The 288,358-nt window shown below is 53.8% G+C and overlaps 5 protein-coding genes across 5 annotated transcripts; 3 read left to right on the top strand and 2 right to left on the bottom strand.

Moving 5' to 3' along the window:
* Positions 1-1,960: 1,960 nt before the first annotated feature.
* LOC137317953 (probable G-protein coupled receptor 139) lies at positions 1,961-4,453 on the top strand. Its single transcript, XM_067980948.1, has 2 exons — positions 1,961-2,030; positions 3,519-4,453. The coding sequence occupies exons 1-2, from the start codon at positions 1,961-1,963 to the stop codon at positions 4,451-4,453; spliced, it is 1,005 nt and encodes a 334-aa protein (XP_067837049.1).
* Positions 4,454-145,124: 140,671 nt separating this feature from the next.
* On the top strand, positions 145,125-187,640 carry LOC137317906 (zinc finger protein 271-like). Its single transcript, XM_067980906.1, has one exon. It carries the CDS (start codon positions 145,214-145,216, stop codon positions 147,140-147,142), a length of 1,929 nt encoding a protein of 642 aa, XP_067837007.1. The 5' UTR covers positions 145,125-145,213; the 3' UTR covers positions 147,143-187,640.
* An 8,774-nt stretch (positions 187,641-196,414) lies between these two features.
* Positions 196,415-204,920, bottom strand: LOC137317907 (zinc finger protein 420-like). Its single transcript, XM_067980907.1, has 2 exons — positions 204,871-204,920; positions 196,415-198,383 (listed from the first exon to the last, which is right to left on the bottom strand). Exon 2 carries the CDS (start codon positions 198,260-198,262, stop codon positions 196,622-196,624), a length of 1,641 nt encoding a protein of 546 aa, XP_067837008.1. The 5' UTR covers positions 198,263-198,383; positions 204,871-204,920; the 3' UTR covers positions 196,415-196,621.
* Positions 204,921-221,347: 16,427 nt separating this feature from the next.
* Positions 221,348-224,005, bottom strand: LOC137317952 (zinc finger protein 180-like). The gene is made up of 2 exons (XM_067980947.1): positions 223,861-224,005; positions 221,348-222,405 (listed from the first exon to the last, which is right to left on the bottom strand). Exons 1-2 carry the CDS (start codon positions 224,003-224,005, stop codon positions 221,348-221,350), a joined length of 1,203 nt encoding a protein of 400 aa, XP_067837048.1.
* A 10,341-nt stretch (positions 224,006-234,346) lies between these two features.
* On the top strand, positions 234,347-286,078 carry LOC137317951 (zinc finger protein 585A-like). The gene is made up of 5 exons (XM_067980946.1): positions 234,347-234,404; positions 242,087-243,238; positions 251,235-251,337; positions 283,849-284,204; positions 284,910-286,078. Exons 2-5 carry the CDS (start codon positions 242,097-242,099, stop codon positions 285,949-285,951), a joined length of 2,643 nt encoding a protein of 880 aa, XP_067837047.1. The 5' UTR covers positions 234,347-234,404; positions 242,087-242,096; the 3' UTR covers positions 285,952-286,078.
* The last annotated feature ends 2,280 nt before the right edge of the window (positions 286,079-288,358 follow it).

The raw sequence follows: 288,358 nt of genomic DNA, 5'->3' as shown, positions 1-288,358 counted from the left end.
ACTTAGCACTGGGGTTCATTTCTAGGCAAATAAAATTGAAAAGCAGGGAAGTTATGCTGAACTTGTACAGAACCTTGGTGAGAACAAACTTGAAGTGTTGCGAACAGTTCTGGTCTTCCCACACTATAAAACGTAGATAGAGGCGCGGGAGAAGGTGCAAAATCGATTTCCTGGGATTAAACCAGAAATGAGAGGTTATGCCTATCAGGAAAAATCGAGCAGGTGGCGGCTCTTTTATCTCGAAAAGAGAAGACTGAGAGGTGACCTGATAGAGGTCTTTAAGATTATGAAAGGGTTTGATAGGGTAGATGTAGTGAAAATGTTTCCACTTGTTGGGGAGTCCAGAACTAAGGGCCATAAATATAAAATAGTCACTAATAAATCCAATAGGGATTTCCGGAGAAACTTCTTCACCCAGAGAGTGGTGAGAATGTGGGACACAGAAACACATGAAGAAGTTGAGGCGACTAACACAGATGTCTTTAAGGCGAAGTTAGATGAAAACATGAGGGAGAAAGGAATCATAGAATGGCTACAGTATAGAAGGAGGCCACTCGGCCCACCTTGCGCATGCCGGCTCTTTGTAAGAGCAATCCAGTTAGTCCCACTCCCCCGCTCTTTCCCTGTAGCCCTGCAAATATTTTCCTTTCAAGTATTTATCCAATTCCTTTTTGAAAGCCAAGATTGACTCTGCATCTACCACCCTTCGGGCAGCGCATTCTGGATCATTAATATTCGCTGTGTAAAAACGTTTTTCCTTATGTCGCCTTTGGTTCTTTTGCCAATCACCTTAAATCTGTGTCCTCTGGTTCTCGGTTCTTCCACCATTGGAAACGATTCCTCTTTATTTACTTCATCTAAACCCTTCATGATTTTGAACACTTCTATCAAATCACCCCTTAACCTTCTCTGTTCTAAGGAGATCAACCCCAGCTTCCCCAGTCTGTCCACGAAACTAAAGTCCCTCATCCCTGGAGCCATTCTAGTAAATCCTTTCACCGCCCTCCCAAAGGCCTTCATGTCCTTCCTAAAGTTTGGTGCCCAGGTTTGGACACAATATTCCAGCTGTGGGCGAGCCAGTGTTTTATAAACATTCAACATAACTGCCTTGCTTTTGTACCCTATTCCTCTCTTTATTCGGCCCAAGATCCCGTATGCTTTTTTAACCGCTTTCTCAACCTGTCCTGCCACATTCAAAATTGTGTGCACACATACCCCCAGGTGTCTCTGTTCCTGCACCCACTTTAGAATTGTACCACTCAGTTTATTTTGCCTCTTCTCGTTCTTCCTGCCAAAATGTATTACTTTGTACTTTTCTGCGTTAAATTCCATCTGCCATCGAGGGATATGTTGATAGGGTTGGATGAAGAAGGATGGGAGGAGGCTCACTTGGAGCATAAAAGCCGGCATGGACCTGTTCGGCCAAATGGCCTGTTTCTGTGCTGAACATTGTTTGCATGTCTTTGTAAATGGGGCTGTTTATCTGTCTCAAAATCGGGGCTGCTACAAAGGAAAGTGTTCATCCATGTCTTCACCAGAGTTACTGTAAATGAAGCTGTTCATCCGGAACAACACCAGGTCTACTGTAAATGGGTCTTTTAAATCATCTCAACACTTGCGCTAGTGTAAATGAGACTGTTCATCCAGCTCAACAGTTGGATTATAGGAAACAAACTTTGCAATTCTCCATTTGAGGAAATTTCAAAGAAATATAAAAGTATTTTTTTATCATATCCTCTAAATCACAACCTATTACACAATCATCACTGGAGCAAAGGCGGTTCATTAAATCTGTTTGTTCAGTGTAATGTAACTAATATCCCTGATCACACTCCCCAGGTGACTGTCTCCAAGGAGGTTCCTCTCGCGTATAAATAAAGATTCATCTGAATATGTCTCTACATTCGCACAGTCAGAGCCCTGTGCTTGTCAGAACAGACATTGGTGCTTTACATATGAAATGGGATACGCAGTAATTTTCCTGATAGAGTTCATTTACTATCCGATTCTTGCAGCCGTCGCTGTTCCCGGTAAGACGATGAAACGAGACAGTAATTGTTGACAATCAATGTCTAACTGTTCATGTGAATCTTTGCCTGTTCATTGGCATCAGTTCAGTGTAACGTGATTGTCTTGTTTTCTTGATGTGATTTCTTAATTGAAATGATAACCTTTCTGGAATTTTCACCAAAGGCAACGTTGAAGCAATAAACCCCTTCGATGTTTCCAGTAGAAACTCCTCCCGAGAGGATGCACTGACATCAGATCAGCAATAAGTTTGTGGTTTTGCCTGATGTTGTTAAGTGGGTTAAGTGAGTAACGCGGGCATTTGTAACATCATTTACTGTTTACATTTGGCTTCACAGGGGAATCTCTCTTGTTTGGTTGGCCTTTAATCCAGCTCCGATTATAGTTGTGGTTAGTTTAAATGGAAGGGAGAATCTGGCGGTTTCTGTTACCGGCGTGTGATCCAACCCGCCAGAATTTCCTTTCTGCACTTTGCACAAGGGGTGTTTAACACCCAGGCGGTAAGGCCAAACCCTTCCCCATTGTTAACAAACCACGTATGCAGATGCAACGCTCACTACTCTGCGAAACGTTCGATTTAGTTGCATCTAATGGATGAATTATCAAGCGGAAATCTCCAGGTACCTTTGCCATCACCGGCCCTTTATGCACATGCCGTTGATGGAAAGATAGCGGGGTAAATTTCGACTTTATGCGATGGTGCGAACTCAATGACAATCCATAACTGGACAGGACGAGAGTGCGTAGTCCGTGTTATACAGACCATAATCCAACAGGCGAGTGTGAACACTCCGTGTTGCACAAAGAAACCAACAGGGCGAGAATACGCGAGAGTACGCACTCCGTGTTGGACAAATCATAAACCAGCAGGGCGAGAGTGCGCACTCCGTATTGTGCAGAGGATAAACCAACAGTGTGAGAGTGCACACTCCGTGTTGTGCAGAGAATAAACCAACAGGGCGAGAGTGCACACTCCGTGTTGTGCAGAGAATAAACCAACAGTGTGAGAGTGCACACTCCGTGTTGTGCAGAGAATAAACCAACAGTGTGAGAGTGCACACTCCGTGTTGTGCAGAGAATAAACCAACAGTGTGAGAGTGCACACTCCGTGTTGTGCAGAGAATAAACCAACAAGTGGAAGCTGATTTGCAGGTAGTTTGATTTGATGACCATGGAACAAGGTAAACTGGCCTATGTGTGCATCAGACACCCGCAGCCGTCAGAAATACGCCAGCCTTTTTTACCTCAGCACCTTAGTCTCTAACATATCCCAATAACTTTCTGTGAATTTTAATTCATGCTGTATCTTCGGTTCCTCCATCGGTCACAGATGTCCCTTTCCCTCCAATAAATAGCTCTTTAAATGACCAATTGCATTTCGTTTGGAACCAGGAAACTGATTTTTTTTAGTACTTTCTCAATTGACTTCTTTGTTAAAATAAGTTTTGGGAGAACCCCGAGCTAAATTCTACTTTTCACATTTCTTACAGTTAATTTGGTGGCGATTGTGATCCTGTCCCGAGGAAAGTGCGGTCTCTCCAAATGTATCACTCGTTACCTGGTGGCCATGGCAGCGGCCGATCTAATGGTGGTGATCATCGATGTGATATTACATCGGATTAATAGCATGTATTTGCCAGTTAGTTTCCTGCTTCTGACTCCGGTGTGTACTCTAAACCTTGTCGTGTACATTGTAGCTGTTGACTGTTCTGTCTGGTTTACTGTCGCCTTTACTTTTGATCGCTTTATAGTCATTTGCTGTCAGAAGCTAGAACCACAATATTGCACCGAGAAAACAGCGACGGTGGTTATCGCCACCATGTGTGTGGTGAGCTGTGTGAGGAGCGTTCCCTTTTACTATTTAATGGAACCTTTATTTATAATTGACAACGTCCCATGGCATTGTATTCCGACAGCTGAATATTTCACCTCGCCCTTATGGAAAGCATACGAGTGGATCGACAGTGTTATAACACCTGTATTACCAATCCTTTTCATTTTGTTATTCAATGCACTGACCGTCAGACATATTATATCGGCAAATAGAGTCCGCAGGGGCCTCCGGAGTAATAGTGAGAATCAGAATGATCCAGAAGTGAAGAATCGGAGAAAATCCATGATTTTGCTTTTCACGATTTCCGCCAATTTCGTACTATTGTGGATAACCTATCTGGTGCATTCGGTAAACTGGCCAGTGATAAACTTTTATTACACAGACAAATATTTAAGTAACCCGATATATATCACACAACAAGTTGGATTTATGCTGCAGCTTCTCAGCTCCTGCACCAACACGTGTATCTATGGACTGACACAGAGGAAATTCAGAGAGGAGCTGAAGACTGGGGTGAAATATCTGTTCACACTGAATGGGAAATTATGTCAAACACAAACAGTTGGTATGGATCTGGAGCGGGCTTTGTAGCTTTACAAATTACTTCCTTTTATATTCTTTAAACCTTTGTGGGCAGGTAAAGGACAAAAAGGAGATTAACAATCTTCAAAGATATTTTGGCCAATTGTGTATAATGGCCGAAATATTGAAGGAGCATTTTAATGTGGGTAAATTAAAAATAAAACATTTAGTAACAAATAGCTTGTGTATAACATGCAATTTTCTGATATTAATTTGGCTACTGGATTTGTGGAGTTGGAGCAACCGCACACTACCGTAATATATACAATTAACTCGCTATAAAGGAGTGACAACACCAAATATCATGTTCCCCACTCTCAGAATAACCTCGGGCGAGTGAATCACGATCCTCAATCCAATTTAGGGTTGGATCAGCCATGCAAACTATTGCTCTGCAGAAAAAAATCAAACAATTAAAAAGAAAGGTAAAATTGCAGAAAAAGAGTTTTCTCACTGCAGAGTCCAAAATGGAGACAACGTTTGGGGAAACTCCTGCTCACCGACGATACTTTACTCTCTCTCTCCCCGATGGAATCTCTATGTATGCTCCAGATTCGCTCCCTCAAGTCTAAAGGACGGATACTTGAGCACATCTTCCGCACAGTTGGTTCATTCATAGATCACCAGACCTTGCTGGAGCACATCAAGCGTTTCCAGGCCTCCCTTTCCTCTAGCCGCCCACTTCTCCAGGGTCATCCTGGAGAGAAAGGATAACCACCGGCTTCGTTTCTCCACCATCGGCCTTTCCCTTAAACCACTCTCTCTTCGCCCTCCTCTCCAACACAATACGCGAGCACTAAGATTGAGACCATCAGTTCAGCTGTTTCTGCTGCTTCTCACCTTTCTCTTATCCGCCAATCCTAACCTACCCCAGACCCCCCTGGACTGGACCTTAATCGAAGTCTTGGACCAATTTCTCCGATTTCGCCTCATTCACCAGACGAACCTCCTGATCATATGACCTCATTTCCACTAGACTACTGACTTCCCTTCCTGGCCCTCGTGATAGCTGATATTAGAAAGGTTGCCCTCTCCTCAGGTATTTTCCCGTCCCTTCCAAGCCCGTCCGTAGAAGCTCCTCCTCAAAACCTATCTTCAAATCCTCACCTGGAGCCTCCGTTTCCTCTCCAAAGCCCTTGAACATGTTGCTGCCTCCCAAATCCGTTCCCTTCTTTCTGACAACTCCATGTTTTGACAAGTCTCCAATCCCTGCGCGATACTGAAACAGTCCTAAACAAAGTCAAAAATGCAGCCTCTGTGACAGTGACCATGGTGCATTTTCCCTCCTCGTCCTCCTCAGTGTTTCTGCCGCCTTTAACACGGGTGACCACGCCATCGTCCTCCAATGCCTCTGTTCCGTTGTCCAACTCAATGGCACTGCCCTCGCTTCGTTCTACTCCCAACTGTCCAATAGTAGCCTTACCGTTTCCCCAGGCCCCCCTCCACCTTTTCTTTCTCATCGACATGCTTCCCCCTAAAGATAATATCAGAACACATGGGGCAGCTTCAACATGCCTGCTGACAACCATCAGCTCTACCTCTCCATCATCGCACTCCCGATACTGCCACAGTATCATAGTATCACAGCGAGCACAGAACAGAAGGAGGCCATTCTACCCATCGTCCTTGTGCCTGTTCTTTGAAAGTGCTATCCAATTAGTTCGGTCATCCAGTATTCGATGAGACCTAATTTCCTCCAGTTAGACATTGGGAAGTCCGAAGCCGCCGCCTTCAGTCTTTACCACTAAATCTGTGCACTTGCCACGAATTGCATTCCCCTCCCTAGCCTTTGTCTCAGGCTGACCCAGACTTTTCGCAACCTGGGCTTTCTGTTCAACACCAAGGTGAATTTCAGACCTCATACCATCCCCATCACAAAGACCAGCTACTTCCATAACACCAACGACCTTTGTTTGTGCCTCGTCCCACCTGCTGTTGAAAATCCTTATCCATGGATTTATCATCTCTAGATTCGACTATTCCAATGTTCTCCTGCACGACCTTCCATGCTCCCACCTTAATAAACTTCAGCTACGGTAAAACTCTGCTGCCCATATCCTATCCCTCCAAGTATCCCTGACACGTCACACGTGTTCTTGTTGAACTACATTGGGTCCCAGTCCTCCAACACCTCCAATTTAAAGTTCTCATCCTTGTGTTTAGATTCCTCCACAGGCTCACCTCTCAGTAACGTCACCGAGCCTTACAACGCCTTTCCCTGGGAACTCTCCTTTCCTCTAACTCTTTTCTGCCCATCCCCAACCCTTTGTCCCACCATTGGCGTCGGTACCTTCAGCCGCCGAGGTTCCGTGCTCTGTAGTTTCCCATTTGAGTTCTTCAAACTCTCCGCCTCCCTCTGCTCCTCTAAAACCTTCATTAATGGCCATGTCTGAACCAAGCTTCTTCTCCATTGGCTGAGGAAGCATTTATTTCTGATTTCGCCTCTCTTTCTACGTGAGAGGCGCTATACAAATGCATGCTGTTGTTGTTGTGCTCGTTGTAACACCTATGTCCAAAAAGGAAGACGTGGAAATCTCTCGAACTGGAGACCACTCACCCGAACATTGGGAGTGGGCAATCTGTTGTGGATACGCTCCAGGGAATATAATACGGGATAAAATTAATACTCATCAGGCAGTACATGACTCAGTTACAGGAAACCATGGATAATTTATAAACGGCAAGCGATGTTGCTCAAATTAGACACTTCTTTAAAAAAATAACAGACTCTACTGTGAAGGAAAATACAGTCGGTGTTGTGCATGTTGATTTTCTAAAGGTTTTTTGATAAGGAGCGAGAACGGGTCACATAAAGCTGGAAGCTTGAAAACGAATTTGGTTAAGGATAGGCCACATAAAAAATAATTAATACCTAGTTTTCAGACTGGAATGACAGATATCAGAGGGCGCACGAAGTCACAGTGGGTCGCAGTGGGGCCACAGTGGGTAACAGTGGGGTCACGGTGTCCGGTGCTGCTCCCAAAACACAAATGAGCTGGAGTTTTATATCGGACACGTTGTCAGAATTGACACGTGATAACAATGGACTGTCGCTAACTGTGAGCCAGAGTGTAAGAGACTTCAGGAGGTTACAGATATTTTAGTAGATTGGGCAGATAGAAAAGGGAGAAAATGCATTGCGGAAAAAAATGAAAGGGATTGAGCAGCTGAAAGACTTGGACGTTCAGATATATAAAAAGTGGGTGGAAGAGAGAAAGAGTTTTTTTTTATTCGTTCATGGGATGTGGGCGTCGCTGGCGAGGCTGGCATTTATTGCCCATCCCTAATTGCCCCTTGAGAAGGTGGTGGTGAGCCGCCTTCTTGAACCGCTGCATTCCGTGTGGTGAAGGTTCTCCCACAGTGCTGTTAGGAAGGGAGTTAGAGAGAGAAACTTCCATTTATACAGCACTTCACGTCTTCAGAAGCTGCCGAAGCTCCTCACAGCCAATGAACTACTTTTAAACTCTCGTCACTATTGTTTATGGAGGCAAGAATGGAGAGTCAATTTATGCACAACGAGGTCCCACAAACTGCAATGAGATGAACGGCCAGTTAAACTGGAGCTGTTCATGGGGCATAAATGTTGGTCACTTTAAGCTGATACAAAGGTTAAAAAGGCTTCAGTTATGAACACAGCCTGGAGAACCTGGAACTCTTGAGTTCAGATTCCAAGAAGTTTCAGGGCAAATCTAACTGATGTATTAAAATGATGAAGGCTTTTGATAAAATAACTCGGCAAAAATATTGGCACGGGTTGGTGAACTGATAACTCGAGTCCACACGCCTAATATCATTGCTGAAAGAATGAAGATGCGGTGAAACCTGACCCCCAAACCCTTTAATGCGACATTTTACCGAAAGTCTGATGTAATTTAACGTATTTCTTCTCGGGTAAAGTCCAGAACATTCACAATTCGAATTAATTTCCTCTTCAGGATTCCACTTGGAAATTCCTATACTCGTTTGTTCGTTCTACTGTTGAAATACATAGAAGTTACAACACAGAAACAGAGTATTTGGCCCAATCAGGCCGTGCTGGCGTTCATCCCCACCAGAGCAAATATTTCGAATCACACTGCTTCATGCTGTTCCCATATCCCTTCAAATAAATGTCCTTCATCCACATATCAAATCTGATCTTGAATGTTGACCTTGTTTCGTCTTCAAACATTGTGAATGTAATTCATCTTACTTATCCACTGTGTAACCTTAAATAAACTAGTCCAGCCCACTGAACTGGAAAGAGCTAATTTTATTCACCAGTTAAAACTCAAATGCACTACTAATTAAGGGAAATGATATAAGGCAATCGCAATGCCTAAGCATAAAAATTACTACAATTACTAGTAATAATATAACACAACAATAGATTTAGAACAATGCAACATTAAGGGCTGTGGTAGAAGAAGCTGATCAGCCTTCCTCCTGTCAGCACCCACATCACGGATTGTCTTGAGAATTCTGTCTAACTGGGATCTACGGCTGTTCTGATATTGGGTTCGTGTTCCAATCTCTAACCCCTTCGACTCCTATAGTGAACTTGCACGGCACCATTATATTGTTCCCAAATCTTATCTTGTACATGTACTGAGTCTGGAGATATAATTCTTATAGCAGACCGTGACGCTGATAACACCCCTTTTCCCATGAAAGCAACAATTCTGCAGTTTTGCAAACTTTGTTTAGTTTAGTTGATAGTATAATAAATCGAGGCATAGCAGGGCAGCTCAGACGCATCGAACACACGGCCTGTGCCATTTGGGAACTCCAGGACGCTTCCCGTGTCCTGGACAACCAAAGGTGCAAGAAGTGTCGTCAGCCCGAGGAGCTCGAGCTCCGGGTTTCGGAGCTTAAGCAGCAGCTGGCGTCACTGCAGTGTATCCGTGAGGCTGAGAGTTAACATGTTTCAGGAGGTGGTCACCCCACAACTTAAGAGAGTGCAGATAGAGAGGGACTGGGTGACCGCCAGACAGATAAAGAGGACTAGGCAGGTAGTGCAGGAGTCCCCTGAGGGCATCTCGCTATCTAACTAGTATTCAGTTCTGAATACTAGTGAGAGGGAGGGTTCCTCTGGGGAGTGCAGCCAGAGTCAATTCCACAGCACCATGTGCGGCTCAGCTGTACGGGTGTGCAGAAAGGTCAGGAGAGCGAGAGTGATAGAGGATTCTCTAGATAGGGGAGCAGACAGGCGTTTCTGCGGCCACAGTCGAAATTCCAGGATGGTATGTTGACTCTTGGTGCCAGGGTCATGGATGTCACTGAGCAGCCGCAGATCATTCTGGAGGGGGAGGGTAAACATCCAGAGGTCGTGGTCCATATCAGTACCAGCGACATAGGTAGAAAGAGGGATGAGGTCCTGCTGGCAGAGTTTAAGGAGTTAAGAAACAGATTAAGAAGCAGGTCCTCAAAGGTGGTAATCTCCGGATTACTCCCGGTGCCACGTGTTAGTGAATATAGAAATAGAAGGAAAGAGCAGACGAATGCGTGGCTGGAAAAATGGTACAGGACGGAGGCCTTTAGATTGCTGAGGCATTTAAGCCGGTTGTGGGGAGGTGGGACCTGTACAAGCCGGACAGGTTGCGCCAAAACATGGCCAGGACCAATATCCTCGTGAGGAGGTTTGCCAGTGCTGTTGGGAAGGGTCTAATCTAGCTTGGCAGATGGATGGGAACCTGAGCATGGGTTCAGGAGGGAGAGAAGCGGAGCTGGAAATGGAAGGCTGAAAATTAGTAAGTGAGTTTGGAAGGCAGAGGAAACAAAGGTTAGAAACTAGACAACAAAACGTTTGGCAGTGCTTAATGATACATACCTCAATGCATGGAGTGTAGTGAATAAGGCAGATGAGCTAAGGACACAGGTGGACACGTGGAAGTACGATATATTAGCTATTATTGAAACATGGCTTTAGCAGGGGCAGGAATGGCAGCTCAACATTCCTGGTTACAGGGCTTTCCGACGAGATAGAGAGCGGGATAAAAAGGAGGGGGCAATATTGCTTAAAGTAACAATTACGGCTGTGAGGAGGAGTGATATGTTAGAAGGATCATCAAATGAAGCCATATTGGGTTGTGCTAAAGAACGAAAAATGGGCAGTCACGCTTATGGGAGTGTATTATAGACCTCCAAACAGTCAGAGGGAGATAGAAGACCAAATATTTAGGCGAATTTCTTAGAAATGTAAAAACAATTGGGCAGTAATTGCAGGGGATTTCAACTACCCGAATATTAACTGGGATACAATCAGTGCAATAGGTTGAGGGGGCGCAGAATTCTTAAATTGCATTCAGGAGATCTTTCATAGTCAGTACATTGCAAGCCCAACAAGGGAGGGGGCAGTTCTGGATTTAGTTTTAGGGAATGAAGCTGGGGAGGTGGAAGGAATATCAGTGGGAGGGCACTTTGGTGGTAGTGATCATAATTCAGTTAGATTTAGCATAGTTATGGAAAAGAACGAAGAAGGAGCAGGAGTTAAAGTTCTCAATTAGGGAAAGGCCAATTTTACTAAGCTGAGAAGTGATTTAGCAAAAGTGGACTGGAAACAGTTACTTGAAGGTAAATCAGTGTCAGAGCAGTGGGAGACATTCAAGGGGGAGATTCAAGGGATTCAGAGTAAACATGTTCCCACAAAGTAAAAGGGTGGCACTCCCAAATCCAGAGGCCCCTGGATGTGAAGGAGCATACAGGGTAAGATAAGGCAAAAAAGCGAAACTTATGTCAAACTCCGAGAACTCAATACTGCCGAAAGCCTAGAGGAATACAGAAAGTGCAGGGGTGAAAATAAAAAGGAAATTAGGAAAGCAACGAGAGAGCATGAAAAAATACCGGCGAGTAAAATTAAGGAAAACCCAAAAATGTTTTATAAATACGTAAGGAAGAAGAGGATAACTAAGGAAAGAGTAGGGCCTATTCGAGACCAAAAAGATCACCCATGTGTGGAGGCGGAAGATGTGGGTATGGTTCTTAATGAATAATTTGCGTCTGTCTTCAGAAAAGAGGGGGACGATGCAGAGATTGTAGTTAAGGAGGAGGAGTGTGAAATACTGAATGGGATAAACATAGTGAGAGAGGCAGTATTAAGGGGTTTAGCATCTTTGAAAGTAGATAAATCGCCAGTCCCAGATGAAATGTATCCCAGGCTGTTAAGAGAAGCAAGGGAGGACATAGTGGAGGCTCTGACCATCATTTTCCAATCCTTCCTGGCTACAGGCGTGGTGCCGGAGGATTGGAGGACTGCTAATGTTGTACCATTGTTTAAAAATGGAGCGAGGGATAGACCGAGTAATTATAGGCCAGTCAGTCTAACCTCGGGGGTGGGCAATTTATTGAAATCAATTCTGAGGGAGAGCATTAATCGCCATTTAGAAAGACACGGGTCAACCAAGGACACTCAGCATGGATTTGTTAAGGGAAAGTCGTGACTGACAAACTTGGTTGAATTTATTGAGGAGGTAACAAGGAGTGTCGATTAGGGTAACCCGTTTGATGTGGTGTACATGCATTCTAGCAAGGCTTTTGACGAGGTCCCACATGGCAGATTGGTCAAAAAAGAATAAGCCCATGGGATCCAAGGGAAAGTGGCTGGCTGGATTCAAAATAGGGTCAGCGGCAGGAAGCAAAGAGTAATGGTTAATGGGTATTTTTGTTACTGGAAGGCTGTTTCCAGGGCGTTCCGCAAGGCTCAATGCTAGTGATGAACTGGATTCTTTTACCCCTCAGTCTGGTTCAGCAAACACTGAGTCGAATACACCTTTAAAGTTCAACACTGTTTTATTAGCTGCAGCGGACTTATTCTATAGTATCGATTTGAACTCTTCACAGAGTCTGGTCGATACTCAGGGAAAGGCCAAATTTCATACAAAAATTCATGCAGTTATACCTTTACAGAGAAGGGAGGGACATGATTAACAAGGGGTTAAAACCAATCATAAGCAAAGCCTGGGCATACCATGCTATGTGACAGAATGGCCGACCACTCACAGGTGGTACATGTACGTGCGTACACCGATGTTTCAACACAGAAAAAGGAGGCATCTTATCTTAGCTTGGTATGTTTTTGGCCTTGTCTAGCATAGAGTGACTATTCATTATGCAGCTCCATAAGGACCCTTACACCAGACTCCCACACCTAATCAGGGTTACTCCCTTGGTTAACACAAAGCAGGCTTTAGTATAAAGAACCAATCATGCAGACAGATGGCCTGAAGAGAGGCCCATTGTTAATTCTAAAAGCAAGCAGGCTTCTAATTAACCCTAGCTTAACTACACTGTTACTTTGCTATGGAGGTATTTCGCTATTCTACGGAAAGCTTACGACGTAGGCATTTTCATTAGAGGGGGCACCACGTAGGCATTCTCATCTCACCCCCCCCCCCTTTTATCATTCCATGATAACCAATCTCTGCTTATCCAGCGGTTCTGCCTGGGGAGAGCCTCATGCTCGGTCACATTCATTTTATTCAATCTATTAAATTCTTCATCCACATCATACTTTGCTACATCGTCTGTCTCCTTTTTGTCACATACTTTAGTCTGTCTTACAACTAACATCCTTGGGGCATCCTGACCCATATTGGACATCATAGCACAGCAACATTTAAGTAAGCAATAACCTATAAGAATTATAACAACAATTATGACTAGTCCCTGAACTAGCGAAGTCCCAATAGAACTCAGACATGTTTCATCAATACACGTTTGTACTCTTATCTCTTCTCAGTAACAGACTCCTTCTAAACATTTCTCAAGTAAGCTGCGAATGTCCTTGGTCAGCTAAACCTCTTCATGTTAGTTTGAAAATGGCTAACATAGTCAAATATCCCATGGTGCTTTATATTTTGTTTCCAGCCTAACTAGACTGAATGGTACCTTTCAGTGACTTGGGGCCCTCCCCTTTATATCCCTTGATTCAAATTTTATCCCTACAATATCCTCTTAGATGCTGTACCTCATCTTAACCAGATTCCCTTCGTGTTGGCCACCAGTCCGGGTGGAAGACAGGCAGAGCATCTGATAATCCTATCAAACTATGATTGTCTTCCCTTTTACATGCACCTTACCCCAGCGGGTGCTGCTCCCGGTACCATTAAGATGTTTTCTTAGTTGTAACCACAGAGACAATGGGGACATTCTCACCCAGGCTCTGTTTTATAACCTTTGCCAAACCCTTCATCCTCTGCTTACATTATTACATGCAATGAAAATCAAGAAGCACATTACAACAAATTGCACTACGACTAATACATATGAAATTAATCTAATCCAAAAATGGATCTGTATATTCAGTCCCAAATTCCAGAGGTCACCTCACCAAGTGGTGACTTTAATTTGGTCAATGTCATGCTTAATGTTTTTATTGTCCTGTTGTAGGTTATAATAAACCTTCTGGGAGAGGCGTATCTCCAGTCACAATGCTTTCAAGTATTTAGGCAACAGGGGTGTCAGATACCCAAATGTGACCTGATATTCTTTTAAGTCCTTTTTGACATTCTCAGAAACTTGTAAGGTGGTGAGGTTATGCCGGTGTATCTCTACCAGTTCCTCGGGTCCAATCCGAACCGGGACTTCAGAAATGGAGTAGAATTCTGGACTTAAAATATCACAAGTTAGATTGGCATATTTAAATGTTTTCAAATTAGTTGTAACACAGTATTCGGCCTCTCCGGCATATGCCACTTGGTTTTAGATCCGCCTCTAGGGCCTCCATGGTACAGTTAACATCCGGATTGGTACCGGTATTGTTAAACCCACACTGTGCTTCTGGGCTGTGTCCAAAACTATGTGGACATACAGTGACCGCATGTCTAGTAACACATCCCTTTAATTTTGTTCCAGCCAATCAGCTTAAATCTATGTCCTCTAGTTCTTGAACCCTCTGCTAGGGGAAACAGGTACTTCCTGTCTACTTTATCTGGGCCCCTCATAATTTTGTAATTTTGTATCCATCGTGCGGATATCTTCTAAGTATTGTTTCTCTCAATTTCCCTGTTAACTGATGGGAACCTAACCCTGAATTTTGGAAATCCAAATTACTATGTCCCTCTTTACTTTAATTTCAGTCCTTCTGATTGGTACCAGTGTTTCCTGACTGTTTCATTAATTAGTTGATTTCTCTATGGACCATGTGTCAGTGCCTTGTTTAAAAGGATTTCTCACTCGCCTGGACCACATTATCCATTTCATGTTGTGCTGTTGTCAAGTAACTGAGCCTGTCTGAGACTCATTCTTCAGTGTATCTTCTTCATGTATTTCTGCATACTAGCAGCATATCATGGGAATGAGCTTAGTGTTCTTGGATATTAACTTTCTGCTGGCCAGTCTCTTCTTCCCTCATGGTATTTCCGAACGTGTTTTCCATGGCACACATCATATGTCCTGTAGGATTCAGTCCTGTAAAAGCAACTGGTTTGTTTAAAGAGTGGTTGCACAAGCTCACCAGGCCATAGGCCTTTGTAATCATGTTCTTCATCCTGGTCTCCGTTTCAGATGATGGCACCATACATTTGTATCTTTTATGTCCACTGTAGCCATTCTTAGGTTTTCAGGTCATCTTATCAAAAAGATCAGGGGTGTCTAGAGTGCTTATCTCCCCCTGCATGGTCCCGATGTCAGGGTAGTGGCCAAGCTATTGAGTGTAGCTTTCTCATTGTTCATTATAGGCAAGGACACAAATATCTCCACGAGAAAGCTATCAATTTACTATCCTCAACTACACTTTCCTGACTTCCACTAGATTGTACATTTATGCCAGATTGATATTTTATCATGCCCAATTCAATGACTTTAGAGAAATTCCCATTTGGTGTAATTTTTCTGTTTCTTTACTTTAATTCTCAATCACTTCCTCTCATCCAATTTTACATAACCCATTATATTACCTATCATGAGCCCTGGAGGAACGTTACTGTCCGGTATAATATTTACAGTCCGGTCCAATATCCCAAAAGTTATTTATTTTACGTAATTTCTTGTTGAACCGCTTTTCATTTCCCAAAATATCCCACTACATTGTGCCCGAGTCCCTTCTATCATTTCACAATTATCCCAACTTGAGAGCAGTATTGTTGGACTGACAGGACTTGTCAATGTAAAATCTTCTTCCCTCTCGAAAAGAATTCTTCCTTGATACACAGCATTCAATAGGAACCATTTAGACTGGACTTCTTTTATTTTAAAATATAATTTGATTATCCCCTTATATTACAAGTAAAACTTTTACTTTCTCGAGGGCTTGAATAGCAACACGTATAAATTTTTCTTATCAATTCCAATTTCAGAAACAAATTATGTCCAGGCTTTGTGGTTTTATAGTAGAGATGAAGAGCTCGTAATTACTTTTGGATGTAACTCCCATATCTCCCCACCTCGAGCACTCTGTCTCGGAAGACAATAAATAGGTTAAAACAAAACAGATCAAATGTTTTCAAAAGAAGAGAATCAGGTTGATATCACCACGCTGTGACATTTGAGATCTGCTGATGGCTGCAGCTAAAGTCTTAAATCTTTAACACCACTGGATCGTTTCCTGCACCAAATTTCTCCAGCAAAGCTTGCACCGTAACTTTGTAACTACTCTTGGTAATCCTGCACCATCAACACTCACGTGGTCTCAAAACAACCCAGGGTCACCTGTTTTAAAAGAAACACAGAAAATCCATTGCGGCTCTTCTTGAGAGCCCAATGGGTTAATTTAGTGAATGTCAAATTATCATCTATTATTTATTTTGTCCAAAGGAATAATCCAGAAAATAAAACAGGAGAGAGAAATTGCCTAGTCCCTCTTTCTCTCTCTCTCTCTGTGGAGCACGCAGCCTGTCTGAAATAAATACTGTCTCTCCCACATACAGATGTACTTAAGACTGCGGACTGGAATTCCCAACTCCAAATCCTAATCTCTGTGCTTTCAAGATGTCGGAATGAATGGTGTTAACAACTGAGGCATCCGTATTAAAGGCAGTTGCTATATCATTTATCACAGATCTTTACGTTGCCATATTTGTCTATCTCTTTTACAATGTCCACTCCATTCCATGTCTCGCTTTGTTTTAACACTTGAGTTAGGAGGTGTTGATATAATTGTTGAATTTTCTTAGCATTCTCAATGCGAGTTATATAACTTGTCAGGGAAGGTCTCCCCTCTATGGTCAGATTTTGAATTGGAGCTACTATTAGTTTCAAATAAAATTGAATAGCCCCAGAACTTGTCGAACTTCCTTATCATACTGTGGCGGGGTAAAACTGATAGGCGTTTAGTACCCTGTGTCAGTACATAGCTCAAGTAATGGACTTCCAATTGTCTAACCTATGCTTTCTTTTCATACGATTTGTTTTACATTCCTTTCTTATCAATTTTTTCTCACTGTAGCATTGTCTGTGTGGAAACTTATATCTCAGTGAATTGTAGCCTTTGGCATTTCCGAGTAGTTGGGTCAATTTTAATAATATAACCTATACCAATTGTTACCCCATGTTCACCTGTGTTCGAGGCAAGCCTCAGACAGTTCTCAACCGACGGGGTCATTTCTATCTGTTTGAACTGCTCTTGGCATGACAGTCTGGCTACTTGGGATGGAAGGGGTTAACATTAACTGGCTCTCTCGTGTAACAGTAATTCGATACATCTCCCTCTGAGATCAAGTCTCCACATCCCACCTTCAAATTTTCTGTTCACACAGGTTTGACTGATTTTTTTTCACATTTGTGGATTGCTTCACACTATATTTTTGTACACTATTTTTGAGATTTATTTTAATCACAGTGTTTAATCAATCTCAATGGCACAGTTTAATTTATAACTAGAGATCATCCTGCAACTGTAACTTGTAATTCTTTAAATCTGCACTTTGTCTTTTCTTTTACCATTAAACCTCATTTTGTCTTGGTGAATTGAAAACAGATGTCGATGTCCTTGGAAGGGGTTAAACTCTTTTAACAAACCGACGGAGTCAGATATCAGATTCACGCAGCGTTCTCAGCATACGTCAATGTAATTTTCACATAAATTCTTTTTAAAAAAAATTCATACCGGGAAATAACATCTCCCATCGTACATTTTATTTTATAGTTAGTCTACGTAAGTTTTATAATTTGCTGTCCAATTCACTTTTTTTTTCACATACTTTTAGTGGGTTTGATTATAATCAACTCTCCAAGCTGTTCCAGCTTTCCGACTTTTCCTATCACGGTGATACCAGATAGCTTTTTTTATCTGTCCCGTTAATTTTTCAAACCTCTTTTTAAAACCACAGCCAATCACAAGATAAAAATTCAAAATGCCAATCTTTTGTTGAAGATCCCATGTCTGGAATTTAACATGCTCACATTTTATAAGAACCAGAATTTAATAGGTCACTTAACCTCAATAACTCCAATTTTAATTCAGCAGTATCAGAATTAAACACAAGACAAAACAGATACATTACACAAAAGAAGAAAACACGTAAGACGCAGTAAGAAGGGGGCATGGCCCACCACACCGACAAAAAAAACACTGATCAGGACAGGCTTTTTAAAGGATCAGTACACTGAAACAACAGAACCTTTCTTTTTTGGGTCTCTCTCTTTTAAACATTTTTCTAGTCACTTAATTCTATCCATATTAAATGTACCGTCTTTGGGAAAGGGATATTTCTTAGTTTTGGTCAATTTTGGACCAAACTATCAACTCGTCAGTTGTTTCTTTCCCAAAGTTTCTATACATGTAAGCAGCAGGTGTTCCCTTTGGAGGGATTTTGCTAGCGTTGGCGCCCATGGCTTATAGTTTATGCAATCCTCCACACTGTAATTACACAACAATCAAGGCCTATCTTAACCATCACAATTCTATACTTGATAATTCAGCTGATTGGACAAGACATCATGTGTTCTCTACACCCACTTTAACCAGCTCAGGCTAGGTGCGTGAGAGAACCGTCTGCACTTAGTTGAATCAGCTGACTTACGCAAGATTTTTTTTGACAGTACTCTCTCCATGAAGCAATTAGTTCTTTGGCTGTGGTACCTCTGTTATTTTCCAAATTAATTCCTGAGCCTTTTTGGAGGCATCTAAGTTTTTAGTTCCTCCCAATGGCCATTGACCATTCCCCAGTCTTTTTATTCAGTCCCCCTGACAATTGTCTAAAGTGTTTTGTCTTGTCCGGGTATTTTTCACACAAAGTCTGTAAGGCACTACTCGGTTCCGCAGTGATATCCAGACAATTACCCATTTTATTTCCCTTTTCCTTATTCTTAGTCAACTAGTTAACACAACCGTATTATCGCCACTCAGTCGCTTTCTGGATTTATGAGGGTCCTGACACCTTGTGCTTCACAATCCTAAGTGCCTTTGGTGCCTCTACGCCCACTTCAGGGTCCTGACCTTCGCGTGGGGGATCTCCCCTCTTAACAACCGGTCTAAGGCTGCGCGTTTGAGACAGGCACTTCCTTCTGTAGTCGATCAGCACAAGCAATCAGTTCCTGTTTATACCCACTCACCAAAGATTCGAAGTTCCGGTTTATACCCAATCACCAGGGACTCGAACCCTAACTCTCAGTGATATTTGATCACTGACCGATTCGGAGTTCCTGTTTATACTCAATCACCAGGGACTCGAACCCTAACTCACAGTGATATTTGATCACTGACCGACCGTATTCGAAGATTCCTGTTTATATTCAATCACCAGGAACTTGAACCCTGACCCTCAGAAATATAACAGGGACTCGAACCCCGACTTCTACTGCAGGGACTCGAACCCCGACTTCTAATGCAGGGACTCGAACCAGGAGTTCTCCTCCTCAGTACGCCGACTGAGCCTCAGTGATCCAATCACTGACCTAACTTTAATTACTCGCTCAGCACGTACGCTGACCCTCAGTGATGTATAATCACTGACCTACTTCTGTGCATTCGCCAGACTGACCTGAATCTCGTAAGGCCATCACTCGAGTATTAACGATTGGACGACTCGTCGTCAGACTGACGGATTGGAGGAAAACCGACGTAGTAAATTAAGACTACTTACATCGGGGCGCCATTTCCTTCTTCCGTGTCTGAGACAATCCGCCTCTTACTTCGTGAACCCTCGGTGACTGACCGTTGAGATCCCGGACGAGCCCCCAAATGATGAACTGGATTCTTTTACCCCTCAGTCAGGTTCAGCAAACACTGAGTCGAATACACCTTTAAAGTTCAACACTATTTTATTAGCTGCAGCGGACTTATTCTATAGTATCGATTTGAACTCTTCACAGAGTTTGGTCGACACTCAGAGCAAGGCCAAATTTCATACAAAAATTCATGCAGTTATACCTTTACAGAGAATAGAGGGACATGATTAACAAGGGGTTAAAACCAATCATAAGCAAAGCCTGGGCATACCATGCTATGTGACAGAATGGCCGACCACTCACAGGTGGTATATGTACGTGCGTACACCGATGTTTCAACACAGAAAAAGGAGGCATCTTATCTTAGCTTGGTATGTTTTTGGCCTTGTCTAGCATAGAGTGACTATTCATTATGCAGCTGCATAAAGATCCTTACACCAGACTCCCACACCTTGTCAGGGTTATTCCCTTGGTTAACACAAAGCAGGCTTTAGCATAAAGAACTAATCTTGCAGACAGATGGCCTGAAGAGAGGCCCATTGTTAATTCTAAAAGCAAGCAGGCTTCTAATTAACCTTTGCTTAACTACACTGTTACTTTGCTATGGAGGCATTTCACTATTCTACTGAAAGCTTACGACGTAGGCATTTTCATTAGAGGGGGCACCACGTAGGCATTCTCACTAGGTCCCTTGTTTTTTCTGGTATATTTTAATGAATTGGACTGGAATGTGGGACGCTTGATCAAGAAGTTGGCAGATGATACAAAAATGGGCCGTGTGGTTGATGGTGAGGAGGAAATCTGTAAACTGCAGGAAGATTTAAATACAGGACAAAATCCTGCTGTGTCTGTCCAGGGGCTGATGTTTGGGAACTATTTTAGTGTCTGTGAATCAAGTCGCAGTCACCCAAAACGAGTTGGCCAGTCCCCAACTCCACAGAAACAATCTATGCGTGTCTTGCAGTGAGCGATGGTAGGGTCGTGATGAGCAGAGCTCGCTTTCCCGCAGTTTATTTGGGCTCTATTCCCTACCATCGCGATATAATACCACTCCGAGTTTAAAATCGAATTTGATGCAGTCCGGAATCCGTTTTATGTCATAAACGGATATAATTGATAGTGAAATGTTTTCAACGTTTCTTTATTTTCCCTACAAAAGGAATAGAGGAAAAAATTACTGGAAATAGTGGGTAACCAATGGCCTAATGAGAATGAGGAAAACAAATGACATGTTAGCCTTTGTTGCAAGGAAGTTGGAGAATAAGAGTAAGGAGGTCTTGTTGCAATTGTATAGGGCTCTGGTGAGCGCACACCTGGAGTACTGTGTACAGTTTTGTTCTCCTTACCCAGGAAAGGATAGACTTGCCTTAGAGCAGGTGAAACGAAGGTTCACTAGATTGATTCCTGGGATGAGAGTGTTGTACTATGAGGAGAGATTGTGTAAAATTGGCCTATATTCGCTGGATCGTAGAAGAATGTGAGGTGATCGCGTTGAGACGTAGAAAAAATCTTAGACCGCTTGAAAGGGTAAACGCTAAGAGGCTGAATCCCCTGGCTGGAGAGTCAAGAACTGGAACTCATAGTCTCAAGATAAGGGGTCGGCCATTTAGGACCAATATGAGAAAAAAAATCTTCACTCAAAGGATTGTGAATCTTTTGAATTCTCTACCCCAGAGGGATGTGGATGCTCAGTCGTTGAGGATATTCGAGGCTGAGATCGATAGATTTTGGACTCTCGGGGAATCAAGGGATATTGGGATGGGGCGGGAAAGAGGGGTTGAGGTCGAAGATCATCCATGATCTGATTGAATGGCGGAACAGGCTCGAGGTGCCGTTTGGGCCACTCCTACTCCTATTTCCTATGTAAAGAACGTTATATCCCAGTGTGCTGATGACACCAAGTTAGTTGGCACAATAAATAGAGTGGATGGGAGCAGAAAGTTGCAAAGGGACATTGATAGATTCAGTGAGTGGGCAAAATTGTGGCAGATGGAGTTCAACGTGGGGAAGTGTGAGGTCATCGATTTTGGACCTTAAAAAGATAGATCAGGGCATTTTCTAAATGGCAAGAAGCTAGGAACTGCGGATGAGCAGAGAAATTTAGGGGGCCAAGTACAGAATTCACTAAAAGGTGCAAAAAAAGTTAAAATGGTAATGGTATTTTGATCTTTATCTCTAGGGATCTGGAATAAAAAGGAGCGGAAGTTATGTCACAGTTATACAGAGCTCATTTAGAGTACTAACAGCACTGTGGGAGAACCTTCACCACACGGACTGCAGCGGTTCAAGAAGGCGGCTCACCACCACCTTCTTAAGGGCAATTAGGGATGGGCAATACATGCCGGCCTCGCCAGTGACACCCACGTTCCATGAACGTAAAAAAATCACACTAATCTTACTTATCAGAGGCTGATGGCCGGCGCGGACACGATGGGCCGAAGGGCCTCTATCCGTGCTCTATAACTCTATGACTCTATGACTCTACTGTGTTCAGTTCTGGGCACCGCATCTCTGGCAGGACAAGAACATAAGAAATAGGAGCAGTAGTTGGCCATACGGCCCCTCAAGCCTGCTCCGCCATTCAATAGATCATGGCTGATCTTGTACCTCAACTCCACTTTACCGCCCTATCCCCATATCCATTGATTGCCTTGTCCAGAAGACGATTAAACTCAATCTTGAATAAACTCAACGACTGAGTATCCACAGCCCTCTGGGGAAGAGAGAGCAGCAACCATGAAGATAAAGGGAATGAAATGAAATGTGTCATACAGTTACATCTCGCTGCTCTTTGTGACAAATTTAGTCGCTTTTCCCTGGAGGAGGGTTTGAAAATTTGGAGGAAAAGCGTTGGGTGAAATATCCTTTTGCTTTCGAAAATCCTGAATCAATAATGAATCTAAACTTGATGCCTGAGCAAGAAAACCAGCGGATGCGACTCACCTGTGAGCACACTGAAAACACGCCACGAGTCATTCAGTTTGTCATCTTTTTCGATCATTGCTTTCAAAGAATATCCTCTGTTAAGTAAGATTAGTGTGATTTTTTTACGTTCATGGAACGTGGGCGTCACTGGCGAGGCCGGCATGTATTGCCCATCCCTAATTGCCCTTGAGAAGGTGGTGGTGAGCCGCCTTCTTGAACCGCTGCAGTCCGTGTGGTGAAGGTTCTCCCACAGTGCTGTTCGGAAGGGAGTTCCAGGATTTTGACCCAGCGACGATGAAGGAACGGCGATATATTTCCAAGTCGGGATGGTGTGCGATTTGGAGGGGAACGTGCAGGTGGTGTTGTTCTCAATGTACCTGCTGCTCTTTTCCTTTTGGGGGTTGGGGTCGCGGGTTTGGGAGGTGCTGTCGAAGAAGCCTTGGCGAGTTGCTGCAGTGCATCCTGTGGATGGTACACACTGCAGCCACAGTGCGCCGGTGGTGAAGGGATTGAATGTTTCGGGTGGTGGATGGGGTGCCAATCAAGCGGGCTGCTTTGTCCTGGATGGTGTCGAGCTTCTTGAGTGTTGTTGGAGCTGCACTCATCCAGGCAAGTGGAGAGTATTCCATCACACTCCTGACTTGTGCCTTGTAGATGGTGGAAAGGCTTTGGGGAGTCAGGAGGTGAGTCACTCGCCGCAGAATACCCAGCCTCTGACCTGCTCTTGTAGCCACAGTATTTATATGGCTGGTCCAGTTAAGTTTCTGGTCAATGGTGACCCCCAGGATGTTGATGGTGGGGGATTCGGCGATGGTAATGCCTTTGAATGTCAAGGGGAGGTGGTTAGACTGTCTCTAGTTGGAGATGGTCATTGCCTGACACTTGTCTGGCGCGAATGTTACTTGCCACATATCAGCCCAAGCCTGGATGTTGTCCAGGTCTTGCTGCATGCGGGCTCGGACTGCTTCATTATCTGAGGGGTTGGGAATGGAACTGAACACTGTGCAGTCATCAGCGAACATCCCCATTTCTGACCTTATGATGGAGGGAAGTCATTTATGAAGCAGCTGAAGATGGTTGGGCCTAGGTCACTGCCCTGATGAACTCCCTCAGCATTGCACTGGGGCTGAGGTGATTGGCCTTCAAAAACTACTAACATCTTTCTTTGTGCTAGGTATGACTCCAACCAGTGGAGATGTTGCCCCCTGATTCTCATTGACTTCAATTTTACTTGGGCTCCTTGGTGCCACACTCGGTCAAATGCTGCCTTGATGTCAAGGGCAGTTAACTCTCACCTCACCTCTGAAATTCAACTCTTTTGTCCATGTTTGGACGAAGGCTGCACTGAGGTCTGGAGCCGAGTGGTCCTGGCGGAACCCAAACTGAGCATCGGTGAGCAGGTTATTGGTGAGTAAGTGCCGCTTGATAGCACTGTCGACGACACCTTCCATCACTTTGCTGATGATTGAGAGTAGACTAATGGGGCGGTAATTGGCCGGATTGGATTTGTCCTGCTTTTTGTTGACAGGACATTCCTGGGCATTTTTCCAATTTGCCGGATAGATGCCAGTGTTGCAGCTGTACTGGAACAGCTTGGCTGGAGGCGCAGCTAGTTCTGGAGCACAAGTCTTCAGCACTACAGCCGGGATGTTGTCGGGGCCCATAGCCTTTGCTGTATCCAGTGCACTCAGCCGTTTCTTGATATCACGTGGAGTGAATCGAATTGGCCGAAGACTGGCTTCTGAGATGGTGGGGATATCAGGAGGAGGCCGAGATGGATCATCCACTCGGCATTTCTTGCTGAAGATTGTTGCCAACGCTTCAGCCTTTTCTTTTGCACTCACTTGCTGGACTCCGCCATCATTGAGGATGGGGATGTTTACAGATCATCCTCCTCCCCTTAGCTGTTTAATTGTCCACCACCATTCATGACTGGATGTGGCAGGAATGCAGAGCTTTGATCTGATGCTTGGTTGGGGAATCGCTTAGCTGCGGCTCATTTTTAGTTACGCCTGTTGCTGCTCCTGGCATGCTCTTCTACACTCCTCATTGAACCAGGGTTGATCCCGTGGCTTGTTGGTAATGGTAGAGTGAGGAATATGCCAGGCCATGAGGTTACAGATTGTCCTGGAATACAATTCTGCTGCTGCTGATGGCCCACAACGCCTTATGGATGCCCAGTTTGAGCTGCTCGATCTGTTCTGAATCTATCCCATTTAGGTCGGTGATAGTGCCACACAACACGTTGGATGGTGTCCTCAGTTTGAAGAAGGGACTTCGTCTCCACATGGAGTTTGCGGTGGTCCCTCCTACAATACTGTCATGGACAGATGCATTTACGACAGATAGATTGGTGAGGACGAGGTCAAGTAAGTTTTTCCCTCGTGTTGGTTCGCTCACCACCTGCCGCAGGCCCAGTCTAGCAGCTATGTCTTTCAGGACTTGGCCAGCTCGGTCAGTAGTGTTGCTCACGAGCCACTCTTGATGATGGACATTGAAGTCCCCCACCCAGAGTACATTTTGTGCCCTTGCTACCCTCAGTGCTTCCTCCAAGTCGTGCTCAACATGTTGGGGGATTGATTCATCAGCCCAGGGAGGGCGGTAGGTGGTAATCAGCAGGAGGTTTCCTTGCCCATGTTTGACCTGATGCCATGAGATTTCATGGGGTCCAGAGTCAATGTTGAGGACTCCCAGGGCCACTCCCTCCTGACTGTATATCACTGTACCGCCACCTCTGGTGGGTCTGTCCTGCCGGTGGGACAGGACATACCCAGGGTTAGTGATGGAAGAGTCTGGGACGTTGGCTGAAAGATATGATTCTGTGAGTATGGCTATGTCAGGCTGTTGCTTGACTAGTCTGTGGGACAGCTCTCCCAATTTTGTCGCAGGTCCCCAGATGTTAGTGAGGAGGACTTTGCAGGGTCGACTGGTCTTGGTTTGCCTTCGTCGTGTCCGGTGCCTAGTGGTCCGACACCGGCTGCTCCGTCCAGTTTCATTCTTATTATGAATTTTTGTAGCGAGATTGTACTGAGTGGCTTGCTGGGCCATTTCAGAGGGCGATTAAGAATGAACCACATCTGCTGACACAGACTGTACAATACACAGTGGGTAAAAGGGAATGATTCACTCCCGTCTGGTACTGTACGGCTCGTGTATGTCTCAGTGGCAGCTCCGGTACATGTACAGTGCACAGAAAGTAAATGGGAATGAATCATTCGCGTCTGATAATGTACGGTCCATCTGTGTCTCAGTGGCAGCTCCGGTACATGTACGATATACATTAGGTAAAAGGGAACGATTGACCCAGTCTGTCATTGTACGGCACGTGTGCATTTACTGGGGTGGTTACAAAGGCATGTCTGAGAGTGTCAGTCGTAGATTACAGGGCAGGAAGGGACGGCCATTATTATGGACACGGGAGTAGACGATCTTTGCGATGGAGAAGATAGGGAGTCAGAAGCTCAGCTCAGTGTTGAATAGGTCGTTGAAGTTAAGATTAGACTGACACAAAAGCTCGGGATGGGAATGCAATCAGCGGCAAGGATGTAAACTTTGTGGGACCAAAGATCATGACTTCGCAACGTTTAACTGGAGGAAATTGTGGCTCACCTAAAACAGGATGTGAGTCTGACAACACGAAGACATTGGAAGGGGAAAGAGAGGCCGTGGTTTTGTCAGTGCACATCTGAAAGCTGGTCCATGTCTCCGGACAATGTCACCAAAGGGCAGCGTGTAGATGTGGAAGAGGAGGGAGCCAAGGATTGAACCTTCAGAGATACCAGATATAATGGTGATAGGGAGGGAAGAGAAGCTTCTCCTGGCTATGATCAGATTGGTGAGTGGAACATAGTCAGGGGAGTCCCACCAAAAGCGGCCAGGGTCAGATGAATAAGGAGGTCACGTGTGGGTTTGCGGTAGGTGTATGGGGAAATCTGCAGGGCAATCGGGCAAGAGCTGGGTATTGCAGCTAATTGGATAGTTCTTTAAAAGGGCCAGCAGATGAGTCGAATGGCTATAAAAGTCTATAATTTTATGTGTATAGCGCGGTGGGGGGAAAGGATGGGCCGTGATGGGATTTGAACCCAAGAATGAGAATTTTAAATGTAAGGCGATGGGGAACTGAGAGTCAGTGAGGCCCAGCAGGACATGGCGCGGATCGGAAGGTCGAGGTTGAGTGGCAAGCCAGGGGTGAACTGGAGGAATGGAGTCTGGAGGGGACAGAGGCATGGATGAGGATTTCACTGGCAATGGGCTGAGGAAGGAATGAAGGCGGGTGAGGGAAGCACGGGGGTCAAATGGGGTCATGAGCTCAGCTCAGTTACACGGGCTCAATTTTACTGGAGCCATGAACCAAACGGAGAATAAACGGGGAAACACCTGGAGTAAAACAACGGAGAGAGGAAAGGCAATGAAGTGCGTTCAGTGTCCGATCCCTAATATCACCCACAGTCATTTCTCGGCTACAATCCTGAACCTGCCCTTTAACTGACCTTCTATCTGAGACTCAAACTTCATATTTTAACTGGGAAACTGTAGGAACAGAGTGAAACGGGTCTATTTGTGTCCCTGGATTCAGTATACAGTGCGGAGAAATCGATACAGGTTATAAATGAATCGCCAGGAGTGAAAATGGTCAATACAATTATATGAAAATTGCAAATGAAGCCGCTCATTGTTGTTGTGTGAGTTCTGATTTTAACTTTGTTCCTGAGAGAGGTCCGATTAAGATAGTGTCCTGGGCTTTGTGGTGTTTGTTTTATATCCACGTCATTATTTTACATTGGGGTCAAAGCTGCTGATGTAATGTGTTTGTTCAAGTTACTGTAAATAATCGAAATGTCCAGGGGTATAACCGTGTCAGTGGAGACTTATCCCGTGTATAAATCAGGGCTCGTTGGAATGAATCAGCTCACAGTGCCTGCAGCAGCTGTGATTTTCAGGCCAACGGAAGTCAGTGTTTCCCACAGAAATGGATTATTCAGTAATCGATCAGATACAACGCATTTATTATCCTGTTCTTGCAGCTGTTGGAGTATCTGGTAAGCCGTTATCTCAGCTGTTAATGTTGTAAATCGGTATTAATTGTGCTGCTACACTTGCCATTTTATTTCTCCCCTTATGTTTTACACAGCCTCCTGTTCCGGTTCTATCAGTTGATGGCATCTCCAAAGTCTCTGTTCTTTTGGTCTTGTAGCAGCTGCGTTATATCTGTAATAAACTTTGTATATCCAACCCCGTCATTGTTATTGGATTATTCTGTGCACTGAATGGATTGTTGAATAATGGTATGTCCTTAACTTCTAAACGTTTGGTCTTGTAGGAGCTGCTTTATATCTGTGATGACCTTTGTAATCCAACGGTGATATTGTTGATGGATTATTCGTAGCACTGAATGTGTTGTTAAATTATGGATTATCGTTAACTTCTAAAGTTTTGGTATTGCAGCAGATTCTTGATATATGTAATTTTTTTTGTATGTCCAGTTCTGGCATTGTTACTGGATTATTCTCTGTACTGAATGTATTGGAATCAGATGTTTGGGCGAAGAGCTGGTATCAGACCATCAGGAATTGTTAAGAGTTTCATGTTGTGGAACTAACCTGTCCTGGAATATTGTTTCATCAATGTGTTTTCAGTGATTGATAATGAGACAGCTCACGATCTCAGTGTTACAAGGAGGCAGCGCAATGTCCGCTCCCTCTCCCTCCCAAATAACATGCATTAATATAATTGGGATTTCAATGTGTTTGTTGGAGATCACTGTTATGAAAAATTATTTCACTGTGTGTGTACCTGAGGCCGCTTCAGGTGTCTGGCTGTTGAATTGATTTTGCTGTTGATTCTTTCACATCTCATTCTCTGCTTCACTGAGGATGAATTCACTGTAAAATGTAATGTTTTGAGGTCATGTTGTATCAGTTTTCACTTTCTCTGTGGGAATCATGAGCCTTTCTATTTGTCCGGAGATTAGAAGCAGCAGCGGTGATTTTGGCGTTTTGTTTATTGTGGAATGCCGCCATCTAACGCTGTACTTTATAATTACAGGAGAAGGAATTTCAATTATTGTGAGGTCTGTCTGGAAGAGGCATTGTATTCAGTTTATTTCATGCATTGTAGATGAAGTGAACAGTGTAGGTGAAAAGATGGAGATTTGCATGATCTGTAGAAACATTAAACTATTCTCAGCGGCTTCACCATTTAATAAACTGACACTGAGAATAGGATCGTTGGAACACGGGGCTGGTGCAGAGAAAGCAGGCGCAGGATGTTAGGATTGAATCGGATATGAGACGGGGCATTAAAAAATAGAATTGAGAGGGCGATAGAAATAGGAATGGAGAGATAGAGAGGAGCGATAGGAAAAGAGGCTAAGAAGGAGAACAAGAAGGAGAGAGAGCGAACACGATAAGAAAGAGTGGGAGCGAGAGAGACACAGCGAGAGGGAGCTACAGAGAGAGAAAGCGAAAGGAAGAAGGTAAGACAGGCACCGAGAGAGAGACAGATAGAGAAACAGAAAGAGAGAGACAGAGAGTGACAGACAGACGGAGATGTGGAAAGACAGGAAGAGACAGAGATTCAAGGAGAGAGGCAGAGAGAGAGAGGGAGGCGCAGAGAGAGAGAGAGGCAGAGAGAAAGCAGCAGCGGCGTGAACATTTGATCGTAATGAACTGCTGAAACTTCCAGTACAAATATTCAGAGGAAATGTAACTAGAATGTGTTATTAGGATGTTGTCAGATTGTGCGAGTTTTATTGTACTCTCGCCCGGTGTGTTTATCACTATCAGGTCCTCAATCTGTTTAGATGAACGTTCCTTTTCCTTGTTTACTGAATGAATAAATTCATATAATTGAAATGTATTTAAAGAATAGACTCAGTCATTTCTTGACCGTTATGAATTATTAGGATTTTGTATTCAAAAAGCTATGTGTCAGCTTAATTCAATAAAGAACGAGGCTGAATTAATTAATTAATTTTAATTTAATATTAATTGAATGTGCAAAGTAAATTCAACACACTTTATATCCAACGAGCAGTTAATTGACACCAATAACCACAGAAATCAATGGTTGAATTTATTAATTGGATTGTGTTACTGGGACCGATAGATTAGATTTCCTCTAACCCTCTGCTGCAGTCTCTCCCTGTGAATCCAAGCCTCTCCTCCCACACCATTGAAACCTCTGTCTACTCACCCGTTGCTTCAATTTATCCGCTTTCCCACACCATCTGCTCCTGACTCTCCTCCAGCTCCGACATGTCCCTTTCCTTGTCTCTCTCCCAGTCTCACTCACCGGCTCGGTCTCCAGCTGCCTTTCACGCTTAGTGCCAGCCCCTGTCGGCTCTCTTGACCCAGAGCAACAATCCAGCTGCACCTCCCCCTGTCCTCTCACCTTCCCAACACTTCGCACCTCTATCCGTCCCCTTGCAGCCCAAATCCGGCTTCAATCCGCTGGATTCCCGCTCAGTAAAACCCCTTCTCCATCCCCACCGGCACTGCGCCCACACTGAACCCTTCCAATTGATCCGGTGCTCACTTTATCCAATTTCTGTATTGATTTCCCAATTCATTATTGATCATTGTGTTTAAAAACATCTCTCTGCCCAAACGCGATGTCAAGGTCAATGAATCACTTTCCACCCTTCGATGCAGCAACAAAGCTGGAAATTTCACCCCAGATTCTCTCAAACGGCTGCTTTGGCTCCAGGTCTGATCAGTAATTTCTCTGCTTCCTTTTCTCTCTCTTACAGTTAACTTGGTGGCGATTGTGATCCTGTCCCGAGGGAAGTGCGGACTCTCCAAATGTATCACCCGCTACCTGGTGGGAATGGCAGTGGCCGATCTCCTGGTCGTTATCACTGATCCGATATTAAGGTGGATGACTGCGTATTATTTCCCAGGTTCATTCCTGAACATTACTCCCGTGTGTAGTCTCGTTGCTTTCCTGGTTTTTGCAACCACGGAGGTTTCCGTCTGGCTCACAGTCGCTTTCACCTTTGATCGATTTGTGGCCATTTGTTGTGAGAAGCTGAAAACAAAATATTGCACCGAGAAAACGGCGGCTGTGGTTCTGGGAACAGTAAGTGTGCTGAGCTGTTTAGAGAGTCTCCCCTGGTACTTCAGATATAAACCTTTCTTTGTAATTCAAAGTGTTCCCTGGTTTTGTGTGACTAAACCGAGTTTCAATACTTCCCCCATTTGGGCCGCATTTGAGATGTTTCACCGTATTTTAACCCCTTGTGTCCCGTTCTTTCTGATTTTGCTGCTCAATGTTCTGACGGTCAGACGTATTTTAGTGTCCAGCCGAGTCCGCAGGGGACTCCGGGGCGGCAGCAATGGAGAGAATCACAAGGATCCAGAGATGGAGAACCGAAAGAAATCCATAATTTTACTCTTCAGTATATCGGGCAGTTTTATATTGTTATGGGTGACACAGGTTGTATTTTACATCTATCAGCGAATTACAAACCGTTTTTATAACTCCTACACTGACCCCCTTTATATCACAGAATACACAGCAGGAATGCTGCAGATTCTCAGTTCCTGCACAAACACGTGTATTTATGTCCTGACCCAGACTAAATTCAGAGAGGAGCTGCAGAACGCGCTGAAGTACCCACTGATTTTAATTGTTAATTTAGTTAAATTATAGAAAGAGCTGAAGGGTTTCAAGCACCAGAACTAAATTCAATTTTATATTATATCCCCTACACTCCCCACTGGACGGAAATACAATTGATATGGGACTTGGAGACCCTGATGCAGACGGGCTCAGGGGATTGTTGGGACAGATTGGGAGGGGGCGATCCCTGTGTTACGTTCTCGGACCAGTACATCCTGAGACACATGGGAAACAGGGGGAGGGGGAGACAGGCTACGAAATGGACTCTTGAGTTACTTTCTGGAATCAGTGGCACTGATACACACGGGGCACCGAGGAACAGGATGACAGGCTGCGAGCGTGACCCCTCGATTACGTTATGGGACCAGTGACACTGAGACAAACACACAAACACAAACAGACTGTACAGTCAGGAGACACGTGTCCCTTTTACACGCATTGATGTCGAATTGAGCTGAGCTGTGCCACTGATGAATATGAGATTAAATATCAACTTCAAATCATTTCGCTCCACAGCTTCAGAATTTTGCTTCATTCGACCTTGTCAGAAGTGGTTAGAGTAGGAGAGAGAGAGAATGAGAGATGGTGAACGAGACAAAGGGACAGAGAGAGACAGAGAGAGAATAAAAATGAGGCAGAGAGAATGAGAGCGAGGAGGAGAATGAGACAGAGAGAAAGAGAATGAGACAGAGAGATTCAAGCATAGAGAGAATAGAAGCGTAGAATCATCGACATATAGACAGATTACAGCACGGAAGGAGGCCATTCGGCCCATCGAGTCTGCACCGGCTCCATGTAAGAGCAATTCAGTTCGTCCTACTCCCCCGTCCTATCCCCGTAGCCCTGCATTTTTTTTCCTTTCAAGTATTTATCCAGTTCCCTTTTGAAGGCCATGATTGAATCTGCCTCCACCACCCCCTCGGGCAGTGCATTCCAGATCACAACCACTCGCTGTGTAAAAACGTTTTTCCTCATATCACCTTTGCTTCCTTTGCCAATCACCTTAAATCTATGTCCTCTGGTCCTTACCCTTCTGCCAGTGGGAAAAGTTTCTCTCTATCTACTCTGTCTGGACACTTCATGATTTTGAATACCTCTATCAAATCTCCTCGCAACCGTCTCTGTTCCAAGGAGAATAACCCCAGCTTCTCCAGTCTGTCCATGTAACTAAAATCCCTCATCCCTGGAATCATTCCAGTAAATCTCTTCTGCACCCTCTCTAAGGCCTTCACATCTTTCCTGAAGTGCGGTGCCCAGAACTGGACACAATACTCCAGTTGTGGTCGAACCAGTGTTTTATTAAGGTTCATCGTGACTTCCATGCTTTTGTACACTATGCCTCTATTTATAAAGCCCAGGATCTCGTATGCTTTTTTAACCATTTTCTCAACCTGCCCTGCCACCTTCAACGATTTGTTCACATATACCCCCAGATCTCTCTGTTCCTGTACCCCTTTTAGAGTTGGGCCCTCGAGAATGAAACAGATACAGACAGGGAGAGAGGTAGTGTTGGAGAGAGGGGTTGTTAGGGTAGATTAATAAGGAAAACGTAAAGTATAGGGTACGAGTTTGCGTTTGTTTCCGCCAGTAATATCAGTTCAATCCGGACGGAATCATCCGAATCATGGCAAAACATCGGGAAAATTTTAAACGTCAGTGAGTTGCACCCGAAAACACTTAGGTTGGTATTTTCAGCCAGCTTTTGTGCTGGTTGAAGATTCAATTTCGAGGATCAGGTCCCGCCCACAGAACTGACCAGTTCCCCAGGTTGACCTTACGAGAATCGAGCGATTGCGCTGGTTCGGGAAGCTCCTCAAATTGTTTTCCTCTTCTCAGGAAAACAAGCAATAGTGGGTACGGTTTAAAATGTACTTCCCATCAAAAAATATAAATTTACCAAGAAATTGACTGGTGTACATCAATTCAACAAGTAAATGGTTCAATATAATTGTTTAAATCATATTCAGTGATTATAAACGAGGTTACTCACAGGTGGAGGACTGGAAACTCTTATTAAAAATGCTTATTTTGGTGATAAACCCAATTTAAAGATGTATTAATAAAACTGCACCAGGTTAACAATCCTAAATACATCAAGCAATACTTTTCAATGGAAAGGAAATTTTAAAAAATGATTAGATTCTATTACGCCACCCGATTACACTGGTTTATTGAAGATTATATGTTTGTGATTATGCAAATAAATTTTATCGGAAATTTGTAAGTGCCTGATCCCTGGTCTGTGCTGATTCACTGATAGTTTACTGGGCAAAGGCACTGATCCCTGGTCTGTGCTGATTCTCTGATAGTTTACTGGGTAATGGCCCTGATCCCTGGTCTGTGCTGATTCACTGATAGTTTACTGGGTAATGGCCCTGATCCCTGGTCTGTGCTGATTCACTGATAGTTTACTGGGGAATGGCCCTGATCCCTGGTCTGTGCTGATTCACTGATAGTTTACTGGGTAAAGGCACTGAACCCTGGTCTGTGCTGATTCACTGATAGTTTACAGGGTAAAGGCCCTGATCCCTGGTCTGTGCTGATTCACTGATAGTTTACTGGGTAAAGGCCCTGATCCCTGGTCTGTGCTGATTCACTGATAGTTTACTGGGTAAAGGCCCTGATCCCTGGTCTGTGCTGATTCACTGATAGTTTACTGGGTAAAGGCCCTGATCCCTGGTCTGTGTTGATTCTCTGATAGTTTACTGGGTAAAGGCCCTGATCCCTGGTCTGTGTTGATTCACTGATAGTTTACTGGGTAAAGGCCCTGATCCCTGGTCTGTGCTGATTCACTGATAGTTTACTGGGTAAAGGCCCTGATCCCCGGTCTGTGCTGATTCACTGATAGTTTACTGGGTAAAGGCCCTGATCCCCGGTCTGTGCTGATTCACTGATAGTTTACTGGGTAAAGGCCCTGATCCCTGGTCTGTGCTGATTCTCTGATAGTTTACTGGGTAAAGGCCCTGATCCCTGGTCTGTGTTGATTCACTGATAGTTTACTGGGTAAAGGCCCTGATCCCTGGTCTGTGCTGATTCACTGATAGTTTACTGGGTAAAGGCCCTGATCCCCGGTCTGTGCTGATTCACTGATAGTTTACTGGGTAAAGGCCCTGATCCCTGGTCTGTGCTGATTCACTGATAGTTTACTGGGTAAAGGCCCTGATCCCTGGTCTGTGCTGATTCCCCGATAGTTTACTGGGTAAAGGCACTGATCCCTGGTCTGTGCTGATTCACTGATAGTTTACTGGGTAAAGGCCCTGATCCCTGGTCTGTGCTGATTCTCTGATAGTTTACTGGGTAAAGGCCCTGATCCCTGGTCTGTGTTGATTCACTGATAGTTTACTGGGTAAAGGCCCTGATCCCTGGTCTGTGCTGATTCACTGATAGTTTACTGGGTAAAGGCCCTGATCCCCGGTCTGTGCTGATTCACTGATAGTTTACTGGGTAAAGGCCCTGATCCCTGGTCTGTGCTGATTCACTGATAGTTTACTGGGTAAAGGCCCTGATCCCTGGTCTGTGCTGATTCCCCGATAGTTTACTGGGTAAAGGCACTGATCCCTGGTCTGTGCTGATTCTCTGATAGTTTACTGGGTAAAGGCCCTGATCCCTGGTCTGTGCTGATTCTGATAGTTTACTGGGTAAAGGCCCTGATCCCTGGTCTGTGCTGATTCTGATAGTTTACTGGGTAAAGGCCCTGATCCCTGGTCTGTGCTGATTCCCCGATAGTTTACTGGGTAAAGGCCCTGATCCCTGGTCTGTGCTGATTATCTGATAGTTGACTGGGTAAAGGCCCTGATCCCTGGTCTGTGCTGATTCTCTGATAGTTTACTGGGTAAAGGCCCTGATCCTTGGTCTGTGCTGATTCTGATAGTTTACTGGGTAAAGGCCCTGATCCCTTGTCTATGTTGATTCCCCCAATAGTTTACTGGGTAAAGGCTCTGATCCCTGGTCTGTGCTGATTCATTGATAGTTGACTGGGTAAAGGCCCTGATCCCTGGTCTGTGATGATTCACTGATAGTTTACTGGGAAAAGGCCCTGATCCCTGGTCTGTGCTTATTCTTTGATCGTTTACTGGGTAAAGGCCCTGATCCCTGGTCTGTGCTTATTCTCTGATCGTTTACTGTGTAAATATTAACGAGTGTGTCAGTCTTCTATGTTAGCATACATGTGGCTACTTGTAGTAAGCAGATTATGGTAGGCTTCTTCCAGTTAGAAGAAAGTCTCTCCTTTATTGATGGAACTTCATGAAACAGGGTACAATCAAAGGTAGTTATGGGTTATGTAATTCCAGCCTGCCTCTGGATACAGCACAGTAGAGACAGCTCCTTCAGTGTTGTATCAAAACTAACAACTAACAGCAAAACACGTGGTCTTTTGTAGATCAAAACATGGTTACACTCAATACATTTGGTACCCGAATGCTATGATAAAACGTGACAATATCCAACTTACCAACTGTTAGCCCACAGGTGCAGAAATTCATTAGATCAACAATCTCACCAAATGTTAAAGCACATCTCATCGGAAGATCCACGAACCCAACACACTTTGTCCCTTTTTAAGTGAACCTTTCTCTGTGGATTCAATGTTACGCTGGGTAGAATTAGGAGGTCCTGGTGAAGGAGTGGATATGATATGTCTCTCTGTCTTTCTCTCTCTATCTCTTCCTGTCCCTCTTTCTGTGTCTTTATCACTCTCTCTGTCTCTGTCGGTCTCTCTCTCTCTCTGTCCCCCTGTCTCTGTCTGTCTGTCTTTCTCTGTCTCTCCCTCTCTCTCTGTCTCTCTCTGGTTTCTGCTTCTCTCTGTCTCTCTCTCCCTTTCTATGTCTCTCTTTCACTCGCACACCTTCAATATAGATAAGTGTGAGGCGGTCCTTTTTGGTGGAAGGAATGTGGAGGCTCCTTGGAAAATAAGAGTCTATATTGGGAAGAGGAGCAATGGGATCTCGGGGTACAAATAGACAATTCATTAAAAGCAGCAACGCAAGTTAACACATTCATTTTAAAAAAACAAAAAAAGTCCTGGGTTCATTTCTAAGGGGATGGAATTGAAAAACGGCGAAATTATGTTAACATTATATAGAATCTTGGTTAAACCACACTTGGAGTACTGTGAACGGTTCTGGTCTCCATGTTATAAAAAGGATATAGAAGCTCTGGAGAAGGTTCAAAAAAAATATTTACAAGGATGCACCTCTCACATCCCACAGACTATTTTTTTGCAGTTTTGAAACATTGCCACTCTCTTAAATCCTTGTGGGGAATATTACTGCAGTTTGAAATGGTTATAAACACTGATCTCACTTTCCTCACTGCCCCGGAAACAACTCACACAAGGCCCTTTCACAGGGCTCGGGGACAAAGAACAGACCCCAGTGAAGGAGATCGATTCCAGACACAGCTCACCCACAACACCCACACACAGGGGCAGGAAGGAACAAAGTTTGGACAAGGGACACACTCCTTCCACACACGCAGATTGTACAATCAGGAGTCACGTCTCTGTATATGTAAAGGGAAAAATTCACTGCGGTCTGGTACTGTACGGCCCGTGTGTGTCTCAGTGTCAGCTCCTGTACATGTACAGCACACAGTGGGTAGTAGGGAACAATTGACTGCGAGATTGCTATGTTCAATGTAACGCTTATTTGAGGGGTTCAGTCTCTAAACCGATTGTGTTTTGACAGACACTTTTTACAGTAAAGTTGAGTTTAATTTAGGGAGGTGTGTACAATCCATGTCTGGGACATACTTGCCCTGTGAAATACTGAATTTTAATCATAGAAAAGTGCGTTTGCATTAATAGGGGATAAGGTATAACTACACTGGGCTGGATTGATTTTTTAAATCATTCATTACCTCTCTCTGTAAACTGTCTTTGACCGTTGATATATATTCGTCCCCGATCATTCCCCATTCTCTCACTGTCCCAGTTTAAATATTGACTGATATATGTCGATGGAGATATGTTTATATTCATCCCTGATTATTCACCTCTCTCTGTCCCAGTCTATATATTCATAGATAATTGTGTATTCATGTATTTACATTTATATTAATCCCTGATTATTCCCCTCTCTCTCTCATTGTCCCAGTTTTATACTGATATATATTGATGGAAATACATTTATATTATTCCCACTCTCTCTCTCTCTCTCTCTCTGTCCCAATCTATATACTCATAGATATATTCATGTGTATATATATTGATATTAATCCCTGATTATTCTCCTCTCTCTCATTGTCCCAGTTTTTATATTGATTGATATATATTGATGGAAATACATTTATATTAATCCCTGATTATTCCCGCTCTCTCTCTCTGTCCCAATCTATATACTCATAGATATATTCATGTATATATAGATATTAATCCCTGATTATTCCCCTCTCTCATTGTCCCAGTTTTTATATTGATTGATATTTTTTGATGGAAATACATTTATATTAATCCCTGATTATTCCCGCTCTCTCTCTCTGTCCCCATCTATATACTCATAGATATATTCATGTATATATATTGATATTAATCCCTGATTATTCCCCTCTCTCTCATTGTCCCAGTTTTTATATTGACTGATATATATTGATGGAAATACATTTATATTAATGCCTGATTATTCCCGCTCTCTCTCCCTCTGTCCCAATCTATATACTCATAGATATATTCAGATATATATATATTGATATTAATCCCTGATTATTCACTCCCTCACTGTCCCAGTTTATATATTTATAGTCACATATATACATTTATATTAATCCCTGAATATTCCCCTCTCTCTTTGTCCTAGTTTATATATTTATATTTACAGATATATTCATGTGTATATATATTTACATTAATCTCTGATTATTCCCCACTCTCTCTCAATGCCCCAGTTTATATGTTGATGGAGAGACATTGATTTTGATGTCTGATGGTTTAAGTTGATTTCTATTGCCTGTTCCCATTCTCTTCCCACCTCCTTCACTCCCCTTGCAATAAATTGCGGTCAGAGGCGAATCCTTCACCTCCAAACCAAAAATGGCACTTCCGGGTTCTGCCTCCGACCGGAAGCTGCTAGCTTGAAGATGAAAGTGGCTGGAGACCCGCTGCTCCTGGGGCGTCTGCTTTAAGTGTAAACGCCTCATCGCCTCTGTCGTTCCGTTTCCTCCCCCTCCCCCGACATTGATCAGCTGAGATTGGAGTTAGCAGATGCGAAGTATGCATTTTAATTCCCACATTTCTCTTTCATTTGATACCTTGTTTTTGCTTTAATTTGTTCAGTGTTTCCACTGCTAATGGATTCCTGTTAGCGTTTTTTAATTTTAATTGTTATTTCAACCAACAGCACCAAAAAAAGGTGATCCGAACATTTATTACTGTTTGTGGGATCTTGCTGTGCACAATTTGGCTGCTGCATTTCCCTTCACTAAAACAGTGACTGCACTTCAAAAGCACTTCATTGGCTGTAAAGCAGGTTGGGATGTCCTGAGGTCATGAAAGGCAGGATATAAATAGGAGCTTTTTTTTTCTTTATTTCTCTTTCTGTCTTTCCCTGGTGATGATCTACCCCCTTTTAACATTTGCTGATTGACTGATTTACTAGGATGATACCAGAACAGAGAGATTATGCCTATCACGAAAGATTGAACAATCTGAGGTTTTTTTCTCCAGAAGACAGAAGACAGAAGGCAGCGAGACAGAGGGCAGCGTCAATGAGATAGAGAGACAGACCGAGTGAGAGAGATATATATGAAGAGACACAGACAGAGAGACTGAGAGAGTGACAAAGACAAAGAGGAATGGAGAGAGACAGAGGTAGAGAGTCAAAGTGAGAGAGAGAGACAGAGACAGAGAGAAAGGGAGCTAGATACACAAACCAAGAGAGATAGATATATATATAGAGAGAGACAGACAGGGAGATAGACAGAGAGACTGAGGCAGAGAGACAGAGACATATCATATCCGCTCCATACCAAGACCGCCTACATCCACCTCCTTAACATCGCCCGTCACCGCCCTTGCCTCAATTCATCTGCTGCTGAAACCGTCATCCATGCCATTTTCACCCCCAGACTCCACCATTCCAAAGCTCTCCTCTCCGGCCTCCCGTCTTCCACAATCCATAAACTCCAGCTGATCCAAAACTCCTGCTGCCCGTATCCTAACTCGCACCAAGTCCTGTTCACCCATCACCCGGTCAAACAGCCTTTTTTATCAATATTTTTATCACTAATAAACGAAAGTGTTCAAAGTAATTTTTAAAAAATATTCCTATGATTTTTCTCCAGGATTTTTGCTCACAGCAGTGTCCAGGAGATTAATCCATCATTCCTAGAGCAGCCAAGACAGTCCTGGAGAGACAGAGAGAGAGGGAGAGTAACAGAGGGAGAGAGACCAGTGAGAGGGATAGAAGTCGAGAATTTGAATTTATTTCCGACAGCTTTTGGACTTATTCCCAGCAGTGAGAACAGAATATTCATTGGTAAACATATGTGTTGACCAGCAAACAGCTTCATATCGTGATCTTCACAACTGGAAATCTAAATATCCATTTGATCCAATCGAAAAAGTTTCGGTCATTTTGTCCCCAGTTAACATTTGTCCTGATTTTGACTTGGGGTGAGTGTAAAGAAAGAAAGACTCGCATGTATGCAGCATCGTTCACGACCTCAGGATATCCCAAACGTTCTACAGGCAACGAAGTGCTTTGGAAGTGTAGTCAACTGTTGTAACCGCGGAAAGGCGACAGCCAAATTGCGCACAGCAAGATCCCACGAACAGCAACACGATGATGCCCAGATCATCTGCATTTTAATAAGGTTGGTTGTGGGCAATATATGGGCCAGGACATCAAGGAGAACATCTCTGCTCTTCTTTGAAATAGTGCCATGGGATCTTTTACATCCACCTGAGAGAGGAGATAGGGCATCGGTTTAACATCTCATCTGAAGGATGGCTCCTCCGACAGTGCAGTTCTCCCTCAGTACTATACTGAGAGTGTCAGCGTAGATTTTGTGCTCAAGTCTCTGGAGTGGGAGTTGAATCCACAACTTTCTAATACCAAAGAAGGGAGTGCTACCTCCTGAGTCACGGCTGAAAAGCAAACATGTTTAGTGCCTTAATTGAAATTAAAAGCACTTGCAGGGAGCGCCATGCAGCACCCACTTTGCCCAAATGTGAAAATGGCGTTAAAATGTTTTCTTAGTTTTATTTTTAAAAAGGTGCACTTACAACTCAAAGAAATAGCTGTTAGTTCAGAAGCCATTTTCGGCCCTCACGTGAAATTGTATTGTAATAAAACCACACAGACACATGGAGAAGGTCTGGAGCAAACTGGTTTGAATTTGATATTTTAATTGCATGTTCATTTGTGACACAGCTCAGCTCAATTCAACCCCAATGTCTGTACAAAGGACACGTGTCTCCTGACTGTACAGCCTGTGTGTGTGTGACACTGGTCCCATAACGTAACTCAGGGTCTCCTGACACATTCCACACTGCATGGCGACTACATTTAAAGAACTGAATTAAAACAGAACTTTCCACAAAAACACAACAGATCCAGATCTTGAATGTGTGTTGATTTCCTCCTTCTCCCTGTTCTCTGGAACATGGGGGCGGGGCTCATTTCAAGCCCAGGTTTTTGTATATTCCCCATGTCTGAAGTGTTTGTCTCTTTGAACAGTTTGTCAGAGAGAATTCACCGCCTCACGGTGTTTGACAGAGACACGGAGAGAGAGAGAGAGCTCCCATTCTGGTCTAAAGGATCCATTCAATGACTGGTTTAAAAAAACAATTTAGCACAGTGTAGCTAAACCTTGTCCGCTATTAATCCAAATGTACCATATTATCACCGAAATTCAATATTTCACAGGGCGAGTGTGTCCCGGAAACGGATTGTACCCACCTCCCTCAACTAAACTCAAACACTGTAAACAGTGTCTGTCAAAGCACAACCGATTTAGTGACTGAACCCCTCAAATAACTGTTACACTGAACATTGCAATCTCTCAGTGAATCGTTCCCTTTTACCCACTGTGTGCTGTGCATGTGCAGGAGCTGATACTGAGTCACACATGGAGCCGTACAGTGCCAGACGGGAGTGAATCGCTCCCTTTTACATAAAGGACACGTGTCTCCTGATTGCACAGTCTGTGTGTGTGTGTGTGTGTGTGTGTGGAACGAGTGTGTCCCATGTTCACACTGTGTGGGTTTTGGGGGCGAGCTGTGTCTGGAATCGATCTCTTTCACTGGGCCTGTTCTTTGTCCCCGAGCCCTGTGAGTTGTTTCCGGGGCAGTGGGGAAAGTGGGATCAATGTTTATAACTGTTTCAAACTGCAGTAATACTCCCCGCAAGGATTTAATAGGGTGGAACAGTTGCAAAGCAGCATAAACAGTACTTGGAATGTGCGAGGTGCAACCTTTCAGTTCTGGCATCATCGATGTAAATCTATTTTGCACCTTCTATATCCTCTTTATAATATAGAGACCAGAACCGTTCACAGTTCTCCGTGTGGTATACCAAGGTTCTAAATGAGTTTAACATAATTTCCACGCTTTGCAATACAATTCCTTAATCTTCTATACTCTAGGGAATACATGCCCAGTCTATGGAACCTGTCCTCATAATTTAACCTTTAAGACGTGGTATCATTCTGGTGAAACTGATCTGCACCCCCTCCAAGGCCAATATATCCTTCCTGAGGTGCGGTGCCCAGAACTGGACGCAGTGCTCCAGATGTGATATAAATAAACTTTGATTTGTGATACTATCAAAAAAAGGCTGGAGGATTTGATTGAGTAGATCGAGAGAAACTGTTTGCTCGGGGTGTGGCTGGTCGTCTTTTACTGATTCGGCCTGGGCTGGGCACCGCCACCATTTTACAATCCTCATCCGCCTGTTCAAATCCCTCCATGGTCCCCTCCCTATTTCTGTAACCCCTCCAGCCCCTACAATCCTCCTCATCTTGCTCAGATCGCTCAATGGCCCTCGCCGCCTCACTATCTCTGTAACCACTGCCAGCCCTACAATCCCCATCCTCCTGTTCAAATCCCTCCATTTTCCTCGCCCCCTGCCGATCTCTGTAACCTCGTACACCTAAGAACATCCGCGATCTCTGCGATCCTACAATTCTGGCTCCAAGATTTTAATTGCTCCACCATTGGCGGCTGTGTCTTCAGCTGCCTAGGCCCTAAGCTCTGGAATCCGTTCCCTAAACCTCTCCGCCTCTCTCTCTCTCCTCCTTTAAGATACTCCTGATAACCTACATCTTTGAACAAGCTTTTGCTCAGCTGTCCTAATATCTCCTTATGTGGCTCGTTGTTAAATTTGGTTTGATAATCGTTCCTGTGAAGCGCCTTGGGATGTTTTACTACGTTAAAGACGCTATATAAATGTAAGTTGTTCTGACCACAGATGGCCTTGAACGGAAGCTATTCTATCAGGGGAGGATCTTTGCGAGCAATAGTTCACAAATGTATATATATAAATACATTGATATAAATATATAAATTGGGAAAGTGAGTGAGAGATGGGAATAATCGGATTAATACAAATGTATTTCCTTGGATATATCTATCAATCAATATATAAACTGGGACAGTGAGAAAGAGGGGAATGATCAGGATTTAATATCAATGTTTATACATGAATATATCTTTTCCTATGAATATATAAACTGGAACAGTGACTGGGAGAACAATCAGAGATTAATGGAAATGTACATATGTGAATATATCTATATAAATATATAAACTGGGACAGTGAGAATAATAATCAGGATTTAACAAATTTATATCCATGAATATATCTAAATCTATAAATACATAAACTGGTGCATTGAGTGAGAGAGGGGAATAATCAGGGATTAATATAAATAGGTACACATGAATCTATCTATATATAAATATATAAACTGGCACAGTGAGAGAGAGGGCGTTAGTATAAATGCATATACACGAATATATCTAGATCTATAAATACATAAACTGGGACAGTGAGAGAGAGGAATAGTAAGGGATTAACATTAATAGATATAGATGAATATATCAATAATATAACAATATAATTATCTATAATTATATGAACTGGGACTGAGTGAGGGAGGGGAATAACCAGAGATTAATATAAATGTATATACATGAATATATCTATATCAATATACAGGGAGATACCAACAGAGGGAGATAAATAAAGGAGAGACTGAGCACAGTGATGTAGTGAGACACGAACAGAGGGAGACAGATAAAGGAGAGACTGATTACATTGATATATTGTAAACAATTTTACAACACCAAGTTATAGTCCAGCAATTTTATTTTCAATATAGGGAGACATCAAGAGGGGGAGGTCGTTGAGACTGAGTACAGTGAGAGATACAGAGATACACCAACAGAGGGAAATAGATAAAGATGTGTATTGGAAGGAACACAGACACAGACAGGGATCACTCTCACACTGGTTGCACTGAGCAATCTCCCTCTTGTAATGATGTGATTTTGTGCAGTGAGTTAAAGGGATCTGTCCTGTTCTGTGCAAAACAAATGGACAAGGAAGGATTCAATAAAAGCAGCCGGATAGATAATGATTCCTCACTAAGCAGCGAGTCAGACAGACACTGATCGAAGCTCAATGTATAAAGCCCGGGAGATGGACACACACAAATAGCAGAATATACAGTGTGATCAGGGCAAATGTGGGGAATTTCAGGGTAAAAGGGGCGAATGAGGGAGAGAGAGGGAAAACAGAAGGCGGGGGAAACTACAGGAACAGAAAGTGAGCCGAGAAAAATCAATCGAAGGAGTGGTGAGAACTGAAGAGGTATCAGAGAAACAAGTGGCAGGGTGAATCCAGACAGACACAGTGATGGGACAGGACAATATACCTGTACAGGTGAGTGAAGCTCCCCTCGTGCATCAGTCCAGGGTCTGCCTTCACGTTACGGTTAAAGGGACCTGGCAGGGAAGCAGCCCTTTGACCTGGACCCCAGTGAGAGGCCTCACACAGGCCTCAGGAAGGAAGCATTTGGTACACTGGCACATCGCAAGAAGCCCATCCCCCCTCGGGTCACAGACTCACCTTCGACTCTCCCACACCTTGCGGGGCAGGGTTAAGACGGGGAAAAGCAGATCCATGATAGGTGTGGGGCTTTGGACTGGGAGGAGGGGACTTTTGACTGACAAGCCTCGGCCATATCAGGGGAGGGGTATTGGCCCACACTCTCTCTTGCTCCTGGGATGTGTAAGACCACGGTGATTTTATTGTACAGCATGTAATACAAGATATATAGTGTTCTGAATTGTAATAGTGGGCTCGTAATTTGCACGATCTGTATTGTATTGCTTTAAATGGTAATTGTGATGTTTACATTAAACTGTGTGTATCCTTAAATTTTATGAATAAAGTATATTTTGAAATAAAATTAGAATGCCTCCATGTTGAAATTCTCTGTCTCAATCTACACGTATTTAACGTGTATTGTAGGACAGTGTGTGAGTGTCTCTGCACCTTTAAACTCTCTCACTGTACACGTATTTAAAGTGCATTGTAGGACGGTGTGAGTGTGACGTGGGTCTGTGAGTTGATGTGTCACCGAGTGGGAGCAGTGCCTGTGTACGGGATCAGTATGGCACTCTTTATTTTCTCTCTCCCTGCTTTCTTTATTTCTCCCCTTTCTCTCCTTCCTTTCACGCTCTTTTCATTCATCTTGTATTTTTCTTTCTCTTTCTGCCTCAAGCTCCTTCGTCTGTCTCCTGTTTCAGTGCCTTTCACTCCCCCTGTCCGATTTCCCTTGCCTTGCCCGTTTCTCTCTCTCTTTCTCCTTTTTCATCTTTCTCTTTTACACTTACTCACTTCATCTTGCCTTTTGCCCTCTTCTCTTTCATTCTTCCCTTGCCTTTCTCGAGTTCTCTTTCCCCTCTTTCTCTCTTCACCGTCCCTTTTTGTGGGGAGAAGCAGTGAGGGACAGAACCCTCCCCCGTCCACCACCCTCTGAACCGCCCCACCCTCGTTGTAATCCCCACCTAAAGATTGTACCGCCCCCACAGTGTAATTACCCCCTGTGAAACGTCCCCTGGTGTAATTATCCACCCTCTGCAATCTTCCCCTCCACCGACCCGGATCTTCTGGCTGTGGATTCATCTCACCACAAATTTTTCTAGACATGAATTGGACCAAATGGAACAAAGCGGGAATTCAACAAAATGGATGCCTTGCGCCTAATACAAAATGGCCCCTTACACCTCACACAAAATGGATGCTCCTTGACTTATACTAAATGACTGGTTTAAAACTAAATTGAGCCTGAGAGAGAAGCCTGGAGATACAGCAGGATCGTGGGTTACAGCGAGAGAGCAAAAGAGACGAGGACAATCAAAATTGACAAATTGAGAGGCAGACTCAGAGCAAGAGATATGTATTGAGGCCGAAATAAAGAGACGCACCTTTACATAAAGGAGCATCCCAGCCCCAGACATATCCCTCACTGCAGAAAGAAGTTCCTCCAAACACTACAGGGAATCACAAACCCAAAATTGTTCTCCCTTCCCATAAGAGAAAGATAAGAGAACAGAGAGGAGGGCAGAAAGACACAAATATGGGTGTTGTGGGAACAGGTGGAGGCCATTCAGTCCCTCGAGCCTGTTATGCCAATCAATTAGATCATGGCTGACTTGTACCTCAACTCACGAACAAAAGGGAGAGATACAGAGAGAGAGAGGCTGAGACAGTAAGGGGAGCGGGTATTTAGAGAGAGGAATAAACACGAGGGTAGATTTGGACTTTATGTGATAGTGTAAAACGGGTGATAGCGAGATTTTACGTCTCTCCCCATGTTTACATCAATGGGAAGAAAAATAGGGAGAGAGATAAAACCGGCTCCCGATTCGCTGTCACCCGCTTTACACAATCACACAAAATCAACATCTACCCCCAGTGAGAAGGATTGAGAAACAGAAAACAGAAGAACAGAAAGGCAGAGATACACAAAGAATAGCAGCGAGGGAGATCGCCAGAGAGAGAGAAACTGAGACTAGAGGAAGAGATATACACAAAGAGGGAGAGAGATGTGTAGATAGAAAGAGATATAAAAGAAGGACAGAAATAGATACCTAGATGTACAAAGCGAAACGGTGCAGAGAGTAAAAATGCAGAGAGATGTAGAGGGAAGATATAAAGTGATATGGAGAAGATATAGAGAAATCAAGAGAGAGATACAGACAGAGAGAGAGGTACACATAAATAGATAGGAAGAGAGATATAAAGAGAGAGAGATGAACAGAGAGGTACATAGAAAGAGAGGGGTAAAAAGAAAGGCATAGAATCTTAAAATCATAGAATCATTATAGCACAGAAGGAGTACCATGTCGTTTATTTTGCCTCTCCTCGTTTTCCCTGCCAAAATATATCACTTCGCACTTCTCTGCATTAAATTTCATCTGCCATGTGTCCGTCCATTCCACCAGCCTCTCTATGTCCTCTTGAAGTCCATAATTATGGGGGATTTTAATTATCATATTAACTGGACAAATCAAATTGGGCAGAGCAGCCTTGAGGACGAGTTCATTGAGTGCATCAGGGATGGATTTCTTGAGCAGTATGTTACTGATCCTACAAGGGGGCAGGCAACCTTGGACCTGGTCCTGTGTAATGAGTCAGGATTAATTAATAATGTTCTAGTTAAGGATCCCCTTGGAACGAGCGACCACAACATGGTTGAATTCCATATCCAATTAGAGGGTGAGAAGGTTGATTCTCAAACAAGCGTACTGAGCTTGAATAAAGGAGACTATGATGGTATGAGAGCGGAATTGATTAAAGTGGACTGGGAAAATAGATTAAAGGGTAAGACGGTACATGAGCAGTGGTGTTCATTTAGGGAGTTATTTTACAACTTTCAAAATAAATATATTCCACTGAGGAAAAAAGGGTGTAAAAGAAATGACAGCCACCCGTGGCTAAGTAAAGAAATCAAGGATAGTATCCGACTAAAAACAAGGACATATAAGGTAGCCAAACGTAGTGGGAGGATAGAAGATTGGGAATTCTTCAAAAGACAGCAAAAAGTAACTAAAGGATTGATTAAGAAAGGGAAGTTAGATTATGAAAAGAAATTAGCAAAAAATATAAAAACAGATAGCAAGAGTTTCTATAGTTATATAAAAAGAAAAAGGGTGGCTAAGGCAAACATAGGTCCCTTAGAGGATGAGACCGGGAAATTAATGGTGGGAAACATGGAGATGGCAAAAATGCTGAACAAATATTTTGTTTCAGTCTTTACAGTAGAGGACACTAAGAATATCCCAACACTGGACAAACAGGGGACTCTCGGGGGGGAGGAGCTAAATACGATTAAAATCACTCAGGAGATGGTACTCAGTAAAATAATGGGACTCAAGGCGGATAAATCCCCTGGACCTGATGGCTTCCATCCTAGGGTCTTGAGGGAAGTGGCAGTAGGGATTGTGGATGCTTTGGTGATAGTTTTCCAAAATTCCCTGGACTCAGGAGAGGTCCCGGCAGATTGGAAAACTGCTAATGTAACACCGTTATTTAAAAAGGGTAGTAGGCAGAAGGCTGGAAATTATAGGCCAGTTAGCTTAACATCTGTGGTGGGTAAAATTTTGGAGTATTATTAAGGAGACAGTAACGGAACATTTAGATAAGCATAATTTAATAGGACAAAGTCAGCATGGCTTTATGAAGGGGAAGTCATGTCTGACAAATTTGCTTGAGTTCTTCGAGGATATAACGTATAGGGTGGATAAAGGGGAACCAGTGGACATAGTGTATTTAGACTTCCAGAAGGCATTCGACAAGGTGCCACATAAAAGATTATTACTTAAGATAAAAAATCACGGGATTGGGGGTAATATTCTGGCATGGGGTGGAGGATTGGTTATCGAACAGGAAGCAGAGAGTTGGGATAAATGGTTCATTTTCGGACTGGCAACCAGTAACCAGTGGTGTTCCACAGGGGTCGGTGCTGGGTCCCCAACTCTTTACAATCTATATTAACGATTTGGAGGAGGGGACCGAGTGCAACATATCAAAATTTGCAGATGATACAAAGATGGGAGGGAAAGTAGAGAGTGAGGAGGACATAAAAAACCTGCAAGGGGATATAGACAGGCTGGGTGAGTGGGCGGAGATTTGGCAGATGCAATATAATATTGGAAAATGTGAGGTTATGCACTTTGGCAGGAAAAATCAGAGAGCAAGTTATTTTCTTAATGGCGAGAGACTGGAAAGTACTGCAGTACAAAGGGATCTGGGGGTCCTAGTGCAAGAAAATCAAAAAGTTGGTATGCAGGTGCAGCAGGTGATCAAGAAAGCCAACGGAATGTTGGCTTTTATTGCTAGGGGGATAGAATATAAAAACAGGGAGGTATTGCTGCAGTTATATCAGGTATTGGTGAGACCGCACCTGGAATACTGCATACAGTTTTGGTCTCCATACTTAAGAAAAGACATACTTGCTCTCGAGGCAGTACAAAGAAGGTTCACTCGGTTAATCCCGGGGATGAGGGGGCGGACATATGAGGAGAGGTTGAGTAGATTGGGACTCTACTCATTGGAGTTCAGAAGAATGAGAGGCGATCTTATTGAAACATATAAGATTGTGAAGGGTCTTGATCGGGTGGATGCAGTAAGGATGTTCCCAAAGATGGGTGAAACTAGAACTAGGGGGCATAATCTTAGAATAAGGGGCTGCTCTTTCAAAACTGAGATGAGGAGAAACTTCTTCACTCAGAGGGTGGTCGGTCTGTGGAATTTGCTGCCCCAGGAAGCTGTGGAAGCTACATCATTAGATAAATTTAAAACAGAAATAGACAGTTTCCTAGAAGTAAAGGGAATTAGGGGTTATGGGGAGCGGGCAGGAAATTGGACATGAAGCTGAGTTCGGATCGGTCAATGCCCTGTGGGTGGCGGAGAGGGCCCAGGGGCTATGTGGCCGGGTCCTGCTCCGACTTCTTGTGTTCTTTAGATTTGTGGTTGGGATCAGATCAGCCATGATCTTATTGAATGGCGGAGCAGGCTCGAGGGGCCGATTGGCCTACTCCTGCTCCAATTTCTTATGTTCTTATGTTCTTATCACTATCCTCCTCACTGTTCACTACACTTCCAAGTTTGTGTCATCCGCAAATTTTGAAATTGTGCCCTGTACACCCAAGTCCGAGGCATTACTATATATCAAAAATGCAGCAGTCCTTGTAAAGAACCCTAGGGAACACCACTGTATACCTGCCTCCAGTCTGAAAAAACAACGTTCACCACTACTCTCGGTTTCCTGTCACCTAGCCAATTTTGTATCCATGCTGCCACTGCCCGTTTTATTCCATGGGCATCAATTTTGCTGACAAGCCTATTAGGTGCAACTTTATCAAACTCTTTTGAAAGTCCGTATCCACAACATCAACCGTATTGCCCTCATCAACCCTCTGTTACCTCATCAAAAACTCAATCAAGTTAGTTAAACACGATTTGCCTTTAAGAAATCCGTGCTGGCTTTCCTTTATTGTGCAACTCCTATCCACGTGACTGTTAATTTTCTCCTGGGTTCTCGTTTCTAAAAGCTTCCCCACCACCGAGGTTAAACTAACTGGCCTGTGGTTACCGGCTTTATTCTGACACCCTTTTTTGAACAAGGGTGTAATATTTGCAATTCTCCAGTCACCTGGCACCACACCTGTATCTAAGGAGGATTGGAAGATTATGGTCAGTACCTCTGCAATATCCACCGTTACTTCCCTCAGCAATCCAGGATGCATCCCATGCGAACCGGGTGACTTATCTACGTTAAGCATGGCCAGTCTTTCAAGTATCTCAGTATCTCAGCGACTTCCCCTTTTACTGAGACTCTGGCCACATCATCTTCCTTGGTAAAGACAGATGCAATGTATTCAATTGGTACCTTAGCCATGCCCTCTGCCTCCATGAGTAGATCTCCTTTTTGGTCCCTAATTGGCCCCACGCCCCCTCTTGCTACCCGTTTACTGTTTACATGCCTATAGAAAGCTTCTGGATTCCCAGTTATGCTAGCCGCCAGTCTATTCTTATAATCTCTCTTTGCCCCTCTTATTTCCTTTTTCACTTCTCCGCTGCACTTTCTATATTCAGCCTGGTTCTCACTTCTATTATCAAGTTGATATCTGTCATACAGCCCCCTTTTCTGCTTCATCATACTCTCTATCTCTTTCGTCGTCCGGGGAGCTCTGGCTTTGATTGCCCTACCTTTCCCCCTCGTGGAAACCTATCTCGACGGTATCCGAACTATCCCCTCTGTAAAGGCTGCCCATTCTTCGATTACAGTTTTGCCTGCAAATCTTTGATTCCAATTTAGCCGGGCCAGATCCGATCTCAACCAACTGAAATTTGCCCTCCTCCAATTAAGTATTTTTACTGTAGAGTGCTCCTTGTCCTTTTCAATAACTAATCGAGACCTTTTGATACTATGATCACTGTTCCCTAAGTGTTCCCCCATTCCTATTTCTGTACTTTGTCCCATGGTGCCATGCTCAGGACTGCACTCCTTCGAGGTGTGGTCACCCTCACAGGTGTTAAATGCTGAATACCAGATTGAGAATGCCACACACCCAGAAGATTCCTGCACTGCCTGACTCTTCCTACCCTTTCCGATGGTCAGCCACTTGCTGTCCTGAACTCTGTAGCTGCGGGGTGATCACCTCCTGGAACGTACGATCCAGGATACTTGCTCCACTTGACCCATCTCATAACCCAGAATGAGATCCAGCAATTCCTCCTTCCTCGTTGGGCTGGAAACATACAGATCAAGAAAGTTCTCCTGAACACACTTCAGAAATTACTCCCCCTCTGTGCCCTTTACCCAATACTATCGCAGTCGATATTAGGACAGTTGAAGTGCCCCATTATCACTACTCTATAGTTCTTGCACCTCCCTGTAATTTCCCTCCAAATTTGCACTTGTATATCCTTCCCACTGTCTGCTGCCCTACAGAATACACCCAGTAGTGTAATGGCACTTCTATTGTTTCTTAACTCTAAACAAATAGATTCTGTCCTTGACCCCTCAAGGGCACCCTCTCTCCCCAGCACTGTACTATTCTCCGTAATCAACACGGTCACCCCGCCCTCCTTTTTTCCTTCCCTATCTTTCCTGAACACTTTGTATCCAGGAATATTCAACCACATTACTAATATTACTCAATACCGCATCACTAATAACACTAAGCACCACATTACTCAATACCACATTATTAATATTACTCAATACCACATTACGAGCTGTAATGCGCTTTCAGACGTCCCGAGGTCGTGAAAGGTGCAATATAAATGCAAGTCTTTCTTTCCATTACTACATCATAAAACACATTACTATTACTCCATACCACATAACTAATATTACTCAATAGATGACTATTATTTTGCAATAATTTGGACATGAAATATCAAATTAATCTTTGGTGGAAAATAGAAAAGTTGGTATCTTCAAAAGGACCTCAGCAGTCCTTGCTGATCACTACCTCGATTTTAAAATTCTCATCCTCGTGTTCAAATCCCTCCATGGCCTCACGCATCAACCTCTCTAACTTCCTCCAGCCCCTACAACCCACCGAGATCTCTGTGCTTCTCCAATTCTGCCCTCTTGTCCATCCCTCACTTTCTTCACCCCAGCATTGGTGGTCGTGCCTTCAGCTGCCTAGGCCCTAAGCTCTGTAAATTCCTCACTAAACCTCTCCACTTCTCACCTCCTTGACCAAGCTTTTGGTCACCCCTCCTAATATCTTCTTCTTTGGCTCGGTGTCAATTGTCTGATTTACACTCCTCTGAAGTGACTTGGGATATTTTCCTACATTAAAGGTGCTATATAAGTGGGGGTCTTTGTTGATGTTGTAATTATTCACTGTGAGAAAAAAAAGTACTTGCAGGGGCCATTCCAGAACAAAGGTCCAGGTTCATAAGTAAGAAAATGGAGCTAACAGAAAAACAGAATTCTCGCCTTTAGAGAGAAAGACAGAACAGTCACCACCTTGTTAAGAAAACACATTTGTGACCAAATAAGGACATTCCTGGGTTCATGCAGTTTTGAAACAGCTAGAATTAAAATGAAACTGCCTTCCTCCACCAAGGTCACACGCAAGTTGTCACAGTTGTGATATTGGCTGTGAGTTTCGGCTCGCCCAATGGCGGACGGTCCTTCCCACAATGCCTTGCGCGGCTGCGAGTGCTCCATCGCCAATAGTGGGGCAGCGGCGCCTGCGCAGCAGCTCACCCGACAGGCCGCCATTTGCAGAGAGGAACGGGGCCGAGAGAAGAGGTGAGGAGAATCCCGGGAGAGGGAGAGACCGGGAATACCGGGAGAGAGAGAGACCGGGAATACCGGGAGAGAGAGAGAGACCTGGAATACCGGGAGAGAGAGAGAGACCTGGAATACCGGGAGAGAGAGAGAGACCGGGAATACCGGGAGAGAGAGAGAGACCAGGAATACCGGGAGAGAGAGAGAGAGACCGGGAATACCGGGAGAGGGAGAGACCAGGAATACCGGGAGAGAGAGAGAGAGACCGGGAATACCGGGAGAGAGAGAGACCGGGAATACCGGGAGAGAGAGAGACCAGGAATACCGGGAGAGAGAGAGACCAGGAATCCCGGGAGAGAGAGAGAGAGACCGGGAATACCGGGAGAGAGAGAGACCGGGAATACCGGGAGAGAGAGAGACCGGGAATACCGGGAGAGAGAGAGACCAGGAATACCGGGAGAGAGAGAGAGAGAGAGACCGGGAATACCGGGAGAGAGAGAGACCGGGAATACCGGGAGAGAGAGAGACCGGGAATACCGGGAGAGAGAGAGACCAGGAATACCGGGAGAGAGAGAGAGAGACCGGGAATACCGGGAGAGAGAGAGACCGGGAATACCGGGAGAGAGAGAGACCGGGAATACCGGGAGAGAGAGAGAGAGACCGGGAATACCGGGAGAGAGAGAGAGAGACCGGGAATACCGGGAGAGAGAGAGAGAGACCGGGAATACCGGGAGAGAGAGAGAGAGACCGGGAATACCGGGAGAGAGAGAGACCGGGAATACCGGGAGAGAGAGAGACCGGGAATACCGGGAGAGAGAGAGACCAGGAATCCCGGGAGAGAGAGAGACCGGGAATACCGGGAGAGAGAGAGACCGGGAATACCGGGAGAGAGAGAGACCAGGAATACCGGGAGAGAGAGAGAGAGAGAGACCGGGAATACCGGGAGAGAGAGAGACCGGGAATACCGGGAGAGAGAGAGACCGGGAATACCGGGAGAGAGAGAGACCAGGAATACCGGGAGAGAGAGAGACCTGGAATACCGGGAGAGAGAGAGACCGGGAATACCGGGAGAGAGAGAGAGACCGGGAATACCGGGAGAGAGAGAGAGAGACCGGGAATACCGGGAGAGAGAGAGAGAGACCGGGAATACCGGGAGAGAGAGAGAGAATCCCGGGAATACCGGGAGAGAGAGAGACCGGGAATACCGGGAGAGAGAGAGACCGGGAATACCGGGAGAGAGAGAGAGAATCCCGGGAATACCGGGAGAGAGAGAGAGAATCCCGGGAATACCGGGAGAGAGAGAGACCGGGAATACCGGGAGAGAGAATACCGGGAATACCGGGAGAGAGAGAGACCGGGAATACCGGGAGAGAGATAGAGAATCCCGGGAATGCCGGGAGAGAGAGAGACCGGGAATACCGGGAGAGAGAATACCGGGAATACCGGGAGAGAGAGAGACCGGGAATACCGGGAGAGAGAATCCCGGGAATACCGGGAGAGAGAGAGACTGGGAATACCGGGAGAGAGAATCCCGGAATACCGGGAGAGAGAGAGACCGGGAATACCGGGAGAGGGAGAGACCGGGAATACCGGGAGAGAGAGAGAGAATACCGGGAGAGAGAGAGACCTGGAATATCGGGAGAGAGAGAGACCTGGAATACCGGGAGAGAGAATCCCGGAATACCGGGGGAGAGAGAGACCGGGAATACCGGGGGAGAGAGAGACCGGGAATACCGGGAGAGAGAATCCCGGAATACCGGGGGAGAGAGAGACCGGGAATACCGGGGGAGAGAGAGACCGGGAATACCGGGGGAGAGAGAGACCGGGAATACCGGGAGAGAGAATCCCGGAATACCGGGAGAGAGAGAGACCGGGAATACCGGGAGAGGGAGAGACCGGGAATACCGGGAGAGAGAGAGAGAATACCGGGAGAGAGAGAGACCTGGAATATCGGGAGAGAGAGAGACCTGGAATACCGGGAGAGAGATAGAGAATCCCGGAATACCGGGAGAGAGAGACCGGGAATATCGGGAGAGGGACAGACCGGGAATACCGGGAGAGAGAGAGTCCGGGAATACCGGGAGAGGGAGAGACCGGGAATACCGGGAGAGAGAATCCCGGAATACCGGGAAAGAGAGAGAGACCGGGAATACCGGGAGAGAGAGAGAGAATACCGGGAGAGAGAGAGACCTGGAATACCGGGAGAGAGAGAGACCTGGAATACCGGGAGAGAGAGAGAGAATCCCGGGAATACCGGGAGAGAGAGAGACCTGGAATACCAGGATAGAGAATCCCGGGAATACCGGGTGAGAGAGAGACCAGGAATACCGGGAGAGAGAGAGAGAATCCCGGGAATACCGGGAGAGAGAGAGACCTGGAATACCGGGAGAGAGAGAGACCTGGAATACCGGGAGAGAGAGAGACCTGGAATACCGGGAGAGAGAATCCCGGGAATACCGGGAGAGAGAGAGACCAGGAATACCGGGAGAGAGAGAGACCTGGAATACCAGGAGAGAGAGAGACCTGGAATACCGGGAGAGAGATAGAGAATCCCGGGAATACCGGGAGAGAGAGGCCTGGAATACCGGGAGAGAGAATCCCAGGAATACCGGGAGAGAGAGAGACCAGGAATACCGGGAGAGAGATAGAGAATCCCGGGAATACCGGGAGAGAGAGAGACCTGGAATACCGGGAGAGAGAGAGACCTGGAATACCGGGAGAGAGAATCCTGGGAATACCGGGAGAGAGAGAGACCTGGAATCCCGGGAGAGAGAGAGAGAATCCCGGGAGAGAGAGAGCGGGAATACGGGGAGAGAAAGAGAGATCGGGAATACCGGGAGAGAGAATACCGGGAGAGAGAGAGACCGGGAATACCGGGAGAGAGAATCCCGGGAATACCGGGAGTGCTGAAATACCATGAGAGGGAGAGAGACTGGGAATACCGGGAGAGCGGGAATACCGGGAGAGAGACACCGGGAATATCGGGAGACCGGGAATACCGGGAGAGGGACCGAGAATACTGGAAGAGGGAGACAGAGACTGGGAATACTGGGAGAGAGAGACTGGGAATACTGGGAGAGAGAGACCGGGAATACTGGGAGAGAGAGACTGGGAATACCAGGAATACTGGGAGAGGGAGACCGGGAATACTGGGAGAGAGAGACCAGGAATACCAGAAGAGGGAGAGACCGGTAATGCCGGGAGAGACAGAGACCGGAAATATTGGTAGAGGGAGACTGGGAATAGCGGGAGAGGGAAACAGAGACCGGGAATACCGGAAGGGAGGGAGAGAGACCGGGAATACTGGGAGAGAGAGGGTGAGACCGGGAATATCGGGAAAGAGAGGGAGACCGGGAATATCGGGAGAGGGTCAGAGAGACTGGTAATACCGGGAGAGGGACAGAGAAACTGGTAATACCGGGAGAGGAAGTGACCAGGAATACCGGGAGAGACAGAACGGGAATACCAGGAGAGGGAGAGAGAGATCGGGAATACCGGGAGAGAGAAAAAGACGGAATGCTGGGAGAGACCGAGAGACTGGGAAAGAGAGAGACTGGGAATACTGGGAGAGAGGGACCGGGAATATCGGGAGAGGTAGATCGGGAATACCGGGAAATAGGACAAAACCGGGAATACCGTGAGAGAGAGAGACCGGGAATAACGGGAAAGAGAGGGAGACCGGGAATACCGGGAGAGAGAGAGACCGGGAATACCGTAAGAGCGAGACAGAGACCAGGCATACCGGGAGAAGGAGAGAGAGATAATACCGGGAGAGAGAGAGACCGGGAATACTGGGAGAGACCAGGAATACTGGGAATACAGAGACTGGGAATACCGGGAGAGGGAGACAGAGACCGGGAGAGAGAGCGAGAACGGGAATACCGGGAGAGAGTGAGAGACTGGGAATACCTGGAGAGAGAGACTGGGAATACCAGGAAAGGGAGAGAGACTGGGAATACCAGCAAAGGGAGAGAGACTGGGAATTCCAGGAGAGGGTATACCAGGAGAGAGACGGGGAATACTGGGAGAGAGACTAGGAATACCTGGAGAGTGAGAGACCAGGAATACCGGGAATACCAGGAGAGGGATAGAGAGACCAGGAATACTGGGAATATCGGGAGCAAGAGAGACCGGGAATACCGGGAGAGAGAAAGACTGGGAATACTGGGCGAGAGAGAGAGAGACCGGGAATGCGGAGAGAGAGAGAGAGACCGGGAATGCGGAGAGAGAGAGAGAGAGACCGGGAATACCGGGAGAGAGTGAGAGAGAGACCGGGAATACCGGGAGAGTAAAAGTAACTAAAGGATTGATTAAGAAAGGGAAGATAGATTATGAAAATAAATTAGCAAAACATATAAAAACAGATAGCAAGAGTTTCTACAGTTATATAAAAAGAAAAAGGGTGGCTAAGGCAAACGTAGGTCCCTTAGAGGATGAGACCGGGAAATTAATGGTGGGAAACATGGAGATGGCAAAAATGCTGAATACATATTTTGTTTCAGTCTTTACGGTAGAGGACACTAAGAATATCCCAACACTGGACAAACAGGGGGCTCTAGTGGGGGAGGAGCTAAATACGATTAAAATCACTAAGGAATTGGTACTCAGTAAATTAATGGGACTCAAGGCGGATAAATCCCTTGGACCTGATGGCTTACATCCTAGGGTCTTGAGGGAAGTGGCAGTAGGGATTGTGGATGCTTTGGTAATAATTTTCCAAAATTCTCTGGACTCGGCAAAGGTCCCGGCAGATTGGAAAACTGCTAATGTAACACCGTTATTTAAAAAGGGTATTAGGCAGAAGGCTGGAAATTATAGACCAGTTAGCCTAACGTCTGTGGTGGGTAACATTTTGGAGTCTATTATTAAGGAGACAGTAGCGGAACATTTGGATAAACATAATTTAATAGGACAAAGTCAGCATGGCTTTACGAAGGGGAAGTCATGTCTGACAAATTTGCTTGAGTTCTTTGAGGACATAACGTACAGGGTGGATAAAGGGGAACCAGTGGACGTAGTGTATTTAGACTTCCAGAAGGCATTCGACAAGGTGCCACATAAAAGATTATTGCTCAAGATAAAGAATCACTGGATTGGGGGTAATATTCTGGCATGGGTGGAGGATTGGTTATCTAACAGGAAGCAGAGAGTTGGGATAAATGGTTCATTCTCGGACTGGCAACCAATGGCCAGTGGTGTTCCACAGGGGTCGGTGCTGGGTCCCCAACTCTTTACAATCTATATTAACGATTTGGAGGAGGGGACAGAGTGTAACATATCAAAGTTTGCAGATGATACAAAGATGGGAGGGAAAGTAGAGAGTGAGGAGGACATAAAAAACCTACAAGGGGATATAGACAGGCTGGGTGAGTGGGCGGAGATTTGGCAGATGCAATACAATATTGGAAAATGTGAGGTTATGCACTTTGGCAGGAAAAATCAGAGAGCAAGTTATTATCTTAATGGCGAGAAACTGGAAAGTACTGAAGTACAAAGGGATCTGGGGGTCCTAGTGCAAGAAAATCAAAAGGTTAGTATGCAGGTGCAGCAGGTGATCAAGAAGGCCAACGGAATGTTGGCTTTTATTGCTAGGGGGATAGAATATAAAAACAGGGAGGTATTGCTGCAGTTATATCAGGTATTGGTGAGACCGCACCTGGAATACTGCATACAGTTTTGGTGTCCATACTTAAGAAAAGACATACTTGCTCTCGAGGCAGTACAAAGAAGGTTCACTCGGTTAATCCCGGGGATGAGGGGGCGGACGTATGAGGAGAGGTTGAGTAGATTGGGACTCTACTCATTGGAGTTCAGATGAATGAGAGGCGATCTTATTGAAACATAAAAGATTGTGAAGGGTCTTGATCGGGTGGATACGGTAAGGATGTTCCCAAGGATGGGTGAAACTAGAACTCGGGGGCATAATCTTAGAATAAGGGGCTGCTCTTTCAAAACTGAGATGAGGAGAAACTTCTTCACTCAGAGGGTAGTAGGTCTGTGGAATTTGCTGCTCCAGGAAGCTGTGGAAGCTACATCATTAAATAAATTTAAAACAGAAATAGACAATTTCCGAGAAGTAAAGGGAATTAGGGGTTACGGGGAGCGGGCAGGAAATTGGACATGAATTTAGATTTGAGGTTAGGATCAGATCAGCCATGATCTTATTGAATGGCGGAGCAGGCTCGAGGGGCTGATTGGCCTACTCCTGCTCCTATTTCTTATGTTCTTATGAGAGAGAGACCGGGAATACCGGCAGAGGGAGACCGTGAATACCGGGAGTGAGAGACCGTGAATACCGGGAGAGAGAGACCGGGCATACCGGGAGAGAGATAGAGATCGGGAATACCGGGAGATAGAGAAAGATCGGGAATACCGGGAGATAGAGAAAGATCGGGAATACCGGGGTTGGGAGAGAGAGAGAAAGACCGGGAATACCAGGAGAGAGAGACCAGGAATACCAGGAGGGAGAGCCTGGGAATACCGGGAGAGGGAGTGAGACCAGGAATACCGGGAATACCGTGAGAGAGAGACCGGGAATACCGTGAGAGAGAGACCGGGAATACCGAGAGAGAGAGAGAGACCGGGAATACCGAGAGAGAGAGACCGGGAAAACGGGGGACATAGACCGGGAATACCGGGGGAGAGAGAGAGACAGATACCGGGAATACCAGGAGAGAGACAGAGACCGGGAACACCGGGAGAGAGAGAGAGATCGGGAATACCGGGGGAGAGAGAGATCAGGAATACCGGGGGGGACATAGAGAGAAAAAACGGGAATACCGGGAGAGAGAGAGAGACCGGAATACCGGGAGAGAGAGGAAGACTGGGAATAACGGGAATACCGGGAGAGAGAGAGACCAGGAATAATGGGAGAGAGACCAGGAGAGCGGGAATACTGGGGGAGAGAGACTGGGAATACCGGGAGAGAGAGACTGGAATACCGGGAGAGAGAGACAGGGAATAACAGGAATACCGGGAGAGGGGGAGAGGGACCGGGAATTCCAGGGGAGCGAAACCGGGAATACTGGGAGTCAGAGACTGGGAATACCAGGAGTGGGAGAGAGAGACATGGAATACCCTGGAGAGAGACCGGGAATAATGGGAATACTGGGAGAGTGTGACCGGGAATACCGGGAGAGACTGGGAACACCGGCAATTCCAGGACGAGAGACCAGGAATACTCCGAATACCGGGAGAGGGAGACTTGGAATAATGGGAGAGAGACAGAGAACACCGGGAGAGATACCGGGAATATGGGAGAGAGAGATCAGGAATACTGGGTGAGAGAGACCGGGAATAACGGGAATACTGGGAGAGAGAGACTGGGAATACCGGAAGAGAGGGACAGGGAATAACAGGAGAGGAAGAAAGGGAATACCAGGAGAGAGAGAGACAGGGAACACCGGGAGAGATAGAAACTGGGAATATCAGGAGAGAGAGAGACCGTGAACACGGGAGAGAGAGAGACTGGGAATACCAGGTGAGAGATCGGGATTACCGGTAGAAAGACCAGGAATACCGGGAACACCGGGAGAGAGAGAGACCAGGAATACAGGGAACACTGGGAGAGAGAGACTGGGAATACTGTGTGAGAGAGACCGGGAATACCGTGAGAGAGAGAAACCGCGAATACTGGGAACACCGGGAGAGAGGGAGACTGGGAATACCGGGAGAGATACCAGGAATACGGGGAGAGAGACTGGGAATACCGGGAGACAGAGAGTCTGGGACTACCGGGAGAGAGAGACCGGGAATACCTGGAAAGAGAGACTGGGAAAACCGGGAGAGAGAGAGCGGGAACACTGGGAGAGGAGTTGAGTCCAAGAATACTGGGGACACTGGGTGTGGAGGTGAGGAGACCGGGAGAGAGACTGGGAACACCGGGGGGAAGAGACTGGGAATAGTGGAGGAGAGACACGGGAAGAGACAGGCGGGAACAACGGGGGACGGAGACCGGGAACACCGGGGGAGGAGACAGGGCGAGACAGTGGGTACACCGAGGGAGAGAGAGCGGTGAGGGAGACTGGAAACACCGGGGGAGAGAGACCGGGGACACCAGGGGGAGAGAGCGCTGAGGGAGACTGGGCACACCGGGGGAGGAGACTGGGAGAGAGACCGGGTACACCGAGGGTGGGACACCGGAGGGAGAGAGACCGGGGACACCGAGGGTGGGACACCGGAGGGAGAGAGACCGGGGACACCGAGGGTGGGACACCGGAGGGAGAGAGACCGGGGACACCGAGGGAGGGACACCGGGGGGAGAGAGACCAGGGACACCGAGGGAGGGACACCGGGGTTGGAGAGACCAGGGACACCGGGGTTGGAGAGACCGGGGACACCGGAGGGAGAAATCGGGGACACCGAGGGAGGGACACCGGGGGTAGAGAGACCGGGGACACCGAGGGAGGGACACCGGGGGTAGAGAGACCAGGGACACCGGGGGTAGAGAGACCAGGAACACCAGGGGTAGAGAGACCAGGGACACCGGAGGGAGAGAGACCGGGGACACCGGAGGGAGAGAGACCGGGGACACCGGAGCGAGGGACACCGGGGGGAGAGAGACCAGGGACACCGGGGGTAGAGAGACCAGGGACACCGGGGGTAGAGAGACCAGGAACACCAGGGGTAGAGAGACCAGGGACACCGGAGGGAGAGAGACCGGGGACACCGGAGGGAGAGAGACCGGGGACACCGGAGCGAGGGACACCGGGGGGAGAGAGACCAGGGACACCGGGGGTAGAGAGACCGGGGACACCGGGGGTAGAGAGACCAGGGACACCGGGGGTAGAGAGACCAGGGACACCGGAGGGAGAGAGACCGGGGACACCGGAGGGAGAGAGACCGGGGACACCGGAGGGAGGGACACCAGGGGGAGAGAGACCAGGGACACCGGGGGTAGAGAGACCGGGGACACCGGAGGGAGAGAGACCGGGGACACCGGAGGGAGAGAGACCGGGGACACCGGAGGGAGAGAGACCGGGGACACCGGAGGGAGAGAGACCGGGGACACCGGAGCGAGAGAGACCGGGGACACCGGAGCGAGAGAGACGGGGGACACCGGAGGGAGAGAGACCGGGGACACCGGAGCGAGAGAGACCGGGGACACCGGAGCGAGAGAGACCGGGGACACCGGAGGGAGAGAGACCGGGGACACCGGAGGGAGAGAGACCGGGGACACCGGAGGGAGAGAGACCGGGGACACCGGAGGGAGAGAGACCGGGGACACCGGGGGTAGAGAGACCGGGGACACCGGAGGGAGAGAGACCGGGGACACCGGAGGGAGAGAGACCGGGGACACCGGAGGGAGAGAGACCGGGGACACCGGAGGGAGAGAGACCGGGGACACCGGAGGGAGAGAGACCGGGGACACCGGAGGGAGAGAGACCGGGGACACCGGAGGGAGAGAGACCGGGGACACCGGAGGGAGAGAGACCGGGGACACCGGAGGGAGAGAGACCGGGGACACCGGAGGGAGAGAGACCGGGGACACCGGAGGGAGAGAGACCGGGGACACCGGAGGGAGAGAGACCGGGGACACCGGAGGGAGAGAGACCGGGGACACCGAGGAAGAGAAATCGGGGACACCGAGGGAGGGACACGGGGGAGAGAGACCGGGGACACCGGAGGGAGAGAAATCGGGGACACCGGAGGGAGGGACACAGGGGGGAGAGAGACCGGGGACACCGAGGAAGAGAAATCGGGGACACTGAGGGAGGGACACGGGGGAGAGAGACCGGGGACACCGAGGAAGAGAAATCGGGGACACCGAGGGAGGGACACAGGGGGGAGAGAGACCGGGGACACCGGAGGGAGAGAGACCGGGGACACCGGAGGGAGAGAGACCGGGGACACCGAGGAAGAGAAATCGGGGACACCGAGGGAGGGACACGGGGGAGAGAGACCGGGGACACCGGAGGGAGAGAAATCGGGGACACCGAGGGAGGGACACGGGGGAGAGAGACCGGGGACACCGGAGGGAGAGAAATCGGGGACACCGGAGGGAGGGACACAGGGGGGAGAGAGACCGGGGACACCGAGGAAGAGAAATCGGGGACACTGAGGGAGGGACACGGGGGAGAGAGACCGGGGACACCGAGGAAGAGAAATCGGGGACACCGAGGGAGGGACACAGGGGGGAGAGAGACCGGGGACAGCGGAGGGAGAGAGACCGGGGACACCGAGGAAGAGAAATCGGGGACACCGAGGGAGGGACACGGGGGAGAGAGACCGGGGACACCGGAGGGAGAGAAATCGGGGACACCGAGGGAGGGACACGGGGGAGAGAGACCGGGGACACCGGAGGGAGAGAAATCGGGGACACCGGAGGGAGGGACACAGGGGGGAGAGAGACCGGGGACACCGAGGAAGAGAAATCGGGGACACTGAGGGAGGGACACGGGGGAGAGAGACCGGGGACACCGAGGAAGAGAAATCGGGGACACCGAGGGAGGGACACAGGGGGGAGAGAGACCGGGGACAGCGGAGGGAGAGAGACCGGGGGAAGGGGAAGGAGAGGAAACCTGGGGAAGGGGAGGAGACCGGGAGCAGGAGAGGAAACAGGTTAAAGGGAGGAGATCGAGGGAGGGGGAGGTGACCGGGGAGAGTGGGAGGAATCCAGGACATGGGGAGAGGAAGGAGAGCAGGGGAGAGGATACCGGGGAAGGGGGGAGAGAGAGAGAGAGAGAGAGGAGGTAAGGAGAGCCAAGGAGGAGAGCAGGGTCTGAACCGGGAGAGGAGGTGAGCAGGGTCTGAACCTGGAGAGGAGGTGAGCAGACCGGGGGAGAGAGGGGGGGCCTGAACTGGGAGAGGAGGTGAGCAGACCGGGGGAGAGAGGGGGGCCTGAATCGGGAGAGGAGGTGAGCAGACTGGGGGAGAGAGTGGGGCCTGAACCGGGAGAGGTGGTGAGCTGACCAGGGGAGAGAGCCGGGGAGGTGTGGAGACTGGGAGTGGGGGAGAGAGCCGGGGAGGTGAGGACACCGGGACTGGGGGAGAGAGCCTTGGAAGTGAGGAGACTGCGACTGAGGGAGAGAGCCGGGGAGGTGAGGAGACCGGGACTGGGGGAGAGAGCCGGAGAGGTGAGGAGACTGGGACTGAGGGAGAGAGCCGGAGAGGTGAGGAGACTGGGACAGAGGGAGAGAGCCGGCGAGGGGAGGAGACTGGGACTGAGGGAGAGAGCCGGAGAGGTGAGGAGACCGGGACTGAGGGAGAGAGCCGGGGAGGTGAGGAGACTTGGAATGGGGGAGAGAGCCGGGGAGGGGAGGAGACTGGGAATGAGGGAGAGAGCCGGAGAGATGAGGAGACTGGGACTGGGGGAGAGAGCGGGGGAGGTGAGGAGACTGGGACTGAGGGAGAGAGCCGGGGAGGTGAGGAGACTGGGAATGAGGGAGAGAGCTGGAAGGTGAGGAGACTGGGAATGAGGGAGAGAGCCGGGGAGGTGAGGAGACTGGGAATGAGGGAGAGAGCCGGCGAGGGGAGGAGACTGGGACTGAGGGAGAGAGCCGGAGAGGTGAGGAGACCGGGAATGGGGGAGAGAGCCGGGGAGGTGAGGAGACTGGGAATGTGGGAGAGAGCCGGGGAGGTGAGGAGACTGGGAATGAGGGAGAGAGCCGGGGAGGTGAGGAGACTGGGACTGAGGGAGAGAGCCGGGGTGGTGAGGAGACTGGGAATGAGGGAGAGAGCGGGGAGGTGAGGAGACTGGGATTGAGGGAGAGAGCCAGGGTGGTGAGGAGACTGGGAATGAGGGAGAGAGCGGGGAGGTGAGGAGACTGGGAATGAGGGAGAGAGCCGGGGTGGTGAGGAGACTGGGAATGAGGGAGAGAGCGGGGAGGTGAGGAGACTGGGACTGAGGGAGAGAACCGGGGAGGTGAGGAGACTGGGAATGGGGGGAGAGAGCGGGGAGGTGAGGAGACTGGGACTGAGGGAGAGAACCGTGGAGGTGAGGAGACTGGGAATGGGGGGAGATAGCCGGGGAGGTGAGGAGACTGGGAATGAGGGAGAGAGCCGGGGAGGTGAGGAGACTGGGAATGGGGGAGAGAGCCGGGGAAATGAGGAGACTGGGAATGAGGGAGAGAGTGGGGGAGGTGAGGAGACTGGGATTGAGGGAGAGAGCCGGGGAGGGGAGGTGAGGAGACTGGGAATGAGGGAGAGAGCCGGAGAGGTGAGGAGACTGGGACTGGGGGAGAGAGCCGGGGAGGTGAGGAGACTGGGAATGAGGGAGAGAGCGTGAAGGTGAGGAGACTGGGAATGAGGGAGAGAGCCGGGGAGGTGAGGAGACTGGCACTGAGGGAGAGAGCCGGGGAGGTGAGGAGACTGGGACGGAGGGAGAGAGCCGGGGAGGTGAGGAGACTGGGAATGAGGGAGAGAGCCGGGGAGGTGAGGAGACTGGGAATGAGGGAGAGAGCCGGGGAGGTGAGGAGACTGGGAATGAGGGAGAGAGCCGGGGAGGTGAGGAGACTGGGACTGAGGGAGAGAGCCGGGGAGGTGAGGAGACTGGGACTGAGGGAGAGAGCCGGGGAGGTGAGGAGACTGGGAATGAGGGAGAGAGCCGGGGAGGTGAGGAGACTGGGAATGAGGGAGAGAGCCGGGGAGGTGAGGAGACTGGGACTGAGGGTGAGAGCCGGGGAGGTGAGGAGACTGGGACTGAGGGAGAGAGCCGGGGAGGTGAGGAGACTGGGAATGAGGGAGAGAGCCGGGGAGGTGAGGAGACTGGGACTGAGGGAGAGAGCCGGGGAGGTGAGGAGACTGGGAATGAGGGAGAGAGCCGGGGAGGTGAGGAGACTGGGAATGAGGGAGAGAGCCGGGGAGGTGAGGAGACTGGGACTGAGGGTGAGGAGACTGGGACTGAGGGAGAGAGCCGGGGAGGTGAGGAGACTGGGACTGAGGGTGAGGAGACTGGGACTGAGGGAGAGAGCCGGGGAGGTGAGGAGACTGGGACTGAGGGAGAGAGCCGGGGAGGTGAGGAGACTGGGACTGAGGGAGTGAGCCGGGGAGGTGAGGAGACTGGGAATGAGGGAGAGAGCCGGGGAGGTGAGGAGACTGGGACAGAGGGAAAGAGCCGGGGAGGTGAGGAGACTGGGACAGAGGGAGAGAGCCGGGAGGTGAGGAGACTGGGACTGGGGGAGAGAGCCGGGGAGGTGAGGAGATTGGGAATGAGGGAGAGAGCCGGGAGGTGAGGAGACTGGGACAGAGGGAGAGAGCCGGGAGGTGAGGAGACTGGGACAGAGGGAGGGAGCCGGGAGGTGAGGAGACTGGAACTGAGGGTGAGGAGACTGGGAATGAGGAAGAGAGCCGGGGAGGTGAGGAGACTGGGACAGAGGGAGAGAGCCGGGGAGGTGAGGAGACTGGGACTGGGGGAGAGAGACGGGGAGGTGAGGAGACTGGGAATGAGGGAGAGAGCCGGGGAGGGGAGGAGACTGGGACTAAGGGAGAGAGCCGGAGAGGTGAGGAGACCGGGACTGGGGGAGAGAGCCGGGGAGGTGAGGAGACTGGGAATGAGGGAGAGAGCCGGGGAGGGGAGGAGACTGGGACTGAGGGAGAGAGCCGGAGAGGTGAGGAGACCGGGACTGGGGGAGAGAGCCGGGGAGGTGAGGAGACTGGGAATGAGGGAGAAAGCCGGAGAGGTGAGGAGACCGGGACTGAGGGAGAGAGCCGGGGAGGTGAGGAGACTGGGAATGAGGAAGAGAGCCGGGGAGGTGAGAAGACTGGGAATGAGGGAGAGAGCCGGGGAGGTGAGAAGACTGGGAATGAGGGAGTGAGCCGGAGAGGTGAGAAGACTGGGAATGAGGGAGAGAGCCGGGGAGGTGAGGAGACTGGGACAGAGGGAGAGAGCCGGAGAGGTGAGGAGACCGGGACTGGGGGAGAGAGCCGGGGAGGTGAGGAGACTGGGAATGGGGGAGAGAGCCGGGGAGGTGAGGAGACTGGGAATGGGGGAGAGAGCCGGGGAGGTGAGGAGACTGGGAATGTGGGAGAGAGCCGGGGAGGTGAGGAGACTGGGACTGAGGGAGAGAGCCGGGGAGGTGAGGAGACTCGGAATGAGGGAGATAGCCGGGGAAGTGAGGAGACTGGCACTGAGGGAGAGAGCAGGGGAGGTGAGGAGACTGGGAATGAGGGAGAGAGACGGAGAGGTGAGGAGACTGGGACTGAGGGAGAGAGCCGGGGAGGTGAGGAGACTGCGAATGAGGGAGAGAGCCGGGGAGGTGAGGAGACTGGGAATGAGGGAGAGAGCCGGGGAGGTGAGGAGACTGGGACTGGGGGAGAGAGCCGGGGAGGTGAGGAGACTGGGACTGAGGGAGAGAGCCGGGGAGGTGAGGAGACTGGGAATGGGGGAGAGAGCCAGGGAGGTGAGGAGACTGGGAATGAGGGAGAGAGCCGGGGAGGTGAGGAGACTGGGAATGAGGGAGAGAGCCGGGGAGGTGAGGAGACTGGCACTGAGGGAGAGAGCAGGGGAGGTGAGGAGACTGGGAATGAGGGAGAGAGACGGAGAGGTGAGGAGACTGGGACTGAGGGAGAGAGCCGGGGAGGTGAGGAGACTGCGAATGAGGGAGAGAGCCGGGGAGGTGAGGAGACTGGGACTGAGGGAGAGAGCCGGGGAGGTGAGGAGACTGGGACTAAGGGAGAGAGCCGGGGAGGTGAGGAGACTGGGACTGAGGGAGAGAGCCGGGGAGGTGAGGAGACTGGGAATGAGGGAGAGAGCCGGGGAGGTGAGGAGACTGGGACTGAGGGTGAGGAGACTGGGACTGAGGGAGAGAGCCGGGGAGGTGAGGAGACTGGGACTGAGGGAGAGAGCCGGGGAGGTGAGGAGACGAGGACTGAGGGAGTGAGCCGGGGAGGTGAGGAGACTGGGAATGAGGGAGAGAGCCGGGGAGGTGAGGAGACTGGGACTGAGGGAGTGAGCCGGGGAGGTGAGGAGACTGGGAATGAGGGAGAGAGCCGGGGAGGTGAGGAGACTGGGACTGAGGGAGTGAGCCGGGGAGGTGAGGAGACTGGGAATGAGGGAGAGAGCCGGGGAGGTGAGGAGACCGGGACTGGGGGAGAGAGCCGGGGAAATGTGGAGACTGGGAATGAGGGAGAGAGTGGGAGAGGTGAGTAGACTGGGACTGAGGGAGAGAGCCAGGGAGGGGAGGTGAGGAGACTGGGAATGAGGGAGAGAGCCGGGGAGGTGAGGAGACTGGGAATGAGGAAGAGAGCCGGAGAGGTGAGGAGACTGGGACTGGGGGAGAGAGCGGGGGAGGTGAAGAGACTGGGAGTGAGGAAGAGAGCCGGGGAGGTGAGGAGACTGGGAATGAGGGAGAGAGCAGGAAGATGAGGAGACTGGGAATGAGGGAGAGAGCCGGGGAGGTGAGGAGACTGGCACTGAGGGAGAGAGCCGGGGAGGTGAGGAGACTGGGAATGAGGGAGAGAGCCGGGGAGGTGAGGAGACTGGGAATGAGGGAGCGAGCCGGGGAGGTGAGGAGACTGGGACTGAGGGAGTGAGCCGGGGAGGTGAGGAGACTGGGAATGAGGGTGAGGAGACTGGGACTGAGGGAGAGAGCCGGGGAGGTGAGAAGACTGGGAATGAGGGAGAGAGCCGGAGAGGTGAGGAGACTGGGAATGAGGGAGAGAGCCGGGGAGGGGAGGAGACTGGGAATGAGGGAGAGAGCCGGGGAGGTGAGGAGACTGGGACTGAGGGTGAGGAGACTGGGAATGAGGGAGAGAGCCGGGGAGGTGAGGAGACTGGGACAGAGGGAGAGAGCCGGGGAGGTGAGGAGACTGGGACTGAGGGTGAGGAGACTGGGAATGAGGGAGAGAGCCGGGGAGGTGAGGAGACTGGGACAGAGGGAGAGAGCCGGGGAGGTGAGGAGACTGGGACTGAGGGTGAGGAGACTGGGAATGAGGGAGAGAGCCGGGGAGGTGAGGAGACTGGGACCGGGGGAGAGAGCCGGGGAGGTGAGGAGACTGGGACCGAGGGAGAGAGCCGGGGAGGTGAGGAGACTGGGACCGAGGGAGAGAGCCGGGGAGGGGTGGAGACTGGGACCGGGGGAGAGAGCCGGGGAGGTGAGGAGACTGGGACCGAGGGAGAGAGCCGGGGAGGGGTGGAGACTGGGAATGAGGGAGAGAGCCGGGGAGGTGAGGAGACTGGGAATGAGGGAGAGAGCCGGGGAGGTGAGGAGACTGGGACCGGGGGAGAGAGCCGGGGAGGTGAGGAGACTGGGACTGAGGGAGAGAGCAGGGGAGGTGAGGAGACTGCGAATGAGGGAGAGAGCCGGGGAGGTGAGGAGACTGGGACTGAGGGAGAGAGCCGGGGAGGTGAGGAGACTGGGACTGAGGGAGAGAGCCGGGGAGGTGAGGAGACTGGGACTGAGGGAGAGAGCCGGGGAGGTGAGGAGACTGCGAATGAGGGAGAGAGCCGGGGAGGTGAGGAGACTGGGAATGGGGGAGAGAGCCAGGGAGGTGAGGAGACTGGGACTGAGGGAGAGAGCCGGGGAGGTGAGGAGACTGGCACTGAGGGAGAGAGCAGGGGAGGTGAGGAGACTGGGAATGAGGGAGAGAGACGGAGAGGTGAGGAGACTGGGACTGAGGGAGAGAGCAGGGGAGGTGAGGAGACTGGGAATGAGGGAGAGAGACGGAGAGGTGAGGAGACTGGGACTGAGGGAGAGAGCCGGGGAGGTGAGGAGACTGGGACTGAGGGAGAGAGCCGGGGAGGTGAGGAGACTGGGACTGAGGGAGAGAGCCGGGGAGGTGAGGAGACTGGGACTGAGGGAGAGAGCCGGGGAGGTGAGGAGACTGGGAATGAGGGAGAGAGCCGGGGAGGTGAGGAGACTGGGACTGAGGGTGAGGAGACTGGGACTGAGGGAGAGAGCCGGGGAGGTGAGGAGACTGGGACTGAGGGAGAGAGCCGGGGAGGTGAGGAGACGAGGACTGAGGGAGTGAGCCGGGGAGGTGAGGAGACTGGGAATGAGGGAGAGAGCCGGGGAGGTGAGGAGACTGGGACTGAGGGAGTGAGCCGGGGAGGTGAGGAGACTGGGAATGAGGGAGAGAGCCGGGGAGGTGAGGAGACTGGGACTGAGGGAGTGAGCCGGGGAGGTGAGGAGACTGGGAATGAGGGAGAGAGCCGGGGAGGTGAGGAGACCGGGACTGGGGGAGAGAGCCAGGGAGGTGAGGAGACCGGGACTGAGGGAGAGAGCCGGGGAGGTGAGGAGACCGGGACTGAGGGAGAGAGCCGGGGAGGTGAGGCGACCGGGACTGAGGGAGAGAGCCGGGGAGGTGAGGAGACTGGGACAGAGGGAGAGAGCCGGGGAAATGTGGAGACTGGGAATGAGGGAGAGAGTGGGAGAGGTGAGTAGACTGGGACTGAGGGAGAGAGCCAGGGAGGTGAGTAGACTGGGACTGAGGGAGAGAGCCAGGGAGGTGAAGAGACTGGGAGTGAGGAAGAGAGCCGGGGAGGTGAGGAGACTGGGAATGAGGGAGAGAGCAGGAAGATGAGGAGACTGGGAATGAGGGAGAGAGCCGGGGAGGTGAGGAGACTGGCACTGAGGGAGAGAGCCGGGGAGGTGAGGAGACTGGGAATGAGGGAGAGAGCCGGGGAGGTGAGGAGACTGGGAATGAGGGAGCGAGCCGGGGAGGTGAGGAGACTGGGACTGAGGGAGTGAGCCGGGGAGGTGAGGAGACTGGGAATGAGGGTGAGGAGACTGGGACTGAGGGAGAGAGCCGGGGAGGTGAGAAGACTGGGAATGAGGGAGAGAGCCGGAGAGGTGAGGAGACTGGGAATGAGGGAGAGAGCCGGGGAGGGGAGGAGACTGGGAATGAGGGAGAAAGCCGGGGAGGTGAGGAGACTGGGACTGAGGGTGAGGAGACTGGGAATGAGGGAGAGAGCCGGGGAGGTGAGGAGACTGGGACAGAGGGAGAGAGCCGGGGAGGTGAGGAGACTGGGACTGAGGGTGAGGAGACTGGGAATGAGGGAGAGAGCAGGGGAGGTGAGGAGACTGGGACAGAGGGAGAGAGCCGGGGAGGTGAGGAGACTGGGACTGAGGGTGAGGAGACTGGGAATGAGGGAGAGAGCCGGGGAGGTGAGGAGACTGGGACCGGGGGAGAGAGCCGGGGAGGTGAGGAGACTGGGACCGAGGGAGAGAGCCGGGGAGGTGAGGAGACTGGGACCGAGGGAGAGAGCCGGGGAGGGGTGGAGACTGGGACCGGGGGAGAGAGCCGGGGAGGTGAGGAGACTGGGACCGAGGGAGAGAGCCGGGGAGGGGTGGAGACTGGGAATGAGGGAGAGAGCCGGGGAGGTGAGGAGACTGGGAATGTGGGAGAGAGCCGGGGAGGTGAGGAGACTGGGACCGGGGGAGAGAGCCGGGGAGGTGAGGAGACTGGGACTGAGGGAGAGAGCCGGGGAGGTGAGGAGACTGCGAATGAGGGAGAGAGCCGGGGAGGTGAGGAGACTGGGACTGAGGGAGAGAGCCGGGGAGGTGAGGAGACTGGGACTGAGGGAGAGAGCCGGGGAGGTGAGGAGACTGGGAATGAGGGAGAGAGCCGGGGAGGTGAGGAGACTGGGAATGAGAGAGAGAGCCGGGGAGGTGAGGAGACTGGGACTGAGGGAGAGAGCCGGGGAGGTGAGGAGACTGGGAATGAGGGAGAGAGCTGGGGAGGTGAGGAGACTGGGACTGAGGGTGAGGAGACTGGGACTGAGGGAGAGAGCCGGGGAGGTGAGGAGACGAGGACTGAGGGAGTGAGCCGGGGAGGTGAGGAGACTGGGAATGAGAGAGAGAGCCGGGGAGGTGAGGAGACTGGGAATGAGGGAGAGAGCAGGGGAGGTGAGGAGACTGGGACTGAGGGAGTGAGCCGGGGAGGTGAGGAGACTGGGAATGAGGGAGAGAGCCGGGGAGGTGAGGAGACTGGGACTGAGGGAGAGAGCAGGGGAGGTGAGGAGACTGGGACTGAGGGAGTGAGCCGGGGAGGTGAGGAGACTGGGAATGAGGGAGAGAGCCGGGGAGGTGAGGAGACTGGGACTGAGGGAGTCAGCCGGGGAGGTGAGGAGACTGGGAATGAGGGAGAGAGCCGGGGAGGTGAGGAGACCGGGACTGGGGGAGAGAGCCAGGGAGGTGAGGAGACCGGGACTGAGGGAGAGAGCCGGGGAGGTGAGGAGACCGGGACTGAGGGAGAGAGCCGGGGAGGTGAGGAGACTGGGAATGAGGGAGAGAGTGGGAGAGGTGAGTAGACTGGGACTGAGGGAGAGAGCCAGGGAGGGGAGGTGAGGAGACTGGGAATGAGGGAGAGAGCCGGGGAGGTGAGGAGACTGGGAATGAGGAAGAGAGCCGGAGAGGTGAGGAGACTGGGACTGGGGGAGAGAGCGGGGGAGGTGAAGAGACTGGGACTGAGGAAGAGAGCCGGGGAGGTGAGGAGACTGGGAATGAGGGAGAGAGCAGGAAGATGAGGAGACTGGGAATGAGGGAGAGAGCCGGGGAGGTGAGGAAACTGGCACTGAGGGAGAGAGCCGGGGAGGTGAGGAGACTGGGAATGAGGGAGAGAGCCGGGCAGGTGAGGAGACTGGGAATGAGGGAGCGAGCCGGGGAGGTGAGGAGACTGGGACTGAGGGAGTGAGCCGGGGAGGTGAGGAGACTGGGAATGAGGGTGAGGAGACTGGGACTGAGGGAGAGAGCCGGGGAGGTGAGAAGACTGGGAATGAGGGAGAGAGCCGGAGAGGTGAGGAGACTGGGACTGGGGGAGAGAGCCGGGGAGGGGAGGAGACTGGGAATGAGGGAGAGAGCCGGGGAGGTGAGGAGACTGGGACTGAGGGTGAGGAGACTGGGAATGAGGGAGAGAGCCGGGGAGGTGAGGAGACTGGGACAGAGGGAGAGAGCCGGGGAGGTGAGGAGACTGGGACTGAGGGTGAGGAGACTGGGAATGAGGGAGAGAGCCGGGGAGGTGAGGAGACTGGGACAGAGGGAGAGAGCCGGGGAGGTGAGGAGACTGGGACTGAGGGTGAGGAGACTGGGAATGAGGGAGAGAGCCGGGGAGGTGAGGAGACTGGGACAGAGGGAGAGAGCCGGGGAGGTGAGGAGACTGGGACTGAGGGTGAGGAGACTGGGAATGAGGGAGAGAGCCGGGGAGGTGAGGAGACTGGGACAGAGGGAGAGAGCCGGGGAGGTGAGGAGACTGGGACTGAGGGTGAGGAGACTGGGAATGAGGGAGAGAGCCGGGGAGGTGAGGAGACTGGGACCGGGGGAGAGAGCCGGGGAGGTGAGGAGACTGGGACCGAGGGAGAGAGCCGGGGAGGTGAGGAGACTGGGACCGAGGGAGAGAGCCGGGGAGGGGTGGAGACTGGGACCGGGGGAGAGAGCCGGGGAGGTGAGGAGACTGGGACCGAGGGAGAGAGCCGGGGAGGGGTGGAGACTGGGAATGAGGGAGAGAGCCGGGGAGGTGAGGAGACTGGGAATGTGGGAGAGAGCCGGGGAGGTGAGGAGACTGGGACCGGGGGAGAGAGCCGGGGAGGTGAGGAGACTGGGACTGAGGGAGAGAGCCGGGGAGGTGAGGAGACTGCGAATGAGGGAGAGAGCCGGGGAGGTGAGGAGACTGGGACTGAGGGAGAGAGCCGGGGAGGTGAGGAGACTGGGACTGAGGGAGAGAGCCGGGGAGGTGAGGAGACTGGGAATGAGGGAGAGAGCTGGGGAGGTGAGGAGACTGGGACTGAGGGTGAGGAGACTGGGACTGAGGGAGAGAGCCGGGGAGGTGAGGAGACGAGGACTGAGGGAGTGAGCCGGGGAGGTGAGGAGACTGGGAATGAGGGAGAGAGCCGGGGAGGTGAGGAGACTGGGAATGAGGGAGAGAGCAGGGGAGGTGAGGAGACTGGGACTGAGGGAGTGAGCCGGGGAGGTGAGGAGACTGGGAATGAGGGAGAGAGCCGGGGAGGTGAGGAGACTGGGACTGAGGGAGTCAGCCGGGGAGGTGAGGAGACTGGGACTGAGGGAGTGAGCCGGGGAGGTGAGGAGACTGGGAATGAGGGAGAGAGCCGGGGAGGTGAGGAGACTGGGACTGAGGGAGTGAGCCGGGGAGGTGAGGAGACTGGGAATGAGGGAGAGAGCCGGGGAGGTGAGGAGACCGGGACTGGGGGAGAGAGCCAGGGAGGTGAGGAGACCGGGACTGAGGGAGAGAGCCGGGGAGGTGAGGAGACCGGGACTGAGGGAGAGAGCCGGGGAGGTGAGGAGACTGGGACTGAGGGAGAGAGCCGGGGAGGTGTGGAGACTGGGAATGAGGGAGAGAGTGGGAGAGGTGAGTAGACTGGGACTGAGGGAGAGAGCCAGGGAGGGGAGGTGAGGAGACTGGGAATGAGGGAGAGAGCCGGGGAGGTGAGGAGACTGGGAATGAGGAAGAGAGCCGGAGAGGTGAGGAGACTGGGACTGGGGGAGAGAGCGGGGGAGGTGAAGAGACTGGGACTGAGGAAGAGAGCCGGGGAGGTGAGGAGACTGGGAATGAGGGAGCGAGCCGGGGAGGTGAGGAGACTGGGACTGAGGGAGTGAGCCGGGGAGGTGAGGAGACTGGGAATGAGGGTGAGGAGACTGGGACTGAGGGAGAGAGCCGGGGAGGTGAGAAGACTGGGAATGAGGGAGAGAGCCGGAGAGGTGAGGAGACTGGGACTGGGGGAGAGAGCCGGGGAGGGGAGGAGACTGGGAATGAGGGAGAGAGCCGGGGAGGTGAGGAGACTGGGACTGAGGGTGAGGAGACTGGGAATGAGGGAGAGAGCCGGGGAGGTGAGGAGACTGGGACAGAGGGAGAGAGCCGGGGAGGTGAGGAGACTGGGACTGAGGGTGAGGAGACTGGGAATGAGGGAGAGAGCCGGGGAGGTGAGGAGACTGGGACAGAGGGAGAGAGCCGGGGAGGTGAGGAGACTGGGACTGAGGGTGAGGAGACTGGGAATGAGGGAGAGAGCCGGGGAGGTGAGGAGACTGGGACAGAGGGAGAGAGCCGGGGAGGTGAGGAGACTGGGACTGAGGGTGAGGAGACTGGGAATGAGGGAGAGAGCCGGGGAGGTGAGGAGACTGGGACCGGGGGAGAGAGCCGGGGAGGTGAGGAGACTGGGACTGAGGGAGAGAGCCGGGGAGGTGAGGAGACTGGGAATGAGGGGGAGAGCCGGGGAGGTGAGGAGACTGGGAATGAGGGAGAGAGCCGGGGAGGTGAGGAGACTGGGACTGAGCGAGTGAGCCGGGGAGGTGAGGAGACTGCGAATGAGGGAGAGAGCCGGCGAGGGGAGGAGACTGGGACTGAGGGAGAGAGCCGGAGAGGTGAGGAGACCGGGACTGGGGGAGAGAGCCGGAGAGGTGAGGAGACTGGGAATGAGGGAGAGAGACGGAGAGGTGAGGAGACTGGGAATGAGGGAGAGAGACGGAGAGGTGAGGAGACTGGGAATGAGGGTGAGGAGACTGGGACTGAGGGAGAGAGCCGGGGAGGTGAGAAGACTGGGAATGAGGGTGAGGAGACTGGGACTGAGGGAGAGAGCCGGGGAGGTGAGGAGACTGGGACCGGGGGAGAGAGCCGGGGAGGTGAGGAGACTGGGAATGAGGGAGAGAGCCGGGGAGGGGAGGAGACTGGGAATGAGGGAGAGAGCCGGGGAGGTGAGGAGACTGGGACTGAGGGTGAGGAGACTGGGAATGAGGGAGAGAGCCGGGGAGGTGAGGAGACTGGGACCGGGGGAGAGAGCCGGGGAGGTGAGGAGACTGGGACCGAGGGAGAGAGCCGGGGAGGGGTGGAGACTGGGACCGGGGGAGAGAGCCGGGGAGGTGAGGAGACTGGGACCGAGGGAGAGAGCCGGGGAGGTGAGGAGACTGGGACCGAGGGAGAGAGCCGGGGAGGGGTGGAGACTGGGAATGAGGGAGAGAGCCGGGGAGGTGAGGAGACTGGGAATGAGGGAGAGAGCCGGGGAGGTGAGGAGACTGGGAATGAGGGAGAGAGCCGGGGAGGTGAGGAGACTGGGAATGGGGGAGAGAGCCGTGGAGGTGAGGAGACTGGGAATGAGGGAGAGAGCCGGGGAGGTGAGGAGACTGGGAATGAGGGAGGGAGCCGGGGAGGTGAGGAGACTGGGACTGAGGGAGAGAGCCGGGGAGGTGAGGAGACTGCGAATGAGGGAGAGAGCCGGGGAGGTGAGGAGACTGGGAATGAGGGAAAGAGCCGGGGAGGTGAGGAGACTGGGACTGAGGGAGTGAGCCGGGGAGGTGAGGAGACTGGGAATGGGGGAGCGAGCCGGGGAAATGAGGAGACTGGGAATGAGGGAGAGAGCCGGAGAGGTGAGGAGACTGGGACTGGGGGAGAGAGCGGGAAGGTGAGGAGACTGGGACTGAGGAAGAGAGCCGGGGAGGTGAGGAGACTGGGAATGAGGAAGAGAGCGGGAAGGTGAGGAGACTGGGAATGAGGGAGAGAGCCGGGGAGGTGAGGAGACTGGGACTGAGGGAGAGAGCCGGGGAGGGGAGGAGACTGGGAATGAGGGGGAGAGCCGGGGAGGTGAGGAGACTGGGAATGAGGGAGAGAGCCGGGGAGGTGAGGAGACTGGGACTGAGCGAGTGAGCCGGGGAGGTGAGGAGACTGCGAATGAGGGAGAGAGCCGGCGAGGGGAGGAGACTGGGACTGAGGGAGAGAGCCGGAGAGGTGAGGAGACCGGGACTGGGGGAGAGAGCCGGAGAGGTGAGGAGACTGGGAATGAGGGAGAGAGACGGAGAGGTGAGGAGACTGGGAATGAGGGAGAGAGACGGAGAGGTGAGGAGAATGGGAATGAGGGTGAGGAGACTGGGACTGAGGGAGAGAGCCGGGGAGGTGAGAAGACTGGGAATGAGGGAGAGAGCCGGAGAGGTGAGGAGACTGGGAATGAGGGAGAGAGACGGAGAGGTGAGGAGACTGGGACTGAGGGTGAGGAGACTGGGAATGAGGGAGAGAGCCGGGGAGGTGAGGAGACTGGGACCGGGGGAGAGAGCCGGGGAGGGGAGGAGACTGGGACCGAGGGAGAGAGCCGGGGAGGGGAGGAGACTGGGAATGAGGGAGAGAGCCGGGGAGGTGAGGAGACTGGGAATGAGGGAGAGAGCCGGGGAGGTGAGGAGACTGGGAATGAGGGAGAGAGCGGGAAGGTGAGGAGACTGGGAATGAGGGAGAGAGCCGGGGAGGTGAGGAGACTGGGACTGAGGGAGAGAGCGGGAAGGTGAGGAGACTGGGAATGAGGGAGAGAGCCGGGGAGGTGAGGAGACTGGGAATGAGGGAGAGAGCCGGGGAGGTGAGGAGACTGGGACTGAGGGAGTGAGCCGGGGAGGTGAGGAGACTGCGAATGAGGGAGAGAGCCGGCGAGGGGAGGAGACTGGGACTGAGGGAGAGAGCCGGAGAGGTGAGGAGACTGGGAATGTGGGAGAGAGCCGGGGAGGTGTGGAGACTGGGAATGTGGGAGAGAGCCGTGGAGGGGAGGACACTGGGAATGAGGGAGAGAGCCGGGGAGGTGAGGAGACTGCGAATGAGGGAGAGAGCCGGGGAGGTGAGGAGACTGGGACTGAGGGAGAGAGCCGGGGAGGGGAGGAGACTGGGAATGAGGGGGAGAGCCGGGGAGGTGAGGAGACTGGGAATGAGGGAGAGAGCCGGGGAGGTGAGGAGACTGGGACTGAGCGAGTGAGCCGGGGAGGTGAGGAGACTGCGAATGAGGGAGAGAGCCGGCGAGGGGAGGAGACTGGGACTGAGGGAGAGAGCCGGAGAGGTGAGGAGACCGGGACTGGGGGAGAGAGCCGGAGAGGTGAGGAGACTGGGAATGAGGGAGAGAGACGGAGAGGTGAGGAGACTGGGAATGAGGGAGAGAGACGGAGAGGTGAGGAGAATGGGAATGAGGGTGAGGAGACTGGGACTGAGGGAGAGAGCCGGGGAGGTGAGAAGACTGGGAATGAGGGAGAGAGCCGGAGAGGTGAGGAGACTGGGAATGAGGGAGAGAGACGGAGAGGTGAGGAGACTGGGACTGAGGGTGAGGAGACTGGGAATGAGGGAGAGAGCCGGGGAGGTGAGGAGACTGGGACCGGGGGAGAGAGCCGGGGAGGGGAGGAGACTGGGACCGAGGGAGAGAGCCGGGGAGGGGAGGAGACTGGGAATGAGGGAGAGAGCCGGGGAGGTGAGGAGACTGGGAATGAGGGAGAGAGCCGGGGAGGTGAGGAGACTGGGAATGAGGGAGAGAGCGGGAAGGTGAGGAGACTGGGAATGAGGGAGAGAGCCGGGGAGGTGAGGAGACTGGGACTGAGGGAGAGAGCGGGAAGGTGAGGAGACTGGGAATGAGGGAGAGAGCCGGGGAGGTGAGGAGACTGGGAATGAGGGAGAGAGCCGGGGAGGTGAGGAGACTGGGACTGAGGGAGTGAGCCGGGGAGGTGAGGAGACTGCGAATGAGGGAGAGAGCCGGCGAGGGGAGGAGACTGGGACTGAGGGAGAGAGCCGGAGAGGTGAGGAGACTGGGAATGTGGGAGAGAGCCGGGGAGGTGTGGAGACTGGGAATGTGGGAGAGAGCCGGGGAGGTGAGGAGACTGGGACTGAGGGAGAGAGCCGTGGAGGGGAGGACACTGGGAATGAGGGAGAGAGCCGGGGAGGTGAGGAGACTGCGAATGAGGGAGAGAGCCGGGGAGGTGAGGAGACTGGGAATGAGGGAAAGAGCCGGGGAGGTGAGGAGACTGGGACTGAGGGAGTGAGCCGGGGAGGTGAGGAGACTGGGACTGAGGGAGAGAGCCGGGGAGGTGAGGAGACTGGGAATGAGGGAGAGAGCCGGGGAGGTGAGGAGACTGGGACTGAGGGTGAGGAGACTGGGACTGAGGGAGAGAGCCGGGGAGGTGAGGAGACTAGGACTGAGGGAGTGAGCCGGGGAGGTGAGGAGACCGGGACTGGGGGAGAGAGCCGGAGAGGTGAGGAGACTGGGAATGAGGGAGAGAGACGGAGAGGTGAGGAGACTGGGAATGAGGGAGAGAGACGGAGAGGTGAGGAGACTGGGAATGAGGGTGAGGAGACTGGGACTGAGGGAGAGAGCCGGGGAGGTGAGAAGACTGGGAATGAGGGTGAGGAGACTGGGACTGAGGGAGAGAGCCGGGGAGGTGAGGAGACTGGGACCGGGGGAGAGAGCCGGGGAGGTGAGGAGACTGGGAATGAGGGAGAGAGCCGGGGAGGGGAGGAGACTGGGAATGAGGGAGAGAGCCGGGGAGGTGAGGAGACTGGGACTGAGGGTGAGGAGACTGGGAATGAGGGAGAGAGCCGGGGAGGTGAGGAGACTGGGACCGGGGGAGAGAGCCGGGGAGGTGAGGAGACTGGGACCGAGGGAGAGAGCCGGGGAGGTGAGGAGACTGGGACCGAGGGAGAGAGCCGGGGAGGGGTGGAGACTGGGACCGGGGGAGAGAGCCGGGGAGGTGAGGAGACTGGGACCGAGGGAGAGAGCCGGGGAGGTGAGGAGACTGGGACCGAGGGAGAGAGCCGGGGAGGGGTGGAGACTGGGAATGAGGGAGAGAGCCGGGGAGGTGAGGAGACTGGGAATGAGGGAGAGAGCCGGGGAGGTGAGGAGACTGGGAATGAGGGAGAGAGCCGGGGAGGTGAGGAGACTGGGAATGGGGGAGAGAGCCGTGGAGGTGAGGAGACTGGGAATGAGGGAGAGAGCCGGGGAGGTGAGGAGACTGGGAATGAGGGAGGGAGCCGGGGAGGTGAGGAGACTGGGACTGAGGGAGAGAGCCGGGGAGGTGAGGAGACTGCGAATGAGGGAGAGAGCCGGGGAGGTGAGGAGACTGGGAATGTGGGAAAGAGCCGGGGAGGTGAGGAGACTGGGACTGAGGGAGTGAGCCGGGGAGGTGAGGAGACTGGGAATGGGGGAGCGAGCCGGGGAAATGAGGAGACTGGGAATGAGGGAGAGAGCCGGAGAGGTGAGGAGACTGGGACTGGGGGAGAGAGCGGGAAGGTGAGGAGACTGGGACTGAGGAAGAGAGCCGGGGAGGTGAGGAGACTGGGAATGAGGAAGAGAGCGGGAAGGTGAGGAGACTGGGAATGAGGGAGAGAGCCGGGGAGGTGAGGAGACTGGGACTGAGGGAGAGAGCCGGGGAGGGGAGGAGACTGGGAATGAGGGGGAGAGCCGGGGAGGTGAGGAGACTGGGAATGAGGGAGAGAGCCGGGGAGGTGAGGAGACTGGGACTGAGCGAGTGAGCCGGGGAGGTGAGGAGACTGCGAATGAGGGAGAGAGCCGGCGAGGGGAGGAGACTGGGACTGAGGGAGAGAGCCGGAGAGGTGAGGAGACCGGGACTGGGGGAGAGAGCCGGAGAGGTGAGGAGACTGGGAATGAGGGAGAGAGACGGAGAGGTGAGGAGACTGGGAATGAGGGAGAGAGACGGAGAGGTGAGGAGAATGGGAATGAGGGTGAGGAGACTGGGACTGAGGGAGAGAGCCGGGGAGGTGAGAAGACTGGGAATGAGGGAGAGAGCCGGAGAGGTGAGGAGACTGGGAATGAGGGAGAGAGACGGAGAGGTGAGGAGACTGGGACTGAGGGTGAGGAGACTGGGAATGAGGGAGAGAGCCGGGGAGGTGAGGAGACTGGGACCGGGGGAGAGAGCCGGGGAGGGGAGGAGACTGGGACCGAGGGAGAGAGCCGGGGAGGGGAGGAGACTGGGAATGAGGGAGAGAGCCGGGGAGGTGAGGAGACTGGGAATGAGGGAGAGAGCCGGGGAGGTGAGGAGACTGGGAATGAGGGAGAGAGCGGGAAGGTGAGGAGACTGGGAATGAGGGAGAGAGCCGGGGAGGTGAGGAGACTGGGACTGAGGGAGAGAGCGGGAAGGTGAGGAGACTGGGAATGAGGGAGAGAGCCGGGGAGGTGAGGAGACTGGGAATGAGGGAGAGAGCCGGGGAGGTGAGGAGACTGGGACTGAGGGAGTGAGCCGGGGAGGTGAGGAGACTGCGAATGAGGGAGAGAGCCGGCGTGGGGAGGAGATTGGGACTGAGGGAGAGAGCCGGAGAGGTGAGGTGACTGGGAATGTGGGAGAGAGCCGGGGAGGTGTGGAGACTGGGAATGTGGGAGAGAGCCGGGGAGGTGAGGAGACTGGGACTGAGGGAGAGAGCCGTGGAGGGGAGGACACTGGGAATGAGGGAGAGAGCCGGGGAGGTGAGGAGACTGCGAATGAGGGAGAGAGCCGGGGAGGTGAGGAGACTGGGAATGAGGGAAAGAGCCGGGGAGGTGAGGAGACTGGGACTGAGGGAGTGAGCCGGGGAGGTGAGGAGACTGGGACTGAGGGAGAGAGCCGGGGAGGTGAGGAGACTGGGAATGAGGGAGAGAGCCGGGGAGGTGAGGAGACTGGGACTGAGGGTGAGGAGACTGGGACTGAGGGAGAGAGCCGGGGAGGTGAGGAGACTAGGACTGAGGGAGTGAGCCGGGGAGGTGAGGAGACTGGGAATGAGGGAGAGAGCCGGGGAGGTGAGGAGACTGGGACTGAGGGAGTGAGCCGGGGAGGTGAGGAGACTGGGAATGAGGGAGAGAGCCGGGGAGGTGAGGAGACCGGGACTGGGGGAGAGAGCCGGGGAGGTGAGGAGACCGGGAATGAGGGAGAGAGCCGGGGAGGTGAGGAGACCGGGACTGAGGGAGAGAGCCGGGGAGGTGAGGAGACCGGGACTGAGGGAGAGAGCCGGGGAGGTGAGGAGACCGGGACTGAGGGAGAGAGCCGGGGAGGTGAGGAGACCGGGACTGAGGGAGAGAGCCGGGGAGGTGTGGAGACTGGGAATGTGGGAGAGAGCCGGGGAGGTGAGGAGACTGGGAATGAGGGAGAGAGCCGGGGAGGTGAGGAGACTGGGACTGAGGGAGAGAGCCGGGGAAATGTGGAGACTGGGAATGAGGGAGAGAGTGGGAGAGGTGAGGAGACTGGGACTGAGGGAGAGAGCCAGGGAGGGGAGGTGAGGAGACTGGGAATGAGGGAGAGAGCCGGGGAGGTGAGGAGACTGGGACTGAGGGAGAGAGCCGGGGAGGTGAGGAGACTGGGAATGATGGAGAGAGCCGGGGAGGTGAGGAGACTGGGAATGAGGGAGAGAGCCGTGGAGGTGAGGAGACTGGGTATGAGGGAGAGAGCCGGGGAGGTGAGGAGACTGCAAATGAGGGAGAGAGCCGGGGAGGTGAGGAGACTGGGACTGAGGGAGAGAGCCGGGGAGGTGAGGAGACCGGGACTGAGGGAGAGAGCCGGGGAGGTGAGGAGACCGGGACTGAGGGAGAGAGCCGGGGAGGTGTGGAGACTGGGAATGTGGGAGAGAGCCGGGGAGGTGAGGAGACTGGGAATGAGGGAGAGAGCCGGGGAGGTGAGGAGACTGGGACTGAGGGAGAGAGCCGGGGAAATGTGGAGACTGGGAATGAGGGAGAGAGTGGGAGAGGTGAGGAGACTGGGACTGAGGGAGAGAGCCAGGGAGGGGAGGTGAGGAGACTGGGAATGAGGGAGAGAGCCGGGGAGGTGAGGAGGGGAATGAGGAAGAGAGCCGGAGAGGTGAGTAGACTGGGAATGAGGGAGAGAGCAGGAAGATGAGGAGACTGGGAATGAGGGAGAGAGCCGGGGAGGTGAGGAGACTGGGAATGAGGGAGAGAGCCGGGGAGGTGAGGAGACTGGGAATGAGGGAGCGAGCCGGGGAGGTGAGGAGACTGGGACTGAGGGAGTGAGCCGGGGAGGTGAGGAGACTGGGAATGAGGGTGAGGAGACTGGGACTGAGGGAGAGAGCCGGGGAGGTGAGAAGACTGGGAATGAGGGAGAGAGCCGGAGAGGTGAGGAGACTGGGACTGGGGGAGAGAGCCGGGGAGGTGAGGAGACTGGGACCGAGGGAGAGAGCCGGGGAGGGGAGGAGACTGGGAATGAGGGAGAGAGCCGGTGAGGTGAGGAGACTGGGACAGAGGGAGAGAGCCGGGGAGGTGAGGAGACTGGGACTGAGGGTGAGGAGACTGGGAATGAGGGAGAGAGCCGGGGAGGTGAGGAGACTGGGACCGGGGAGAGAGCCGGGGAGGTGAGGAGACTGGGACCGAGGGAGAGAGCCGGGGAGGGGAGGAGACTGGGAATGAGGGAGAGAGCCGGGGAGGTGAGGAGACTGGGAATGAGGGAGAGAGCCGGGGAGGTGAGGAGACTGGGAATGGGGGAGAGAGCCGTGGAGGTGAGGAGACTGGGAATGAGGGAGAGAGCCGTGGAGGTGAGGAGACTGGGAATGAGGGAGGGAGCCGGGGAGGTGAGGAGACTGGGACTGAGGGAGAGAGCCGTGGAGGGGAGGACACTGGGAATGAGGGAGAGAGCCGGGGAGGTGAGGAGACTGCGAATGAGGGAGAGAGCCGGGGAGGTGAGGAGACTGGGAATGAGGGAAAGAGCCGGGGAGGTGAGGAGACTGGGACTGAGGGAGAGAGCGGGAAGGTGAGGAGACTGGGAATGAGGGAGAGAGCGGGAAGGTGAGGAGACTGGGAATGAGGGAGAGAGCCGGGGAGGTGAGGAGACTGGGACTGAGGAAGAGAGCCGGGGAAATGAGGAGACTGGGAATGAGGGAGAGAGCGGGAAGGTGAGGAGACTGGGAATGAGGGAGAGAGCGGGAAGGTGAGGAGACTGGGAATGAGGGAGAGAGCGGGAAGGTGAGGAGACTGGGAATGAGGGAAAGAGCCGGGGAGGTGAGGAGACTGGGACTGAGGGAGAGAGCGGGAAGGTGAGGAGACTGGGAATGAGGGAGAGAGCGGGAAGGTGAGGAGACTGGGAATGAGGGAGAGAGCCGGGGAGGTGAGGAGACTGGGACTGAGGAAGAGAGCCGGGGAAATGAGGAGACTGGGAATGAGGGAGAGAGCGGGAAGGTGAGGAGACTGGGAATGAGGGAGAGAGCGGGAAGGTGAGGAGACTGGGAATGAGGGAGAGAGCGGGAAGGTGAGGAGACTGGGAATGAGGGAGAGAGCGGGAAGGTGAGGAGACTGGGAATGAGGGAGAGAGCCGGGGAGGTGAGGAGACTGGGACTGAGGAAGAGAGCCGGGGAGGTGAGGAGACTGGGAATGAGGGAGAGAGCGGGAAGGTGAGGAGACTGGGAATGAGGGAGAGAGCCGGGGAGGTGAGGAGACTGGGACTGAGGGAGAGAGCGGGAAGGTGAGGAGACTGGGAATGAGGGAGAGAGCCGGGGAGGTGAGGAGACTGGGAATGAGGGAGAGAGCCGGGGAGGTGAGGAGACCGGGACTGAGGGAGAGAGCCGGGGAGGTGTGGAGACTGGGAATCTGGGAGAGAGTCGGTGAGGTGAGGAGACTGGGAATGAGGGAGAGAGCGGGAAGGTGAGGAGACTGGGAATGAGGGAGAGAGCCGGGGAGGTGAGGAGACTGGGAATGAGGGAGAGAGCCGGGGAGGTGAGGAGACCGGGACTGAGGGAGAGAGCCGGGGAGGTGAGGAGACCGGGACTGAGGGAGAGAGCCGGGGAGGTGTGGAGACTGGGAATGAGGGAGAGAGCCGGGGAGGTGAGGAGACTGGGACAGAGGGAGAGAGCCGGGGAAATGTGGAGACTGGGAATGAGGGAGAGAGTGGGAGAGGTGAGGAGACTGGTCCTGAGGGAGAGAGCCAGGGAGGGGAGGTGAGGAGACTGGGAATGAGGGAGAGAGCCGGGGAGGTGAGGAGACTGGGACAGAGGGAGAGAGCCGGGGAAATGTGGAGACTGGGAATGAGGGAGAGAGTGGGAGAGGTGAGGAGACTGGGACTGAGGGAGAGAGCCAGGGAGGGGAGGTGAGGAGACTGGGAATGAGGGAGAGAGCCGGGGAGGTGAGGAGACTGGGAATGAGGAAGAGAGCCGGAGAGGGGAGGAGACTGGGAATGAGGGAGAGAGCAGGAAGATGAGGAGACTGGGAATGAGGGAGAGAGCCGGGGAGGTGAGGAGACTGGCACTGAGGGAGAGAGCCGGGGAGGTGAGGAGACTGGGAATGAGGGAGAGAGCCGGAGAGGTGAGGAGACTGGGAATGAGGGAGAGAGCAGGAAGATGAGGAGACTGGGAATGAGGGAGAGAGCCGGGGAGGTGAGGAGACTGGGACTGGGGGAGAGAGCTGGGGAGGTGAGGAGACTGGGAATGAGGGAGAGAGCAGGAAGATGAGGAGACTGGGAATGAGGGAGAGAGCCGGGGAGGTGAGGAGACTGGCACTGAGGGAGAGAGCCGGCGAGGGGAGGAGACTGGGAATGAGGGAGAGAGCAGGAAGATGAGGAGACTGGGAATGAGGGAGGGAGCCGGTGAGGTGAGGAGACTGGGAATGAGGGAGCGACCCGGGGAGGTGAGGAGACTGGGAATGAGGGAAAGAGCCGGGGAGGTGAGGAGACTGGGACTGAGGGAGAGAGCCGGGGAGGGGTGGAGACTGGGAATGAGGGAGAGAGCCGGGGAGGGGAGGAGACTGGGAATGAGGGAGAGAGCCGGGGAGGTGAGGAGACTGGGACTGGGGGAGAGAGCCGGGGAGGTGAGGAGACTGGGAATGAGGGAGAGAGCCGGGGAGGGGAGGAGACTGGGACCGAGGGAGAGAGCCGGGGAGGGGTGGAGACTGGGAATGAGGGAGAGAGCCGGGGAGGGGAGGAGACTGGGAATGAGGGAGAGAGCCGGGCAGGTGAGGAGACTGGGACTGAGGGTGAGGAGACTGGGAATGAGGGAGAGAGCCGGTGAGGTGAGGAGACTGGGACTGAGGGAGAGAGCCGGGGAGGTGAGGAGACTGGGACCGGGGGAGAGAGCCGGGGAGGTGAGGAGACTGGGACCGAGGGAGAGAGCCGGGGAGGGGAGGAGACTGGGAATGGGGGAGAGAGCCGTGGAGGTGAGGAGACTGGGAATGAGGGAGAGAGCCGTGGAGGTGAGGAGACTGGGAATGAGGGAGGGAGCCGGGGAGGTGAGGAGACTGGGACTGAGGGAGAGAGCCGGGGAGGTGAGGAGACTGCGAATGAGGGAGAGAGCCGGGGAGGTGAGGAGACTGGGAATGAGGGAAAGAGCCGGGGAGGTGAGGAGACTGGGACTGAGGGAGTGAGCCGGGGAGGTGAGGAGACTGGGAATGGGGGAGAGAGCCGGGGAAATGAGGAGACTGGGAATGAGGGAGAGAGCCGGAGAGCTGAGGAGACTGGGACTGAGGGAGAGAGCCGGAGAGCTGAGGAGACTGGGACTGGGGGAGAGAGCCGGAGAGCTGAGGAGACTGGGACTGGGGGAGAGAGCGGGGGAGGTGAAGAGATGTGGACTGAGGAAGAGAGCCGGGGAGGTGAGGAGACTGGGAATGAGGGAGAGAGCGGGAAGGTGAGGAGACTGGGAATGAGGGAGAGAGCCGGGGAGGTGAGGAGACTGGGACTGAGGGAGAGAGCGGGAAGGTGAGGAGACTGGGAATGAGGGAGAGAGCCGGGGAGGTGAGGAGACTGGGAATGAGGGAGAGAGCCGGGGAGGTGAAGAGACCGGGACTGAGGGAGAGAGCCGGGGAGGTGAGGAGACCGGGACTGAGGGAGAGAGCCTGGGAGGTGTGGAGACTGGGAATGTGGGAGAGAGCCGGGGAGGTGAGGAGACTGGGAATGAGGGAGAGAGCCGGGGAGGTGAGGAGACTGGGACTGAGGGAGAGAGCCGGGGAAATGTGGAGACTGGGAATGAGGGAGAGAGTGGGAGAGGTGAGGAGACTGGGACTGAGGGAGAGAGCCAGGGAGGGGAGGTGAGGAGACTGGGAATGAGGGATAGAGCCGGGGAGGTGAGGAGACTGGGAATGAGGAAGAGAGCCGGAGAGGTGAGGAGACTGGGACTGGGGGAGAGAGCGGGGGAGGTGAAGAGACTGGGACTGAGGAAGAGAGCCGGGGAGGTGAGGAGACTGGGAATGAGGGAGAGAGCAGGAAGATGAGGAGACTGGGAATGAGGGAGAGAGCCGGGGAGGTGAGGAGACTGGCACTGAGGGAGAGAGCCGGGGAGGTGAGGAGACTGCGAATGAGGGAGAGAGCCGGGGAGGTGAGGAGACTGGGACTGAGGGAGTGAGCCGGGGAGGTGAGAAGACTGGGAATGAGGGAGATAGCCAGAGAGGTGAGGAGACTGGGACTGGGGGAGAGAGCCGGGGAGGTGAGGAGACTGGGACCGAGGGAGAGAGCCGGGGAGGGGAGGAGACTGGGAATGAGGGAGAGAGCCGGGGAGGTGAGGAGACTGGGAATGAGGGAGAGAGCCGGGGAGGTGAGGAGACTGGGAATGGGGAGAGAGAGCCGTGGAGGTGAGGAGACTGGGAATGAGGGAGAGAGCCGTGGAGGTGAGGAGACTGGGAATGAGGGAGGGAGCTGGGGAGGTGAGGAGACTGGGACTGAGGGAGAGAGCCGGGGAGGTGAGGAGACTGCGAATGAGGGAGAGAGCCGGGGAGGTGAGGAGACTGGGAATGAGGGAAAGAGCCGGGGAGGTGAGGAGACTGGGACTGAGGGAGTGAGCCGGGGAGGTGAGAAGACCGGGACTGAGGGAGAGAGCCGGGGAGGTGAGGAGACTGGGAATGAGGGAGAGAGCCGGGGAGGTGAGGAGACTGGGACTGGGGGAGAGAGCCGGGGAGGTGAGGAGACTGGGAATGGGGGAGAGAGCCGGGGAGGTGAGGAGACTGGGACCGAGGGAGAGAGCCGGGGAGGGGAGGAGACTGGGAATGAGGGAGAGAGCCGGGGAGGTGAGGAGACTGGGAATGAGGGAGAGAGCCGGGGAGGTGAGGAGACTGGGAATGGGGGAGAGAGCCGTGGAGGTGAGGATACTGGGACTGAGGGAGAGAGCCGGGGAGGTGAGGAGACTGCGAATGAGGGAGAGAGCCGGGGAGGTGAGGAGACTGGGAATGAGGGAAAGAGCCGGGGAGGTGAGGAGACTGGGACTGAGGGAGTGAGCCGGGGAGGTGAGAAGACCGGGACTGAGGGAGAGAGCCGGGGAGGTGAGGAGACTGGGAATGAGGGAGAGAGCCGGGGAGGTGAGGAGACTGGGACTGGGGGAGAGAGCCGGGGAGGTGAGGAGACTGGGAATGGGGGAGAGAGCCGGGGAGGTGAGGAGACTGGGACCGAGGGAGAGAGCCGGGGAGGGGATGAGACTGGGAATGAGGGAGAGAGCCGGGGAGGTGAGGAGACTGGGAATGAGGGAGAGAGCCGGGGAGGTGAGGAGACTGGGAATGGGGGAGAGAGCCGTGGAGGTGAGGAGACTGGGAATGAGGGAGAGAGCCGTGGAGGTGAGGAGACTGGGACTGAGGGTGAGAGCCGGGGAGGTGAGGAGACTGGGAATGAGGGAGAGAGCCGGGGAGGTGAGGAGACTGGGAATGAGGGAGAGAGCCGGGGAGGTGAAGAGACCGGGACTGAGGGAGAGAGCCGGGGAGGTGAGGAGACCGGGACTGAGGGAGAGAGCCTGGGAGGTGTGGAGACTGGGAACGTGGGAGAGAGCCGGGGAGGTGAGGAGACTGGGAATGAGGGAGAGAGCCGGGGAGGTGAGGAGACTGGGACTGAGGGAGAGAGCCGGGGAAATGTGGAGACTGGGAATGAGGGAGAGAGTGGGAGAGGTGAGGAGACTGGGACTGAGGGAGAGAGCCAGGGAGGGGAGGTGAGGAGACTGGGAATGAGGGATAGAGCCGGGGAGGTGAGGAGACTGGGAATGAGGAAGAGAGCCGGAGAGGTGAGGAGACTGGGACTGGGGGAGAGAGCGGGGGAGGTGAAGAGACTGGGACTGAGGAAGAGAGCCGGGGAGGTGAGGAGACTGGGAATGAGGGAGAGAGCAGGAAGATGAGGAGACTGGGAATGAGGGAGAGAGCCGGGGAGGTGAGGAGACTGGCACTGAGGGAGAGAGCCGGGGAGGTGAGGAGACTGCGAATGAGGGAGAGAGCCGGGGAGGTGAGGAGACTGGGACTGAGGGAGTGAGCCGGGGAGGTGAGAAGACTGGGAATGAGGGAGATAGCCAGAGAGGTGAGGAGACTGGGACTGGGGGAGAGAGCCGGGGAGGTGAGGAGACTGGGACCGAGGGAGAGAGCCGGGGAGGTGAGGAGACTGGGACTGAGGGAGTGAGCCGGGGAGGTGAGAAGACTGGGAATGAGGGAGATAGCCAGAGAGGTGAGGAGACTGGGACTGGGGGAGAGAGCCGGGGAGGTGAGGAGACTGGGACCAAGTGGAGAGAGCCAGGGAGGTGAGCAGACTGGGACTGAGGGTGAGAGCCGGGGAGGTGAGGAGACTGGGAATGAGGGAGAGAGCCGGGGAGGTGAGGAGACTGGGAATGAGGGAGAGAGCCGGGGAGGTGAAGAGACCGGGACTGAGGGAGAGAGCCGGGGAGGTGAGGAGACCGGGACTGAGGGAGAGAGCCTGGGAGGTGTGGAGACTGGGAATGTGGGAGAGAGCCGGGGAGGTGAGGAGACTGGGAATGAGGGAGAGAGCCGGGGAGGTGAGGAGACTGGGACTGAGGGAGAGAGCCGGGGAAATGTGGAGACTGGGAATGAGGGAGAGAGTGGGAGAGGTGAGGAGACTGGGACTGAGGGAGAGAGCCAGGGAGGGGAGGTGAGGAGACTGGGAATGAGGGATAGAGCCGGGGAGGTGAGGAGACTGGGAATGAGGAAGAGAGCCGGAGAGGTGAGGAGACTGGGACTGGGGGAGAGAGCGGGGGAGGTGAAGAGACTGGGACTGAGGAAGAGAGCCGGGGAGGTGAGGAGACTGGGAATGAGGGAGAGAGCAGGAAGATGAGGAGACTGGGAATGAGGGAGAGAGCCGGGGAGGTGAGGAGACTGGCACTGAGGGAGAGAGCCGTGGAGGTGAGGAGACTGCGAATGAGGGAGAGAGCCGGGGAGGTGAGGAGACTGGGACTGAGGGAGTGAGCCGGGGAGGTGAGAAGACTGGGAATGAGGGAGATAGCCAGAGAGGTGAGGAGACTGGGACTGGGGGAGAGAGCCGGGGAGGTGAGGAGACTGGGACCGAGGGAGAGAGCCGGGGAGGGGAGGAGACTGGGAATGAGGGAGAGAGCCGGGGAGGTGAGGAGACTGGGAATGAGGGAGAGAGCCGGGGAGGTGAGGAGACTGGGAATGGGGAGAGAGAGCCGTGGAGGTGAGGAGACTGGGAATGAGGGAGAGAGCCGGGGAGGTGAGGAGACTGCGAATGAGGGAGAGAGCCGGGGAGGTGAGGAGACTGGGAATGAGGGAAAGAGCCGGGGAGGTGAGGAGACTGGGACTGAGGGAGTGAGCCGGGGAGGTGAGAAGACCGGGACTGAGGGAGAGAGCCGGGGAGGTGAGGAGACTGGGAATGAGGGAGAGAGCCGGGGAGGTGAGGAGACTGGGACTGGGGGAGAGAGCCGGGGAGGTGAGGAGACTGGGAATGGGGGAGAGAGCCGGGGAGGTGAGGAGACTGGGACCGAGGGAGAGAGCCGGGGAGGGGAGGAGACTGGGAATGAGGGAGAGAGCCGGGGAGGTGAGGAGACTGGGAATGAGGGAGAGAGCCGGGGAGGTGAGGAGACTGGGAATGGGGGAGAGAGCCGTGGAGGTGAGGAGACTGGGAATGAGGGAGAGAGCCGTGGAGGTGAGGAGACTGGGAATGAGGGAGGGAGCCGGGGAGGTGAGGAGACTGGGACTGAGGGTGAGAGCCGGGGAGGTGAGGAGACTGGGAATGAGGGAGAGAGCCGGGGAGGTGAGGAGACTGGGAATGAGGGAAAGAGCCGGGGAGGTGAGGAGACTGGGACTGAGGGAGTGAGCCGGGGAGGTGAGAAGACCGGGACTGAGGGAGAGAGCCGGGGAGGTGAGGAGACTGGGAATGAGGGAGAGAGCCGGGGAGGTGAGGAGACTGGGACTGGGGGAGAGAGCCGGGGAGGTGAGGAGACTGGGAATGGGGGAGAGAGCCGGGGAGGTGAGGAGACTGGGACTGAGGGAGTGAGCCGGGGAGGTGAGGAGACTGGGACCGAGGGAGAGAGCCGGGGAGGGGAGGAGACTGGGAATGAGGGTGAGAGCCGGGGAGCTGAGGAGACTGGGACTGGGGGAGAGAGCCGGGGAGGTGAGGAGACTGGGAATGAGGGAGAGAGCCGGGGAGGTGAGGAGACTGGGACTGAGGGAGTGAGCCGGGGAGGTGAGGAGACTGGGAATGAGGGAGAGAGCCGGGGAGCTGAGGAGACTGGGACTGGGGGAGAGAGCCGGGGAGGTGAGGAGACTGGGACTGAGGGAGTGAGCCGGGGAGGTGAGGAGACTGGGACAGAGGGAGAGAGCCGGTGAGGTGAGGAGACTGGGACAGAGGGAGAGAGCCGGGGAGGTGAGGAGACTGGGAATGAGGGAGAGAGCCGGGGAGGTGAGGAGACTGGGACTGAGGGAGAGAGCCGGGGAGGTGAGGAGACTGGGACTGAGGGAGAGAGCCGGGGAGGTGAGGAGACTGGGACCGAGGGAGAGAGCCGGGGAGGGGAGGAGACTGGGAATGAAGGAGAGAGCCGGTGAGGTGAGGAGACTGGGACTGAGGGTGAGGAGACTGGGAATGAGGGAGAGAGCCGGGGAGGGGAGGAGACTGGGACTGGGGGAGAGAGCCGGGGAGGGGAGGAGACTGGGACCGAGGGAGAGAGCCGGGGAGGTGAGGAGACTGGGAATGAGGGAGAGAGCCGGGGAGGTGAGGAGACTGGGAATGAGGGAGAGAGCCGGGGAGGTGAGGAGACTGGGAATGAGGGAGAGAGCCGGGGAGGTGAGGAGACTGGGACTGGGGGAGAGAGCCGTGGAGGTGAGGAGACTGGGAATGAGGGAGAGAGCCGGGGAGGTGAGGAGACCGGGACTGAGGGAGAGAGCCGGGGAGGTGAGGAGACCGGGACTGAGGGAGAGAGCCGGGGAGGTGTGGAGACTGGGAATGAGGGAGAGAGCCGGGGAGGTGAGGAGACTGGGACAGAGGGAGAGAGCCGGGGAAATGTGGAGACTGGGAATGAGGGAGAGAGTGGGAGAGGTGAGGAGACTGATACTGAGGGAGAGAGCCAGGGAGGGGAGGTGAGGAGACTGGGAATGAGGGAGAGAGCCGGGGAGGTGAGGAGACTGGGACAGAGGGAGAGAGCCGGGGAGGTGAGGAGACTGGGACAGAGGGAGAGAGCCGGGGAAATGTGGAGACTGGGAATGAGGGAGAGAGTGGGAGAGGTGAGGAGACTGGGACTGAGGGAGAGAGCCAGGGAGGGGAGGTGAGGAGACTGGGAATGAGGGAGAGAGCCGGGGAGGTGAGGAGACTGGGAATGAGGAAGAGAGCCGGAGAGGTGAGGAGACTGGGACTGGGGGAGAGAGCGGGGGAGGTGAAGAGACTGGGACTGAGGAAGAGAGCCGGGGAGGTGAGGAGACTGGGAATGAGGGAGAGAGCCGGGGAGGTGAGGAGACTGGCACTGAGGGAGAGAGCCGGCGAGGGGAGGAGACTGGGAATGAGGGAGAGAGCAGGAAGATGAGGAGACTGGGAATGAGGGAGGGAGCCGGGGAGGTGAGGAGACTGGCACTGAGGGAGAGAGCCGGGGAGGTGAGGAGACTGCGAATGAGGGAGAGAGCCGGGGAGGTGAGGAGACTGGGAATGAGGGAGCGAGCCGGGGAGGTGAGGAGACTGGGAATGAGGGAAAGAGCCGGGGAGGTGAGGAGACTGGGACTGAGGGAGTGAGCCGGGGAGGTGAGGAGACTGGGAATGAGGGAGAGAGCCGGGGAGGGGTGGAGACTGGGAATGAGGGAGAGAGCCGGTGAGGTGAGGAGACTGGGACTGAGGGTGAGGAGACTGGGAATGAGGGAGAGAGCCGGGGAGGGGAGGAGACTGGGACTGGGGGAGAGAGCCGGGGAGGGGAGGAGACTGGGACCGAGGGAGAGAGCCGGGGAGGTGAGGAGACTGGGAATGAGGGAGAGAGCCGGGGAGGTGAGGAGACTGGAAATGAGGGAGAGAGCCGGGGAGGTGAGGAGACTGGGAATGGGGGAGAGAGCCGTGGAGGTGAGGAGACTGGGACTGAGGGAGAGAGCCGGGGAGGTGAGGAGACTGCGAATGAGGGAGAGAGCCGGGGAGGTGAGGAGACTGGGAATGAGGGAAAGAGCCGGGGAGGTGAGGAGACTGGGACTGAGGGAGTGAGCCGGGGAGGTGAGGAGACTGGGAATGGGGGAGAGAACCGGGGAAATGAGGAGACTGGGAATGAGGGAGAGAGCCGGAGAGCTGAGGAGACTGGGACTGGGGGAGAGAGCGGGGGAGGTGAAGAGACTGGGACTGAGGAAGAGAGCCGGGGAGGTGAGGAGACTGGGACTGAGGGAGAGAGCCGGTGAGGTGAGGAGACTGGGAATGAGGGAGAGAGCCGGGGAGGTGAGGAGACTGGGAATGAGGGAGAGAGCCGGGGAGGTGAGCAGACTGGGACTGAGGGAGAGAGCGGGAAGGTGAGGAGACTGGGAATGAGGAAGAGAGCCGGGGAGGTGAGGAGACTGGGAATGAGGGAGAGAGCCGGGGAGGTGAGGAGACTGGGACTGAGGGAGTGAGCCGGGGAGGTGAGGAGACTGGGAATGAGGGAGAGAGCCGGGGAGGTGAGGAGACTGGGACTGGGGGAGAGAGCCGGGGAGGTGAGGAGACTGGGACCGAGGGAGAGAGCCGGGGAGGGGTGGAGACTGGGAATGAGGGAGAGAGCCGGGGAGGTGAGGAGACTGGGACCGAGGGAGAGAGCCGGGGAGGGGTGGAGACTGGGAATGAGGGAGAGAGCCGGGGAGGTGAGGAGACTGGGACAGAGGGAGAGAGCCGGGGAGGTGAGGAGACTGGGACTGAGGGTGAGGAGACTGGGAATGAGGGAGAGAGCCGGGGAGTTCAGGAGACTGGGACCGAGGGTGAGGAGACTGGGAATGAGGGAGAGAGCCGGGGAGGTGAGGAGACTGGGACTGGGGGAGAGAGCGTGGGAGGTGAAGAGACTGGGAATGAGGGAGAGAGCCGGGGAGGTGAGGAGACTGGGAATGAGGGAGAGAGCCGGGGAGGTGAGGAGACTGGTACTGAGGGAGTGAGCCGGGGAGGTGAGGAGACTGGGAATGAGGGAGAGAGCAGGGGAGGTGAGGAGACTGAGACTGGGGGAGAGAGCCGGGGAGGTGAGGAGACTGGGAATGAGGGAGAGAGCCGGGGAGGTGAGGAGACTGGGACAGAGGGAGAGAGCCGGGGAGGTGAGGAGACTGGGACAGAGGGAGAGAGCCGGGGAAATGTGGAGACTGGGAATGAGGGAGAGAGTGGGAGAGGTGAGGAGACTGGGACTGAGGGAGAGAGCCAGGGAGGGGAGGTGAGGAGACTGGGAATGAGGGAGAGAGCCGGGGAGGTGAGGAGACTGGGAATGAGGAAGAGAGCCGGAGAGGTGAGGAGACTGGGACTGGGGGAGAGAGCGGGGGAGGTGAAGAGACTGGGACTGAGGAAGAGAGCCGGGGAGGTGAGGAGACTGGGAATGAGGGAGAGAGCAGGAAGATGAGGAGACTGGGAATGAGGGAGAGAGCCGGGGAGGTGAGGAGACTGGCATTGAGGGAGAGAGCCGGCGAGGGGAGGAGACTGGGAATGAGGGAGAGAGCAGGAAGATGAGGAGACTGGGAATGAGGGAGGGAGCCGGGGAGGTGAGGAGACTGGCACTGAGGGAGAGAGCCGGGGAGGTGAGGAGACTGCGAATGAGGGAGAGAGCCGGGGAGGTGAGGAGACTGGGAATGAGGGAGCGAGCCGGGGAGGTGAGGAGACTGGGAATGAGGGAAAGAGCCGGGGAGGTGAGGAGACTGGGACTGAGGGAGTGAGCCGGGGAGGTGAGGAGACTGGGAATGGGGGAGAGAGCCGGGGAGGGGTGGAGACTGGGAATGAGGGAGAGAGCCGGTGAGGTGAGGAGACTGGGACTGAGGGTGAGGAGACTGGGAATGAGGGAGAGAGCCGGGGAGGGGAGGAGACTGGGACTGGGGGAGAGAGCCGGGGAGGGGAGGAGACTGGGACCGAGGGAGAGAGCCGGGGAGGTGAGGAGACTGGGAATGAGGGAGAGAGCCGGGGAGGTGAGGAGACTGGGAATGAGGGAGAGAGCCGGGGAGGTGAGGAGACTGGGAATGGGGGAGAGAGCCGTGGAGGTGAGGAGACTGGGACTGAGGGAGAGAGCCGGGGAGGTGAGGAGACTGCGAATGAGGGAGAGAGCCGGGGAGGTGAGGAGACTGGGAATGAGGGAAAGAGCCGGGGAGGTGAGGAGACTGGGACTGAGGGAGTGAGCCGGGGAGGTGAGGAGACTGGGAATGGGGGAGAGAGCCGGGGAAATGAGGAGACTGGGAATGAGGGAGAGAGCCGGAGAGCTGAGGAGACTGGGACTGGGGGAGAGAGCGGGGGAGGTGAGGAGACTGGGAATGAGGGAGAGAGCCGGGGAGGTGAGGAGACTGGGAATGAGGGAGAGAGCCGGGGAGGTGAGCAGACTGGGACTGAGGGAGAGAGCGGGAAGGTGAGGAGACTGGGAATGAGGGAGAGAGCCGGGGAGGTGAGGAGACTGGGAATGAGGGAGAGAGCCGGGGAGGTGAGGAGACTGGGACTGAGGGAGTGAGCCGGGGAGGTGAGGAGACTGGGAATGAGGGAGAGAGCCGGGGAGGTGAGGAGACTGGGACTGGGGGAGAGAGCCGGGGAGGTGAGGAGACTGGGACCGAGGGAGAGAGCCGGGGAGGGGTGGAGACTGGGAATGAGGGAGAGAGCCGGGGAGGTGAGGAGACTGGGACCGAGGGAGAGAGCCGGGGAGGGGTGGAGACTGGGAATGAGGGAGAGAGCCGGGGAGGTGAGGAGACTGGGACAGAGGGAGAGAGCCGGGGAGGTGAGGAGACTGGGACTGAGGGTGAGGAGACTGGGAATGAGGGAGAGAGCCGGGGAGTTCAGGAGACTGGGACCGAGGGTGAGGAGACTGGGAATGAGGGAGAGAGCCGGGGAGGTGAGGAGACTGGGACTGGGGGAGAGAGCGTGGGAGGTGAAGAGACTGGGAATGAGGGAGAGAGCCGGGGAGGTGAGGAGACTGGGAATGAGGGAGAGAGCCGGGGAGGTGAGGAGACTGGTACTGAGGGAGTGAGCCGGGGAGGTGAGGAGACTGGGAATGAGGGAGAGAGCAGGGGAGGTGAGGAGACTGAGACTGGGGGAGAGAGCCGGGGAGGTGAGGAGACTGGGAATGAGGGAGAGAGCCGGGGAGGTGAGGAGACTGGGACAGAGGGAGAGAGCCGGGGAGGTGAGGAGACTGGGACTGAGGGTGAGGAGACTGGGAATGAGGGAGAGAGCCGGGGAGGTGAGGAGACTGGGACAGAGGGTGAGGAGACTGGGAATGAGGGAGAGAGCCGGGGAGGTGAGGAGACTGGGAATGAGGGAGAGAGTCGGGGAGGTGAGGAGACTGGGAATGAGGGAGAGAGCCGGGGAGGTGAGGAGACTGGGAATGGGGGAGACAGCCGTGGAGGTGAGGAGACTGGGAATGAGGGAGAGAGCCGGGGAGGTGAGGAGACTGGGAATGAGGGAGGGAGCCGGGGAGGTGAGGAGACTGGGACTGAGGGAGAGAGCCGGGGAGGTGAGGAGACTGGGAATGAGGGAGAGAGCCGGGGAGGTGAGGAGACTGGGACTGAGGGAGAGAGCCGGGGAGGTGAGGAGACTGGGACTGAGGGAGAGAGCCGGGGAGGTGAGGAGACTGGGAATGAGGGAGAGATCCGGGGAGGTGAGGAGACTGGGACTGAGGGAGTGAGCCGGGGAGGTGAGGAGACTGGGAATGAGGGAGAGAGCCGGGGAGGTGAGGAGACTGGGAATGAGGGAGAGAGCCGGGGAGGTGAGGAGACTGGGACTGAGGGTGAGGAGACTGGGACTGAGGGATAGAGCCGGGGACGTGAGGAGACTGGGAATGAGGGAGAGAGCAGGGGAGGTGAGGAGACTGGGACTGAGGGAGTGAGCTGGGGAGGTGAGGAGACTGGGAATGAGGGAGAGAGCTGGGGAGGTGAGGAGACTGGGAATGAGGGAGTGAGCCAGGGTGGTGAGGAGACTGGGAATGATGGAAGAGAGCCGGGGAGGTGAGGAGACTGGGAATGAGGGAGAGAGCCGGGGAGGTGAGGAGACTGGGAATGAGGGAGAGAGCCGGGGAGGTGTGGAGACTGGGAATGAGGGAGAGAGCCGGGGAGGTGAGGAGACTGGGAATGAGGGAGAGAGCCGGGGAGGTGAGGAGACTGGGAATGAGGGAGAGAGCCGGGGAGGTGAGGAGACTCGGAATGAGGGAGATAGCCGGGGAGGTGAGGAGACTGGCACTGAGGGAGAGAGCAGGGGAGGTGAGTAGACTGGGAATGAGGGAGAGAGACGGAGAGGTGAGGAGACTGGGACTGAGGGAGAGAGCCGGGGAGGTGAGGAGACTGGGACTGAGGGAGAGAGCCGGGGAGGTGAGGAGACTGGGAATGAGGGAGAGAGCCGGGGAGGTGAGGAGACTGGGAATGAGGGAGAGAGCCGGGGAGGTGAGGAGACTGGGACTGAGGGAGAGAGCCGGGGAGGTGAGGAGACTGGGACTGAGGGAGAGAGCCGGGGAGGTGAGGAGACTGGGACTGAGGGAGAGAGCCGGGGAGGTGAGGAGACTGGGAATGAGGGAGAGAGCCGGGGAGGTGAGGAGACTGGGACTGAGGGAGAGAGCCGGGGAGGTGAGGAGACTGCGAATGAGGGAGAGAGCCGGGGAGGTGAGGAGACTGGGAATGAGGGAAAGAGCCGGGGAGGTGAGGAGACTGGGACTGAGGGAGTGAGCCGGGGAGGTGAGAAGACCGGGACTGAGGGAGAGAGCCGGGGAGGTGAGGAGACTGGGAATGAGGGAGAGAGCCGGGGAGGTGAGGAGACTGGGACTGGGGGAGAGAGCCGGGGAGGTGAGGAGACTGGGAATGGGGGAGAGAGCCGGGGAGGTGAGGAGACTGGGACTGAGGGAGTGAGCCGGGGAGGTGAGGAGACTGGGAATGAGGGAGAGAGCCGGGGAGCTGAGGAGACTGGGACTGGGGGAGAGAGCCGGGGAGGTGAGGAGACTGGGACCGAGGGAGAGAGCCGGGGAGGTGAGGAGACTGGGACAGAGGGAGAGAGCCGGTGAGGTGAGGAGACTGGGACAGAGGGAGAGAGCCGGGGAGGTGAGGAGACTGGGAATGAGGGAGAGAGCCGGGGAGGTGAGGAGACTGGGACCGAGGGAGAGAGCCGGGGAGGGGAGGAGACTGGGAATGAGGGAGAGAGCCGGTGAGGTGAGGAGACTGGGACTGAGGGTGAGGAGACTGGGAATGAGGGAGAGAGCCGGGGAGGGGAGGAGACTGGGACCGAGGGTGAGGAGACTGGGAATGAGGGAGAGAGCCGGAGAGGTGAGGAGACTGGGACTGGGGGAGAGAGCGTGGGAGGTGAAGAGACTGGGAATGAGGGAGAGAGCCGGGGAGGTGAGGAGACTGGGAATGAGGGAGAGAGCCGGGGAGGTGAGGAGACTGGTACTGAGGGAGTGAGCCGGGGAGGTGAGGAGACTGGGAATGAGGGAGAGAGCCGGGGAGGTGAGGAGACTGGGACTGGGGGAGAGAGCCGGGGAGGTGAGGAGACTGGGAATGAGGGAGAGAGCCGGGGAGGTGAGGAGACTGGGACAGAGGGAGAGAGCCGGGGAGGTGAGGAGACTGGGAATGAGGGAGAGAGCCGGGGAGGTGAGCAGACTGGGACTGAGGGAGAGAGCGGGAAGGTGAGGAGACTGGGAATGAGGGAGAGAGCCGGGGAGGTGAGGAGACTGGGAATGAGGGAGAGAGCCGGGGAGGTGAGGAGACTGGGACTGAGGGAGTGAGCCGGGGAGGTGAGGAGACTGGGAATGAGGGAGAGAGCCGGGGAGGTGAGGAGACTGGGACTGGGGGAGAGAGCCGGGGAGGTGAGGAGACTGGGACCGAGGGAGAGAGCCGGGGAGGGGTGGAGACTGGGAATGAGGGAGAGAGCCGGGGAGGTGAGGAGACTGGGACAGAGGGAGAGAGCCGGGGAGGTGAGGAGACTGGGACTGAGGGTGAGGAGACTGGGAATGAGGGAGAGAGCCGGGGAGGTGAGGAGACTGGGACTGGGGGAGAGAGCCGGGGAGGTGAGGAGACTGGGAATGAGGGAGAGAGCCGGAGAGCTGAGGAGACTGGGACTGGGGGAGAGAGCGGGGGAGGTGAAGAGACTGGGACTGAGGAAGAGAGCCGGGGAGGTGAGGAGACTGGGACTGAGGGAGAGAGCCGGTGAGGTGAGGAGACTGGGAATGAGGGAGAGAGCCGGGGAGGTGAGGAGACTGGGAATGAGGGAGAGAGCCGGGGAGTTGAGCAGACTGGGACTGAGGGAGAGAGCGGGAAGGTGAGGAGACTGGGAATGAGGGAGAGAGCCGGGGAGGTGAGGAGACTGGGAATGAGGGAGAGAGCCGGGGAGGTGAGGAGACTGGGACTGAGGGAGTGAGCCGGGGAGGTGAGGAGACTGGGAATGAGGGAGAGAGCCGGGGAGGTGAGGAGACTGGGACTGGGGGAGAGAGCCGGGGAGGTGAGGAGACTGGGACCCAGGGAGAGAGCCGGGGAGGGGTGGAGACTGGGAATGAGGGAGAGAGCCGGGGAGGTGAGGAGACTGGGACAGAGGGAGAGAGCCGGGGAGGTGAGGAGACTGGGACTGAGGGTGAGGAGACTGGGAATGAGGGAGAGAGCCGGGGAGTTCAGGAGACTGGGACCGAGGGTGAGGAGACTGGGAATGAGGGAGAGAGCCGGAGAGGTGAGGAGACTGGGACTGGGGGAGAGAGCGTGGGAGGTGAAGAGACTGGGAATGAGGGAGAGAGCCGGGGAGGTGAGGAGACTGGGAATGAGGGAGAGAGCCGGGGAGGTGAGGAGACTGGTACTGAGGGAGTGAGCCGGGGAGGTGAGGAGACTGGGAATGAGGGAGAGAGCCGGGGAGGTGAGGAGACTGGGACTGGGGGAGAGAGCCGGGGAGGTGAGGAGACTGGGAATGAGGGAGAGAGCCGGGGAGGTGAGGAGACTGGGACAGAGGGAGAGAGCCGGGGAGGTGAGGAGACTGGGACTGAGGGTGAGGAGACTGGGAATGAGGGAGAGAGCCGGGGAGGTGAGGAGACTGGGACCGAGGGTGAGGAGACTGGGAATGAGGGAGAGAGCCGGGGAGGTGAGGAGACTGGGACCGGGGGAGAGAGCCGGGGAGGTGAGGAGACTGGGACCGAGGGAGAGAGCCGGGGAGGGGAGGAGACTGGGAATGAGGGAGAGAGCCGGGGAGGTGAGGAGACTGGGAATGAGGGAGAGAGCCGGGGAGGTGAGGAGACTGGGAATGGGGGAGACAGCCGTGGAGGTGAGGAGACTGGGAATGAGGGAGAGAGCCGGGGAGGTGAGGAGACTGGGAATGAGGGAGGGAGCCGGGGAGGTGAGGAGACTGGGACTGAGGGAGAGAGCCGGGGAGGTGAGGAGACTGGGAATGAGGGAGAGAGCCGGGGAGGTGAGGAGACTGGGACTGAGGGAGAGAGCCGGGGAGGTGAGGAGACTGGGACTGAGGGAGAGAGCCGGGGAGGTGAGGAGACTGGGAATGAGGGAGAGATCCGGGGAGGTGAGGAGACTGGGACTGAGGGAGTGAGCCGGGGAGGTGAGGAGACTGGGAATGAGGGAGAGAGCCGGGGAGGTGAGGAGACTGGGAATGAGGGAGAGAGCCGGGGAGGTGAGGAGACTGGGACTGAGGGTGAGGAGACTGGGACTGAGGGATAGAGCCGGGGACGTGAGGAGACTGGGAATGAGGGAGAGAGCAGGGGAGGTGAGGAGACTGGGACTGAGGGAGTGAGCTGGGGAGGTGAGGAGACTGGGAATGAGGGAGAGAGCTGGGGAGGTGAGGAGACTGGGAATGAGGGAGTGAGCCAGGGTGGTGAGGAGACTGGGAATGATGGAAGAGAGCCGGGGAGGTGAGGAGACTGGGAATGAGGGAGAGAGCCGGGGAGGTGAGGAGACTGGGAATGAGGGAGAGAGCCGGGGAGGTGTGGAGACTGGGAATGAGGGAGAGAGCCGGGGAGGTGAGGAGACTGGGAATGAGGGAGAGAGCCGGGGAGGTGAGGAGACTGGGAATGAGGGAGAGAGCCGGGGAGGTGAGGAGACTCGGAATGAGGGAGATAGCCGGGGAGGTGAGGAGACTGGCACTGAGGGAGAGAGCAGGGGAGGTGAGTAGACTGGGAATGAGGGAGAGAGACGGAGAGGTGAGGAGACTCGGAATGAGGGAGAGAGCCGGGGAGGTGAGGAGACTGGGACTGAGGGAGAGAGCCGGGGAGGTGAGGAGACTGGGAATGAGGGAGAGAGCGGGAAGGTGAGGAGACTGGGAATGAGGGAGAGAGCCGGGGAGGTGAGGAGACTGGGAATGAGGGAGAGAGCCGGGGAGGTGAGGAGACTGGGACTGAGGGAGTGAGCCGGGGAGGTGAGGAGACTGGGAATGAGGGAGAGAGCCGGGGAGGTGAGGAGACTGGGACTGGGGGAGAGAGCCGGGGAGGTGAGGAGACTGGGACCCAGGGAGAGAGCCGGGGAGGGGTGGAGACTGGGAATGAGGGAGAGAGCCGGGGAGGTGAGGAGACTGGGACAGAGGGAGAGAGCCGGGGAGGTGAGGAGACTGGGACTGAGGGTGAGGAGACTGGGAATGAGGGAGAGAGCCGGGGAGTTCAGGAGACTGGGACCGAGGGTGAGGAGACTGGGAATGAGGGAGAGAGCCGGAGAGGTGAGGAGACTGGGACTGGGGGAGAGAGCGTGGGAGGTGAAGAGACTGGGAATGAGGGAGAGAGCCGGGGAGGTGAGGAGACTGGGAATGAGGGAGAGAGCCGGGGAGGTGAGGAGACTGGTACTGAGGGAGTGAGCCGGGGAGGTGAGGAGACTGGGAATGAGGGAGAGAGCCGGGGAGGTGAGGAGACTGGGACTGGGGGAGAGAGCCGGGGAGGTGAGGAGACTGGGAATGAGGGAGAGAGCCGGGGAGGTGAGGAGACTGGGACAGAGGGAGAGAGCCGGGGAGGTGAGGAGACTGGGACTGAGGGTGAGGAGACTGGGAATGAGGGAGAGAGCCGGGGAGGTGAGGAGACTGGGACCGAGGGTGAGGAGACTGGGAATGAGGGAGAGAGCCGGGGAGGTGAGGAGACTGGGACCGGGGGAGAGAGCCGGGGAGGTGAGGAGACTGGGACCGAGGGAGAGAGCCGGGGAGGGGAGGAGACTGGGAATGAGGGAGAGAGCCGGGGAGGTGAGGAGACTGGGAATGAGGGAGAGAGCCGGGGAGGTGAGGAGACTGGGAATGGGGGAGACAGCCGTGGAGGTGAGGAGACTGGGAATGAGGGAGAGAGCCGGGGAGGTGAGGAGACTGGGAATGAGGGAGGGAGCCGGGGAGGTGAGGAGACTGGGACTGAGGGAGAGAGCCGGGGAGGTGAGGAGACTGGGAATGAGGGAGAGAGCCGGGGAGGTGAGGAGACTGGGACTGAGGGAGAGAGCCGGGGAGGTGAGGAGACTGGGACTGAGGGAGAGAGCCGGGGAGGTGAGGAGACTGGGAATGAGGGAGAGATCCGGGGAGGTGAGGAGACTGGGACTGAGGGAGTGAGCCGGGGAGGTGAGGAGACTGGGAATGAGGGAGAGAGCCGGGGAGGTGAGGAGACTGGGAATGAGGGAGAGAGCCGGGGAGGTGAGGAGACTGGGACTGAGGGTGAGGAGACTGGGACTGAGGGATAGAGCCGGGGACGTGAGGAGACTGGGAATGAGGGAGAGAGCAGGGGAGGTGAGGAGACTGGGACTGAGGGAGTGAGCTGGGGAGGTGAGGAGACTGGGAATGAGGGAGAGAGCTGGGGAGGTGAGGAGACTGGGAATGAGGGAGTGAGCCAGGGTGGTGAGGAGACTGGGAATGATGGAAGAGAGCCGGGGAGGTGAGGAGACTGGGAATGAGGGAGAGAGCCGGGGAGGTGAGGAGACTGGGAATGAGGGAGAGAGCCGGGGAGGTGTGGAGACTGGGAATGAGGGAGAGAGCCGGGGAGGTGAGGAGACTGGGAATGAGGGAGAGAGCCGGGGAGGTGAGGAGACTGGGAATGAGGGAGAGAGCCGGGGAGGTGAGGAGACTCGGAATGAGGGAGATAGCCGGGGAGGTGAGGAGACTGGCACTGAGGGAGAGAGCAGGGGAGGTGAGTAGACTGGGAATGAGGGAGAGAGACGGAGAGGTGAGGAGACTCGGAATGAGGGAGAGAGCCGGGGAGGTGAGGAGACTGGGACTGAGGGAGAGAGCCGGGGAGGTGAGGAGACTGGGAATGAGGGAGAGAGCCGGGGAGGTGAGGAGACTGGGACTGAGGGAGAGAGCCGGGGAGGTGAGGAGACTGGGACTGAGGGAGAGAGCCGGGGAGGTGAGGAGACTGGGACTGAGGGAGAGAGCCGGGGAGGTGAGGAGACTGGGAATGAGGGAGAGAGCCGGGGAGGTGAGGAGACTGGGAATGAGGGAGAGAGCCGGGGAGGTGAGGAGACTGGGAATGAGGGAGTGAGCCGGGGAGGTGTGGAGACTGCGACTGAGGGAGAGAGCCAGGGAGGTGAGGAGACTGGGAATGAGGGAGAGAGCCGGGGAGGTGAGGAGACTGGGACTGAGGGTGAGGAGACTGGGACTGAGGGAGAGAGCCGGGGAGGTGAGGAGACTGGGACCGGGGGAGAGAGCCGGGGAGGTGTGGAGACTGGGAATGAGGGAGAGATCCGGGGAGGTGAGGAGACTGGGAATGAGGGAGAGAGCCGGGGAGGTGTGGAGACTGGGAATGAGGGAGAGAGCCGGGGAGGTGAGGAGACTGGGACTGAGGGTGAGGAGACTGGGACTGAGGGAGAGAGCCGGGGAGGTAAGGAGACTGGGAATGAGGGAGAGAGCCGGGGAGGTGAGGAGACTCGGAATGAGGGAGATAGCCGGGGAGGTGAGGAGACTGGCACTGAGGGAGAGAGCAGGGGAGGTGAGGAGACTGGGAATGAGGGAGAGAGACGGAGAGGTGAGGAGACTGGGAATGAGGGAGAGAGCCGGGGAGGTGAGGAGACTGGGTATGAGGGAGAGAGCCGCGGAGGTGAGGAGACTGGGAATGAGGGAGAGAGCCGGGGAGGTGAGGAGACTGGGACTGAGGGTGAGGAGACTGCGACTGAGGGAGAGAGCCGGGGAGGTGAGGAGACTGGGAATGAGGGAGAGAGCCGGGGAGGTGAGGAGACTCGGAATGAGGGAGATCGCCGGGGAGGTGAGGAGACTGGCACTGAGGGACAGAGCAGGGGAGGTGAGGAGACTGGGAATGAGGGAGAGAGCCGGGGAGGTGAGGAGACTGCGAATGAGGGAGAGAGCCGGGGAGGTGAGGAGACTGGGACTGAGGGAGAGAGCCGGGGAGGTGAGGAGACTGGGAATGAGGGAGAGAGCAGGGGAGGTGAGGAGACTGGGAATGAGGGGGAGAGCCGGGGAGGTGAGGAGACTGGGACTGGGGGAGAGAGCCGGGGAGGTGAGGAGACTGGGAATGAGGGAGAGAGCAGGGGAGGTGAGGAGACTGGGACTGAGGGAGAGAGCCGGGGAGGTGAGGAGACTGGGAATGAGGGAGAGAGCCGGGGAGGTGAGGAGACTGGAATGAGGGAGAGAGCCGGGGAGGTGTGGAGACTGGGAATGAGGGAGAGAGCCGGGGAGGTGAGGAGACTGGGACTGAGGGTGAGGAGACTGCGACTGAGGGAGAGAGCCGGGGAGGTGAGGAGACTGGGAATGAGGGAGAGAGCCGGGGAGGTGAGGAGACTCGGAATGAGGGAGCTAGCCGGGGAGGTGAGGAGACTGGCACTGAGGGAGAGAGCGGGGGAGGTGAGGAGACGAGGAATGAGGGAGAGAGCCGGGGACGTGAGGAGACTGGGACTGAGGGTGAGGAGACTGCGACTGAGGGAGAGAGCCGGGGAGGTGAGGAGACTGGGACTGAGGGAGAGAGCCGGGGAGGTGAGGAGACTGGGACTGAGGGTGAGGAGACTGGGACTGAGGGAGAGAGCCGGGGAGGTGAGGAGACTGGGAATGGGGGAGAGAGCCAGGGAGGTGAGGAGACTCGGAATGAGGGAGATAGCCGGGGAGGTGAGGAGACTGGCACTGAGGGAGAGAGCAGGGGAGGTGAGCAGACTGGGAATGAGGGAGAGAGACGGAGAGGTGAGGAGACTGGGACTGAGGGAGAGAGCCGGGGAGGTGAGGAGACTGGGACTGAGGGAGAGAGCCGGGGAGGTGAGGAGGCTGGGAATGAGGGAGAGAGCCGGGGAGGTGAGGAGACTGGGAATGAGGGAGAGAGCCGGGGAGGTGAGGAGACTGGGAATGAGGGAGAGAGCCGGGGAGGTGTGGAGACTGCGACTGAGGGAGAGAGCCGGGGAGGTGAGGAGACTGGGACTGAGGGAGAGAGCTGGGGAGGTGAGGAGACTGGGAATGAGGGAAAGAGCCGGGGAGGTGAGGAGACTGGGAATGAGTGAGAGAGCCGGGGAGGTGAGGAGACTGGGACTGAGGGAGAGAGCCAGGGAGGTGAGGAGACTGGGACTGAGGGTGAGGAGACTGGGACTGAGTGATAGAGCCGGGGAGGTGAGGAGACTGGGAATGAGGGAGAGAGCAGGGGAGGTGAGGAGACTGGGACTGAGGGAGAGAGCAGGGGAGGTGAGGAGACTGGGACTGAGGGAGTGAGCCGGGGAGGTGAGGAGACTGGGAATGAGGGAGAGAGCCGGGGAGGTGAGGAGACTGGGAATGGGGGAGAGAGCCAGGGAGGTGAGGAGACTGGGAATGGGGGTGAGAGCCGGTGAGGTGAGGAGACTGGGACTGAGGGAGAGAGCCAGGGAGGTGAGGAGATTGGGAATGAGGGAGAGAGCCGGGGAGGTGAGGAGACTGGGAATGAGGGAGAGAGCCGGGGAGGTGAGGAGACTGGGAATGAGGGAGAGAGCCGGGGAGGTGAGGAGACTGGGACTGAGTGTGAGGAGACTGGGACTGAGAGAGAGAGCCGGGGAGGTAAGGAGACTGGGAATGAGGGAGAGAGCCGGGGAGGTGAGGAGACTCGGAATGAGGGAGATAGCCGGGGAGGTGAGGAGACTGGCACTGAGGGAGAGAGCAGGGGAGGTGAGGAGACTGGGAATGAGGGAGAGAGACGGAGAGGTGAGGAGACTGGGAATGAGGGAGAGAGCCGGGGAGGTGAGGAGACTGGGTATGAGGGAGAGAGCCGCGGAGGTGAGGAGACTGGGAATGAGGGAGAGAGCCGGGGAGGTGAGGAGACTGGGACTGAGGGTGAGGAGACTGCGACTGAGGGAGAGAGCCAGGGAGGTGAGGAGACTGGGAATGAGGGAGAGAGCCGGGGAGGTGAGGAGACTCGGAATGAGGGAGATAGCCGGGGAGGTGAGGAGACTGGCACTGAGGGACAGAGCAGGGGAGGTGAGGAGACTGGGAATGAGGGAGAGAGCCGGGGAGGTGAGGAGACTGCGAATGAGGGAGAGAGCCGGGGAGGTGAGGAGACTGGGAATGAGGGAGAGAGCCGGGGAGGTGAGGAGACTGGTAATGAGGGAGAGAGCCGGGGAGGTGAGGAGACTGGGACTGAGGGAGAGAGCCGGGGAGGTGAGGAGACTGGGAATGAGGGAGAGAGCCGGGGAGGTGAGGAGACTGGGAATGAGGGAGAGAGCCGGCGAGGTGTGGAGACTGGGAATGAGGGAGAGAGCCGGGGAGGTGAGGAGACTGGGACTGAGGGTGAGGAGACTGCGACTGAGGGAGAGAGCCGGGGAGGTGAGGAGACTGGGAATGAGGGAGAGAGCCGGGGAGGTGAGGAGACTCGGAATGAGGGAGATAGCCGGGGAGGTGAGGAGACTGGCACTGAGGGAGAGAGCGGGGGAGGTGAGGAGACTAGGAATGAGGGAGAGAGCCGGGGAGGTGAGGAGACTGGGACTGAGGGTGAGGAGACTGCGACTGAGGGAGAGAGCCGGGGAGGTGAGGAGACTGGGAATGAGGGAGAGAGCCAGGGAGGTGAGGAGACTGGGACTGAGGGAGAGAGCCGGGGAGGTGAGGAGACTGGCACTGAGGGAGAGAGCAGGGGAGGTGAGGAGACTGGGAATGAGGGAGAGAGACGGAGAGGTGAGGAGACTGGGAATGAGGGAGATAGCCGGGGAGGTGAGGAGACTGGCACTGTGGGAGAGAGCAGGGGAGGTGAGGAGACTGGGAATGAGGGGGAGAGACGGAGAGGTGAGGAGACTGGGAATGAGGGAGAGAGCCGGGGAGGTGAGGAGACTGGGAATGAGGGAGAGCGCCAGGGAGGTGAGGAGACTGGGACTGAGGGAGAGAGCCGGGGAGGTGAGGAGACTGGCACTGAGGGAGAGAGCAGGGGAGGTGAGGAGACTGGGAATGAGGGAGAGAGACGGAGAGGTGAGGAGACTGGGAATGAGGGAGATAGCCGGGGAGGTGAGGAGACTGGCACTGAGGGAGAGAGCAGGGGAGGTGAGGAGACTGGGAATGAGGGGGAGAGACGGAGAGGTGAGGAGACTGGGAATGAGGGAGAGAGCCGGGGAGGTGAGGAGACTGGGTATGAGGGAGAGAGCCGCGGAGGTGAGGAGACTGGGAATGAGGGAGAGAGCCGGGGAGGTGAGGAGACTGGGACTGAGGGTGAGGAGACTGCGACTGAGGGAGAGAGCCGGGGAGGTGAGGAGACTGGGAATGAGGGAGAGAGCCGGGGAGGTGAGGAGACTCGGAATGAGGGAGATAGCCGGGGAGGTGAGGAGACTGGCACTGAGGGACAGAGCAGGGGAGGTGAGGAGACTGGGAATGAGGGAGAGAGCCGGGGAGGTGAGGAGACTGCGAATGAGGGAGAGAGCCGGGGAGGTGAGGAGACTGGGAATGAGGGAGAGAGCCGGGGAGGTGAGGAGACTGGTAATGAGGGAGAGAGCCGGGGAGGTGAGGAGACTGGGACTGAGGGAGAGAGCCGGGGAGGTGAGGAGACTGGGAATGAGGGAGAGAGCCGGGGAGGTGAGGAGACTGGGAATGAGGGAGAGAGCCGGGGAGGTGTGGAGACTGGGAATGAGGGAGAGAGCCGGGGAGGTGAGGAGACTGGGACTGAGGGTGAGGAGACTGCGACTGAGGGAGAGAGCCGGGGAGGTGAGGAGACTGGGAATGAGGGAGAGAGCCGGGGAGGTGAGGAGACTCGGAATGAGGGAGATAGCCGGGGAGGTGAGGAGACTGGCACTGAGGGAGAGAGCGGGGGAGGTGAGGAGACTAGGAATGAGGGAGAGAGCCGGGGAGGTGAGGAGACTGGGACTGAGGGTGAGGAGACTGCGACTGAGGGAGAGAGCCGGGGAGCTGAGGAGACTGGGAATGAGGGAGAGAGCCAGGGAGGTGAGGAGACTGGGACTGAGGGAGAGAGCCGGGGAGGTGAGGAGACTGCCACTGAGGGAGAGAGCAGGGGAGGTGAGGAGACTGGGAATGAGGGAGAGAGACGGAGAGGTGAGGAGACTGGGAATGAGGGAGATAGCCGGGGAGGTGAGGAGACTGGCACTGAGGGAGAGAGCAGGGGAGGTGAGGAGACTGGGAATGAGGGGGAGAGACGGAGAGGTGAGGAGACTGGGAATGAGGGAGAGAGCCGGGGAGGTGAGGAGACTGGGAATGAGGGAGAGCGCCAGGGAGGTGAGGAGACTGGGACTGAGGGAGAGAGCCGGGGAGGTGAGGAGACTGGCACTGAGGGAGAGAGCAGGGGAGGTGAGGAGACTGGGAATGAGGGAGAGAGACGGAGAGGTGAGGAGACTGGGAATGAGGGAGATAGCCGGGGAGGTGAGGAGACTGGCACTGAGGGAGAGAGCAGGGGAGGTGAGGAGACTGGGAATGAGGGGGAGAGACGGAGAGGTGAGGAGACTGGGAATGAGGGAGAGAGCCGGGGAGGTGAGGAGACTGGGTATGAGGGAGAGAGCCGCGGAGGTGAGGAGACTGGGAATGAGGGAGAGAGCCGGGGAGGTGAGGAGACTGGGACTGAGGGTGAGGAGACTGCGACTGAGGGAGAGAGCCGGGGAGGTGAGGAGACTGGGAATGAGGGAGAGAGCCGGGGAGGTGAGGAGACTCGGAATGAGGGAGATAGCCGGGGAGGTGAGGAGACTGGCACTGAGGGACAGAGCAGGGGAGGTGAGGAGACTGGGAATGAGGGAGAGAGCCGGGGAGGTGAGGAGACTGCGAATGAGGGAGAGAGCCGGGGAGGTGAGGAGACTGGGACTGAGGGGGAGAGCCGGGGAGGTGAGGAGACTGGGACTGGGGGAGAGAGCCGGGGAGGTGAGGAGACTGGGAATGAGGGAGAGAGCAGGGGAGGTGAGGAGACTGGGACTGAGGGAGAGAGCCGGGGAGGTGAGGAGACTGGGAATGAGGGAGAGAGCCGGGGAGGTGAGGAGACTGGAATGAGGGAGAGAGCCGGGGAGGTGTGGAGACTGGGAATGAGGGAGAGAGCCGGGGAGGTGAGGAGACTGGGACTGAGGGTGAGGAGACTGCGACTGAGGGAGAGAGCCGGGGAGGTGAGGAGACTGGGAATGAGGGAGATAGCCGGGGAGGTGAGGAGACTGGCACTGAGGGAGAGAGCGGGGGAGGTGAGGAGACGAGGAATGAGGGAGAGAGCCGGGGAGGTGAGGAGACTGGGACTGAGGGTGAGGAGACTGCGACTGAGGGAGAGAGCCGGGGAGGTGAGGAGACTGGGAATGAGGGAGAGAGCCAGGGAGGTGAGGAGACTGGGACTGAGGGAGAGAGCCGGGGAGGTAAGGAGACTGGGACTGAGGGAGAGAGCCGGGGAGGTGAGGAGACTGGGACTGAGGGTGAGGAGACTGGGACTGAGGGAGAGAGCCGGGGAGGTGAGGAGACTGGGAATGGGGGAGAGAGCCAGGGAGGTGAGGAGACTCGGAATGAGGGAGATAGCCGGGGAGGTGAGGAGACTGGCACTGAGGGAGAGAGCAGGGGAGGTGAGTAGACTGGGAATGAGGGAGAGAGACGGAGAGGTGAGGAGACTGGGACTGAGGGAGAGAGCCGGGGAGGTGAGGAGGCTGCGAATGAGGGAGAGAGCCGGGGAGCTGAGGAGACTGGGAATGAGGGAGAGAGCCGGGGAGGTGAGGAGACTGGGACTGAGGGAGAGAGCCGGGGAGGTGAGGAGACTGGGACTGAGGGAGAGAGCCGGGGAGGTGAGGAGACTGGGAATGAGGGAGAGAGCCGGGGAGGTGAGGAGACTGGGACTGAGGGAGAGAGCCGGGGAGTTGAGGAGACTGGGACTGAGGGAGAGAGCCGGGGAGGTGAGGAGACTGGGAAGGAGGGAGAGAGCCGGGGAGGTGAGGAGACTGGGAATGAGGGAGAGAGCCGGGGAGGTGTGGAGACTGCGACTGAGGGAGAGAGCCGGGGAGGTGAGGAGACTGGGACTGAGGGAGAGAGCTGGGGAGGTGAGGAGACTGGGAATGAGGGAAAGAGCCGGGGAGGTGAGGAGACTGGGAATGAGTGAGAGAGCCGGGGAGGTGAGGAGACTGGGACTGAGGGAGAGAGCCGGGGAGGTGAGGAGACTGGGACTGAGGGTGAGGAGACTGGGACTGAGTGATAGAGCCGGGGAGGTGAGGAGACTGGGAATGAGGGAGAGAGCAGGGGAGGTGAGGAGACTGGGACTGAGGGAGAGAGCAGGGGAGGTGAGGAGACTGGGACTGAGGGAGTGAGCCGGGGAGGTGAGGAGACTGGGAATGAGGGAGAGAGCCGGGGAGGTGAGGAGACTGGGACTGAGGGAGAGAGCCGGGGAGGTGAGGAGACTGGGAATGGGGGAGAGAGCCAGGGAGGTGAGGAGACTGGGACTGAGGGTGAGAGCCAGGGAGGTGAAGAGACTGGGAATGAGGGAGAGAGACGGAGAGGTGAGGAGACTGGGACTGAGGGAGAGAGCCGGGGAGGTGAGGAGACTGGGACTGAGGGAGAGAGCCAGGGAGGTGAGCAGACTGGGACTGAGGGAGAGAGCCGGGGAGGTGAGGAGACTGGGACTGAGGGAGAGAGCCAGGGAGGTGAGGAGACTGGGACTGAGGGAGAGAGCCGGGGAGGTGAGGACACTGGGACTGAGGGAGAGAGCCGGGGAGGTGAGGAGACTGCGAATGAGGGAGAGAGCCGGGGAGGTGAGGAGACTGGGACTGAGGGAGAGAGCCAGGGAGGTGAGGAGACTGGGACTGAGGGAGAGAGCCAGGGAGGTGAGGAGATTGGGGATGAGGGAGAGAGCCGGGGAGGTGAGGAGACTGGGAATGAGGGAGAGAGCCGGGGAGGTGAGGAGACTGGGAATGAGGGAGAGAGCCGGGGAGGTGAGGAGACTGGGACTGAGGGTGAGGAGACTGGGACTGAGAGAGAGAGCCGGGGAGGTAAGGAGACTGGGAATGAGGGAGAGAGCCGGGGAGGTGAGGAGACTCGGAATGAGGGAGATAGCCGGGGAGGTGAGGAGACTGGCACTGAGGGAGAGAGCAGGGGAGGTGAGGAGACTGGGAATGAGGGAGAGAGACGGAGAGGTGAGGAGACTGGGAATGAGGGAGAGTGCCGGGGAGGTGAGGAGACTGGGTATGAGGGAGAGAGCCGCGGAGGTGAGGAGACTGGGAATGAGGGAGAGAGCCGGGGAGGTGAGGAGACTGGGACTGAGGGTGAGGAGACTGCGACTGAGGGAGAGAGCCGGGGAGGTGAGGAGACTCGGAATGAGGGAGATAGCCGGGGAGGTGAGGAGACTGGCACTGAGGGACAGAGCAGGGGAGGTGAGGAGACTGGGAATGAGGGAGAGAGCCGGGGAGGTGAGGAGACTGCGAATGAGGGAGAGAGCCGGGGAGGTGAGGAGACCGGTAATGAGGGAGAGAGCCGGGGAGGTGAGGAGACTGGGACTGAGGGAGAGAGCCGGGGAGGTGAGGAGACTGGGAATGGGGGAGAGAGCCGGGGAGGTGAGGAGACTGCGAATGAGGGAGAGAGCAGGGGAGGTGAGGAGACTGGGAATGAGGGAGAGCGCCAGGGAGGTGAGGAGACTGGGACTGAGGGAGAGAGCCGGGGAGGTGAGGAGACTGGCACTGAGGGAGAGAGCAGGGGAGGTGAGGAGACTGGGAATGAGGGAGAGAGACGGAGAGGTGAGGAGACTGGGAATGAGGGAGATAGCCGGGGAGGTGAGGAGACTGGCACTGAGGGAGAGAGCAGGGGAGGTGAGGAGACTGGGAATGAGGGGGAGAGACGGAGAGGTGAGGAGACTGGGAATGAGGGAGAGAGCCGGGGAGGTGAGGAGACTGGGTATGAGGGAGAGAGCCGCGGAGGTGAGGAGACTGGGAATGAGGGAGAGAGCCGGGGAGGTGAGGAGACTGGGACTGAGGGTGAGGAGACTGCGACTGAGGGAGAGAGCCGGGGAGGTGAGGAGACTGGGAATGAGGGGGAGAGCCGGGGAGGTGAGGAGACTCGGAATGAGGGAGATAGCCGGGGAGGTGAGGAGACTGGCACTGAGGGACAGAGCAGGGGAGGTGAGGAGACTGGGAATGAGGGAGAGAGCCGGGGAGGTGAGGAGACTGCGAATGAGGGAGAGAGCCGGGGAGGTGAGGAGACTGGGACTGAGGGGGAGAGCCGGGGAGGTGAGGAGACTGGGACTGGGGGAGAGAGCCGGGGAGGTGAGGAGACTGGGAATGAGGGAGAGAGCCGGGGAGGTGAGGAGACTGGGACTGAGGGTGAGGAGACTGCGACTGAGGGAGAGAGCCGGGGAGGTGAGGAGACTGGGAATGAGGGAGATAGCCGGGGAGGTGAGGAGACTGGCACTGAGGGAGAGAGCGGGGGAGGTGAGGAGACTAGGAATGAGGGAGAGAGCCGGGGAGGTGAGGAGACTGGGACTGAGGGTGAGGAGACTGCGACTGAGGGAGAGAGCCGGGGAGGTGAGGAGACTGGGAATGAGGGAGATAGCCGGGGAGGTGAGGAGACTGGCACTGAGGGAGAGAGCGGGGGAGGTGAGGAGACTAGGAATGAGGGAGAGAGCCGGGGAGGTGAGGAGACTGGGACTGAGGGTGAGGAGACTGCGACTGAGGGAGAGAGCCGGGGAGGTGAGGAGACTGGGAATGAGGGAGAGAGCCAGGGAGGTGAGGAGACTGGGACTGAGGGAGAGAGCCGGGGAGGTAAAGAGACTGGGACTGAGGGAGAGAGCCGGGGAGGTGAGGAGACTGGGACTGAGGGTGAGGAGACTGGGACTGAGGGAGAGAGCCGGGGAGGTGAGGAGACTGGGAATGGGGGAGAGAGCCAGGGAGGTGAGGAGACTCGGAATGAGGGAGATAGCCGGGGAGGTGAGGAGACTGGCACTGAGGGAGAGAGCAGGGGAGGTGAGTAGACTGGGAATGAGGGAGAGAGACGGAGAGGTGAGGAGACTGGGACTGAGGGAGAGAGCCGGGGAGGTGAGGAGGCTGCGAATGAGGGAGAGAGCCGGGGAGCTGAGGAGACTGGGAATGAGGGAGAGAGCCGGGGAGGTGAGGAGACTGGGACTGAGGGAGAGAGCCGGGGAGGTGAGGAGACTGGGACTGAGGGAGAGAGCCGGGGAGGTGAGGAGACTGGGAATGAGGGAGAGAGCCGGGGAGGTGAGGAGACTGGGACTGAGGGAGAGAGCCGGGGAGGTGAGGAGACTGGGAATGAGGGAGAGAGCCGGGGAGGTGAGGAGACTGGGACTGAGGGAGAGAGCCGGGGAGGTGAGGAGACTGGGACTGAGGGAGAGAGCCGGGGAGGTGAGGAGACTGGGAATGAGGGAGAGAGCCGGGGAGGTGAGGAGACTGGGAAGGAGGGAGAGAGCCGGGGAGGTGAGGAGACTGGGAATGAGGGAGAGAGCCGGGGAGGTGTGGAGACTGCGACTGAGGGAGAGAGCCGGGGAGGTGAGGAGACTGGGACTGAGGGAGAGAGCTGGGGAGGTGAGGAGACTGGGAATGAGGGAAAGAGCCGGGGAGGTGAGGAGACTGGGAATGAGTGAGAGAGCCGGGGAGGTGAGGAGACTGGGACTGAGGGAGAGAGCCGGGGAGGTGAGGAGACTGGGACTGAGGGTGAGGAGACTGGGACTGAGTGATAGAGCCGGGGAGGTGAGGAGACTGGGAATGAGGGAGAGAGCAGGGGAGGTGAGGAGACTGGGACTGAGGGAGAGAGCAGGGGAGGTGAGGAGACTGGGACTGAGGGAGTGAGCCGGGGAGGTGAGGAGACTGGGAATAAGGGAGAGAGCCGGGGAGGTGAGGAGACTGGGACTGAGGGAGAGAGCCGGGGAGGTGAGGAGACTGGGAATGGGGGAGAGAGCCAGGGAGGTGAGGAGACTGGGAATGGGGGTGAGAGCCGGTGAGGTGAGGAGACTGGGAAAGAGGGAGAGAGCCAGGGTGGTGAAGAGACTGGGAATGAGGGAGAGAGACGGAGAGGTGAGGAGACTGGGACTGAGGGAGAGAGCCGGGGAGGTGAGGAGACTGGGACTGAGGGAGAGAGCCAGGGAGGTGAGGAGACTGGGACTGAGGGAGAGAGCCGGGGAGGTGAGGACACTGGGACTGAGGGAGAGAGCCGGGGAGGTGAGGAGACTGCGAATGAGGGAGAGAGCCGGGGAGGTGAGGAGACTGGGACTGAGGGAGAGAGCCAGGGAGGTGAGGAGACTGGGACTGAGGGAGAGAGCCAGGGAGGTGAGGAGATTGGGGATGAGGGAGAGAGCCGGGGAGGTGAGGAGACTGGGAATGAGGGAGAGAGCCGGGGAGGTGAGGAGACTGGGAATGAGGGAGAGAGCCGGGGAGGTGAGGAGACTGGGACTGAGGGTGAGGAGACTGGGACTGAGAGAGAGAGCCGGGGAGGTAAGGAGACTGGGAATGAGGGAGAGAGCCGGGGAGGTGAGGAGACTCGGAATGAGGGAGATAGCCGGGGAGGTGAGGAGACTGGCACTGAGGGAGAGAGCAGGGGAGGTGAGGAGACTGGGAATGAGGGAGAGAGACGGAGAGGTGAGGAGACTGGGAATGAGGGAGAGAGCCGGGGAGGTGAGGAGACTGGGTATGAGGGAGAGAGCCGCGGAGGTGAGGAGACTGGGAATGAGGGAGAGAGCCGGGGAGGTGAGGAGACTGGGACTGAGGGTGAGGAGACTGCGACTGAGGGAGAGAGCCGGGGAGGTGAGGAGACTCGGAATGAGGGAGATAGCCGGGGAGGTGAGGAGACTGGCACTGAGGGACAGAGCAGGGGAGGTGAGGAGACTGGGAATGAGGGAGAGAGCCGGGGAGGTGAGGAGACAGCGAATGAGGGAGAGAGCCGGGGAGGTGAGGAGACCGGTAATGAGGGAGAGAGCCGGGGAGGTGAGGAGACTGGGACTGAGGGAGAGAGCCGGGGAGGTGAGGAGACTGGGAATGGGGGAGAGAGCCGGGGAGGTGAGGAGACTGCGAATGAGGGAGAGAGCAGGGGAGGTGAGGAGACTGGGACTGAGGGAGAGAGCCGGGGAGGTGAGGAGACTGGGAATGAGGGAGAGAGCCGGGGAGGTGAGGAGACTGGGAATGAGGGAGAGAGCCGGGGAGGTGTGGAGACTGGGAATGAGGGAGAGAGCCGGGGAGGTGAGGAGACTGGGACTGAGGGTGAGGAGACTGCGACTGAGGGAGAGAGCCGGGGAGGTGAGGAGACTGGGAATGAGGGAGAGAGCCGGGGAGGTGAGGAGACTCGGAATGAGGGAGATAGCCGGGGAGGTGAGGAGACTGGCACTGAGGGAGAGAGCGGGGGAGGTGAGGAGACTAGGAATGAGGGAGAGAGCCGGGGAGGTGAGGAGACTGGGACTGAGGGTGAGGAGACTGCGACTGAGGGAGAGAGCCGGGGAGGTGAGGAGACTGGGAATGAGGGAGAGAGCCAGGGAGGTGAGGAGACTGGGACTGAGGGAGAGAGCCGGGGAGGTGAGGAGACTGGGACTGAGGGAGAGAGCCGGGGAGGTGAGGAGACTGGGACTGGGACTGAGGGTGAGGAGACTGGGACTGAGGGAGAGAGCCGGGGAGGTGAGGAGACTGGGAATGGAGGAGAGAGCCGGTGAGGTGAGGAAACTGGGAAAGAGGGAGAGAGCCAGGGTGGTGAAGAGACTGGGAATGAGGGAGAGAGACGGAGAGGTGAGGAGACTGGGAATGAGGGAGAGAGCAGGGGAGGTGAGGAGACTGGGAATGGGGGTGAGAGCCGGTGAGGTGAGGAAACTGGGAAAGAGGGAGAGAGCCAGGGTGGTGAAGAGACTGGGAATGAGGGAGAGAGACGGAGAGGTGAGGAGACTGGGACTGAGGGAGAGAGCCGGGGAGGTGAGGAGACTGCGAATGAGGGGGAGAGCCGGGGAGGTGAGGAGACTGGGACTGAGGGAGAGAGCCAGGGAGGTGAGGAGACTGGGACTGAGGGAGAGAGCCAGGGAGGTGAGGAGATTGGGAATGAGGGAGAGAGCCGGGGAGGTGAGGAGTCTGGGAATGAGGGAGAGAGCCGGGCAGGTGAGGAGACTGGGAATGAGGGAGAGAGCCGGGGAGGTGAGGAGACTGGGACTGAGGGTGAGGAGACTGGGACTGAGAGAGAGAGCCGGGGAGGTAAGGAGACTGGGAATGAGGGAGAGAGCCGGGGAGGTGAGGAGACTCGGAATGAGGGAGATAGCCGGGGAGGTGAGGAGACTGGCACTGAGGGAGAGAGCAGGGGAGGTGAGGAGACTGGGAATGAGGGAGAGAGATGGAGAGGTGAGGAGACTGGGAATGAGGGAGAGAGCCGGGGAGGTGAGGAGACTGGGTATGAGGGAGAGAGCCGGGGAGGTGAGGAGACTGGGAATGAGGGAGAGAGCCGGGGAGGTGAGGAGACTGGGACTGAGGGTGAGGAGACTGCGACTGAGGGAGAGAGCCGGGGAGGTGAGGAGACTGGGAATGAGGGAGAGAGCCGGGGAGGTGAGGAGACTCGGAATGAGGGAGATAGCCGGGGAGGTGAGGAGACTGGCACTGAGGGAGAGAGCAGGGGAGGTGAGGAGACTGGGAATGAGGGAGAGAGCCGGGGAGGTGAGGAGACTGGGAATGAGGGAGAGAGCCGGGGAGGTGAGGAGACCGGTAATGAGGGAGAGAGCCGGGGAGGTGAGGAGACTGGGACTGAGGGAGAGAGCCGGGGAGCTGAGGAGACTGGGAATGAGGGAGAGAGCCGGGGAGGTGAGGAGACTGGGAATGAGGGAGAGAGCCGGGGAGGTGAGGAGACTGGGACTGAGGGTGAGGAGACTGGGACTGAGGGAGAGAGCCGGGGAGGTAAGGAGACTGGGAATGAGGGAGAGAGCCGGGGAGGTGAGGAGACTGGGAATGAGGGAGAGAGCCAGGGAGGTGAGGAGACTGGGAATGAGGGAGAGAGCCGGGGAGGTGAGGAGACTGGGAATGAGGGAGAGAGCCGGGGAGGTGAGGAGACTGGGAATGAGGGAGAGAGCCGGGGAGGTGAGGAGACTGGGAATGAGGGAGAGAGCCGGGGAGGTGAGGAGACTGGGACTGAGGGTGAGGAGACTGGGACTGAGAGAGAGAGCCGGGGAGGTGAGGAGACTGGGAATGAGGGAGAGAGCCGGGGAGGTGAGGAGACTCGGAATCAGGGAGATAGCCGGGGAGGTGAGGAGACTGGCACTGAGGGAGAGAGCAGGGGAGGTGAGGAGACTGGGAATGAGGGAGAGAGACGGAGAGGTGAGGCGACTGGGACTGAGGGAGAGAGCCGGGGAGGTGAGGAGACTGCGAATGAGGGAGAGAGCCGGGGAGGTGAGGAGACTGGGAATGAGGGAGAGAGCCGGGGAGGTGAGGAGACTGGGACTGAGGGAGAGAGCCGGGGAGGTGAGGAGACTGGGAATGAGGGAGAGAGCCGGGGAGGTGAGGAGACTGGGTATGAGGGAGAGAGCCGGGGAGGTGAGGAGACTGGGAATGAGGGAGAGAGCCGGGGAGGTGAGGAGACTGGGACTGAGGGTGAGGAGACTGCGACTGAGGGAGAGAGCCGGGGAGGTGAGGAGACTGGGAATGAGGGAGAGAGCCGGGGAGGTGAGGAGACTCGGAATGAGGGAGATAGCCGGGGAGGTGAGGAGACTGGCACTGAGGGAGAGAGCCGGGGAGGTGAGGAGACTGCGAATGAGGGAGAGAGCCGGGGAGGTGAGGAGACTGCGAATGAGGGAGAGAGCCGGGGAGGTGAGGAGACTGCGAATGAGGGAGAGAGCCGGGGAGGTGAGGAGACTGGTAATGAGGGAGAGAGCCGGGGAGGTGAGGAGACTGGGAATGAGGGAGGGAGCCGGGGAGGTGAGGAGACTGGGACTGAGGGAGAGAGCCGGGGAGGTGAGGAGACTGGGAATGAGGGAGAGAGCCGGGGAGGTGAGGAGACTGGGACTGAGGGAGAGAGCCGGGGAGGTGAGGAGACTGGGACTGAGGGTGAGAGCCGGGGAGGTGAGGAGACTGGGAATGAGGGAGAGAGCCGGGGAGGTGAGGAGACTGGGAATGAGGGAGAGAGCCGGGGAGATGAGGAGACTGGGAATGAGGGAGAGAGCCGGGGAGGTGAGGAGACTGGGACTGAGAGAGAGAGTCGGGGAGGTGAGGAGACTGGGAATGAGGGAGCGACCCGGGGAGGTGAGGAGACTGGTAATGAGGGAGAGAGCCGGGGAGCTGAGGAGACTGGGAATGAGGGCGAGAGCCAGGGAGGTGAGGAGACTGGGAATGAGGGAGAGAGCCGGGGAGGTGAGGAGACTGGGAATGAGGGAGAGAGCCGGGGAGGTGAGGAGACTGGGAATGAGGGAGAGAGCCGGGGAGGTGAGGAGACTGGGAATGAGGGAGAGAGCCGGGGAGGTGAGGAGACTGGGACTGAGGGTGAGGAGACTGGGAACGAGGGAGAGAGCCGGGGAGGTGAGGAAACTGGGACTGAGGGTGAGGAGACTGGGACTGAGGGAGAGAGCCGGGGAGGTGAGGAGACTGGGAATGGGGGAGAGAGCCACGAGGTGAGGAGACTGGGAATGAGGGAGAGAGCTGGGGAGGTGAGGAAACTGGGACTGAGGGAGAGAGCCGGGGAGGTGAGGAGACTGGGAATGGGGTAGAGAGCCGGTGAGGTGAGGAGACTGGGACTGAGGGAGAGAGCCGGGGAGTTGAGGAGACTGGGAATGAGGGAGAGAGCCGGGGAGGTGAGGAGACTGGGAATGAGGGAGAGAGCCGGGGAGGTGAGGAGACTGGGAATGAGGGAAAGAGCCGGGGAGGTGAGGAGACTGGGAATGAGTGAGAGAGCCGGGGAGGTGAGGAGACTGGGACTGAGGGAGAGAGCCGGGGAGTTGAGGAGACTGGGAATGAGGGAGAGAGCCGGGGAGGTGAGGAGACTGGGAATGAGGGAAAGAGCCGGGGAGGTGAGGAGACTGGGAATGAGTGAGAGAGCCGGGGAGGTGAGGAGACTGGGACTGAGGGAGAGAGCCGGGGAGGTGAGGAGACTGGGACTGAGGGTGAGGAGACTGGGACTGAGTGATAGAGCCGGGGAGGTGAGGAGACTGGGAATGAGGGAGAGAGCAGGGGAGGTGAGGAGACTGGGACTGAAGGAGAGAGCCGGTGAGGTGAGGAGACTGGGACTGAGGGTGAGGAGACTGGGAACGAGGGAGAGAGCACGGGAGGTGAGGAGACTGGGACTGAGGGTGAGGAGACTGGGACTGAGGGAGAGAGCCGGGGACGTGAGGAGACTGGGAATGAGGGAGAGAGCCGGGGAGGTGAGGAGACTCGGAATGAGGGAGATAGCCGGGGAGGTGAGGAGACTGGCACTGAGGGAGAGAGCAGGGGAGGTGAGGAGACTGGGAATGAGGGAGAGAGACGGAGAGGTGAGGAGACTGGGACTGAGGGAGAGAGCCGGGGAGGTGATGAGACTGGGAATGAGGGAGAGAGCTGGGGAGGTGAGGAGACTGGGAATGGGGGAGAGAGCCACGAGGTGAGGAGACTGGGAATGAGGGAGAGAGCTGGGGAGGTGAGGAGTCTGGGACTGAGGGAGAGAGCCGGGGAGGTGAGGAGACTGGGAATGGGGTAGAGAGCCGGTGAGGTGAGGAGACTGGGAATGAGGGAGAGAGCCAGGGAGGTGTGGAGACTGCGACTGAGGGAGAGAGCCGGGGAGGTGAGGAGACTGGGAATGAGGGAGAGAGCCGGGGAGGTGAGGAGACTGGGAATGAGGGAGAGAGCCGGGGAGGTGAGGAGACTGGGACTGAGGGTGAGGAGACTGGGACTGAGAGAGAGAGCCGGGGAGGTGACGAGACTGGGAATGAGGGAGAGAGCCGGGGAGGTGAGGAGACTCGGAATGAGGGAGATAGCCGGGGAGGTGAGGAGACTGGCACTGAGGGAGAGAGCAGGGGAGGTGAGGAGACTGGGAATGAGGGAGAGAGCCGGGGAGGTGAGGAGACTGCGAATGAGGGAGAGAGCCGGGGAGGTGAGGAGACTGGTAATGAGGGAGAGAGCCGGGGAGGTGAGGAGACTGGGACTGAGGGAGAGACCGGGGAGCTGAGGAGACTGGGAATGAGGGAGAGAGCCGGGGAGGTGAGGAGACTGGGAATGAGGGAGAGAGCCGGGGAGGTGAGGAGACTGGGACTGAGGGAGAGAGCCAGGGCGGTGAGGAGACTGGGAATGAGGGAGAGAGCCGGGGAGGTGAGGAGACTGGGAATGAGGGAGAGAGCCGGGGATGTGAGGAGACTGGGAATGAGGGAGAGAGCCGGGGAGGTGAGGAGACTGGGACTGAGAGAGAGAGCCGGGGAGGTGAGGAGACTGGGAATGAGGGAGCGACCCGGGGAGGTGAGGAGACTGGTAATGAGGGAGAGAGCCGGGGAGCTGAGGAGACTGGGAATGAGGGCGAGAGCCAGGGAGGTAAGGAGACTGGGAATGAGGGAGAGAGCCGGGGAGGTGAGGAGACTGGGAATGAGGGAGAGAGCCGGGGAGGTGAGGAGACTGGGAATGAGGGAGAGAGCCGGGGAGGTGAGGAGACTGGGACTGAGGGTGAGGAGACTGGGAACGAGGGAGAGAGCCGGGGAGGTGAGGAGACTGGGACTGAGGGAGAGAGCCGGGGACGTGAGGAGACTGGGAATGAGGGAGAGAGCCGGGGAGGTGAGGAGACTCGGAATGAGGGAGATAGCCGGGGAGGTGAGGAGACTGGCACTGAGGGGGAGAGCAGGGGAGGTGAGGAGACTGGGAATGAGGGAGAGAGACGGAGAGGTGAGGAGACTGGGACTGAGGGAGAGAGCCGGGGAGGTGAGGAGACTGGGAATGAGGGAGAGAGCTGGGGAGGTGAGGAGACTGGGAATGGGGGAGAGAGCCACGAGGTGAGGAGACTGGGAATGAGGGAGAGAGCTGGGGAGGTGAGGAGACTGGGACTGAGGGAGAGAGCCGGGGAGGTGAGGAGACTGGGAATGAGGGAGAGAGCCGGGGAGGTGAGGAGACTGGGAATGGGGTAGAGAGCCGGTGAGGTGAGGAGACTGGGAATGAGGGAGAGAGCCGGGGAGTTGAGGCGACTGGGAATGAGGGAGAGAGCCGGGGAGGTGTGGAGACTGGGAATGAGGGAGAGAGCAGGGGAGGTGAGGAGACTGGGAATGAGGGAAAGAGCCGAGGAGGTGAGGAGACTGGGAATGAGGGAGAGAGCTGGGGAGGTGAGGAGACTGGGAATGAGGGAAAGAGCCGAGGAGGTGAGGAGACTGGGAATGAGTGAGAGAGCCGGGGAGGTGAGGAGACTGGGACTGAGGGAGAGAGCCGGGGAGGTGAGGAGACTGGGACTGAGGGAGAGAGCCGGGGAGGTGAGGAGACTGGGAATGAGGGAGAGAGCAGGGGAGGTGAGGAGACTGGGACTGAGGGAGAGAGCAGGGGAGGTGAGGAGACTGGGACTGAGGGAGAGAGCCGGGGAGGTGAGGAGACTGCGAATGAGGGAGAGAGCCGGGGAGGTGAGGAGACTGGGACTGAGGGAGAGAGCCGGGGAGGTGAGGAGACTGGGACTGAGGGAGAGAGCCGGGGAGGTGAGGAGACTGGGACTGAGGGAGAGAGCCGGGGAGGTGAGGAGACTGCGAATGAGGGAGAGAGCCGGGGAGGTGAGGAGACTGGGACTGAGGGAGAGAGCCAGGGAGGTGAGGAGACTGGGAATGAGGGAGAGAGCCGGGGAGGTGAGGAGACTGGGAATGAGGGAGAGAGCCGGGGAGGTGTGGAGACTGGGAATGAGGGAGAGAGCCGGGGAGGTGAGGAGACTGGGACTGAGGGTGAGGAGACTGCGACTGAGGGAGAGAGCCGGGGAGGTGAGGAGACTGGGAATGAGGGAGAGAGCCGGGGAGGTGAGGAGACTCGGAATGAGGGAGATAGCCGGGGAGGTGAGGAGACTGGCACTGAGGGTGAGGAGACTGCGACTGAGGGAGAGAGCCGGGGAGGTGAGGAGACTGGGAATGAGGGAGAGAGCAAGGGAGGTGAGGAGACTGGGACTGAGGGAGAGAGCCGGGGAGGTGAGGAGACTGGGACTGAGGGAGAGAGCCGGGGAGGTGAGGAGACTGGGACTGAGGGTGAGGAGACTGGGACTGAGTGATAGAGCCGGGGAGGTGAGGAGACTGGGACTGAGGGAGAGAGCAGGGGAGGTGAGGAGACTGGGACTGAGGGAGTGAGCCGGGGAGGTGAGGAGACTGGGAATGAGGGAGAGAGCCGGGGAGGTGAGGAGACTGGGACTGAGGGAGAGAGCCGGGGAGGTGAGGAGACTGGGAATGGGGGAGAGAGCCAGGGAGGTGAGGAGACTGGGAATGGGGGTGAGAGCCGCTGAGGTGAGGAGACTGGGAAAGAGGGAGAGAGCCAGGGTGGTGAAGAGACTGGGAATGAGGGAGAGAGACGGAGAGGTGAGGAGACTGGGACTGAGGGAGAGAGCCGGGGAGGTGAGGAGACTGCGAATGAGGGAGAGAGCCGGGGAGGTGAGGAGACTGGGACTGAGGGAGAGAGCCAGGGAGGTGAGGAGACTGGGACTGAGGGAGAGAGCCGGGGAGGTGAGGAGACTGGGACTGAGGGAGAGAGCCAGGGAGGTGAGGAGATTGGGAATGAGGGAGAGAGCCGGGGAGGTGAGGAGACTGGTAATGAGGGAGAGAGCCGGGGAGGTGAGGAGACTCGGAATGAGGGAGATAGCCGGGGAGGTGAGGAGACTGGCACTGAGGGAGAGAGCAGGGGAGGTGAGGAGACTGGGAATGAGGGAGAGAGCCGGGGAGGTGAGGAGACTGCGAATGAGGGAGAGAGCCGGGGAGGTGAGGAGACCGGTAATGAGGGAGAGAGCCGGGGAGGTGAGGAGACTGGGAATGAGGGAGAGAGCCGGGGAGGTGAGGAGACTGGGAATGAGGGAGAGAGCCGGGGAGGTGAGGAGACTGGGACTGAGGGTGAGGAGACTGGGACTGAGAGAGAGAGCCGGGGAGCTGAGGAGACTGGGACTGAGGGTGAGGAGACTGGGACTGAGGGAGAGAGCCGGGGAGCTGAGGAGACTGGGAATGAGGGAGAGAGCCGGGGAGGTGAGGAGACTGGGAATGAGGGAGAGAGCCGGGGAGGTGAGGAGACTGGGACTGAGGGTGAGGAGACTGGGACTGAGAGAGAGAGCCGGGGAGGTAAGGAGACTGGGAATGAGGGAGAGAGCCGGGGAGGTGAGGAGACTGGGAATGAGGGAGAGAGCCAGGGAGGTGAGGAGACTGGGAATGAGGGAGAGAGCCGGGGAGGTCAGGAGACTGGGAATGAGGGAGAGAGCCGGGGAGGTGAGGAGACTGGGAATGAGGGAGAGAGCCGGGGAGGTGAGGAGACTGGGACTGAGGGTGAGGAGACTGGGACTGAGAGAGAGAGCCGGGGAGGTGAGGAGACTGGGAATGAGGGAGAGAGCCGGGGAGGTGAGGAGACTCGGAATGAGGGAGATAGCCGGGGAGGTGAGGAGACTGGCACTGAGGGAGAGAACAGGGGAGGTGAGGAGACTGGGAATGAGGGAGAGAGACGGAGAGGTGAGGAGACTGGGACTGAGGGAGAGAGCCGGGGAGGTGAGGAGACTGCGAATGAGGGAGAGAGCCGGGGAGGTGAGGAGACTGGGAATGAGGGAGAGAGCCGGGGAGGTGAGGAGACTGGGACTGAGGGAGAGAGCCGGGGAGGTGAGGAGACTGGGAATGAGGGAGAGAGCCGGGGAGGTGAGGAGACTGGGTATGAGGGAGAGAGCCGGGGAGGTGAGGAGACTGGGAATGAGGGAGAGAGCCGGGGAGGTGAGGAGACTGGGACTGAGGGTGAGGAGACTGCGACTGAGGGAGACAGCCGGGGAGGTGAGGAGACTCGGAATGAGGGAGATAGCCGGGGAGGTGAGGAGACTGGCACTGAGGGAGAGAGCAGGGGAGGTGAGGAGACTGGGAATGAGGGAGAGAGACGGAGAGGTGAGGAGACTGGGACTGAGGGAGAGAGCGGGGGAGGTGAGGAGACTGGGAATGAGGGAGAGAGCCGGGGAGGTGAGGAGACTGGGAATGAGGGAGAGAGCCGGGGAGTTGAGGAGACTGCGAATGAGGGAGAGAGCCGGGGAGGTGAGGAGACTGGTAATGAGGGAGACAGCCGGGGAGGTGAGGAGACTGGGACTGAGGGAGAGAGCCGGGGAGCTGAGGAGACTGGGAATGAGGGAGAGAGCCGGGGAGGTGAGGAGACTGGGAATGAGGGAGAGAGCCGGGGAGGTGAGGAGACTGGGACTGAGGGAGAGAGCCAGGGCGGTGAGGAGACTGGGAATGAGGGAGAGAGCCGGGGAGGTGAGGAGACTGGGAATGAGGGAGAGAGCCGGGGAGGTGAGGAGACTGGGAATGAGGGAGCGACCCGGGGAGGTGAGGAGACTGGTAATGAGGGAGAGAGCCGGGGAGCTGAGGAGACTGGGAATGAGGGCGAGAGCCAGGGAGGTGAGGAGACTGGGAATGAGGGAGAGAGCCGGGGAGGTGAGGAGACTCGGAATGAGGGAGATAGCCGGGGAGGTGAGGAGACTGGCACTGAGGGAGAGAGCAGGGGAGGTGAGGAGACTGGGAATGAGGGAGAGAGACGGAGAGGTGAGGAGACTGGGACTGAGGGAGAGAGCCGGGGAGGTGAGGAGACTGGGAATGGGGTAGAGAGCCGGTGAGGTGAGGAGACTGGGAATGAGGGAGAGAGCCGGGGAGTTGAGGAGACTGGGAATGATGGACAGAGCCGGGAGGTGAGGAGACTGGGACTGAGGGAGAGAGCCGGGGAGGTGAGGAGACTGGGAATGATGGACAGAGCCGGGAGGTGAGGAGACTGGGACTGAGGGAGAGAGCCGGGGAGGTGAGGAGACTGGGACTGAGGGAGAGAGCCGGGCAGGTGAGGAGACTGGGAATGAGGGAGTGAGCCGGGGAGGTGAGGAGACTGGGAATGAGGGAGAGAGCCGGGGAGGTGAGGAGACTGGAATGAGGGAGAGAGCCGGGGAGGTGAGGAGACTGGCACTGAGGGTGAGGAGACTGGGACTGAGGGAGAGAGCAGGGGAGGTGAGGAGACTGGGAATGAGGGAGCGAGCAGGGAGGTGAGGAAACTGGGAATGAGGGAGTGAGCCGGGGAGGTGAGGAGACTGGGACTGAGGGAGAGAGCCGGGGAGGTGAGGAGACTGGGAATGGGGGAGAGAGCCGGGGAGGTGAGGAGACTGGGAATGGGGGTGAGAGCCGGGGAGGTGAGGAGACTGGGACTGAGAGAGAGAGCCGGGGAGGTGAGGAGACTGGGAATGAGGGAGAGAGCCGGGGAGGTGAGGAGACTGGGTATGAGGGCCAGAGCCAGGGAGGTGAGGAGACTGGGAATGAGGGAGAGAGCCGGGGAGGTGAGGAGACTGGGAATGAGGGAGAGAGCCGGGGAGGTGAGGAGACTGGGAATGAGGGAGAGAGCCGGGGAGGTGAGGAGACTGGGACTGAGGGTGAGGAGACTGGGAATGAGGGAGAGAGCCGGGGAGGTGAGAAGACTGGGAATGAGGGAGCGACCCGGGGAGGTGAGGAGACTGGGACTGAGGGAGAGAGCCGGGGAGCTGAGGAGACTGGGAATGAGGGCCAGAGCCAGGGAGGTGAGGAGACTGGGAATGAGGGAGAGAGCCGGGGAGGTGAGGAGACTGGGAATGAGGGAGAGAGCCGGGGAGGTGAGGAGACTGGGAATGAGGGAGAGAGCCGGGGAGGTGAGGAGACTGGGACTGAGGGTGAGGAGACTGGGAATGAGGGAGAGAGCCGGGGAGGTGAGGAGACTGGGACTGAGGGTGAGGAGACTGGGACTGAGGGAGAGAGCCGGGGACGTGAGGAGACTGGGAATGAGGGAGAGAGCCGGGGAGGTGAGGAGACTCGGAATGAGGGAGATAGCCGGGGAGGTGAGGAGACTGGCACTGAGGGAGAGAGCAGGGGAGGTGAGGAGACTGGGAATGAGGGAGAGAGACGGAGAGGTGAGGAGACTGGGACTGAGGGAGAGAGCCGGGGAGGTGAGGAGACTGGGAATGAGGGAGAGAGCTGGGGAGGTGAGGAGACTGGGAATGGGGGAGAGAGCTGGGGAGGTGAGGAGACTGGGACTGAGGGAGAGAGCAGGGGAGGTGAGGAGACTGGGAATGAGGGAGAGAGCCGGGGAGGTGAGGAGACTGGGACTGAGGGAGAGAGCCGGGGAGGTGAGGAGACTGGCACTGAGGGAGAGAGCAGGGGAGGTGAGGAGACTGGGAATGAGGGAGAGAGCTGGGGAGGTGAGGAGACTGGGACTGAGGGAGAGAGCCGGGGAGGTGAGGAGACTGGGAATGAGGGAGAGAGCCGGGGAGGTGAGGAGACTGGGAATGGGGTAGAGAGCTGGGGAGGTGAGGAGACTGGAAATGAGGGAGAGAGCTGGGGAGGTGAGGAGACTGGCACTGAGGGAGAGAGCCGGGGAGGTGAGGAGACTGGCACTGAGGGAGAGAGCCGGGGAGGTGAGGAGACTGGGAATGAGGGAGAGAGCTGGGGAGGTGAGGAGACTGGGAATGAGGGAGAGAGCTGGGGAGGTGAGGAGACTGGGAATGGGGTAGAGAGCTGGGGAGGTGAGGAGACTGGGACTGAGGGAGAGAGCCGGGGAGGTGAGGAGACTGGGAATGAGGGAGAGAGCCGGGGAGGTGAGGAGACTGGAATGAGGGAGAGAGCCGGGGAGGTGAGGAGACTGGCACTGAGGGTGAGGAGACTGGGACTGAGGGAGAGAGCAGGGGAGGTGAGGAGACTGGGACTGAGGGAGAGAGCCGGGGAGGTGAGGAGACTGGGAATGAGGGAGAGAGCCGGGGAGGTGAGGAGACTGGAATGAGGGAGAGAGCCGGGGAGGTGAGGAGACTGGCACTGAGGGTGAGGAGACTGGGACTGAGGGAGAGAGCAGGGGAGGTGAGGAGACTGGGAATGAGGGAGCGAGCGGGGAGGTGAGGAAACTGGGAATGAGGGAGTGAGCCGGGGAGGTGAGGAGACTGGGACTGAGGGAGAGAGCCGGGGAGGTGTGGAGACTGGGAATGGGGGAGAGAGCCGGGGAATGAGGGAGAGAGCCGGGGAGGTGAGGAGACTGGGAATGAGGGAGAGAGCCGGGGAATGAGGGAGAGAGCCGGAGAATGAGGGAGAGAGCCGGGGAGGTGAGGAGACCGGGAATGGGGGAGAGAGCCGGGGAATGGGGGAGAGAGCAGGGGAGGTGAGGAGACTGGGAATGGGGGAGAGAGCCGGGGAATGGGGGAGAGTGCCGGGGAGGTGAGGAGACTGGGAATGAGGGAGAGAGCCGGGGAGGTGAGGAGACTGGGAATGGGGGAGAGAGCCGGGGAGGTGAGGAGACTGGGAATGAGGGAGAGAGCCGGGGAGGTGAGGAGACTGGGAATGGGGGAGAGAGCCGGGGAGGTGAGGAGACTGGGAATGAGGGAGAGAGCCGGGGAGGTGAGGAGACTGGGAATGGGGGAGAGAGCCGGGGAGGTGAGGAGACTGGGAATGGGGGAGAGAGCCGGGGAATGAGGGAGAGAGCCGGGGAGGTGAGGAGACTGGGAATGAGGGAGAGAGCCGGGGAGGTGAGGAGACTGGGACTGAGGGAGAGAGCCGGGGAATGAGGGAGAGAGCCGGGGTGGTGAGGAGACTGGGAATGAGGGAGAGAGCCGGGGAGGTGAGGAGACTGGGAATGAGGGAGAGAGCCGGGGAGGTGAGGAGACTGGGAATGGGGGAGAGAGCCGGGGAGGTGAGGAGACTGGGACTGAGGGTGAGGAGACTGGGAACGAGGGAGAGAGCCGGGGAGGTGAGGAAACTGGGACTGAGGGTGAGGAGACTGGGACTGAGGGAGAGAGCCGGGGACGTGAGGAGACTGGGAATGAGGGAGAGAGCCGGGGAGGTGAGGAGACTCGGAATGAGGGAGATAGCCGGGGAGGTGAGGAGACTGGCACTGAGGGAGAGAGCAGGGGAGGTGAGGAGACTGGGAATGAGGGAGAGAGACGGAGAGGTGAGGAGACTGGGACTGAGGGAGAGAGCCGGGGAGGTGAGGAGACTGGGAATGGGGGAGAGAGCCACGAGGTGAGGAGACTGGGAATGAGGGAGAGAGCTGGGGAGGTGAGGAGACTGGGACTGAGGGAGAGAGCCGGGGAGGTGAGGAGACTGGGAATGGGGTAGAGAGCCGGTGAGGTGAGGAGACTGGGACTGAGGGAGAGAGCCGGGGAGTTGAGGAGACTGGGAATGAGGGAGAGAGCCGGGGAGGTGAGGAGACTGGGAATGAGGGAGAGAGCCGGGGAGGTGAGGAGACTGGGAATGAGGGAAAGAGCCGGGGAGGTGAGGAGACTGGGAATGAGTGAGAGAGCCGGGGAGGTGAGGAGACTGGGACTGAGGGAGAGAGCCGGGGAGTTGAGGAGACTGGGAATGAGGGAGAGAGCCGGGGAGGTGAGGAGACTGGGAATGAGGGAAAGAGCCGGGGAGGTGAGGAGACTGGGAATGAGTGAGAGAGCCGGGGAGGTGAGGAGACTGGGAATGAGGGAGAGAGCCGGGGAGGTGAGGAGACTGGGACTGAGGGAGAGAGCCGGGGAGGTGAGGAGACTGGGACTGAGGGTGAGGAGACTGGGACTGAATGATAGAGCCGGGGAGGTGAGGAGACTGGGAATGAGGGAGAGAGCAGGGGAGGTGAGGAGACTGGGACTGAGGGTGAGGAGACTGGGAACGAGGGAGAGAGCCCGGGAGGTGAGGAGACTGGGACTGAGGGTGAGGAGACTGGGACTGAGGGAGAGAGCCGGGGACGTGAGGAGACTGGGAATGAGGGAGAGAGCCGGGGTGGTGAGGAGACTCGGAATGAGGGAGATAGCCGGGGAGGTGAGGAGACTGGCACTGAGGGAGAGAGCAGGGGAGGTGAGGAGACTGGGAATGAGGGAGAGAGACGGAGAGGTGAGGAGACTGGGACTGAGGGAGAGAGCCGGGGAGGTGAGGAGACTGGGAATGAGGGAGAGAGCTGGGGAGGTGAGGAGACTGGGAATGGGGGAGAGAGCCACGAGGTGAGGAGACTGGGAATGAGGGAGAGAGCTGGGGAGGTGAGGAGACTGGGACTGAGGGAGAGAGCCGGGGAGGTGAGGAGACTGGGAATGGGGTAGAGAGCCGGTGAGGTGAGGAGACTGGGAATGAGGGAGAGAGCCGGGGAGGTGTGGAGACTGCGACTGAGGGAGAGAGCCTGGGAGGTGAGGAGACTGGGAATGAGGGAGAGAGCCGGGGAGGTGACGAGACTGGGAATGAGGGAGAGAGCCGGGGAGGTGAGGGGACTCGGAATGAGGGAGATAGCCGGGGAGGTGAGGAGACTGGCACTGAGGGAGAGAGCAGGGGAGGTGAGGAGACTGGGAATGAGGGAGAGAGACTGAGAGGTGAGGAGACTGGGACTGAGGGAGAGAGCCGGGGAGGTGAGGAGACTGCGAATGAGGGAGAGAGCCGGGGAGGTGAGGAGACTGGGAATGAGGGAGAGAGCCGGGGAGGTGAGGAGACTGGGTATTAGGGAGAGAGCCGGGGAGGTGAGGAGACTGGGTATGAGGGAGAGAGCCGGGGAGGAGAGGAGACTGGGAATGAGGGAGAGAGCCGGGGAGGTGAGGAGACTGGGACTGAGGGTGAGGAGACTGCGACTGAGGGAGAGAGCCGGGGAGGTGAGGAGACTGGGAATGAGGGAGAGAGCCGGGGAGGTGAGGAGACTCGGAATGAGGGAGATAGCCGGGGAGGTGAGGAGACTGGCACTGAGGGAGAGAGCAGGGGAGGTGAGGAGACTGGGAATGAGGGAGAGAGCCGGGGAGGTGAGGAGACTGCGAATGAGGGAGAGAGCCGGGGAGGTGAGGAGACTGGTAATGAGGGAGAGAGCCGGGGAGGTGAGGAGACTGGGACTGAGGGAGAGAGCCGGGGAGCTGAGGAGACTGGGAATGAGGGAGAGAGCCGGGGAGGTGAGGAGACTGGGAATGAGGGAGAGAGCCGGGGAGGTGAGGAGACTGGGACTGAGGGAGAGAGCCAGGGCGGTGAGGAGACTGGGAATGAGGGAGAGAGCCGGGGAGGTGAGGAGACTGGGAATGAGGGAGAGAGCCGGGGAGGTGAGGAGACTGGGAATGAGGGAGAGAGCCGGGGAGGTGAGGAGACTGGGACTGAGAGAGAGAGCCGGGGAGGTGAGGAGACTGGGAATGAGGGAGCGACCCGGGGAGGTGAGGAGACTGGTAATGAGGGAGAGAGCCGGGGAGCTGAGGAGACTGGGAATGAGGGCGAGAGCCAGGGAGGTAAGGAGACTGGGAATGAGGGAGAGAGCCGGGGAGGTGAGGAGACTGGGAATGAGGGAGAGAGCCGGGGAGGTGAGGAGACTGGGAATGAGGGAGAGAGCCGGGGAGGTGAGGAGACTGGGACTGAGGGTGAGGAGACTGGGAACGAGGGAGAGAGCCGGGGAGGTGAGGAGACTGGGACTGAGGGAGAGAGCCGGGGACGTGAGGAGACTGGGAATGAGGGAGAGAGCCGGGGAGGTGAGGAGACTCGGAATGAGGGAGATAGCCGGGGAGGTGAGGAGACTGGCACTGAGGGGGAGAGCAGGGGAGGTGAGGAGACTGGGAATGAGGGAGAGAGACGGAGAGGTGAGGAGACTGGGACTGAGGGAGAGAGCCGGGGAGGTGAGGAGACTGGGAATGAGGGAGAGAGCTGGGGAGGTGAGGAGACTGGGAATGGGGGAGAGAGCCACGAGGTGAGGAGACTGGGAATGAGGGAGAGAGCTGGGGAGGTGAGGAGACTGGGACTGAGGGAGAGAGCCGGGGAGGTGAGGAGACTGGGAATGAGGGAGAGAGCCGGGGAGGTGAGGAGACTGGGAATGGGGTAGAGAGCCGGTGAGGTGAGGAGACTGGGAATGAGGGAGAGAGCCGGGGAGTTGAGGCGACTGGGAATGAGGGAGAGAGCCGGGGAGGTGTGGAGACTGCGACTGAGGGAGAGAGCCTGGGAGGTGAGGAGACTGGGAATGAGGGAGAGAGCCGGGGAGGTGAGGAGACTGGGAATGAGGGAGAGAGCCGGGGAGGTGAGGAGACTGGGAATGAGGGAAAGAGCCGAGGAGGTGAGGAGACTGGGAATGAGTGAGAGAGCCGGGGAGGTGAGGAGACTGGGACTGAGGGAGAGAGCCGGGGAGGTGAGGAGACTGGGACTGAGGGAGAGAGCCAGGGCGGTGAGGAGACTGGGAATGAGGGAGAGAGCCGGGGAGGTGAGGAGACTGGGAATGAGGGAGAGAGCCGGGGAGGTGAGGAGACTGGGACTGAGAGAGAGAGCCGGGGAGGTGAGGAGACTGGGAATGAGGGAGCGACCCGGGGAGGTGAGGAGACTGGTAATGAGGGAGAGAGCCGGGGAGCTGAGGAGACTGGGAATGAGGGCGAGAGCCAGGGAGGTAAGGAGACTGGGAATGAGGGAGAGAGCCGGGGAGGTGAGGAGACTGGGAATGAGGGAGAGAGCCGGGGAGGTGAGGAGACTGGGAATGAGGGAGAGAGCCGGGGAGGTGAGGAGACTGGGACTGAGGGTGAGGAGACTGGGAACGAGGGAGAGAGCCGGGGAGGTGAGGAGACTGGGACTGAGGGAGAGAGCCGGGGACGTGAGGAGACTGGGAATGAGGGAGAGAGCCGGGGAGGTGAGGAGACTCGGAATGAGGGAGATAGCCGGGGAGGTGAGGAGACTGGCACTGAGGGGGAGAGCAGGGGAGGTGAGGAGACTGGGAATGAGGGAGAGAGACGGAGAGGTGAGGAGACTGGGACTGAGGGAGAGAGCCGGGGAGGTGAGGAGACTGGGAATGAGGGAGAGAGCTGGGGAGGTGAGGAGACTGGGAATGGGGGAGAGAGCCACGAGGTGAGGAGACTGGGAATGAGGGAGAGAGCTGGGGAGGTGAGGAGACTGGGACTGAGGGAGAGAGCCGGGGAGGTGAGGAGACTGGGAATGAGGGAGAGAGCCGGGGAGGTGAGGAGACTGGGAATGGGGTAGAGAGCCGGTGAGGTGAGGAGACTGGGAATGAGGGAGAGAGCCGGGGAGTTGAGGCGACTGGGAATGAGGGAGAGAGCCGGGGAGGTGTGGAGACTGCGACTGAGGGAGAGAGCCTGGGAGGTGAGGAGACTGGGAATGAGGGAGAGAGCCGGGGAGGTGAGGAGACTGGGAATGAGGGAAAGAGCCGAGGAGGTGAGGAGACTGGGAATGAGTGAGAGAGCCGGGGAGGTGAGGAGACTGGGACTGAGGGAGAGAGCCGGGGAGGTGAGGAGACTGGGACTGAGGGAGAGAGCCGGGGAGGTGAGGAGACTGGGACTGAGGGAGAGAGCAGGGGAGGTGAGGAGACTGGGACTGAGGGAGTGAGCCGGGGAGGTGAGGAGACTGGGAATGAGGGAGAGAGCTGGGGAGGTGAGGAGACTGGGACTGAGGGAGAGAGCCGGGGAGGTGAGGAGACTGGGAATGGGGGAGAGAGCCAGGGAGGTGAGGAGACTGGGAAAGAGGGAGAGAGCCAGGGTGGTGAAGAGACTGCGAATGAGGGAGAGAGACGGAGAGGTGAGGAGACTGGGACTGAGGGAGAGAGCCGGGGAGGTGAGGAGACTGGGAATGAGGGAGAGAGCCGGGGAGGTGAGGAGACTGGGAATGAGGGAGAGAGCCGGGGAGGTGAGGAGACTGGGACTGAGGGAGAGAGCCAGGGAGGTGAGGAGACTGGGAATGAGGGAGAGAGCCGGGGAGGTGTGGAGACTGTGACTGAGGGAGAGAGCCGGGGAGGTGTGGAGACTGGGAATGAGGGAGAGAGCCGGGGAGGTGAGGAGACTGGGACTGAGGGAGAGAGCCAGGGAGGTGAGGAGACTGGGAATGAGGGAGAGAGCCGGGGAGGTGAGGAGACTGCGAATGAGGGAGAGAGCCGGGGAGGTGAGGAGACTGGGACTGAGGGAGAGAGCCAGGGAGGTGAGGAGACTGGGAATGAGGGAGAGAGCCGGGGAGGTGAGGAGACTGGGACTGAGGGAGAGAGCCGGGGAGGTGAGGAGACTGGGAATGAGGGAGAGAGCCGGGGAGGTGTGGAGACTGGGAATGAGGGAGAGAGCCGGGGAGGTGAGGAGACTGGGACTGAGGGTGAGGAGACTGCGACTGAGGGAGAGAGCCGGGGAGGTGAGGAGACTGGGAATGAGGGAGAGAGCCGGGGAGGTGAGGAGACTCGGAATGAGGGAGATAGCCGGGGAGGTGAGGAGACTGGGACTGAGGGTGAGGAGACTGGGACTGAGTGATAGAGCCGGGGAGGTGAGGAGACTGGGAATGAGGGAGAGAGCAGGGGAGGTGAGGAGACTGGGACTGAGGGAGAGAGCAGGGGAGGTGAGGAGACTGGGACTGAGGGAGTGAGCCGGGGAGGTGAGGAGACTGGGAATGAGGGAGAGAGCCGGGGAGGTGAGGAGACTGGGACTGAGGGAGAGAGCCGGGGAGGTGAGGAGACTGGGAATGGGGGAGAGAGCCAGGGAGGTGAGGAGACTGGGACTGAGGGAGAGAGCCAGGGAGGTGAGGAGACTGGGACTGAGGGAGAGAGCCGGGGAGGTGAGGAGACTGGGACTGAGGGAGAGAGCCAGGGAGGTGAGGAGATTGGGAATGAGGGAGAGAGCCGGGGAGGTGAGGAGACTGGTCATGAGGGAGAGAGCCGGGGAGGTGAGGAGACTCGGAATGAGGGAGATAGCCGGGGAGGTGAGGAGACTGGCACTGAGGGAGAGAGCAGGGGAGGTGAGGAGACTGGGAATGAGGGAGAGAGCCGGGGAGGTGAGGAGACTGCGAATGAGGGAGAGAGCCGGGGAGGTGAGGAGACCGGTAATGAGGGAGAGAGCCGGGGAGGTGAGGAGACTGGGAATGAGGGAGAGAGCCGGGGAGGTGAGGAGACTGGGAATGAGGGAGAGAGCCGGGGAGGTGAGGAGACTGGGACTGAGGGTGAGGAGACTGGGACTGAGAGAGAGAGCCGGGGAGCTGAGGAGACTGGGACTGAGGGTGAGGAGACTGGGACTGAGGGAGAGAGCCGGGGAGCTGAGGAGACTGGGAATGAGGGAGAGAGCCGGGGAGCTGAGGAGACAGGGAATGAGGGAGAGAGCCGGGGAGGTGAGGAGACTGGGACTGAGGGAGAGAGCCAGGGAGGTGAGGAGACTGGGACTGAGGGAGAGAGCCGGGGAGGTGAGGAGACTGGGACTGAGGGAGAGAGCCAGGGAGGTGAGGAGATTGGGAATGAGGGAGAGAGCCGGGGAGGTGAGGAGACTGGTCATGAGGGAGAGAGCCGGGGAGGTGAGGAGACTCGGAATGAGGGAGATAGCCGGGGAGGTGAGGAGACTGGCACTGAGGGAGAGAGCAGGGGAGGTGAGGAGACTGGGAATGAGGGAGAGAGCCGGGGAGGTGAGGAGACTGCGAATGAGGGAGAGAGCCGGGGAGGTGAGGAGACCGGTAATGAGGGAGAGAGCCGGGGAGGTGAGGAGACTGGGAATGAGGGAGAGAGCCGGGGAGGTGAGGAGACTGGGAATGAGGGAGAGAGCCGGGGAGGTGAGGAGACTGGGACTGAGGGTGAGGAGACTGGGACTGAGAGAGAGAGCCGGGGAGCTGAGGAGACTGGGACTGAGGGTGAGGAGACTGGGACTGAGGGAGAGAGCCGGGGAGCTGAGGAGACTGGGAATGAGGGAGAGAGCCGGGGAGCTGAGGAGACAGGGAATGAGGGAGAGAGCCGGGGAGGTGAGGAGACTGGGAATGAGGGAGAGAGCCGGGGAGGTGAGGAGACTGGGACTGAGGGTGAGGAGACTGGGACTGAGAGAGAGAGCCGGGGAGGTAAGGAGACTGGGAATGAGGGAGAGAGCCGGGGAGGTGAGGAGACTGGGAATGAGGGAGAGAGCCAGGGAGGTGAGGAGACTGGGAATGAGGGAGAGAGCCGGGGAGGTGAGGAGACTGGGAATGAGGGAGAGAGCCGGGGAGGTGAGGAGACTGGGAATGAGGGAGAGAGCCGGGGAGGTGAGGAGACTGGGACTGAGGGTGAGGAGACTGGGACTGAGAGAGAGAGCCGGGGAGGTGAGGAGACTGGGAATGAGGGAGAGAGCCGGGGAGGTGAGGAGACTCGGAATGAGGGAGATAGCCGGGGAGGTGAGGAGACTGGCACTGAGGGAGAGAGCAGGGGAGGTGAGGAGACTGGGAATGAGGGAGAGAGACGGAGAGGTGAGGAGACTGGGACTGAGGGAGAGAGCCGGGGAGGTGAGGAGACTGCGAATGAGGGAGAGAGCCGGGGAGGTGAGGAGACTGGGAATGAGGGAGAGAGCCGGGGAGGTGAGGAGACTGGGACTGAGGGAGAGAGCCGGGGAGGTGAGGAGACTGGGAATGAGGGAGAGAGCCGGGGAGGTGAGGAGACTGGGACTGAGGGTGAGGAGACTGCGACTGAGGGAGAGAGCCGGGGAGGTGAGGAGACTGGGAATGAGGGAGAGAGCCGGGGAGGTGAGGAGACTCGGAATGAGGGAGATAGCCGGGGAGGTGAGGAGACTGGCACTGAGGGAGAGAGCAGGGGAGGTGAGGAGACTGGGAATGAGGGAGAGAGACGGAGAGGTGAGGAGACTGGGACTGAGGGAGAGAGCGGGGGAGGTGAGGAGACTGGGAATGAGGGAGAGAGCCGGGGAGGTGAGGAGACTGGGAATGAGGGAGAGAGCCGGGGAGTTGAGGAGACTGCGAATGAGGGAGAGAGCCGGGGAGGTGAGGAGACTGGTAATGAGGGAGAGAGCCGGGGAGGTGAGGAGACTGGGACTGAGGGAGAGAGCCGGGGAGCTGAGGAGACTGGGACTGAGGGAGAGAGCCGGGGAGCTGAGGAGACTGGGAATGAGGGAGAGAGCCGGGGAGGTGAGGAGACTGGGAATGAGGGAGAGAGCCGGGGAGGTGAGGAGACTGGGACTGAGGTAGAGAGCCAGGGCGGTGAGGAGACTGGGAATGAGGGAGAGAGCCGGGGAGGTGAGGAGACTGGGAATGAGGGAGAGAGCCGGGGAGGTGAGGAGACTGGGAATGAGGGAGCGACCCGGGGAGGTGAGGAGACTGGTAATGAGGGAGAGAGCCGGGGAGCTGAGGAGACTGGGAATGAGGGCGAGAGCCAGGGAGGTGAGGAGACTGGGAATGAGGGAGAGAGCCGGGGAGGTGAGGAGACTCGGAATGAGGGAGATAGCCGGGGAGGTGAGGAGACTGGCACTGAGGGAGAGAGCAGGGGAGGTGAGGAGACTGGGAATGAGGGAGAGAGACGGAGAGGTGAGGAGACTGGGACTGAGGGAGAGAGCCGGGGAGGTGAGGAGACTGGGAATGAGGGAGAGAGCTGGGGAGGTGAGGAGACTGGGAATGGGGGAGAGAGCCGGGGAGGTGAGGAGACTGGGACTGAGGGAGAGAGCCGGGGAGCTGAGGAGACTGGGACTGAGGGTGAGGAGACTGGGACTGAGGGAGAGAGCCGGGGAGCTGAGGAGACTGGGAATGAGGGAGAGAGCCGGGGAGGTGAGGAGACTGGGAATGAGGGAGAGAGCCGGGGAGGTGAGGAGACTGGGACTGAGGGTGAGGAGACTGGGACTGAGAGAGAGAGCCGGGGAGGTAAGGAGACTGGGAATGAGGGAGAGAGCCGGGGAGGTGAGGAGACTGGGAATGAGGGAGAGAGCCAGGGAGGTGAGGAGACTGGGAATGAGGGAGAGAGCCGGGGAGGTGAGGAGACTGGGAATGAGGGAGAGAGCCGGGGAGGTGAGGAGACTGGGAATGAGGGAGAGAGCCGGGGAGGTGAGGAGACTGGGACTGAGGGTGAGGAGACTGGGACTGAGAGAGAGAGCCGGGGAGGTGAGGAGACTGGGAATGAGGGAGAGAGCCGGGGAGGTGAGGAGACTCGGAATGAGGGAGATAGCCGGGGAGGTGAGGAGACTGGCACTGAGGGAGAGAGCAGGGGAGGTGAGGAGACTGGGAATGAGGGAGAGAGACGGAGAGGTGAGGAGACTGGGACTGAGGGAGAGAGCCGGGGAGGTGAGGAGACTGCGAATGAGGGAGAGAGCCGGGGAGGTGAGGAGACTGGGAATGAGGGAGAGAGCCGGGGAGGTGAGGAGACTGGGACTGAGGGAGAGAGCCGGGGAGGTGAGGAGACTGGGACTGAGGGTGAGGAGACTGCGACTGAGGGAGAGAGCCGGGGAGGTGAGGAGACTGGGAATGAGGGAGAGAGCCGGGGAGGTGAGGAGACTCGGAATGAGGGAGATAGCCGGGGAGGTGAGGAGACTGGCACTGAGGGAGAGAGCAGGGGAGGTGAGGAGACTGGGAATGAGGGAGAGAGACGGAGAGGTGAGGAGACTGTGACTGAGGGAGAGAGCGGGGGAGGTGAGGAGACTGGGAATGAGGGAGAGAGCAGGGGAGGTGAGGAGACTGGGAATGAGGGAGAGAGCCGGGGAGTTGAGGAGACTGCGAATGAGGGAGAGAGCCGGGGAGGTGAGGAGACTGGTAATGAGGGAGAGAGCCGGGGAGGTGAGGAGACTGGGACTGAGGGAGAGAGCCGGGGAGCTGAGGAGACTGGGAATGAGGGAGAGAGCCGGGGAGGTGAGGAGACTGGGAATGAGGGAGAGAGCCGGGGAGGTGAGGAGACTGGGACTGAGGTAGAGAGCCAGGGCGGTGAGGAGACTGGGAATGAGGGAGAGAGCCGGGGAGGTGAGGAGACTGGGAATGAGGGAGAGAGCCGGGGAGGTGAGGAGACTGGGAATGAGGGAGCGACCCGGGGAGGTGAGGAGACTGGTAATGAGGGAGAGAGCCGGGGAGCTGAGGAGACTGGGAATGAGGGCGAGAGCCAGGGAGGTGAGGAGACTGGGAATGAGGGAGAGAGCCGGGGAGGTGAGGAGACTCGGAATGAGGGAGATAGCCGGGGAGGTGAGGAGACTGGCACTGAGGGAGAGAGCAGGGGAGGTGAGGAGACTGGGAATGAGGGAGAGAGACGGAGAGGTGAGGAGACTGGGACTGAGGGAGAGAGCCGGGGAGGTGAGGAGACTGGGAATGAGGGAGAGAGCTGGGGAGGTGAGGAGACTGGGAATGGGGGAGAGAGCCGGGGAGGTGAGGAGACTGGGACTGAGGGAGAGAGCCGGGGAGGTGAGGAGACTGGGAATGGGGTAGAGAGCCGGTGAGGTGAGGAGACTGGGAATGAGGGAGAGAGCCGGGGAGTTGAGGAGACTGGGAATGATGGACAGAGCCGGGAGGTGAGGAGACTGGGACTGAGGGAGAGAGCCGGGGAGGTGAGGAGACTGGGAATGATGGACAGAGCCGGGAGGTGAGGAGACTGGGACTGAGGGAGAGAGCCGGGGAGGTGAGGAGACTGGGACTGAGGGAGAGAGCCGGGCAGGTGAGGAGACTGGGAATGAGGGAGTGAGCCGGGGAGGTGAGGAGACTGGGAATGAGGGAGAGAGCCGGGGAGGTGAGGAGACTGGAATGAGGGAGAGAGCCGGGGAGGTGAGGAGACTGGCACTGAGGGTGAGGAGACTGGGACTGAGGGAGAGAGCAGGGGAGGTGAGGAGACTGGGACTGAGAGAGAGAGCCGGGGAGGTGAGGAGACTGGGAATGAGGGAGAGAGCCGGGGAGGTGAGGAGACTCGGAATGAGGGAGATAGCCGGGGAGGTGAGGAGACTGGCACTGAGGGAGAGAGCAGGGGAGGTGAGGAGACTGGGAATGAGGGAGAGAGACGGAGAGGTGAGGAGACTGGGACTGAGGGAGAGAGCCGGGGAGGTGAGGAGACTGCGAATGAGGGAGAGAGCCGGGGAGGTGAGGAGACTGGGAATGAGGGAGAGAGCCGGGGAGGTGAGGAGACTGGGACTGAGGGAGAGAGCCGGGGAGGTGAGGAGACTGGGACTGAGGGTGAGGAGACTGCGACTGAGGGAGAGAGCCGGGGAGGTGAGGAGACTGGGAATGAGGGAGAGAGCCGGGGAGGTGAGGAGACTCGGAATGAGGGAGATAGCCGGGGAGGTGAGGAGACTGGCACTGAGGGAGAGAGCAGGGGAGGTGAGGAGACTGGGAATGAGGGAGAGAGACGGAGAGGTGAGGAGACTGTGACTGAGGGAGAGAGCGGGGGAGGTGAGGAGACTGGGAATGAGGGAGAGAGCCGGGGAGGTGAGGAGACTGGGAATGAGGGAGAGAGCCGGGGAGTTGAGGAGACTGCGAATGAGGGAGAGAGCCGGGGAGGTGAGGAGACTGGTAATGAGGGAGAGAGCCGGGGAGGTGAGGAGACTGGGACTGAGGGAGAGAGCCGGGGAGCTGAGGAGACTGGGAATGAGGGAGAGAGCCGGGGAGGTGAGGAGACTGGGAATGAGGGAGAGAGCCGGGGAGGTGAGGAGACTGGGACTGAGGTAGAGAGCCAGGGCGGTGAGGAGACTGGGAATGAGGGAGAGAGCCGGGGAGGTGAGGAGACTGGGAATGAGGGAGAGAGCCGGGGAGGTGAGGAGACTGGGAATGAGGGAGCGACCCGGGGAGGTGAGGAGACTGGTAATGAGGGAGAGAGCCGGGGAGCTGAGGAGACTGGGAATGAGGGCGAGAGCCAGGGAGGTGAGGAGACTGGGAATGAGGGAGAGAGCCGGGGAGGTGAGGAGACTCGGAATGAGGGAGATAGCCGGGGAGGTGAGGAGACTGGCACTGAGGGAGAGAGCAGGGGAGGTGAGGAGACTGGGAATGAGGGAGAGAGACGGAGAGGTGAGGAGACTGGGACTGAGGGAGAGAGCCGGGGAGGTGAGGAGACTGGGAATGAGGGAGAGAGCTGGGGAGGTGAGGAGACTGGGAATGGGGGAGAGAGCCGGGGAGGTGAGGAGACTGGGACTGAGGGAGAGAGCCGGGGAGGTGAGGAGACTGGGAATGGGGTAGAGAGCCGGTGAGGTGAGGAGACTGGGAATGAGGGAGAGAGCCGGGGAGTTGAGGAGACTGGGAATGATGGACAGAGCCGGGAGGTGAGGAGACTGGGACTGAGGGAGAGAGCCGGGGAGGTGAGGAGACTGGGAATGATGGACAGAGCCGGGAGGTGAGGAGACTGGGACTGAGGGAGAGAGCCGGGGAGGTGAGGAGACTGGGACTGAGGGAGAGAGCCGGGCAGGTGAGGAGACTGGGAATGAGGGAGTGAGCCGGGGAGGTGAGGAGACTGGGAATGAGGGAGAGAGCCGGGGAGGTGAGGAGACTGGAATGAGGGAGAGAGCCGGGGAGGTGAGGAGACTGGCACTGAGGGTGAGGAGACTGGGACTGAGGGAGAGAGCAGGGGAGGTGAGGAGACTGGGAATGAGGGAGCAAGCAGGGAGGTGAGGAAACTGGGAATGAGGGAGTGAGCCGGGGAGGTGAGGAGACTGGGACTGAGGGAGAGAGCCGGGGAGGTGAGGAGACTGGGAATGGGGGAGAGAGCCGGGGAGGTGAGGAGACTGGGAATGGGGGTGAGAGCCGGGGAGGTGAGGAGACTGGGACTGAGAGAGAGAGCCGGGGAGGTGAGGAGACTGGGAATGAGGGAGAGAGCCGGGGAGGTGAGGAGACTGGGTATGAGGGCCAGAGCCAGGGAGGTGAGGAGACTGGGAATGAGGGAGAGAGCCGGGGAGGTGAGGAGACTGGGAATGAGGGAGAGAGCCGGGGAGGTGAGGAGACTGGGAATGAGGGAGAGAGCCGGGGAGGTGAGGAGACTGGGACTGAGGGTGAGGAGACTGGGAATGAGGGAGAGAGCCGGGGAGGTGAGAAGACTGGGAATGAGGGAGCGACCCGGGGAGGTGAGGAGACTGGGACTGAGGGAGAGAGCCGGGGAGCTGAGGAGACTGGGAATGAGGGCCAGAGCCAGGGAGGTGAGGAGACTGGGAATGAGGGAGAGAGCCGGGGAGGTGAGGAGACTGGGAATGAGGGAGAGAGCCGGGGAGGTGAGGAGACTGGGAATGAGGGAGAGAGCCGGGGAGGTGAGGAGACTGGGACTGAGGGTGAGGAGACTGGGAATGAGGGAGAGAGCCGGGGAGGTGAGGAGACTGGGACTGAGGGTGAGGAGACTGGGACTGAGGGAGAGAGCCGGGGACGTGAGGAGACTGGGAATGAGGGAGAGAGCCGGGGAGGTGAGGAGACTCGGAATGAGGGAGATAGCCGGGGAGGTGAGGAGACTGGCACTGAGGGAGAGAGCAGGGGAGGTGAGGAGACTGGGAATGAGGGAGAGAGACGGAGAGGTGAGGAGACTGGGACTGAGGGAGAGAGCCGGGGAGGTGAGGAGACTGGGAATGAGGGAGAGAGCTGGGGAGGTGAGGAGACTGGGAATGGGGGAGAGAGCTGGGGAGGTGAGGAGACTGGGACTGAGGGAGAGAGCAGGGGAGGTGAGGAGACTGGGAATGAGGGAGAGAGCCGGGGAGGTGAGGAGACTGGGACTGAGGGAGAGAGCCGGGGAGGTGAGGAGACTGGCACTGAGGGAGAGAGCAGGGGAGGTGAGGAGACTGGGAATGAGGGAGAGAGCTGGGGAGGTGAGGAGACTGGGACTGAGGGAGAGAGCCGGGGAGGTGAGGAGACTGGGAATGAGGGAGAGAGCCGGGGAGGTGAGGAGACTGGGAATGGGGTAGAGAGCTGGGGAGGTGAGGAGACTGGGAATGAGGGAGAGAGCTGGGGAGGTGAGGAGACTGGCACTGAGGGAGAGAGCCGGGGAGGTGAGGAGACTGGCACTGAGGGAGAGAGCCGGGGAGGTGAGGAGACTGGGAATGAGGGAGAGAGCTGGGGAGGTGAGGAGACTGGGAATGAGGGAGAGAGCTGGGGAGGTGAGGAGACTGGGAATGGGGTAGAGAGCTGGGGAGGTGAGGAGACTGGGACTGAGGGAGAGAGCCGGGGAGGTGAGGAGACTGGGAATGAGGGAGAGAGCCGGGGAGGTGAGGAGACTGGAATGAGGGAGAGAGCCGGGGAGGTGAGGAGACTGGCACTGAGGGTGAGGAGACTGGGACTGAGGGAGAGAGCAGGGGAGGTGAGGAGACTGGGACTGAGGGAGAGAGCCGGGGAGGTGAGGAGACTGGGAATGAGGGAGAGAGCCGGGGAGGTGAGGAGACTGGAATGAGGGAGAGAGCCGGGGAGGTGAGGAGACTGGCACTGAGGGTGAGGAGACTGGGACTGAGGGAGAGAGCAGGGGAGGTGAGGAGACTGGGAATGAGGGAGCGAGCGGGGAGGTGAGGAAACTGGGAATGAGGGAGTGAGCCGGGGAGGTGAGGAGACTGGGACTGAGGGAGAGAGCCAGGGAGGTGTGGAGACTGGGAATGGGGGAGAGAGCCGGGGAATGAGGGAGAGAGCCGGGGAGGTGAGGAGACTGGGAATGAGGGAGAGAGCCGGGGAATGAGGGAGAGAGCCGGGGAATGAGGGAGAGAGCCGGGGAGGTGAGGAGACCGGGAATGGGGGAGAGAGCCGGGGAATGGGGGAGAGAGCAGGGGAGGTGAGGAGACTGGGAATGGGGGAGAGAGCCGGGGAGGTGAGGAGACCGGGACTGAGGGAGAGAGCCGGGGAATGAGGGAGAGAGCCGGGGAATGAGGGAGAGAGCCGGGGAGGTGAGGAGACCGGGAATGGGGGAGAGAGCCGGGGAATGGGGGAGAGAGCAGGGGAGGTGAGGAGACTGGGAATGGGGGAGAGTGCCGGGGAGGTGAGGAGACTGGGAATGAGGGAGAGAGCCGGGGAGGTGAGGAGACTGGGAATGGGGGAGAGAGCCGGGGAGGTGAGGAGACTGGGAATGAGGGAGAGAGCCGGGGAGGTGAGGAGACTGGGAATGGGGGAGAGAGCCGGGGAGGTGAGGAGACTGGGAATGAGGGAGAGAGCCGGGGAGGTGAGGAGACTGGGAATGGGGGAGAGAGCCGGGGAGGTGAGGAGACTGGGAATGGGGGAGAGAGCCGGGGAATGAGGGAGAGAGCCGGGGAGGTGAGGAGACTGGGAATGAGGGAGAGAGCCGGGGAGGTGAGGAGACTGGGACTGAGGGAGAGAGCCGGGGAATGAGGGAGAGAGCCGGGGTGGTGAGGAGACTGGGAATGAGGGAGAGAGCCGGGGAGGTGAGGAGACTGGGAATGAGGGAGAGAGCCGGGGAGGTGAGGAGACTGGGAATGGGGGAGAGAGCCGGGGAGGTGAGGAGACTGGGAATGAGGGAGAGAGCCGGGGAATGAGGGAGAGAGCCGGGGAGGTGAGGAGACTGGGAATGAGGGAGAGAGCCGGGGAGGTGAGGAGACTGGGACTGAGGGAGAGAGCCGGGGAATGAGGGAGAGAGCCGGGGTGGTGAGGAGACTGGGAATGAGGGAGAGAGCCGGGGAATGAGGGAGAGAGCCGGGGAGGTGAGGAGACTGGGAATGAGGGAGAGAGCCGGGGAGGTGAGGAGACTGGGACTGAGGGAGAGAGCCGGGGAATGAGGGAGAGAGCCGGGGTGGTGAGGAGACTGGGAATGAGGGAGAGAGCCGGGGAGGTGAGGAGACTGGGAATGAGGGAGAGAGCCGGGGAATGAGGGAGAGAGCCGGGGAGGTGAGGAGACCGGGGCCTCCTGGCCACGGAGCGACCGATAATACTGTGGGGGTTTCGGTTTTCTCCTTGCACGGGCCGCTGTCGGGGTGAGGGGGTTTTCGGATGGGGGAATGGAGCGATGGGGGCCCGCCTGCACAAAGTGGTTTGAAGGAGGATTCGGGTGTGGGTGATCAGGTTTTCAATTGGGGGCACGGGGAGATTCGGGTGGGGGTCTGGTGGATTCGAGTGGGGGTGCGGGAGATTCGAGTGGGGGTGTGGGGTTTTTGGGTGGGGTTGCATGGGATTCGAGTGGGGGTGCAGGGGATACGAGTGGGGGTGTGGGGAGAATTTGGGTGGGGGTGCGGGGGGATTCGAGTGGGGGTGTGGGGTTTTTGGTTGTGGGTGCGGGGGATTCGAGTTGGGGTGCGGGGGATTCGAGTTGGGGTGCGGGGGATTCGAGTTGGGGTGCGGGGGATTCGAGTTGGGGTGCGGGGGATTCGAGTTGGGGTGCGGGGGTTTCGAGTTGGGGTGCGGGGGATTCGGGTGGGGGTGCGGGGGATTCGGGTGGGGGTGCGGGGGATTCGGGTGGGGGTGCGGGGGATTCGAGTAGGGGTGCGGAGGATTCGGGTGGGGGTGGGGTTTTCGGCTGGGGGTGAGGTGTGAGGGATTCAGGTGGGGGTGTGGGGTTTTTGGGTGGGGGTGCGGGGGATTCGGGTGGGGGTGTGGGGTTTTTGGGTCGGGGTGCGGGGGTTTCGAATGGGGGTGCAGGGGATTCAAGTGGGCGTGTGGTGAGGATTTGGGTGGGGGTGCGGGGGGATTTGGGTGGGGGTGCGGGGGGATGAGAGTGGGGCTGTGGTGTTTTTGGGTGGGGGTGCGGGGGGGATTCGAGTTGGGGTGCGGGGGATTCGAGTGGGGGTGCGTGGGATTCAAGTGGGGGTATGGGGAGGATTTGGGTGGGGGTGCGGGGGGATTTGAGTGGGGGTGAGGGGTTTTTGGGTGGGGGTGTGGAATTTTTGGGTGGGGGTGCGGGGGATTCGAGTGGGCGTGTGGGGGGGATTCGAGTGGGGGTGTGGGGGGGATTCGAGTGGGGGTGTGGGGGGGATTCGAGTGGGGGTGTGGGGGGGATTTGAGTGGGGGTGTGGGGAGGATTTGGGTGGGGTTTTTGGGGGATTCGAGTGGAGGTGTGGGGTTTTTGGGTGGGGGCGCGGGGGCATTCGAGTGGGGGTGCGGGGGGATTCAAGTGGGGATGCGGGTCTTTTGGGTGGGGGTGGGGTGATTCGAGTGGGGTGCGGGGGGATTTTGGGTGGGGGTGCTGGGGATTCGAGTGGGGTGCGGGGGGATTCGGGTGGGGGTGTGGGGTTTTTGGGTGTGGGTGTGGGGATTTTGGGTGGGGGTGCGGGGGATTCGGGTGGGGGTGCGGGGGATTCGGGTGGGGGTGCGGGGGATTCGGGTGGGGGTGCGGGGGATTCGGGTGGGGGTGCGGGGGATTCGGGTGGGGGTGCGGGGGATTCGGGTGGGGGTGCGGGGAGACTCGGGTGGGGGTGCGGAGGGATTCGGGTGGGGGTGTGGGGTTTTTGGGTGGGGGTGCGGGGGGACTCGGGTGGGGGTGCGGGGGGACTCGGGTGGGGGTGCGGGGGATTCGGGTGGGGGTGCGGGGTTTTTGGGTGGGGGTGCGGGGTGACTCGGGTGGGGGTGCGGGGGGACTCGGGTGGGGTGCGGAGGGATTCGGGTGGGGGTGCGGGGGGACTCGGGTGGGGGTGCGGGGGGACTCGGGTGGGGGTGCGGGGGGACTCGGGTGGGGGTGCGGGGGGACTCGGGTGGGGGTTGCGGGGGGACTCGGGTGGGGGTGTGGGGCGTGCTGTATGGACACTGATTGTGGACAGGACCCGTTGTATTGACCATGTCCTCCACAGCTATACAGTTTGCAACACTCGGGTCGCCCATGATGAATTGCCATGGGGTGAGGTGTCTGTGCAAATGTTCCCCAGTCAGGTGAAAGGGAGAAGAACATCGGAAAGATGAACAAATTGAGGAGATTTCCATGTGAATGAACATCCTAAGATGTCCTATTATTTTTATCAGGAGAAAGACATGGAAGCATCGTGTGAAACGTTATCAAAGCTCGAGGAACGGGCACATTCGTCACTGGTGAACGTGGTACTAGTTGGTGAAGACATTTGTGTTAAAGTTCTGATGGAGGATGTTGAAATGGATCAGAAAGCACACCTACTCACCGAGAGCTGTCTTGCCACGTCCTCAAATCGTGTCCAATATCATCAGATGCAGGACAGCCACGGGGCCAGTCAGTGCAACGGGATTGCGGCTGGATCCTCCCAGATTGCAGCCGGTTCTCCAGCCCAGGTGTTGCTGACACCTTGCAAACGTGAGCCTTGTGAGGAGACTGTTGAATCTGATTTATGTGGGCAGCCTTGCAGTGAGGGGAGGGGACTTGCTGGAGTGGACTTTATCCTGTGCAATGTCTGTGGACAAATGTTCAGTGATTTGCCTTCCGTTTGTAAACATCTGTGTGCTCATGCTGAGATACAGCTCCTGTGTTTAGTCTGTCAAACGACATTGACTCAGTCAGTTGACCTTGTAAAACATAACCATGTTCAAATGGGGGATAAAACTTTACAGAGTCCTGTTTGCCCAAAGACTTTTGCTGAAATCTCCGTGTTATCGAAACACCAAGGAACTCACGCCGTGGAGAAACTCAAGCCCTCTGCAACATCGTTGAACTGCCTGAATCACTCAGGAAACGAATCTTTCCAGTGTGCCTTCTGCGAGGGGAAGTTTACCAAAATGTCCTCACTCTCAAATCATCATTGTCTTCACTGCAAGGACAAGCCTTTTCGCTGCTCCTTCTGCAGCAAAACCTTCACTCAGTCATCTTCACTCTCAGTCCATCAGCGCATCCACACCGGGGAAAAGCCTTTCAAATGTTTCGTCTGCCAGAAGAGCTTCACTCACTCCTCTTCCCTCCTGAACCATCAGCGTATCCACACCGGAGAGAAACCTTTTCATTGCACCTTCTGTGAGAAAAGCTTCACTGATTCCTCCTCTCTCTCCAAACACCAGCGGATCCACACTGGGGAGAAACGTTTCTGGTGTCTGGTTTGTGGGAAGACTTTTGCTTCCTCGACAAACCTTTTAAATCACCAGCTGATTCACAGCGGAGAGAAGCCCTTCCACTGTACGGTTTGTTTGAAGAACTTCTCCTTGTTGTCCTCTCTTTCCAGACACCAACGCATCCACTCTGGGGAGAAGCCATACCAGTGCTCCTTCTGTCAGAAGACTTTCACTCAGTCAGCTTCCCTTTCCGTCCATAAGCGGATTCACACGGGGGAGAAACCTTTCAAATGTCTTGTATGTGAGAAGCTGTTCACTCATTCTTCTAACCTCGCTGTGCATCAGCGTATCCACACTGGTGAGAAACCGTTCCATTGCAAGTACTGTGAGAAGAGCTTCACTGACTCATCCTCTCTTTCAAAGCACCAGCGGATCCACACCAGGCAGAAGCTCTTTGAGTGTTCGGTCTGCCAGAAAACCTTCACGAACCTGGCTTCTTTCTCACAGCACCAACGTGTTCATGCTGGACAGAAGCCGTTTGCTTGTTCTCTTTGCGAAAAGACCTTTACCACGTCCTCTTCCCTTTCAGAACATCAACGCTTTCACTGTGGGCAGAAGCCTTTCCCCTGTTCAATCTGTGGAAAGACGTTCACTAAATCCAGTAATCTTTTAAACCATTATCGCCTTCACACGGGGGAGAAACCCTTCCAGTGCATCGTCTGTGAGAAGAGCTTCACAGAATCATCCTCGCTTTCCAAACACCAGCGCATTCACACTGGAGAGAAACCGTACAGGTGTTCGTTCTGCCAGAAGAGTTTCACCCAGTCCTTTTCACTTTCGGTTCATCTGCGCATACACACTGGCGAGAAGCCCTTTAAATGCCCCTTGTGTGAGAAGAACTTTACTCAGCTGTCTCACCTATCGGTGCACGAACGCATTCACACGCGAGAAAAACCCTACCAGTGCTCGTCCTGCGAAAAGAGCTATACTCACTCCTCCACCCTCCTGAAACACCAGCGCAGCCACGCTGGAGGCAAGTCCCCGAAATCTTAGCCCACTGCAAAACCTTCCTCACTGACCATCAACTCCCCTTCCTCACTGACCATCAACTCCCCTTCCTCACTGACCATCAACTCCCCTTCCTCACTGACCATCAACTCCCCTTCCATACTGACCACCCAACTCCCCTTCCTCACTGACCACCCAACTCCCCTTCCTCACTGACCACCCAACTCCCCTTCCTCACTGACCATCAACTCCCCTTCCTCACTGACCACCCAACTCCCCTTCCTCACTGACCATCAACTCCCCTTCCTCACTGACCATCAACTCCCCTTCCTCACTGACCACCCAACTCCCCTTCCTCACTGACCATCAACTCCCCTTCCTCACTGACCATCAACTCCCCTTCCTCACTGACCATCAACTCCCCTTCCTCACTGACCATCAACTCCCCTTCCTCACTGACCGCCCAACTCCCCTTCCTTACTGACCATCAACACCCCTTCCTCACTGACCATCAACACCCCTTCCTCACTGACCACCCAACTCCCCTTCGTCACTGACCACCCAACTCCCCTTCCTCACTGACCATCAACTCCCCTTCCTCACTGACCATCAACTCCCCTTCCTCACTGACCATCAACTCCCCTTCCTCACTGACCGTCAACTCCCCTTCCTCACTGACCGTCAACTCCCCTTCCTCACTCACCACCGAACTCCCCTTCCTCACTGACCACCCAATTCGCCTTCCTCACTGTCCACCCAACTCCCCTTCCTCACTGACCATCAACTCCCCTTCCTCACTGACCATCAACTCCCCTTCCTCACTGTCCACCCAACACCTCCTTCCTCACTGACCATCAACTCCTCTTCCTCACTGACCATCAACTCCCCTTCCTCACTGACCATCAACTCCCCTTCCTCACTGACCATCAACTCCCCTTCCTCACTGACCATCAACTCCCCTTCCTCACTGACCGTCAACTCCCCTTCCTCACTGACCGTCAACTCCCCTTCCTCAATGACCGTCAACTCCCCTTCCTCACTGACCGTCAACTCCCCTTCCTCACTCACCACCGAACTCCCCTTCCTCACTGACCAACCAATTCGCCTTCCTCACTGTCCACCCAACTCCCCTTCCTCACTGACCATCAACTCCTCTTCCTCACTGACCATCAACTCCTCTTCCTCACTGACCATCAACTCCCCTTCCTCACTGACCATCAACTCCCCTTCCACACTGGCCATTAGCTCCCCTTCAGCACTGTCCAGCCAAGTCCACTTCCTCACTGACCACCCAACTCCCCTTCCTCACCGACCATCAACTCCCCTTCCTCACTGACCACCAAACCCCATTCATCACTGAGCTCCCAACTCCCCTTCCTCACTGTCCATCAACTCCCCTTCCTCACTGACCAGCAACTCCCCTTCCTCACTGACCAGCAACTCCCCTTCCTCACTGTCCACCCAACTCCCCTTCCACACTGACCACCCAACTCCCCTTCCTCACTGACCATCAACTCCCCTTCCTCACTGACCATCAACTCCCCTTCCTCACTGTCCACCCAACTCCCCTTCCTCACTGATCATCAACTCCCCTTCCGCACTGTCCATCAACTCCCCATCCTCACTGACCAGCAACACCACTTCCTCACTGATCATCAACTCCCCTTCCTCACTGACCAACAACTCCCCTTCCTCACTGATCATCAACTCCCCTTCCTCACTGACCATCAACTCCCCTTACTCACTGACCATCAACTCCCCTTCCTCACTGACCATCAACTCCCCTTCCGCACTGACCATCAACTCCCCTTTCACACCGGCCATCAACTCCCCTTCCTCACTGTCCACCCAACTCCCCTTCCTCACTGACCACCCAACTCCTCTTCCTCACTGACCATCAACTCCCCTTCCTCACTGACCATCAACTCCCCTTCCTCACTGACCATCAACTCCCCTTCCTCACTGACCATCAACTCCCCTTCCTCACTGGCCATCATCTCCCCTTCCTCACCGACCATCAACTCCCCTTCCTCACTCTCCACCCAACTCCTCTTCCTCACTGACCATCAACTCCCCTTCCTCACTGACCATCAACTCCCCTTCCTCACTGACCATCAACTCCCCTCCCTCACTGACCATCAACTCCCCTTCCTTACTGTCCACCCAACTCCCCTTCCTCACTGACCACCCAACTCCCCTTCCTCACTGACCATCAACTCCCCTTACTCACTGACCATCAACTCCCCTTCCTCACTGTCCACCCAACACCCCTTCTTCACTGACCGTCAACTCCCCTTCGTCATTGTCCATCAACTCCCCTTCCTCAGTTAACAACAACTCCCCTTCCTCACTGACTAGCAATTCGCCTTCCTCACTGACCACCCAATTCCCCTTCCTCACTGACCACCCAACTCCCCTTCCTCACTGACCACCCAACTCCCCTTCCTCACTGGCCATCAACTCCCCTTCCTCACCGGCCATCAACTCCCCTTCCTCACCGGCCATCAACTCCCCTTCCTCACCGGCCATCATCTCCCCTTCCTCACTCTCCACCCAACTCCTCTTCCTCACTGACCATCAACTCCCCTTCCTCATTGTCCATCAACTCCCCTTCCTCACTGACCACCCATCACCCCTTCCTCACTGACCACCAAACCCCATTCATCACTGAGTTCCCAACTCCACTTCCTCATTGTCCATCAACTCCCCTTCCTCATTGTCCATCAACTCCCCTTCCTCATTGTCCATCAACTCCAATTCCTCACTGACCAGCAACTCCCCTTCCTCACTGTCCACCAACTCCCCTTCCTCACTGACCACCCAACTCCCCTTCCTCACTGACCATCAACTCCCCTTCCTCACTTACCAGCAACTCCCTTCCTCACCGACCATCAACTCCCCTTCCTCACTGACCATCAACTCCCCTTCCTCACCAGCCATCAACTCCCCTTCCTCACCGGCCATCAACTCGTCTTCCTCACTGACCATCAACTCCCCTTCCTCACTGACCATCAACTCCCCTTCCTCACTGACCATCAACTCCCCTTCCTTACTGTCCACCCAACTCCCCTTCCTCACTGACCACCCAACTCCCCTTCCTCACTGACCATCAACTCCCCTTACTCACTGACCATCAACTCCCCTTCCTCACTGACCATCAACTCCCCTTCCTCACTGTCCACCCAACACCCCTTCTTCACTGACCGTCAACTCCCCTTCGTCATTGTCCATCAACTCCCCTACCTCAGTTAACAACAACTCCCCTTCCTCACTGACTAGCAATTCGCCTTCCTCACTGACCACCCAATTCCCCTTCCTCACTGACCACCCAACTCCCCTTCCTCACCGGCCATCAACTCCCCTTCCTCACTGGCCATCAACTCCCCTTCCTCACCGGCCATCAACTCCCCTTCCTCACCGGCCATCAACTCCCCTTCCTCACCGGCCATCAACTCCCCGACCTCACCGGCCATCATCTCCCCTTCCTCACTCTCCACCCAACTCCTCTTCCTCACTGACCATCAACTCCCCTTCCTCATTGTCCATCAACTCCCCTTCCTCACTGACCACCCATCACCCCTTCCTCACTGACCACCAAACCCCATTCATCACTGAGTTCCCAACTCCACTTCCTCATTGTCCATCAACTCCCCTTCTTCACTGACCGTAAACTCCCCTTCGTCATTGTCCATCAACTCCCCTACCTCAGTTAACAACAACTCCCCTTCCTCACTGACTAGCAACTCGCCTTCCTCACTGACCACCCAATTCCCCTTCCTCACTGACCACCCAACTCCCCTTCCTCACCGGCCATCAACTCCCCTTCCTCACCGACCATCAACTCCCCTTCCTCACCAGCCATCAACTCCCCTTCCTCACCGGCCATCAACTCCTCTTCCTCACTGACCATCAACTCCCCTTCCTCACTGACCATCAACTCCCCTTCCTCACCAGCCATCAACTCCACTTCCTCACCGGCCATCAACTCCTCTTCCTCACTGTCCACCCAACTCCCCTTCCTCACTGTCCACCCAACTCCCCTTCCTCACTGTCCACCCATCTCCCCTTCCTCACTGACCACCAAACCACAATCCTCACTGAGCTCCCAACTCCTCTTCCTCACTGACCATCAACTCCCCTTCCTCACTGACCATCAACTCCCCTTCCTCACTGACCACCCATCTCCCCTTCCTCACTGACCACCAAACCCCATTCCTCACTGAGCTCCCAACTCCCCTTCCTCACTGACCATCAACTCCACTTCCTCACTGTCCATCAACTCCCCTTCCTCATTGTCCATCAACTCCCCATCCTCATTGTCCATCAACTCCTCTTCCTCACTGACCATCAACTCCTCTTCCTCACTGACCATCAACTCCTCTTCCTCACTGACCATCAACTCCCCTTCTTCACTGACCATCAAATCACCTTCTTCACTGACCACCAACTCCCCTTCCTCACTGACCATCAACTCCCCTTCTTCACTGACCATCAAATCCCCTTCCTCACTGATCACAACTCCCCTTCTTCACTGACCATCAACTCCTCTTCCTCACTGACCATCAACTCCCCTTCTTCACTGACCATCAAATCACCTTCTTCACTGACCACCAACTCCCCTTCCTCACTGACCATCAACTCCCCTTCTTCACTGACCATCAAATCCCCTTCCTCACTGATCACAACTCCCCTTCCTCACTGACCATCAACTCCCCTTCCTCACTGACCGCCCAACTCCCCTTCCTCATTGTCCATCAACTCCCCTTCCTCACTCACCATCAACTCCCCTTCCTCACTGACCACAACTCCCCTTTCTCACTGACCATCAACTCCCCTTCCTCATTGTCCATCAACTCCCCTTCCCAAGTGACCAGCAACTCCCCTTCCTCACTGACCACCCAACCCCTCTTCCTCACTGATCATCAACTCCCCTTCCTCACTGACCATCAACTCCCCTTCCTCACTGAGCATCAACTCCCCTTCTTTACTGACCATCAAATCCCCTACTCACTGACCATCAACTCCCCTTCTTCACTGACCATCAACTCCCCTTCCTCATTACCATCAACTCCCCTTCATCACTGACCACCCATCGCCCCTTCCTCACTGACCACCAAACCCCAATCCTCACAGAGCTCCCAAGTCCTCTGCCTCACTGACCACAACTCCCCTTCCTCACTGACCACCCATCTCCCCTTCCTCACTGACCACCAAACACCATTCCTCACTGAGCTCCCAACTCCCCTTCCTCACTGTCCACCAAACCCCAATCCTCACTGAGCTCCCAACTCCTCTTCCTCGCTGACCATCAACTCCCCTTCCTCACTGACCATCAACTCCCCTTCCTCACTGACCATCAACTCCCCTTCCTCACTGACCATCAACTCCCCTTCCTCACTGACCACCCATCTCCCCTTCCTCACTGACCATCAACTCCCCTTCCTCACTGACCACCCATCTCCCCTTCCTCACTGACCACCAAACCCCATTCCTCACTGAGCTCCCAACTCCCCTTCCTTACTGACCATCAACTCCACTTCCTCACTGTCCATCAACTCCCCTTCCTCACTCTCCACCCAACTCCTCTACCTCAGTGACCAGCAACACCACTTCCTCACTGATCATCAACTCCCCTTCCTCACTGTCCACCCAACTCCCCTTCCTCACTGACCACCCAACTCCCCTTCCTCACTGACCATCAACTCCCCTTCCTCACTGACCATCAACTGTCCTTCCACACTGGCCATCAACTCCACTTTCACACCGGCCATCAACTCCCCTTCCTCACTGTCCACCCAACTCCCCTTCCTCACTGACCATCAACTCCCCTTCCTCACTGTCCACCCAACTCCCCTTCCTCACTGACCATCAACTCCCCTTCATCACTGACCATCAACTCCCCTTCTTCACTGACCGTCAACTCCCCTTCGTCATTGTCCATCAACTCCCCTTCCTCAGTTAACAACAACTCCCCTCCCTCACTGACGAGCAATTCCCCTTCCTCAGTGACCACCCAACTCCCCTTCCTCACCGGCCATCAACTCCCCTTCCTCACTGACCATCAACTCCCCTTCCTCACTGGCCATCAACTCCCCTTCCTCACCGGCCATCAACTCCCCTTCCTCACCGGCCATCAACTCCCCTTCCTCACCGGCCATCAACTCCCCTTCCTCACCGGCCATCATCTCCCCTTCCTCACTCTCCACCCAACTCCTCTTCCTCACTGACCATCAACTCCCCTTCCTCATTGTCCATCAACTCCCCTTCCTCATTGTCCATCAACTCCCCTTCCTCACTGTCCACCCAACTCCCCTTCCTCACTGATCACCCATCACCCCTTCCTCACTGACCACCAAACCCCATTCATCACTGAGCTCCCAAATCCCCTTCCTCATTGTCCATCAACTCCCCTTCCTCATTGCCAATCAACTCCCCTTCCTCACTGACCAGCAACTCCCCTTCCTCACAAACCACCCAACTCCCCTTCCTCACCGGCCATCAACTCCCCTTCCTCACCGGCCATCAACTCCCCTTCCTCACCGGCCATCAACTCCCCTTCCTCACCGGCCATCAACTCCCCTTCCTCACCGGCCATCAACTCCCCTTCCTCACCGGCCATCAACTCCTCTTCCTCACCGACCACCCATCTCCCCTTCCTCACTGACCACCAAACCACAATCCTCACTGAGCTCCCAACTCCTCTTCCTCACTGACCATCAACTCCCCTTCCTCACTGACCATCAACTCCCCTTCCTCACTGTCCATCAACTCCCCTTCCTCAATGACCATCAACTCCACTTCCTCACTGTCCATCAACTTCCCTTCCTCATTGTCCGTCAACTCCCCTTCCTCATTGTCCAAAAACTCCACTTCCTCACTGACAATTAACTCCTCTTCCTCACTGACCACCAACTCCCCTTCCTCACTGTCCATCAACTCCCCTTCCTCACTGTCCATCAACTCCCCTTTCTCACTCTCCATCAACTCCCCTTCCTCACTGACCATAAACTCCCCTTCCTCACTGACCATGAACTCCCCTTCCTCACTGACCATCAACTCCCCTTCCTCATTACCATCAAGTCCCCTTCATCACTGACCACCCATCTCCCCTTCCTCACTGACCACCAAACCCCAATCCTCACTGAGCTCCCAACTCCTCTTCCTCACTGACCATCAACTCCACTTCCTCACTGACCATCAACTCCCCTTCCTCACTGACCACCCATCTCCCCTTCCTCACTGACCACCAAACCCCATTCCTCACTGAGCTCCCAACTCCCCTTCCTCACTGTCCACCCAACTCCCCTTCCTCACTGTCCACCCAACTGCCCTTCCTCACTGTCCACCCATCTCCCCTTCCTCACTGACCACCAAACCCCAATCCTCACTGAGCTCCCAACTCCCCTTCCTTACTGACCATCAACTCCCCTTCCTCATTGTCCATCAACTCCTCTTCCTCACTGACCATCAATCCTCTTCCTCACTGACCATCAACTCCCCTTCCTCACTGTCCACCCAACTCCCCTTCCTCACTGACCATCAACTCCCCTTCCTCACTGACCACCAAACCCCATTCCTCACTGAGCTCCCAACTCCCCTTCTTTACTGACCATCAACCCCACTTCCTCACTGTCCATCAACTCCCCTTCCTCATTGTCCATCAACTCCCCTTCCTCACTGTCCATCAACTCCCCTTCCGCACTGCCCATCAACTCCCCTTCGTCACTGACCATCAACTCCCCTTCTTCACTGACCATCAAATCCCCTTCTTCACTGACCACCAACTCCCCTTCCTCACTGACCATCAACTCCACTTACTCACTGTCCATCAACTCCCCTTTCTCACTGTCAATCAACTCCCCTTTCTCACTGTCCATCAACTCCCCTTCCTCACTGACCATCAACTCCCCTTCCTCACTGACCATCAACTCCCCTTCCTCACTGATCATAAACTCCCCTTCCTCACTGACCATCAACTCACCTTCATCACTGACCACCCATCTCCCCTTCCTCACTGACCACCAAACCCCAATCCTCACGAAGCTCCCAACTCCTCTTCTTCACTGACCATCAACTCCCCTTCCTCACTTACCAGCAACTCCCCTTCCTCACCGGCCATCAACTCCCCTTCCTCACCGGCCATCAACTCCCCTTCCTCACCGGCCATCAACTCCCCTTCCTCACCGGCCATCAACTCCCCTTCCTCACCGGCCATCAACTCCCCTTCCTCACCGGCCATCAACTCCCCTTCCTCACCGGCCATCAACTCCTCTTCCTCACCAACCACCCATCTCCCCTTCCTCACTGACCACCAAACCACAATCCTCACTGACCATCAACTCCCCTTCCTCACTGACCATCAACTCCCCTTCCTCACTGACCATCAACTCCCATTCCTCACTGACCACCCATCTCCCCTTCCTCACTGACCATCAACTCCACTTCCTCACTGTCCATCAACTCCCCTTCCTCATTGTCCGTCAACTCCCCTTCCTCATTGTCCATCAACTCCTCTTCCTCACTGACAATTAACTCCTCTTCCTCACTGACCATCAACTCCCCTTCTTCACTGACCATCAAATCCCCTTCTTCACTGACCATCAAATCCCCTTCTTCTTTGACCACCAACTCCCCTTTCTCACTCTCCATCAACTCCCCTTCCTCACTGACCATAAACTCCCCATCCTCACTGACCATGAACTCCCCTTCCTCACTGACCATCAACTCCCCTTCCTCACTGACCATCAACTCCCCTTCCTCATTACCATCAACTCCCCTTCATCACTGACCACCCATCTCCCCTTCCTCACTGACCAGCAAACCCCAATCCTCACTGAGCTCCCAACTCCTCTTCCTCACTGACCATCAACTCCACTTCCTCACTGACCATCAACTCCCCTTCCTCACTGACCACCCATCTCCCCTTCCTCACTGACCACCAAACCCCATTCCTCACTGAACTCCCAACTCCCCTTCCTCACTGTCCACCCAACTCCCCTTCCTCACTGTCCACCCATCTCCCCTTCCTCACTGACCACCAAACCCCAATCCTCACTGAGCTCCGAACTCCCCTTCCTTACTGACCATCAACTCCCCTTCCTCATTGTCCATCAACTCCTCTTCCTCACTGACCATCAATCCTCTTCCTCACTGACCATCAACTCCCCTTCCTCACTGTCCACCCAACTCCCCGTCCTCACTGACCACCCATCCCCCCTTCCTCACTGACCACCAAACCCCATTCCTCACTGAGCTCCCAACTCCCCTTCCTTACTGACCATCAACCCCACTTCCTCACTGTCCATCAACTCCCCTTCCTCATTGTCCATCAACTCCCCTTCCTCACTGTTCATCAACTCCCCTTCTGCACTGCCCATCAACTCCCCTTCCTCACTGACCATCAACTTCCCTTCTTCACTGACCATCAAATCCTCTTCTTCACTGACCACCAACTCCCCTTCCTCACTGACCATCAACTCCACTTACTCACTGTCCATCAACTCCCCTTTCTCACTGTCCATCAACTCCCCTTTCTCACTGTCCATCAACTCCCCTTCCTCACTGACCATCAACTCCCCTTCCTCACTGACCATCAACTCACCTTCATCACTGACCACCCATCTCCCCTTCCTCACTGACCACCAAACCCCAATCCTCACGAAGCTCCCAACTCCTCTTCCTCACTGACCATCAACTCCCCTTCCTCACTGACCATCAACTCCCCTTCCTCACTGACCACCCATCTCCCCTTCCTCACTGACCACCAAACCCCATTCCTCACTGAGCTCCCAACTCCCCTTCCTCACTGTCCACCCAACTCCCCTTCCTCACTGTCCACCCATCTCCCCTTCCTCACTGACCACCAAACCCCATTCCTCACTGAGCTCCCAACTCCCCTTCCTCACTGACCATCAATCCCACTTCCTCATTGTCCATCAACTCCCCTTCCTTACTGACCATCAACTCCACTTCCTCACTGTCCATCAACTCCCCTTTCTCACTGTCCATCAACTCCCCTTCCTCATTGTCCATCAACTCCCCTTCCTCACTGACCATCAAATCCCCTACTCACTGACCATCAACTCCCCTTCTTCACTGACCATCAACTCCCCTTCCTCACTGACCACCCATCGCCCCTTCCTCACTGACCACCAAACCCCAATCCTCACAGAGCTCCCAAGTCCTCTGCCTCACTGACCACAACTCCCCTTCCTCACTGACCACCCATCTCCCCTTCCTCACTGACCACCAAACACCATTCCTCACTGAGCTCCCAACTCCCCTTCCTCACTGTCCACCCAACTCCCCTTCCTCACTGTCCACCCATCTCCCCTTCCTCACTGACCACCAAACCCCAATCCTCACTGAGCACCCAACTCCCCTTCCTCACTGTCCATCAACTCCCCTTCCTCACTGTCCATCAACTCCCCTTCCTCACTGTCCATCAACTCCCCTTCCTCACTGTCCATCAACTCCCCTTTCTCACTCTCCATCAACTCCCCTTCCTCACTGACCATAAACTCCCCTTCCTCACTGACCATCAACTCCCCTTCCTCACTGACCATCAACTCCCCTTCCTCATTACCATCAACTCCCCTTCATCACTGACCACCCATCTCCCCTTCCTCACTGACCACCAAACCCCAATCCTCAGAGCTCCCAACTCCTCTTCCTCACTGACCATCAACTCCACTTCCTCACTGACCATCAACTCCCCTTCCTCACTGACCACCCATCTCCCCTTCCTCACTGACCACCAAACCCCATTCCTCACTGAACTCCCAACTCCCCTTCCTCACTGTCCACCCAACTCCCCTTCCTCACTGTCCACCCATCTCACCTTCCTCACTGACCACCCAACACCAATCCTCACTGAGCTCCCAACTCCCCTTCCTTACTGACCATCAACTCCCCTTCCTCATTGTCCATCAACTCCTCTTCCTCACTGACCATCAATCCTCTTCCTCACTGACCATCAACTCCCCTTCCTCACTGTCCACCCAACTCCCCTTCCTCACTGACCACCCATCTCCCCTTCCTCACTGACCACCAAACACCATTCCTCACTGAGCTCCCAACTCCCCTTCCTCACTGTCCACCCAACTCCCCTTCCTCACTGTCCACCCAACTCCCCTTCCTCACTGACCACCAAACCCCAATCCTCACTGAGCTCCCAACTCCTCTTCCTCACTGACCATCAACTCCCCTTCCTCATTGTCCATCAACTCCCATTCCTCACTGACCACCCATCACCCCTTCCTCACTGACCACCAAACCCCATTCATCACTGAGCTCCCAAATCCCCTTCCTCATTGTCCATCAACTCCCCTTCCTCATTGTCCATCAACTCCCCTTCCTCACTGACCAGCAACTCCCCTTCCTCACAAACCACCCAACTCCCCTTCCTCACTGACCATCAACTCCCCTTCCTCACTTACCAGCAACTCCCCTTCCTCACCGGCCATCAACTCCCCTTCCTCACCGGCCATCAACTCCCCTTCCTCACCGGCCATCAACTCCCCTTCCTCACCGGCCATCAACTCCCCTTCCTCACCGGCCATCAACTCCCCTTCCTCACCGGCCATCAACTCCTCTTCCTCACCAACCACCCATCTCCCCTTCCTTACTGACCACCAAACCACAATCCTCACTGACCATCAACTCCCCTTCCTCACTGACCATCAACTCCCCTTCCTCACTGACCATCAACTCCCCTTCCTCACTGACCACCCATCTCCCCTTCCTCACTGACCACCAAACCCCATTCCTCACTGAGCTCCCAACTCCCCTTCCTCACTGACCATCAACTCCACTTCCTCACTGTCCATCAACTCCCCTTCCTCATTGTCCGTCAACTCCCCTTCCTCATTGTCCATCAACTCCTCTTCCTCACTGACAATTAACTCCTCTTCCTCACTGACCATCAACTCCCCTTCTTCACTGACCATCAAATCCCCTTCTTCACTGACCATCAAATCCCCTTCTTCACTGACCACCAACTCCCCTTCCTCACTGTCTATCAACTCCCCTTCCTCACTGTCCATCAACTCCCCTTCCTCACTGTTCATCAACTCCCCTTTCTCACTCTCCATCAACTCCCCTTCCTCACTGACCATAAACTCCCCTTCCTCACTGACCATGAACTCCCCTTCCTCACTGACCATCAACTCCCCTTCCTCACTGACCATCAACTCCCCTTCCTCATTACCATCAACTCCCCTTCATCACTGACCATCAACTCCACTTCCTCACTGACCATCAACTCCCCTTCCTCACTGACCACCCATCTCCCCTTCCTCACTGACCACCAAACCCCATTCCTCACTGAACTCCCAACTCCCCTTCCTCACTGTCCACCCAACTCCCCTTCCTCACTGTCCACCCATCTCCCCTTCCTCACTGACCACCAAACCCCAATCCTCACTGAGCTCCGAACTCCCCTTCCTTACTGACCATCAACTCCCCTTCCTCATTGTCCATCAACTCCTCTTCCTCACTGACCATCAATCCTCTTCCTCACTGACCATCAACTCCCCTTCCTCACTGTCCACCCAACTCCCCTTCCTCACTGACCACCCATCTCCCCTTCCTCACTGACCACCAAACCCAATTCCTCACTGAGCTCCCAACTCCCCTTCCTTACTGACCATCAACCCGACTTCCTCACTGTCCATCAACTCCCCTTCCTCATTGTCCATCAACTCCCCTTCCGCACTGACCACCCATCTCCCCTTCCTCACTGACCACCAAACCCCATTCCTCACTGAACTCCCAACTCCCCTTCCTCACTGTCCACCCAACTCCCCTTCCTCACTGTCCACCCATCTCACCTTCCTCACTGACCACCCAACACCAATCCTCACTGAGCTCCCAACTCCCCTTCCTTACTGACCATCAACTCCCCTTCCTCATTGTCCATCAACTCCTCTTCCTCACTGACCATCAATCCTCTTCCTCACTGACCATCAACTCCCCTTCCTCACTGTCCACCCAACTCCCCTTCCTCACTGACCACCCATCTCCCCTTCCTCACTGACCACCAAACACCATTCCTCACTGAGCTCCCAACTCCCCTTCCTCACTGTCCACCCAACTCCCCTTCCTCACTGTCCACCCAACTCCCCTTCCTCACTGACCACCAAACCCCAATCCTCACTGAGCTCCCAACTCCTCTTCCTCACTGACCATCAACTCCCCTTCCTCATTGTCCATCAACTCCCATTCCTCACTGACCACCCATCACCCCTTCCTCACTGACCACCAAACCCCATTCATCACTGAGCTCCCAAATCCCCTTCCTCATTGTCCATCAACTCCCCTTCCTCATTGTCCATCAACTCCCCTTCCTCACTGACCAGCAACTCCCCTTCCTCACAAACCACCCAACTCCCCTTCCTCACTGACCATCAACTCCCCTTCCTCACTTACCAGCAACTCCCCTTCCTCACCGGCCATCAACTCCCCTTCCTCACCGGCCATCAACTCCCCTTCCTCACCGGCCATCAACTCCCCTTCCTCACCGGCCATCAACTCCCCTTCCTCACCGGCCATCAACTCCCCTTCCTCACCGGCCATCAACTCCTCTTCCTCACCAACCACCCATCTCCCCTTCCTTACTGACCACCAAACCACAATCCTCACTGACCATCAACTCCCCTTCCTCACTGACCATCAACTCCCCTTCCTCACTGACCATCAACTCCCCTTCCTCACTGACCACCCATCTCCCCTTCCTCACTGACCACCAAACCCCATTCCTCACTGAGCTCCCAACTCCCCTTCCTCACTGACCATCAACTCCACTTCCTCACTGTCCATCAACTCCCCTTCCTCATTGTCCGTCAACTCCCCTTCCTCATTGTCCATCAACTCCTCTTCCTCACTGACAATTAACTCCTCTTCCTCACTGACCATCAACTCCCCTTCTTCACTGACCATCAAATCCCCTTCTTCACTGACCATCAAATCCCCTTCTTCACTGACCACCAACTCCCCTTCCTCACTGTCTATCAACTCCCCTTCCTCACTGTCCATCAACTCCCCTTCCTCACTGTTCATCAACTCCCCTTTCTCACTCTCCATCAACTCCCCTTCCTCACTGACCATAAACTCCCCTTCCTCACTGACCATGAACTCCCCTTCCTCACTGACCATCAACTCCCCTTCCTCACTGACCATCAACTCCCCTTCCTCATTACCATCAACTCCCCTTCATCACTGACCATCAACTCCACTTCCTCACTGACCATCAACTCCCCTTCCTCACTGACCACCCATCTCCCCTTCCTCACTGACCACCAAACCCCATTCCTCACTGAACTCCCAACTCCCCTTCCTCACTGTCCACCCAACTCCCCTTCCTCACTGTCCACCCATCTCCCCTTCCTCACTGACCACCAAACCCCAATCCTCACTGAGCTCCGAACTCCCCTTCCTTACTGACCATCAACTCCCCTTCCTCATTGTCCATCAACTCCTCTTCCTCACTGACCATCAATCCTCTTCCTCACTGACCATCAACTCCCCTTCCTCACTGTCCACCCAACTCCCCTTCCTCACTGACCACCCATCTCCCCTTCCTCACTGACCACCAAACCCAATTCCTCACTGAGCTCCCAACTCCCCTTCCTTACTGACCATCAACCCGACTTCCTCACTGTCCATCAACTCCCCTTCCTCATTGTCCATCAACTCCCCTTCCGCACTGCCCATCAACTCCCCTTCCTCACTGACCATCAACTTCCATTCTTCACTGACCACCAAATCCCCTTCTTCACTGACCACCAACTCCCCTTCTTCACTGACCACCAACTCCCCTTCCTCACTGACCATCAACTCCACTTACTCACTGTCCATCAACTCCCCTTTCTCACTGTCCATCAACTCCCCTTCCTCACTGACCATCAACTCCCCTTCCTCACTGATCATCAACTCCCCTTCCTCACTGACCATCAACTCACCTTCATCACTGACCACCCATCTCCCCTTCCTCACTGACCACCAAACCCCAATCCTCACGAAGCTCCCAACTCCTCTTCCTCACTGACCATCAACTCCCCTTCCTCACTGACCATCAACTCCCCTTCCTCACTGACCACCCATCTCCCCTTCCTCACTGACCACCAAACCCCATTCCTCACTGAGCTCCCAACTCCCCTTCCTCACTGTCCACCCAACTCCCCTTCCTCACTGTCCACCCAACTCCCCTTCCTCACTGTCCACCCATCTCCCCTTCCTCACTGACCACCAAACCCCAATGCTCACTGAGCTCCCAACTCCTCTTCCTCACTGACCATCAACTCCCCTTCCTCACTGACCACCCATCTCCCCTTCCTCACTCACCACCAAACCCCATTCCTCACTGAGCTCCCAACTCCCCTTCCTCACTGACCATCAATCCCACTTCCTCATTGTCCATCAACTCCCCTTCCTTACTGACCATCAACTCCACTTCCTCACTGTCCATCAACTCCCCTTTCTCACTGTCCATCAACTCCCCTTCCTCATTGTCCATCAACTCCCCTTCCTCACTGACCATCAAATCCCCTACTCACTGACCATCAACTCCCCTTCTTCACTGACCATCAACTCCCCTTCCTCATTACCATCAACTCCCCTTCATCACTGACCACCCATCGCCCGTTCCTCACTGACCACCAAACCCCAATCCTCACAGAGCTCCCAAGTCCTCTTCCTCACTGACCATCAACTCCCCTTCCTCACTGACCACCCATCTCCCCTTCCTCACTGACCACCAAACACCATTCCTCACTGAGCTCCCAACTCCCCTTCCTCACAGTCCACCCAACTCCCCTTCCTCACTGTCCACCCAACTCCCCTTCCTCACTGTCCACCCATCTCCCCTTCCTCACTGACCACCAAACCCCAATCCTCACTGAGCTCCCAACTCCCCTTCCTCACTGTCCATCAACTCCCCTTCCTCACTGTCCATCAACTCCCCTTCCTCACTGTCCATCAACTCCCCTTCCTCACTGTCCATCAACTCCCCTTTCTCACTCTCCATCAACTCCCCTTCCTCACTGACCATAAACTCCCCTTCCTCACTGACCATCAACTCCCCTTCCTCACTGACCATCAACTCCCCTTCCTCATTACCATCAACTCCCCTTCATCACTGACCACCCATCTCCCCTTCCTCGCTGACCACCAAACCCCAATCCTCACTGAGCTCCCAACTCCTCTTCCTCACTGACCATCAACTCCACTTCCTCACTGACCATCAACTCCCCTTCCTCACTGACCACCCATCTCCCCTTCCTCACTGACCACCAAACCCCATTCCTCACTGAACTCCCAACTCCCCTTCCTCACTGTCCACCCAACTCCCCTTCCTCACTGTCCACCCATCTCCCCTTCCTCACTGACCACCCAACCCCAATCCTCACTGAGCTCCCAACTCCCCTTCCTTACTGACCATCAACTCCCCTTCCTCATTGTAAATCAACTCCTCTTCCTCACTGACCATCAATCCTCTTCCTCACTGACCATCAACTCCCCTTCCTCACTGTCCACCCAACTCCCCTTCCTCACTGACCACCCATCTCCCCTTCCTCACTGACCACCAAACTCCATTCCTCACTGAGCTCCCAACTCCCCTTCCTTACTGACCATCAACCCCACTTCCTCACTGTCCATCAACTCCCCTTCCTCATTGTCCATCAACTCCCCTTCCTCACTGTCCATCAACTCCCCTTCCGCACTGCCCATCAACTCCCCTTCCTCACTGACCATCAACTCCCCTTCTTCACTGACCATCAAATCCCCTTCTTCACTGACCACCAACTCCCCTTCCTCACTGACCATCAACTCCACTTACTCACTGTCCATCAACTCCCCTTTCTCACTGTCCATCAACTCCCCTTCCTCACTGACCATCAACTCCCCTTCCTCACTGATCATCAACTCCCCTTCCTCACTGACCATCAACTCACCTTCATCACTGACCACCCATCTCCCCTTCCTCACTGACCACCAAACCCCAATCCTCACGAAGCACCCAACTCCTCTTCCTCACTGACCATCAACTCCTCTTCCTCACTGACCATCAACTCCCCTTCCTCACTGACCACCCATCTCCCCTTCCTCACTGACCACCAAACCCCATTCCTCACTGAGCTCCCAACTCCCCTTCCTCACTGTCCACCCAACTCCCCTTCCTCACTGTCCACCCATCTCCCCTTCCTCACTGACCACCAAACCCCAATCCTCACTGAGCTCCCAACTCCTCTTCCTCACTGACCATCAACTCCCCTTCCTCACTGACCACCCATCTCCCCTTCCTCACTGACCACCAAACCCCATTCCTCACTGAGCTCCCAACTCCCCTTCCTCACTGACCATCAATCCCACTTCCTCATTGTCCATCAACTCCCCTTCCTTACTGACCATCAACTCCACTTCCTCACTGTCCATCAACTCCCCTTTCTCACTGTCCATCAACTCCCCTTCCTCACTCACCATCAACTCCCCTTCCTCACTCACCATCAACTCCCCTTCCTCACTGACCACAACTCCCCTTTCTCACTGACCATCAACTCCCCTTCCTCATTGTCCATCAACTCCCCTTCCCAAGTGACCAGCAACTCCCCTTCCTCACTGACCACCCAACCCCTCTTCCTCACTGATCATCAACTCCCCTTCCTCACTGACCAACAATCCTACTTCCTCATTGTCCATCAACTCCCCTTCCTCATTGTCCATCAACTCCCCTTCCTCACTCACCATCAACTCCCCTTCCTCACTGACCACAACTCCCCTTTCTCACTGACCATCAACTCCCCTTCCTCATTGTCCATCAACTCCCCTTCCCAAGTGACCAGCAACTCCCCTTCCTCACTGACCACCCAACCCCTCTTCCTCACTGATCATCAACTCCCCTTCCTCACTGACCATCAACTCCCCTTCCTCACTGAGCATCAACTCCCCTTCTTCACTGACCATCAAATCCCCTACTCACTGACCACCCATCTCCCCTTCCTCACTGACCACCAAACACCATTCCTCACTGAGCTCCCAACTCCCCTTCCTCACAGTCCACCCAACTCCCCTTCCTCACTGTCCACCCAACTCCCCTTCCTCACTGTCCACCCATCTCCCCTTCCTCACTGACCACCAAACCCCAATCCTCACTGAGCTCCCAACTCCCCTTCCTCACTGTCCATCAACTCCCCTTCCTCACTGTCCATCAACTCCCCTTCCTCACTGTCCATCAACTCCCCTTCCTCACTGTCCATCAACTCCCCTTTCTCACTCTCCATCAACTCCCCTTCCTCACTGACCATAAACTCCCCTTCCTCACTGACCATCAACTCCCCTTCCTCACTGACCATCAACTCCCCTTCCTCATTACCATCAACTCCCCTTCATCACTGACCACCCATCTCCCCTTCCTCACTGACCACCAAACCCCAATCCTCACTGAGCTCCCAACTCCTCTTCCTCACTGACCATCAACTCCACTTCCTCACTGACCATCAACTCCCCTTCCTCACTGTCCACCCATCTCCCCTTCCTCACTGACCACCCAACCCCAATCCTCACTGAGCTCCCAACTCCCCTTCCTTACTGACCATCAACTCCCCTTCCTCATTGTAAATCAACTCCTCTTCCTCACTGACCATCAATCCTCTTCCTCACTGACCATCAACTCCCCTTCCTCACTGTCCACCCAACTCCCCTTCCTCACTGACCACCCATCTCCCCTTCCTCACTGACCACCAAACTCCATTCCTCACTGAGCTCCCAACTACCCTTCCTTACTGACCATCAACCCCACTTCCTCACTGTCCATCAACTCCCCTTCCTCATTGTCCATCAACTCCCCTTCCTCACTGTCCATCAACTCCCCTTCCGCACTGCCCATCAACTCCCCTTCCTCACTGACCATCAACTCCCCTTCTTCACTGACCATCAAATCCCCTTCTTCACTGACCACCAACTCCCCTTCCTCACTGACCATCAACTCCACTTACTCACTGTCCATCAACTCCCCTTTCTCACTGTCCATCAACTCCCCTTTCTCACTGTCCATCAACTCCCCTTCCTCACTGACCATCAACTCCCCTTCCTCACTGACCATCAACTCACCTTCATCACTGACCACCCATCTCCCCTTCCTCACTGACCACCAAACCCCAATCCTCACGAAGCGCCCAACTCCTCTTCCTCACTGACCATCAACTCCTCTTCCTCACTGACCATCAACTCCCCTTCCTCACTGACCACCCATCTCCCCTTCCTCACTGACCACCCATCTCCCCTTCCTCACTGACCACCAAACCCCATTCCTCACTGAGCTCCCAACTCCCCTTCCTCACTGTCCACCCAACTCCCCTTCCTCACTGTCCACCCATCTCCCCTTCCTCACTGACCACCAAACCCCAATCCTCACTGAGCTCCCAACTCCTCTTCCTCACTGACCATCAACTCCCCTTCCTCACTGACCACCCATCTCCCCTTCCTCACTGACCACCAAACCCCATTCCTCACTGAGCTCCCAACTCCCCTTCCTCACTGACCATCAATCCCACTTCCTCATTGTCCATCAACTCCCCTTCCTTACTGACCATCAACTCCACTTCCTCACTGTCCATCAACTCCCCTTTCTCACTGTCCATCAACTCCCCTTCCTCACTCACCATCAACTCCCCTTCCTCACTCACCATCAACTCCCCTTCCTCACTGACCACAACTCCCCTTTCTCACTGACCATCAACTCCCCTTCCTCATTGTCCATCAACTCCCCTTCCCAAGTGACCAGCAACTCCCCTTCCTCACTGACCACCCAACCCCTCTTCCTCACTGATCATCAACTCCCCTTCCTCACTGACCAACAATCCTACTTCCTCATTGTCCATCAACTCCCCTTTCTCAGTGTCCATCAACTCCCCTTCCTCATTGTCCATCAACTCCCCTTCCTCACTCACCATCAACTCCCCTTCCTCACTGACCACAACTCCCCTTTCTCACTGACCATCAACTCCCCTTCCTCATTGTCCATCAACTCCCCTTCCCAAGTGACCAGCAACTCCCCTTCCTCACTGACCACCCAACCCCTCTTCCTCACTGATCATCAACTCCCCTTCCTCACTGACCATCAACTCCCCTTCCTCACTGAGCATCAACTCCCCTTCTTCACTGACCATCAAATCCCCAACTCACTGACCATCAACTCCCCTTCCTCATTACCATCAACTCACCTTCATCACTGACCACCCATCGCCCCTTCCTCACTGACCACCAAACCCCAATCCTCACAGAGCTCCCAAGTCCTCTGCCTCACTGACCACAACTCCCCTTCCTCACTGACCACCCATCTCCCCTTCCACACTGACCACCAAACACCATTCCTCACTGAGCTCCTAACTCCCCTTCCTCACTGTCCACCCAACTCCCCTTCCTCACTGTCCACCCATCTCCCCTTCCTCACTGACCACCAAACCCCAATCCTCACTGAGCTCCCAACTCCTCTTCCTCACTGACCATCAACTCCCCTTCCTCACTGACCATCAACTCCCCTTCCTCACTGACCATCAACTCCCCTTCCTCACTGACCACCAAACCCCATTCCTCACTGAGCTCCCAACTCCCCTTCCTCACTGTCCATCAACTCCCCTTCCGCACTGCCCATCAACTCCCCTTCCTCACTGACCATCACCTCCCCTTCTTCACTGACCATCAAATCACTTTCTTCACTGACCACCAACTTCCCTTCCTCACTGACCATCAACTCCCCTTCCTCACTGTCCATCAACTCCCCTTTCTCACTGTCCATCAACTCCCCTTTCTCACTGTCCATCAACTACCCTTTCTCACTGACCATCAACTCCCATTCCTCACTGACCATGAACTCCCATTCCTCACTGACCATCAACTCCCCTTCCTCACTGACCACCCATCTCCCCTTCCTCACTGACCACCAAACCCTATTCCTCACTGTCCACCCAACTCCCCTTCCTCACTGTCCACCCAACTCCCCTTCCTCACTGTCCACCCATCTCCCCTTCCTCACTGACCACCAAACCCCAATCCTCACTGAGCTCCCAACTCCACTTCCTCACTGACCATCAACTCCACTTCCTCACTGTCCATCAACTCCCCTTCCTCATTGTCCATCACCTCCCCTTCCTCATTGTCTGTCAACTCCCCTTCCTCATTGTCTATCAACTCCTCTTCCTCACTGACCATCAACTCCCCTTCCTCACTGACCATCAACTCCCCTTCCTCACTGACCATCAACTCCACTTCCTCATTGTCCATCAACTCCGCTTCCTCATTGTCCATCAACTCCTCTTCCTCACTGACCATCAACTCCTCTTCCTCACTGACCATCAACTCCCCTTCCTCACTGACCATCAACTCCACTTCCTTACTGTCCATCAACTCCCCTTCCTCATTGTCCATCAACTCCTCTTCCTCACTGACCATCAACTCCCCTCCCTCACTGACCATCAACTCCCCTTCCTCACTGTCCACCCAACTCCCCTTCCTCACTGACCACCCATCTCCCCTTCCTTACTGACCACCCATCTCCCCTTCCTGACTGAGCTCCCAACTCCCCTTCCTTACTGACCATCAACTCCACTTCCTCATTGTCCATCAACTCCACTTCCTCATTGTCCATCAACTCCCCTTCCTCATTGTCCATCAACTCCACTTCCTCATTGTCCATCAACTCCCCTTCCTCATTGTCCATCAACTCCCCTTCCTCACTGCCCATCAACTCCCCTTCCTCACTGACCATCAACTCCCCTTCTTCACTGACGATCAAATCCCCTTCTTCACTGACCACCAACTCCCCTTCCTCATTGTCCACCAACTCCCCTTCGTCACTGACCATCAACTCCCCTTCTTCACTGACCATCAACTCCCAATGCTCACTGACCAGCAACTCCCCTTCCTCATTGACCATCAACTCCCCTTCCTCACTGACCATCAACTCCCCTTCTTCACTTACCATCAACTCCCAATGCTCACTGACCAGCAACTCCACTTCCTCATTGTCCATCAACTCCCCTTCCTCACTGACCATCAACTCCACTTCCTTACTGTCCATCAACTCCCCTTCCTCATTGTCCATCAACTCCTCTTCCTCACTGACCATCAACTCCCCTCCCTCACTGACCATCAACTCCCTTCCTCACTGTCCACCCAACTCCCCTTCCTCACTGACTACCCATCTCCCCTTCCTTACTGACCACCCATCTCCCCTTCCTGACTGAGCTCCCAACTCCCCTTCCTTACTGACCATCAACTCCACTTCCTCATTGTCCATCAACTCCCCTTCCTCATTGTCCATCAACTCCCCTTCCTCATTGTCCATCAACTCCCCTTCCTCATTGTACATCAACTCCCCTTCCTCACTGCCCATCAACTCCCCTTCCTCACTGACCATCAACTCCCCTTCTTCACTGACCATCAAATCCCCTTCTTCACTGACCACCAACTCCCCTTCCTCATTGTCCACCAACTCCCCTTCGTCACTGACCATCAACTCCCCTTCTTCACTGACCATCAACTCCCAATGCTCACTGACCAGCAACTCCCCTTCCTCATTGACCATCAACTCCCCTTCCTCACTGACCATCAACTCCCCTTCTTCACTTACCATCAACTCCCAATGCTCACTGACCAGCAACTCCACTTCCTCATTGTCCATCAACTCCCCTTCCTCATTGTCCATCAACTCCCCTTCCTCATTGTACATCAACTCCCCTTCCTCACTGCCCATCAACTCCCCTTCCTCACTGACCATCAACTCCCCTTCTTCACTGACCATCAAATCCCCTTCTTAACTGACCACCAACTCCCCTTCCTCACTGACCATCAACTCCCCTTGCTCACTGTCCATCAACTCCCCTTTCTCACTACCATCAACTCCCCTTCCTCACTGTCCACCCATCTCCCCTTCCTCACTGACCATCAACTCCCCTTCCTCACTGACCATCAACTCCACTTCCTTACTGTCCATCAACTCCCCTTCCTCATTGTCCATCAACTCCTCTTCCTCACTGACCATCAACTCCCCTCCCTCACTGACCATCAACTCCCCTTCCTCACTGTCCACCCAACTCCCCTTCCTCACTGACCACCCATCTCCCCTTCCTTACTGACCACCCATCTCCCCTTCCTGACTGAGCTCCCAACTCCCCTTCCTTACTGACGATCAACTCCACTTCCTCATTGTCCATCAACTCCACTTCCTCATTGTCCATCAACTCCCCTTCCTCATTGTCCATCAACTCCACTTCCTCATTGTCCATCAACTCCCCTTCCTCATTGTCCATCAACTCCCCTTCCTCACTGCCCATCAACTCCCCTTCCTCACTGACCATCAACTCCCCTTCGTCACTGACCATCAACTCCCCTTCTTCACTGACCATCAACTCCCAATGCTCTCTGACCAGCAACTCCCCTTCCTCATTGACCATCAACTCCCCTTCCTCACTGACCATCAACTCCCCTTCTTCACTTACCATCAACTCCCAATGCTCACTGACCAGCAACTCCACTTCCTCATTGTCCATCAACTCCCCTTCCTCATTGTCCATCAACTCCCCTTCCTCATTGTACATCAACTCCCCTTCCTCACTGCCCATCAACTCCCCTTCCTCACTGACCATCAACTCCCCTTATTCACTGACCATCAAATCCCCTTCTTAACTGACCACCAACTCCCCTTCCTCACTGACCATCAACTCCCCTTGCTCACTGTCCATCAACTCCCCTTTCTCACTACCATCAACTCCCCTTCCTCACTGTCCACCCATCTCCCCTTCCTCACTGACCATCAACTCCCCTTCCTCACGACCATCAACTCCCCTTTCTCACTGACCATCAACTCCCCTTCCTCACGACCATCAAATCCCCTTTATCACTGACCACCCATCTCCCCTTCCTCACTGACCACCAAACCCCAATCCTCACTGAGCTCCCAAGTCCTCTGCCTCACTCACCATCAACTCCCCTTCCTCACTGACCACCAACTCCCCTTCCTCACTGACCATCAACTCCCCTTCCTCACTGACCATCAACTCTCCTTCCCAAGTGACCAGCAACTCCCCTTCCTCACTGACCACCCAACCCCTCTTGCTCACTGATCATCAACTGCCCTTCCTCACTGACCATCAACTCCCCTTCTTCACTGACCATCAACTCCCCTTCCTCATTGTCCACCAACTCCCCTTCGTCACTGACCATCAACTCCCCTTCGTCACTGACCATCAACTCCCCTTCTTCACTGACCATCAACTCCCCTTCTTCACTTACCATCAACTCCCAATGCTCACTGACCAGCAACTCCCCTTCTTCACTGACCATCAACTCCCCTTCTTCACTGACCATCAACTCCCCTTCTTCACTTACCATCAACTCCCAATGCTCACTGACCAGCAACTCCCCTTCTTCACTGACCATCAACTCCCCTTCCTCACTGACAATCAACTCCCCATCCTCACTGACCACCCAACTCCCCTTCCTCACTGACCACCCAACTCCCCTTCCTCACTGACCACCCTACTCCCCTTCCTCACTGACCATCAACTCCCCTTCCTCACTGACCATCAACTCCCCTTCCTCACTGACCATCAACTCCCCTTCCTCACTGTCCACCCAACTCCCCATCCTCTCTGGCCATCGACTCCACTTGCTCACTGACCATCAACTCCTTTTCCTCACTAATCATCTACTCTCCTTGCTCACTGAACATCAACTCCCCTTTCTCACGGTCCATTAACTCCCCTTTCTCACGGACCATCAACTCCCCTTCCTCACTGACCATCAACTCCCATTCCTCACTGACCATCAACTCCCATTCCTCACTGACCACCCAACTCCCCTTCCTCACTGATCACCCAACTCCCCTTCCTCACTGACCACCCAACTCCCCTTCCTCACTGACCATCAACTCCCCTTCCTCACTGACCATCAACTCCCCATCCTCTCTGGCCATCAACTCCCCTTCCTCACTGGCCATCAACTCCCCTTCCTCACTGGCCATCAACTCCCCTTCCTCAGTGGCCATCAAATCCCCTTCCTCAGTGGCCATCAAATCCCCTTCCTCAGTGGCCATCAAATCCCCTTCGTCACTGGCCATCAAATCCCCTTCCTCAGTGGCCATCAAATCCCCTTCCTCAGTGGCCATCAACTCCCCAACCTCACTGACAATCCAGCTCCCCTTCCTCACTGGCCAACAAATTCCCTTCCTCACTGACCATCGACTCCACTTACTCACTGACCATCCACTGCACTTCCTCACTGACCATCGACTCCACTTCCTCACTGACCACCGAACTCCCATTCCTCACTGACCACCCATCTCCCCTTCCTCACTGGCCATCAACTCCGCTTCCTCACTGAGCATCAACTCTCCTTCCTCACTGACCATCAACTCCCCTTCCTCACTGACCATCAACTCCCCTTCCTCACCGACCATCAACTCCCCTTCCTCACTGGCCATCAACTCCCCTTCCTCACTGGCCATCAACTCCCCTTCCTCACTGACCATCAACTCCCCTTCCTCACTGACCATCAACTCCCCTTCCTCACTGGCCATCAACTCCCCTTTGTCACTGGCCATCAACTCCCCTTCCTCACTGACCATCAACTCCCCTTCCTCACTGACCATCAACTCTCCTTCCCAAGTGACCAGCAACTCCCCTTCCTCACTGACCACCCAACCCCTCTTGCTCACTGATCATCAACTGCCCTTCCTCACTGACCATCAACTCCCCTTCTTCACTGACCATCAACTCCCCTTCCTCATTGTCCACCAACTCCCCTTCGTCACTGACCATCAACTCCCCTTCGTCACTGACCATCAACTCCCCTTCTTCACTGACCATCAACTCCCCTTCTTCACTTACCATCAACTCCCAATGCTCACTGACCAGCAACTCCCCTTCTTCACTGACCATCAACTCCCCTTCTTCACTGACCATCAACTCCCCTTCTTCACTTACCATCAACTCCCAATGCTCACTGACCAGCAACTCCCCTTCTTCACTGACCATCAACTCCCCTTCCTCACTGACAATCAACTCCCCATCCTCACTGACCACCCAACTCCCCTTCCTCACTGACCACCCAACTCCCCTTCCTCACTGACCACCCTACTCCCCTTCCTCACTGACCATCAACTCCCCTTCCTCACTGACCATCAACTCCCCTTCCTCACTGACCATCAACTCCCCTTCCTCACTGTCCACCCAACTCCCCATCCTCTCTGGCCATCGACTCCACTTGCTCACTGACCATCAACTCCTTTTCCTCACTAATCATCTACTCTCCTTGCTCACTGAACATCAACTCCCCTTTCTCACGGTCCATTAACTCCCCTTTCTCACGGACCATCAACTCCCCTTCCTCACTGACCATCAACTCCCATTCCTCACTGACCATCAACTCCCATTCCTCACTGACCACCCAACTCCCCTTCCTCACTGATCACCCAACTCCCCTTCCTCACTGACCACCCAACTCCCCTTCCTCACTGACCATCAACTCCCCTTCCTCACTGACCATCAACTCCCCATCCTCTCTGGCCATCAACTCCCCTTCCTCACTGGCCATCAACTCCCCTTCCTCACTGGCCATCAACTCCCCTTCCTCAGTGGCCATCAAATCCCCTTCCTCAGTGGCCATCAAATCCCCTTCCTCAGTGGCCATCAAATCCCCTTCGTCACTGGCCATCAAATCCCCTTCCTCAGTGGCCATCAAATCCCCTTCCTCAGTGGCCATCAACTCCCCAACCTCACTGACAATCCAGCTCCCCTTCCTCACTGGCCAACAAATTCCCTTCCTCACTGACCATCGACTCCACTTACTCACTGACCATCCACTGCACTTCCTCACTGACCATCGACTCCACTTCCTCACTGACCACCGAACTCCCATTCCTCACTGACCACCCATCTCCCCTTCCTCACTGGCCATCAACTCCGCTTCCTCACTGAGCATCAACTCTCCTTCCTCACTGACCATCAACTCCCCTTCCTCACTGACCATCAACTCCCCTTCCTCACCGACCATCAACTCCCCTTCCTCACTGGCCATCAACTCCCCTTCCTCACTGGCCATCAACTCCCCTTCCTCACTGACCATCAACTCCCCTTCCTCACTGACCATCAACTCCCCTTCCTCACTGGCCATCAACTCCCCTTTGTCACTGGCCATCAACTCCCCTTCCTCACTGGCCATCAACTCCCCTTCTTCACTGACCATCAACTCCCCTTCCTCATTGTCCAACAACTCCCCTTCGTCACTGACCATCAACTCCCCTTCTTCACTGACCATCAACTCCCAATGCTCACTGACCAGCAACTCCCCTTCCTCATTGACCATCAACTCCCCTTCCTCACTGACCATCAACTCCCCTTCCTCACTGACCATCAACTCCCCTTCCTCACTGACCATCAACTCCCCTTCTTCACTGACCATCAACTCCCAATGCTCACTGACCAGCAACTCCCCTTCTTCACTGACCATCAACTCCCCTTATTCACTGACCATCAACTCCCCTTCTTCACTGACCATCAACTCCCCGACCTCACTGACTATCAACTCCCAATGCTCACTGACCATAAACTTCCATTCCTCACGAGCGATCGACTCCCCTTCCTCACTGACAATCCAACTCCCCTTCCTCACTGACAATCAACTCCCCATCCTCACTGACCACCCAACTCCCCTTCCTCACTGACCACCCAACTCCCCTTCCTCACTGACCATCAACTCCCCTTCCTCACTGACCATCAACTCCCCTTCCTCACTGTCCACCCAACTCCCCATCCTCTCTGGCCATCAACTCCCCATCCTCTCTGGCCATCAACTCCCCATCCTCTCTGGCCATTAACTCCCCTTCCTCACTGGCCATCAACTCCCCTTCCTCACTGGCCATCAACTCCCCATCCTCTCTGGCCATTAACTCCCCTTCCTCACTGGCCATCAACTCCCCATCCTCTCTGGCCATTAACTACCCTTCCTCACTGGCCATCATCTCCCCTTCCTCACTGGCCATCAACTCCCCTTCCTCACTGGCCATCAAATCCCCTTCCTCAGTGGCCATCAACTCCCCTTCCTCACTGACAATCCAGCTCCCCTTCCTCACTGACCACCCAACTCCCCTTCCTCACTGGCCAACAAATTCCCTTCCTCACTGAACATCAACTCCCCTTTCTCACGGACCATCAACTCCCCTTCCTCACTGACCATCAACTCCCATTCCTCACTGACCATCAACTCCCCGACCTCACTGACTATCAACTCCCAATGCTCACTGACCATAAACTTCCATTCCTCACGAGCGATCGACTCCCCTTCCTCACTGACAATCCAACTCCCCTTCCTCACTGACAATCAACTCCCCATCCTCACTGACCACCCAACTCCCCTTCCTCACTGACCACCCAACTCCCCTTCCTCACTGACCATCAACTCCCCTTCCTCACTGACCATCAACTCCCCTTCCTCACTGACCATCAACTCCCCTTCCTCACTGTCCACCCAACTCCCCATCCTCTCTGGCCATCAACTCCCCATCCTCTCTGGCCATCAACTCCCCATCCTCTCTGGCCATCAACTCCCCATCCTCTCTGGCCATTAACTCCCCTTCCTCACTGGCCATCATCTCCCCTTCCTCACTGGCCATCAACTCCCCTTCCTCACTGGCCATCAAATCCCCTTCCTCAGTGGCCATCAACTCCCCTTCCTCACTGACAATCCAGCTCCCCTTCCTCACTGACCACCCAACTCCCCTTCCTCACTGGCCAACAAATTCCCTTCCTCACTGAACATCAACTCCCCTTTCTCACGGACCATCAACTCCCCTTCCTCACTGACCATCAACTCCCATTCCTCACTGACCATCAACTCCCATTCCTCACTGACCATCAACTCCCATTCCTCACTGACCATCAACTCCCATTCCTCACTGACCACCCAACTCCCCTTCCTCAATGACCACCCATCTCCCCTTCCTCACTGACCATCAACTCCCCTTCCTCACTGACCATCAACTCCCCATCCTCTCTGGCCATCAACTCCCCTTCCTCACTGGCCATCAACTCCCCTTCGTCACTGGCCATCAACTCCCCTTCCTCACTGGCCATCAAATCCCCTTCCTCAGTGGCCATCAAATCCCCTTCCTCAGTGGCCATCAAATCCCCTTCATCACTGGCCATCAAATCCCCTTCCTCAGTGGCCATCAACTCCCCAACCTCACTGACAATCCAGCTCCCCTTCCTCACTGGCCAACAAATTCCCTTCCTCACTGACCATCGACTCCACTTACTCACTGACCATCCACTCCACTTCCTCACTGACCATCGACTCCCCTTCCTCACTGGCCATCAACTCCCCTTCCTCACTGACCATCAACTCCCCTTCCTCACTGGCCATCAACTCCCCTTCGTCACTGGCCATCAACTCCCCTTCCTCACTGGCCATCAACTCCCCTTCCTCACTGGCCATCAACTCCCCTTCCTCACTGACCATCCAACTCCCCTTCTCACTGAGCTCCCAACTCCCCTTCCTCACTGACCATTAACTCCCCTTCCTCACTGTCCACCCAACTCCCCTTCCTCGCTGACCATCCATCTCCACTTCCTCACTGTCCATCAACTCCCCTTCATCACTGTCCATCAACTCCCCTTCCTCACTGACATTCCAACTCCCCTTCCTCACTGACCATCAATCTCCTTGCTCACTGACCATCAACTCCCATTCCTCACTGACCATCAACTCCCATTCCTCACTGACTATCAACTCTCCTTCCTCACCGCCCATCAACTCCCATTCCTCACTAGCCATCGACTCCACTTCCTCACTGACCATCAACTCCCATTCCTCACTGACCATCAACTCCCATTCCTCACTGACCACCCAACTCCCCTTCCTCAATGACCACCCATCTCCCCTTCCTCACTGACCATCAACTCCCCTTCCTCACTGACCATCAACTCCCCATCCTCTCTGGCCATCAACTCCCCTTCCTCACTGGCCATCAACTCCCCTTCGTCACTGGCCATCAACTCCCCTTCCTCACTGGCCATCAAATCCCCTTCCTCAGTGGCCATCAAATCCCCTTCCTCAGTGGCCATCAAATCCCCTTCGTCACTGGCCATCAAATCCCCTTCCTCAGTGGCCATCAACTCCCCAACCTCACTGACAATCCAGCTCCCCTTCCTCACTGGCCAACAAATTCCCTTCCTCACTGACCATCGACTCCACTTACTCACTGACCATCCACTCCACTTCCTCACTGACCATCGACTCCACTTCCTCACTGACCACCGAACTCCCATTCCTCACTGACCACCCATCTCCCCTTCCTCACTGGCCATCAACTCCGCTTCCTCACTGAGCATCAACTCTCCTTCCTCACTGACCATCAACTCCCCTTCCTCACTGACCATCAACTCCCCTTCCTCACCGACCATCAACTCCCCTTCCTCACTGGCCATCAACTCCCCTTCCTCACTGGCCATCAACTCCCCTTCCTCACTGACCATCAACTCCCCTTCCTCACTGGCCATCAACTCCCCTTCGTCACTGGCCATCAACTCCCCTTCCTCACTGGCCATCAACTCCCCTTCCTCACTGGCCATCAACTCCCCTTCCTCACTGACCATCCAACTCCCCTTCTCACTGAGCTCCCAACTCCCCTTCCTCACTGACCATTAACTCCCCTTCCTCACTGTCCACCCAACTCCCCTTCCTCGCTGACCATCCATCTCCACTTCCTCACTGTCCATCAACTCCCCTTCATCACTGTCCATCAACTCCCCTTCCTCACTGACATTCCAACTCCCCTTCCTCACTGACCATCAATCTCCTTGCTCACTGACCATCAACTCCCATTCCTCACTGACCATCAACTCCCATTCCTCACTGACTATCAACTCTCCTTCCTCACCGCCCATCAACTCCCATTCCTCACTAGCCATCGACTCCACTTCCTCACCGGCGACCCGCTCCCCTTCCTCACTGACAATCCAACTCCCCTCCTCACTGACCATCAACTCCCCTCCCTCACTGAGCTCCCAATTCCCCTTCCTCACTGACCATCAACTCCCCTTCCTCACTAACCATCAACTCCCCTTCCTCACTGACCATCAACTCCGCTTCCTCACTGACCATCAACTCCCCTTCCTCACTGACCATCAACTCCCCTTCCTCACTGACCATCTACTCTCCTTGCTCACTGAACATCAACTCCCCTTTCTCACGGACCATCAACTCCCATTCCTCACTGACCATCAACTCCCATTCCTCACTGACCATCAACTCCCCTTCCTCACTGACCATCAACTCCCCTTCCTCACTGACCATCAACTCCCCTTCCTCACTGACCATCAACTCCCCTTCCTCACTGACCATCAACTCCCATTCCTCACTGGCCATCAACTCCCATTCCTCACTGACCATCAACTCCCATTCCTCACTGACCATCAACTCCCCTTCCTCACTGGCCATCAACTCCCCTTCCTCACTGGCCATCAACTCCCCTTCCTCACTGGCCATCAACTCCCCTTCCTCAGTGGCCATCAACTCCCCTTCCTCAGTGGCCATCAACTCCCCTTCCTCAGTGGCCATCAACTCCCCTTCCTCAGTAGCCATCAACTCCCCTTCCTCATTGACAATCCAACTCCCCTTCCTCACTGGCAATCCAACTGCCCTTCCTCACTGAGCTCCCAACTCTCCTTCCTCACTGACCATTAACATCCCTTCCTCACTGAGCTCCCAACTCCCCTTCCTCACTGACCATGAACCCCCCTTTCTCACGGATCATCAACTCCCCTTTCTCACAGACCATCAACTCCCCTTTCTCACGGACCATCAACTCCCCTTTCTCACGGACCATCAACTCCCCTTTCTCACGGACCATCAACTCCCCTTTCTCACGGACCATCAACTCCCCTTTCTCACGGACCATCAACTACCGTTTCTCACGGACCATCAACTACCGTTTCTCACGGACCATCAACTCCCTTCCTCACTGACCATCAACTCCCCTTCCTCACTGAACAGCAATTCCCCTTCCTCACTGAACAGCAATTCCCCTTCCTCACTGACCATCCAACTCGCGTTCCTCACTGACGATCAACTCCTCTTCATCACTGACCATCAACTCCCCTTCCTCACTGACCATCAACTCCACTTCCTCACTGGTCATCAACTCCACTTCCTCACTGACCAGCGAACTCCCCTTCCTCACTGGCTATCAACTCCCCTTCCTCACTGAACAGCAATTCCCCTTCCTCACTGACCATCAACTCCCCTTCCTCACTGACAATCCAACTCCCCTTCCTCACTGACACAACTCCCCTTCCTCACTGACAATCCAACTCCCCTTCCTCACTGACACAACTCCCCTTCCTCACTGACAATCCAACTCCCCTTCCTCACTGGCAATCCAACTCCCCTTCCTCACTGACCATCAACTCCCCTTCCTCACTGACCACCCAACTCCCTTTCCTGGCTCCCATACCAGCTGACATTACAAATGCTTCCCTCTCCTTCGATACTGGCTCCCCTCTCATTCAGAACCCCTGTCATCATACACCCTCAGCCCCCTCTGATCTTGTCAAGTGCTGCCCCATCTCCAACCTCCCTTTCCTCTGAAGTTGTTGAACGTGTTGTCGCCTCTCAAATCGGTGCCCATCTTTCCTGCAAATCCATGCTTGAATCCCTCCATTTCGGAGTCTGCCCCTGCCACAGTACTGAAACGGTCCTAATCGAAGTCACAAATGACATCCTGTGACTGTGGTAAACTATCCCTCCTCATCCTTCTCCACCTGTCTGCAGCCTTTGACCCAGTTGACCACATCATCCTCCTCTCATGCCTCTCTTCCGTCGTTCAGCTGGGTGGGACTGTACTCGCCTGGTTCCACTCTTAACGATTCAGTCGTAGCCAGAGTGTCTTTAGCAATGTCTTCTCTGCCTGCTCCCACACTGTTACCTCTGGATTTCCCCAATGATCTCTCCTTGGCCCCCTCCTATTTCTCATCTACACGCTGCCCCTCAGTGACATCATCCGACAACACGTCAGATTCCACATGTCCGCTGACGACACCCAGCTCGACCTCACCACCACCTCTCTCAACCCCTCCACTGTCTCTGTGTTGTCACACTGTTTGTCCGACATCCAGTCCTGGATGAGCCGCAATTTCCTCCACCTAATCATCGGGAAGACTGATGCCATAATCATCGGCCCCGCCACAAACCCTTGTCATCAGTTCCATCCCCCTTCCTGAACCAGATTACACAGTTTTACGTAGTATTTACAGCATAGAAACAGGTCATTCGACCTATCTGGGAGCCTACTCCCTCCCTACTCCATCTCACCCTATCAGCATATCCTTCTATTCCTTTCTCCCCCATGTGTTTATCCAGCTTCCCCTTAAATCCATCTACACTATTCGCCTCAACTACTCCTTGTGGGAGCGAGTTCCACATTCTCACCACTCTCTGGGTAAAGAAGTTTCTCCTGAATTCCATATTGGATTTATTGGCGACCATCTTATATTTATGGCCCCGAGTTCTGGACTCCACCCCCCCCCCAACAAGTGCAAAGTCTTTTCTATGTCTACCCTATCAACCCCATTTATATTTTTAAAGAATTTGACCCCGACCAACAACTCTCTGCGTAAAAAACATTCTCATCTCCCCCTCTGGTTAATGGCCAATTATCTTAAATCTGTGTCCTCTGGTTACCGACCCTTCTGCCACTGGAAACGGTTTCTCCTTTTTCTCTTATCAAAACCCCTTCATGATTTTGAACTCCTCTATTAAATCTCCCCTTAACCTTCTCTGCTCGAAGGAGAACAACCCCAGATTCTCCAGTCTCGCCACGCAACTGAAGTCCCGCATCCCTGGTACCATTCTGGTAAATCTCCTCTGCACCCTCTCCGAGGCCTCACACCTTAGACTGTTGTGTTTAATTTTAATCGTTACATCACAACAAAAAAAAACATAAAATGCTGGAAATACACACCGAGTCTTTCAGAATTGGAAAAATTACGTTCTTACAAGGCGCCCACACCTAAAGTATTAACCTGCTGCTGGATATAATGTGTATTTTCAGCATTATCTGGTTTTATGTAATTTCCAGTGTTTTTAATCATATAAAATATATACTTGCATTGGAAAGGGTAAAGGAAACAGCAATGGGACTGAAGGTGCTGGGGAACCTCTTTGAAGTGTAAAAAATATTATTAATTGGTAGATAAGATGAAGCCAGAATATTAATTTAAAGTACACCAAGTTCAATTTCAAGATATAAATGGGAAATTAGATCAGATATATTGGATTAAAAGTGATTTAGTTGAGTGATACAATCTACCCAGCAAGGTAATGGAAGCAGAACGAGTCGAGTTATTCAAAGTGCTGTTGGATGCCATGATGAGACCTTTTCCCCTGGAGGGATGATGAACACTGAGTTAACTCGTGTTCACTCATCCTGCGGGTATTTAAAGTTTTGATTGAGGAAGGTATTTTGGGTCTGTTTCCTCTCAAGTCTAGTGTAGTTAGTACTGCTATGTCATAAAATGGAAATACCCACAAGCAAGGTGGTGGTACACCTGAAATTTCATGGTGTCGTGAAGCCTTGGCTATCGTCTGAATCAATCCTTCAATGTAGGCTACTGTCAGGTACCTGCAAAAAAAAACATTCAGCACTTAGTTTCAAAGGAAGAAAAGTGAGCTTGTTTCTGTAATGTGTATAACACGCCAGATATTGCAAACATTAGAGAATCTATCACTGCCCTGGGTCAGTGTATGTCTGACACTGAGTCCTCGTATTGAACACGGGATTCTGATCTGATCTGATGTATTTAGGGTCAGTGTTTATTTGACACTGAATCCTGGTATCGAACACTGAAGGGATTCTGATCTGATGTATTTCGAATCATAGAAAGATAGAAAGATTACAGCACGGAAGGAGGCTATTCGGCCCATAGAGTCCGTGCCGACTCTATGCAAGAGCAATCCAGCTAGTCCCACTCCCCCACCCTATCTCCACAGCCTTGCAAATTTTTTCCTTTCAAGTACTTATCCAGTTCCCTTTTGAAGGCCATGATTGAATCTGCCTCCACCACCCCCTCGGGCAGTGCATTCCAGATCATAACCACTCGCTGTGTAAAAAAGTTTTTCCCCAAGTCACCTTTGGTTCTTTTGCCAATCATCTTAAATCCATGTCCTCTGGTTCTTGATTCGTCCACCAATGGGAACAGTTTCTCTCTATCTACTCTGTCTTGACCCTTCATGATTTTGAATACCTCTATCAAATCTCCTCTCAACCTTCTCTGTTCCAAGGAAAACAACCCCAGCTTCTCCAGTCTATCCATGAAACTAAAGTCCCTCATCCTTGGAACCATTCCAGTAAATCCCTTCTGCACCCTCGCTAAGGCCTTCACATCTTTCCTAAAGTGCGGGGCCCAGAACTGGACGCAATACTCCAGTCATGGTCACACCAGTGTTTTATAAAGGTTCATCATAACTTCCATACTTTTGTACTCTATGCCTCTATTTATAAAGCCCAGGATCTCATTTGCTCTTTTAACCACTTTCTCAACCTACCCTGCCACTTTCAACGATTTGTGCACATATACCCCCCAGATCTCTCTGTTCCTGTACCCCTTTTAGAATTTGTGCCCTCTAGTTTATATTGCCTCTCCTCGTTCCTCCTACCAAAATGTATCACTTCGCATTTTTCTGTGTTAAATTTCATCTGCCACGTGTCCGCCCATTCCACCAGCCTGTCTCTATCCTCTTGAAGTCTATCACTATCCTCCTCACTCTTCACTAACCTTCCAAGTTTTGTGTCATCTGCAAATTTGGAAATTGTGCCTTGTACACCCAAGTCCAAGTCATTAATATATATCAAAATAAGCAATGGTCCTAGTACCGACTCCTGGGGAACACCACTGTACACCTCCCTCCAGTCTGAAAAACAACCATTCACCACTACTTTCTGCTTCGTTACTTAGCCAATTTTTTATCCATGCTGCCACTGCCCCATTTATTCCATGGGCTTCAATCTTGATGACAAACCTATTACGTGGCACTTTATCAAACGCCTTTTGAAAGCCCATACACACCACATCAACCCTCTCTGTTACCTCATCAAAAATCTCTATCAGGGGTCAATGTTTGACACTGAATCCTCGTATCGAACACTGAGGGGATTCTGATCTGATGTATTTAGGGTCAGTGTCTGACGCTGAGTCCTCGTATCGAACACTGAGTGGATTCTGATCTGATGTATTTAGGGTCAGTGTCTGACACTGAGTCCTCGTATCGAACACTGAGGGGATTCTGATCTGATCTGATGTATTTAGGGTCAGTGTCTGAAACTGAGTCCTCGTATCGAACACTGAGGGGATTCTGATCTGATCTGATGTATTTAGGGTCAGTGTCTGAAACTGAGTCCTCGTATCGAACACTGAGGGGATTCTGATCTGATCTGATGTATTTAGGGTCAGTGTCTGAAACTGAGTCCTCGTATCGAACACTGAGGGGATTCTGATCTGATCTGATGTATTTAGGGTCAGTGTCTGACGCTGAGTCCTCGTATCGAACACTGAGGGGAATCTGATCTGATGTATTTAGGGCCAGTGTCTGACGCTGAGTCCTCGTATCGAACACTGAGGGGATTCTGATCTGATCTGATGTATTTAGGGTCAGTGTCTGAAACTGAGTCCTCGTATCGAACACTGAGGGGAATCTGATCTGATGTATTTAGGGTCAGTGTCTGACACTGAGTCCTCGTATCGAACACTGAGGGGATTCTGATCTGATCTGATGTATTTAGGGTCAGTGTCTGAAACTGAGTCCTCGTATCGAACACTGAGGGGAATCTGATCTGATGTATTTAGGGTCAGTGTCTGAAACTGAGTCCTCGTATCGAACACTGAGGGGATTCTGATCTGATGTATTTAGGGTCAGTTTCTGACGGAGTCCTCGTATCGAACACTGAGGGGATTCTGATCTGATCTGATGTATTTAGGGTCAGTGTCTGAAACTGAGTCCTCGTATCGAACACTGAGGGGATTCTGATCTGATCTGATGTATTTAGGGTCAGTGTCTGATGCTGAGTCCTCGTATCGAACACTGAGGGGAATCTGATTTGATGTATTTTGGGTCAGTGTCTGACGCTGAGTCCTCGTATCGAACACTGAGGGGATTCTGATCTGATCTGATGTATTTAGGGTCAGTGTCTGAAACTGAATCCTCGAATCGAACACTGAGGGGATTCTGATCTGATGTATTTAGGGTCAGTGTCTGACACTGAGTCCTCGTATTGAACACAGGGGATTCTGATCTGATCTGATGTATTTAGGGTCAGTGTCTGACACTGAGTCCTCGTATTGAACACAGGGGATTCTGATCTGATCTGATGTATTTAGGGTCAGTGTCTGAAACTGAGTCCTCGTATTGAACACAGGGGATTCTGATCTGATCTGATGTATTTAGGGTCAGTGTCTGACACTGAGTCCTCGTATTGAACACAGGGGATTCTGATCTGATCTGATGTATTTGATCACAAGTCTTAAGTAATGTAATTGAGAATTTAATCTTTATCGTCGTCTTGCGCAAGACATGACTGGAAAAATCTGGAAGAATATTGAGATTCAGATCAAAGGCTGTGTGAAAGTCTTCAGCCTCACGTGGATCTTGTTTGTCCTGTAGATTTAAGGATGTCTCTTGCCCTTTGATGTGAGAGATTGAGCCAACTGCGATGGAAGTCCTGGTAACACCTTTGGCTTGGAGCCATCTTTACCCCAGTGACGAACACTTGTGAATCTTTGCTTCTCCTTATCCTCCCATCATTAGTCATAGAAGTGGGGGGGGGGGGGGGGGAAGGTCCTTTTCAAACATTGGTATTTATGGAAAGACCCAACTAGTTTTCCTTAACCAGCGCATCAAGCTGCACAGGGCTTTCAATGACTTGCTTTCCTACACATCCATCATGTCACAACTGAAGCAACTGCTCCAAGTGCTGTCTTCAATCTGTAGAAGCAATTTACTGCCTTCGACGTGTACAATTTGAAGAGTATACTGAAGCAGAAGTTAAAGCTTTCACAGATTCTGCAGGAAGAGATGCAGGTGGGACACCAGTCTTCTAGTGCCCAAGCTCATCTTCAAAAGGACGAGGAAATGTTTCAGCTACAGAAAGATTGCAAGAAGTTTTCCAAGTTCTTTAACTATACTGGTGTGTTGATCCAATGCTTTTGATATCCAGTGAAAAAAAGAGGTTAATGTTGCTGTTTAAGAATGGGCCACAATCTGAGGATAATCTTTGTTGTGGATTGTTGGTATAACCAGCAAAGCTGCTGGAGTTCATCGACGAATGTTATCGTCACAATCATTACAATGATGGAGGATTGTGAAATTTCAACTTCCTTCTCTCCACTCTCAAACTTTGATCAAAGGTTAATTCTAACAATGAAATTAGTGCTGTATTAAATGAACTTGTCTAGTTTCCCAGTTTCTGCTAATCTATCTAGTACTGCAACTGTAAATCTAAATGTATATAGAAAAATGTAATGTAAATTTTCTTCACTCATTTTTTGATGTAGTTGCTTTATGTGTTTTTGCATTGTTAGACAACATGTTTGCGTGCAGTTGCCGATTGTATGCAGATGGACTGAATCATTTCCATTAAGGATCAATGTATGTCTTTACTGATGGCGGAGAGTCCTGAGAATAGCCTGAGAATCTGGATCTGTACAACAGTTGGTACAAGGGACATGGAACTTCCTGCAGATCCACTACAGACTAATTCTCAGTTAGTGTGTCAATCCCTGTGCACTGACCCCTAGTATTTGTGTCCATAACAACTGCTGGCTGAAGTTTTAGACCAAAAATCCTGTGTGGCTGTGTTTGGAAGTACTGTGTCACAGACAGGAAGAGGAGGTTTATCAAACACTTGTTTGCACATGGTGACCTCTGGATGTCAAAAGCGGAAACTCTTCTGTTTATTTTTAAATGATTCCAGCCTAGCCCAGCAATGCAGGCTGATTGTAGCAGCCTAACTTCACTCCACTGGGATGAGATTATCCAGCACATGATGGAGATCAAACCTAGGGCCTTACTGGTTTGTAAAGCTCGGCTAATCTCACTGGATTTACAGCACAGAAACAGGCTCCACACGAGCCTCCTCCCTCCCTACTTCATCTCACCTATCAGTATATCCTTCTATTCCTTTCTCCCTCATGTGCTTAAGTTAACTAATTTGTAAATGACTCAGAGCATTAGGCAGTGTGACATTGTTGATTTTGCCATCGCTAATAGACCTCAGTGTTTGGGCACTGTGTGCATGCAAATCCCAGCTCGACTAACTCTGTGGCTCAGTACATTTCATTTTAATTAATGCTCAAAGGGTTAACCGTAGAATAAATTGCTGGGACGAAGCATTATTTAATCATTGTATGTATCAGCTGTTTCAGATGTGTTCTTGTTCAGGTCAGTGCTGTAATGTGAAGTGTATTTAGTTCTAGTTCTTTTACCCTTCGAGTTTCTGATTATTTTAGTATTGGGCACACTAAGAGAACATGTCTCCTCTTTCTTTCCCCCCACATCCATTGTGAGAGTTTGTAACTCGAGCCATGAGGAATGATATGGTTACAGGCCCAGTCATGGTTATTAGCACAGAAACATAGACAGCCCATCACACTTTAAAATGTTGGAGCATTATTCATCTTACTGTCGATGTAGATTTTGCTCATTTACAGGACTGAACATCAGTGCACAGATGTATCTGTTTTAAGGCTTTACCCAGTATTGAACTCAGTGTCAATCTTTCTTATGTTGATATCAGAGGACTTTCAATGATAAGAGTGATACTCACTTAGGGTATTTGCTGCCCTGGGCTGGGAAAAGGGGATTCTCAGTCCCAATAACTCACCTGTTACTTCTGCTGGATGTAGTGTGAGGGCAAGATGATGTCTGTCACAGTCCTACAGCATTGTCTGGACTTGCGTGTAAAGTGGTAGAAGAACGTTACCAGATATGGTCATCAAGTCTTCGGCTTTAGGAAGACAACAAATTGGTTCGAAAGAGGAAACTAAACTTTGAAGCAGCTTGAACGATGGAGGAGCAGGAAGTTCAGCTTAGAGAAATTAATGGTCCCAGATGAAGGACTAAGGGTAGAACCATCATGGCTCTAGCTTTTGGTTGGATTTGCAAGGTTTAGGAAGAAACTGTGCCTGAGGAACTGAAACATCAATTGTTATAGCTCAATTTAACGGCATGATTCAATCTCCGTTCTGCAGACATCAATAAACCAAGCAAGCTTTGCTCTTGTGATCTGACGGCCAGAGATTATTACCTTGTAACGAACAGCCAGCCATCTATCGCCATTGCTTAGAAATGAGACACAAGTCAGAGACACTACAAATCATTTCCATGTTACTGTCCAATTCCTTCTCAAAGCTGGGGATGGGATTGTTATAAGAAGTTGGACATGTTCTCTAAATTGCTCTATATATCACAATTAAAATTGTTTGAAATATTAAAATAGAAAGTTTTGTGAATTGATTTAACTTCTATGGTGCATGAAGTTGAGCCTCTTCATCACAGACATGCTACAAGTCACAAATCAGGTTAACACACCAGGTCAACATGCTGGGGAATGTAACAAGGTGGCCCTTTAACATACAGGCAGGATGCACCTCATATCGGGAGGGTCAGTACTGAGGGCGCGCTGCACTGGCAGAGGGTCAGTACTGAGGGCGCGCTGCACTGTTGGAGGGCAGTACTGAGGGAACGCCGCACTGTCGGGAGGGGCAGTACTGAGGGAGCGCCGCACTGTCGGAGGGTCAGTATTGAGGGTTCCTTCACTGTCGGAGGGTCAGTACTGAGGGGGTGCTGCACTGTCGGAGGGTCAGTACTGAGGGAGCGCTGCACTGTCGGAGGGTCAGTACTGAGAGAGTGGGATTTGAACTCACAATCTTCCGACTCGGGCGAAAGTCCTACCACTGAGCCACAGCTGACAGCACTGACCTTTTAACAGTGCGGCGCTCCCTCAGTACGGACCCTCCGACAGTGCGGCGCTCCCTCAGTCCTGACCCTCCGACAGTGCGGCGCTCCCTCAGTACTGACCCTCCGACAGTGCGGCGCTCCCTCAGTACGGACCCACCGACAGTGCGGCGTTCCCTCAGTACGGACCCTCCGACAGTGCGGCGCTCCCTCAGTACGGACCCTCCGACAGTGCGGCGCTCCCTCAGTCCTGACCCTCCGACAGTGCGGCGCTCCCTCAGTCCTGACCCTCCGACAGTGCGGCGCTCCCTCAGTACTGACCCTCCGACAGTGCGGCGCTCCCTCAGTCCTGACCCTCCGACAGTGCGGCGCTCCCTCAGTACTGACCCTCCGACAGTGCGGCGCTCCCTCAGTCCTGACCCTCCGACAGTGTGGCGCTCCCTCAGTCCTGACCCTCCGACAGTGCGGCGCTCCCTCAGTACGGACCGTCCGACAGTGCGGTGCTCCCTCAGTACCGACCCTCCGACAGTGCGGCGCTCCCTCAGTACTGACCCTCCGACAGTGCGGCGCTCCCTCAGTCCTGACCCTCCGACAGTGCGGCGCTCCCTCAGTACTGACCCTCCGACAGTGTGGCGCTCCCTCAGTCCTGACCCTCCGACAGTGCGGCGCTCCCTCAGTACTGACCCTCCGACAGTGCGGCGCTCCCTCAGTACGGACCCTCCGACAGTGCGGCGCTCCCTCAGTCCTGACCCTCCGACAGTGCGGCGCTCCCTCAGTACGGACCCTCCGACAGTGCGGCGCTCCCTCAGTACTGTACTGGGAGTGTCAGCCTAGATTATGGGCTCAAGTCTCTGGAGTGGGATTTGAACTCGGAGGCGAGAGTGCTGCCACTGAGCCACAGCTGAGACTGAGATGTGCAACAAATGCCTCAATATAAAATGCAGAAACCTTTTGCTTCAGTTGAATTTCGGCCAAATTACCCAGTGGAGATCAAGCAAAATGAGATTCATCATGTACTGAACTGAACACGATTTGATTTCACTATGAGCAGCTATTTTATTTCACCACTTTTATGCAGTCAAAAAGGAAACACATTTCTTAACATAATCGTCATAAACATAACTTGGTGTCATAATTACAACACAATATTAGCTGGGTTCAATTTCAGAAAATTCAGCTGAGCCATTGACTGTGGCACTAGTTTCACGATTCACTTTACATGGTTATGGTCCTTCTTAATCTGATGGGATCCTGGATAGATCATCCTCTATCTCAGCCAGGACTTCCTCAAAGGATGGTGGTCCTTGGCTGGATGTTGTCGTAAACATTACAAACCCTGACTAGTTTTTGGCTGATAGGCATTGACAGTATATACATATTTTAACATAGAATCAGAATCATAGAATGATAAGAACATAAGAATTAGGAGCAGGAGTAGGCCATTCGAGCCTGCTCTGCCATTCAATAAGATCATTGCTGATCTTTGACCTCAACTCCACTTTCCCGCCCGATCCCCATATCACTTGATTCCCATGGTGTCCAAAAAATGATCCGGCACAGAAGGAGGCTATTTGGCCCATTGTGTCTGTGAGGGCTCTTTGAAAGAACTATCCAATTAGTTCTCTTCCCCTGCCCTTTCCCCATAGCCCTGTCAATTTTTCCCCTTCGAGTATTTATCCAATTCCCTTTTGAAAGTTGTTCCTGAACCTGCTTCAGGCAGCGCATTCCAGATCAGAACCACTCGCTGCGGAATTTTTTTCCCCCTCATGTTGCCTCTGGCTCTTTTGCAAATTACCTTAAATCTGTGTCCTCTGGTTAACGACCTTTTTACCACTGGAAACAGTTTCTCTTTATTTACTCTATCAAAACCCTTCATGATCTTGAACACCTCTATTAAATCTCCCCTTAACCTTCTTTGCCCGAAGGTGAACAACCCAATTTCTCCAGTCACTCCACATAACTGAAGTCTTTCATCCCTGGTACCATTCTAGTAAATCTGCTCCACACCTTCTCGAAGGCCTTGACATCCTTCCTAAAGTGTGGTGCCCAGAATTGAACACAATACTGCAACTGGGGCCTAATCGGTGTTTTATAAAGGTTTAGCATAGCTTCCTTGCTTTTGTACTCTACTTATAAAGCCTGGGATCCCGTATGCCGTTTGAGCAGCTTTCTCAACTTGTCCTGCCACCTTCAGAGATTTAGCATCATAGAACCTTACCACACAGAAGGAGGCCATTTGGCCCGTCATGCCTGTGCCGACTCTTTGAAAGAGCTGTCCAATCTGGTCCCACACCCCAGCTTTTTCCCCATAATCCTGAAAATTAGTCCTCTTCAAATGCATGTCCAACTGCCTTTTGAAAGTTCCAATGGAATCTGCTTCCACCACTCTTTCAGGTAGATCTCAACAACCCCTCTGCCTGAAAAAATTCTCCTCATTTCCACTCTCGTTCTTTTGCCAATTATTTTAAATCTATGATCTCTGGTTACCGACCGACTTGCCAGAGGAAACAGTTTCTTCCTTCTTGCTCTATCAAAACCCCTCAGAATTGTGAATACCTCTATTAGGTCTCCCCATAGCCTTCTCTGCTCTCAGGAGAATAATCCCAGCTTCTCCAATCTCTTCACATAATTGAAGTCTCTCATCCCTGGTATCATTCTGGTAAAGCTCCTCTGTGCCCTGTCCAAGGCCTTGACATCCTTCCTGCAGTGTGGGGCCCAGAATTGTACACAATCCTCCAGCTGAGGCCTAACCAGTGATTTGTAAAGGTTTAACATGATGACTTATTTTTGAATTCAATGCCCCTATTTACAAAGCCAAGTATCCCATTTGCTTTCTTAACCGCCTTATCAACTTGACCTGTCTCCTTCAAAGATTTGTGAATATGTACCCCTCCAGGTTCTCTGCTCTTGCACCCCCTCAAAATAGTACCATTTAGATTATACTGCCTCCCAAAGTTCACCACTTCACACTGATCCGCGATAAATTGCATCTGCCACGTGTCTGCCCATTTCACCAGTCTGTCTATGTCCTCCTGAAGTCTGCTACTATCCTCCTCACTACTACGCTTCCAAGTTTTGTGCTTCGAACTTTGTTTCTCAGTTGCCTTTTTAGGGTCAGATTAGTCGATGTTTAGATGCTATCTTAACAGCCTCTGAACCGTACAGAGATATGAAACTTATAAATGGTGCATGAGCTACAATGACGGCATTTAATAAATACCGAACATTGCTCGAGACAGGTGCAGGATTATGGCGAGTGTCTAAGTTAGGTGATCACCCTCTGGATATTCTCTTGCTGGCAAGGGAACGAGATGTTCGGTTTCAAAAGTGCTGCAGTATGATTGCACTGCAATTCTATCACATTCGCCAGCCCAATGACACAGAGAGGATGTCTCCAGCTCTGACACATACAAACCAGGGAGATCCCAGGTCTATAGTGAGTCGAAAGCAAAATACTGCGGATGCTGGAAATCTGAAATAAAAACAGAAAGTGCTGGAGAAGCTCAGCAAGTCAAGCAGCATCTGTGGAGAAAGAAAAAGAGTTAACGTTTCAGGTCGAAGACCTTTCGTCAGAAGTTGGCTGGGCAGCGGTAAAGGCTACAATTAGTCTCAGCATCTCTGTGTTCAGGGCGCTAACAGCTCGCGACATGAGTGGAAATAGCATTGAGCTATCACCCTAACCTCCAACTCCGGCCTCTTGTCCATCCCCCGCTGCCTTTGCCCCAACATTGCCCACCACGCCTTCAGCTGCCTAGGTCCTAAGCTCTGGAATTCCCTCCCTAAACCTCTGCCTCTCTCTCCTCCTGATACCAGAACTGAGAGGTTCTACTTATCAGGAAAGATTGAACAGACTGGGGCTCTTTTCTCTAGAAAATGGACTGAGGGGTGACCTGATAAGAGGTCATTAAGATTATGAAAGAGTTTGATAGGGTAGATGTAGAGAAGATGTTTCCACATGTGGGGGAGTCCAGAACTAGGGGGCCATAAATATAAGATAGTCACTAATAAATCCAATAAGGAGTTCAGGAGAAACTTCTTTACCGAGAGAGTGGTGAGAATGTGGAACTCGCTACCACAAGGAGTAGTTTGAGGTGAATAGCATAGATGCATTTAAAGAGAAGCCATACAAACACATGGGGGAGAAAGGAATAGAAGGATATGCTGATAGAGTGAGATGAAGTAGGAAGGGAGGAGGCTCATGTGGAGCACAAACACCGGCACAGACCAGTTGGGTCGAATGACACTCCTTAAAATTTGCCTCTTTGACCAAGCTTTTGTTCACCTGTCCGAATGTCTCCTTATGTGGCTCGGTGACAAATGTCTCATTTACACTCCTGTGATGCACCTTGGGAGGTTTTACTACGTTAAAAGCGCTGTATGAATGGGAGTAATTCTTGTTGATTGTGTCTGAAGTTCTTCCAATCAACTTGTCAGAGTGCATAGAAACTCCAGGTCTGACTTCAAACTCAATCTTGATGAAAAAGTGTCCTCCCGTTTAATTTGCAAAACATGAAGTTCTATTTAAGAAGCAAAAATAAGAGTTCCAGCCCTGCGGGGGCATGGTGGATAAGTCCCTGATCGAGGAGCAGAAGAGAGCCTGGAATAGAATGAAGAACGAAGCAAGATGGGAACCAATTTAAAACATGGCAGGACAAAAGTTGCCCCATTTGTTTTCAGAGACTGTTTATTGATGTCAGGCTCTGTGACCCTGGGTGCAATATATTTTTATTATTCGTTCATGGGATGTGGGCATCGCTAGCGAGGCCAGCATTTATTGCCCATCCCTAATTGCCCTTGAGAAGGTGGTGGTGAGCCGCCTTCTTGAACCGCTACAGTCCGTGTGGTGACGGTTCTCCCACAGTGCTGTTAGGAAGGGAGTTTCAGGATTTTGACCCAGCGACAATGAAGGAACGGCGATATATTTCCAAGTCGGGATGGTGTGTGACTTGGAGGGGAACGTGCAGGTGGTGTTGTTCCCATGTGCCTGCTGCTCTTGTCCTTCTAGGTGGTAGAGGTCGCGGGTTTGGGAGGTGCTGTCGAAGAAGCCTTGGCGAGTTGATGCAGTGCATCCTGTAGATGTTACACTCTGCAGCCACAGTGCGCCGGTGGTGAAGGGAGTGAATGTTTAGGGTGGTGGATGGGGTGCCAATCGAGCGGGCTGCTTTGTCCTGAATAGTGTCGAGCTTCTCGAGTGTTGTTGGAGCTGCACTCATTCAGACAAGTGGAGAGTATTCCATCACACTCCTGACTTGTGCCTTGTAGGTGGTGGAAAGGCTTTGGGGAGTCAGGAGGTGAGTCACTCGCTGCAGGGTACCCACCCTCTGACCTGCTCTTGTAGCCACAGTATTTATGTGGCTGGTCCAGTTAAGTTTCTGGTCAATGGTGACCCCCAGGATATTGATGGTGGGGGATTTGGCGATGGTAATGCCGTTGACTGTCAAGGGGAGGTGGTTAGACTCTCTCTTGTTGGAGATGGTCATTGCTTGGCACTTGTCTGGTACGAATGTTGTCCAGGTCTTGCTGCACGCGGGCACGGACTGCTTCATTATCTGAGGGTTGTGAATGGAACTGAACACTGTGCAATCATCAGCGAACATCCCCATTTCTGACCTTATGATGGAGGGTAGATCATTGATGAAGCAGCTGAAGATGGTTGGGCCGAGGACACTGCCCTGAGGAACTCCTGCAGCAATGTCCTGGGGCTGAGATGATTGGCCTCCAACAACCACTACCATCTTCCTTTGTGCTAGGTATGAGTCCAGCCACTGGAGAGTTTTCCCCCTGATTCCCACTGACTTCAAGTTCACTAGGGCTCCTTGGTGCCACACTCGGTCAAATGCTGCCTTGATGTCAAGGGCAGTCACTCTCACCTCACCTCTGGAATTGAGCTCTTTTGTCTGTGTTTGGACCAAGGCTGTAATGAGGTCTGGAGCCGAGTGGTCCTGGCGGAACCCAAACTGAGCATCGGTGAGCAGGTTATTGGTGAGTAAGTGCCTCTTGATAGCACTGTCGACGACACCTTCCATCACTTTGCTGATGATTGAGAGTAGATTGATGGGGCGTTAATTGGCCGGATTGGATGTGTCTACAATTCCACCGGGAATAGTGGTGTCACTAATACAGTCTGACCGTGAATAGTGGTGTCACTAATACAGTCTGACCGTGAATAGTGGTGTCACTGATACAGTCTGACCGTGGATAGTGGTGTCACTAATACAGTCTGACCGTGAATAGCGGTGTCACTAATACAGTCTGACCGTGAATAGTGGTGTCACTAATACAGTCTGACCGTGGATAGTGGTGTCACTAATACAGTCTGACCGTGAATAGTGGTGTCACTAATACAGTCTGACCGTGAATAGTGGTGTCACTAATACAGTCTGACCGTGGATAGTGGTGTCACTAATACAGTCTGACCGTGAATAGTGGTGTCACTAATACAGTCTGACCAGGAATAGTGGTGTCACTAATACAGTCTGACCGTGAATAGTGGTGTCACTAATAGTCTGACCGTGAATAGTGGTGTCACTAATACAGTCTGACCGTGGATAGTGGTGTCACTAATACAGTCTGACCGTGAATAGTGGTGTCACTAATAGTCTGACCGTGAATAGTGGTGTCACTAATACAGTCTGGCCGTGAATAGTGGTGTCACTAATACAGTCTGACCGTGAATAGTGTTGTCACTAATACAGTCTGACCGTGGATAGTGGTGTCACTAATACAGTCTGACCGTGAATAGTGGTGTCACTAATACAGTCTGACCGTGAATAGTGGTGTCACTAATACAGTCTGACCGTGAATAGTGGTGTCACTAATACAGTCTGACCGTGAATAGTGGTGTCACTAATACAGTCTGACCGTGAATAGTGGTGTCACTAATACAGTCTGACCGTGAATAGTGGTGTCACTAATAGTCTGACCGTGAATAGTGGTGTCACTAATACAGTCTGACCGTGGATAGTGGTGTCACTAATACAGTCTGACCGTGAATAGTGGTGTCACTAATAGTCTGACCGTAAATAGTGGTGTCACTAATACAGTCTGGCCGTGAATAGTGGTGTCACTAATACAGTCTGACCATGAATAGTGTTGTCACTAATACAGTCTGACCGTGAATAGTGGTGTCACTAATACAGTCTGGCCGTGAATAGTGGTGTCACTAATACAGTCTGACCGTGAATAGTGTTGTCACTAATACAGTCTGTCCAGGAATAGTGGTGTCACTAATACAGTCTGACCGTGAATAGTGGTGTCACTAATACAGTCTGACCGTGGATAGTGGTGTCACTAATACAGTCTGACCGTGAATAGTGGTGTCACTAATACAGTCTGACCGTGAATAGTGGTGTCACTAATAGTCTGACCGTGAATAGTGGTGTCACTAATACAGTCTGACCGTGGATAGTGGTGTCACTAATACAGTCTGACCGTGAATAGTGGTGTCACTAATAGTCTGACCGTGAATAGTGGTGTCACTAATACAGTCTGGCCGTGAATAGTGGTGTCACTAATACAGTCTGACCGTGAATAGTGTTGTCACTAATACAGTCTGACCGTGAATAGTGGTGTCACAAATACAGTCTGACCGTGAATAGTGGTGTCACTAATAGTCTGACCGTGAATAGTGGTGTCACTAATACAGTCTGACCGTGGATAGTGGTGTCACTAATACAGTCTGACCGTGAATAGTGGTGTCACTAATAGTCTGACCGTAAATAGTGGTGTCACTAATACAGTCTGGCCGTGAATAGTGGTGTCACTAATACAGTCTGACCATGAATAGTGTTGTCACTAATACAGTCTGACCGTGAATAGTGGTGTCACTAATACAGTCTGGCCGTGAATAGTGGTGTCACTAATACAGTCTGACCGTGAATAGTGTTGTCACTAATACAGTCTGTCCAGGAATAGTGGTGTCACTAATACAGTCTGGCCGTGAATTGTGGTGTCACTAATACAGTCTGACCATGAATAGTGGTGTCACTAATACAGTCTGTCCAGGAATAGTGGTGTCACGAATACAGTCTGACTGGGAATAGTGGTGTCACTAATACAGTCTGGCCGTGAATAGTGTTGTCACTAATACAGTCTGACCATGAATAGTGGTGTCACTAATACAGTCTGGCCGTGAATAGTGGTGTCACTAATACAGTCTGACCATGAATAGTGGTGTCACTAATAGTCTGACCATGAATAGTGGTGTCACTAATACAGTCTGACCATGAATAGTGGTGTCACTAATACAGTCTGACCATGAATAGTGGTGTCACTAATAGTCTGACCGTGAATAGTGGTGTCACTAATACAGTCTGACCATGAATAGTGGTGTCACTAATACAGTCTGACCATGAATAGTGGTGTCACTAATACAGTCTGGCCGTGAATTGTGGTGTCACTAATACAGTCTGACCATGAATAGTGGTGTCACTAATACAGTCTGACCATGAATAGTGCTGTCACTAATACAGTCTGACCATGAATAGTGCTGTCACTAATACAGTCTGACCATGAATAGTGCTGTCACTAATACAGTCTGGCCGTGATGCTCGGTGCGGTGTGTCTGCAATTCCCCACGTGGATCCGTTGGTGACGGGTGAGGTTTGACGACTGACTGAAGCTCCTCCCACAGGTGGCACACGTGAAGGGTTTCTCGCCCGTGTGCACCCGCTGGTGGATCAGCAGGTAGGATGAGCGGGTGAAGCTCTTCCTGCAGAGGCTGCAGTTGAAGAGGTCGGGTCCTGTGCGCCGGGGGCACTGGTGCTGTGCCAGGTCGGAGGAGGCTGCGAATTCCACGCTACACTCCCAGCATTTGAACGGCGTGTCCTGGACGTGGAGGAGCTGGTGCCGGATGAGGTGACAGGACTGCGAGAAGCCTTTGCTGCACACGGGACAGGTGAACAGTCTCTCCCCAGCCTGACTGTCCCGGTTGAACAGCTGGTTAAAGCCCTTCCCAGGTGTGGATGGTCTCTCTTCTGTGTGACTGTCCTGGTTGAACAGCTGGTTAAAGCCCTTCCCAGGTGTGGATGGTCTCTCTCCTGTGTGACTGTCCTGGTTGAACAGCTGGTTAAAGCCCTTCCCGGGTGTGGACGGTCTCTCCCCATCCTGAGGGCATCGATGGATCGATTGGTTGAAGTTTTCTCCACAGAGGGGCCAAGTCGAGGGTTTCTCATCCAATTGGTCAATGGCTGGCTTGGCTCCTGTGGTGTGGGTGGGTCGGTGACGAGCCAGGTTGGACGACTGGTTAAAGCCCTTCCCACACACCGGGCACCTGAACGTCTGGCCCTCGCCACCGATCTGCCGGTGGGTCACCAAGTTCCAGAGTCGCTTAAACATCTTCCCACACGAGGTGCAAGTGAAAGGTTCTCTGCCAGTAACCTGGAGCTGGGGAGTGTCGGCCGCTTCTCGTCTTCTCACCAGGGTAAGGTCACACTGAGCTACACGGATCGGGGAACCACTCGCTTTACCGCCCACTGCACAGCCGACCCGCCCATTGGTCACCGGGTCACAGAACCACTCCAATCGGTCCCCGGGTCCAGGGCTGGCCAATGATCTCCTGTCCCTGGGATGGTGCTGGTGAGGGACGCCTCCTGATGGTTCGTTCAGGTGGAGCTGCTGGTGACTGGCGAAGTCGGATAACTCAACGCTGTTGGGGCGAGGCTGAGGGACCCCCGGGGAATCTGGGTCGGTGCGCCTCACTCTCTGCCCCCCTGTGGGGGTGCCCAGGTCAGGCCAGGTCTTCCCCCACCTGGGCAAACTGGAGGACCTCCCCTGGGTGTGAACACGCTGGTGCCGGGCTAGGTAACAGGACTGAGAGAAGCTCTTGCCACACGCGGGGCAGGTGAAGCTCTTCTCCCGAGTGTGGCTGCGCCGGTGCCTGCCCAGGTTGGATGACTGGGTGAAGTGTTTCCCGCACTCTGTGCACCCGAAGGGTCTCTCTCCACTATGGATCCGCTGGTGGGTCACCAGATTGAATGAGCGCTTGAATCTGCGCCCGCACACGGGACAGGCAAAAGTTTTCTTCCCCCAGTGACTGCGCCGGTGCTGATCCAGGTTCGAGGAGGTGCTGCACCTCATCCCACACACACAGCACTCAAAGGCCCTGTCCGCAGGTCCCAACCGCCTGTGCTCAGCCTTGATTGGAGTCATAGCGATCTCCTGAACCATCTGGAGAACAGTCTGATCACTGGGGGATCTGTGGGCTCTGTCTGCAGATCTTGTGCTTTGAACCTTCCATCCACACAACGATTCAGCTCCTCATGGCCAAACTCCAGATACTCCTTTATTCCTGAAAACAAAAGCAACACACATCAACATTTTCAAACAATCAGATTTTATTTATGATTTTCCGATTATCAAATGTGTAACAAATTTATACAGCGCCTTAAATGTAGTAAAACGTCCCAAGATGCTTCACAGGAGTGATTATCAAACAAAAATTGACACCAATCCACGTTAGGACAGGTGACCAAAAGCTTGGTCAAAGAGGGAGGTGAAAAGAAGAGTCTTAAAGGAGGAGAGAGAGGCGGAGAGATTTAGGGAGGGAATTCCAGAGTTTAGGGCCCAGGCAGCTGAAGGCACGGCCGCCAATGGTGGAGCGATTAAAATCGGGGGATGGACAAGAGGCCAGAATTGGAGGAGCGCAGAGATCTGAGAGAATTTTAGGGCAAGAGGAGGTTACAGAGATAGGGAGGGGGGCGAGGGCCATGGAGGGATATGAACAGGAGGATGAAAATTGTAGGGGCTGGAGGAGGTTACAGAGATAGGGAGGGGGGTGAGGGCCATGGAGGGATTTGAACAGGAGGATGAGAATTGTAGGGGCTGGAGGAGGTTACAGAGATAGGGAGGGGGGCGAGGGCCATGGAGGGATTTGAACAGGAGGATGAAAATTGTAGGGGCTGGAGGAGGTTACAGAGATAGGGAGGGGGGTGAGGGCCATGGAGGGATTTGAACAGGAGGATGAGAATTGTAGGGGCTGGAGGAGGTTACAGAGATAGGGAGGGGGGTGAGGGCCATGGAGGGATTTGAACAGGAGGATGAGAATTGTAGGGGCTGGAGGAGGTTACAGAGATAGGGAGGGGGGCGAGGGCCATGGAGGGATTTGAACAGGAGGATGAGAATTGTAGGGGCTGGAGGAGGTTACAGAGATAGGGAGGGGGGCGAGGGCCATGGAGGGATTTGAACAGGAGGATGAGAATTGTAGGGGCTGGAGGAGGTTACAGAGATAGGGAGGGGGGCGAGGGCCATGGAGGGATTTGAACAGGAGGATGAGAATTGTAGGGGCTGGAGGAGGTTACAGAGATAGGGAGGGGGGCGAGGGCCATGGAGGGATTTGAACAGGAGGATGAGAATTGTCGGGGCTGGAGGAGGTTACAGAGATAGGGAGGGGGGGCGAGGGCCATGGAGGGATTTGAACAGGAGGATGAGAATTGTAGGGGCTGGAGGAGGTTACAGAGATAGGGAGGGGGCGAGGGCCATGGAGGGATTTGAACAGGAGGATGAGAATTGTAGGGGCTGGAGGAGGTTACAGAGATAGGGAGGGGGGCGAGGGCCATGGAGGGATTTGAACAGGAGGATGAGAATTGTCGGGGCTGGAGGAGGTTACAGAGATAGGGAGGGGGGGGCGAGGGCCATGGAGGGATTTGAACAGGAGGATGAGAATTGTCGGGGCTGGAGGAGGTTACAGAGATAGGGAGGGGGGCGAGGGCCATGGAGGGATTTGAACAGGAGGATGAGAATTGTCGGGGCTGGAGGAGGTTACAGAGATAGGGAGGGGGGGGCGAGGGCCATGGAGGGATTTGAACAGGAGGATGAGAATTGTCGGGGCTGGAGGAGGTTACAGAGATAGGGAGGGGGGGCGAGGGCCATGGAGGGATTTGAACAGGAGGATGAGAATTGTAGGGGCTGGAGGAGGTTACAGAGATAGGGAGGGGGGGTGAGGGCCATGGAGGGATTTGAACAGGAGGATGAGAATTGTAGGGGCTGGAGGAGGTTACAGAGATAGGGAGGGGGGCGAGGGCCATGGAGGGATTTGAACAGGAGGATGAGAATTGTAGGGGCTGGAGGAGGTTACAGAGATAGGGAGGGAGGGGGGCGAGGGCCATGGAGGGATTTGAACAGGAGGATGAGAATTGTCGGGGCTGGAGGAGGTTACAGAGATAGGGAGGGGGCGAGGGCCATGGAGGGATTTGAACAGGAGGATGAGAATTGTAGGGGCTGGAGGAGGTTACAGAGATAGGGAGGGGGGGTCGAGGGCCATGGAGGGATTTGAACAGGAGGATGAGAATTGTCAGGGCTGGAGGAGGTTACAGAGATAGGGAGGGGGCGAGGGCCATGGAGGGATTTGAACAGGAGGATGAGAATTGTAGGGGCTGGAGGAGGTTACAGAGACAGGGAGGGGGGCGAGGGCCATGGAGGGATTTGAACAGGAGGATGAGAATTGTCGGGGCTGGAGGAGGTTACAGAGATAGGGAGGGGGGGGCGAGGGCCATGGAGGGATTTGAACAGGAGGATGAGAATTGTCGGGGCTGGAGGAGGTTACAGAGATAGGGAGGGGGGCGAGGGCCATGGAGGGATTTGAACAGGAGGATGAGAATTGTCGGGGCTGGAGGAGGTTACAGAGATAGGGAGGGGGGGGCGAGGGCCATGGAGGGATTTGAACAGGAGGATGAGAATTGTCGGGGCTGGAGGAGGTTACAGAGATAGGGAGGGGGGACGAGGGCCATGGAGGGATTTGAACAGGAGGATGAGAATTGTAGGGGCTGGAGGAGGTTACAGAGATAGGGAGGGGGGGTGAGGGCCATGGAGGGATTTGAACAGGAGGATGAGAATTGTAGGGGCTGGAGGAGGTTACAGAGATAGGGAGGGGGGCGAGGGCCATGGAGGGATTTGAACAGGAGGATGAGAATTGTAGGGGCTGGAGGAGGTTACAGAGATAGGGAGGGAGGGGGGCGAGGGCCATGGAGGGATTTGAACAGGAGGATGAGAATTGTCGGGGCTGGAGGAGGTTACAGAGATAGGGAGGGGGCGAGGGCCATGGAGGGATTTGAACAGGAGGATGAGAATTGTAGGGGCTGGAGGAGGTTACAGAGATAGGGAGGGGGGGTCGAGGGCCATGGAGGGATTTGAACAGGAGGATGAGAATTGTCAGGGCTGGAGGAGGTTACAGAGATAGGGAGGGGGCGAGGGCCATGGAGGGATTTGAACAGGAGGATGAGAATTGTAGGGGCTGGAGGAGGTTACAGAGACAGGGAGGGGGGCGAGGGTCATGGAGGGATTTGAACAGGAGGATGAGAATTGTAGGGGCTGGAGGAGGTTACAGAGATAGGGAGGGGGGCGAGGGCCATGGAGGGATTTGAACAGGAGGATGAGAATTGTCGGGGCTGGAGGAGGTTACAGAGACAGGGAGGGGGGCGAGGGTCATGGAGGGATTTGAACAGGAGGATGAGAATTGTAGGGGCTGGAGGAGGTTACAGAGACAGGGAGGGGGGCGAGGGTCATGGAGGGATTTGAACAGGAGGATGAGAATTGTAGGGGCTGGAGGAGGTTACAGAGATAGGGAGGGGGGCGAGGGCCATGGAGGGATTTGAACAGGAGGATGAGAATTGTCGGGGCTGGAGGAGGTTACAGAGATAGGGAGGGGGGGGCGAGGGCCATGGAGGGATTTGAACAGGAGGATGAGAATTGTCGGGGCTGGAGGAGGTTACAGAGATAGGGAGGGGGGGCGAGGGCCATGGAGGGATTTGAACAGGAGGATGAGAATTGTAGGGGCTGGAGGAGGTTACAGAGATAGGGAGGGGGGGTGAGGGCCATGGAGGGATTTGAACAGGAGGATGAGAATTGTAGGGGCTGGAGGAGGTTACAGAGATAGGGAGGGGGGCGAGGGCCATGGAGGGATTTGAACAGGAGGATGAGAATTGTAGGGGCTGGAGGAGGTTACAGAGATAGGGAGGGAGGGGGGCGAGGGCCATGGAGGGATTTGAACAGGAGGATGAGAATTGTCGGGGCTGGAGGAGGTTACAGAGATAGGGAGGGGGCGAGGGCCATGGAGGGATTTGAACAGGAGGATGAGAATTGTAGGGGCTGGAGGAGGTTACAGAGATAGGGAGGGGGGGTCGAGGGCCATGGAGGGATTTGAACAGGAGGATGAGAATTGTCAGGGCTGGAGGAGGTTACAGAGATAGGGAGGGGGCGAGGGCCATGGAGGGATTTGAACAGGAGGATGAGAATTGTAGGGGCTGGAGGAGGTTACAGAGACAGGGAGGGGGGCGAGGGCCATGGAGGGATTTGAACAGGAGGATGAGAATTGTCGGGGCTGGAGGAGGTTACAGAGATAGGGAGGGGGGGGCGAGGGCCATGGAGGGATTTGAACAGGAGGATGAGAATTGTCGGGGCTGGAGGAGGTTACAGAGATAGGGAGGGGGGCGAGGGCCATGGAGGGATTTGAACAGGAGGATGAGAATTGTCGGGGCTGGAGGAGGTTACAGAGATAGGGAGGGGGGGGCGAGGGCCATGGAGGGATTTGAACAGGAGGATGAGAATTGTCGGGGCTGGAGGAGGTTACAGAGATAGGGAGGGGGGGCGAGGGCCATGGAGGGATTTGAACAGGAGGATGAGAATTGTAGGGGCTGGAGGAGGTTACAGAGATAGGGAGGGGGGGTGAGGGCCATGGAGGGATTTGAACAGGAGGATGAGAATTGTAGGGCTGGAGGAGGTTACAGAGATAGGGAGGGGGGCGAGGGCCATGGAGGGATTTGAACAGGAGATGAGAATTGTAGGGGCTGGAGGAGGTTACAGAGATAGGGAGGGAGGGGGGCGAGGGCCATGGAGGGATTTGAACAGGAGGATGAGAATTGTCGGGGCTGGAGGAGGTTACAGAGATAGGGAGGGGGCGAGGGCCATGGAGGGATTTGAACAGGAGGATGAGAATTGTAGGGGCTGGAGGAGGTTACAGAGATAGGGAGGGGGGGTCGAGGGCCATGGAGGGATTTGAACAGGAGGATGAGAATTGTCAGGGCTGGAGGAGGTTACAGAGATAGGGAGGGGGCGAGGGCCATGGAGGGATTTGAACAGGAGGATGAGAATTGTAGGGGCTGGAGGAGGTTACAGAGACAGGGAGGGGGGCGAGGGTCATGGAGGGATTTGAACAGGAGGATGAGAATTGTAGGGGCTGGAGGAGGTTACAGAGATAGGGAGGGGGGCGAGGGCCATGGAGGGATTTGAACAGGAGGATGAGAATTGTCGGGGCTGGAGGAGGTTACAGAGACAGGGAGGGGGGCGAGGGTCATGGAGGGATTTGAACAGGAGGATGAGAATTGTAGGGGCTGGAGGAGGTTACAGAGACAGGGAGGGGGGCGAGGGTCATGGAGGGATTTGAACAGGAGGATGAGAATTGTAGGGGCTGGAGGAGGTTACAGAGATAGGGAGGGGGGCGAGGGCCATGGAGGGATTTGAACAGGAGGATGAGAATTGTCGGGGCTGGAGGAGGTTACAGAGATAGGGAGGGGGGCGAGGGCCATGGAGGGATTTGAACAGGAGGATGAGAATTGTAGGGGCTGGAGGAGGTTACAGAGATAGGGAGGGGGGGGGTGAGGGCCATGGAGGGATTTGAACAGGAGGATGAGAATTGTAGGGGCTGGAGGAGGTTACAGAGATAGGGAGGGGGGCGAGGGCCATGGAGGGATTTGAACAGGAGGATGAGAATTGTAGGGGCTGGAGGAGGTTACAGAGATAGGGAGGGGGGCGAGGGCCATGGAGGGATTTGAACAGGAGGATGAGAATTGTAGGGGCTGGAGGAGGTTACAGAGATAGGGAGGGGGGCGAGGGCCATGGAGGGATTTGAACAGGAGGAGCAGAATTTTAAAATCAAGGCGTTCCCAGACCAGGAGCCGATGTTAAGTCCAGCGAGCACAGGTGGTGAACGGGGGGGGGCGGCAAGAGTTTTGGATGAGCGGAAGTTTATGGAAGGGGGGGGAGGCCGGTCCAAGATCGGGTCCGGCTCCCCGCTCTCAATCCCGGGTCCCTCTCCCCGCTCTCAGCCCCCGGCTCCCTCTCCCCGCTCTCAGCCCCCGGCTCCCTCTCCCCGCTCTCAGCCCCCGGCTCCCTCTCCCCGCTCTCAATCCCGGGTCCCCGCTCTCAGCCCCCGGCTCCCTCTCCCCGCTCTCAATCCCGGGTCCCCGCTCTCAGCCCCCGGCTCCCTCTCCCCGCTCTCAGCCCCCGGCTCCCTCTCCCCGCTCTCAGCCCCCCGGCTCCCTCTCCCCGCTCTCAGCCCCCCGGCTCCCTCTCCCCGCTCTCAGCCCCCCGGCTCCCTCTCCCCGCTCTCAGCCCCCCGGCTCCCTCTCCCCGCTCTCAGCCCCCCGGCTCCCTCTCCCCGCTCTCAGCCCCCCGGCTCCCTCTCCCCGCTCTCAGCCCCCGGCTCCCTCTCCCCGCTCTCAGCCCCCCGGCTCCCTCTCCCCGCTCTCAGCCCCCCGGCTCCCTCTCCCCGCTCTCAGCCCCCCGGCTCCCTCTCCCCGCTCTCAGCCCCCCGGCTCCCTCTCCCCGCTCTCAGCCCCCCGGCTCCCTCTCCCCGCTCTCAGCCCCCCCGGCTCCCTCTCCCCGCTCTCAGCCCCCCGGCTCCCTCTCCCCGCTCTCAATCCCGGGTCCCCGCTCTCAGCCCCCCGGCTCCCTCTCCCCGCTCTCAGCCCCCCGGCTCCCTCTCCCCGCTCTCAGCCCCCCGGCTCCCTCTCCCCGCTCTCAGCCCCCCGCTCCACGCTCTCAATCGCGGGTCCCTCAGGTACCTTCACGCGGTGTTTATCGGCCTCGCTGTCAGGGCCTGGACTCAGTTTCCCTTCCGCCTCCGTCGGCCCGCCCCGGAAACACGCTCCCGGCCTCCCCCCCCCTCCTCCCCCCCGCAATTCCCGGCCTCCCCCTCCTCCCCCCCCGCAATTCCCGGCCTCCCCCTCCCCCCCCCCCGCAATTCCCGGCCTCCCCCTCCCCCCCCCCCCGCAATTCCCGGCCTCCCCCTCCCCCTCCCCCCCCCGCAATTCCCGGCCTCCCCCTCCCCCTCCCCCCCCCCGCAATTCCCGGCCTCCCCCCCCTCCCCCCCCCGCAATTCCCGGCCTCCCCCCCCCGCAAGCCCTCCCCCCCCGCAATTCCCGGCCTCCCCCTCCTCCCCCCCGCAATTCCCGGCCTCCCCCTCCTCCCCCCCGCAATTCCCGGCCGCCTCCCCCTCCCCCCCCCCGCAATTCCCGGCCTCCCCCCCCCTCCCCCCCCCCGCAATTCCCGGCCTCCCCCCCCCCGCAAGCCCTCCCCCCCCCGCAATTCCCGGCCTCCCCCTCCTCCCCCCCGCAATTCCCGGCCTCCCCCTCCTCCCCCCCGCAATTCCCGGCCTCCCCCTCCTGCTCCCGCCCCAGTTTCCACCGCCAAACACCCCGGCCCAAAACACGAATAATCCAAGAGTCAGGCACTGATCCCAATTCTTTTATTCACATCAGACATTGACTGAAAGAGTGAACAATGAAACTCACATTCGCCGGATCTCCAACCACGCCGAATACAGTCTGACCGTGAATAGTGGTGTCACTAATACAGTCTGACCGTGGATAGTGGTGTCACTAATACAGTCTGACCGTGGATAGTGGTGTCACTAATACAGTCTGACCGTGGATAGTGGTGTCACTAATACAGTCTGACCGTGAATAGTGGTGTCACTAATACAGTCTGACCGTGGATAGTGGTGTCACTAATACAGTCTGACCGTGTATAGTGGTGTCACTAATACAGTCTGACCGTGAATAGTGGTGTCACTAATACAGTCTGACCGTGGATAGTGGTGTCACTAATACAGTCTGACCGTGGATAGTGGTGTCACTAATACAGTCTGACCGTGAATAGTGGTGTCACTAATACAGTCTGACCGTGAATAGTGGTGTCACTAATACAGTCTGACCGTGGATAGTGGTGTCACTAATACAGTCTGACCGTGAATAGTGGTGTCACTAATACAGTCTGACCGTGGATAGTGGTGTCACTAATACAGTCTGACCGTGAATAGTGGTGTCACTAATACAGTCTGACCGTGGATAGTGGTGTCACTAATACAGTCTGACCGTGAATAGTGGTGTCACTAATACAGTCTGACCGTGGATAGTGGTGTCACTAATACAGTCTGACCGTGAATAGTGGTGTCACTAATACAGTCTGACCGTGAATAGTGGTGTCACTAATACAGTCTGACCGTGAATAGTGGTGTCACTAATACAGTCTGACCGTGGATAGTGGTGTCACTAATACAGTCTGACCGTGGATAGTGGTGTCACTAATACAGTCTGACCGTGAATAGTGGTCTCACTAATACAGTCTGACCGTGGATAGTGGTGTCACTAATACAGTCTGACCGTGAATAGTGGTGTCACTAATACAGTCTGACCGTGAATAGTGGTGTCACTAATACAGTCTGACCGGGAATAGTGGTGTCACTAATACAGTCTGACCGTGAATAGTGGTGTCACTAATACAGTCTGACCGGGAATAGTGGTGTCACTAATACAGTCTGACCGTGGATAGTGGTCTCACTAATACAGTCTGACCGGGAATAGTGGTGTCACTAATACAGTCTGACCATGAATAGTGGTCTCACTAATACAGTCTGACCGTGAATAGTGGTGTCACTAATACAGTCTGACCGTGAATAGTGGTCTCACTAATACAGTCTGACCGTGAATAGTGGTGTCACTAATACAGTCTGACCGTGGATAGTGGTCTCACTAATACAGTCTGACCGGGAATAGTGGTGTCACTAATACAGTCTGACCATGAACAGTGGTCTCACTAATACAGTCTGACCGTGAATAGTGGTCTCACTAATACAGTCTGACCGGGAATAGTGGTCTCACTAATACAGTCTGACCGGGAATAGTGGTCTCACTAATACAGTCTGACCATGAATAGTGGTGTCACTAATACAGTCTGACCGTGAATAGTGGTCTCACTAATACAGTCTGACCGGGAATAGTGGTGTCACTAATACAGTCTGACCGTGGATAGTGGTCTCACTAATACAGTCTGACCGTGAATAGTGGTGTCACTAATACAGTCTGACCGTGGATAGTGGTGTCACTAATACAGTCTGACCGTGAATAGTGGTGTCACTAATACAGTCTGACCGTGAATAGTGGTGTCACTAATACAGTCTGACCGTGAATAGTGGTGTCACTAATACAGTCTGACCGTGAATAGTGGTCTCACTAATACAGTCTGACCGTGAATAGTGGTGTCACTAATACAGTCTGACCGTGAATAGTGGTGTCACTAATACAGTCTGACCGTGAATAGTGGTCTCACTAATACAGTCTGACCGGGAATAGTGGTGTCACTAATACAGTCTGACCGTGGATAGTGGTCTCACTAATACAGTCTGACCGTGAATAGTGGTGTCACTAATACAGTCTGACCGTGAATAGTGGTCTCACTAATACAGTCTGACCGTGAATAGTGGTGTCACTAATACAGTCTGACCGTGAATAGTGGTGTCACTAATACAGTCTGACCGTGAATAGTGGTGTCACTAATACAGTCTGACCGTGAATAGTGGTGTCACTAATACAGTCTGACCGGGAATAGTGGTGTCACTAATACAGTCTGACCGTGGATAGTGGTCTCACTAATACAGTCTGACCGTGAATAGTGGTGTCACTAATACAGTCTGACCGTGAATAGTGGTCTCACTAATACAGTCTGACCGTGAATAGTGGTCTCACTAATACAGTCTGACCGTGAATAGTGGTGTCAATAATACAGTCTGACCGGGAATAGTGGTGTCACTAATACAGTCTGACCGTGAATAGTGGTCTCACTAATACAGTCTGACCGTGGATAGTGGTCTCACTAATACAGTCTGACCGTGAATAGTGGTGTCACTAATACAGTCTGACCGTGGATAGTGGTGTCACTAATACAGTCTGACCGTGAATAGTGGTGTCACTAATACAGTCTGACCGTGGATAGTGGTCTCACTAATACAGTCTGACCGTGAATAGTGGTGTCACTAATACAGTCTGACCGTGGATAGTGGTCTCACTAATACAGTCTGACCGTGAATAGTGGTGTCACTAATACAGTCTGACCGTGAATAGTGGTGTCACTAATACAGTCTGACCGTGAATAGTGGTGTCACTAATACAGTCTGACCGTGGATAGTGGTGTCACTAATACAGTCTGACCGTGGATAGTGGTGTCACTAATACAGTCTGACCGTGGATAGTGGTGTCACTAATACAGTCTGACCGTGGATAGTGGTGTCACTAATACAGTCTGACCGTGGATAGTGGTGTCACTAATACAGTCTGACCGTGGATAGTGGTGTCACTAATACAGTCTGACCGTGAATAGTGGTGTCACTAATACAGTCTGACCGTGAATAGTGGTGTCACTAATACAGTCTGACCGTGAATAGTGGTGTCACTAATACAGTCTGACCGTGAATAGTGGTCTCACTAATACAGTCTGACCGGGAATAGTGGTGTCACTAATACAGTCTGACCGTGGATAGTGGTCTCACTAATACAGTCTGACCGTGAATAGTGGTCTCACTAATACAGTCTGACCGTGAATAGTGGTCTCACTAATACAGTCTGACCGTGAATAGTGGTGTCACTAATACAGTCTGACCGTGAATAGTGGTGTCACTAATACAGTCTGACCGTGAATAGTGGTCTCACTAATACAGTCTGACCGTGAATAGTGGTCTCACTAATACAGTCTGACCGTGAATAGTGGTGTCACTAATACAGTCTGACCGGGAATAGTGGTGTCACTAATACAGTCTGACCGTGGATAGTGGTCTCACTAATACAGTCTGACCGTGAATAGTGGTGTCACTAATACAGTCTGACCGTGAATAGTGGTCTCACTAATACAGTCTGACCGTGAATAGTGGTCTCACTAATACAGTCTGACCGTGAATAGTGGTGTCACTAATACAGTCTGACCGTGAATAGTGGTCTCACTAATACAGTCTGACCGTGGATAGTGGTGTCACTAATACAGTCTGACCGTGAATAGTGGTGTCACTAATACAGTCTGACCGTGAATAGTGGTGTCACGAATACAGTCTGACCGGGAATAGTGGTGTCACTAATACAGTCTGACCGTGAATAGTGGTCTCACTAATACAGTCTGACCGTGGATAGTGGTCTCACTAATACAGTCTGACCGTGAATAGTGGTGTCACTAATACAGTCTGACCGTGGATAGTGGTGTCACTAATACAGTCTGACCGTGAATAGTGGTGTCACTAATACAGTCTGACCGTGGATAGTGGTCTCACTAATACAGTCTGACCGTGAATAGTGGTGTCACTAATACAGTCTGACCGTGGATAGTGGTCTCACTAATACAGTCTGACCGTGAATAGTGGTGTCACTAATACAGTCTGACCGTGAATAGTGGTGTCACTAATACAGTCTGACCGTGAATAGTGGTGTCACTAATACAGTCTGACCGTGGATAGTGGTGTCACTAATACAGTCTGACCGTGGATAGTGGTGTCACTAATACAGTCTGACCGTGAATAGTGGTGTCACTAATACAGTCTGACCGTGAATAGCGGTGTCACTAATACAGTCTGACCGTGAATAGCGGTGTCACTAATACAGTCTGACCGTGAATAGCGGTGTCACTAATAGTCTGACCGTGAATAGTGGTGTCACTAATACAGTCTGACCGTGAATACTGGTGTCACTAATACAGTCTGACCGTGAATAGTGGTGTCACTAATACAGTCTGACCGTGGATAGTGGTCTCACTAATACAGTCTGACCGTGAATAGTGGTGTCACTAATACAGTCTGACCGTGGATAGTGGTGTCACTAATACAGTCTGACCGTGGATAGTGGTCTCACTAATACAGTCTGACCGTGAATAGTGGTGTCACTAATACAGTCTGACCGTGGATAGTGGTGTCACTAATACAGTCTGACCGTGAATAGTGGTGTCACTAATACAGTCTGACCGTGAATAGTGGTGTCACTAATACAGTCTGACCGTGAATAGTGGTGTCACTAATACAGTCTGACCGTGAATAGTGGTGTCACTAATACAGTCTGACCGTGAATAGTGGTGTCACTAATACAGTCTGACCGTGAATAGTGGTGTCACTAATACAGTCTGACCGTGAATAGTGGTGTCACTAATACAGTCTGACCGTGAATAGCGGTGTCACTAATACAGTCTGACCGTGAATAGCGGTGTCACTAATACAGTCTGACCGTGAATAGCGGTGTCACCAATACAGTCTGACCGTGAATAGCGGTGTCACCAATACAGTCTGACCGTGAATAGCGGTGTCACTGATACAGTCTGACCGTGGATAGAGGTGTCACTAATACAGTCTGACCGTGGATAGTGGTGTCACTAATACAGTCTGACCGTGGATAGTGGTGTCACTAATACAGTCTGACCGTGAATAGTGGTGTCACTAATGCAGTCTGACCGGGAATAGTGGTCTCACTAATACAGTCTGACCGGGAATAGTGGTGTCACTAATACAGTCTGACCGGGAATAGTGGTGTCACTAATACAGTCTGACCGTGAATAGTGGTGTCACTAATACAGTCTGACCGGGAATAGTGGTGTCACTAATACAGTCTGACCGTGAATAGTGGTCTCACTAATACAGTCTGACCGGGAATAGTGGTCTCACTAATACAGTCTGACCGTGGATAGAGGTGTCACTAATACAGTCTGACCGTGGATAGTGGTGTCACTAATACAGTCTGACCGTGGATAGTGGTGTCACTAATACAGTCTGACCGGGAATAGTGGTGTCACTAATACAGTCTGACCGGGAATAGTGGTGTCACTAATACAGTCTGACCGTGAATAGCGGTGTCACTAATAGTCTGACCGTGAATAGTGGTGTCACTAATAGTCTGACCGTGAATAGTGGTGTCACTAATAGTCTGACCGTGAATAGTGGTGTCACTAATACAGTCTGACCGTGAATAGTGGTGTCACTAATACAGTCTGACCGTGAATAGTGGTCTCACTAATACAGTCTGACCGTGAATAGCGGTGTCACTAATAGTCTGACCGTGAATAGCGGTGTCACTAATACAGTCTGACCGTGAATAGCGGTGTCACTAATAGTCTGACCGTGAATAGTGGTGTCACTAATAGTCTGACCGTGAATAGTGGTGTCACTAATACAGTCTGACCGTGAATAGTGGTGTCACTAATACAGTCTGACCGTGAATAGTGGTGTCACTAATACAGTCTGACCGTGAATAGTGGTCTCACTAATACAGTCTGACCGTGAATAGCGGTGTCACTAATACAGTCTGACCGTGAATAGTGGTGTCACTAATACAGTCTGACCGTGAATAGCGGTGTCACTAATACAGTCTGACCGTGAATAGCGGTGTCACTAATACAGTCTGACCGTGAATAGCGGTGTCACTAATACAGTCTGACCGTGAATAGCGGTGTCACTAATACAGTCTGACCGTGAATAGCGGTGTCACTAATACAGTCTGACCGTGGATAGCGGTGTCACTAATACAGTCTGACCGTGAATAGCGGTGTCACTAATACAGTCTGACCGTGGATAGCGGTGTCACTAATACAGTCTGACCGTGAATAGTGGTGTCACTAATACAGTCTGACCGTGAATAGTGGTGTCACTAATACAGTCTGACCGTGAATAGTGGTGTCACTAATACAGTCTGACCGTGAATAGTGGTGTCACTAATACAGTCTGACCGTGGATAGTGGTGTCACTAATACAGTCTGACCGTGAATAGTGGTGTCACTAATACAGTCTGACCGTGAATAGTGGTGTCACTAATACAGTCTGACCGTGGATAGTGGTGTCACTAATACAGTCTGACCGTGAATAGTGGTGTCACTAATACAGTCTGACCGTGAATAGTGGTGTCACTAATACAGTCTGACCGTGGATAGTGGTGTCACTAATACAGTCTGACCGTGGATAGTGGTGTCACTAATACAGTCTGACCGTGGATAGTGGTGTCACTAATACAGTCTGACCGTGGATAGAGGTGTCACTAATACAGTCTGACCGTGAATAGTGGTCTCACTAATACAGTCTGACCGGGAATAGTGGTCTCACTAATACAGTCTGACCGTGGATAGAGGTGTCACTAATACAGTCTGACCGTGGATAGTGGTGTCACTAATACAGTCTGACCGTGGATAGTGGTGTCACTAATACAGTCTGACCGGGAATAGTGGTGTCACTAATACAGTCTGACCGGGAATAGTGGTGTCACTAATACAGTCTGACCGTGAATAGCGGTGTCACTAATAGTCTGACCGTGAATAGTGGTGTCACTAATAGTCTGACCGTGAATAGTGGTGTCACTAATAGTCTGACCGTGAATAGTGGTGTCACTAATACAGTCTGACCGTGAATAGTGGTGTCACGAATACAGTCTGACCATGAATAGTGGTCTCACTAATACAGTCTGACCGTGAATAGCGGTGTCACTAATAGTCTGACCGTGAATAGCGGTGTCACTAATACAGTCTGACCGTGAATAGCGGTGTCACTAATAGTCTGACCGTGAATAGTGGTGTCACTAATAGTCTGACCGTGAATAGTGGTGTCACTAATACAGTCTGACCGTGAATAGTGGTGTCACTAATACAGTCTGACCGTGAATAGTGGTGTCACTAATACAGTCTGACCGTGAATAGTGGTCTCACTAATACAGTCTGACCGTGAATAGCGGTGTCACTAATACAGTCTGACCGTGAATAGTGGTGTCACTAATACAGTCTGACCGTGAATAGCGGTGTCACTAATACAGTCTGACCGTGAATAGCGGTGTCACTAATACAGTCTGACCGTGAATAGCGGTGTCACTAATACAGTCTGACCGTGAATAGCGGTGTCACTAATACAGTCTGACCGTGAATAGCGGTGTCACTAATACAGTCTGACCGTGAATAGCGGTGTCACTAATACAGTCTGACCGTGGATAGCGGTGTCACTAATACAGTCTGACCGTGAATAGCGGTGTCACTAATACAGTCTGACCGTGGATAGCGGTGTCACTAATACAGTCTGACCGGGAATAGTGGTGTCACTAATACAGTCTGACCGGGAATAGTGGTGTCACTAATACAGTCTGACCGTGAATAGTGGTGTCACTAATACAGTCTGACCGGGAATAGTGGTGTCACTAATACAGTCTGACCGTGGATAGTGGTGTCACTAATACAGTCTGACCGTGAATAGTGGTGTCACTAATACAGTCTGACCGTGAATAGTGGTGTCACTAATACAGTCTGACCGTGGATAGTGGTGTCACTAATACAGTCTGACCGTGAATAGTGGTGTCACTAATACAGTCTGACCGTGAATAGTGGTGTCACTAATACAGTCTGACCGTGGATAGTGGTGTCACTAATACAGTCTGACCGTGGATAGTGGTGTCACTAATACAGTCTGACCGTGGATAGTGGTGTCACTAATACAGTCTGACCGTGGATAGAGGTGTCACTAATACAGTCTGACCGTGGATAGCGGTGTCACTAATACAGTCTGACCGTGGATAGCGGTGTCACTAATACAGTCTGACCGTGGATAGCGGTGTCACTAATACAGTCTGACCGTGAATAGCGGTGTCACTGATACAGTCTGACCGTGAATAGCGGTGTCACGAATACAGTCTGACCATGAATAGTGGTGTCACTAATACAGTCTGACCGTGAATAGTGGTGTCACTAATACAGTCTGACCGTGAATAGTGGTGTCACTAATACAGTCTGACCGTGGATAGTGGTGTCACTAATACAGTCTGACCGTGGATAGTGGTCTCACTAATACAGTCTGACCATGAATAGTGGTGTCACTAATACAGTCTGACCGTGGATAGTGGTGTCACTAATACAGTCTGACCGTGAATAGTGGTGTCACTAATACAGTCTGACCGTGAATAGCGGTGTCACTAATACAGTCTGACCGTGAATAGCGGTGTCACTAATACAGTCTGACCGTGAATAGCGGTGTCACTAATACAGTCTGACCGTGAATAGCGGTGTCACTAATACAGTCTGACCGTGAATAGCGGTGTCACTAATACAGTCTGACCGTGGATAGCGGTGTCACTAATACAGTCTGACCGTGAATAGCGGTGTCACTAATACAGTCTGACCGTGGATAGCGGTGTCACTAATACAGTCTGACCGTGAATAGTGGTGTCACTAATACAGTCTGACCGTGAATAGTGGTGTCACTAATACAGTCTGACCGTGAATAGTGGTGTCACTAATACAGTCTGACCGTGAATAGTGGTGTCACTAATACAGTCTGACCGTGGATAGTGGTGTCACTAATACAGTCTGACCGTGAATAGTGGTGTCACTAATACAGTCTGACCGTGAATAGTGGTGTCACTAATACAGTCTGACCGTGGATAGTGGTGTCACTAATACAGTCTGACCGTGAATAGTGGTGTCACTAATACAGTCTGACCGTGAATAGTGGTGTCACTAATACAGTCTGACCGTGGATAGTGGTGTCACTAATACAGTCTGACCGTGGATAGTGGTGTCACTAATACAGTCTGACCGTGGATAGTGGTGTCACTAATACAGTCTGACCGTGGATAGAGGTGTCACTAATACAGTCTGACCGTGAATAGTGGTCTCACTAATACAGTCTGACCGGGAATAGTGGTCTCACTAATACAGTCTGACCGTGGATAGAGGTGTCACTAATACAGTCTGACCGTGGATAGTGGTGTCACTAATACAGTCTGACCGTGGATAGTGGTGTCACTAATACAGTCTGACCGGGAATAGTGGTGTCACTAATACAGTCTGACCGGGAATAGTGGTGTCACTAATACAGTCTGACCGTGAATAGCGGTGTCACTAATAGTCTGACCGTGAATAGTGGTGTCACTAATAGTCTGACCGTGAATAGTGGTGTCACTAATAGTCTGACCGTGAATAGTGGTGTCACTAATACAGTCTGACCGTGAATAGTGGTGTCACGAATACAGTCTGACCATGAATAGTGGTCTCACTAATACAGTCTGACCGTGAATAGCGGTGTCACTAATAGTCTGACCGTGAATAGCGGTGTCACTAATACAGTCTGACCGTGAATAGCGGTGTCACTAATAGTCTGACCGTGAATAGTGGTGTCACTAATAGTCTGACCGTGAATAGTGGTGTCACTAATACAGTCTGACCGTGAATAGTGGTGTCACTAATACAGTCTGACCGTGAATAGTGGTGTCACTAATACAGTCTGACCGTGAATAGTGGTCTCACTAATACAGTCTGACCGTGAATAGCGGTGTCACTAATACAGTCTGACCGTGAATAGTGGTGTCACTAATACAGTCTGACCGTGAATAGCGGTGTCACTAATACAGTCTGACCGTGAATAGCGGTGTCACTAATACAGTCTGACCGTGAATAGCGGTGTCACTAATACAGTCTGACCGTGAATAGCGGTGTCACTAATACAGTCTGACCGTGAATAGCGGTGTCACTAATACAGTCTGACCGTGAATAGCGGTGTCACTAATACAGTCTGACCGTGGATAGCGGTGTCACTAATACAGTCTGACCGTGAATAGCGGTGTCACTAATACAGTCTGACCGTGGATAGCGGTGTCACTAATACAGTCTGACCGTGAATAGTGGTGTCACTAATACAGTCTGACCGTGAATAGTGGTGTCACTAATACAGTCTGACCGTGAATAGTGGTGTCACTAATACAGTCTGACCGTGAATAGTGGTGTCACTAATACAGTCTGACCGTGGATAGTGGTGTCACTAATACAGTCTGACCGTGAATAGTGGTGTCACTAATACAGTCTGACCGTGAATAGTGGTGTCACTAATACAGTCTGACCGTGGATAGTGGTGTCACTAATACAGTCTGACCGTGAATAGTGGTGTCACTAATACAGTCTGACCGTGAATAGTGGTGTCACTAATACAGTCTGACCGTGGATAGTGGTGTCACTAATACAGTCTGACCGTGGATAGTGGTGTCACTAATACAGTCTGACCGTGGATAGTGGTGTCACTAATACAGTCTGACCGTGGATAGAGGTGTCACTAATACAGTCTGACCGTGGATAGCGGTGTCACTAATACAGTCTGACCGTGGATAGCGGTGTCACTAATACAGTCTGACCGTGGATAGCGGTGTCACTAATACAGTCTGACCGTGAATAGCGGTGTCACTGATACAGTCTGACCGTGAATAGCGGTGTCACGAATACAGTCTGACCATGAATAGTGGTGTCACTAATACAGTCTGACCGTGAATAGTGGTGTCACTAATACAGTCTGACCGTGAATAGTGGTGTCACTAATACAGTCTGACCGTGGATAGTGGTGTCACTAATACAGTCTGACCGTGGATAGTGGTCTCACTAATACAGTCTGACCATGAATAGTGGTGTCACTAATACAGTCTGACCGTGGATAGTGGTGTCACTAATACATTCTGACCGTGGATAGTGGTGTCACTAATACAGTCTGACCGTGGATAGTGGTGTCACTAATACAGTCTGACCGTGAATAGTGGTGTCACTAATACAGTCTGACCGTGTATCGTGGTGTCACTAATACAGTCTGACCGTGAATAGTGGTCTCACTAATACAGTCTGACCGTGAATAGTAGTGTCACTAATACAGTCTGACCGTGAATAGTGGTCTCACTAATACAGTCTGACCGTGAATAGTGGTCTCACTAATACAGTCTGACCGTGGATAGTGGTCTCACTAATACAGTCTGACCGTGAATAGTAGTGTCACTAATACAGTCTGACCGTGAATAGTGGTCTCACTAATACAGTCTGACCGTGAATAGTAGTGTCACTAATACAGTCTGACCGTGAATAGTGGTGTCACTAATACAGTCTCACCGTGGATAGTGGTGTCACTAATACAGTCTGACCGTGGATAGTGGTGTCACTAATACAGTCTGACCGTGAATAGTGGTGTCACTAATACAGTCTGACCGTGAATAGTGGTGTCACTCATACAGTCTGACCGTGAATAGTGGTGTCACTAATACAGTCTGACCGTGAATAGTGGTGTCACTAATACAGTCTGACCGTGAATAGTGGTCTCACTAATACAGTCTGACCGTGAATAGTGGTCTCACTAATACAGTCTGACCGTGGATAGTGGTGTCACTAATACAGTCTGACCGTGGATAGTGGTCTCACGAATACAGTCTGACTGTGAATAGTGGTCTCACTAATACAGTCTGACCGTGAATAGTGGTGTCACTAATACGGTCTGACCGTGGATAATGGTCTCACTAATACAGTCTGACCGTGAATAGTGGTCTCACTAATACAGTCTGACCGTGAATAGTGGTCTCACTAATACAGTCTGACCGTGAATAGTGGTGTCACTAATACAGTCTGACCCTGGATAGTGGTGTCACTAATACAGTCTGACCGTGAATAGTGGTGTCACTAATACAGTCTGACCGGGAACAGTGGTGTCACTAATACAGTCTGACCGTGAACAGTGGTATCACTAATACAGTCTGACCGTGAACAGTGGTGTCACTAATACAGTCTGACCGTGAATAGTGGTCTCACTAATACAGTCTGACCGTGAATAGTGGTGTCACTAATACAGTCTGACCGTGAATAGTGGCGTCACTAATACAGTCTGACCGTGAATAGTGGCGTCACTAATACAGTCTGACCGTGGATAGTGGTGTCACTAATACAGTCTGACCGTGGATAGTGGCGTCACTAATACAGTCTGACCGTGGATAGTGGTGTCACTAATACAGTCTGACCGTGGATAGTGGTGTCACTAATACAGTCTGACCGTGAATAGTGGTGTCACGAATACAGTCTGACCGTGGATAGTGGTCTCACGAATACAGTCTGACCGTGAATAGTGGTGTCACTAATACAGTCTGACCGTGAATAGTGGTGTCACTAATACAGTCTGACCGTGAATAGTGGTGTCACTAATACAGTCTGACCGTGAATAGTGGTGTCACTAATACAGTCTGACCGTGGATAGTGGTGTCACTAATACAGTCTGACCGTGGATAGTGGTGTCACTAATACAGTCTGACCGTGAATAGTGGTGTCACTAATACAGTCTGACCGTGGATAGTGGTCTCACGAATACAGTCTGACCGTGAATAGTGGTGTCACTAATACAGTCTGACCGTGAATAGTGGTGTCACTAATACAGTCTGACCGTGGATAGTGGTGTCACTAATACAGTCTGACCGTGGATAGTGGTGTCACTAATACAGTCTGACCGTGAATAGTGGTGTCACTGATACAGTCTGACCGTGAATAGTGGTGTCACTAATACAGTCTGACCATGAATAGTAGAGTCACTAATACAGTCTGACCGTGAATAGTGGTGTCACTAATAGTTTGACCATGAATCGTGGTGTCACTAATACAGTCTGACCGTGAATAGTGGTGTCACTAATAGTTTGACCATGAATCGTGGTGTCACTAATACAGTCTGACCGTGAATAGTGTTGTCACTAATACAGTCTGACTGTGAATAGTAGTGTCACTAATACAGTCTGTCTGGGAATGGTGGCATCGCTCATACAGTCTGACCGTGAATAGTGGTGTCACTAATACAGTCTGACCATGAATAGTAGAGTCACTAATACAGTCTTACCTCAAATAGTAGTGTCACTAATACAGTCTGACTGCGAATAGTGGTGTCACTAATACAGTCTGTCTGGGAATGGTGGCGTCACTAATACAGTCTGACCGTGAATAGTAGTGTCATTAATGCAGTATGACCGTGAATAGTGGTGTCACTAATACAGCCTGACCGTGAATAGTAGTGTCACTAATACAGTCTGACCGGGAATAGTGTTGTCACTAATACAGTTTGACTGTGAATAGTAGTGTCACTAATACAGTCTGACCGGGAATAGTGTTGTCACTAATACAGTCTGTTCGGGAATAGTGTTGTCCCTAATACAGTGTGACTGGGAATAGTGGTGTCACTAATACAGTGTGACCGGGAATAGTGTTGTCACTAATACAGTCTGTCCGGGAATAGTGTTGTCACTAATACAGTCTGTTCGGGAATAGTGTTGTCCCTAATACAGTGTGACTGGGAATAGTGGTGTAACTAATACAGTGTGACTGGGAATAGTGGTGTCACTAATACAGTCTGACCGTGAATAGTAGTGTCATTAATACAGTGTGACCGTGAATAGTGGTGTCACCAGTACAGTGTGACCGTGAATAGTGGTGTCACCAGTGTAGTGTGACTGGGAATAGTGGTGTCACTAATACAGTGTGACTGGGAATAGTGGTGTCACTAATACAGTGTGACCGTGAATAGTGGTGTCACCAGTACAGTGTGACTGGGAATAGTGGTGTCACCAGTGCAGACTTCAGCAAATCAATGACCCTGGTCACAGATTACAGCCAATCAATGGCCCTGTCCCCTTCTTGAAGGTCTCACCCACAGCTGTCAATGCTCTATAATTGAGGGAATACAAACCTAGTCTGTACAACCTGTCTTCATAATTTAACCCTATTAGCCCCAGTGTCATTCTGGTGAATCTGCACTGCACCCCCTCCAAGGCCAATAAATCCTTCCTGAGGTGCGATGCCCAGAAATGAACGCAGTATCTCCAGGTGGAAATACTCTTGAAACATAAAAGATTCTGAGAGGGCTTGACGCGGTAGATGCTGAGAGGCTGTTTCCCATGGCTGGAGAGTCTAGAACTAGGGGACATAGTCTCAGGTTAAGGCATCAGACATTTAGGACTGAGATAAGGAGGAATTTCTTCACTCAGAGGGTGGTGAATCTTTGGAATTCTCTACCCCAGAGAGCTGTGGATGCTCAGTCGTTGAGTGTATTTAAGGCTGAGATCGATAGATTTCTGGACTCGAGGAGAATCAAGGTATTTGGGAATCGGGTGGGAAAGTGAAGTTGAGGTTGAAGATCAGCCATGATCTGATTGAATGGCGGAGCAGGCTCGAGGGGCCGAATGGCCTACTCCTGCTCCTATTTCTTATGGGGTCTGACCAAGGCTCTGTACAACTGAAGCGTCACTTCCTCCCCTTTGTAATCCAGCCCCCCTGAGATAAAAGCCTGAGTTCCATATCCCTTGATACCCTTACCCAACAAAAATCTATCGATCTCAGTCTTGAAAGTTTCAGTTGACCCCCAGAATCCACAGCCTTGTGGGGGAGAATGTTCAGCACATTCAGCAAGTGCTGGTGCTATAAGTCTAGAAATGAATGCTACTGATATAGAATTAGATAGATTGTACAGCACAGAAACAGGCCATTCAGCCCAACAGGTTCATGCCAGTGTTTATGCGCCACACAAGCCTCCTCTCTCCCGACTTCATTTAACCCTATCAGCATATCCTTCTATTCCTTTCTCCCTCAAGTGTTTCACGCATTTATCCTATTCCCTTTTGAAAGTTACTATTGATTCTGCTTCCACCTCCCTTTCAGGATTCAAGATCATAACAACTTGCTGCGTAAAAACATTTCTCCTCATCTCCCCGATTGTCCTTTTGCCAATTACCTTAAATATGTGTCCTCTGGTTACTGAACCTTTTACCACTGGAAACACTTTCCCCTTATTCACTCTGTCAAAACCCTTCATGAATTTGAACCATTCTATCAAATCTCTCCTTAACCTTCTCTGCTCTAAGGAGAACAACCCCAGGCTCTCTAGTTTCTCCACGTAACTGAAGTTTTTCATCCCTGGTACCATTCTAGTAAATCTCTTCTGCACTCTCTCTAAGGCCTTGACATCCTTCCTAATGTGTGGTGCCCAGAATTGAACACAATACTCCAGCTGGGGCCTAACCAGTGTTTTATAAAGGTTTAGCATAACTTCCTTGCTTTTGTACTCTAGGCCTCTATTTATAAAGCCCAGGATCCCATATGGTTTTTTAACAGGCTTCTCAACTTGTCCAGCCACCATCAGCGATTTGTGTACATACACCCCCGGTCTCTCTGTTCCTCCAACCCCTTTAAAATTGTACCATTTCGTTTATATTGTCTCCCCTCATTCTTCCTACCAAAATGAATCAGTTCACACTTCTCTGCATTAAATTTCATCTGCCGTGTGTCTGCTCATTTCACCAATCTGTCTACGTCCTCCTGAAGTCTGTTACTATCCTTCTCGTTGTTTACTACATTCCCGAGTTTCGTGTCATTTGCAAATTTTGAAATTATGCCCTTTATACCCAAGTCCAGGTCATCAATATATATCAAAAAGAGTTCAAAGAGTTTCTACATGGTGTGAGCTCGCTGATGGATTGTCAAGTTGCCAGACTGGGCAAATCGCTTTTTACACACTGTACATTCAAAGGGTTTCTCCCCACTGTGAGTTCTCTGATGGACAGTCAATGTACTGGACTGGATGAAGCATTTTTTACACACTGTACATTGGAACGGTTTCTCCCCACTGTGAGTTCTCTGATGGACAGTCAGTTCATGGGATGTACAAAATCTCTTTTTACACACTGTACATTCAAAGGGTTTCTCTCCTGTGTGAATGCGTTGGTGCTTTATCAAATTACCAGATTGGGCAAACCGTTTTGCACAAACTGAGCACTGGAACGGCCTCTCTCCAGTGTGAATTCGCTGATGCACCATCAGCTCATGGGATGTACAAAACCACTTTTTACACACCATGCATTCAAACAGTTTCTCTCCAGTGTGGCTTCGTTGGTGCTGCATTAAATTGCTGTATGTTCGAAATCTCTTTCGACACATGGCACATTCGAACGGTCTCTCTCCTGTGTGAGTTCGCTGATGATTGATCAAGTTACCGGACTGGACAAATCGCTTCCCACATGCTGCACATTGGAAGGGTTTCTCCCCGGTGTGAGTTCTCTGATGGACAGTCAGCTCACGAGATGTGCAAAAGCCCTTCTTGCACACTGCACATTGGAAGGGTTTCTCCCCAGTGTGAATCTGCTGATGCTGTAACAAGTGACTGGATGTGTCAAACTGCTTGGCGCAGGTGGCACATTCAAAGAGTTTCTCTCCGGCGTGAGTTCTCTGATGCTGTGTCAAGTGACTGGTTGTGCAAAATCTCTTTTTACACACTGAGCACTCAAACGGTTTCTCTCCGGTGTGAACACGCAGGTGTCTGTTTAAAAGGCTGGGCCCCTTGAACCCCTTTCCACACACAGCACATTGAAAGCCGACCCCTTCCTGAGGGGTTACTACCTGGTGACTGGGTCCAGGTGTGTCGGATGATCCCGGCTGGTCATTTATCAACAGTTCAGTTTCCATGGTGACCCTTCGTTCTATCGTGTCTGAGCAAGCTCCATCTACCAAACCTGAACAAACAAAACCCAACTCAATAAATACACCTCAGCGATCAATGTCCCCAATCCCTCTGGGCAGCAATGGAGCAATAATATCTCTTGTGAATCATACACACAAGTACAGTGAAGGCCTAACAATGTGTTCTACCTCCAACCTCAGAAGAGCACCTGTCCAGCACGAGTGCTCCATTAGCCACTCTCAACCCTCCACACCTCCTTTTATATACTGAGTGCTGAATTATGGACAGTTTGCAGCCCAGGATCTGCCACGTGCAAAGCGAATGCTCCACCACTGACAACATCCCCTACCCTTTAACAGAGACACGCAACAGCCTGGGAACAGCAGCAAGACACTAGAGTTCCATTTACTGCCTTATGGAAATGAACAGGTTTAATGTAGAAAACATCCCACAGGATGGAATTGGGAATGAGCACTGAGCCAGAGGGAGAAGAGAGGAAAATGGGTCAGAAAACCTGGCTGAAGAGTTAAGCCTTGATAAGTAATTTAAAGGTGGAAGAGAGGTCAAGAGGCTAAGTCCAGAGAGAGGGAGGGCTGGACCACCAATAGTGGGGCAAAGAGAAGCGGCAGGGGGGGGGGGGGGGGGGTGGCGGCGGGGTGGATGTGTAAAAGAACTCAATCAGAGCAATGCATTTGGGAGGGTTTACAGGGCTGGAGAAGCTCGCAGAGATTCAATGGGGCAAGGTGACGGTGGGAGGTATGGACGAGGATGAACACTTTAAATGTAATATGTTATTGACAGGGAGTTAATGAAGGTCAGTAAGGTCGGGGAATGATGGACAACTGAGATTTGGTGCAGGACAGGCAGCAATGTTGGACTTTTTGAAGCGAGGAGGATGGGACGCCACTGAGCAGAATGCTGGAGTATCCGTGTATGAAGAGACAAAGGAATCTATATGGGCTTCAACACCAGAGGACCTAAAGTAGGGGTAGAGGTGATAGAAAACAATCTTGGTAATTGATAGAAGTTTAGTAATTGATCCATTCCATTCAGAGCAGCTCAGCTCAGGATAAATATAAACCCAAAATTGTGAACAGCCTGCTTCAGTGGAGTTTGTGGCTTTGGCCTTCCCATATTGCCTATATAGACGGACATTGTGGCACCTCCAGGATTTCCAATCCTATAACAAGGAGGAAAGTAGCAGCGAGGTCGAATCAGATGTGGAAGTCTTGAAGTTTCTGCCTTCAAATGACCAAGAAAGTGCTGCTTCATTTTCACTCCCCCTGTAATGGAGACTGGCATTACCCACCGCACCCCGCGGCGATGAACCCCTCCTATTCTCGGCGCGGTACCGCACGGCGCATGCGCACCGCCCGCTAATCGGCCCTTTTGTCAGCGGGTTGGGCCGGAAGCGCGAACCGGCAAACGCAGCATCGCTGGGCGGCCGCCTGTTATCTTCACATCCCGGGAAAACCGTCCCACAAATTGGAATGGAAATGACCGTTACCGTCTCCAGGCTGCCGCCTGACACACCGGGCCCCCCAGCCGCACTCTCCGCTCACGTGCCTCCATGTGATTGCGCGGTGGGGGGCGGGGCCACGCGGCCAGCTGTGAGCCTCTTTTCGCTGGTTACGCATTTCATCACGGCGCATGCGCGGGCTGGGGCGGTGCAAAGGATAGAGAGGTTTCACAGCCGCGGGGGGAACTGGGGAAAGGGAGCCGCCATTATTTTGTACTGACCTCAGGTCAGCTCAAGGGTGTTTTTAAAAAAAAAACAGGAAAGGTCTTCGGAGAAGTTGACCATGTAAATTGTGTAACTTTAAATACATGCTTTTACTGATCTAAGATACAAGGCCTGAAAAATCTAACCAAAGTTAAAAAAGACCAAACAGCACTGTCCCACAAAATAGACTATGGTTATGTATTAAAATGGATTGGCAAATGGTTTCTTGGTAGATGATGAATAGTACTGCATAACCAGGTATCCAGTTGGCAGCCAGTAACCAGTGTTGGTGCCAAAGTTAATTATAATTGTCATCATAGTATGTACGGCACAGGAGGAGGCCATTCGGCCCATTGTGCCTGTGCCAGCTCTTTGAAAGAGCTATCCAATTAGTCCCATTTCCCCCCACCTCCCCCCGGCCCTGGTCCATCCTGCTGTTTCCCCACAGCCCTTATCAGGGCTTGTAATATTAATAGCTGTTGTAATATAAATATACATTAGTCGCTAATAAATCCAATAGGGAATTCAGGAGAAACTTCTTTACCCAATTAGAACATATCAAATAGGAGCAGGAGTCGGCCATTCGGCCCCTCAGGCCTGCTCTGCCATTCAATCAGATCATGGCTGATCTTCGACCAACTCCACTTTCCCACCCGATCCCCATATCCCTTGATTCCCCAGGAGTCCAAAAATCTATCCATCTCAGCCTTGAATACACTCAACGACTGAGCATCCACAGCCCTCTGGGGTAGAGAATTCCAAAGATGCACAACCCTGTGAGTGAAGAAATTCCTCCTCATCTCAGTCTGAAATGGCCGACCCCTTATCCTGAGACTATGCCCCCTAGTTCTAGACTCTCCAGCCAGGTGAAACAACCTCTCAGAATCTACCCTGTGAAGCCCCCTCAGAATCTTGTATGCTTCAATGAGATCACCTCTCATTCTTGTAAGCTCCAGAGAGTATCGGCCCATTCTACTCAATCTCTCCTCATAGGCCAACTCTCTTATCCCAGGAATGAATCTAGTGAACCTTCGTTGCACAGCCTCGAAGGCAAGTATATCCTTCCTGAGATAAGGAGACCAAAACTGTATTAGTGCTCCAGGTGAGGTCTCACCAAAGCCCTGTACAAAACTTTCTTACTCAAGTACACCAACCCCCTTGCAACAAAGGCATGCCATTTCCCTTCCTAATTGCTTGCTGTACCTGCATGCTAACTTTTTCTCATTCTTATACGAGGACTCTGCACACCATAATTTAATAGTTTCTCACCATTTAAAAAATATTCTGTTTTTCTACAGAGAAGGATATTCAGTAATTGGAGGAGGGACAGAGAAGGATATTCAGTTATTGCAGGGGGTACAGAAATGGCTATTCAGTTATTGGAGGAGGTACAGAGAAGGATATTCAGATATTGCAGGAGGTAAAGAGATGGATATTCAGTTATTGGACGGGGTACAGAAAAGGATATACAGTTATGGGAGGGGGTACAGAGAAGGATATTCAGTAATTGGAGGGGGTACAGAGAAGGATATTCAGTAATTGGAGGGGGTACAGAGAAGGATATTCAGATATTGGAGAGGACACAGAGATAGATATTCAGTTATTGGAGGGGGTACAGAGAAGGATATTCAGTTATTGGAGGAGATACAGAGAAGGATATTCAGATATTGGAGGGGGTACAGAGATGGATATTCAGATATTGGAGGGGGTACAGAGAAGGATATTCAGTTATTGGAGGAGATACAGAGAAGGATATTCAGATATTGGAGGGGGTACAGAGATGGATATTCAGATATTGGAGAGGGCACAGAGATAGATATTCAGTTATTGGAGGGGGTACAGAGATGGATATGCAGTAATTGGAGGAGGGACAGAGATGGATATTCAGATATTGGAGGGGGTACAGAGAAGGATATTCAGATATTGCAGGGGGTACAGAGAAGGATATTCAGATATTGGAGGGGGTACAGAGAAGGATATTCAGATATTGGAGGGGGTACAGAGATGGATATTCAGTAATTGGAGGGGGTACAGAGATGGATATTCAGATATTGGAGGAGATACAGAGAAGGATATTCAGATATTGGAGGGGGTACAGAGATGGATATTCAGATATTGGAGGGGGTAGAGAGATGGATATTCAGATATTGGAGGAGATACAGAGAAGGATATTCAGATATTGGAGGGGGTACAGAGACGGATATTCAGATATTGGAGGAGATACAGAGAAGGATATTCAGATATTGGAAGAGATACAGAGACGGATATTCAGATATTGGAAGAGATACAGAGATGGATATTCAGCAATTGGAGGGGGTACAGAGAAGGATATTCAGTGATTGGAGGGGGTAGAGAGAAGGATATTCAGTGATTGGAGGGGGTAGAGAGAAGGATATTCAGTGATTGGAGGGGGAACAGAGAAGGATATTCAGTGATTGGAGGGGGTAGAGAGAAGGATATTCAGTGATTGGAGGGGGTAGAGAGAAGGATATTCAGTGATTGGAGGGGGAACAGAGAAGGATATTCAGTGATTGGAGGGGTACAGAGAAGGATATTCAGTGATTGGAGGGGGTAGAGAGAAGGATATTCAGTGATTGGAGGGGGTAGAGAGAAGGATATTCAGTGATTGGAGGGGGAACAGAGAAGGATATTCAGTGATTGGAGGGGGTAGAGAGAAGGATATTCAGTGATTGGAGGGGGTAGAGAGAAGGATATTCAGTGATTGGAGGGGGAACAGAGAAGGATATTCAGTGATTGGAGGGGTACAGAGAAGGATATTCAGTGATTGGAGGGGGTACAGAGAAGGATATTCAGTGATTGGAGGGGGAACAGAGAAGGATATTCAGTGATTGGAGGGGTACAGAGAAGGATATTCAGTGATTGGAGGGGGTACAGAGAAGGATATTCAGTGATTGGAGGGGTACAGAGAAGGATATTCAGTGATTGGAGGGGGTACAGAGAAGGATATTCAGTGATTGGAGGGGTACAGAGAAGGATGTTCAGTGATTGGAGGGGGTACAGAGAAGGATATTCAGTGATTGGAGGGGGAACAGAGAAGGATATTCAGTGATTGGAGGGGGTAGAGAGAAGGATATTCAGTGATTGGAGGGGGTAGAGAGAAGGATATTCAGTGATTGGAGGGGGTAGAGAGAAGGATATTCAGTGATTGGAGGGGGTAGAGAGAAGGATATTCAGTGATTGGAGGGGGTAGAGAGAAGGATATTCAGTGATTGGAGGGGGTACAGAGAAGGATATTCAGTGATTGGAGGGGGTAGAGAGAAGGATATTCAGTGATTGGAGGGGGTAGAGAGAAGGATATTCAGTGATTGGAGGGGGTAGAGAGAAGGATATTCAGTGATTGGAGGGGGTACAGAGAAGGATATTCAGTGATTGGAGGGGGAACAGAGAAGGATATTCAGTGATTGGAGGGGGAACAGAGAAGGATATTCAGTGATTGGAGGGGGTAGAGAGAAGGATATTCAGTGATTGGAGGGGGAACAGAGAAGGATATTCAGTGATTGGAGGGGGAACAGAGAAGGATATTCAGTGATTGGAGGGGGAACAGAGAAGGATATTCAGTGATTGGAGGGGGAACAGAGAAGGATATTCAGTGATTGGAGGGGGAACAGAGAAGGATATTCAGTGATTGGAGGGGGAACAGAGAAGGATATTCAGTGATTGGAGGGGGAACAGAGAAGGATATTCAGTGATTGGAGGGGGTACAGAGTAGGATATTCAGTGATTGGAGGGGGTACAGAGAAGGATATTCAGTGATTGGAGGGGGTAGAGAGAAGGATATTCAGTGATTGGAGGGGGAACAGAGAAGGATATTCAGTGATTGGAGGGGGTACAGAGAAGGATATTCAGTGATTGGAGGGGGTAGAGAGAAGGATATTCAGTGATTGGAGGGGGAACAGAGAAGGATATTCAGTGATTGGAGGGGGAACAGAGAAGGATATTCAGTGATTGGAGGGGGAACAGAGAAGGATATTCAGTGATTGGAGGGGGAACAGAGAAGGATATTCAGTGATTGGAGGGGGAACAGAGAAGGATATTCAGTGATTGGAGGGGGAACAGAGAAGGATATTCAGTGATTGGAGGGGGAACAGAGAAGGATATTCAGTGATTGGAGGGGGTACAGAGTAGGATATTCTGTAATTGGAGGAGGTGCAGAGAAGGATATTCAGTTATTGGAGTTGGTACAGAGATAGATATTCAGTTTTTGGAGGAGATACAGAGAAGGATATTCAGATATTGGAGGGGGAACACAGAAGAATATTCAGTGATTGGAGGGGTACAGAGAAGGATATTCAGTGATTGGAGGGGTACAGAGAAGGATATTCAGTGATTGGAGGGGGTAGAGAGAAGGATATTCAGTGATTGGAGGGGGAACAGAGAAGGATATTCAGTGATTGGAGGGGTACAGAGAAGGATATTCAGTGATTGGAGGGGGTAGAGAGAAGGATATTCAGTGATTGGAGGGGGTAGAGAGAAGGATATTCAGTGATTGGAGGGGGAACAGAGAAGGATATTCAGTGATTGGAGGGGGTAGAGAGAAGGATATTCAGTGATTGGAGGGGGTAGAGAGAAGGATATTCAGTGATTGGAGGGGGAACAGAGAAGGATATTCAGTGATTGGAGGGGTACAGAGAAGGATATTCAGTGATTGGAGGGGGTACAGAGAAGGATATTCAGTGATTGGAGGGGTACAGAGAAGGATGTTCAGTGATTGGAGGGGGTACAGAGAAGGATATTCAGTGATTGGAGGGGGAACAGAGAAGGATATTCAGTGATTGGAGGGGGTAGAGAGAAGGATATTCAGTGATTGGAGGGGGTAGAGAGAAGGATATTCAGTGATTGGAGGGGGTAGAGAGAAGGATATTCAGTGATTGGAGGGGGTAGAGAGAAGGATATTCAGTGATTGGAGGGGGTAGAGAGAAGGATATTCAGTGATTGGAGGGGGTACAGAGAAGGATATTCAGTGATTGGAGGGGGTAGAGAGAAGGATATTCAGTGATTGGAGGGGGTAGAGAGAAGGATATTCAGTGATTGGAGGGGGTAGAGAGAAGGATATTCAGTGATTGGAGGGGGTACAGAGAAGGATATTCAGTGATTGGAGGGGGAACAGAGAAGGATATTCAGTGATTGGAGGGGGAACAGAGAAGGATATTCAGTGATTGGAGGGGGTACAGAGAAGGATATTCAGTGATTGGAGGGGGTAGAGAGAAGGATATTCAGTGATTGGAGGGGGAACAGAGAAGGATATTCAGTGATTGGAGGGGGAACAGAGAAGGATATTCAGTGATTGGAGGGGGAACAGAGAAGGATATTCAGTGATTGGAGGGGGAACAGAGAAGGATATTCAGTGATTGGAGGGGGAACAGAGAAGGATATTCAGTGATTGGAGGGGGAACAGAGAAGGATATTCAGTGATTGGAGGGGGAACAGAGAAGGATATTCAGTGATTGGAGGGGGTACAGAGTAGGATATTCTGTAATTGGAGGAGGTGCAGAGAAGGATATTCAGTTATTGGAGTTGGTACAGAGATAGATATTCAGTTTTTGGAGGAGATACAGAGAAGGATATTCAGATATTGGAGGGGGAACACAGAAGAATATTCAGTTATTGGAGGGGTACAGAGAAAGATATTCAGTTATTGGAGTTGGTACAGAGATGGATATTCAGTTATTGGAGGGGGTGCAGAGATGGATATTCAGTTATTTGGTGGGGACACAGGGAAGGATATTCAGTCATTTGTGGGGGGACACAGGGAAGGATATTCAGTTATTGCGGCGGGGAGGGGGGGACACAGGGAAGGATATTCAGTCATTTGTGGGGGGACACAGGGAAGGATATTCAGTTATTGCGGCGGGGAGGGGGGGACACAGGGAAGGATATTCAGTCATTTGTGGGGGGACACAGGGAAGGATATTCAGTTATTGCGGCGGGGAGGGGGGGACACAGGGAAGGATATTCAGTTATTGCGGCGGGGGGGGGGGACACGGGGAAGGATATTCAGTTATTGCGGCGGGGGGGGGGACACGGGGAAGGATATTCAGTTATTGCGGCGGGGGGGGGGACACGGGGAAGGATATTCAGTTATTGCGGCGGGGGGGGGGACACGGGGAAGGATATTCAGTTATTGCGGCGGGGAGGGGGGGACACGGGGAAGGATATTCAGTTATTGCGGCGGGGGGAGGGGGGGACACAGGGAAGGATATTCAGTTATTGCGGCGGGGAGGGGGGGACACAGGGAAGGATATTCAGTTATTGCGGCGGGGAGGGGGGGGACACAGGGAAGGATATTCAGTTATTGCGGCGGGGGGACACAGGGAAGGATATTCAGTTATTGCGGCGGGGAGGGGGGGGACACGGGGAAGGATATTCAGTTATTGCGGCGGGGAGGGGGGGGACACAGGGAAGGATATTCAGTTATTGCGGCGGGGGGGGGGGACACGGGGAAGGATATTCAGTTATTGCGGCGGGGGGAGGGGGGGACACGGGGAAGGATATTCAGTTATTGCGGCGGGGGGGGGGACACGGGGAAGGATATTCAGTTATTGCGGCGGGGGGAGGGGGGGACACAGGGAAGGATATTCAGTTATTGCGGCGGGGAGGGGGGGACACAGGGAAGGATATTCAGTTATTGCGGCGGGGGGACACGGGGAAGGATATTCAGTTATTGCGGCGGGGAGGGGGGGACACAGGGAAGGATATTCAGTTATTGCGGCGGGGAGGGGGGGGACACAGGGAAGGATATTCAGTTATTGCGGCGGGGGGACACAGGGAAGGATATTCAGTTATTGCGGCGGGGAGGGGGGGGACACGGGGAAGGATATTCAGTTATTGCGGCGGGGAGGGGGGGGACACAGGGAAGGATATTCAGTTATTGCGGCGGGGGGGGGGGGGGGGACCACAGGGAAGGATATTCAGTTATTGCGGCGGGGGGGGGGGGGGGGACACAGGGAAGGATATTCAGTTATTGCGGCGGGGGGGGGGGGGGGGACACAGGGAAGGATATTCAGTCATTGCGGCGGGGGGAGGGGGGGGACACGGGGAAGGATATTCAGTTATTGCGGCGGGGAGGGGGGGGACACGGGGAAGGATATTCAGTTATTGCGGCGGGGGGACACGGGGAAGGATATTCAGTCATTGCGGCGGGGGGACACGGGGAAGGATATTCAGTTATTGCGGCGGGGGGACACGGGGAAGGATATTCAGTTATTGCGGCGGGGGGACACGGGGAAGGATATTCAGTCATTGCGGCGGGGGGGGGGGGGGGGACACGGGGAAGGATATTCAGTCATTGCGGCGGGGGGACACGGGGAAGGATATTCAGTCATTGCGGCGGGGGGGGGGGGGGGACACGGGGAAGGATATTCAGTCATTGCGGCGGGGGGGGGGGGGACACGGGGAAGGATATTCAGTCATTGCGGCGGGGAGGGGGGGGACACGGGGAAGGATATTCAGTCATTGCGGCGGGGAGGGGGGGACACGGGGAAGGATATTCAGTCATTGCGGCGGGGAGGGGGGGGACACGGGGAAGGATATTCAGTTATTGCGGCGGGGGGACACGGGGAAGGATATTCAGTTATTGCGGCGGGGGGACACGGGGAAGGATATTCAGTCATTGCGGCGGGGGGACACGGGGAAGGATATTCAGTCATTGCGGCGGGGGGACACGGGGAAGGATATTCAGTCATTGCGGCGGGGGGGACACGGGGAAGGATATTCAGTCATTGCGGCGGGGGGACACGGGGAAGGATATTCAGTCATTGCGGCGGGGGGGACACGGGGAAGGATATTCAGTCATTGCGGCGGGGGGACACGGGGAAGGATATTCAGTCATTGCGGCGGGGGGGACACGGGGAAGGATATTCAGTCATTGCGGCGGGGGGACACGGGGAAGGATATTCAGTTATTGCGGCGGGGAGGGGGGGACACAGGGAAGGATATTCAGTTATTGCGGCGGGGAGGGGGGGGACACAGGGAAGGATATTCAGTCATTGCGGCGGGGGGAGGGGGGGGACACAGGGAAGGATATTCAGTTATTGCGGCGGGGAGGGGGGGGACACGGGGAAGGATATTCAGTTATTGCGGCGGGGGGACACAGGGAAGGATATTCAGTCATTGCGGCGGGGGGGGGGGGGGGACACAGGGAAGGATATTCAGTCATTGCGGCGGGGGGAGGGGGGGGACACGGGGAAGGATATTCAGTTATTGCGGCGGGGAGGGGGGGGACACGGGGAAGGATATTCAGTTATTGCGGCGGGGGGACACGGGGAAGGATATTCAGTTATTGCGGCGGGGGGGGGGGGGGACACGGGGAAGGATATTCAGTTATTGCGGCGGGGGGACACGGGGAAGGATATTCAGTCATTGCGGCGGGGGGGGGGGGGGGACACGGGGAAGGATATTCAGTCATTGCGGCGGGGGGGGGGGGGACACGGGGAAGGATATTCAGTTATTGCGGCGGGGGGACACGGGGAAGGATATTCAGTTATTGCGGCGGGGGGACACGGGGAAGGATATTCAGTCATTGCGGCGGGGGGACACGGGGAAGGATATTCAGTTATTGCGGCGGGGAGGGGGGGACACGGGGAAGGATATTCAGTCATTGCGGCGGGGGGACACGGGGAAGGATATTCAGTTATTGCGGCGGGGGGACACGGGGAAGGATATTCAGTCATTGCGGCGGGGGGACACGGGGAAGGATATTCAGTCATTGCGGCGGGGGGACACGGGGAAGGATATTCAGTCATTGCGGCGGGGGGGACACGGGGAAGGATATTCAGTCATTGCGGCGGGGGGGACACGGGGAAGGATATTCAGTCATTGCGGCGGGGGGACACGGGGAAGGATATTCAGTCATTGCGGCGGGGGGGACACGGGGAAGGATATTCAGTTATTGCGGCGGGGGGACACGGGGAAGGATATTCAGTCATTGCGGCGGGGGGGACACGGGGAAGGATATTCAGTTATTGCGGCGGGGGGACACGGGGAAGGATATTCAGTTATTGCGGCGGGGGGACACGGGGAAGGATATTCAGTTATTGCGGCGGGGGGACACGGGGAAGGATATTCAGTCATTGCGGCGGGGGGGACACGGGGAAGGATATTCAGTTATTGCGGCGGGGGGACACGGGGAAGGATATTCAGTCATTGCGGCGGGGGGGACACGGGGAAGGATATTCAGTCATTGCGGCGGGGGGGACACAGGGAAGGATATTCAGTTGAGTGAAAGAAAATAGGTGGTGGACCATGAAACCTTAATAGGTTTCAAGAAGGAACTGGAGAGTGGTGAGAATGTGGAACTCACTACCACAAGGAGTAGTTGAGGCGAATAGTTTAGATGCATTTAAGGGGGAGCTAGATAAGTGCATGAAGGAGAAAGGAATAGAAGGATATGCTGATAGTTAGTTGAAGTAAGGTGGGAGGAGGCTCATATGGAGTACAAACACTGGCATGGACCTGTTGGGCCTAACGCTGGAGGAGGCCATTTAGCCTCTTGCGCCTGTTCTGCCATTCAGTTAGTTCATTGCTGTTCTGTATCTCAACTCCATTTACCCACCTTTCTCCATATGCCTTCATACCCTTACCCAACAAAAATCTATCGATCGCAGGCTTGAACATTTCAATTGTCCCCCAGCATCCACAGCCTTTTGGGGAAGAGAGTTCCAGATTTCCACCACCCTTTGTGAAATAGTGCTTCCTGACTTCATTCCTGAATGGCCTGGCTCTAATTTTAAGATTATGGCCCCTTGTTCTGGATTTCCCCACCAGAGGAAATAGTTTCTATCTACCCTATCGAATCCTTTATCATTCTAAACACCTCAATCAGATTACCTCCCAATCTTCTGTTCTCGAGGGAATACAAGACGAGTTTATGCAACCTGTCCTCATAATTTAACCTTCTAAGCCTCATTATCATTCTGGTGAATCTGCTCTGCACCCCCTCCAAGGCCAATATATCCTTCCTGAGGTGCGGTGTAGGGAATAGAAGGATATGTTGATGGGGTTATATGAAGAAGGGAGGGAGGAGGCTCGTGTGGAGCATGAACACTGGTATGGATCTGTTGGGCCGATTGGCCTGTTTCTCTGCTTTCATTCTAAGTAACATTACCGGTATTCCCTTGTACTGATCAATAAAGACCTTTCATTAAGGAAGAGTGCAGATATGGGACCGTTTCAATGGCGGATATACCTACCCATAGTTCCGTGCGCCCCGGCAACCGCTCTATTGGTCCAGGGTTAGCGACCGCGCATGCGCCGAGACTCTGTGGGACGGACGCCATTTGCAACGAATGAGAAGGAGGTCCGGCCGGGAGGTAAGAGGCCGAGAGCAGGGCCCAGGCGGCGGATTAAATATCAAGGGACCGGCCCGGGGAGTCTCGGCTCCTCAGGACCTTCCCGCCCTTTAAACCTGAAACTGCGGATACTGCCCGCCGGGACTCGTCACCCCTGGGGAGCGGGTCTGGGGTGAGACGGGACAAGGGGCAGGTCGGCGGGGGGAGAGAGAGAGGCGGGACTGGGGGGGTGGGGGGAGAGAGAGAGGCGGGACTGGGGGGGTGGGGGGAGAGAGAGAGGCGGGACTGGGGGGGTGGGGGGAGAGAGAGAGGCGGGACTGGGGGGAGAGAGAGAGGCGGGACTGGGGGGGTGGGGGGAGAGAGAGAGGCGGGACTGGGGGGGTGGGGGGAGAGAGAGAGGCGGGACTGGGGGGGTGGGGGGAGAGAGAGAGGCGGGACTGGGGGGGTGGGGGGAGAGAGAGAGGCGGGACTGGGGGGGTGGGGGGAGAGAGAGAGGCGGGACTGGGGGGGTGGGGGGAGAGAGAGAGGCGGGACTGGGGGGGTGGGGGGAGAGAGAGAGGCGGGACTGGGGGGGTGGGGGGAGAGAGAGAGGCGGGACTGGGGGGGTGGGGGGAGAGAGAGAGGCGGGACTGGGGGGGTGGGGGGAGAGAGAGAGGCGGGACTGGGGGGGTGGGGGGAGAGAGAGAGGCGGGACTGGGGGGGGGGGAAGAGAGAGGCGGGACTGGGGGGGGGGGAAGAGAGAGGCGGGACTGGGGGGGGGGGAAGAGAGAGGCGGGACTGGGGGGGGGGGAAGAGAGAGGCGGGACTGGGGGGGGGGGAAGAGAGAGGCGGGACTGGGGGGGGGGGAAGAGAGAGGCGGGACTGGGGGGGGGGGAAGAGAGAGGCGGGACTGGGGGGGGGGGGAAGAGAGAGGCGGGACTGGGGGGTGGCGGAAGAGAGAGGCGGGACTGGGGGGGGGGAAGAGAGAGGCGGGACTGGGGGGGGGGAAGAGAGAGGCGGGACTGGGGGGGGGGAAGAGAGAGGCGGGACTGGGGGGGGGGAAGAGAGAGGCGGGACTGGGGGGGGGGGAAGAGAGAGGCGGGACTGGGGGGGGGGGAAGAGAGAGGCGGGACTGGGGGGGGGGGAAGAGAGAGGCGGGACTGGGGGGGGGGGAAGAGAGAGGCGGGACTGGGGGGGGGGGAAGAGAGAGGCGGGACTGGGGGGGGGAAGAGAGAGGCGGGACTGGGGGGGGGAAGAGAGAGGCGGGACTGGGGGGGTGGGGGGGAGAGAGAGGCGGGACTGGGGGGGTGGGGGGGAGAGAGAGGCGGGACTGGGGGGGGGAGAGAGAGAGGCGGGACTGGGGGGGGAGAGAGAGAGGCGGGACTGGGGGGGTGGGGAGAGAGAGAGGCGGGACTGGGGGGGTGGGGAGAGAGAGAGGCGGGACTGGGGGGGTGGGGGGGGGAGAGAGAGGCGGGACTAGGGGGGGAGAGAGAGGCGGGACTAGGGGGGGAGAGAGAGGCGGGACTGGACTGGGGGGGGGGGAAAGAGAGAGAGAGGGGGGGGGGAAAGAGAGAGAGAGGGGGGGGGAAAGAGAGAGAGAGGGGGGGGGAAAGAGAGAGAGAGGGGGGGGGAAAGAGAGAGTGGGGGGGGGAAAGAGAGAGAGGGGGGGGGAAAGAGGGAGTGGGGGGGGGAGAGAGTAGGGGGGGGGGAGGAGAGTAGGGGGGGGGGGGGAGAGAGAGTGGGTGGGGGGGGAGAGAGGCGGGGGGGGGAGAGAGGCGGGTCGGGGGGGGAGGGGACTGGGTGGGGGGGGAGAGAGGCGGGTCTGGAGTGGAGGGGACTGGGTTGGGGGGGAGAGGCGGGACTGGGTTGGGGGGGAGAGGCGGGGGGGGGGGGAGAGGCGGGTCTGGGGTGGAGGGGACTGGGTCTGGGGTGGAGGGGACTGGGTTGGGGGGGAGAGGCGGGTCTGGGTTGGGGGGGGAGAGGCGGGTCTGGGGCGGGACTGGGTGGGGGGGGGAGAGGCAGGTCTGGGGTGGAGGGGACTGGGTCTGGGGTGGAGGGGACTGGGTCTGGGGTGGAGGGGACTGGGTCTGGGGTGGAGGGGACTGGGTTGGGGGGGAGAGGCGGGTCTGGGTTGGGGGGGAGAGGCGGGGGGGGGGGAGAGGCGGGTCTGGGTTGGGGGGGGAGAGGCGGGTCTGGGGCGGGACTGGGTGGGGGGGGGAGAGGCGGGTCTGGGGCGGGACTGGGTGGGGGGGGGAGAGGCGGGTCTGGGGTGGAGGGGACTGGGTGGGGGGGGGAGAGGCGGGTCTGGGGTGGAGGGGACTGGGTGGGGGGGGGAGAGGCGGGTCTGGGGTGGAGGGGACTGGGTTGGGGGGAGAGGCGGGTCTGGGGTGGAGGGGAGAGGGCGGGTCTGGGGCGGGTCTTGGGGGGGGGGGGAAGAGAGGCGGGTCTTGGGGGGGGGGGGAAGAGAGGCGGGTCTTGGGGGGGGGGGAAGAGAGGCGGGTCTTGGGGGGGGGGAAGAGAGGCGGGTCTTGGGGGGGGGGAAGAGAGGCGGGTCTTGGGGGGGGGGGAAGAGAGGCGGGTCTTGGGGGGGGGGGGGAAGAGAGGCGGGTCTTGGGGGGGGGGGAAGAGAGGCGGGTCTTGGGGGGGGGGGAAGAGAGGCGGGTCTTGGGGGGGGGGGGAAGAGAGGCGGGTCTTGGGGGGGGGGGAAGAGAGGCGGGTCTTGGGGGGGGGGGGGGAAGAGAGGCGGGTCTTGGGGGGGGGGGGGGGGAGAGAGGCGGGGGGGGGGAAGAGAGGCGGGTCTTGGGGGGGGGGGGAGAGAGGCGGGGGGGGGGAAGAGAGGCGGGTCTTGGGGGGGGGGAGAGAGGCGGGGGGGGGAAGAGAGGCGGGTCTTGGCGGGGGGGGGGGAAGAGAGGCGGGGGGGGGGGGAGAGAGGCGGGGGGGGGGGGAGAGAGGCGGGGGGGGGGGGGAGAGAGGCGGGGGGGGGGGAGAGAGGCGGGGGGGGGGGGAGAGAGAGGCGGGTCTGGGGTGGAGGGGACTGGGTGGGTCTGGGGTGGAGGGGACTGGGTGGGGGGGGAGAGAGGCGGGTCTGGAGTGGAGGGGACTGGGTGGGGGGGGAGACAGGCGGGTCTGGAGTGGAGGGGACTGGGTGGGGGGGGAGAGAGGCGGGTCTTGGGGGGTGGGGAAGAGAGGCGGGTCTTGGGGGGGGGGGGGAGAGAGGCGGGTCTTGGGGGGGGGGGGGGAAGAGAGGCGGGTCTTGGGGGGGTGGAAGAGAGGCGGGTCTTGGGGGGGGGGGAGAGAGGCGGGTCTTGGGGGGGGGGGGGAGAGAGGCGGGTCTTGGGGGGGGGGGGAAGAGAGGCGGGTCTTGGGGGGGGGGGGGGAAGAGAGGCGGGTCTTGGGGGGGGGGGGGAAGAGAGGCGGGTCTTGGGGGGGGGGGGGGAAGAGAGGCGGGTCTTGGGGGGGGGGGGAAGAGAGGCGGGTCTGTGGGGGGGGGAAGAGAGGCGGGTCTGTGGGGGGGGAAGAGAGGCGGGTCTGTGGGGGGGGAAGAGAGGCGGGTCTGGGGGGGGGGAGAGAGGCGGGTCTGGGGGGGGGGAAGAGAGGCGGGTCTGGGGGGGGGGGGAAGAGAGGCGGGTCTGGGGGGGGGGGGAAGAGAGGCGGGTCTGGGGGGGGGGGGGAAGAGAGGCGGGTCTGGGGTGGAGGGGACTGGGTGGGGGGGGAGAGAGGCGGGTCTTGGGGGGTGGGGAAGAGAGGCGGGTCTTGGGGGGGGGTAGAGAGGCGGGTCTTGGGGGGGGGGGAGAGAGGCGGGTCTTGGGGGGGGGGGGAAGAGAGGCGGGTCTTGGGGGGGGGGGGAAGAGAGGCGGGTCTTGGGGGGGGGAAGAGAGGCGGGTCTTGGGGGGGGGGGAAGAGAGGCGGGTCTTGGGGGGGGGGGAAGAGAGGCGGGTCTTGGGGGGGGGGGGGAAGAGAGGCGGGTCTTGGGGGGGGGGGGGGGAAGAGAGGCGGGTCTGTGGGGGGGAAGAGAGGCGGGTCTGTGGGGGGGGAAGAGAGGCGGGTCTGGGGGGGGGGGGAGAGAGGCGGGTCTGGGGGGGGGGGAAGAGAGGCGGGTCTGGGGGGGGGGGAAGAGAGGCGGGTCTGGGGGGGGGGAAGAGAGGCGGGTCGGGGGGGGGGGGAAGAGAGGCGGGTCGGGGGGGGGGGAAGAGAGGCGGGTCTGGGGGGGGGGGGGGAAGAGAGGCGGGTCTGGGGTGGAGGGGACTGGGTGGGGGGGGAGAGAGGCGGGTCTGGAGTGGAGGGGACTGGGTGGGGGGGGAGAGAGGCGGGTCTTGGGGGGGGGGGGGGGGGGAAGAGAGGCGGGTCTTGGGGGGGGGAAGAGAGGCGGGTCTTGGGGGGGGGGGGAAGAGAGGCGGGTCTTGGGGGGGGGGGGAAGAGAGGCGGGTCTTGGGGGGGGGGGAGGGGAAGAGAGGCGGGTCTTGGGGGGGGGGGAAGAGAGGCGGGTCTTGGGGGGGGGGGGGAGGAGAGGCGGGTCTGTGGGGGGGGAAGAGAGGCGGGTCTGGGGGGGGGGGGGGAGAGAGGCGGGTCTGGGGGGGGGGAGAGAGGCGGGTCTGGGGGGGGGGAAGAGAGGCGGGTCTGGGGGGGGGGAAGAGAGGCGGGTCTGGGGGGGGGGGAAGAGAGGCGGGTCTTGGGGGGGGGGGGGAAGAGAGGCGGGTCTGTGGGGGGGGAGGAGAGGCGGGTCTGGGGGGGGGGGGGAGAGGCGGGTCTGGGGGGGGGGGGGGAGAGAGGCGGGTCTGGGGGGGGGGAAGAGAGGCGGGTCTGGGGGGGGGGGAAGAGAGGCGGGTCTGGGGGGGGGGGGAAGAGAGGCGGGTCTGGGGGGGGGGGGGGGAAGAGAGGCGGGTCTGGGGGGAGGGGGAAGAGAGGCGGGTCTGGGGGGAGGGGGAAGAGAGGCGGGTCTGGGGGGGGGAAAGAGAGGCGGGTCTGGGGGGGGGAAAGAGAGGCGGGTCTGGGGGGGGGGGGGAGAGATGCGGGGGTGGAGGGGACTGGGTTGGGGTGGAGGGGACTGGGTTGGGGTGGAGGGGACTGGGTTGGGGTGGAGGGGACTGGGTTGGGGTGGAGGGGACTGGGTTGGGGTGGAGGGGACTGGGTTGGGGGGAGAGGCGGGTCTGGGGTGGAGGGGACTGGGTTGGGGGCGAGAGGCGGGTCTGGGGTGGAGGGGAGAGGGCGGGGGAGAGGTGGGTCTTGGGTGGGTGGGGAGAGGCGGGTCTGGGGTGGAGGGGAGAGGGCGGGGGAGAGGTGGGTCTTGGGTGGGTGGGGAGAGGCGGGTCTTGGGTGGGTGGGGAGAGGCGGGTCTGGGGCGGGACTGGGTGGGGGGGAGAGGCGGGTCTGGGGCGGGACTGGGTGGGGGGGAGAGGCGGGTCTGGGGTGGAGGGGACTGGGTTGGGGGGGAGAGGCGGGTCTGGGGTGGAGGGGACTGGGTTGGGGGGGAGAGGCGGGTCTGGGGTGGAGGGGACTGGGTTGGGGGGGAGAGGCGGGTCTGGGGTGGAGGGGACTGGGTTGGGGGGGAGAGGCGGGTCTGGGGTGGAGGGGACTGGGTTGGGGGGGAGAGGCGGGTCTGGGGTGGAGGGGAGAGGGCAGGTCTGGGGTGGGACTGGGCGGGCGGGGGGGCGGTGGGGAGAGAGGCGGGAGGGGGCGAGGCCGGGGAGGAGGGGGAAGGACGAGGCCGGGGGGGAGGGGGAAGGACGAGGCCGGGGGGGAGGGGGAAGGACGAGGCCGGGGGGGAGGGGGAAGGACGAGGCCGGGGGAGGACGGGGGGAGGGAGGGGAGAGGACGGAGGGAGGTTGGACGAGGCCGGCGAGGGAGGGACGAGGCCGGGGGTGAGGTGGGGAGGAGGGACGAGGCCGGGGGTGAGGTGGGGAGGGACGAGGCCGGGGTGGGATGGGGAGGAGGGACGAGGCTGGGGGGGGACGGGGTGGGGCGAGGGGAGAGGTGGGTGCGGTCAGGGGTGGAGGGGGAAAAGTGGGGCTGGAGGGGAGGATGAGAGGTAGGCGTGGTTAGTGGTGGCTGAGGTGGAGGGGAGAGGCTGGGATGGGCATTTGGGGGAGTGGTGGGCCGAGGTGAGGTGGGTGTGGTCTAGAGTGGGGGCGGGACTGGAGGAGGGAGAGGCGAGTCTGGGATGGGGAGGGAAGAGGAGCGGTTAGGCGGGGCTCGGGGGTGAGGTGGATGTGGTCTGGCATGGGAGGCGGGGCTGAGGTGTGGAGGGGCTGGAGTGGAGGGGGAGAGGGGCAAGAGGTGGGGTTGGGATGGGAGATGCTGGAGGGGGAGGAGAGGCGGGGCTGGAAGGTGAGAGGCGGATATGGTCTGTGGAGGGGGAGAGGCGGGGCAGGGAAGCTGGAGGTGGGGTAGATCCTGGGGGTTGGGGGAGGTGGCCGGGAGGTGGATCTGGTCCTGGGGGGTGGGGTGGGGTGGGGTGGGATGGGATGGGAGGTGGTGCTATCTGTGGGAGGAGGGGGACAGGGAGGTTGGTCTGGTTCTGGAGGGGTGGTGCTGGTCCTGGTGGGGATGGGAGGTGGGGCTGGTCCTGGTGGGGATGGGAGGTGGGGCTGGTCCTGGAGGGGATGGGAGGTGGGGCTGGTCTGTGGGAGGAGGGGGACGGGGAGGTGGGGCTGGTTCTGGAGGGGATGGGAGGTGGTGCTGGTCTGTGGGAGGAGGGGGATGGGGAGGTGGGGCTGGTCCTGGGGGGGATGGGAGGTGGTGCTGGTCTGTGGGAGGAGGGGAATGGGGAGGAGGGGGATGGGGAGGTGGGGCTGGTTCTGGGGGGGATGGGAGGTGGTGCTGGTCTGTGGGAGGAGGGGGATGGGGAGGTGGGGCTGGTCCTGGGGGGGATGGGAGGTGGGGCTGGTCCTGGGGGGGATGGGAGGTGGTGCTGGTCTGTGGGAGGAGGGAGATGGGGAGGTGGGGCTGGTCCTGGGGGGGATGGGAGGTGGTGCTGGTCTGTGGGAGGAGGGGGACGGGGAGGTGGGGCTGGTTCTGGAGGGGATGGGAGGTGGGGCTGGTTCTGGAGGGGATGGGAGGTGGTGCTGGTCTGTGGGAGGAGGGGGAACGGGGAGGTGGGTCTGGTTCTGGAGGGGATGGGAGGTGGTGCTGGTCTGTGGGTGGAGGGGGACGGGGAGGTGGGGCTGGTCCTGGGGGGATGGGAGGTGGTGCTGGTCTGTGGGAGGAGGGAGGTGGGGCTGGTCCTGGGGGGGATGGGAGGTGGTGCTGGTCTGTGGGAGGAGGGGAACGGGGAGATGGGGCTGGTCCTGGGGGGATGGGAGGTGGTGCTGGTCTGTGGGAGGAGGGGGACGGGGAGGTGGGGCTGGTCCTGGGGGGATGGGAGGTGGTGCTGGTCTGTGGGAGGAGGGGGACGGGGAGGTGGGGCTGGTCCTGGGGGGATGGGAGGTGGTGCTGGTCTGTGGGAGGAGGGGGACGGGGAGGTGGGTCTGGTCTGGTCTGGGGGGAGATGGACCTTCAAGCATTAAATGATGTGGATGTGTTGCAAAATTGGCTTGTATACCCTTGGGTCAAAATATGGAGTGGAGACAGTGCAGTGAATCTTGGTTTCAAACCAGTGAGAAGGACGAGGATATACACATTGTATTTGCAGTTTTGAAGGAACAAGAGGGGAGATAATTTACTACAGAAAGTATAATTGTTGTGAATTTCCAACCTGTTCTTCTGACTTTTGTAAACATGTTTTACAGAATATTAGAGATGGAAGATTTGCAAACAGGAAGCTCAAACCAAACATCACATCAGGATGTGACAAACTCCCTCCATGCATCAGAACCCAAAGAGCAGCAATCTTTCCATATAGAAGACAAACCCTTTGAATGTTCTGTCTGTGGGAAAAGATTTAAGACCTCACTGTGGCTGGAAAAGCACCGAGACACACACACCAGAGGGAGAGTGTTCCAGTGCCCTGACTGTGGAAAGACCTTTAATCGAAATGACTGCTTAAAGAAGCATTGCCTTATTCACACTGGGGTGAGGCCATTTCCCTGCTCCGAGTGTGGGAAGGGATTCACTGACTCATCCAGCCTACTTGAACACCAGCGTATTCACACTGGCGAGAGACCGTTCATCTGCTCTGAGTGTGGGAAGGGATTCACTCAATCATCACACCTGCTAACACACCAGCGAATTCACACTGGGGAGAGGCCGTTTAGCTGCTCGGAATGTGGGAAGGGATTCACTCAGTCATCCAGCTTAAGGATACACCAGCGTATTCACACTGGGGAGAGGCCGTTCCTGTGCTGTGTGTGTGGAAAGGGATTCACTAATTCATCCCATCTGCTGACACACAAACGTATTCACACTGGGGAGAGGCCATTCACCTGCTCCGAGTGTGGGAAAGGATTCACTCAGTCATCACACCTGCTGAAACACCAGTGTATTCACACTGGGGAGAGGCCATTCACCTGCTCAGTGTGTGGGAAGGGATTCACTCGTTCATTCAGTCTGCTGAAACACCAGCGAATTCACACTGGGGAGAGGCCATTCAGCTGTTCCCTTTGTGGAAAGGAATTCATTCAGTTATCACACCTGGTGGCACACCAGCGGGTTCACACTGGAGAGAGGCCATTCAGCTGTTCCGAGTGTGGGAAGGGATTCTTTCAGTCATCCCGCTTGCTGAAACACCAGCATATTCACACTGGAGATGGGCACCAGCACGTTCACGCTGATGAGAGGCCATTCACTTGCTCCCTGTGTGGGAAGGGATTTCTCAATTCATCCAGCCTGCTGAAACACCAGCCTGTTCACACTGGAGAGAGGCCGTTCACCTGCTCAGTGTGTGGGAAGGGATTCACTCAGTTATCCAGCTTGAGGACACATGAGCGTGTTCACACTGGAGAGTAAATGTGCTCCCTATGTGGATAGAGATTCCCTCAGTCACCAAGCCTGGTTGTAAACAATTTTACAACACCAAGTTATAGTCCAGCAATTTTATTTTAAATTCACAAGCTTTCGGAGGCTTCCTCCTTCCTCAGGTGAACCTTCGTTCACATGACGAAGGAGGAAGCCTCCGAAAGCTTGTGAATTTAAAATAAAATTGCTGGACTATAACTTGGTGTTGTAAAATTGTTTACAATTGTCAACCCCAGTCCATCACCGGCATCTCCACACCAAGCCTGGTGACACACGAGTGTGTTCACAGTGGAGGGTAATAGTGTGCTCCGTGTGTGGATAGAGATTCCCTCAGTCACCAAACCTGGTGACACACAAGTGTGTTTGCAGTGGGGAGAGGACGTTCACCGGCTCCGTGTGTGGAGAGAGATTCACTGACTACCAAGCCTGGTACAGTCGGTGTTTGTCTTGGTTACATCGATGGTGGTTCGGTAAACTATCCATTTTTAATTCATGGGAAAATGTTATTGTGACAAAAACATGGTATTTTTGTCTGGTCTTAGTTTGGAGGCACTTCCTTTCAATCCAATTATAGTAAGTAAACACTTTAAACTAAACAACTGCGGGCTTATTTCTGTACAATGTTGCATGTTTCACCGATTACAGGCTGTAGAGAGGAATAATTCAAACTGAAAATATGCTTTGTGACCTGTTAAGATTCTTTATGATTGACATTTCTTTTTTAATTGTCAAATATTCAAAGAATCCATGAAAAAGGGATGATTGGATCAAAGAATCAACTTAGAAAATCTTTTCAAAGAAGAAAAGTGTTTTCAATTTTCCAAAAAGCAATTGATATCAATGTAGGACTTGCACAGTGGTGAGATGCATGAGGAGGAAGAATCTATATGGCATCATAGAATTTTACAGCACAGATGGAGGCCATTCGGCCCATCGTGTCTGTGCCGCCGAAAAAGAGCTATCCAGCCTAATCCCACTTTCCATTTCTTGGTCTGTAGCCTTGTAGGTTACGGCACTTCAAGTGCACATCCAAGTACTCTTTAAACGCAATGAGGGTTTCTGCCTCTACCACTCCTTCAGGCAGTGAGTTCCAGATCCCCACCACCCTCTGGGTAAAATAATTTCTCAACTCCCCTCTAATCCTTCTACCAATCACTTTAAATCTATGCCCCCTGGTTATTGACCTCTCTGCCAAGGGAAATAGGTCCTTCCCATCCACTCTCTCTAGGCCCCTCATAATTTTATACACCTCAATTGAATCTCCCCTCGGCCTCTTTTGTTCCAAAGAAAACAACCCCAGCCTATCCAATCTTTCCTAATAGCTAAAATTCTCCAGTCCTGGCAACATCCTCGTAAATCTCCTCTGTACCCTCTCTAGTGCAATCACATCTTTCCTATCGTGGAGACCAGAACTGTACGCAGTACTCTAGCTGTGGCCTAACGAGCATAACCCCCCCCCCTGCTCTTATATTCTATGCCTCAGCTAATAAAGGAATGTATCCAGTATGCCGCCTTAACCACCTTATCTATCTGTCCTGCTACCTTCAGGGATCTGTGGACATGCACTCCAAAGTCCCTCTCTTCCTCTACACTTCTCAGCATCCTCCCATTTATTGTGTATTCCCTTGCCTTGTTTGCCCTCCCCAAATGCATTACCTCACACTTCTCCAGATTGAATTCCATTTGCCACTTTTCTGCCCACCTGACCAGTCCGATGATATCTTCCTGCAGTCTACAACTTTCCTCCTCACTATCAACCACACGGCCAATTTTTGTATCATCTGCAAACTTCTTAATCATGTCCCCTACATTTAAGTCTAAATCATTGATAAATACCACAAAAAGCAAGGGACCTAGTACTGAGCCCTGCGGAACCCCACTGGAAACAGCCTTCCAGTCACAAAAACACCCGTCAACCATTACCCTTTGCTTCTTGCCACAGCCAATTTTGGATCCAATTTGCCACTTTCCCTTGGATCCCATGGGCTTTTACTTTTCTGACCAGTCTGCCATGTGGGACTTTGTCAAAAGACTTGCTAAAATCCATGTAGACTACATCAAACGCGCTACCCTCATCAACCCTCCTCGAAAAAAAAAAATCAAGTTAGTCAGATACGACCTTCCCTCAACAAATCTGTGCTGACTGTCTTTGATTACCTTGTGCCTTTCTAAGTGACAATTTATACCATCCCTCAGAATTGTTTCCAATAATTTGCCCAGCTCTGAGGTTAGGCTGACTGGCCTGTAATTACTCAGTCCATCCCTTTCTCCCTTTTTAAACAATGGTACAACATTAGCAGTTCTCCAGTCCTCCAACATCATGCCTGTAGCCAGAAAAGATTTGAAAATGATGGTCAGAGCCTCCGCTATTTCCTCCTTTGCTTCTCAACAGCCTGGGATACATTTCATCCGGGCCTGACGATTTATCTACTTTCAAAGATGCTAAACCCCTTAATATTTCCTCCTTCACTATGTTTATCCCAGCCAATATTTCACACTCCTCCTCCTTAACTACAATGTCTGTATCATCCCCCTCTTTTGTGAAGACAGACGCAAAGTATTTGTTAAGAACCATACCAACATCTTCCGCCTCCACACAGGATACCTTTTGGGTCTCTAATAGGCCCTACTCTTTCCTTAGTTATACTATTGCTCTTTATGTATTTATAAAACATCTTTGGGTTTTCCTTGATTTTACTTGCCAGTAATTTTTCATGCCCTCGCTTTGTTTTCCTAATTTCCTTTTTAATTTCATTCTTGCACTTTCTATACTCCCCTAGGCTTTCTGCAGTATTGAGCTCTCGGTATCTGACATAAGCTTCCCTTTTTTGCCTTATCTTACCTGTATTTTTTTTTATTCGTTCATGGGATGTGGGCGTCGCTGGCGAGGCCAGCATTTATTGCCCATCCCTAATTGCCCTCGAGAAGGTGGTAGTGAGCCGCCTTCTTGAACCGCTACAGTCCATGTGGTGACGGTTCTCCCACAGTGCTGTTAGGAAGGGAGTTCCAGGATTTTGACCCAGCGACAATGAAGGAACGGCGATATATTTCCAAGTCGGGATGGTGTGTGACTTGGAGAGGAACATGCAGGTGGTGTTGTTCCCATGTGCCTGCTGCTCTTGTCCTTCAAGGTGGTAGAGGTCGCGGGTTTGGGAGGTGCTGTCGAAGAAGCCTTGGCGAGTTGCTGCAGTGCATCCTGTGGATGGTACACACTGCAGCCACAGTGCGCCGGTGGTGAAGGGAGTGAATGTTTAGGGTGGTGGATGGGGTGCCAATCAAACGGGCTGCTTTATCTTGGATGGTGTCGAGCTTCTTGAGTGTTGTTGGAGCTGCACTCATCCAAGCAAGTGGAGAGTATTCCAACACACTCCTGACTTGTGGAAAGGCTTTGGGGAGTCAGGAGGTGAGTCACTCGCCGCAGAATACCCAGCCTCTGACCTGCTCTCGTAGCCACAGTATTTATATGGCTGGTCCAGTTAAGTTTCTGGTCAATGGTGACCCCCAGGATGTTGATGGTGGGGGATTCGGCGATGATAATGCCATTGAATGTCAAGGGGAGGTGGTTAGACTCTCTCTTGTTGGAGATGGTCATTGCCTGGCACTTATCTGGCGCGAATGTTACTTGCCACTTATGAGCCCAAGCCTGGATGTTGTCCAGGTCTTGCTGCATGCGGGCTCGGACTGCTTCATTATTTGAGGGGTTGCAAATGGAACTGAACACTGTGCAGTCATCAGCGAACATCCCCATTTCTGAGCTTATGATGGAGGGAAGGTCATTGATGAAGCAGCTGAAGATGGTTGGGCCTAGGACACTGCCCTGAGGAACTCCTGCAGCAATGTCCTGGGGCTGAGATGATTGGCCTCCAACAACCACTACCATCTTCCTTTGTGCTAGGTATGACTCCAGCCACTGGAGAGTTTTCCCCCTGATTCCCATTGACTTCAATTTTACTAGGGCTCCTTGGTGCCACACTCGGTCAAATGCTGCCTTGATGTCAAGGGCGGTCACTCTCACCTCACCTCACCTCTGGAATTCAGCTCTTTTGTCCATGTTTGGACCAAGGCTGTAATGAGGTCTGGAGCCGAGTGGTCCTGGCGGAACCCAAACTGAGCATCGGTGAGCAGGTTATTGGTGAGTAAGTGCCGCTTGATAGCACTGTCGACGACACCTTCCATCACTTTGCTGATGATTGAGAGTAGACTGATGGGGCGGTAATTGGCCGGATTGGATTTGTCCTGCTTTTTGTGGACAGGACATACCTGGGCGATTTTCCACATTGTCGGGTAGATGCCAGTGTTGTAGCTGTACTGGAACAGCTTGGCTAGAGGCGCAGCTAGTTCTGGAGCACAAGTCTTCAGCACTACAGCTGGGATGTTGTCGAGGCCCATAGCCTTTGCTGTATCCAGTGCACTCAGCCGTTTCTTGATATCACGTGGAGTGAATCGAATTGGCCGAAGACTAGCTTCCGTGGTGGTGGGGATATCAGGAGGAGGCCGAGATGGATCATCCACTCGGCACTTCTGGCTGAAGATGGTTGCAAATGCTTCAGCCTTGTCTTTTGCACTCACTTGCTGGACTCTGCCATCATTGAGGATGGGGATGTTTACAGAGCGTCCTCCTCCCGTTAGTTGTTTAATTGTCCACCACCATTCACGACTGGATGTGGCAGGACTGCAGAGCTTTGATCTGATCCGTTGGTTGTGGAATCGCTTAGCTCTGTCTATAGCATGTTGCTTCTGCTGTTTAGCGTGCATGTAGTCCTGAGTTGTAGCTTCACCAGGTTGGCACCTCATTTTTAGGTACGCCTGGTGCTGCTCCTGGCATGCTCTTCTGCACTCCTCTTTGAACCAGGGTTGATAATGGTAGAGTGAGGAATATGCCGGGCCATGAGGTTACAGATTGTGCTGGAATACAATGCTGCTGTTGATGGCCCACAGCGCCTCATGGATGCCCAGTTTTGAGCTGCTGGATCTGTTCTGAATCTATCCCATTTGGCACGGTGGTGTCCTCAGTGCGAAGACGGGACTTCATCTCGAGGACTGTGCGGTGGTCGCTCCTACCAATACTGTCGTGGACAGATGCATTGGTGAAGACGAAGTCAAGTAAGTTTTTCCCTCGTGTTGGTTCGCTCACCACCTGCTGCAGGCCCAGTCTAGCAGCTATGTCCTTCAGGACTCGGCCAGCTCGGTCAGTAGTGGTGCTACCGAGCCACTCTTGATGATGGACATTGAAGTCCCCTACCCAGAGTACATTTTGTGCCCTTGCTACCCTCAGTGCTTCCTCCAAGTGGTGCTCAACATGGAGGAGGACTGATTCATCAGCTGAGGGAGGGCGGTAGGTGGTAATCAGCAGGAGGTTTTCCTTGCCCATGTTTGACCTGATTTCATGGGGTCCAGAGTCAATGTTGAGGACTCCCAGGGCCACTCCCTCCTGACTGTATATCACTGTACCACCACCTCTGGTGGGTCTGTCCTGCCGGTGGGACAGAACATACCCAGGGATGGTGATGGAAGAGTTTGGGACGTTGGCTGAAAGGTATGATTCTGTGAGTACGGCTGTTGCTTGACTAGTCTGTGGGACAGCTCTCCCAATTTTGGCACAAGTCCCCAGATGTTAGTGAGGAGGACCTTGCAGGGTCGACTGGGCTTGGTTTGCCGTTGCCGTGTCCGGTGCCTAGTGGTCCGTCCGATTTTATTCTTATTATGACTTTTCGTAGCGAGATTTTACAACTGAGTGGCTTGCTAGGCCATTTCAGAATCAACCACATTGCTGTGGGTCTGGAGTTACATATAGGCCAGACTGGGTAAGGACGGCAGGTTTCCTTTCCTAAAGGGCATTAGTGAACCAGATGGGTTTTTACGACAATCCGGTAGTTTCATGGCCATCATTACTGATACTAGGATATTAATTCCAGATTTTTATTTAATTAATTAATTGAATTTTTAAAAATTCGCCAGCTGCCGTGGCAGGATTTGAACTCATGACGTTGGATTTTAGTCCAGGCCTCTGGATTACTCGTCCAGTAACATAACCACTATGCTACCATACCCTATATGCTCCTTGACATCCAGGAGGCTCTCGGTTTGCGAGTGCCACCCTTTTTCTTTGTGGGAACATATTTGCTCTGAACCCTCACTATCTCCTCCTTGAATGCCTCCCACTGCTCTGACACTGATTTACCTTCAAGTAGCTGTTTCCAGTCCGCTTTTGCTGAATTACATTTCAGCTTAGTAAAATTGGCCTTTCCTCAATTGAGAACTTTTACTCCTGGTCTATCTTTGTCCTTTTCACATAACTACGCTAAATCTAACTGAATTATGATCCCTCCCACCAAAATGCTCTCCTACTAATATCCCTTCCACCTACTCAGCTTCATTCCCTAAAACTAAGTCCAGAACTGCAACCCCTCTTGTTGGGCTTGCTACGTACTGGCTAAAAAAAAGTTCTCGTGAATGGGAGAGCAATAGTGACAGGGGATTCCATCGTAAGGGGAACAGATAGGCGTTTCTGCGGCCGCAGACGTGACTCCAGGATGGTATGTTGCCTCCCTGGTGCTAGGGTCAAGGGTGTCATGGAGCGGCTGCAGGACATTCTGAAGGGGGAGGGTGAACAGCCAGAGGTCGTGGTCCATATCGGTACCAACGACATTGGTTTAAAAAAAAGGGATGAGGTCCTGCAAGCAGAATATAAGGAGTTAGGAAATAAATTAAAAAGCAGGACCTCTAAGGTAGTAATCTCAGGATTACTCCCAGTGCCATGTGCTAGCGAGAGCAGAAATAGGAGAATAGACCAGATGAATGCGTGGCTTGAGAGATGGTGTAGGAGGGAGGGTTTTAAATTCCTGAGGTATTGGGACCGATTCTGGGAAAGGCGGGACCTGTTCAAGCTGGACGGGTTGCACCCAAGCAGAACCGGGACCAATATCCTCGCGGGGGCATTTGCCAGTTCTGTTGGGAAGGGTTTAAACTAGCATGGCAGGGGGATGGGAACCAAAGGGTAGGTACAGATAGGACAATTCAGACCAGGAAACGGGAAGTAGAAAAGCAGATAGTGACGGAGTTAGCGACTCAGAAAAGCAAAAGAAGCAAAGGTTAAATAGTGTTCAGCACAGGAATTTGACGGGGTTTAAAGGGTATATACTTCAATGCAAGGAGTATTACAAACAAAGCAGATGAGCTAAGGGCACAGACAGACACATGGCAGCATGATATCATTGCTAGAATGGTAACCTGGCTTAAAGAGGGGGATAATTGGCAGCTCAATATCCCTGGATATAGAGTTTTCAGGCAGGATAGAGTGGGTGATTTAAAATAAAAAGGAGTGGGGTAGCATTATTGGTTAAAGAATCAATTCCAGTTGTGAGAAGGGATGATGTGCTAAATGGATCATCAATCAAGGCCATATGGGTTGAGCTAAGAAATAAAAAAGGGGCAGGCACACTACTAGGAGTATACTATAGACCCCCGAATAGCGAAAGGGAGATAGAAGAACAAATTTGTAGGCAAATTTCTGCGTGCAAAAATAAGAGGGCAATAATAGTGGGGGACTTTAACAACCCTAACATCAACTGGGATTCAAACAGTGTGAGGGGCACAGAGGGCGCAAGATTCTTGATCGGTGTCCAGGAGAACATTTTTAGCCAGTACATGACAAGCCCAACAAGAGGGGATGCAATTCTAGATTTAGTCCTGGGAAATGAAGATGGGCAAGTGAGTGACCATATTGGGGATAGTGACCACAATTCAGTTAGTTTTAGCATTATTATGGAAAAGGACAGAGTTAAATCAGGAGTAGTTTTAAATTGGGGGAAGGCAAATTTTACAGAACTAAGAGGTGATTTGGCAGAAGTGGACTAGACACAACTACTTGAGGAGAAATCAGTGGGAGGCACTGAAAAGTGAAATTCTATGGGTACAATGCAGACACGTCCCCTCAAAGAAAAAGGGTGGCACTGCCAAATTTAGAGCCCCCTTGTTGTCTAGAAGTATACGAGGCAAGATAAAGCCGAAAAAGAAAGCTGATGACTGTCACAAAAAACTAAATACCGCAGAAAGCCTAGAGGAGTATAGAAAGTACAGGGATGACGTAAAAAAGGAAATAAGGAAAGCAAGGAGAGGGCATGAAAAAATATTAGCTAGTAAGATTAAAGAAAACCCAAAGATGTTTTATCAGTACATTAAGAACAAGAGGATCGCTAAGGAAAAGTTCGGACCTATCAGAGATGATGAGGGTAACTTGTGTGATGAAGCAGAGGTTGTGGTTTTAAATTAATATTTTGTCTCCGTATTCACAAGGGAAAGGGATGATCCGGACGTAGTAGTTAAAGAGGAGAGGTGTGAAATATTGGATACGGTAAACATTACGAGAGAGGAAGTACTAGAGGGACTGGAATACTTGAAAGTTGATAAGTCATCAGGACCGGATGGATTGTTTCCTCGGCTATTGAAGGAAGCCAGGGAGGAAATAGCGGATGCTCTGAGGATCATTTTCCAATCCTCACTAGATACAGGGTAGGTACTGGAGGACTGGAAGACTGCAAACATAGTACTATTGTTTAAAAAGGGTACGAGGGAAAGGCCAAACAATTATAGGCTGGTCAGTCTTACCTCGGTGGTGGGCAAACTATTAGAATCGATACTGAGAGATAGGATAAACTGTCACTTGGAAAGGCATGGTTTAATCAGGGATAGTCAGCATGGATTTGTTCAGGGAAGGTCATGCCTTATAAATCTGATTGAATTCTTTGAGGAAGTGACAAGGAGGATTGATGAGGGTAGTGCAGTGGATGTTGTCTACATGGATTTTAGTAAGGCATTTGACAAGGTCCCACATGGCAGACTGGTCAGAAAGGTAAAAGCCCATGGGATACAGGGAAATGTGGCGAATTAGATCCAAAATTGGCTCAGTAACAGGAAACAAAGGGTAAAAGTTGATGGATATCTTTGCGAATGGAAATCCGATTCCAGTGGTGTGCCATGGGGCTCGGTGTTGGGTCCCTTGCTGTTTGTGGTATATATTAATGATTTAGACTTGAATGTAGGGGGCATGATTGGCAAATTTGCAGACAACAGAAAAATTGGCCGTGTAGTTGATAGTGAAGAGGATAGCTGTAGATTCCAAGAAGATATCAATGGGTTGGTGGAGTGGGTGGAAAATGGAGTTCAACCCGGAGAAGTGTAAGGTAATGCACTTAGGGAGGGCAAACAGTAAAAGGGAATACGCAGTAAATGGGAATATATTGAGAGGGGTGGAGGACGTGAGAGACCTTGGAGTACATGTGCACAGGTCCCTGAAGGTGGCAGTACTGGTAGATAAGGTTGTGAAGAAGGCATACGGAATGCTCTCCGTTATTAGCCGAGGTATCGAATACAAAAGCAGGGATGCAATGATGCATCTGTATAAAATGCTGGTAAGGCCACAGCTGGAGTATTGTGCGCAGTTCTGGTCACCACATTACAGGGAGGACGTAATTGCTCTGGAGAGAATGCAGAGAAGATTTACAAGAATGTTGCCAGGGCTTGAAAATTGCAGCTACGAGGAGAGATTGGATAGGCTGGGGTTGTTTTCCTTGGAGCAGAGGAGGCTGAGGGGAGACTTGATTGAGGTGTACAAAATTATGAAGGGCCGAGATAGAGTAGACAGGAAGCACCTGTTTCCCCTAGCGGAAAGTTCAAGAACTAGAGGACATAGATTTAAACTGATCGGCAGAAGGATTAGAGGGGACATAAGGAAAAACTTTTTTACCCAGAGGGTGGTGGATGTATGGAATTCGCTGCCCGAATTGGTGGTAGAGGCAGGGACCCTCAACGCTTTAAAAAAATACCTGGAGCTGCACCTAAAGTGCTGTAAGCTGCAGGGCTATGGACCAGGTGCTGGAAGGTGGGATTAGAATGGGCACCTGGTTATTCTTCGAGCCGGCGCAGACACAATGGGCCGAATGGCCCCCTTCTATGCTGTATCTTTTCTATGGTTCTATGGATTTGATGGGCCAAATGGCCTCCTTCCATGCGGTAACCATTCTATGATTCTGTGAATGCATTTTAAAAATTCTCTGCCCTCTATACCTTTTACACTGATTCTATCCCAGTTAATATTAAGATAGTTAAAATCCCCTACTATTACTGCCCTCTTGTTTTTGCACTTCTCAGAAATTTGCCTACATATTTGCTGTTCTGTCTCACTCTTAATGTTTGGGGGTCTATAGTACACTCCCAGCAGTGTGATTGCCCCTTTTTTGTTCTTCACTTCAACCCATATGGCCTCATTTGATGATCCGTCTATCATATCACCCCTCCTCACAGCTGGAATTGTTTCTTTAACCAATATTGCAACCTGCACATTGGTGAGAGATACATGGAGGAAGAAACTATAAGGATTGGAAAGATTATGGTTAAAGATGAGCTTGGTTCTGAGAGTTGCGATCTTCCTGTTATTTTGTCCACTTGAGGAGTCAGACAGCATACTTTCTACCTTAAACCTATAGTATCACAGAATGATGCAGCACAGAAGGAGGCCATTCGGCCCATACTGTAATAGTCAAAATAACTGTTCGATTTAATAAATTTGCTCACCATTTTAAACTTAAATGAGGTTTGATATGATGCTCTATCTCTGTTGCCTACTTTATTACAACCAACATCTTTTTTTAATTTAATGAAACACTTCAATCTGGAACAAATCTTTCCAATCACTTTTATTCGCACAGGAACACAAGCTGCAAATGCTGCAAACACACAGCAGCCTCGGCTTTCGCCCTTTCATTCAAACCATTCTGGCAGCGCCCCCACCCCACCAGATGGTCCTGTTGGCCACAGTTGAACCGTTGCAAATGGTCAGAGTGAGGAGCAGACAGATAGTAACGGGGAACATCGTTACTTATCTACCTTTCCCTTAAATGCACCTGTGCTATTTGCGTGAACTACTTGTTGTGGTAGCGCGATCCACATTCTTACCATTCTTTCGGTACAGAAGTTTCTCCTGCGTTGCTACTTTTAGTGATTTCTATATCTGTACCTCTAGATCCCTTTGCTCCTCTCCCCCATTTAGTCTCTTATTATACAAGCATTATGTGGCCTCCTTATTCTTCCTACCAAAATGCACCACCTCAGGTGGATGAACGTGGTGCAGTAGATGTATATATGGATTTTCAAAAGGTGTTTGATGAAGTACGATGTAACAGACTTATTCGGAAAATGGGTATTAAAGGGACGGTGGTAACTTGGGTACATAATTGGCAAAGGGATAGGAGGTAGACAGTAGTGGTGAAGGGATGTTTTTCTGACTGGAGAGAAGGGGTTGGTGTTAGAGCCATTGCTTTTCTTGTTATATATAAATCACCTGGACTTGGGTATAGGTAGTACAATTTCAAAGTTTGTGGATGATACAAAACTTAGCAATCTAGTAAATAATGAGCAGGATAGTAGCGGACTTCATGAGGACATAGACAGACTGGTGAAATGGGCAGACACGTGGGAGATGCAATTTATTGCGGATCAGTGTGAAGTGATGAACTTTGGGAGGCAGTATAATCTAAACGGTACTATTTTGAGGGGGTGCAAGAGCAGAGGGACCCGGGGGTGCAAATTCACAAATCTTTGAAGGAGGCAGGTCAAATTGATAAGGCGGTTAAGAAAGCAAATGGGATACTTGGCTTTGTAAATAGGGGCATTGAATTAAAATAAGTCATCATGTTAAACCTTTACAAATCACTGGTTAGGCCTCAGCTGGAGGATTGTGTACAATTCTGGGCCCCACACTGCAGGAAGGATGTCAAGGCCTTGGACAGGGTACAGAGGAGGTTTACCAGAATGATACCAGGGATGAGGGACTTCAATCATGTGAAGAGATGGGAGAAGCTGGAATTATTCTCCTGAGAGCAGAGAAGGCTATGGGGAGACCTAATAGAGGTATTCAAAATTATGAGGTTTTGATAGAGCATGGAGGAAGAAACCATTTCCTCTGGCAAGCAGGTCGTTAACCAGAGATCATAGATTTAAAATAATTGGCAAAAGAACGAGAGTGGAAATTAGGAGAATTTTTTCAGGCGGAGGGGTTGTTAACATCTACCTGAAAGAGTGGTGGAAGCAGATTCCATTCGAACTTTCAAAAAGCAGTTGGACATGCATTTGAAGAGGACTAATTTGCAGGATTATGGGGAAAAAGCTGGGGTGCGGTAAATTGAACAGCTCTTTCAAAGAGCCGGCACAGGCATGACGGGCCAAATGGCTATGGAGAGTGGACGAATTGGATAAATTCACAGGGCGATGGGGACTGGATCTAATTGGATAAATTCACAGGGCGATGGGGAGTGGACGAATTGGATAAATTCACAGGGAGATGGGGACTGGATCTAATTGGATAAATTCACAGGGCGATGGGGAGTGAGTCCAATTGGATAAATTCACAGGGCGATGGGGAGTGGGTCCAATTGGATAAATTCACAGGGCGATGGGGAGTGGGTCGAAATGGATAAATTCACAGGGCGATGGGGACTGGGTCGATTTGGATAAATTCACAGGGCGATGGGCAGTGGGTCTAATTGGATAAATTCACAGGGCGATGGGGACTGGGTCTAATTGGGTAAATTCACAGGGCGATGGGGACTGGGTCCAATTGGATAAATTCACAGGGCGATGGGCAGTGGGTCTAATTGGATAAATTCACAGGGCGATGGGGAGTGGGTCGATTTGGATAAATTCACAGGGCCATGGGGATTGGGTCTAATTGGATAAATTCACACGAAAATGGGGAATGGGTCTGGTTGGATAAATTCACGAGGCGATGGGAACTGGGTCCAATTGGATCAATTCACAGGGCGATGGGGAGTGGGTCGATTTGGATAAATTCACAGGGCGATGGGGACTGGGTCTAATTGGATAAATTCACAGGGCGATGGGGAGTGGGTCTAATTGGATAAATTCACAGGGCGATGGGGAGTGGGTCTAATTGGATCAATTGACTGGGCGATGGGGAGTGAGTCTAATTGGATAAACTCACAGGGCGATGGGGAGTGGGTCTCATTGGATAAATTCACAGGGCGATGGGGAGTGGGTCAAATTGGATAAATTCACAGGGCGATGGGGAGTGGGTCCAATTGGATAAATTCACATGAAAATGGGGAATGGGTCCAATTGGATAAATTCACAAGGCGATGGGGAGTGGGTCTCATTAGATAAATACACAGGGTGATAGGAACTGGGTCTAATTGGATAAATACACAGGGCGATAGGAACTGGGTCTCATTGGATAAATTCACAGGGCGATGGGGAGTGAGTCTTATTTGCTAAATTCACACGGCGATGGGTCTGGGTCTAATTGGATAAATTCACAGGGCGATGGGGACTGGGTCCAATTGGATAAATTCACAGGGCGAAGGGGACTGGGTCGAATTGGATAAATTCACAGGGCGATGGGGAGTGGTTCTAATTGGATAAATTCACAGGGCGATGGGGAGTGGTTCTAATTGGATAAATTCACAGGGCGATGGGGACTGGGTCGAATGGGATAAATTCACATGACGATGGGGAATGCGTCTAATTGGGTAAATTCACAGGGCGATGGGGAATGGGTCTCATTGGATAAATACACAGGGTGATAGGAACTGGGTCTAATTGGATAAATTCACAGGGCGATGGGGAGTGGGTCTAATTGGATAAATTCACAGGGCAAAAGGGACTGGGTCTAATTGGATAAATACACAGGGTGATAGGAACTGGGTCTAATTGGATAAATTCACAGGGCGATGGGGACTGGGTCCAATTGGATAAATTCACAGGGCGATGGGGAGTGGGTCTAATTGGATAAATTCATATGAAAATGGGGAATGGGTCCAATTGGATAAATTCACAGGGCGATAGGGACTGGGTCCAATTGGATAAATTTACATGGCGATGGGGAGTGGGTCTGACTGGATATATTCACAGGGCGATGGGGAGTGGGTCTCATTGGATAAAATCACAGGGCGATGGGAACTGGGTCTAATTGGATAAAATCACAGGGCGATGGGAACTGGGTCTAATTGGATAAATTCACGTGAAAATGGGGAATGGGTCCAATTGGATAAATTCACAGGGCGATGGGGACTGGGTCTAATTGGATAAATTTACATGGCGTTGGGGAGTGGGTCTGACTGGATATATTCACAGGGCGATGGGAAGTTGGTCCAATTGGATTAATTCACAGGGCGATGGGAACTGGGTCCAATTGGATAAATTCACAGGGCGATGGCGACTGGGTCAAATTGGATGAATTCACAGGGCGATGGGGAGTGGGTCTAATTGGATAAATTCACAGGGCGATGGGGAGTGGGTCGATTTGGATAAATTCACAGGGCGATGGGCAGTGGGTCTAATTGGATAAATTCACAGGCCGATGGGGAGTGGGTCGATTTGGATCAATTCACAGGGCGATGGGCAGTGGGTCTAATTGGATAAATTCACAGGGCGATGGGCAGTGGGTCGAATTGGATAAATTCACAGGGCGATGGGGACTGGGTCTAATTGGATAAATTCACAGGGCGATGGGGAGTGGGTCTAATTGGATAAATTCACAGGGCGATGGGGAGTGGGTCTAATTGGATAAATTCACAGGGCGATGGGGAGTGGGTCTAATTGGATCAATTGACTGGGCGATGGGGAGTGAGTCTCATTGGATAAACTCACAGGGCGATGGGGAGTGGGTCTCATTGGATAAATTCACAGGGCGATGGGGAGTGGGTCAAATTGGATAAATTCACAGGGCGATGGGGAGTGGGTCTAATTGGATAAACTCACAGGGCGATGGGGAGTGGGTCTAATTGGATAAACTCACATGAAAATGGGGAATGGGTCCAATTGGATAAATTCACAAGGCGATGGGGAGTGGGTCTCATTGGATAAATACACAGGGTGATAGGAACTGGGTCTAATTGGATAAATACACAGGGCGATAGGAACTGGGTCTCATTGGATAAATTCACAGGGCGATGGGGACTGGGTCCAATTGGATAAATTCACAGGGCGAAGGGGACTGGGTCGAATTGGATAAATTCACAGGGCGATGGGGAGTGGTTCTAATTGGATAAATTCACAGGGCGATGGGGACTGGGTCGAATGGGATAAATTCACATGACGATGGGGAATGCGTCTAATTGGGTAAATTCACAGGGAGATGGGGACTGGATCTAATTGGATAAATTCACAGGGCGATGGGGAGTGAGTCCAATTGGATAAATTCACAGGGCGATGGGGAGTGGGTCCAATTGGATAAATTCACAGGGCGATGGGGAGTAGGTCGAATTGGATAAATTCACAGGGCGATGGGGAGTGGGTCGAAATGGATAAATTCACAGGGCGATGGGGACTGGGTCGATTTGGATAAATTCACAGGGCGATGGGCAGTGGGTCTAATTGGATAAATTCACAGGGCGATGGGGACTGGGTCTAATTGGGTAAATTCACAGGGCGATGGGGACTGGGTCCAATTGGATAAATTCACAGGGCGATGGGCAGTGGGTCTAATTGGATAAATTCACAGGGCGATGGGGAGTGGGTCGATTTGGATAAATTCACAGGGCCATGGGGATTGGGTCTAATTGGATAAATTCACACGAAAATGGGGAATGGGTCTGGTTGGATAAATTCACGAGGCGATGGGAACTGGGTCCAATTGGATCAATTCACAGGGCGATGGGGAGTGGGTCGATTTGGATAAATTCACAGGGCGATGGGGAGTGGGTCGATTTGGATAAATTCACAGGGCGATGGGCAGTGGGTCTAATTGGATAAATTCACAGGGCGATGGGGAGTGGGTCTAATTGGATAAATTCACATGAAAATGGGGAATGGGTCTGGTTGGATAAATTGACAGGGCGATGGGGACTGGGTCGAATGGGATAAATTCACAGGGCGATGGGGAGTGGGTCTAATTGGATCAATTCACAGGGCGATGGGGACTGGGTCGAATTGGATAAATTCACAGGGCGATGGGGACTGGGTCTAATTGGATAAATTCACAGGGCGATGGGGAGTGGGTCTAATTGGATAAATTCACAGGGCGATGGGGAGTGGGTCTAATTGGATCAATTGACTGGGCGATGGGGAGTGAGTCTAATTGGATAAACTCACAGGGCGATGGGGAGTGGGTCTCATTGGATAAATTCACAGGGCGATGGGGAGTGGGTCAAATTGGATAAATTCACAGGGCGATGGGGAGTGGGTCCAATTGGATAAATTCACATGAAAATGGGGAATGGGTCCAATTGGATAAATTCACAAGGCGATGGGGAGTGGGTCTCATTAGATAAATACACAGGGTGATAGGAACTGGGTCTAATTGGATAAATACACAGGGCGATAGGAACTGGGTCTCATTGGATAAATTCACAGGGCGATGGGGAGTGAGTCTTATTTGCTAAATTCACACGGCGATGGGTCTGGGTCTAATTGGATAAATTCACAGGGCGATGGGGACTGGGTCCAATTGGATAAATTCACAGGGCGAAGGGGACTGGGTCGAATTGGATAAATTCACAGGGCGATGGGGAGTGGTTCTAATTGGATAAATTCACAGGGCGATGGGGAGTGGTTCTAATTGGATAAATTCACAGGGCGATGGGGACTGGGTCGAATGGGATAAATTCACATGACGATGGGGAATGCGTCTAATTGGGTAAATTCACAGGGCGATGGGGAATGGGTCTCATTGGATAAATACACAGGGTGATAGGAACTGGGTCTAATTGGATAAATTCACAGGGCGATGGGGAGTGGGTCTAATTGGATAAATTCACAGGGCAAAAGGGACTGGGTCTAATTGGATAAATACACAGGGTGATAGGAACTGGGTCTAATTGGATAAATTCACAGGGCGATGGGGACTGGGTCCAATTGGATAAATACACAGGGTGATAGGAACTGGGTCTAATTGGATAAATTCATATGAAAATGGGGAATGGGTCCAATTGGATAAATTCACAGGGCGATAGGGACTGGGTCCAATTGGATAAATTTACATGGCGATGGGGAGTGGGTCTGACTGGATATATTCACAGGGCGATGGGGAGTGGGTCTCATTGGATAAAATCACAGGGCGATGGGAACTGGGTCTAATTGGATAAAATCACAGGGCGATGGGAACTGGGTCTAATTGGATAAATTCACGTGAAAATGGGGAATGGGTCCAATTGGATATATTCACAGGGCGATGGGGAGTGGGTCTAATTGGATAAATTCACAGGGCGATGGGGAGTGGGTCGATTTGGATAAATTCACAGGGCGATGGGCAGTGGGTCTAATTGGATAAATTCACAGGCCGATGGGGAGTGGGTCGATTTGGATCAATTCACAGGGCGATGGGCAGTGGGTCTAATTGGATAAATTCACAGGGCGATGGGCAGTGGGTCGAATTGGATAAATTCACAGGGCGATGGGGACTGGGTCTAATTGGATAAATTCACAGGGCGATGGGGAGTGGGTCTAATTGGATAAATTCACAGGGCGATGGGGAGTGGGTCTAATTGGATAAATTCACAGGGCGATGGGGAGTGGGTCTAATTGGATCAATTGACTGGGCGATGGGGAGTGGGTCTAATTGGATAAACTCACATGAAAATGGGGAATGGGTCCAATTGGATAAATTCACAAGGCGATGGGGAGTGGGTCTCATTGGATAAATACACAGGGTGATAGGAACTGGGTCTAATTGGATAAATACACAGGGCGATAGGAACTGGGTCTCATTGGATAAATTCACAGGGCGATGGGGACTGGGTCCAATTGGATAAATTCACAGGGCGAAGGGGACTGGGTCGAATTGGATAAATTCACAGGGCGATGGGGAGTGGTTCTAATTGGATAAATTCACAGGGCGATGGGGAGTGGTTCTAATTGGATAAATTCACAGGGCGATGGGGACTGGGTCGAATGGGATAAATTCACATGACGATGGGGAATGCGTCTAATTGGGTAAATTCACAGGGCGATGGGGAATGGGTCACATTGGATAAATACACAGGGTGATAGGAACTGGGTCTAATTGGATAAATTCACAGGGCGATGGGGACTGGGTCCAATTGGATAAATTCACAGGGCGAAGGGGACTGGGTCGAATTGGATAAATTCACAGGGCGATGGGGAGTGTGTCTAATTGGATAAATTAACAGGGCGATGGGGAGTGGGTCCAATTGGATAAATTCATAGGGTGATGGGAACTGGGTCAAATTGGATAAATTCACGTGAAAATGGGGAATGGGTCTAATTGGATAAATTCACAGGGCGATGGGGAGTGGGTCTAATTGGATAAATTCACGTGAAAATGGGGAATGGGTCTAATTGGACAAATTCACAGGGCGATGGGGAGTGTGTCTAATTGGATAAATTCACATGGCGTTGGGGAGTGGGTCGAATTGGGTAAATTCACAGGGCGATGGGAAGGGGGTCTAATTGGATAAATTCACAGGGCGATGGGGACTGGGTCCAACTGGATAAATTCACAGGGCGATGGGGAGTGGGTTTAATTGGGTAAATTCACAGGGCGATGGAGAGTGGGTCGAATTGGGTAAATTCACAGGGCGATGGGAAGGGGGTCTAATTGGATAAATTCACAGGGCGATGGGGACTGGGTCCAATTGGATAAATTCACAGGGCAATGGGGACTGGGTCTAATTGGATAAATTCACAGGGCGATAGGGACTTTGTCGAATTGGATAAATTCACATGGCAATGGGGACTGGGTCTAATTGGATAAATTCACAGTGCGATGGGAAGTTGGTCCAATTGGATTAATTCACAGGGCGATGGGAACTGGGTCCAGTTGGATAAATTCAAAGGGCGATGGCGACTGGGTCAAATTGGATAAATTCACATGAAAATGGGGAATGGGTCTAATTGGCTGAATTCACAGGGCGATGGGGACTGGGTCTAATTGGATGAATTCACAGGGCGATGGGGAATGCGTATAATTGGGTAAATTCACACAGCGATGCGGAATGGGTCTCGTTGGATAAATTCACATGGCGATGGGGATTGTGTCCAATTGGATAAATTCACAGGGCGATGGGGAGTGGGTCCAATTGGATAAATTCACAGGGCGATGGGGAGTGGGTCTAATTGGATAAATTCACAGGGCGATGGGGAGTGGGTCCAATTGGATAAATTCACAGGGTGATGGGGAATGGGTCTCGTTGGATAAATTCACATGGTGATGGGGAGTGTGTCTAATTGGATAAATTAACAGGGCAATGGGGAGTGGGTCCAATTGGATAAATTCATAGGGTGATGGGAACTGGGTCTAATTGGATAAATTCACGTGAAAATGGGGAATGGGTCTAATTGGATAAATTGACAGGGCGATGGGGAGTGGGTCCAATTGGATAAATTCACAGGGCGATGGGGAGTGGGTCGAATTGGATAAATTCACAGGTTAATGGGGAGTGGGTCCAATTGGATAAATTCAGAGGGCGATGGGGAGTGAGTCCAATTGGGTAAATTCACAGGGCGATGGGGAGTGGGTCTCATTGGATAAATACAAATGGCAATGCGCACTGGGTCTAATTGGGTAAATTCACAGGGCGATGGGGAGTGGGTCCAATTGGATAAATTCACAGGGCGATGGGGAGTGGGTCTAATTGGATAAATTCACAGGGCGATGGGGACTGGGTCTCATTGGATAAATACAAATGGCAATGCGCACTGAGTCTAATTGGGTAAATTCACAGGGCGATGGGGAGTGGGTCCAATTGGATAAATTCACAGGGCGATGGGGAGTGGGTCCAATTGGATAAATTCACAGGGCGATGGGGAGTGGGTTTAATTGGGTAAATTCACAGGGCGATGGGTACTGGGTCCAATTAGATAAATTCACAGGGCGATGGGGACTGGGTCTAATTGGATAAATTCACAGGGCGATGGGTACTGGGTCCAATTAGATAAATCCACAGGACGATGGGGAGTGGGTCCAATTCGATAAATCCACAGGGCGATGGGGACTGGGTCTAATTGGATAAATTCACAGGGCAATGGGGAGTGGGTCCAATTGGATAAATTCACAGGGCGATGGGGACTGGGTCCAATTGGATAAATTCACAGGGCGATGGCGACTCGGTCAAATTGGATCAATTCACAGGGCGATGGGGAGTGCGTCTAATTGGATAAATTTACATGAAAATGGGGAATGGGTCCAATTGGATAAATTCACAGGGCGATGGGTACTGGGTCCAATTAGATAAATCCACAGGACGATGGGGAGTGGGTCCAATTAGATAAATCCACAGGGTGATGGGGAGTGTGTCTCATTGGGTAAATTCACAGGGCGATGGGGTGTGGGTCGAATTGGGTAAATTCACAGGGCGATGGGGAGTGGGTCTAATTGGGTAAATTCACAGGGCGATGGGGAGTGGGTCCAATTGGATAAATTCACAGGGCGATGGGGACTGGGTCTAATTGGATAAATTTACATGCCGTTGGGGAGTGGGTCTGACTGGATATAGTCACAGGGCGATGGGGACTGGGACTAATTGGATAAATTCACAGGGCAATGGGGAGTGGGTCCAATTGGATAAATTCACAGGGCGATGGGGACTGGGTCCAATTGGATAAATTCACAGGGCGATGGGGAATGGGTCTCATTGGATAAATACAAATGGCAATGCGCACTGGGTCTAATTGGGTAAATTCACAGGGCGATGGGTCTTGGTCGAATTCGATAAATTCACAGGGCGATGGGGAGTGGGTCCAATTGGATCAATTCACAGGGCGATGGGGAGTGGGTCCAATTGGATAAATTCACAGGGCGATGGGGACTGGGTCTAATTGGATAAATTTACATGGCGTTGGGGAGTGGGTCTGACTGGATATAGTCACAGGGCGATGGGGACTGGGACTAATTGGATAAATTCACAGGGCAATGGGGAGTGGGTCCAATTGGATAAATTCACAGGGCGATGGGGACTGGGTCCAATTGGATAAATTCACAGGGCGATGGGGACTGGGTCCAATTGTGTAAATTCACAGGGCGATGGGGACTAGGTCCAATTGGATAAATTAACATGGCGACGGGGACTGGGACGAAGTGGGTAAATTCACAGGGCGATGGGGACTGGGCCTAATTAGATAAATTCACACGGCGATGGGGACTGGATCTAATTGGATGAATTCACAGGGCGATGGGGAGTGGGTCGAATTGGATAAATTCACAGGGCGATGGGGCCTGGGTCGAATTGGATAAATTCACAGGGCGATGGGGACTGGGTCTAATTGGGTAAATTCACAGGGTGACGGGGAGTGGGTCTAATTGGGTAAATTCACATGGCAATGCGCAATGGGTCTAAATGGGTAAATTCACAGGGCGATGGGGACTGGGTCCAATTGGATAAATTCACAGGGCGATGGGGTGTGGGTCGAATTGGGTAAATTCACAGGGTGATGGGGAGTGGGTCGAATTGGATAAATTCACAGGGCGATGCACACTGGGTCTAATTGGGTAAATTCACAGGGCGATGGGGACTGGGTCCAATTGGATAAATTCACAGGGCGATGGGGACTGGGTCCAATTGGATAAATTCACAGGGCGATGGGGACTGGGTCCAATTGGGTAAATTCACAGGGCGATGGGGACTGGGTCTAATTGGGTAAATTCACAGGGCGATGGGGTGTGGGTCGAATTGGGTAAATTCACAGGGCGATGGGGACTGGGTCTAATTGGGTAAATTCACAGGGCGATGGGGTGTGGGTCGAATTGGGTAAATTCACAGGGCGATGGGGAGTGGGTATAATTGGGTAAATTCACAGGGCGATGGGGAGTGGGTCCAATTGGGTAAATTCACATGGCGATGGGGACTGGGCCTAATTGGATAAATTCACAGGGCGATGGGGACTGGGTCTAATTGGATAAATTCACAGGGCGATGGGGAATGGGTCTCATTGGATAAATACAAATGGCAATGCGCACTGGGTCTAATTGGGTAAATTCACAGGGCGATGGGGACTGGGTCTAATTGGGTAAATTCACAGGGCGATGGGGAGCGGGTCCAATTGGATAAATTCACAGGGCGATGGGGAGTGGGTCCAATTGGATAAATTCACAGGGCGATGGGGACTGGGTCTAACTGGATAAATTTACATGGCGTTGGGGAGTGGGTCTGACTGGATATAGTCACAGGGCGATGGGGAGTGGGTCTAATTGGATAAATTCACAGTGCGATGGGAAGTTGGTCCAATTGGATTAATTAACAGGGCGATGGGAACTGGGTCCAATTGGATAAACTCACAGGGCGATGGCGACTGGGTCAAATTGGATAAATTCACAGGGCGATGGGGAGTGCGTCTAATTGGATAAATTCACATGAAAATGGGGAATGGGTCCAATTGGATAAATTCACAGGACGATGGGGAGTGGGTCCAATTAGATAAATCCACAGGGCGATGGGGACTGGGTCTAATTGGATAAATTCACAGGGCGATGGGGACTGGGCCTAATCAGATAAATTCACACGGCGATGGGGACTGGGTCTAATTGGATAAATTAACAGGGCGATGGGGAGTGGTTCCAATTGGAGAAATTCACAGGGCGATGGGGAGTGGGTCGAATTGGATAAATCCACAGGGCGATGGGGACTGGGTCTAATTGGATAAATTCACAGGGCAATGGGGAGTGGGTCCAATTGGATAAATTCACAGGGCGATGGGGACTGGGTCCAATTGGATAAATTCACAGGGCGATGGCGACTCGGTCAAATTGGATCAATTCACAGGGCGATGGGGAGTGCGTCTAATTGGATAAATTTACATGAAAATGGGGAATGGGTCCAATTGGATAAATTCACAGGGCGATGGGTACTGGGTCCAATTAGATAAATCCACAGGACGATGGGGAGTGGGTCCAATTAGATAAATCCACAGGGTGATGGGGAGTGTGTCCAATTGGGTAAATTCACAGGGCGATGGGGTGTGGGTCGAATTGGGTAAATTCACAGGGCGATGGGGAGTGGGTCTAATTGGGTAAATTCACAGGGCGATGGGGAGTGGGTCCAATTGGATAAATTCACAGGGCGATGGGGACTGGGTCTAATTGGATAAATTTACATGCCGTTGGGGAGTGGGTCTGACTGGATATAGTCACAGGGCGATGGGGACTGGGACTAATTGGATAAATTCACAGGGCAATGGGGAGTGGGTCCAATTGGATAAATTCACAGGGCGATGGGGACTGGGTCCAATTGGATAAATTCACAGGGCGATGGGGAATGGGTCTCATTGGATAAATACAAATGGCAATGCGCACTGGGTCTAATTGGGTAAATTCACAGGGCGATGGGTCTTGGTCGAATTCGATAAATTCACAGGGCGATGGGGAGTGGGTCCAATTGGATCAATTCACAGGGCGATGGGGAGTGGGTCCAATTGGATAAATTCACAGGGCGATGGGGACTGGGTCTAATTGGATAAATTTACATGGCGTTGGGGAGTGGGTCTGACTGGATATAGTCACAGGGCGATGGGGACTGGGACTAATTGGATAAATTCACAGGGCGATGGGGAGTGGGTCCAATTGGGTAAATTCACAGGGCGATGGGGAGTGGGTCCAATTGGATAAATTCACAGGGCGATGGGGAGTGGGTCCAATTGGATAAATTCACAGGGCGATGGGGAGTGGGTTTAATTGGGTAAATTCACAGGGCGATGGGTACTGGGTCCAATTAGATAAATTCACAGGGCGATGGGGACTGGGTCTAATTGGATAAATTCACAGGGCGATGGGTACTGGGTCCAATTAGATAAATCCACAGGACGATGGGGAGTGGGTCCAATTCGATAAATCCACAGGGCGATGGGGACTGGGTCTAATTGGATAAATTCACAGGGCAATGGGGAGTGGGTCCAATTGGATAAATTCACAGGGCGATGGGGACTGGGTCCAATTGGATAAATTCACAGGGCGATGGCGACTCGGTCAAATTGGATCAATTCACAGGGCGATGGGGAGTGCGTCTAATTGGATAAATTTACATGAAAATGGGGAATGGGTCCAATTGGATAAATTCACAGGGCGATGGGTACTGGGTCCAATTAGATAAATCCACAGGACGATGGGGAGTGGGTCCAATTAGATAAATCCACAGGGTGATGGGGAGTGTGTCTAATTGGGTAAATTCACAGGGCGATGGGGTGTGGGTCGAATTGGGTAAATTCACAGGGCGATGGGGAGTGGGTCTAATTGGGTAAATTCACAGGGCGATGGGGAGTGGGTCCAATTGGATAAATTCACAGGGCGATGGGGACTGGGTCTAATTGGATAAATTTACATGCCGTTGGGGAGTGGGTCTGACTGGATATAGTCACAGGGCGATGGGGACTGGGACTAATTGGATAAATTCACAGGGCAATGGGGAGTGGGTCCAATTGGATAAATTCACAGGGCGATGGGGACTGGGTCCAATTGGATAAATTCACAGGGCGATGGGGAATGGGTCTCATTGGATAAATACAAATGGCAATGCGCACTGGGTCTAATTGGGTAAATTCACAGGGCGATGGGTCTTGGTCGAATTCGATAAATTCACAGGGCGATGGGGAGTGGGTCCAATTGGATCAATTCACAGGGCGATGGGGAGTGGGTCCAATTGGATAAATTCACAGGGCGATGGGGACTGGGTCTAATTGGATAAATTTACATGGCGTTGGGGAGTGGGTCTGACTGGATATAGTCACAGGGCGATGGGGACTGGGACTAATTGGATAAATTCACAGGGCAATGGGGAGTGGGTCCAATTGGATAAATTCACAGGGCGATGGGGACTGGGTCCAATTGGATAAATTCACAGGGCGATGGGGACTGGGTCCAATTGTGTAAATTCACAGGGCGATGGGGACTAGGTCCAATTGGATAAATTAACATGGCGACGGGGACTGGGACGAAGTGGGTAAATTCACAGGGCGATGGGGACTGGGCCTAATTAGATAAATTCACACGGCGATGGGGACTGGATCTAATTGGATGAATTCACAGGGCGATGGGGAGTGGGTCGAATTGGATAAATTCACAGGGCGATGGGGCCTGGGTCGAATTGGATAAATTCACAGGGCGATGGGGACTGGGTCTAATTGGGTAAATTCACAGGGTGACGGGGAGTGGGTCTAATTGGGTAAATTCACATGGCAATGCGCAATGGGTCTAAATGGGTAAATTCACAGGGCGATGGGGACTGGGTCCAATTGGATAAATTCACAGGGCGATGGGGTGTGGGTCGAATTGGGTAAATTCACAGGGTGATGGGGAGTGGGTCGAATTGGATAAATTCACAGGGCGATGCACACTGGGTCTAATTGGGTAAATTCACAGGGCGATGGGGACTGGGTCCAATTGGATAAATTCACAGGGCGATGGGGACTGGGTCCAATTGGATAAATTCACAGGGCGATGGGGACTGGGTCCAATTGGGTAAATTCACAGGGCGATGGGGACTGGGTCTAATTGGGTAAATTCACAGGGCGATGGGGTGTGGGTCGAATTGGGTAAATTCACAGGGCGATGGGGACTGGGTCTAATTGGGTAAATTCACAGGGCGATGGGGTGTGGGTCGAATTGGGTAAATTCACAGGGCGATGGGGAGTGGGTATAATTGGGTAAATTCACAGGGCGATGGGGAGTGGGTCCAATTGGGTAAATTCACATGGCGATGGGGACTGGGCCTAATTGGATAAATTCACAGGGCGATGGGGACTGGGTCTAATTGGATAAATTCACAGGGCGATGGGGAATGGGTCTCATTGGATAAATACAAATGGCAATGCGCACTGGGTCTAATTGGGTAAATTCACAGGGCGATGGGGACTGGGTCTAATTGGGTAAATTCACAGGGCGATGGGGAGCGGGTCCAATTGGATAAATTCACAGGGCGATGGGGAGTGGGTCCAATTGGATAAATTCACAGGGCGATGGGGACTGGGTCTAACTGGATAAATTTACATGGCGTTGGGGAGTGGGTCTGACTGGATATAGTCACAGGGCGATGGGGAGTGGGTCTAATTGGATAAATTCACAGTGCGATGGGAAGTTGGTCCAATTGGATTAATTAACAGGGCGATGGGAACTGGGTCCAATTGGATAAACTCACAGGGCGATGGCGACTGGGTCAAATTGGATAAATTCACAGGGCGATGGGGAGTGCGTCTAATTGGATAAATTCACATGAAAATGGGGAATGGGTCCAATTGGATAAATTCACAGGACGATGGGGAGTGGGTCCAATTAGATAAATCCACAGGGCGATGGGGACTGGGTCTAATTGGATAAATTCACAGGGCGATGGGGACTGGGCCTAATCAGATAAATTCACACGGCGATGGGGACTGGGTCTAATTGGATAAATTAACAGGGCGATGGGGAGTGGTTCCAATTGGAGAAATTCACAGGGCGATGGGGAGTGGGTCGAATTGGATAAATTCACGGGGCGATGGGGAGTGGGTCGAATTGGATAAATTCACAGGGCGATGGGGACTGGGTCTAATTGGATAAATTCACAGGACGATGGGGACTGGGTCGAATTGGATAAATTCACAGGCCGATGGGGAGTGTGTCTAATTGGGTAAATTCACAGGGCGATGGGGTGTGGGGCGAATTGGGTAAATTCACAGGGCGATGGGGAGTGGGTCTAATTGGGTAAATTCACAGGGCGATGGGGAGTGGGTCCAATTGGATAAATTCACAGGGCGATGGGGACTGGGTCTAATTGGATAAATTTACATGGCGTTGGGGAGTGGGTCTGACTGGATATAGTCACAGGGCGATGGGGAGTGGGTCTAATTGGATAAATTCACAGGGCGATGGGGAGTGGGTCTAATTGGATAAATTCACAGGGCAATGGGGAGTGGGTCCAATTGGATAAATTCACAGGGCGATGGGGACTGGGTCCAATTGGATAAATTCACAGGGCGATGGGGACTGGGTCCAATTGGATAAATTCACAGGGCGATGGGGACTGGGTCCAATTGGGTAAATTCACAGGGCGATGGGGACTGGGTCCAATTGGATAAATTAACATGGCGACGGGGACTGGGACGAAGTGGGTAAATTCACAGGGCGATGGGGACTGGGCCGAATTAGATAAATTCACAGGGCGATGGGGACTGGATCTAATTGGATGAATTCACAGGGGGATGGGAACTGGGTCGAATTGGATAAATTAACAGGGCGATGGGGAGTGGTTCCAATTGGATAAATTCACAGGGCGAAGGGGAGTGGGTCCAATTGGATAAATTCACAGGGCGATGGGGAGTGGGTCGAATTGGATAAATTCACAGGGCGATGGGGCCTGGGTCGAATTGGATAAATTCACAGGGCGATGGGGACTGGGTCTAATTGGGTATATTCACAGGGTGATGGGGAGTGGGTCTAATTGGGTAAATTCACATGGCAATGCGCACTGGCTCTAATTGGGTAAATTCACAGGGCGATGGGGACTGGGTCCAATTGGATAAATTCACAGGGCGATGGGGTGTGGGTCGAATTGGGTAAATTCACAGGGTGATGGGGAGTGGGTCTAATTGGATAAATTCACAGGGCGATGCGCACTGGGTCTAATTGGGTAAATTTACAGGGCGATGGGGACTGGGTCCAATTGGATAAATTCACAGGGCGATGGGGACTGGGTCCAATTGGATAAATTCACAGGGCGATGGGGACTGGGTCTAATTGGGTAAATTCACAGGGCGATGGGGACTGGGTCTAATTGGGTAAATTCACAGGGCGATGGGGTGTGGGTCGAATTGGGTAAATTCACAGGGCGATGGGGACTGGGTCTAATTGGGTAAATTCACAGGGCGATGGGGTGTGGGTCGAATTGGGTAAATTCACAGGGCGATGGGGAGTGGGTATAATTGGGTAAATTCACAGGGCGATGGGGAGTGGGTCCAATTGGGTAAATTCACATGGCGATGGGGACTGGGTCTAATTGGATAAATTCACAGGGCGATGGGGAATGGGTCTCATTGGATAAATACAAATGGCAATGCGCACTGGGTCTAATTGGGTAAATTCACAGGGCGATGGGGAGTGGGTCTAATTGGATTAATTCACAGGGCGATGGGGACTAGGTCGAATTGGATAAATTCACAGGGCGATGGTGAGTGGGTCTAATTGGATTAATTCACAGGGCGATGGGGACCAGGTCGAATTGGATAAATTCACAGGGCGATGGGGACTGGGTCCAATTGGATTAATTCACAGGGCGATGGGGACTAGGTCGAATTGGATAAATTCACAGGGCGATGGGGAGCGGGTCCAATTGGATTAATTCACAGGGCGATGGGGACTAGGTCGAATTGGATAAATTCACAGGGCGATGGGGACTGGGTCCAATTGGATAAATTCACAGGGCGATGGGGAGTGGGTCCAATTGGATAAATTCACAGGGCGATGGGGACTGGGTCTAATTGGATAAATTTACATGGCGTTGGGGAGTGGGTCTAATTGGATAAATTCACAGGGCGATGGGAAGTTGGTCCAATTGGATTAATTCACAGGGCGATGGGAACTGGGTCCAATTGGATAAATTAACATGGCGACGGGGACTGGGACGAAGTGGGTAAATTCACAGGGCGATGGGGACTGGGCCTAATTAGATAAATTCACACGGCGATGGGGACTGGATCTAATTGGATGAATTCACAGGGCGATGGGGAGTGGGTCGAATTGGATAAATTCACAGGGCGATGGGGCCTGGGTCGAATTGGATAAATTCACAGGGCGATGGGGACTGGGTCTAATTGGGTAAATTCACAGGGTGACGGGGAGTGGGTCTAATTGGGTAAATTCACATGGCAATGCGCAATGGGTCTAAATGGGTAAATTCACAGGGCGATGGGGACTGGGTCCAATTGGATAAATTCACAGGGCGATGGGGTGTGGGTCGAATTGGGTAAATTCACAGGGTGATGGGGAGTGGGTCGAATTGGATAAATTCACAGGGCGATGCACACTGGGTCTAATTGGGTAAATTCACAGGGCGATGGGGACTGGGTCCAATTGGATTAATTCACAGGGCGATGGGGACTAGGTCGAATTGGATAAATTCACAGGGCGATGGGGACTGGGTCCAATTGGATAAATTCACAGGGCGATGGGGAGTGGGTCCAATTGGATAAATTCACAGGGCGATGGGGACTGGGTCTAATTGGATAAATTTACATGGCGTTGGGGAGTGGGTCTAATTGGATAAATTCACAGGGCGATGGGAAGTTGGTCCAATTGGATTAATTCACAGGGCGATGGGAACTGGGTCCAATTGGATAAATTAACATGGCGACGGGGACTGGGACGAAGTGGGTAAATTCACAGGGCGATGGGGACTGGGCCTAATTAGATAAATTCACACGGCGATGGGGACTGGATCTAATTGGATGAATTCACAGGGCGATGGGGAGTGGGTCGAATTGGATAAATTCACAGGGCGATGGGGCCTGGGTCGAATTGGATAAATTCACAGGGCGATGGGGACTGGGTCTAATTGGGTAAATTCACAGGGTGACGGGGAGTGGGTCTAATTGGGTAAATTCACATGGCAATGCGCAATGGGTCTAAATGGGTAAATTCACAGGGCGATGGGGACTGGGTCCAATTGGATAAATTCACAGGGCGATGGGGTGTGGGTCGAATTGGGTAAATTCACAGGGTGATGGGGAGTGGGTCGAATTGGATAAATTCACAGGGCGATGCACACTGGGTCTAATTGGGTAAATTCACAGGGCGATGGGGACTGGGTCCAATTGGATAAATTCACAGGGCGATGGGGACTGGGTCCAATTGGATAAATTCACAGGGCGATGGGGACTGGGTCCAATTGGGTAAATTCACAGGGCGATGGGGACTGGGTCTAATTGGGTAAATTCACAGGGCGATGGGGTGTGGGTCGAATTGGGTAAATTCACAGGGCGATGGGGACTGGGTCTAATTGGGTAAATTCACAGGGCGATGGGGTGTGGGTCGAATTGGGTAAATTCACAGGGCGATGGGGAGTGGGTATAATTGGGTAAATTCACAGGGCGATGGGGAGTGGGTCCAATTGGGTAAATTCACATGGCGATGGGGACTGGGCCTAATTGGATAAATTCACAGGGCGATGGGGACTGGGTCTAATTGGATAAATTCACAGGGCGATGGGGAATGGGTCTCATTGGATAAATACAAATGGCAATGCGCACTGGGTCTAATTGGGTAAATTCACAGGGCGATGGGGACTGGGTCTAATTGGGTAAATTCACAGGGCGATGGGGAGCGGGTCCAATTGGATAAATTCACAGGGCGATGGGGAGTGGGTCCAATTGGATAAATTCACAGGGCGATGGGGACTGGGTCTAACTGGATAAATTTACATGGCGTTGGGGAGTGGGTCTGACTGGATATAGTCACAGGGCGATGGGGAGTGGGTCTAATTGGATAAATTCACAGTGCGATGGGAAGTTGGTCCAATTGGATTAATTAACAGGGCGATGGGAACTGGGTCCAATTGGATAAACTCACAGGGCGATGGCGACTGGGTCAAATTGGATAAATTCACAGGGCGATGGGGAGTGCGTCTAATTGGATAAATTCACATGAAAATGGGGAATGGGTCCAATTGGATAAATTCACAGGACGATGGGGAGTGGGTCCAATTAGATAAATCCACAGGGCGATGGGGACTGGGTCTAATTGGATAAATTCACAGGGCGATGGGGACTGGGCCTAATCAGATAAATTCACACGGCGATGGGGACTGGGTCTAATTGGATAAATTAACAGGGCGATGGGGAGTGGTTCCAATTGGAGAAATTCACAGGGCGATGGGGAGTGGGTCGAATTGGATAAATTCACGGGGCGATGGGGAGTGGGTCGAATTGGATAAATTCACAGGGCGATGGGGACTGGGTCTAATTGGATAAATTCACAGGACGATGGGGACTGGGTCGAATTGGATAAATTCACAGGCCGATGGGGACTGGGTCTAATTGGATAAATTCACAGGGCGATGGGGAGTGGGTCTAATTGGATAAATTCACAGGGCGATGGGGACTGGGTCCAATTGGATAAATTCACAGGGCGATGGGGACTGGGTCTAATTGGATAAATTCACAGGGCGATGGGGACTGGGTCTAATTGGATAAATTCACAGGACGATGGGGAGTGGGTCCAATTAGATAAATCCACAGGGCGATGGGGAGTGTGTCTAATTGGGTAAATTCACAGGGCGATGGGGTGTGGGGCGAATTGGGTAAATTCACAGGGCGATGGGGAGTGGGTCTAATTGGGTAAATTCACAGGGCGATGGGGAGTGGGTCCAATTGGATAAATTCACAGGGCGATGGGGACTGGGTCTAATTGGATAAATTTACATGGCGTTGGGGAGTGGGTCTGACTGGATATAGTCACAGGGCGATGGGGAGTGGGTCTAATTGGATAAATTCACAGGGCGATGGGGAGTGGGTCTAATTGGATAAATTCACAGGGCAATGGGGAGTGGGTCCAATTGGATAAATTCACAGGGCGATGGGGACTGGGTCCAATTGGATAAATTCACAGGGCGATGGGGACTGGGTCCAATTGGATAAATTCACAGGGCGATGGGGACTGGGTCCAATTGGGTAAATTCACAGGGCGATGGGGACTGGGTCCAATTGGATAAATTAACATGGCGACGGGGACTGGGACGAAGTGGGTAAATTCACAGGGCGATGGGGACTGGGCCGAATTAGATAAATTCACAGGGCGATGGGGACTGGATCTAATTGGATGAATTCACAGGGGGATGGGAACTGGGTCGAATTGGATAAATTAACAGGGCGATGGGGAGTGGTTCCAATTGGATAAATTCACAGGGCGAAGGGGAGTGGGTCCAATTGGATAAATTCACAGGGCGATGGGGAGTGGGTCGAATTGGATAAATTCACAGGGCGATGGGGCCTGGGTCGAATTGGATAAATTCACAGGGCGATGGGGACTGGGTCTAATTGGGTATATTCACAGGGTGATGGGGAGTGGGTCTAATTGGGTAAATTCACATGGCAATGCGCACTGGGTCTAATTGGGTAAATTCACAGGGCGATGGGGACTGGGTCCAATTGGATAAATTCACAGGGCGATGGGGTGTGGGTCGAATTGGGTAAATTCACAGGGTGATGGGGAGTGGGTCTAATTGGATAAATTCACAGGGCGATGCGCACTGGGTCTAATTGGGTAAATTCACAGGGCGATGGGGACTGGGTCCAATTGGATAAATTCACAGGGCGATGGGGACTGGGTCCAATTGGATAAATTCACAGGGCGATGGGGACTGGGTCTAATTGGGTAAATTCACAGGGCGATGGGGACTGGGTCTAATTGGGTAAATTCACAGGGCGATGGGGTGTGGGTCGAATTGGGTAAATTCACAGGGCGATGGGGACTGGGTCTAATTGGGTAAATTCACAGGGCGATGGGGTGTGGGTCGAATTGGGTAAATTCACAGGGCGATGGGGAGTGGGTATAATTGGGTAAATTCACAGGGCGATGGGGAGTGGGTCCAATTGGGTAAATTCACATGGCGATGGGGACTGGGTCCAATTGGATAAATTCACAGGGCGATGGGGAATGGGTCTCATTGGATAAATACAAATGGCAATGCGCACTGGGTCTAATTGGGTAAATTCACAGGGCGATGGGGAGTGGGTCTAATTGGATTATTTCACAGGGCGATGGGGACTAGGTCGAATTGGATAAATTCACAGGGCGATGGTGAGTGGGTCTAATTGGATTAATTCACAGGGCGATGGGGACTAGGTCGAATTGGATAAATTCACAGGGCGATGGGGACTGGGTCCAATTGGATTAATTCACAGGGCGATGGGGACTAGGTCGAATTGGATAAATTCACAGGGCGATGGGGAGCGGGTCCAATTGGATTAATTCACAGGGCGATGGGGACTAGGTCGAATTGGATAAATTCACAGGGCGATGGGGACTGGGTCCAATTGGATAAATTCACAGGGCGATGGGGAGTGGGTCCAATTGGATAAATTCACAGGGCGATGGGGACTGGGTCTAATTGGATAAATTTACATGGCGTTGGGGAGTGGGTCTAATTGGATAAATTCACAGGGCGATGGGAAGTTGGTCCAATTGGATTAATTCACAGGGCGATGGGAACTGGGTCCAATTGGATAAATTCACAGGGCGATGGCGACTGGGTCAAATTGGATAAATTCACAGGGCGATGGGGAGTGCGTCTAATTGGACAAATTCACATGAAAATGGGGAGTGGGTCCAATTAGATGAATCCACAGGGCGATGGGGACTGGGTCCAATTGGATAAATTCACAGGGCGATGGGGACTGGGTCTAATTGGATAAATTCACAGGGCGATGGGGACTGGGTCTAATTGGATAAATTCACAGGGCGATGGTGACTGGGTCTAATTGGATAAATTCACAGGGCGATGGGGAGTGGGTCTAATTGGATAAATTCACAGGGCGATGGGGAGTGGGTCGAATTGGATAAATTCACAGGGCGATGGGGAGTGGGTCTAATTGGATAAATTCACAGGGCGATGGGGAGTGGGTCTAATTGGATAAATTCACAGGGCGATGGGGAGTGGGTCTAATTGGATAAATTCACAGGGCGATGGGGAGTGGGTCTAATTGGATAAATTCACAGGGCGATGGGGAGTGGGTCTAATTGGATAAATTCACAGAGCGATGGGGAGTAGGTCTAATTGGATAAATTCACAGAGCGATGGGGAGTGGGTCTAATAGGGTAAATTCACAGGGCGATGGGGAGTGGGTCTAATTGGATAAATACAAATGGCAATGCGCACTGGGTCTAATTGGGTAAATTCACAGGGCGATGGGGACTGGGTCTAATTGGGTAAATTCACAGGGCGATGGGGAGCGGGTCCAATTGGATAAATTCACAGGGCGATGGGGAGTGGGTCCAATTGGATAAATTCACAGGGCGATGGGGACTGGGTCTAATTGGATAAATTTACATGGCGTTGGGGAGTGGGTCTGACTGGATATAGTCACAGGGCGATGGGGAGTGGGTCTAATTGGATAAATTCACAGTGCGATGGGAAGTTGGTCCAATTGGATTAATTAACAGGGCGATGGGAACTCGGTGCAATTGAATAAATTCACAGGGCGATGGCGACTGGGTCAAATTGGATAAATTCACAGGGCGATGGGGAGTGCGTCTAATTGGATAAATTCACATGAAAATGGGGAATGGGTCCAATTGGATAAATTCACAGGACGATGGGGAGTGGGTCCAATTAGATAAATCCACAGGGCGATGGGGACTGGGTCAAAGTGGATAAATTCACAGGGCGATGGGGACTGGGCCTAATTAGATAAATTCACATGGCGATGGGGACTGGGTCTAATTGGATAAATTAACAGGGCGATGGGGAGTGGTTCCAATTGGATAAATTCACGGGGCGATGGGGAGTGGGTCGAATTGGATAAATTCACAGGGCGATGGGGACTGGGTCTAATTGGATAAATTCACAGGACGATGGGGACTGGGTCTAATTGGATAAATTCACAGGGCGATGGGGACTGGGTCTAATTGGATAAATTCACAGGGCGATGGGGACTGGGTCTAATTAGATAAATTCACAGGGCGATGGGGACTGGGTCCAATTGGATAAATTCACAGGGCGATGGGGACTGGGTCTAATTGGATAAATTCACAGGGCGATGGGGACTGGGTCTAATTGGATAAATTCACAGGACGATGGGGAGTGGGTCCAATTAGATAAATCCACAGGGCGATGGGGAGTGTGTCTAATTGGGTAAATTCACAGGGCGATGGGGTGTGGGGCGAATTGGGTAAATTCACAGGGCGATGGGGAGTGGGTCTAATTGGGTAAATTCACAGGGCGATGGGGAGTGGGTCCAATTGGATAAATTCACAGGGCGATGGGGACTGGGTCTAATTGGATAAATTTACATGGCGTTGGGGAGTGGGTCTGACTGGATATAGTCACAGGGCGATGGGGAGTGGGTCTAATTGGATAAATTCACAGGGCGATGGGGAGTGGGTCTAATTGGATAAATTCACAGGGCGATGGGGACTGGGTCCAATTGGATAAATTCACAGGGCGATGGGGACTGGGTCCAATTGGATAAATTCACAGGGCGATGGGGACTGGGTCCAATTGGGTAAATTCACAGGGCGATGGGGACTGGGTCCAATTGGATAAATTAACATGGCGACGGGGACTGGGACGAAGTGGGTAAATTCACAGGGCGATGGGGACTGGGCCGAATTAGATAAATTCACAGGGCGATGGGGACTGGATCTAATTGGATGAATTCACAGGGGGATGGGAACTGGGTCGAATTGGATAAATTAACAGGGCGATGGGGAGTGGTTCCAATTGGATAAATTCACAGGGCGAAGGGGAGTGGGTCCAATTGGATAAATTCACAGGGCGATGGGGAGTGGGTCGAATTGGGTAAATTCACAGGGTGATGGGGAGTGGGTCTAATTGGATAAATTCACAGGGCGATGGGGAGTGGGTCTAATTGGATAAATTCACAGGGCGATGGGGAGTGGGTCGAATTGGATAAATTCACAGGGCGATGGGGAGTGGGTCTAATTGGATAAATTCACAGGGCGATGGGGAGTGGGTCTAATTGGATAAATTCACAGGGCGATGGGGAGTGGGTCTAATTGGATAAATTCACAGGGCGATGGGGAGTGGGTCTAATTGGATAAATTCACAGCGCGATGGGGAGTGGGTCTAATTGGATAAATTCACAGAGCGATGGGGAGTAGGTCTAATTGGATAAATTCACAGAGCGATGGGGAGTGGGTCTAATTGGGTAAATTCACAGGGCGATGGGGAGTGGGTCTAATTGGATAAATACAAATGGCAATGCGCACTGGGTCTAATTGGGTAAATTCACAGGGCGATGGGGACTGGGTCTAATTGGGTAAATTCACAGGGCGATGGGGAGCGGGTCCAATTGGATAAATTCACAGGGCGATGGGGAGTGGGTCCAATTGGATAAATTCACAGGGCGATGGGGACTGGGTCTAATTGGATAAATTTACATGGCGTTGGGGAGTGGGTCTGACTGGATATAGTCACAGGGCGATGGGGAGTGGGTCTAATTGGATAAATTCACAGTGCGATGGGAAGTTGGTCCAATTGGATTAATTAACAGGGCGATGGGAACTGGGTGCAATTGAATAAATTCACAGGGCGATGGCGACTGGGTCAAATTGGATAAATTCACAGGGCGATGGGGAGTGCGTCTAATTGGATAAATTCACATGAAAATGGGGAATGGGTCCAATTGGATAAATTCACAGGACGATGGGGAGTGGGTCCAATTAGATAAATCCACAGGGCGATGGGGACTGGGTCAAAGTGGATAAATTCACAGGGCGATGGGGACTGGGCCTAATTAGATAAATTCACATGGCGATGGGGACTGGGTCTAATTGGATAAATTAACAGGGCGATGGGGAGTGGTTCCAATTGGATAAATTCACGGGGCGATGGGGAGTGGGTCGAATTGGATAAATTCACAGGGCGATGGGGACTGGGTCTAATTGGATAAATTCACAGGACGATGGGGACTGGGTCTAATTGGATAAATTCACAGGGCGATGGGGACTGGGTCTAATTGGATAAATTCACAGGGCGATGGGGACTGGGTCTAATTAGATAAATTCACAGGGCGATGGGGACTGGGTCCAATTGGATAAATTCACAGGGCGATGGGGACTGGGTCTAATTGGATAAATTCACAGGGCGATGGGGACTGGGTCTAATTGGATAAATTCACAGGACGATGGGGAGTGGGTCCAATTAGATAAATCCACAGGGCGATGGGGAGTGTGTCTAATTGGGTAAATTCACAGGGCGATGGGGTGTGGGGCGAATTGGGTAAATTCACAGGGCGATGGGGTGTGGGTCCAATTGGGTAAATTCACAGGGCGATGGGGAGTGGGTCCAATTGGATAAATTCACAGGGCGATGGGGACTGGGTCTAATTGGATAAATTTACATGGCGTTGGGGAGTGGGTCTGACTGGATATAGTCACAGGGCGATGGGGAGTGGGTCTAATTGGATAAATTCACAGGGCGATGGGGAGTGGGTCTAATTGGATAAATTCACAGGGCGATGGGGACTGGGTCCAATTGGATAAATTCACAGGGCGATGGGGACTGGGTCCAATTGGATAAATTCACAGGGCGATGGGGACTGGGTCCAATTGGGTAAATTCACAGGGCGATGGGGACTGGGTCCAATTGGATAAATTAACATGGCGACGGGGACTGGGACGAAGTGGGTAAATTCACAGGGCGATGGGGACTGGGCCGAATTAGATAAATTCACAGGGCGATGGGGACTGGATCTAATTGGATGAATTCACAGGGGGATGGGAACTGGGTCGAATTGGATAAATTAACAGGGCGATGGGGAGTGGTTCCAATTGGATAAATTCACAGGGCGAAGGTGAGTGGGTCCAATTGGATAAATTCACAGGGCGATGGGGAGTGGGTCGAATTGGATAAATTCACAGGGCGATGGGGCCTGGGTCGAATTGGATAAATTCACAGGGCGATGGGGACTGGGTCTAATTGGGTAAATTCACAGGGTGATGGGGAGTGGGTCTAATTGGGTAAATTCACATGGCAATGCGCACTGGGTCTAATTGGGTAAATTCACAGGGCGATGGGGACTGGGTCCAATTGGATAAATTCACAGGGCGATGGGGTGTGGGTCGAATTGGGTAAATTCACAGGGTGATGGGGAGTGGGTCTAATTGGATAAATTCACAGGGCGATGCGCACTGGGTCTAATTGGGTAAATTCACAGGGCGATGGGGACTGGGTCCAATTGGATAAATTCACAGGGCGATGGGGACTGGGTCCAATTGGATAAATTCACAGGGCGATGGGGACTGGGTCTAATTGGGTAAATTCACAGGGCGATGGGGACTGGGTCTAATTGGGTAAATTCACAGGGCGATGGGGTGTGGGTCGAATTGGGTAAATTCACAGGGCGATGGGGACTGGGTCGAATTGGGTAAATTCACAGGGCGATGGGGTGTGGGTCGAATTGGGTAAATTCACAGGGCGATGGGGAGTGGGTATAATTGGGTAAATTCACAGGGCGATGGGGAGTGGGTCCAATTGGGTAAATTCACATGGCGATGGGGACTGCGTCTAATTGGATAAATTCACAGGGCGATGGGGAATGGGTCTCATTGGATAAATACAAATGGCAATGCGCACTGGGTCTAATTGGGTAAATTCACAGGGCGATGGGGAGTGGGTCTAATTGGATTAATTCACAGGGCGATGGGGACTAGGTCGAATTGGATAAATTCACAGGGCGATGGTGAGTGGGTCTAATTGGATTAATTCACAGGGCGATGGGGACTAGGTCGAATTGGATAAATTCACAGGGCGATGGGGACTGGGTCCAATTGGATTAATTCACAGGGCGATGGGGACAAGGTCGAATTGGATAAATTCACAGGGCGATGGGGAGCGGGTCCAATTGGATTAATTCACAGGGCGATGGGGACTAGGTCGAATTGGATAAATTCACAGGGCGATGGGGACTGGGTCCAATTGGATAAATTCACAGGGCGATGGGGAGTGGGTCCAATTGGATAAATTCACAGGGCGATGGGGACTGGGTCTAATTGGATAAATTTACATGGCGTTGGGGAGTGGGTCTAATTGGATAAATTCACAGGGCGATGGGAAGTTGGTCCAATTGGATTAATTCACAGGGCGATGGGAACTGGGTCCAATTGGATAAATTCACAGGGCGATGGCGACTGGGTCAAATTGGATAAATTCACAGGGCGATGGGGAGTGCGTCTAATTGGATAAATTCACATGAAAATGGGGAGTGGGTCCAATTAGATAAATCCACAGGGCGCTGGGGACCGGGTCCAATTGGATAAATTCACAGGGCGATGGGGACTGGGTCTAATTGGATAAATTCACAGGGCGATGGGGACTGGGTCTAATTGGATAAATTCACAGGGCGATGGGGACTGGGTCTAATTGGATAAATTCACAGGGCGATGGGGAGTGGGTCGAATTGGATAAATTCACAGGGCGATGGGGAGTGGGTCTAATTGGATAAATTCACAGGGCGATGGGGAGTGGGTCTAATTGGATAAATTCACAGGGCGATGGGGAGTGGGTCCAATTGGGTAAATTCACAGGGCGATGGGGAGTGGGTCGAATTAGATAAATTCACAGGGCGATGGGGAGTGGGTCCAATTGGGTAAATTCACAGGGCGATGGGGAGTGGGTCGAATTAGATAAATTCACAGGGCGATGGGGACTGGGTCCAATTGGGTAAATTCACAGGGCGATGGGGAGTGGGTCGAATTAGATAAATTCACAGGGCGATGGGGAATGGGTCCAATTGGGTAAATTCACAGGGCGATGGGGAGTGGGTCCAATTGGGTAAATTCACAGGGCGATGGGGAGTGGGTCCAATTGGGTAAATTCACAGGGCGATGGGGACTGGGTCTAATTAGATAAATTCACAGGGCGATGGGGAGTGGGTCTAATTGGATAAATTCACAGGGCGATGGGGAGTGGGTCTAATTGGATAAATTCACAGGGCGATGGGGAGTGGGTCTAATTGGGTAAATTCACAGGGCGATGGGGACTGGGTCTAATTGGATAAATTCACAGGGCGATGGGGACTGGGTCTAATTGGATAAATTCACAGGGCGATGGGGACTGGGTCCAATTGGATAAATTCACAGGGCGATGGGGAGTGGGTCTAATTGGATAAATTCACAGGGCGATGGGGAGTGGGTCTAATTGGATAAATTCACAGGGCGATGGGGACTGGGTCTAATTGGATAAATTCACAGGGCGATGGGGACTGGGTCTAATTGGGTAAATTCACAGGGCGATGGGGACTGGGTCTAATTGGATAAATTCACAGGGCGATGGGGACTGGGTCTAATTGGGTAAATTCACAGGGCGATGGGGAGTGGGTCCAATTGGATAAATTCACAGGGCGATGGGGAGTGGGTCTAATTGGGTAAATTCACAGGGCGATGGGGAGTGGGTCTAATTGGATAAATTCACAGGGCGATGGGGACTGGGTCTAATTGGATAAATTCACAGGGCGATGGGGAGTGGGTCAAATTGGGTAAATTCACAGGGCGATGGGGACTGGGTCTAATTGGATAAATTCACAGGGCGATGGGGAGTGGGTCAAATTGGGTAAATTCACAGGGCGATGGGGACTGGGTCTAATTGGACGGCTCTTTCAAAGAGCCGGCACCGGCACAACCGGTCGAATGGCCTCGTTCGGGGAGTTAATGAGCGCTCAGTGATTCGACCTGAGTTCGGCCTCGTCCCACGTGTGCACCAAGCGCGCTCTTTGATTGGACCAGAGATCGGCCCCGCCCCACGTCTGCACCAAGAACGCTCCTTGATTGGACCGGTGTTCAGCCCCGCCCCACGTGTGCACCAAGAACGCTCGGTGATTGGACCGGAGTTCGGCCCCGCCCCACGTGTGCACCAAGAGCGCTCGGTGATTGGACCGGAGTTCGGCCCCGCCCCACGTGTGCACCAAGAGCGCTCGGTGATTGGACGCTCCTCAGCTCGGCTCCCTTGAGATGGCGACGTTGGCGGTGTCGATTTTCGCGGCTCGTTCCCCTCAAGAGTCGGGCGGAGCGGCCCAGCCTGTGTGGTTTGGGATGGGGAGCGGCCCCGAGGAGAGCCGGGACCGGGACCGGGACCGGGACCGCTGGGCCCGCCTGCGGGGTAGTCTGAGTGTGTCTGATGTGGAGCTGCTGCATCTCCTGATGAATCTCTATGAGAATTGCTCGTGTGCCGCTAAACGCCTCCCGATCGATGGGGCAACCGGGACAGCGCCTCCTGTCAATGGGGCGGGCCGGGGAGAGGCAGCAAGGGAACGGGAGCCGCTCAAGGAGAAGCAGCGAGACCAGCGGGCCAGGTGAGTGAGCGAGGGGAATGGGGAAGGGGGAGAGTGAACGGTAGAGGAGGGGAATGGGGAGGAGAGTGAATGGGGGAGAGGGGAGGAGAGTGAGGTGATCAGTCTTTAGCACTGGACAGGACAAGTGTCTGGGGGCAATGAAGAGCACTGGACGACAAATGAGAAATGATAGTCCTTGAATAGACCAATGGTGAGGTCCATTCTGAAATATAGCTTGCAACAGCCCTCAACAACAACAAGCTGCTTTTCACGTCCCCAGGTGCTTCACAGGAGGTATCAGACACAATTGGACACCTAGTCATAGAGATATTAGGACAGGTGACCAAAAGCTTGGTCAAAGAGGTAGATTTTAAGGAGCGCCTTAATGGAGGAGAGAGGTTTGGGGAGGGAATCCCTCAGGCCTAGGTATCTGAAGGCATGGCCGCCAATGGAGTGATGAAAGTCAGGGATGCGCAAGTGGCCAGATTTGGCGGAGTGCAGAGATGTTGGAGGGTTGTCGGGCTGGAGGAGGTTACAGAGATAGGGAGAGGTGAAGCCATGGAGGACGAGAACTGAAGTTGAGAATCAACAGGGGTGGGGTAAGAAGTTCTTGATGGACTAGTCATCCATGGGCTGTGGTTGGATTGGTCTTCATGGGCCTTTTTTCACCAGGCTTTATATTCTTACCTTCTTCCACTGCATGATTTCTGCAATCATGTTTTACAGAGTATTAGAGGTTGAGGATTTGCAGTCAGGAAACTCAAATGAAATATTCTATCAAGATGTGACGCAATCCCTCGATTCACCTGGACCTGAATGTCATCAGCCTTTGAATATTGAAGGAATGAAAGTATTCCACTGTGCAGAGGACGGAAAGAGCTTCCTCCAGTTACAGGATCTGAACATAGATCAGTGCATTGAGAGCACTGAGAAACCGAACACCTGCTCCGTGCGTGGGCAGGGATTCAGTCACCCGTCCCAGCTGAAAACCCATGGGTGCAGCCACACTGGGAAGCTCCCCTTCACCTGCTCCGTGTGTGGGCAGGGATTCAGTCACTCCTCTGAGCTGGAAACCCACGGGTGCAGCCGCACTGGGGAGAGGCCGTTTAAATGTTCTGAATGTGGAAAGAGGTTTAACCACTCCCATGACTTGAAAAATCATCAGCGTATTCACACTGGTGAAAAACCGTACACTTGCTCTGTATGTGGGCGCATCTTTAGCCGGTCATCCAACCTTGTGAGACATGAGCGTAACCACACCAGGGAGCAACCGTATAAATGTGGTGACTGTGGGAAGGGATTCAATTATCCTTCTGAGCTGGAAACTCATCGGCGCATTCACACTGGGGAGCTCCCGTTCACCTGCTGCGTGTGTGGGAAGGGATTCACTCAATCGTCCAACCTACTGACACACCAACGTGTTCACACTGGAGAGCGGCCGTTCATCTGCTCCGTATGTGGAAAGGGATTCACTTACTCTTCCAGCCTAAATACACACCGCCGCCTTCACAATGGTGAGCTCCCGTTCACCTGCTCTGTGTGTGGGAAGGGATTCGATTACCCGTCACAGCTCGAAATTCATCGCCGTGTTCACACCGGGGAGAGGCCGTTCATCTGCTCCGTGTGTGGAAAGGGATTCGCTCAGCCTTGCAACCTGTTGAAGCATCAGCGGGTCCACACTGGAGAGAAGCCGTTTCATTGTTCCGTGTGTGGGAAGGGATTCACACGCTCATCATACATGCTCAAACACCAGCGTGTTCATGTTTAACTGCAGTGATTCGATTGTGCTACTGTCATCACATCCGGGACTGAACCATGTTCACTATGGTAGCTGTGCTTTGTTACTGGAGATATTAATAACCCCTAGAACTAGGCTCGATTATGGCAAATAAATCAGCTTGTTTTAAGCATAGCTTGTGTCAAATCTTGATCTCTCTGAGAGATGGGAGCGAATGGACAGCTTGTGTGAGCTGCAGGGCCTCTTAGAATCGTCTGTGATTGTCCCTTTTAATTAAACCCAAGGCCAATAAGGGAAAAAATAAATCTGAAGAATCCCGGTCCGACCCCCTCAGGCGATCGAAACCAGTCCAGGAGATCACATTGACCATATGTACATTAACTGTGAATCTGCTTACCTTTTATATGATGTGATCTCTGCTCCAGCCAAGGACCCATCCAGCACCCTCTTAGACATGGAGAGAGTCAGCACACAAGTCAGCAATGCATTTCAGAGGCTCACAACTCCCGAGGAAAAGTACCACGTGACCGATCTCACCAGGGTCACCACGTGACCGATCTCACCAGGGTCACCACGTGACCGATCTCACCAGGGTCACCACGTGACCGATCTCACCAGGGTCACCACGTGACCGATCTCACCAGGGTCACCACGTGACCGATCTCACCAGGGTCACCACGTGACCGATCTCACCAGGGTCACCACGTGACCGATCTCACCAGGGTCACCACGTGACCGATCTCACCAAACGCTACATCATCGAAAGGTTTCAGCACGGAAGGAGGCCATTTGGCCCATTGAGTCCGTGCCGGCTCTATGCAACAGCAATCCACCTAGTCCCACTCCCCTGCCCTATCCCCTCAGCCTTGCAAATGTTTTCCTTTCAAGTACTTATCCAGTTCCCAATTTAAAGCCACGATTGAATCTGCCTCAACCCACCCCCTCGGGCAGTACATTGCAGATCCTAACCACTCGCTGTGTAAAAAAGTTTTTCCTCATGTCACCTTTGTTTCTTTTGCCAATCACCTTAAATCTATGTCCTCTGGTCCTTGACCCTTTCGCCAATGGGAACAGTTTCTCTCTATCTACTCTGTCTAGACCCTTCATGATTTTGAATACCTCTATCAAATCTCTTCGCAACCGTCTCTGTTCCAAGGAGAACAACCCCAGCTTCTCCAGTCTATCCACGTGACTGAAGTCCCTCATCCCTGGAATCATTCTAGTAAATCTCTTCTGCACCCTCTCTAAGGCCTTCACATCTTTCCTGAAGTGCAGTGCCCAGAACTGGACACAATACTCCAGTTGTGGCCAAACTAGTGTTTTATAAAGGTTCATAAAAGGATTCGATAAGGTAGATACCTTATAACATATTGAACATCTCGATCAGATCACCCCTCAATCTTCTGTCCTCAAGGGAATACAAGCCAAGTTTATGCAACATGCAACGAGAACCACAGGACACAGATTTAAGGTAATTGGCAAAAGAACCAAAGGTGACATGAGGAAAAACTTTTTTACGCAGCGAGTGGTTATGATCTGGAATGCACTGCCTGAGGGGGTGGTGGAGGCAGATTCAAACGTGGCTTTCAAAAGGGAACTGGATAAGTACTTGAAGGAAAAAAAATTGCCGGGCTACGGGGATGAGGTGAGTGGGACTAGCTGGATTGCTTAGAGAGCTGGCACGGGCTCGACTAGCCAAGTGGCCTCCTTCTGTAACCATTCTATGATTCTATTCCATGTCCTCATATTTTTACCCTTTTAGCCCCAATATCATTCTGGTGAATCTGCACTGCACCTCCTCCAAGGCCAATATATCCTTCCTGAGATGCGATGCCCAGAAATGAACACAGTATCTCCAGATGGCGTCTGACCAGAGCTCTGTACGACTGAAGTATAACTTCCTCTCCTTTGTATTCCAGCCTAAGTGAGATAAAGACCAACATTCCAGTCGCCTTTTTGTACCTGACTACAGGCTTTAAATGATTTGTGTACTTGGACTCCCAGGTACTAATTTTACTCAATACCACCTGTAAAGCGCTTTGGGACGTCCTGAGGTCATGAAAGGAGCAATATCAATGCAAGTCTTTATTGCAATATCATAAAACACATTACTATTATTACTCCATCACATTATTATTACTCAATAACACATTATTACTCAATACTGCATTATTATTACTCAATACTGCATTGTTACTCAATACTACATTTCTGTTATTACTCAATACCACATTAATATTAGTAATTACAACATTACTAATATTACTCAAGACCACAGTGCTATTACTCAATCCACATTACTCTTACTCAACACATTACCAATATTACTCTCACTTATTACTCAATACCACAGTACTAATATTGTTCAATAACAGTGCTATTACTCAATACATTACTAATATTACTCAATCCACATTGCTATTATTACTCAATGCCA

This window comes from Heptranchias perlo, unplaced genomic scaffold (genome assembly GCF_035084215.1).
Source record: "Heptranchias perlo isolate sHepPer1 unplaced genomic scaffold, sHepPer1.hap1 HAP1_SCAFFOLD_64, whole genome shotgun sequence".
In the NCBI taxonomy this organism is placed as follows: domain Eukaryota; kingdom Metazoa; phylum Chordata; class Chondrichthyes; order Hexanchiformes; family Hexanchidae; genus Heptranchias; species Heptranchias perlo.
Note: the sequence above shows the minus strand (reverse complement) of the source record. Positions and strands in the feature narration are given on the sequence as shown.

Coding starts and splice junctions, on each gene's coding strand:
- LOC137317953 (XM_067980948.1), top strand. CDS start 1,961: ATGGGATACGCAGTAATTTTCCTGATAGAGTTCATTTACTATCCGATT. Junction 2,031..3,518: donor TGCAGCCGTCGCTGTTCCCG/GTAAGACGATGA, acceptor CATTTCTTACAG/TTAATTTGGTGGCGATTGTG.
- LOC137317906 (XM_067980906.1), top strand. CDS start 145,214: ATGGAGGATGTTGAAATGGATCAGAAAGCACACCTACTCACCGAGAGC.
- LOC137317907 (XM_067980907.1), bottom strand. CDS start 198,262: ATGGTTCAGGAGATCGCTATGACTCCAATCAAGGCTGAGCACAGGCGG.
- LOC137317952 (XM_067980947.1), bottom strand. CDS start 224,005: ATGCGCCGTGATGAAATGCGTAACCAGCGAAAAGAGGCTCACAGCTGG. Junction 222,406..223,860: donor CAGGCGGCAGCCTGGAGACG/GTAACGGTCATT, acceptor TTGTTTGTTCAG/GTTTGGTAGATGGAGCTTGC.
- LOC137317951 (XM_067980946.1), top strand. CDS start 242,097: ATGGAAGATTTGCAAACAGGAAGCTCAAACCAAACATCACATCAGGAT. Junction 243,239..251,234: donor GAGCGTGTTCACACTGGAGA/GTAAATGTGCTC, acceptor CTTGTTGTCTAG/AAGTATACGAGGCAAGATAA. Junction 284,205..284,909: donor CAGCGAGACCAGCGGGCCAG/GTGAGTGAGCGA, acceptor CATGTTTTACAG/AGTATTAGAGGTTGAGGATT.